Genomic DNA, 288,358 nt, shown 5'->3' with positions numbered 1-288,358 from the left:
CACTTGCACATCACCGATGTCTTTCCTATGTAGGGATTTGTGTACTGTATTGACTTGTTTCCTCCATCTGAGATCAGAAGGATTCATGTGATGAAGTGGGACAGAGTTTGATCAGCACATCTGGGGACTTTAGGTTCTTCCCAAAAGCTATCTCTGCTCCTCTCATCCAGGACTGGCTCAATCTTCTCGAAGGCTTTTTTTTTTTTTTTTTTTTTTAATTCTCACACGTGTATAATCAGAGTGTGGTGAAGCAATGCAGTGTCCCTCATGCCTGTCGTCCCTGTTTTCCTCTTCTGGAAATGTGATGTCTTTTTTCTGACACAAAACGTGGGGTGCTTCCTGACACCAATCAGTTCTCCAATTCTGACAACAGGTGGGTGTCCTACAATTCATTCATTCTGGTTCATTCTGACACCAACTCTCACCCTAGGTTGTCACCTGTGTTTCTGACCCACCAGCTATAAATAGAAGGTTCTCATGTCCTCTTCCTTAGGTTCAATAATTCACTAGAAAGACTCACAGACCTTATGCTTACTTTACTTACATTCCCTGATTTGCTGTAAAGGGGACAACTCAGAACAGCCACATGGAAGAGGTGCATAGGATAAGGTAAGGGGTGGGAGGTGCAAGCTCCCATGCCCACTCCGGACAAGCCACCTCCCAGCACATCAATGTGTTCGTCAACCTGGAAGCGGTCTGAATCTCACTGTTCAAGAGTTTTTATAACTCAATCTCCAGCTCCCCTCCACATCTGGAAGTCTGGGAAAGTCTTCACCCTCTAATCTCCTGTTTGGTCTTTCTGGTGATCAGCCCCATCCTGAGACCCCAGCTTGAGTCACCTCATTAAAATAAACTCACCGGGTCTCCTTATGAATAATAACGGACACTCTTACCACTCAGGAGATTGTGAGGGTTTTAAGAGCTCTGCCAGGAACTGGGGACAAAGACCAAAGACATATGGAACTCTGATTGGACGAGTTCTTTTAAAGTTTCTTTCTGAGTTTAAATTTCTTTGATAATTCTTTTCTTCTTCCCTCACTTCCAAATTCTGTTCTCCACTTCTTGTCTCTCTCTGCTTGTCTCCTCCTGCTAAGGTTGGTGGAAGGATGGAAGGATTAAGGAAAAATGAGGAATATAATAAGGGGGAGAAAAACAGATTGTAGACTTGAAAATTAACATGGGGTAGAATTCAACGCAGTATCTGAAGCATAGAATGTTCCTGGAAGAAACCTGGTAAGAGTTGGTGCCTCTGGGGAGGGAAGCTGGGGGATGGGACATGTATTCATGATTAATTTTTAAAATCCTTACGTTGGGTTACCTATTATTAAAAACCTCTCTCTTCTGTCTCTGTCTCAGCAAAAGACGACTGTAACTTCTAAATTAATACTGTTAAAAAACAAAATTCAACTGAGTAAATCTGAAAATCTAATTGGCTTTATTAGGCAATTCATGAATCAGGCAGCATCCCGTCTAGCAACTAGAAGGGTGCTCGGAGGGGTTGTAAAAAAAATGGAAGGTTTTTATAGGAAGAAGTGTGGAGCAAGGGAGATATTAGCAAAATAAAAGAAAGGATTATTTTTATATCAGGACATTTTCTTGACAGACTTCCTCATTGGTGCTGACCAGAAAATTCCAAACTGGTTGATTAAGATTACATTTCTGGAAGAGGTTGAAACTGCAATTAGATCAGGTATTAAATCTAGTTTTGGTATCATGGGCTTTTAGCATGAGTGACACCATTTGGGGGCTATGGTTTTCTTTTCAGCAATGCAGAGGAAAAGAAATATGGAGAAAATATTATCAACTTAATAGAAAGTAAATATAAAACTAAATCAAATGAAAGAAATAAACAAATATATCTATAATCCAATAAATGAAAATGTATTAAACATATCCAATACAAGAAAAAAAAATTCATTTGGAATAAGAAAAAACAATTGAGTCCTATGACTTATAAGACAGACACCTAAGACATAATCAAGGAACGATGACAGTGATATATAACTTTTAAAAACAGTAACCAAAAGAAAGATGATATAGCAGTATAAATTTAAGATAAATTAGACTCTGAAGAAAAAAATATTTAAGGATTAAAAAGGGTCATTATTGATGATAAAGGAATAATTACCAGGAAGATATAACAATTTTAAAAGCACAAGATCTATGTTGACCTAAAACAATAGACTCTCAGTTGTTTCTCCAGCAAAAAATCAGTTTATTTGGTATCAGCAAAGAATTGCAATTTGGGGTCTGCCACCATGGCAAGCCATGTGCAAGGCTTCAAGCAACAAGAAGACTCTTTGAAAGAGGGGGAAAGGAAGTTGGGAGGGCCATAGTAAACCAAGAGTCCATTGGAAGAATTGAGAGTATACTGCTTTTCCATTGGCTGAATTAACAGTTTCTCATTGGCTGAGCTCTTACCAGGTAAGAAGAGAAAGTCTTTCTTCTGCCTCTCAGGCTCTGCAATCACCTGTGGGGTGTGAGAGCTCCCCCTTCTGGCCTCCTGACTCTACTGTAATTGAGGTTTCTCTTTATTAATTTTTATACCTAACAACTCTTTTTCAGCATATTATAAAGCAAAAATCTACAAGGATAGTGGCAGATTTTAACACAGCTCTTCCAGAAATGAACAGATCAATCAGCCAAATATTTAGTAACGATATGAAATATTTGAAGAACAAAATCAAAAGTTGGCAATAAAATAAAGCACATTCTTAGGACCCTGTGCCAAACAAATAATAATAACTGCTAACATTTGTGAAGTGCTTACCATGAGCTCAGCAGCATTCTATGTGCTTTACATGACTAACTCCTGCTAACTTAGGAAACTGACGCAGAGAGGAGCTGAGTAAATGACCCGGGATTACTCAGCCGGTAAGAGGCACAGCTGAATTTGAGCTTACCTGAACCAAATCCCGAGCTCTTCTCTGCTTGACCAGAGGTCAAGGGCCGTATAGTCTGTATCACAACTACTTAACTCTGCAGTCATAGTGCTAAATAGACAGTACCTAAATTAGGGGCAGGATGGTATTCCAATAGACCTTTATTTACAAGATACAGGCAGGTGACTATACTTGGACTATAGGCTGTAGTTCACCAACTCCTATACTAAACTCTGTTGCGATTGCACTGTTTTTAGCTTATGTAGGAGAGTTATGAAAACTGAGAGCATGTGGGACCACAGGGAAGGACAAGCATCAAAAGATCAACGTCAGGACCACCACATTCCCTGACCACGACCTGATGTTGTGCTACGTGTGGCCACTGGGAACATTCCTGTACAAGCCTGTGTGGCATCAGTTTTCATTTCTCTCCTGTGAATATCTAGGGGAGAAGTTGCTGGGTCACATGGTAGTTGCATGTTGAACTTAATCAAATGCCAAGCTGTTTTCAGAAGTGGCTGTCCCATTTTACATCCCACCAGCAGCAGCGTGTGAGAGTTCCAATGTCTCCACCTTTTCACCAGCACTTGGTATGGTCAGTCTTCTTAATTTTAGATATTTGAATAGGTGTGTGTTGACATCTCATTGACGTTGTAATTTGCATTTCCCTCGTGATTAATAATGTTGAACATCTTATTATGTGCTGGTATGCCACTTTTATATTTTCATTGGTAAAGTATCTGTTCTAATCTTTTACCCGTTTTGTATTGGGATGTTTGTTTCTAACTGACCAAATCAAATGATCACAACAAAATGGTTGTTGTTTTATACCACTAAGTTTTGGGGTATTTTGTTATATAGCAATAATAACTGGAAAGACTTCCCCAGTTAAAGGGTACATGGGAATAAATTAGGTTCCTATGAGCAAGAGTTTGTAAGCAGCTCTTTACAGGAAACTGCACTCAGCAGGAAGTCCCTTTTCCTGTCACTTTAGCAAAGCTATATTGCAACTAACTTTTAACCCAGGCACCCCAATGCTCTGCTCATCTCCAGCCCAAGCACACCTTTCAAATCTTTTAATCACACAATACCTTGCCTGACTTGTCGGTTCTTTCCATAGATCAAAGAAGTAGAAATGAAGAGTAAGTAATTAACCGATAACCAGATCTCTTCCCTAGCTTCCCCTTCAGTAATCTCGGGAACAAACTATGTGACCAAACTGTGTGAACAAGATAACACCTAGAGGAAGATCACAAGGCATCGATAAGCCTGTACACAAGCCTGCACACATCCCAGTGATTAACTGAGATTACCTCTTAAGGCCAAGCAGAATCGTCAGAGGTGGTTTTTGGGGGATGCTGAGTTCACCATCTCCCCAGATTGCCGGCATTTTGATTGAAGGCCCCTTTCTCCTCTACCATTTAAGAGTATGTAATTGATTTTGTAAGGGCGAGCAGTGGGACCTGATTTAGTTGGTAACAAGTTCGGGAGTCAGGAGCACTTGACCACTAGGAGGCCAGTGGGACTTCCCCTAGGTGAGTCTGGAGGGGTGGACCATCAGAAGCCAGGGACAGAGCAGGGATCGGCAGTCTGGGGAATGGGATGTATTGCCTATGCCTGGGGGGCGGGGTGGGAGTGGTGGTGTTGCAGTAGAAGGGACCTGGGGGAGGGGGGAGGGGGGAGGGAAGGGGATGTGTGTGCACTGCTTCTAGGCTGTGAAAGTGCTTATGAGAGAAAAGAGCTGGCATTTGTCAGCGGCCATCCCAGAGAGGGCAACGCATTCTGTAATCGTTTCAGTCAGGTAAGGACTCTGTGCCCCCATTTCCTTTCTCCTGCTGAGCCCAGGGACCAGACACTGGTAAGCTCATCAGTGTAGGGGGAGGGGACGAGCAAGAAAGGGGAGGCAGAACTGGTTCTCCCTGCAGCCCAGCTCAGAGCCCAGAGCGGGGAGAGGTGACTCAGCTACCAAATGAGACTGTGTTGGTCACTTAAAATCACCTAAGATTTAAAAAAAAATTTTAACTTGGGCATATTTGGGACCTACCTGAGCAAGGACCGAGGTTGATAAACATCCCCCACTGTGCCATTTTTTAAAAAATTAATTAATTAATTTTTTTTTTGCAGTACGCGGGCCTCTCACTGTTGTGGTCTCTCCCGTCGCGGAGCACAGGCTCCGGACGCGCAGGCTCAGCGGCCATGGCTCACGGGTCCAGCCGCTCCGCAGCATGTGGGATCTTCCCGGACCGGGGCACGAACCCGTGTCCCCTGCATCGGCAGGCGGACTCCCAACCACTACGCCACCAGGGAAGCCGACGAGCACATTTTTAAAGAGACAACAGGAAAGCAAAATAAAATTGCATTTGTGTTACATCCTACCAGTTGTACTTGTTGGGTGTGTTTTATAAACAGGAACAACTTACATTTTAAAAGGGTCTTTGGTATTCCACACACAAAGGACTATTGAAAGGCATTTCCTATCTAAGGCTGGCTAAGTAATACACAGCAGTGACTGGTTGGGAATAATTTCACTTTGACAATTCTCCATGAGTACTGTTTATATTCAGAGTATTTTTAGTTTCATGTGATAGTGCATATCTGTAGTGATGGGAAGTTGGATGCCATTTCCCATTCTGAGGAGGAGGAGGGTGGGGGACTGTCAACGGGTCCTTAGAGGGAAACTGGGGAAGATTCCCTCAGGGATAGACAGGTAACTTGAGGAGGCCTCTGAGGAAGTAGGAGAGAGGACAGGGTGAAGTGGCCCAGGGAGAGGTGAGCTCCAGGGAAGATGGCATCTTCCCTAGGGACTCTGACCCCAAGACAGTGGGTCCAGGTGATCCTCAGTGGCAAAGCTCAAGCCATGGGGCATTAATATAGGTAGGCAAGGAGGTTTCAAGGGCCCAGAGCAAGAAGCAGCGCTCAAGGCTGGTAAGCAAAGCTCTCAGAGCTGCACTCGACAAACTCACCTGCTGGTTCTAAGACATGCCTTCTGAGAAAGCCTAATTCTGTCTTGTGAGAATTAAGTTGAATGAGGCCAATACAGGCAATGTTGGGGACCAGAAATCCAAGAAAGAAATTCAGGAGACAGTGGTGTTGGTGTTGTCAGTGCCGCCCTCCTCTTCCTTCCCTCAAGGCTGCATACTGGCTTGTCCCTCTCCCCTGCCACCTCCACTGCCCACCCTTGGGATTCAAAATCCCAAAGGGAAAAATGATTTTTCTTAGTATTTACCCACTTATATTTTGTGATTCAGTATTGCTATGTATTGCATTTCCTCAAGCATTGAATGTTTGTATATCAAGTAAAACAGAGTGTTTAAAATTAATAGAACTTATGGTACCAGGGGTTCCTATGGTTGTTGTAATAACATTGGAACGTTTCAAATAATATCATTGATAAATGAGCATGTGAAACTCGTGTTTCCGTGGACAGAAAACTCTAATGGAGGAATCTGCATTTTTAGTCTCTTGCCTTGTGGGCAATATGCCCGGAAGAATCTAAGCTTGATGATAAAGACATGAGCTAGATTCCCCCAAACTTGGAGGGAGCAGCTTCCCACCTGGCATTCACTCTCTACTGAAGACTCCGCATTACCAGGTGAGAGTGCCCTCTCCATCTAGGTGCTGTCTCTAGGTATGAAGGAACTACTGAGATTTGGGGGACTTTATTTTTTTCTGTGGCCGCGCTGCGGGATCTTAGTTCTCCGACCAGGGATCGAACCCATGCCCTCTGCAGTGGAAGCACAGATTCTTAACCACTAGACAGCCAGGGAAGTCCTTTGGGAGATTTTTATTTTATTTTATTTTAGATTTGTAGTATCTGCAACACAACATTTGAATGAATGAACCAACTATATTAGAGCTGTTAAAAACAAGAGGCATGAAGTAGAAAAACCAGTGTGGAAAATGGTGCCATCTTTCCTGGCAGGAACATTGAAGAATAGAAGCCCATTTATAACTGGAGAAATATATTCCCAGCCAGCACCCCAGGATTTTTCCGACTCTTTTGTATTTAAAAAAAGAAAAACAAGCAACCGAAGTGTCCATCAACAGATGAATGGATAAAGATGTGGTGTATATATATATATATACATTGTAATACTACTCAGCCATAAAAAGAATGAAATTTTGCCATTTGCAGCAACATGGATGGACTTGGAGTGAAATAAGTCAGACAGAGAAAGACAAAACTGTACCATAACACTTATATGTGGAATGTAAAAAATACAACAATCTAGTGAATATAACAAAAAAGAAGCAGACTCACAGAGATAGAGAACACATTAGTGGTTACCATTGGGGAGAGGGAAGGGAGAAGGGGCAAGATAGGGATTGGGGAGTAAGAGGTACAAACTATTAGGTATAAAATACAAGGATATATTGTACAATGCAGGGAATATAGCCAACATTTTATAATAACTATAAATGGATATAACTTTTAAAACTATAAATGGAGTATAACCTTTAAAATTTGTGAATCATTATATTGTGCGCCTGTAACATATAATATTGTACAGCAAATATACTTCAATTAAAAAAAAAAAAGAAAACAAAATCATACAAAATAAAGCACCCTGAGATGACTGGAGTTCACACAATCAAATCTGGCCACCTATTAGGCCACCAGAACTAGAATACCTGACAGCAAAGGCGGCCATATTGGTGACAATTACCATATTTCCAAAAAAAAAAAGAGGCAGATTTTGAGTCCTACCTTGAGGTCCCTGGCTTGGCTCCTTGAAGCCCCAGTGGGGCTTGCTAAATGACGTTACTCTCTTTGGAGATGCGCTAACGAGATAAAAGGACAGATTTCTCTGTGTCACAGTTCTTGCTATGTTGAGTCCATCACGTTACTTTCCGGGGTGGGAACGATGAAACTGGTCGTCTGTGCCTTTCAGTTACAGTATTCTCTAGTATTTCAAGGGCTTCTGTAACTAGCACTGGAGTTTTGGGCTCAGGTGCGCTCGGTCCCCATGCCCTCCCAGCGCGTCCTGGGCGCGGCTGGAGCTGGCAGCCACTTGCGCCCAGCCTCTGCGCGCCCCCGGGCGCAGGATCTGCCCTGGGGAGTTTTTGACAAGGAGTCCTCACCTCTCCGCAGGTTAAACCTGACTGGGGCGGCTTCATTTCCATAACAACCCAAATCAAAGATCGCCTGGAGAGGCGGATGTGTGTACAAGTGGCACACTTTCGCTATTAAAATGACAAGGACCCGAGGCTGAATCGAATTCGTTTAAAAATAGAATGAGACTCTCTCGGAGAAATTAAAATTGATTTAATCCTGTACTAACGTGAACTTGGAAACGGTAAATGTTGAAGCATTTCATAGCCTGCCTTGCACAATGACATGAGCAGTGACATTTCAAGAATATAGTGGTGCAGTAATAATAATAAATAAAAAGCAGTCAAATCTCCCCTGTGAAATATGGCCTTAATTGGCTGCCATGGGGTGGTGTGTATGAGCAACCATTGGAAAAAACAGCATAACAGAGAAACTGGCTTTTTTTTCCCATTCCTTCCTTCTTCCAAAATGTAATTAGTATACTAAAATCAACGTACATTTACATGGGGTATAATGCTGCTAAGAGCAGGACAAAATGGTTTAAATCACTTGCAGGTAATTTAGTTATTTTACAGGCTCAGATTTTTATTTTTATTTTTCAAATGAGAAGGTTAGTGAAACCATACTCAACAACAGTTTAAACATATAAGACAAATTGTTGTTTTGTGAATTTTTTAAAAAAGTATGTGCAATGTGACAGTGTTAGAATATATTGCAGCAAATAACTCTTTGAGTTATTTGTAATTTTGAAAAGCATTTTCATCTTAATCCTTTAATCCTTTTAGTTCATTTAGTTTCTTGGTTTGGAAGGAGATAAATGATCTACTAAGTAATATAAATTCACATAATTCATAAAAAATTCAATCTGTGTAGGTAGAATCTGAAAACCGTGTGACTTCTCTTGCCTAGTTCCTTAATCTATGTCTAGGATCAGTCTCTATTGAGTGGGAATTTCCATTCTTTCCTCTTAATTTTTGTAACTTTTTTTTTTTTTTTGCGTATTCACAATGTGAGAGGATTTAAAAATTCTTCATATCACAGAAACATTTTAAATAAGATAATACATCATTTTCTATGTGGATAAAAACATTTTTAATGTCTTTAAGTATAATATGGAAAAAATGTTAAACTATAACTAATTTCCTCATACTACCCTGGTCTAGTCTCCCTCAAATGGTCCTGCTTCTTTGCAATCCCCCTTGTATGCACAGAGACCTTTCTTACTTAGGGCATCCTTAAGAACAGAGGCAGAACACAGATTTTTAAAAAATTATTAAGAAATAAGTAAGAATTCTTAAAATCCAACACATGCCTTTCTGGGATTGCTTTCAATTTTAATTACAGTGCTTTTAAAAAATTATGCTACATTATGAAAATGTAGTGGTGTTTCAAGTCCTGCAGGAGCCTATGGCTCGGGTGTCCTGTCATCTGCAAAGAGCAGAACCTATCTATGAGCAAATCGTTTGTTCCTGCTCACCAAGGGGATGTTTCAGTGAGAGGTTAGGCAGGTCAAGAGAAATAATTTAAAGATTATCAGAATGACTAAGAAAATAAGACCACAAAAGTGATGATGTGTAAGAATCTGGTCTACAAGTTTCCAGAGACTCCAGCTTCCTCTTTGCCTTTTCTGTCCTTCTTCTAGTAACATTACATGCAGGGATATATGTACCCTGTACCATTTAGCAATATGGAAGACTAATATTAAAAAATAATTTAGGAGAAGATTCATATGATAGATGTAAACAAACACATTTCAAGTGCTTAACAATCTTCAAAGCACAATGAAGAATTCAATATTTGTCTGGAAACAAGAGAAAACAGATTCCATATTGGGGACTCACACAGGCAAAGGACTTTTTTTTCCCTTGAAATTTCATAGAGAGTAGCAAGTACTGATGTAGTAACTGAAGGGGCTTAAAGGAGCCACTAAGCACAGGAATTGAACATGGCTGGCAGGTAGAATGCACAGGCCCTGCAAAGGCTGTCTTCTGGAAAAGAAAGGCAAGAAGGCAGGTAACAGAGTGGTCCTCACCTCAGGATGTAATCTTTAGATTTCTCTGGACATAAAGTGACAAGGTACACAGGAGCCTAGATCTTCTGCAGGACAGAGCCACGATGTGATATTGGGTAGGTTGTTCACTGCACAGGGGCATCTGGCTGAAGAGGAAATGAGGACTGAAATTCAGCCAGTACCCTCTTTGCCAGGCCTTGGGCCCTGGACAGCCAGAGAGCCATTTTTTACAAGTGGCCCTGGCCCTGGTACTAATGCCTCTCTCCCTAATCACAGTCACATGGAGTGAGGAATCAACCTAGGGTGCAAAACGTGAAAATGGGCAGACTCAAGGCTTGAGAGAGTAGGGGGACTCTGGGATAGAGAAGAGAACACAGCAGCACTCCTGGAAGGGTCCTGGCCCTGCCTGTTGGTAGTGGAGATGTTGGCAATGGCCCGAGCCTCTGCCTTGGATGTCAAGCTACAGCCTCCTGCAGGAGCCAGCCTCCTGTCCACAGCTTTGTCCACAGCTGGCCGCCTACCTCTCACTCCTTATTCCATTATGTCCCCATCCCACCTAAAGAGATGCAGCAGAAATGTTCAAAATGAGAATTGAAGGATGGAGAGTCTATAGCCATGGCTGAGGTTGGTGGGCTGCTACCAGGGCCACAGACGAGCATTGCTTACCCTCCCCAAATTCTAAGTATAATTGTCTTCAGTATTTCCTCTGCATACGTTGAGCACCACATCAGATGGCGTTATAAGTTTTGCTTCAGCCACAAAATATAATTACAGAAACTCATGAGACAAATGATGATCTATTATATTATACATACCTCCATTTTTAGCTGTTCTGTTGCCTTATTTTTGTTTTTTTTTAATTTCTGAAGGTCTCAGCCTACTTCTATTGCCGTTTTCTGTTTGGAGAGCTTTCTCACATTTTTTCATTTTTTATTTTTTAATATTTATTTATTTATTTATTTGGCTCCACTGGGTCTTAGTTGCAGCACATGGGATCTTCGTTGCCGCATACGGTATCTTCATTGCCAAGTGCGGGATCTCCGCTGCGGTATGCAGGATCTTCAGTTGCGGCATGCGGGATCCTTTTAGTTGTGGCACACGGGTTCCTAGTTGCGGCATGCGGGATCCAGCTCCCTGACCAGGGATCGAACCCAGGCCCCCTGCCCTGGGAGTGCAGAGTCTTAACCACTGCGCCACCAGGGAAGTCCCTTTCACCTATTTTTAAAGGATTACTCTGCTAACAACAAACTATCTGTTTTCCTTAATCTGAGAAATGTCTTTATTTTCCATTCCTTCCTGAAGATAGTTTTTCCAGGTAGTTTTTCCAATTTTCCAAAAATTGACAGTTTTCTTTCAGAATTTGAAAATGTCACCTCCTTCTGGCCTCCATTGTCTTATGTGAGAAATCTGCCATCATTTACATTGGTCTTTCTCTGTAGAGAATGTGTTGTTTCTCTCTGGCTATTTTTAAGAAATTTTCCTTTGTCCTTAGTTTTTAGAAGTGTAATTAGGAAGTTTTGGTGTGGATTTATTTGGATTTATCCAATGTAAGTTTTCCTCAGCTTCTTGAATTTGTAGGCACAGGTTTTCCCCACTGTCCGAAAGCAGAGTGTTCCTATGAAACCTTTTGTAAGACAAAATGGTGTAAAGCGAGGAAGCAATTACTTTAGGATGCATATTGCTAGCAGATGCACATAATAAACTGAGATAAAGCACAGTTCAAAGCTATGGCAGCATGATGCTGAGATGCTGAGTGCAGTTTTTAGGGAAGGAGCTTGGCGGAGCCATTCTCACTGCTCGGGGTCCTTGGTGCCTGTGTAATGGCTGCTGCAAAACAAATGCTGAACACTATTTTCACCTTTTGCCTTTTTTTGGTGAAAGCAAAAATCTTCTTTGAATTTCTTTCCATAGGCAAAAACAAGTACCAATGGAGGTCTTTCGTAAAAGTGAAGTGGCATAAATCAAACTTTTGAAAAGTGGGGGACACCTATATATGTCTTGCCAAATTTGAGAAATTGTCAGCCATTATTTCTTTGACTACTTTCTCAGTCTCACACCCCTTCCTTCTGCTTCTGACACTCTAATAATATGAATACTAGATCTTTTGTTGCTGCCCCACAGATCCTAGAGGCTCTGTTCATGTTTTTCTATTTTATCTTGTTCAAGATAAAATATCTTGATTATCTTGAGTAAAATCTATTGATTTGTCCTCATGTTCATTGATTCTATCCTATCATCTCCACTCTACTCTGAGTCTACCCAGTGAGTTTTAAAAATTTCAGTTATTATATTTTTCATTTGATTCTTTTTAGAATAATTTTTATTTCTTTGCTGAGATTTTCCATTTAAAAAATTTGTTTCAAGATAAATTGTAATTGTAAATACTGGCTCTTGGTGTGATGAATTATTTTCGATTGTACGAGAACATTTTGGTATTATGTTAGGAAAGTCTTCATCCTTTCTAAGACTTTATTCTAGCAGGGAGTTTCCCTGTTTAGGTTTAGGGAATAGGTTCTTGAGTAGTTTTGTGGCTGCAATTGCAATGGCAGTTTCCAGTTTCGTTTTCAGGGCCCTTTCAATGTTATTCTGGTCTGCCTCATTCTCGCGGTGCTGTTGGACTCACATATGCCTCTGCCATTGCCTGCAGGGAAAAGAGGCTCTCCCATGGGCTCCTGGTGTAGCCAGGCCACTTTTCGGGGTCAGGGGCAGACTCTGCTGGGCCTGGTTTGCCTTGTGCCACTGGGTGGAGGGCCAAGGGATTACGGGTCCCACTGCTGCTGGCCCTGCAGTTGGAATGGCCCAACTGCCTGTGCCTAGTTGTGGAACAGGGTCTGGGTCACCCGCTGGGGCTTTCGGGCTGCCACTCATATAGAACAGACAGCAGATGCCACAAGGTTCCCTGATGGCGGTCAGCACTAGGTCTCTGTTGGGCTTCTCCTTTCCTGGTCCTTTGGTCAGAGGGAGTGGACTTTGTTTTGTCTTGGTCTATGACTGTTGGTCCAACTTACAGGCTCTCAAGCTCCAGTCTGAGATATGTAGGGGATAAAAAGGAAGCCCATGGAACCCCTGTGTTGTCATCCCTCAAGTTCTGCAGTCCATAGTCAGTGGCCTCATTTATTCCAGCTTTCAGAGTCCTTTTATCATTAACTGTTAAATTATTTCCAGAATTCGCAGTTGTATTTAGAGAGGAGGAACAGGGAAAAGTGAGTCTTTGTCACCTTGTTCCAAAACCAGAAGGCTGCAATTGCCATTTTAAAAACCTGGATTATTAATTTCAATAATATGTGTCCAGGTTTCCCTGGTGGTGCAGTGGTTGAGAGTCTGCCTGCCGATGCAGGGGACACGGGTTCGTGCCCCGGTCCGGGAAGATCCCACATGCCGCGGAGCGGCTGGGCCCGTGAGCCATGGCCGCTGAGCCTGCACGTTTGGAACCTGTGCTCCACAACGGGAGAAGCCACAACAGTGAGAGGCCAGCGTACCGCAAAAAATAAATAAATAAATAAATAAAATAAAATAACAGTAATAATATAGGTCCCATGTTTTTCCATTTAATGAGTGGGAATTTTTCCAAGCAAAACAACTTTTAAAAATAGATTTCTCTGACTGGCCTCCAGACCTGACTGCTAGGCTCAAGGTAAGTCAGAGAGCCAGGTGTGATGCCCAGATCCCCTAGGAAATCCCTTTGGATGGGACACATGGCTCTGGTTCTGGAAGCTGGTTCTCCCCTATTTTCTGACACCGATGAAAAATAGCAGAAAGCCTTTCTCTCCTTTCAAGAAAAAGAGGCAACTAGTGCATAGACACAGGCTTCCCACTTGTAGCTGTTTTATTTTTTAACTGTTTCCTTCTATTATTAGCAGTTTTTGACTTTCATAGTAACAGCCTTTGTATAGAGATGTCAGATTTCAGTAACGTTCATTTGTTAAAAAGGCAGGGAACTAGATTAATTGGACTCAGACCCTGGGAGAAGGTCTGGGTCAGTTCAGCCAGGCAAGATACCTCAAAGGGGATTCACTGGATTGACAGAGGTTAAGATATTCCATAAATTAACTCAGTCAGGGTTATCAGCAGATTTAGAAAAAGGCCTACAGGTCAGCAGGGTTTGGAAAGAAGCAGAGAAAAATGCAAGCAAGGAGGACTCAGGGTCAATTTTCATGACCAAGGGAGTGATGACAGCCAGAGCCAGGAGTGGACTGAGCTGAGCAGGCATCTGCTATGTTTCCCTGGCTACAGACCCCTCCTTCATGCTAAGGGTCTTAGAATTTGAAAAGCAACCAAGCAGATGAAGTAAATGGTAACAGAGAAGACCGTGTCTAGTTTTGAGCACTTGAGAGAAGGGCTGGGAGGCAGCATTTCACGAAGGCAATGATGCGGGAAGACTTGGGGAGATGGGACAGGACAGGGAGGCTGGGGGCCTATGGGGCACACACCTGTCCTCTCCTCTGGTGTTGGGTTCTTGGTGTAGACCAACTAGGGGTTTGGGAAGTGACCTTGCCTTTCTTGTCTCATGCTGTGTCAACAGAAGCAGAGGGTGGGGTGCAGGGCTGGGGAGTCAGACCACACTTTTTGTGCGTGTCCCCTTGAGCCACCTGGCACGGTGGGGACCGCCTTTCTCATTTACCGACACAGAATCAGTCAGGGAAGCTCACCTGCACATGACCACCCAGCTGGCCAGCAACAGGAGAAGAATTCCTCTGGACCTGTGCACCTGCACGCCCTCTGGACAGTAGTGACCCAGGGAAGAAAGAAATAACACACCTAAACCCTTGGTGCTTCTGTGTTCTGTTCTGTAAGGGAGGCCCTTTAGTCTTATGCTTTGAGCACATGGATTCAACAGGCAGAGAATTGCAGGCTGGGTGGTTTAGGGAGTCTCAGGCTGGTGGGTTAAAAGTGAGAAAGAGGGGGAAGACAGCTAGAGGCAGACTCCCCAATGGTGTAAGGTAAAGGCTACCTGTGAGGGGAGGATTAGAAACAGTAATAATGTGTGCATATGCATTATAAATGACTGTGACATTAGAGAATGTTTAAAGTATGCCCTCTCTACTGTTACAGAAGATAGTTTACTCTTTAATACATTTTAGAAAGATTTGCATCTTCAAAGATAAGGAATGGAGGGACTTCCCTGGTGGAGCAGTGGTTAAGAATCCGCCTGCCAATTCAGGAGACATGGGTTCGAGCCCTGGTCTGGGAAGATCCCACATGCCACGGAGTAACTAAGCCTGTGTGCCACAACTACTGAAGCCCACGCTCCTATAGCCCATGGTCCGCCACAAGAGAAACCGCCGCAGTGAGAAGCCTGTGCACCGCAGCGAAGAGTAGCCTCCGCTCACCGCAACTAAAGCCCGCAGGCAGCAGCAAAGACCCAATGCAGCCAAAATAAATAAATAAACAAATAAATTTATTAAGAAAAATAGGATAATGGATGGAGTATATGAACCCATTATTCATTCTCCCATTATGTGGTCTTTTTTTTGGTAAATGAAAAAAAATTCCATTTTTTCTGCTGAAAATATGATGAATCAATGATGAACTTATTCCAGTATGTTCCCAGGAGCCTACCAAGAATGCCTAGTTAGTGTGAGAAAATGGGCTCTACTCACCAAGGAGACTATCCTAGAGAGGGCTGGAAGAGTGAAACACCCACTGTCACTTTTTGAGAGGAAAATTCCTCTTTGCCATTCCATAATCAACCTGCTTCAACCATGTAGTTTGTGTGGCACTGGCCCAACCATGAGCAATTAGAGTGCCCACCTTCCAAGCCACATTGGCTTGGGGTCCAGCCATCACTCATACCAGACTAATCATCATCTTCTCTGGGCATTTAGCTGGGAAAACCCCTCACTCTCTGGAGGGAGATGACTGAAAGGACCCCATGAGTCAGGAGAAAAAGAGGGGAGCATCTCCTCTTCCAAGGAGAGGGCCTGCCTGTGAATAAGGCCAAGAAAGGCAGGCAGAGAGAGAGAGAAAGAGAGAGAGAGAAGACAGTGATGATATCATTTGAACACCTGGATCCAGACTTGTCTGATCCTAGAAACACCCGACATGCTTGATTTCCCAGTCATACAAGCCAACACATTCCTCATTTTTAAAAAAAGTTTATTTGAATTGGGTTTCTCACTTGTAACTGAGTGATCCCTGATGAATCCTTTAGTGTAAAATACAGCCATTGTGCCAGAGTGTGCTGGGCTTCTCAGCTAGGTTGCTCTTAAACTGATTCAGTTAGCACAGTAAACACACAATAAACCTATCTGGAAGGCTATATACTACCCTTAATAGCAGTTTGGCTAGCTAAACTGGTGTCATGATAGCTCTGATCACTAGCCAGCTGCAAAAAGGTCACTGCCTAAGTAGGGGGTTCTATTGACTGAATTATGTCTCCCAAATTCAAATATTGAAGCCCTAAACCCCCATGTGATGGTATTTGGAGAATGCCTTTGAGAGGAAATTAGGTCATGAGCGTAGGGCCCCCATGAAGGGATTAGTGCCCTTATGAGAAGAGACCAGAAAGTTTCCTCTCTTTCTCCTCTCTGCTGTGTGAGGACACAGTAAGACAGTGGCTGTCTGCAAGCCAGGAAGAGAGTTCTCACCAGAACTGACTATGCTGGTGCCCTGATCTCGAACTTCCAGCCCCCAGAAGTGTGGGGAATAAGTGTCTGTTGTGTAAGCACCCCATCTGTGGTGTTGTGTTATAGCAGTCCGAGCTATTGAGACAGGGGCTTAGTGGAGCCCCACAAATGGGAACTGGCTTCTTGAACTCCCAATGTACCAAATCCTCCTCTGGGAAGTTCAGCTACCACACCTTAGAGAGGAGGCTTTCCTCAGATGGAATTCTACTGCAGTGCAGTGGTGTGAACTGTTACTTCATAAGCTTTTCCTACTGACCACCCCTTTCACTCAGTTACCCTTGTGTTTTGGTTCTTGAGGAGAGAGGGTGAAGAAAGCAGGAGTCAGCACCGTGGAGTGGTAACTGGAACACTGTGGAGGGAGGCATGGATGGGGAAGGGAGGCATCTGTGACTTCCTCCAACTGATGACCCTGATAAGAGAGATGTGGAACAGCCCATGCCGGAGACTTCTCCCTTCAACCCTGCCTTCTGGAAGCTCTACCTTTCCACCTGAAGGAGCTCACCAACAGCACTTGTATTGATGGTCATTTTGGTCACAAAGTATATGGGAACGGTCAACGCCTAGCGTTTTCTTTGACTGTCCTCGTATGTTTTCATGAAGACATCTCCCCATTAGTGCTATACAAACTGTCTACTGGATTTGCTTGGAATACAGCAGAGGTTGGCAAACTTTTTCTTTGAAGGGCCAGATAGTAAATATTCTAGGCCTTTTGGGCCATACAGACTGACTCTGCCCTGACATGGGAAAGCAGCAGAAGATAGCATGTCAACAAATGGGCATGGCTGTATTCCAATAAAACTTTATTTATGGACAATAAAATATGGATTTCATTTAACTTTTATGTGTCATTAAATGGTATTTTTCTTTTGATTTTTTCCCCCCAACGATTTAAAAATATGAAAATCATCCTGTTACAGCCAAGAGGAGCCCAAGGAGAAATGACTAAATGTAGCTTGGATGGGATCCTGGAACAGAAAAAGGACATTAGGGAAAAACTGAGGAAACTTGAATAAGTGTGGGTTTTAGTTAATAATAAAGTATCAGTATAGGCTCATTAATTGTGACACAAATACCATGCTAATGTGAGACATTAATAACAGAGGAAAGTGGGTGTGGGTTACAGGAAACTCAGTACTGCTGTTGCTATTTTTTGTAAATTAAAAAGTGTTCATAAAAAGTAAAGTTCATTAAACAACAACAGCATTTTTAGCTTATGAGTGTACAAAAGCAGATGGTGATCCAGATTTGGCCCAAGAGCTATAGTTTGCCAATTCTTGGTATAAAGAATAAAAAGGACTTCTATATCTGGCACTATGGTAGACCAGGAACACTTCCTGACTCTCTTAGTAAAAACAGCTGAAAGTAATGATTAATAACAACAACAACAAAATTCTTAAATCTATCAATGATCTGGAAACAAAGTGTGATGGTTAATTTTATGTCAACTTGGCTAGGCTATGGTGCACAGATGTTTTGTCAACTATCTGTGAAGGTGCTGGATGCTGCTGCGAAGGGATTCTGTAGATAGGATTAACATTTACAGTTGTTTGACTGTAAGTAAAGGAAATTACCATTGATAATGTGGATGGACCTCATCCAACCAGTTGAGGGCCTTAAAAGTAAAATTCAAGGTTTCCTGCAGAAGAATTCTGCCTCAGGACTGCAGTGTCAGCTGTCTGTGTTTCTGGCCTGCCCTATGGATTTCAGATTTACCAGCCCCCACAACTGCATAAGCCAATTCGTAAAAAAACCTCTTTCTCTCCCTGGATATATTCTATATCTATATGTGTATTGCATATATTTTGTTTCTGTTTCTCTGGAGGATTTTGACTGATACACAAAGTAAGGAATAGTAAGGACAAAACTGAATGAAGGCAACACTCTAAACAGGTAAGCTGGTTACTGAAACCAGCTTCCATCTTGAGGGCATTTGCTGAACCAGGTGTAAGTTCTAAGAGGAGAACCTCCTGCTTTGAGCTGGGACCCCAAAAGTCCACTCCATCAGTGCAAGAGTGGAGTACAAACAAACCTTCCCTACCACACGGAGAATACAAAGATAATTGCTGGCATTCCCTTAGATGAGCAGAAACCTCCCTGAGCATTTTAACTATAAGCCAGTGTTCATATAGACATTCACCTTGAAGCCACACTTGGAGTGACCCTAAATGCCTGGAATTTATTTTTCACATGGTTTCAAATTGACTGTGATCCCAGGGAACACATGGGAATACACTCACATCTTTCAGTAACCTAAACATAATCTTACATATCAAACATTCTCACATGAGGTTAGCAAAATGGGAGCCATTCACAGTTACAGTTTACTTACAGAAGGAAATAAGGTAGCTTGAGTGAGAACTAACAGCAGTAACAGTCCACAGAAATAGGTTCCTAAAGTCTTCAAATATTGGAATTTTTAGACATAGGATATAGAGTAACTACAATTAACGTGTTTGAATAAAGTAAAACGAAGTTTGAAAATAGAATAACAAACAAGAAACTATAAAGAATGATGAAAGGATTATGAAAGAGAACTAATAGAACTTACAGAAATGAAAAAAACATATAATCATTGAAATTAAGTACTCAATGAATGAGTATAGTAACTGATTGGGAATAACTGAAGGAAGAATTAGTGATTTGGAAGATAGAGATCATGGAATTATTCATGATGTGTGAGATAACAAAGAGATAAATAATGTGAATGATATTCTATCAATAATTAGAGGCCTTAGACTGTAAGCGGTTATTCTTAAACTTGAGCAAGCGTCAGAGACGCCTGGAGGATTTGTTAAAATACAAATTGCTGGGACCCACCCCCAGAGTTTCTGATTCAGTAGGATGTGGTTGAGAATTTGATTCTCTAACAAATTCTCAATGATGCTGATGCTGCCAGTGGGGACCCCATTTTGAGAACCATTGCTGTCAGTGTGGTTCAAAGCTTGCCTTTGCAGGTTCAAAAACCTACTTGCACTTATTGACTGTGGAAACTTGGAAAGTTTTCTTCACTTCTCTGTGCCCCAGTCCCTCCATCACAGGGCTGTTGTGGGGAACACATGCATTAACACTTAGTGCTGTGGTGGCAAGGGTGAGGATTCTGAAAATGTTAGCTATTACAGTGTTTTGTACACAGGACCTCTGATGCATTCTTTCCTGAGCATCCCAGATCACAGAATTTATGAGCCCTCTGAAAGTCATGTTAGGGACGTTCCAATGCTACCAGTTCTCTGAGATATAAGGGAGCCTGTTGTGTTAAAGTGCTTAAAGCCAATCATGAGGGAAGACTTGTCCTGATAGTGAGAATTTAATGATATACTATTTAAAAAGAAATTTACTTGTATTTACATGAAAGATTGAATATGCTGAATTCACTTCTGATCACGTAATTCCAAATAAAATGTTTAAATAAATAGATGAAACTCATTTGTAATGTCAATAAAAATAAAAATCAGTCAATCTAAGAAAGAAATTGAAAATTTTATTTGAACCAAATTGAGGATTATAACCTGGGAACAGCCCCTCAGAAAGCGCTGATAACTGTTCCAGCCATTAGAAGTCAAAGCATTGTTATATAAATTTTTTGAGATAGAGGACTGTACATTAAATAACCTATTATTGACAGTTTACATAATCCAGACGTGCAAGTACAAAGTGGTGGGTCATGGTGACCCCTTACAAGATCAGGAAAGAATGTTATCTTTAAGGGGTTGTCTTGTTGATGCTAAGAGAAGGTTGCTCTTCATGGTTGAGAATGGTTCTGCCGTTAGGGGAGGTTTGGTTGATTCATGATGCTGATACACAATGCACAGTAGAGGGAAGAGAAAATTTTTTCATATTTAAATTGTTCTGGTCTTGCCATGAAATATGAATTTTTATTTCATAGTAATTAGTAACATGTATTTAAATATAAGCAATTTATATGCTAAAATTCTTGGAAGAGCTCATTCTCTCAAAGTGGATTATCCTGGAGCCACGCATATTGGCTGGCAGGAGCAATTGTACACGTATCTTCCCAACTCAGCAATGTCACTTTGGGAGCCTGACATCGGCCAAGGTGTGACACTGAGTGTATACACATAGAACATGACAAATAGTAGGACTCAGGGCTCTCCCTTCACCCTTACCCCAAGAATCAGTTGTTAAACATTTACCAGCACACCACTGGTTTAACGAATGGAATATTGCCCATACTTCTTTGCTTAGGAATCCTTTCTATAAAGATACTCTAAACTTCAGGGGTGTCCACCCTTATTTAAGTTCTGGTTTGTTTATGCTGAAATCTACATCATTGACTTTTTAAAATTTAGTTTTATTATAATCAGGTATGCATACACATAGCTCTAAGAAACAAATAGTTCTTGTATGGACAGTCTACTCAAGCTGGCTGTTCTCTGGCTCTCTGTACATCCCCTGCCCAACCAGTGCATGCTTCACCTGTATCTTACACGTATGACTGACTTTCCTATGTACTTGCCCCAGGCTCCAGCTAGTGATTGTTGTTTTCAAAGGGGTGGTGAGAGGTGTGCCCCTCTACTGGGTTTCCTGGTAACTAATGAACCCACCTGACGTCAATTTCCCTATAAATGGTAATCTCCCTTTCCCCTGGGGAGTGAAGACTACCACCATGTTCTGCCTGCTGTCCACCACACATGGTGGGGGTGTCACTCCAGGACCTTGCTTCAGACATGTAAGCTCCCCCATTCATTAAACCATTGATGTCTCTATTTCTGACTCCAGGCTCTTTCTTTGGTCTTATAGCTGGGCAAGTGCAGGCCTTGTAGGCCTGCTGGGTGCAGCCCAACAGTTCTACAGCGCTCTCTGTGAAAACCTGTGGTTCCCCTTGGTCCCTTCTGTCACTCATTTCACAGTCCTGGGAGCCTTCAGCTCTTGTCCCTCCCTCACATCCCCATTTCCTATGTCCATCTCCCCAAGATAATTATTTCATAACTTTTAAAGATCACTACCTAGTGTTCTATTATTATAACTATGTCTTTTACCACTGAGCCACAGGGTATACTAAGAATACCTTTTCTTTCTGGCACAGTTTTAAAATTTGTCCTGGATTCTTTCCCCATTTGCTTAATTTTTCTGTGCCCTTATCACTAACTCAAACTCAAACTTTCCACCACGTGTTGTAATCTCTGTTAATGTGTTTAGCTGCCTTAGAAGGTCTATCAATTTACTCTCACTCCTGTCCTCTCCTGTTCTCCTGGTATCTCCATGCATCACCATCCTGGGGAGCCCCCTTCTCTGTCTTGATTGAACCCCCCATTTCTTATGTCTTGTCTTCTTCCTGAGTATTCCCTTCCTTGGATGGGACACATCCTATAACATCTTGCTACTCTAGTGTGGCCTGGAGGACTGATAGCTTTGACATCACCTGGGAACTTGCTACAACAAATGCAGACTCTCAGGTAATACCTCATACATACTGAGTTAGAATTCTCTCACTAAATTTTGAGAAGCACAGTTCCAGTAGCTTCCTAAGAAAGGATGCATGAGACATAAATGTTTGAGAACTCAAATGTCTGAAAAAATTTTAATTCTACACTCACACATTATTATATGCTGGTCATAGAGCACTGGTTCAGAAATAGTTTTCCCAGAATCTTGCAGGCATTTTTCCATTACCTTTACAAACTCCTTATCCTTTCTTCAACTTGCTTTTTCCCCTTTGTCACTTTGTAGGATATTCCTTTTGTTCACAATTGTTTCATTTGTACCCACAGGATTTAAATTTACAGAGGTGACTGACTGGCAGCACAGAGAGGCCAATACCATTGAAAGAAGTTTTTTTTTTTTTTTTTTTTTTTTTTTGTGGTATGTGGGCCTCTCACTGTTGTGGCCTCTCCCATTGCAGAGCACAGGCTCCGGACACGCAGGCTTAGCGGCCATGGCTCATGGGCCCAGCCGCTCTGCGGCATGTGGGGTCTTCCCGGACCGGGGCACTAACCCACGTCCCCTGCATCGGCAGGCAGACCCTCAACCACTGTGCCACCAGGGAAGCCCCAAAAGAAGATTTTTATATGTTACTTCCTGAGAGGAGAGAGACATGCCGCCACCCCATGCTGGGCCACAGGGGAAACACCAAGCTTGGTCATGTGGCAGAATGAGCAAGGGGAAAGCATTAGGCTAGAGTCTTTATTGGGTTTATGTGAAAAGGCAAGGCAGAGCTGGGTAAAGGGTTTAGGATTGCCTAGTTGGAATAATTTGGTGGGCTTTGGGCTATAGAGATGGTCTCTAGTTGCCTAATTCCTGGCTCTGGTGTTACTAAACTTGGGTCCACTCACCTGCCTCACAGCAAAGCTAATCTGCTGAAGCTGGATTGTGGCGAAGGAAAGTACAGTGTTTATATGCAGAGCACCAAGCAAGGAGAATGGGCAACTTGTGCTCAAAAGACCCAAACCCCATGATGGCTTTCCAGGGAAGGTTTTAAAAGCAACATCTGGGGTGAGGGTTGCAATATGTGGACCTTCTTCTGATTGGTTTTTAGTGAGGTAACAGGGTGATGTTTTCAGAATCTTAATCATCAAATTTCTGATTCTAACCAGTCTGGGGTCTATGTGCTTGTTATCAGCATGTAGTCACCATCTGCCACCTTGGTTGGGGGTCTTTGTTTCTGCAGAACAACTCAACGATATGCATCAAATTGTTATGCATAGCCCTTGAGGAGGAACTAGGACTCTGTTTTATTGCTGAACCATTGTTTAAGCTATTATTACTTTCCTTACTTGACTGCTTTTCCTTTGTTTCTGCATTCCCTCATTTCCTCAATTAGTAACTGCTTGAGTCTGCTCTTTGGAACTCAGGAAAAGCCTAAGGGAATAAAACCTTTTTCTATAAACAAGAAACAGGGGACATGAAGGGGCTTTGTACCCAGGAGGGCCCTGGAGTATCCTCCTTCTACCCAGGAGGGCTCTGGAGGATACTGCTTGGTTTCACAATTTAACATATTTTAGCAAAAGGGGCTCTGAGGAGCTGTACAAAAGGAGAGACTTTTATAGGCAAAAGTGGGAACAAGAAAGTTATACTAGGGAAAAAGTGAGTTAGTTATTGCAAGGTTACTTTCTTTGGGGGATGGCAGGGGTCTATCAGACAGATTATCTAACTGGGGCTTATCAGGAAATTCCTGATTAACTGATTCCTGATTCCATTTCTGAGAGAGCTGAAAATGTAACTAAGTCTTGGTTTGGTGACTTGGGGCTTAGCATAAGTGACTCCATTTGGGGCTGGTTGTCTTTTCTTTTTTTTAACACTTACTAGATTATTACTGATTTATTATAAAAGGATATAACACGGGAATGGCCAGATGGAAGAGATGCATGTTTCAAGGTATGGGGAAAAGTTAGGGAGCTTCTATGCCTCCTACAGGTGTGCCATTCTCTTGGAATCTCCATGTGTTCACCAACCTGGAAGCTCTCTGAACCCTGACCTTTTGGGTTTTTATGGAGGCTTCATTACATAGGCTTGATTGATTAAATCCCTGGTCATTGGCCATTGATTCAACCCCCAGCTCCTCTCCTCTCTCCTCGCTGGAGGTGGGGGGTTGGGACTGAATGCTCCAATGCTCTAATCACTTAGTTGCTTCCCCTGGCAAGCAGTTCCCATCCTTAAGGTGACCTAGGGGCTTTCCAGAAGTCACCTTGCTAATGTAACAAAAGACACTTTTAATGTTCTCATTACTTGGGAAATTCCAGGGATTTTAGGAGATCTGTGCCAGAAACGGGATGAAGACCAAACAAATATTTATTATTATAAACACATTATCACACTTAGAATGTTCCTGCACTTGACTGTGTGGTGCTCCCAAGCAGAAGCCTCAGTGTTACCCTCTGCAGAAAATCACCCCCCATCTTCCCCTAGGGTGGTGTGAATGTGGGGGTGGGGTGAGAGTGGGAGTTGGGGTGGGAGTGGATAGCTGGCCCCTACCTCAGTCCCGGCCTCTGAGCCACCTTCTTCTCCAAGGCCACCTGTGCTGCCACTTCTAGAGGACTGGGGCCTCTGATTTCTGAGTCTTTCAGGGGCTCCACTGTGAAAATCAGATTGCAGCTTAGCATCTATCTGCATAGCCAGCTCAGAATTTGGCTCTTTCAGGTCTGCAGAATCAGATGCTTGCCAACTTTCCAGTTTTAGTTCTTACCATCTCCTCTCCCATTCTCTTTTGTCTTGTGGGTTAATGTCTTCAAAAACTCTATTCACTATTGTTTTAGCAGGATTTGGGGAGGGGATGAAAATAAAGGGATGTGTTTAAGCTGCCATATCTCGCCCCAGATTCCAGTGAGTTTTATCAAAATGATATGTTCACATGTGGAAAGTCTTTGTGATAAAAATATGACAATGAAATATTGAGACTGGTGGATCTTATGAAATCTGTTTTTAGTCTATAAGCATATATTACTTAAGGAGATTTTGTTTTTAAATGACTATCATGGGGCAGCCAGTGTGAATGGCCTATTTACCGTCTATTCTCCCCTCTTCTTCATTGCCAGTACTGTGATTCCACTGGAGGAAGCCAACATGGTGGATTGTCCAGTCTGCCTTGTGGCCAGAGGCAGTTCATAACACAGTTCTGGCCAGAGAAACATAAGTGGATGCCCACTGTGAGTTTCTGGGAAAGTTTTGCTTTGCTTTCTTCTTTGTTGCTTCCTTCTCCTTTCTGAATGGAATGTGGAAGTGACGGCTGGAGCTACAGTAGCCATCTTTCACCCTGAGGGAAAGGCCAAGATGATACAGAATCCTTAGCTTTTTGACCTGCTGAAATAATGCAATACTATTTGCCCTGGGACTGCTTTTTGTATAGGGAGAAAAATGACCCCTCCTAATTAGTTTAAGCTGTGGTTTTGGTAGGTTTTCTCTTAGCTCCAGATGCATCCCTCAGTGAGATTTTTGCTATGTGGAAGGCAGTGTGGGAGTCTGCTCTAGAGCCTTACTGGATTGTTACCATAATGTTCCCCTGGAGTCAGATGCTCTCTAATACCAAGCATGGAGGTATCTCTGGCAGGTGTAAGGAGCCCAAAATTATGCTGACTTTCAGGGTCTTCAGTAGCCCAGAAACACTACAGAGGACAATGTTTTACAAAAAAAAAAGAGTGTGGTGATCAAAAGTTGCAGTAGCCCTCCCTGTCCTCTTGAGGAGTTAATCTTCTGAAGGCATCGACCCCACAGCGGGCGGGTGAAGGTTGTTCCTGAATCTGAAGTAACTGGATGCTTAAATGCCGCTCCAGTGACAGTGGGATAAACAGTGTCTCCTGAGGGGACTTCTCTGTCCTGCAAGTTAAAACTTAATTTTACTGAAGGGGCAGTGATTTTACACTGGGAAGCAAGTCAGTCCAATGGCACATCTTCACCTTCATTTCAGGAAGAAAAAAAGGACATTTCATCAAAGTAAAGCTCATGTATATGGTTTAAAGAAAAAGGAAATTCTAGATTGTGTCTTGGACAGTATTCATACTTCAAATAATTTACAATATCATAAGATATACACATCAGAAGAATTAATGATGACTGAATTTATCATTCATCACAAAACATTTAATTACATTTTGTAATTAAAATTTTTTATTTATTATGGCAAAGGAGTTTGAAACACATTTTAGAATTTGGAAAGAACTGTAAAAGGTTTTACAGGTTTAATGCATGGCTCTGCAAAGAATCGAGAAAGGTATAGTTACTAAGATTAATGTCAATCTGCTCAGGTTGCCATAACAAAGTACATAGACTGGGACCTAAAACATGAGAAATTTATTCTTTCATAGTCCTGGAAGCTGGAAGTCTTAAGATCAAGGTGTTGGCATGATGGGTTTCTCCTGAGGACTCTCTCCTTGGCTTGTGTATGGCTATTTTCTCCCTGTGTCCTCACATGGTCTTCCCTCTGGGTGCACATCTTTGTCTGATATCTTCTCATAAGGACACTCAGATAGGATTAGGGTCCACCCTCATGACCTCGTTTGACCTTAGTAATCTCTGTAAAAATCCTACCTACAAATATAATCAAATTCTGAGGTACTCAGGTTAAGACTCTAACATACGAATTTTGGGGGACATAGCTCAGCCCATGAGACCCTTTCTCCAGTCATACTGGATGGCTTGGCGGTGATTGTGCAGCGACCATTGTGTTTGCACACGTTTCCATGTTGTAGACCTCATTTAACAGTGCACAGCCGGAGGCTCCCTCCAGCAGTGCTTTCCCACTGTGGGTGCTCAGGCTCCAAGCATAAAAACTGTTGATGACCAAGTTAATATCTTTATAAATTTAGAGTTGGAATACACTGTCACAATCATGTTTCTCATCTCACAAACAAGAACGCCAGGTCCAGAGAGGGTAAATGGCTTTCTTCCTTCTGTACACTTGGTGCCTCCCAGCCCCCTCTCCACCCCGTGCAGGCCTGTCCTCAAGTGTCACCACAGGAGGCATCAAGCCTCCAGACTAAGCCAACTGGCTACCTACACCTCCAGGTCTGAGGTTCATGTGATAACAGAAAACATATGCTCTCACTGTGGAGGTGAAGTTTCACGGGACACATGGGTGAGTCACATATGCATGTGCAAAAATGGCGTCAGATGGCACACACAGGTGTTTCCAGTTTAAAAGGCTGTCTGGGCCATCCACCCCTCCCCACCCCAAAACCTCTTCCAACTTCCTCTAAATCATCCACAAAGAGGAAAAAAAATTCATATCACTGACAAAAATAAATATTTATGCACAGCCTGCCCATCCATCCACCCCCCCACCCATCCATCCATACACCCCTTCCTTCCTTCATTCAGTGTTTAAGGAGGCACTGGCTGAACTGCTGCAGATCCAGCAGTGGGCAAGACTGCGGGCCCTTTCCTCATGCAATTTACACTGGGGGCCATTGTTGAAACTGATGGGGCTGCTTTACAGAAGGCAAAAAGGGAAGAATTTTCAGAAGAGGCAACAAGTAGAAGGCATAGGAGCCAAGACAAGAGCAAGGACCTTTGAGGTGGAGTGAGTGGTATGTTTAATATGATCTGCTTTGCAGTTTCAAAAGACTCATTGTGGCTGCCATTTTTGGAAGGCATAGAAGTGAAAGCAGAGAGGAGCAGTGGAGACAAAGGAATGTAGATGATCTGTTTTGGAGGTGTGACCATCAGGACCTGTGCTGGGTTGGACGTGGAAGGTGAGGGAAAGGCAGGAAGCAAGGATGCACTAGGGTTTCTGCTTGCTAATGGGTGTGTGGTAGTGAGATGAATGGAGTGGGTAAGCCTGAGAGGATGCCATTTGGGAGTGAGTAGTAAACATCCGTGATTGGTGACATCTTGTTTTGTGGGAATCTTGGTACAGAGGGAGGCACACTCTGGCTGCTGACTGGACATTCAGGTGTAGCATCCTACGAGGGTGACATGGGGCACAGTCAGGGAACTGCTGTAGAAACAGCTGTCCAGAGGCCTGGGCCAGATGTCCTTGTGTAGCAGAGTGTCCAATGGTGACAGCACCTTAAAACCATTATTCCTGAGCAGGATCTTGGCTCTGCTTTGCATATTTGGGTTCACAGCCAAGCCTGGTCCTACAGCCCATGTACCACCCATTTCTTCTCTGCTCAAATGACCCAGAATTAATGTTTGTGTTTGGTAACCAGAGAGGCTACTTGTATTATTTTCTGTGGGTGCTGTAACAAAGTACCTCAAACTGGGTGGCTTAAAACAATGAGAATTTATCCTCTCATAATTCTGGAGACCAGAAGTCTGAAATCAAGTTGTCAGCAGGACCATGTTCCCTTGGAAGGCTCTACGGGGAGACCTGTTCTTTGTCCCTTCCAGCCTCTGCAGGCTGTCAACACTCCTTGATTTGTGGACACATCACTCTGGTCTCAGCTTCTCTCTTCCCATGGGCTTCTTTTCTTCTGTCTGTGTGTCTCTTATAAAGACACTTGACATTGGATTTAGAGCCCACTGGATAATCCAGGATGATCTCCTCACTTCAGGATCCTTAGATTTATTACATCTGCCAAGATTCTTTTTTCAAATAAGGTCACATTCTCAGGTTCCAGGAATGTGGCATGGACACATCTTTTGGGAGACCATAATTCAACCCACAAGAGTTGAATTTTGGCCCTGTTAAGTGTGAGATGCATATGGCATGTGTGAGTGGAAGTGACTTAGTGAGCAAATGGAAATGTATATCTGGACCTAAGGGGAAAGGTCATCAGTATAGGAATGGAATTTAAAGAAGTGGAGCTGGATGGGCTCACCCAAAGGGAGCATGTTGATGGAGATGGGGCTTGGGGTGGAGCCCTGAGCTGCTACTGCCAATCAGGCAGTGTTCTGATTCTGCATTGCTGCATGACATATCCCTATAAAACTTAGTGGCTTAAAACAACTCTTTATTATTATTATCTTGATTCTGAGGGTCAGGAATTTGGACAGGGCACAGAAGGGATGCTTCATCCCTGTTCCACCATGTTTGGGGCCTCAGTTGGGAGGACTCAAATGGCTGGGTCTTGGCTGGGGCTTGGCTGGGCCTCTCTCTCTCTTTTTTCTCTCTATCCACGCAATCTTTCCACATGGCTAGCTTGAGCGCCCCTACAATATGGAGACTTCCAGGTGGTCAGACCAATAGATGGTGACTCAGGGCTCCACGAGATCAAGGCAGAAGCTGCAAGTCTAGCTACAGAACTGGCATGGTGCCATTTTCACCATTCTTGATGGGTCAAAGCCTGCCCAGAGTTGGGAGGAGAGGATGGACTCCTCCCCTCTGTGGAAGGAGTGCAGGGGTATTTGCAGCCAGCTTTATTCTGCCTTACCCAGATAGAGAGAGTCTGAGCAAGACCTATACTGACTTTATCTCACAGAAAAATTTGGGAAGAGATGCTATATCTTCCCACTAATCTTCTTCCTAGAGTCAGGCCTACCTGAGACTAGGTGGACTATCTGTATCATCCTTGGGGGTGTGTTAGAGCAAACTTTCTTCTCCTGCAATGCCACTCTCTCCCCAAATAGGTCTGTATCTATTCAGAGACAGGAACCCCAGAAATCTCATTTCAGGGTATGTATGGTGTGTGTATGTGTGGTGTGCTGTGTGTGTGTTGTCTGTGGTGTGCGTGTGTGTGTGCGTGTGTGTGTGTGTGCGTGTGTGTGTGTGTGATGCACACAGCTTTGTAAATCGCCTGATGAAGTCGTCTCTGGATTTAGGTTGGTCTCCTGGGTTGTCTCTCTAAGGAGGGATGAGTGAATTGTGTGAACGTGGACTAGTTGGGTAACACCCAGTGAGTGTTCGTTGTCTTTATGTTCTCTGCATATTGATGGAAATGGAATCTTGCATCATAACCCCTCTCTAGTCTGGGTCAGCACTCCAGAGCTTTCAGCCCTTCAAGAGCTGATGTTTTTATTTTGAGGTAGTTACCCAGAGGGTGGCCACTGGGGTCAGGGACCTCTCTTGAAGCATAAGTTAGAGTCAAAGGGTCCTGAGTTCACATGTTGGCCTCACTCACCAGGCGCTCCACATTTGGACTATGAAATGGGGGTAACAACCTGAAAACATTTTCCTTTCACATGTGAAAGGGCCAGTGAATTACAAGGGAAACACATGGGCAGTCTAGCATCACTCATTTGTATAATCCATGCTGCATCCTGATTTGATGGTTTGAGAAGAACTGAAGTGACAGCAAAGCTGGGAAGGGAGCTCAGCTGATGGCACAGTTGTCAGCTCCACCAGGCATGTGTTCACCAGCATGAAAATTGAAGGTGTGTCCAGGAGGAATGGAGGTCCTGAGCAGACTGGGATGGTTGATCACCCAGAGGGCAGATGCCCTGGCAAAGCTACCCCTCTTTTCCAAACCCTCCTTACTTATCAAGTAAAGGTGTAGGTGTGGATCCTGCTCTGGACTGAAGGTCTGTGTCCCTCAAATTCATATATTGAAGGCCTACCCCTTAATGGGATGGTGTTTGGAGGTGGGGCCTTTGGGAGATAATTATGGGTTTAGATGAGGTCATGAGGGTGGGACCCCTATGTGGAATTAGTGCCCTTATGAGAAGAGATACCACAGATCTTGTTCCCCTTGTCTCCACCATTTGGGGACAGTGAGAAGATGGCTATCTGTAAGCCCAGGAGAACCTCCTCAGCTCCCCACCATGCTGGCCTCCAGAACTCATCTTAGAAGCTGGGATTTGATATGGCTATTCGTGGGTAGTGAGGGCCAGGCAGCCAGGATGCCCCCCACCCCCAACCCATTTCCCCTGTTTGGGCTAGGCCAGGAGCTGCATTAGGTTCTCAGCCTTTGTTTTGGCCAAGGACAACCATTTTGGTGCCATCAGAAAGGTCCTCCTTCATGCAAAGCTCAGGAGCACAAGAAAATGGAATCAGGAAACTTGGGCCACTTTAAGGAATTACAACTTATAACAATAAAACTTATCCCCAAGAAATAAAACATTCAATATAAATTGGCCTGATGGAAGATTCTGGATTCCAATCAGGATTCTGATGAAATGTTACAATCTGTTTGCCAGAATATGATTTCAGAGACATTGAAAGGGAAACTTCAAAAAATATTTTGATTTGCTTCATTTGGGGCTTTCTAAATATTTAATGTTTAAAATCTTTCAGATTATTGAATCAAAATGATGTTTATTTCCAACTACTGATGTTTAGTTTATATTTGCCATTTATAAACATTCAACAAAATCAGTCTCATGTGGCATTTAGTAATGTTGGTAATTGCTATTATTGTTTTTTCTTAGAATTCTAGTGTGTAAGTCATAGGAGGATGATGAAAAGCAAGGCTAATGTAATCCAAAGGGCATAAAAGCTCAGAGGTGATCCTAGGAAGCGTCCATACTTCTCCCTCCCACGGGGACGACTTCTAACAGTTTCTGCTGAATTCACTGTGAAGACACGGAGGGAAATGGCTCTAAATTAAATCTCAATATTCCAGCCAGCCTGGCCGCTCAGGCTAACAGCGTCTCAAAGTGCAGATAACATGCTGATGCTCTCGGGTCCCCCTTAGCAACAGGATTACCATGGAAACACATTGTAACTCACTGAGAGGAAGCAAGCAAGAGCAGGAGCGGTTTGCAGGAATTTCTTATTGAAATAATTACAGTAGGTCTCAGTGTGTTTAGGAAATGAGTGCACCATGACTTTTCAAAAAAATTTCCTTTACATAGCATGTTTGTGACAAGTCTTGCTTCCAAAGAGTTTAGCACAAGTGTTTACTATTTTAAATCTAAATCATATTGTATTTAAGAAAAATATGTTTGGGGGGATACAGAGTGTCATATGCATTTAGACATTTGTCCAGACATGAGCATCCCATGGAGGGGACTGGTTATGTATGTCAGAGGCAGAAACGATGTACGTGAAATCTATTCTTTATAGAATTAAGGATTTGATATGATTTTGTATTAATTGAATGACTGTGTGCCATTTGTGCTTTTATTCAATGTTCTTTATAGTGAATTACCACTTTTTTGGGTTGGATTGTGTCAGCACCGTAGCTAGTACTGAGCCTTCTGCATATCTGATCATTTGGGATATTCTAGGGCTGCTATGAGAGATTTTGTTTTTATTTAGAAAACATTAGGTGCTTCTCTGAATCAGAACTAAAAGAATAATAAAATGTCATTTAATAAATTACTTCTAAAGATTCTTTGTAGTGGGGGCCTGATTTTTATTTTAAAAAGTAGCCTTTTATGCTGGTGAAAAACCTGTATGTGTTCCTGGTAAAACTTGTAGAAATTATACGAAAGCACAAAGACAAATAGGAAGATTCTCCAGAAATCTCCTGCTGAGAGATACTCATCATCAAGGTTTTGCACTCTTCCTTGAAGTCTTTAATTTTAGGTGTATGTGTTGTTTTTTTATTTTAGTGATTGTGGTCAGGACAGTACTTAGGAGACAGGCATTTAACATGCAAAGCATTCATGAGAAGTGCTTCAGCTAAGAAGAAAAACTAAAGCACAAACCATACAGGTTGTTTGACATACAGAGAGGTTCTTCCCTCAAGAAAGATGGTACTCCATGGAGAAATTAATTAAAGTGCTCACTATGGAAACACTATTTTAAAATTGATTCTGGCTGTTATATTAACTTCTGAAGGCGATTTTCCAAGGATCCTGCTCCTGGGGAGGTGGTTGAATGTTGGAACTGCTCAGGTTGGCAGGGGCAGGTTTTCCACTCTGCTAACCTGGGTGGGCACTGAACTAGGTGCCCTAATAAATCTCTATTATTGTTTATCGAGTTGTAATTTTCATCTATTTTGATGTAAGAACATCCAGAGTTTTCTTAGGCCCAGGATCTTAGAACGAATACATTATATTAAGACAGTAATGAGTAAAACATCTAACAACATAACTCTCTGAAATAATAACATTGTTTATACACTGTGCAGAAAATACAATGAAATTCAAATCCTTCCACATCTAGGGATCCTGGGTGTGGGTTCTTTGGTTCCCTGCATTAACCACAGCACCACTTTAGCAGAGCAGAGGACCATGAGTGGTGGGCACACTGGAGGCCCAGGGTGCCATGTCCATGGCTTGTGGGAGCTTCTATGAGCTGTCATCAGAATACAGACCTCAGAATACAGAATAATGAGACCTCAATCTAGAAACTAAGGGCTGGGCTAGAGCCTGCAAATCAGTTAGTGATGGATTTTTCACTAGATTAATCAGTGGTTGGATTTCTTTTCCTTTGAAGAGAATTTGGAAGCTGGTTGCATTACTACAGACATTTTATAGGAGTCGAAAGTCACTTGAATATCACTATGTGCAGCAAAGAAAGTGCTTGAGGCAATTTTTTTTCCACCATGTTTACCAGCAACAAGGTAAGGGAGGACTTTTTCAGAAAACATTTTATTGTGGTAAAATATACCTAGCACAAAGTTTGTCATTTTAACTATTTTTAAGTGTACAGTGAAGTGGCAGTAAGTATACTCCCAATGTTCTGTACCGATCACCACCATCCATTTCCAAAATGCTTTTATCATCCCAACACTTACCTCCAAACCATTAAACATTAACTCTTCATTCCCCTCCTCCCAGGCCCTGGCAGCCTTCTACTTTCTGTCTCGAGGAATCTGACTACTCTCAGTACTTCATAGAATACTTGCCCTTTTTGTGAGTGGTTTATTTCACTTACCAGAGTATCCTCAAGTTTCAACCATATTGTAGTATGTGTCAGAATTTCTGGCCTTCTTAAGGCTGCATAATATTTCATTTTATAGATATACCATATTTTGTTTATCCATTTATCCATCAATGTACACACGATTACTTCTATCCTTTGGCTATAGAGAATGATGCTGCTATGAACACAGGCGTACAAATATCAGTTCAAATCCCTGTCTTTAATTTTTTTGGGTATATACCCAGAGGTGGAATTGCTGGATCACGTATAGTACTTCTGTTTAATATTTTGAGGAACCACCCTACTTATCTCCAAAGCAGCCGTACCATTTTACATTTTCACCAGCAATGTGTGAATGGTGAGGTTTCCAATTTCTCCACATCCCTGTCAACAATTCTTTTCTTTCTTTCTCTCTCTCTTTCTTTCTTTCTTTCTTTCTTTTTTTTTTTTGGTAGTAGCCATCCTAATGGGTGTGAAGTGGGGAATGGACATATTTTAAGAGACGGTGGTGGGAGTTAAGGCAGAGAACCAATCACCAGTGTGGCTTTGCTCCCTGGACCAGCTCTCACCCCTGCTGGGAACTGTGCTCACTGCAAGGGTGCTGACAGTTGCTGCTCTGAGGATGCAGGTTAACTCGCATCCCACCCTCAGCCCCTTGGGGAAGACTTGCCACCTTCTCTTGGTGAACTTCCCATTGACCTTCACACTTCACTGTCCTGAACCAGAGAGAGCAGGGCAGCAAATCACACTTTGTGACTGGGTTAATCTACACAGTGAATTAAGGGGAAAAAAACGTGTTTGTATAGAAAAGTGTAACTTTCAGGGAAAAAGAAAGTGAAAAACCGAAATCAAGTGGGGTACCCTCTGCCGTGTACCTAGGTGGAAACTTCCACCGTCCAAGCTCCTGCCCTGATTTCATCACTGCTGCCATCTGCCCCTGTTAACCCCAAAGAGCTGGGACTAACGCTTTAGCAGACTAACAACAGTGGCGACTCAGTTCCTGAGAGTCTTTTGCCAGGACCTCAGTCAGTGTTGGCCATTTCATTTCTACTATCATAAATGTTTAAGAAAAGAGTCCTTTGGAATCTTTCAATAAAGCTATTTGTTGTCCAATTCAGATGGCGCCCACAGGAATTGTCCCTGGACATTTCTAGAAGGGATCTGTCACAACTGCCAGGACTTCCTGCAAGTTCTGGGCTGCAAATCACTGTTTTGTTTTGGAGAATGGAAACTGATCGCTTGTGGGGAGTCGTTACTGAGCATCCAGGACTGTGCTGGTCTGGGCTGAGAGGGAAAAGCTCTGACAAAAATGTTGTCATGGGGTCAGTAGGAATATTATTTGATTTGCACTGTGTTGAAAAGCTAGAAGAAAGGAAGAAAGGTCACACATTCTACTAGGGATATGTATCCTGCCACTTCACTTCAGGTGCAGGCTTAGTGGTCCCTCCCTCTGTTACAGATCTGGGGCAGACACAACTTTTTTGCAGGATTCTTCAAACACCACCTTTGCTTCACTCCAGCCTGATGTCTCTTCTGAGTCCCCATCTCCCCTAGGCACCTGCACTTGGAGGTCTCAGGAGAACTCAAACCCAACCCCCGATCTTCTCTCCCCAGTCAGACCTTCTTCCTGTATCCTTCTTGGTAAACAGATGATCTGCCCACTCTCTCATTGTGCCCTGACCTGCATGTCTGCTCTGACTCCACAGTACAGACTGAAATGGTCTCCTGACCCCTCACCTGGACCTGCTGGCTCTCCCCTGTGCCCCCTCCAATCCATTCTCTACTCAGCATTCAAAGGGATGCTCCAATATTCAAAAGGAGACCTGAGAGTTCCCTGCTTCAAACACCAGTAATTTCTGACTCTCTTAGGATAAAGGCCAAAATCAGTGCCATGGGTTGCGAGGTCTCCCTGGAGCTGGTCCCTGCCCGCCTGGCCTCTTCGCCTCCTGACATTTCGCTCTTGCTCACAGCCCAGTCTCTCAGGTCTAGTAGAGCAGTGATCCCCAACCTTTTTGGCACCAGAGACCGGTTTCATGGAAGACAATTTTTCCACAGACTGTGTGGGGGATGGTTCATGTGGTAATGTGAGCAATGGGGAGCAATGGGGAGCAGCAGATGAAGCTTCACTCGCTCTCCCACCACTTACCTGCTGCTGGGCAGCCCTGTTCCTAACAGGTGAGAACTGGTAGTGGTCTGTGCCCAGGGGGCTGGGGACACCTGCAGTAGAGCATCTCACACTTCTGCCCTCTTCCATGGCCCAGAATGCCTTTCTTCCTGCCACCCCAGCAGTGCTCCTGGACTCTGGTCACAGACTGAGAGTCATTTCATTGGAAAGGCCTTCAGACACTCTTGAATAAGCTCAGCATCATCTGTGCTGCTATCTTAGACCACCACTCACCCTTTCACTGTTCTTCAGAGCTCTTGTCACGATTTGTAATCACATACCTATTTCCTTTTTTTTAATGTTTATTGGAGTGTAGTTGCTTTACAATGTTGTGTTAGTTTCTACTGTACAGCAAAGTGAATCACCTATACGTATACATATATCCCCTCTTTTTTGGATTTCCTTCCCATTTAGGTCACCACAGAGCATTGAGTAGAGTTCCCTGTGCTACATTGTAGGTTCTCATTAGTTATCTATTTTATACATAGTATCAATAGTGTATATATGTCAATCCCAGTCTCCCAATTCATCCCACCCTCCCCCTTCCCCCTTGGTATTCATATGTTTGTTCTCTACATCTGTGTCTCTATTTCTGCTTTGTAAGTAAGATCGTTTATAGCAATTTTTTCAGAGGCCACATACATGCATTAATGTACGATATTTGTTTTTCTCTTTCTGACTTATTCACTCTGTATGACAGTCTCTAGGTCCATCCACGTCTCTACAAATGACACAATTTTGTTCCATGTTATGGCTGAGTAATATTCCATTGTATATATGTACCACATCTTCTTTTTTTTCATTTTCACATACCTTTTAATGCCAAGGCTACATACATCTACATTTCAGTATTATACTTTATTTTATTTATTTATTTTTACATCTTTATTGGAGTATAATTACTTTACAATGCTGTGTTAGTTTCTGCTTTATAACAAAGTGAATCAGTTATACATATACATATATCCCCATATCTCTTCCCTCTTGTGTCTCCCTCCCTCCCACTCTCCCTATCCCACCCCTCTAGGTGGTCACAGAGCACCGAGCTGATCTCCCTGTGTTATGCGGCTGCTTCCCACTAGCTATCTGTTTTACATTTGTGTATATATGTCCATGCCACTCACTCACTTTGTCCCAGCTTCCCTTTCCCCCTCCCCATGTCCTCAAGTCCATTCTCTAGTAGGTCTGCATCTTTATTCCCACCCTGCCCCTAGGGTCTTCATGACCTTTTTTTTTTTCTTAGATTCCATATATATATGTGTTAGCATACAGTATTTGTTTTTCTCTTTCTGACTTACTTCAGTCTGTATGACAGACTCTAGGTCCACCCACCTCACTACAAATAAATCAGTTTCGTTTCTTTTTTCATGGTTGATTAATATACCATTGTATATATGTGCCACATCTTCTTTATCCATTCATCTGTTGATGGACACTTAGGTTGCTTCCATGTCCTGGCTATTGTAAATAGTGCTGCAATGAAAATTGTGCTACATGACTCTTTTTGAATTATGGTTTTCTCATGGTATATGGCCAGTAGTGGGATTGCTGGGTTGTATTGTAGTTCTATTTTTAGTATGTTTTTTTTTTTTTTTTTTTTTTTTGCGGTACACGGGCCTCTCACTGTTGTGGCCTCTCCTCCTGCGGAGCACATGCTCCGGATGCGCAGGCTCAGCGGCCATGGCTCACAGGCCCAGCCACTCTGCGGCATGTGGGATCTTCCCAGACCAGGGCACGAACCCGTGTCACCTGCATCGGCAGGCGGACTCTCAACCACTGCACCACCAGGGAAGCCCTATTTTTAGTTTTTTAAGGAACCTCCATACTGTTCTCCATAGTGGCTGTATCAATTCACATTCCCACCAACAGTGCAAGAGGGTTCCCTTTTCTCCACACCCTCTCCAAAATTTATTGTTTGTAGAGTTTTTGATGATGACCATTCTGACTGGTGTGAGATGATATCTCATTGTAGTTTTGATTTGCATTTCTCTGAAGATCAATGATGTTGAGCATTCTTTCATGTGTTTGTTGGCAATCTGTGTATCTTCTTTGGAGAAATGTCTATTTAGGTCTTCTGTCCATCTTTGGATTGGGTTTTTTTTTTTTTTTGATATTGAGCTGCAAGTGCTGCTTGTAAATTTTGGAGATTAATCCTTTGTCAGTTGCTTCATTTGCAAATATTTTCTTCCATTCTGAGGGGTGTCTTTTGGTTTTGTTTATGGTTTCCTTTGCTGTGCAAAAGCTTTGAAGTTTCACTAGGTCCCATTTGTTTATTTTTGTTTTTATTTCTATTTCTGTAGGAGGTGGGTCAAAAAGGATATTGCTGCAATTTATGTCATAGAGTGTTCTGCCTATGTTTTCCTCTAAGAGTATTATAGTGTCTGGCCTTACATTTAGGTCTTTAATCCATTTTGAGTTTATTTTTGTGTATGGTGTTAGGGAGTGTTCTAATTTCATACTTTTACATGTACCTGTCCAGTTTTCCCAGCACCACTTATTGAAGAGACTGTCTTTTCTTCACTGTATATTCTTGCCTCCTTTATCAAAGATAAGGTGACCATATGTGCATGGGTTTATCTCTGGGTTTTCTATTCTGTTCCATTGATCTAAATTTCTGTTTTTGTGCCAGTACCATACTGTCTTGATTACTGTAGGTTTGTAGTATAGTCTGAAGTCAGGGAGCCTGATTCCTTTAGCTCCGTTTTTCGTTCTCAAGATTGCTTTGGCTATTCAGGGTCTTTTGTGTTTCCATACAAATTGTGACATTTTTTGTTCTAGTTCTGTGAAAAATGCCAGTGGTAGCTTGATAGGGATTGCATTGAATCCGTAGATTGCTTTGGGTAGTAGAGTCATTTTCACAATGTTGATTCTTCCAATCCAAGAACATGGTATATCTCTCCATCCTTTTGTATCATCTTTAATTTCTTTCATCAGTGTCTTATAATTTTCTGCATACAGGTCTTTTGTCTCCTTAGGTAGGTTTATTCCTAGATATTTTATTCTTTTTTTTGCAGTGGTAAATGGGAGTGTTTTCTTAATTTCACTTTCAGATTTTTCATCATTAGTGTATAGGAATGCCAGAGATTTCTGTGCATTAACTTTGTATCCTGCTACTTTACTAAATTCATTGATTGGCTCTAGTAGTTTTCTGGTAGCATCTTTAGGATTCTCTATGTATAGTATCATGTCATCTGCAAACAGTGACAGCTTTATTTCTTCTTTTCCTATTTGGATTCGTTTTATATCCTTTTCTTCTCTGATTGCTGTGGCTAAGACTTCCAAAACTATGTTGAATAATAATGGTGAGAGTGGAAAACCTTGTCTTGTTCCTGATATTAGTGGAAATGGTTTCAGTTTTTCACCATTGAGGACGATGTTGGCTGTGGGTTTGTTATATATGGTGTTTATCATGTTTAAGTAAGTTCCCTCTATGCCTACTTTCTGGAGGGTTTCAATCATAAATGGGTGTTGAATTTTGTCAAAAGCTTACTCTGCATCTATTGAAATGATCATATGGTTTTTCTCCTTCAATTTGTTAATATGGTGTATCACATTGATTGATTGGTTAATATGGTGTATCACAAGAATCCTTGCATTCCTGGGATAAACCCCACTTGATCATGGTGTATGATCCTTTTAATGTGCTGTTGGATTCTGTTTGCTAGTATTTTGTTGAGGATTTTTGCATCTGTGTTCATCAGTGATATTGGCCTGTAGTTTTCTTTCTTTGTGACATCTTTGTCTGGTTTTGGTATCTGGGTGATGGTGGCCTCGTCGAATGAATTTGGGTGTGTTCCTCCCTCTGCTATATTTTGGAAGAGTTTGAGAAAGATGGGTGTTAGCTCTTCTCTAAATGTTTGGTAGAATTTGCCTGTGAAGCCATCTGGTCCTGGGCTTTTGTTTGTTGGAAGATTTTTAATCACAGTTTCAATTTCAGTGCTTGTGATTGGTCTGTTCATATGTTCTATCTCTTCCTGGTTCAGTCTCGGAAGGTTGTGCATTTCTAAGAATTTGTCCATTTCTTCCAGTTTGTCCATGTTATTGGCATAGAGTTGCTTGTAGTAATCTCTCATGATCCTTTGTATTTTTGCAGTGTCAGTTGTTACTTCTCTTTTTTCATTTCTAATTCTAATGATTTGAGTCTTCTCCCTTTTTTTCTTGATGAGTCTGGCTAATGGTTTACCAATTTTGTTTATCTTCTCAAAGAACCAGCTTTTAGTTTTATTAATCTTTGCTATCGTTTCCTTCACATCTTTTTCATTTATTTCTGATCTGATCTTTATGATTTCTTTCCTTCTGCTAACTTTGGGGTTTTTTTGTTCTTCTTTCTCTAATTGCTTTAGGTATAAGGTTAGGTTGTTTATTTGAGATGTTTCTTGTTTCTTAAGGTATGATTGTATTGCTATAAACTTCCCTCTTAGAATTGCTTTTGCTGCATCCCATAGGTTTTGGGTCATCATGTTTTCATTGTCATTTGTTTCTAGGCATTTTTTGATTTCCTCTTTGATTTCTTCAGTGATCTCTCGGTTATTAAGTGGCGTATTGTTTAGCCTCCGTTTTTTTGTATTTTTTACAGATTTTTTTTTCCTGTAATTGATATCTAGTCTCATAGCATTGTGGTCAGAAAAGATACTATATACGATTTCAATTTTCTTAAATTTACCAAGGCTGTACCACATCTTCTTTATCCATTCATCTGTCGATGGGCATTTAGGTTGCTTCCATGACCTGGCTATTGTAAGTAGTGCTGCAGTGAACAGTGGGGTGCATGTGCCTTTTTAAATTATGGTTTTCTCTGGGTATATGCCCAGTAGTAGGATTGCTGGGCTACATGGTAGTTCTATTTTTAATTTTTTAAGGAACCTCCATACTATTCTCCATAGTGGCTGTACCAATTTACCTTCTCACCAATAGTGCAAGAGGGTTCTCTTTTCTCCACACCCTCTTCAGCATTTATTATTTGTAAATTTTGTGATGATGGCCATTCTGACCAGTGTGAGGTGATATCTCACTGCAGTTTGGATTTGCATTTCTCTAATAATTAGTGATGTTGAGAATTTTTCCATGTGTTTGTTGGCCATCTGTATGTCTGCTTTGGAGAAATGTCTATTTAGGTCTTCCACTCATTTTTTGATTGTTTTTTTTCTTTTTTTAAATATATTAAGTTGCATGAACTGTTTATGTATTTTGGAGATTAATCCTCTGTCCGTTGCTTCGTCTGCAAATATTTTCTCCCATTCTGAGGGCTGTCTTTTTGTCTTGTTTATGGTTTCCTTTGCTGTGCAAAAGCTTTGAAGTTTCATTAGGTCCCATTTGTTTATTTTTGTTTTTATTCTCATTACTCTAGGAGGTGGGTCAAAAAAGATAGTGCTGCAATTTACGTCAAAGGGTGTTTTTCCTATGTTTTCCTCTAAGAGTTTTATAGTGTCTGGTCTTACATTTACGTCTTTAATCCATTTTATTTTTGTATATGGTGTTAGGGAGTATTCTAATTTCATTCCTTTACATGTTGCTGTCCAGTTTTCCCAGCACCACTTATTGAAGAGGCTGTCTTTGCTCTACTGTGTATTCTGACCCTCTTTGTCATAAATTAGGTGACCATAGGTGCATGGGTTTATCCCTGGGCTTTCTATCCTGTTCCGTTGATCTATATTTCTGATTTTGTGCCAGTACCATAACTGTCTTGATGACTGTAGTTTGTAGCATAGTCTGAACCTGGGGAGGCTAATTCCTCCGTCTCTAATTTTGTTTCTCAAGATTACTTTTGCTGTTTGAGGTCTTTTGTGTTTCCATACAAATTGTAAAATTTTTTCATTCTAATTCTGTGAAAAATGCCATTGGTAATTTGATAAGGATTGCATTGAATCTGTAGATTGCTTTGGGTAGTATAGTCATTTTCACAGTATTGATTCTTCCAGTCCAAGAACTTGGTATATCTCTCCATCTGTTTGTGTTGTCTTTGATTTCTTTCATCAGTATCTTGTAGTTTTCTGTATACAGGTCTTTGGCCTCCTTATGTAGATTTCTTCCTAGGTATTTTATTCTTTTTGTTGCAATGGTAAATGGGAGTGTTTCCTTAATTTCTCCTTCTGATCTTTTGTTGTTAGTGTATAGGAATGCAAGAGATTTCTGTGTGTTTATTTCATTGTGTAATTAAATTCATTGATTAGCTCTAATAGTTTTCTGGTGGCATCTTTAGGATTTTCTATGTATAGTATTATGTCATCGGCAAACAGTGACAGTTTTACTCCTTCTTTTCCAATTTGTGTTCCTTTTATTTCTTTTTCTACTCTGATTGCTATGACTAAGACTTCCAAATCTATGTTGAATAATAGTGGCGAGAGTGGGCACCCTTGTCTTGTTCCTGATTTTAGAGGAAATGCTTTCAGTTTTTCACCACTGAGACTAATGTTTGCTGTGGTGTTGTCATATATGGCCTTTATTATGTTGAGCTTGGTTCCCTCTATGCCCACTTTCTGGAAAGGTTTTATCATAAATGTGTGTTGAATTATGTCAGTAGCTTTTTGTGCATCTATTGAGATGATCATATGGTTTTTATTCTTCAATTTGTTAATATGGTGTATCACATTGATTGATTTGCATATATTGAAGAATCCTTGCATCCCTGGGACAAATCCCACTTGATCATGGTGTATGATCCTTTTAATGTGTTGTTGGATTTGGTTTGCTACTATTTTGTTGAGGATTTTTGCATCTATATTCACAGTGATATTGGTCTGTCATTTTCTTTTTTTGTAGTATCTTTGCCTGCTTTTGGTATCAGGGTGATGGTGACCTCATAGAATGAATTTGGGAGTGTTCCTCCCTCTGCAGTTTTTTGGAAGAGTTTCAGAAGGATAGATGTTAACTATTCTGTAAATGTTTGATAGAATTTACCTGGGACGCCATCTGGTCCTGGACTTTTGTTTCTTGGGAGTTTTTAAATCACAGATTCAATTTCAGTACTTGTAATTGGTCTGTTCATATTTTCTATTTCTCCCTGGTTCAGTCTTGGACGGTTGTACCTTTCTAACAATTTGTCCATTTCTTCTAGGTTGTCCATTTTATTGGCGTATAGTTGTTTGCAGTAGTCTTTTATGGTCCTTTGTATTTCTATGTTGTCAATTGTAACTTCTCCTTTCTCATTTCTAATTTTATTGATTTGGGCCCTCTCCTTATTTTTCTTGATGAGTCTGGCTACAGTTTCATCAATTTTGTTTATCTTTCAATGAATCAGCTTTCAGTTTTATTGATCTTTTCTATTGTTTTCTTAGTCTCTATTTCATTTATTTCTGCTTTGATATTTCTAAATTCTTATTTTCTCTCTTATTAATGAAAATGTTGCATGCTAAATACACTCTTCTATACCTTACATTTTTTTGGAAAAATCAATTTGTTTTTTTGTTTTTAAATTTAAGTTTTAAATATCTGTTTAAACTTTTAGTTTCGTGATCATTGTAGATTCACATACAATTGTAAAGAAATAATAATGAGAAATGCCATGTACACTTCACCCACTTTCCCTCCATGGTCACATCTGCAAAGCTGTAGGACAATACTACCACCCATACTGACATTGATACAGAGCATTGCTGTCATCACAAGGATCCCTCATGTTGCCCTTTCACAGCCACACCCACTTCCTCACCCCAACCACTCCTTATCTCCTGGCAAGTGCTAATCTGACCTCCATTTCTGTAATTTTTTCATTTCAAGAATGTTATATAAATGGAAACAGATAGTATATAACCTTTTGAGACAGGCTTTTTCACTTAGCATAATTATCTGGAAATTCATCCAGATTGTTGTGTATGTCAATAGTTCGTTTATTTTTATTGTTGAGTCATATGCCATGATATGGATGTAACATGTTCGTTTGACCATTTAACCATTGAAGGACATCGGGGTTGTTTCCAGTTTTTGGCCATTACAAATAAAGCTGCTATAAATATTCATGTACAGGTTTTGGGGTGCACATAAGTTTTCATTTCTCTGGGATAAATGCTCAGGAGTGTAATTGCTGGATCATCTGATAGCTACATATGTAGTATTTTAAGAAACTTCCAAACAGTTTTCTAGAGTGGCTCTACCATTTTACATTCCCAATCAGCAATATATGAGTGACCTAGTTTCTCACTGTGCTTCTAATTTGCATTTCTCTAATGGCTAATAATGCTGAACTTGTTTTCATTGTGCTTATTTGCCATCTGTGTATCGTCTTCATTGAAATGGCTATTCTTGTCTTTTGCCCATTTTTCTAATTGGATTGTTTGCTTTTTTACCATTGAGTTTTGTGAGTTCTTTATATATTGTAGATACTAGTCCTTTGTGGGATATGTAGTTTGCAAATATTCACTTCCAAATTTATCTTTTCACCCCTCATTTATTTAAATGTCATTTCCCCTCCGTTTAATGTAAATTCTATGAGATTCCAGTGGAGTTCCATGAGATAGACCCATGTCACCTTATTCCCCATGACATCCTCAGCCACCAGAGATGATGCTGGTTACATGGAGAGTGGGGAGTAGATGCAAAAAATGATAGTATATGTTTAGTGAATTTTATATAGTCGAAATCACACTACATCTAGTTTTTTTTTACTATCTAGTTTTAAAAGTACATTTATTGCTTATTTCTGGTTGCAAATAATACAAGTTAATTATAGAAATAGGGAAAATGAGCATAACACAGAGGAAGTGATCACTTGTGACAATATCACCTGGAGATAAGCATGTCTGTTTATATACATACACTAAAGTAAAATGCATTTGGACATATATGGATATATGTAGCTTGCTTTTAGCCCTGATTAGTTTTCATGGATCTTGATAGAAGGCATGAGACAAAGAATGTCATTATTTTCAAAATAACAGGCAGCCTGAGCATCAGCCTGTTTGTGACATGGAGAGCCTGGATGGCACCACATAGGCAGTGAGTTGCACTGCAGGAGAAGAACATGAGCTTGGGGAAACCCATTGCTTTTTATAACAGGCAGTAAGCCCTGCTCTTTGTCCCAGAGAGGACATTACCTCATGCCTCAGCGTTGCTTGCTGCAAACACAACCCTGAGACATGGCCTGGACAAAGAGGAGTCAAGCCCTCAAATTCTTGGAACACCTGATAAGATGTGGGAGCAGTCGTGGGGAACTGTCTCTCTCAACACATGTATGCCATGTAACTTTACCTATGCAGGAGCATAGTTTACAATGTTTTGTAACATAGGTCTTTTGTGTAGCAAAAATATATTAACATTTTGTTATATTTATAATATGCATAACATGTACATGTCTATGTATATATACAGCTTTAAATATTTGAGACCAGGTTATTTAATGTTTTGTAACACGCTTTTTTAGTTAGCAAAATTATATTAGCATAATATATGTCATAATTTTTAAAGATTGCATATTATTATTATATATGAATAAACTGCAGTTTCTTTAAATGAATTTCTATTGTATATTTAAATTGCCAGTGAGAATTTTATAGGCAAAATTTCTTGACCATAAGATGATTTTGGAATTACTGTTTTGTGTGTGTGATGAGAACACTAAAGATCTACCCTCTTAGCAAATTTTAAGTCTACCATACAATATTGTTAACTATAGTCACATTGTTGTACATTTGATCTCCAGAATTTATTCATCCTGCATAACTGAGACTTTGTACTCCTTGACCACCATCTGCCCATTTCTCCTACCCTCAAGCCTCTGGTAACCACCATTCTACTCTCTGTTTCTATGAGTTGAACTATTTTAGATTCCACATATAAGTGAGATCATGCAGTACTTGTCTTTTTGCACTTGGCTTATTTCACTTAGCATAATGTTCGCCTGGTTCATCTATGTTGTCACAAAAGGGCAGGATTTCCTTATTTATTCATTCGTCTGTCAGTGGACACTTATATTGTTTCCTTATCTTGACTATCGTAAATCATGCTGCAATGAACATGGGAGTACAGACATCTCTTTGAGATCCTGATTTCATTTCCTGTGGGTATATGCCAAGAAGTGGAATTGCTAAATCATATGGTAGTTCTATTTTTTAATATTTTGAGGAACCTCCATAGTAGCTTTTTATAGCGGCTGAACCAATTTACTTTCCCACCAACTGTGTAGGAGGGTTCCCTTTTCTTCATATCCTCACCAAAATTTGTTATCTTTCCTCTTTCTGATAGCAGTCATCCTAAAAGGTGTGAGGTCATATCTTGTGATTAAGATTTGCATTTCCCCGATGATTGGGTTAGAAATGGAGCACTTTTCATGTACCTGTTGGTCATCCAGTCATATTCCTTAAGCCAGCTGGGAAGATGTACCTTATTCTGACATTGATAATAAGACTAAAAGGGGGCTAAAAGCATTGGGTTTGGAGTTTGACGTATATGCATTAGAATCCAGTTACCCACTAGAGCTGTGTGGCTTTAGCTACATTTTTAACCTTTTCTGAGTCTATTTCTACATCTATAAAATGGGGTAACTGTTCCTATGGGACTTCTCTGAGCATTCAACGAGATTATCTTTGTAAACCTTTAGCTCAACATCTGAGATCTAGTAATACGTATTTGCATAGTTGAGAGGAATGAATTTATTCAGAGCAAACAGCTGTCAACTTTGCCTGCCTCAAACAGAAATCATTATTGATTGGACCTACTATGTTAGCCTTTGCTAACCTGGATTTTCAGTAATTGGATATTTAAGAAAATACTAAATGATGTTTTTAGTATCTTCTTCCACAGCAAACGCCAGAAGCACCTGGGTAAGAGCTGCCTGCATGGTGATTTCAAGGGTGTCCTTTTCTCAGAAAGCGTGTTTCAGTTTTGTGGAGGAGGGCTGAGCTGGAAGACCCCAGAGGGCGACGAGCTGGAGGCAGTGGTTTTGGAAAAGGAGACCAGAGCTTGGCCCTCAGGGGGGTTGGGGGTCCAGGAAAGAGAGGGCCCTGGAGTAAGAGGAGGTACAGGCTTTGGGGTTTTGTGAGAGTGAGTGTGTGTATATATGTGTGTGAGTGTGAGTGTGTGTGTGTGTACACACAGGGCTGGAAGACCCCCTGGCCCTTGGGGGCTCAGTGTAGACTGCTAATAAAGGGACACCTGTAGAGGCTGGTGGCACTGCTCAGTGGCATCAAGAGGCTGAGGGGAAGACAAAAATCTCCTCCAAGAGCTCTAAGTCAGCCTGGAGCCAAGCCCGCAGCTGCCCAGGGCGACTGGGAGCATGTGTAAAGATGCACATCAGGAGCACCAAAGGCCCAGCTGCCCCATCACCAGTTTTCTGGTACTCACAGGTGACAAAGAGGACATTTCCTGCTGTCCCAGGTGGCCAGGAACTCAGTACAGCTTATCTGATTAAGATAAATAATGAATAGATGAATGGGTAAAGAAGATGTGGCACATATATACAATGGAATATTACTCAGCCATCAAAAGGAACGAAACTGAGTTATTTGTAGTGAGGTGGTTGGACCCAGAGACTGTCATACGGAGTGAAGTAAGTCAGAAAGAGAAAAACAAATACCGTATGCTAACACATATATATGTAATCTAAAAAACAAACAAACAAAATGGTCAGAAGAACCTAGGGGCAAGACGAGAATAAAGATGCAGACCTACTAGAGAATGGACTTGAGGATATGGGGAGGGGTAAGGGTAAGCTGTGACAAAGTGAGAGAGTGGCATGGACATATATACACTACCAAATGTAAAATAGATAGCTAGTGGGAAGCAGCTGCATAGCACAGGGAGATCAGCTCGGTGCTTTGTGACCACCTAGAGGGGTGGGATAGGGAGGGTGGGAGGGAGGGAGGCGCAAGAGGGAAGAGATATGGGGATATATGTATATGTATAACTGATTCACTTTGTTATAAAGCAGAAACTAACACAGCATTGTAAAGCAGTTATACTCCAATAAAGATGTTAAAAAAAGAGAGAAATAATGAAATGTGTCATTTACAAAATAGAAGTGGAAATATACAAAAATTAAGTGGCAAGAAGTCAAGGAACACTGCAGATGTGTCATCTACCTGAGAGTGGGAAAGATTCTGAATCAAAATCTGGGCAAAGCACTCCAGGTGAGCATTGTGGTCCTCAGCCAGACCCACAGGTGCTAGGGGGAGCCCTATGCGGTGCGAGGTCACCATCCAAGGTGCTGGCTCAGCCCCAGGCCAACTCAGGAGAAATTCAGGGAATTGTTCAAGACTGTGTAGGCCATGAGATAACAGTGCTTTCAAGGAGGCATCTGATCCTAGGTTGGAGGCTGTTGGAATTTGCACAGCATCGCTGTGAAGAAAGAGAGAGTGACATTGCAGCTGTCAACATTCACAGAGATTGCTGAGGATGGGGTCATCTGCCTCGCCACGCTCTCTAGGGATACAATGTGTCCCACTTGTGAACAAATGGAGGTCTTACCTCTCCAGAGCAACATGGGGGTGGCCACTTGGGGAAGATTTGGGTAGCTTGATGGCTGTGGATCCCATTTCACAGAGTAGATCCATGCCTGTCCCGCCACTCTGCCTTAAGGGCCCGAAAGGTAGGTGTCCTCTAGTTCCACTTAGTGACTCTTGGTAGGCACTAAGCCCATGTTTGCAAAGAACCCAGAAAATGGAAAGAGGGCTTTAGGTTCTCTTGTGCTTTTTAATATCACCATAGCTTGCCCTGACATTCCTTATGAAGGAACGAGTAGAAACCTGACAATCCTTAGTTTAAATTAAAAACTAGAGGTATGAACATGGGGGAAAAAAAAAGAAAGAAAGTAAGGGTTAAAATGAAATTTCTGGTACCCACAGGCAAAGGAAGGCAGGGACATTCTTGCATATTTTAAGGACAAGTGTGTGAGGGTATAAGAAAATGCAGGTATTTGTCCATTTGTTTTGTAATTCACAAAGCACTTTCACATTCATCGTTCTCATTTAGGAAAAATTGGTTTTGAGGGGTATGAATTATGATTCCTATTTTATGAACAGAGGAAAAAGAATATTTGAAATGGTGAAGAAACTGTGACAAGCCCACCTGGGAAGTAGCAGATGGGGGTTGGGATGCTGGTAAATGTTTAACAATCAGCTTTCTGGAAAACAACAAACAAATAAACCTTGATCAATGTTTGCCGATTTCTGTGGTGTCAATGCTCCACCACAGCTAATTTTAAGCTACTAAGAAAATCAGTCTCACAAAATCCCTGACAATTTAACCAGCTCTTGTGAGCTGGTACTGAGGTAGGAGATAGATGGACCCCAGGCTGAGCAGCTGCAGCCAGTCTCTGTGCTGACACTTTGAAATAAGGAAGTAGCAGCAGCATCAGGACTGATTGGGTGAAAGACAAAATGACGACATTTTTCTCATTCTTGTGGTCAAGGGGATTTCCCAGACCACACATGTGCGGAGAAGGTGGTCAGTCTAGAAAAGGGGTCAAAGGAGGAAGGAGCTGTCCAGGCTATAATCTGTGCTGCCAACCTCCCAGAAACCTTTCTGTTGGAATCCATCTTGACTGAGGGATGCACACTCACCCACCAGGAAGGACCCTGAGTCAAGCCAAATATGGGCACAAGCAAGATGATTGACCAGAGACAACCAGGAAGACTACTCCCATATAAGCAATCTAACCCACCCCTATTCCACACAACTCATTCCACCAGTTCACCGTGTGTTCTTCCACATGTAATTTCCTTTTAATAAACACTTTATCTGCTTCACAGTCTGTCTCTTTGCTGAATTCTTTCTTCAAAGAAGATGAGGACCAAGGTCCTGCTTCAAGCTGCCACATCCCCCCACCCCCACACCGCTGAGACCAGTACCAGCTAGCTCCAGCATACCACTGCTTGATAAAGAACCTGAGTGCATGTCTTTCTTTTTGTCTTGACTGCTTCCTCGCTGCCAAGGGATATTTAGGAGTAATAATTGTCATCCCCAGGAAGAAATGGGGAGGTGCTTGAAGTTGATAGGAAATTTTGTATTAAATATAAAATACTGCATGGATTAGTATGTCTTGAGCCTTTAGATGCTAATCCCTAATTACACTGTAAGGTCAAAATTGGTTCATTTTCTTGAGTTGTGTTTTTCTTTTCTTGGGGGCTGCCAATAATACTTTTGCTGCATCCACGAGACTTTGTGGTGATGCTGGTTTCTGGCAGCACAGCTATATTTCTCAAATTTCTGTGAGTCCCCCTGAAGTCTTGGGAAGTGGAAGGACGGTGGCCAGACCTCTTGGAGAAGCCCTCACGCAGATTTCCCGTCTGCACTGAGCTGCTGTCTGTCTGTGTTTGTGGTTTGTGTGCTGCGTGGGGAGCATGTTGCCAGGGAGACAGGGCCAACCTGAAGGGAGGCAGTGGGAGTCCTTTTGCAGAGTCTCAGGAACTGGAGCTGGTTGCCTTTCCTGTGACTGGAAGGCCTTCTGCCACATGATGCTGCAGTAGGAGATACTGTGTGATGCGAGGGGTAGACGAGTGACTGCTGTGATTGTGGCAACCCTGCTGCACTGATGACATGAGGCTGCCCTTAATGCTCCACCAGGGCACCAGTCTTCCCATGGGAAATGCAGTGTGACATCTCTCAGGGCTTTGGCCTCCATCACCTATTTTAAAGTCATCTTCAACCCTACATCTGCCATTTTAGGATGAACATATGGGTGGTTAATCACCATGTATCGACATTTCCAGTTAACCTGCACACAGAGTTTAGCTTCCTGACTCTGCATGTATTTCCTCTGGAAAAATAAAGAGTTGTCTCAGGCTTTCTCTCTGATACCACAGAATAAACTGAACCCCAGAGTCAGTGCTGCGGGAACGTGGTGGTCCTGAGGTCCTGATATCCCACTGCTGCTTCCAAGATGCCTAACTTCTCTCTTTTCACTTTCTCATCTGCAAAATTGCAGACAATACTTCCGGTCTCATAGGGGTTTGGTGTGGAAATTAATCAGTTGCTCCAAAGAAAATGCTTCTCACCGTCTCTGTCTCCTGGAATCACTCTGTAAATGCTGGTCTAGCCTCCCAACCAAATTTCCAGTAGCTGTCAGATTGTATACAAGCTGTAAGGTTCTAATCCCCACATTTGTCCCCATCTTTTGTCAAATTGATCCAGCCCACACATTCTCTCTCCTGCCTCTCTACCCTAGGGGTCCCAGCCTGGCCTTTCTACAATATTTCAATTGATTAAAATCTATAGTTCTTATGTTCCTCTACATGATAATGCATTTTAAAAACTAAGATGAAAACTTCTAGTTATAAAATAAATAAGTCATGGGAATATAATGTACAGCATGGTGATTATAGTTAACAGTACTGTATTGTATATTTCAAAGTTGCTAAGACAGTAGATCTTAAAAGTTCTTATCACAAGAAAAAAGAATTGTAGCTGTATGTGGTGATGTATGTTAACTAGACTTAATGTGATGATTATTTTGCAATATAGACATATGTCAAATCACTACATGGTACAACTGAAACTAATATGTTATAGGTGGATTACATCTCAAACATTTTAAAAACTGAAGTTACTTAAGTTAATTTCCTTTGAGAATTTGACGATTTTGTAGAACCACTGGAGGAACTTTGAAGCATGCCAAACTATACAAATTGTCATCAGTGCAACTGGAAGAACAGTGTTGCTCTGGACAAAACATCAGATATCTGAGTAATTATTAATGCAAAACCATGTGGTCGTCCGAGAAATAGAACATCCCTGGGACATGAAGAGCCTCTCGTTGGCCTTTGGACTGAGCTTGGAAGACAATGTTTTTTTGTTCGTTTGTTTTTTGCGGTACGCAGGCCCCCCTCTCTGTTGTGGCCTCTCCCGTTGCGGAGCACAAGCTCCGGACGCGCAGGCTCAGCAGCCGTGGCTCACGTGCCCAGCCGCTCCGTGGCATGTGGGATCTTCCCGGACCGGAGCACGAACCCGTGTCCCCTGCATCGGCAGGCGGACTCTCAACCGCTGCGCCACCAGGGAAGCCCTGAAAGACAATGTTTTAAGGCTAAGTTCCCAATGCAGTGGCACTCTTTTAATAAACCCACATGGCAAGCTAGTATTCTAGGTCACTGGGAGGATCGTCACTTAGAAGAGAAGGTATTTCTAGGGCAAAACTTGCTCTGCTAGGCAGTATCCTGCATGTTTGCCTGAGCAATCAGCACTTATTAGAGGTATAAAACAAGTTTCAAGTGTGTCCCTGCTCTTGACCTGGGGCACAGAGAAGTGTCAGTTCACGCTGGCACACCAAGCAGGGTGTCTGGAGACCCCCAGCTGCCTGGGTGTAGGGAGGCACACTTTTACTCTTTACATGGTGACAAAAGTAGGCCCTAGATAGGGACCAAAGGACAAGCTGAGCAGCCAGACCTGAAAGCACAAAGCTCAGGGTAGTTCTAGGGTGTCACAGCAGGTTTCTGTGAAACTTCACTCTGAGCTCTTCAACTACCTGGCTCATTTCCTAACTCTCTCTCAGCCATGCTCTCCTTGGTTCAAATTTTTGAGAAAGCATTTGGCCACTGGGCATTGAGTCGTCAGCAGGTTGGTTCTCTCTGGTCCAGTCAGCTGTTGTCGGGTTGGGTGGTAGGGAGGGAGAATGGGCATCTTCTTGGCATGGCTCTGTCCTTCCAGAGCTGCGCGCTGCAGACACCTTAGCTGCTCCCGTCGCCCTTGAGATGAGGTCAAGCTCCTTTGCAAGGTCTTTCTAGACCTCTTCACCCCTCACTCACTGGCTTCATCACACACATCCTCCCTCCAGGGCTGGCTGCAAAATGTGCAAGCCCAGCACACAGTGAAAATGTGGAAGCCCCTTGTTCAAATAAGTAGGGAAAATGTGCCTTAAATTTACTTTGAAAGCTTTTTTCTTTCTCAGGTATGTTCCTTCTCCGCTTCTAATGGTGTTTATTTATTTATCTTCTTTTGTGTTTAATGATCTAAGGAAAAAACTGAGTTGTCATGAATGTTATTGTGCATCTTTATACTGGGCAATGCCAATTTTAAGTGCAAACAGCAGAGCATCTGGCTTGTATGCAGTCACTGAAATGACACAGTTTAGGTTTCCTGGCTGGTCCTGGGAGGCTTCCTCAAGCTGGCTAGTAGAGTTGGGCACAGACACTTAAGGAGGGAAGGAGGTAGAGAAGACCCCAGGCACACAGCTGGCTCAGGGAGTGCTCCCAGGCTCCCTGGGTCCCTGCCTATGACTTGGTGTCCTGGCACTGGTTCGACCAGGGCTGCTGAGTTCCCCCTTGCCAGCTTCAGAACAGATGTGCTATGCTCCAGGTGAGGGGAGATCTGGGGAAGCAGAGCCTCCCCCATTCTCATGGGACCACTGTGCCCACCCATGGCAGATGGCTGACTCCCACAGAGATCTTCGCCTGGATCAGGGATGAGCAAGAGGCTCACTCCAGCCAAGAGGTGACCTCCCACTGGCTGCCTACCAGGGTGTGCAATGGTACAGCCAGCCTAGAGCTGGGGGAGCTGAACAGGTCCACCTCATGCCACCTGAGATGCTGCAGGCATGCCCATGTGAGCCTGGATCTCTGATAGGAGAGGAGAGCAGCTGAGGTCACAGCATGGGGACAGGGCATCTGAGCCAGATCCCCGCAAAGGCAAGCGGAAGCAAGAAGGTGAGAACTCATCCTGGGGAGGCAGATGGAGGTGGAACCACATGAGCTAACCTCCCTGGGCACACTCCACTGTTCCACTGACTCTGCTTACAAAACACAAAGTCAAAAGATACAATTATTAAGAATTTTGAGATGGTGAGAGTGGACCGCGGCATTAAACCCTAAGCATGTGCTACAGCTTTGGTCTCCGTCAGCAGGCGGGCGCCATCTCCTTCTCGCTCCTTCTGTGGACAGGCTTTACTTCACCTCCCAGCCAGCTCACATGCTTTCCCTTTGCTTGGAGGAAAGCTCCCACAACCCCTTTGCCACCGTCTGGACTTAGCTAAAATGTCACTTCCTGCAGTTGTCTCCCTGACCCACCCAAGCTGGAGCAAGGGCTCCTTAGACCCCTAGATCTCCTAGATGTGGATGTAATTGCTTGTTTCCTGAGCTGTGTACTATCTGGGACTGCTTCTGTCCTCCTCCTTGCTGTGTGCCAATATGTCACGGGCACATGTGATCATCCAATAAATACTTGCTAAATGAACAAATGAAGGAGCTAGCAGAGGATGAAGTATGCCTCAATGTCTGGAATGGTCTGGAACCTTCTGATTGTGGATATAGGAAAGCAAATCTGGAGAGATGGCCCACTGTCCTTGACATTCCAGGAGAGTGGGGTCCATGCCCCTCTGACTGACCCATAACGCATGGAAACAAACTATCAAACGGTTTTTTTCTGCATGGGATGATGAGCTAGTCTATGGTATTAGTGAATAAGGATATTGTATTTTTATCTTTGAGAAACCACTGATATCTAAACACTCTCTAAATTATCAGGAAGCATCAAGAGCTTAGACAATGTGCATTTATGTCAGAATGGTAACAGAAAACCCAACAAGAAATTGGATTCTGTGGTGCTGTTTTTGATGTTTTGTACATCATTTCAATCTCCACTTATTAACTTTTCATTATGGAGAATTTCAAACACACAAAAATGCAGGAAGAGTCATATAATGACCTTCCTTGCATTCTCATGGGGCCTTCCTGTTTATCGACATTTTACCAATCTTGTTTCCTGGATCCCCCAGCTTTTTTTTTTTTTTCTTCTGAAGCATTTTAAAGTAAATCTCAGATATGGTGGTAGATTCCTACCCCTGTGAGACAGTTGCTCTCCGCTCCAGCACCTAGAATATTGACTGCCATTCTAGTGGTAGCACTTTAGGGTTGTTGCAGAAGCACAGGTGAAGCAGTAGGGAAGAGGGGAGGGTGGGTTGCTGGCAGCAGCATTGAAAAGGGTCTGTTCAGTCTGAAAAGAGAAAGGCAGGGGGGCAAGGATCTTGCTCCAGGAAACATAGAGTGGTATGAAAAGGAACTCCAGCAGCTGCTGCCATACCTGGAACTGGAGAAACCACTTAAAACTCGGCGGGTGAGGGTCTAAAAGTTCAAGGGAGGAAATGACTTATCACAGGTAGCACCCTGAATGGAGCTTGTGTCTGGGACAGTTAGGGACATGTGCTCACCATATAGAGCCTGGGACTTAAAACTTGTAAGTTCACTTACAGATGGCAGATCTGTCACGGATTGTGAAGGGAGCCTGAACATTTCTGGGGCTTGATCTTCAACTCTGAGACCCCAGCACACCACCGACTGCCTGTTTCATGAGGGCTGTGGGGGCTTGGAAAGGCAGAAGACCCATCACACAGTACAACAGCCCTGGGTTCCTGAGTGGGACCTGACACCGCAGTAAAAAGAACAAGCTCTTTCCGCCCAGGTTAGTGGGTCTCAACTGGGGGAGGTGCAGGTCTGGGGTGTGTTTTTCACATTGCCCTCTCTCCTGCTCTCCCAGCCCAAACAACTCTGCAAAGCCCCAAACCAATCAGCTGACCCTTTCTCTGAGGCACAAAACTACTCACTTCTTTTGTACTCCATCATTTCTTGATTCTTACCACTTATCACATTGTGTTGAACTAGCAGGATGTGTGGATTTTTCCCCCCAGACTGAAGGGGAGGATCACTTATTTTTTAAATCACCTTTGTATCATCCACTAGCATGCTGCATAGCAGGTGATGGAAGCAATAAGAATGTTTGTTACATAAATAAACAAAGTTGTTTAAAGAAAAAAAACCCCTTAGTGTCACAGTGTATACAATGTACAAATTTGGTACTTCCCCCACTTTAAGCAAGCCAAGTGTTAAGATGTTACTGTGCCATAGGTCTCACCCACTTCAGGCAAATTTAATATGTGAATTCAGCACTAAACGTGCTTTTCAAAAGGAATCTCATATTACAGATAGGATTTCTTAAAAGTGGATTGTGTTGGGGAGAGATACCTTTACAATGGGAAGATCAGGTGGCTGTGTCTTTAACCTGAGTGCTCGGACTTAATGTAGGGACATTGGATCAAAGGACAGGATGAGATGCCGTGAGAAGAGCATGAGGTCCCTCAGGCCAAGGGACATGAAGGGTGTGATGTCTGCAGTGGGCTTTCAAAGGGTTTGCAAATGTGTTGAGAGAGAAAAGTGTGATCAAGTACTGCAGAAGGTAAACAATTGTGAATGCAGGTGAGGGATACAAGGTTGCTCATTAACCTATGCCTCCAAGGCTTCTGTAGGTGTAAAAACTTTCAAAAGAGAAACTGGAGTGTGGGGGTGGTACAGAGAGAGAAGTTTCAGGAAGAGAAATGTACCTGATAAAGTGGGTGCCCCAGGAGGCAGGCCCAGCAGCTCTCAAAGAAGACGCCCAGGGGGCTCTGACTTGGAGAACATGCTGTCTGGCCCTTGGTCTGCAGACCAGGAGTTCCACCTGCTGATGAGACGCACCTGTTCTATTCATCCTGTCGTCAGTCCCTCATCCTCCCCATCTGGGCAATGGTGGGGAACAGATGTCTCCCAGCGGTTATTCTGTTTCCAGTCTCACCTTCCCAGTCCATTCTCCATCCTGCTTCTAGTCTGTGAACCTAGTCACATGAAAAGATGGTTTAATACACTTCTAGAAGTTCCTGTTAACCAAAGAGTTAGTACAAGCCCTAGGCTCACTAGAGGGGCTCCCCAGAGGGGAGCTCCACTCCCCCATTCTGTGAAGCCATGCCAAACACTCGGACTGAAAGTCCGGCTCACAAGACTTAGTGAACACTGAATCCCCTGACCTTCTTATAATCCTCTTGAGGTTTCTGCTGGGCCTGCCCTTGCCCCACCAGCACAGTGCAGCTGCCTCCTTCTCCTCTGGGCTCCCTGTGCCCTATGAAACTCCCTGTGCAAGCACCCAGCACCCTGTAATGCCTGTGTGGTTTCTGGCATCCGCAGCACAATGCCTGACCCAGGCCGAAGGAAAGATACTTGTGGGCAGAATTGGGATTGTGTAATTGACAGAGAGAACTTGAACTTGCATGTCCTCCAGTGCAGGGTTCCCTGGCCCAGCACGTCCTCTTCCTGTAGGAAAACAGCTCCACTATCTAAGTGGAGAGAAGAACGTGCTGGGTGAGCTGGACATTAGGGGGAGTCATGTGGCCCACGGCAGAGGCTCTGGAAGTAGACATAACCAGGAAGATAGCTCAGGATCCTGGGTCAGGACCTAATTAGGGTTTCTGGATGAAATAGAGGACACCAAGGCAAATTTGAATCTCAGATAAACAACAAATGATTTTTGGATGTAATTATGACCCAAATATTGCACAGGGTATACTCATACTAAAAAATTAAAAAATGACTTATGTGAGGTTCAGACTTAACTGGATGTCTTATATTTTTTCTCCTGAATATGGCAACTCTACATCTAACTCCTTTTTCTGTTCTTCTACAAAACCTCCTTTTTCTGATCCACACATAGTTTTTAAAAAAATATTTGTTAAAAACTGTGATAAAAGAGGGCAGACAGCAGAAGCAAGAAGAACTACAATTCTGCAGCCTGTGGAACAAAAACCACATTCACAGAAAGACAGACAAAATGAAAAGGCAGAGTACTATGTACCAGATGAAGAAACAAGATAAAACCCCAGAAAAACAACTAAATGTAGTGGAGATAGGCAACCTTCCAGAAAAAGAATTCAGAATAATGATAGTGAAGATGATCCAGGACCTCGGAAAAAGAATGGAGGCAAAGATCGAGAAGATGCAAGAAATGTTTAACAAAGACCTGGAAGAATTAAAGAACAAACACCTAGAAGAATTAAAGAACAAGCAAACAGAGATGAACAATACAATAACTGAAATGAAAAATACACTAGAAGGAATCAATAGCAGAATAACTGAGGCAGAAGAATGGATAAGTGACCTGGAAGACAGAATGGTGGAATTCACTGCTGTGAAACAGAATAAAGAAAAAAGAATGAAAAGAAATGAACACAGCCTAAGAGACTTCTGGGACAACATTAAATGAACAACATTCACATTATAGGGGTCCCAGAAGGAGAGGAGAGAGAGAAAGGACCCGAGAAAATATTTGAAGAGATTATAGTTGAAAACTTCCCTAAAATGGGAAAGGAAACAGTGACCCAAGTCCAGGAAACACAGAGAGTCCCAGCCAGGAGAAACCCAAGGAGGGACACGCCAAGACACTTAGTAATCAAATTGACAAAAATTAAAGAAAAAGAAAAGTTATTGAAAGCAACAAGGGAAAAACGACAAATAACATACAAGGGAACTCCCATAAGTTAACAGCTGATTTCTCAGCAGAAACTCTACAAGTCAGAAGGGAGTGGCATGATATATTTAAAGTGATGGAAGGGAAGAACCTACAACCAAGATTACCCAGCAAGGATCTCATTCAGATTCAATGGAGAAATCAAAAGCTTTACAGACAAGCAAAAGCTAAGAGAATTCAGCACCACCAAACCAGCTCTACAACACATGCTAAAGGAACTTCTCTAAGTGGCAAACACAAGAGAAGAAAAGGACCTACAAAAATAAACCCATAACAATTAAGAAAATGCTAATTTTCTTAATTAGATAATTACCTTAAATGTGAATGGATCAAATGCTTCAACCAAAAGACAAAAGCTCACTGAACAGATACAAAAATAAGAGCCATATATATGCTGTCTACAAGAGACCCACTGCAGACCTAATGACACATACAGACTGAAAGTGAGGGGATGAAAAAAGATATTCCATCCATGCAAATGGAAATCCAAAGAAAGCTGGAGTAGCAATACTCATAACACATAAAATAGACTTTAAAGTAAAGACTGTTACAAGAGATAAGGACACTACATAATGATCAAGGGATCAATCCAGGAAGAGCACATAGCAATTATAAATACATATGCACTCAACATAGGAGCACCTCAATACATAAGGCAACTGCTAACAGCTATAAAAGAGGAAATCGACAGTAACACAGTAATAGTGGGGAACTTTAACACCTCACTTACACCAAAGGACAGATCATCCAGACAAAAAATTCATAAGGAAACACAAGCCTTAATGACACAATAGGCCAGATAGATTTAATTGATATTTTAGGACATTCCATCCAAAAACAGTAGATTACACTTTCTTCTGAAGTGCACACAGAATATTCTCCATGATAGATCACATCTTGGGTCACAAATCGAGCCTTGATAAATTTAAGAAAACTGATATCATACCAAACATCTTTGCCTATCACAATGCTATGGGATTAGAAATCAATTACAGGGAAAAGAATGTAAAAAGCACAAACACGTGGAGGCTAAACAATACATTACTAAATAACCAAGAGATCACTGAAGAAATCAAAGAGGAAATCAAAAAATGATGCAGCAAAAGCAGTTCTAAGAGGGAAGTTTATAGCAATACAATCCTACCTCAAGAAACAAGAAAAATCTCTAATAAACAATCTAACCTTACACCTAAAGGAACAAGAGAAAGAAGAACAAACAAAACCCAAAGTTAGTAGGAGGAAAGAAATCATAAAGGCCAGAGAAGAAATAAATGAAATAGCAACAAAGAAAACAATAGCAAAGACAAATAAAAGTAAAGTTGTTTCTTTGAGAAGATAAACAAAATTGATAAACCTTTAGCCAGACTCATCAAGAAAAAGAGGGAGAGGACTCAAATCAATAAAATTAGAAATGTAAAAGGAGAGGTTACAACAGACACCGCAGAAATACAAAGCATCATAAGAGACTACTACAAGCAACTCTATACCAATAAAATGGACAACCTGGAAGAAATGGACAAATTCTTAGAAAGGTATAACCTTCCAAGACTGAACAAGGAAGAAACAGAAAATATGAACAGAACAATCACAAGTAATGAAATTGAAACTGTGATTAAAAATCTTCCAACAAACAGAAGTCCAGGACCAGATGGCTTCACAGGTGAATTCTATCAAACATTTAGAGAAGAGCTAGCACCCATCCTTCTGAAACTCTTCCAAAAAATTGCAGAGGAAGGAACACTCCCAAATTCATTCTATGAGGTCACCATCACTCTGATACCAAAACCAGACAGAGATACTACAAAAAAAGAAAATTACAGACCAATATCACTGGTGAATATAGTTGCAAAAATCCTCAACAAAATATTAGCAAACAGAATCCAACAACACATTAAAAGGATCATACACCATGATCAAGTGGGATTTACCCCAGGGATGCAAGGATTCTTCAGTATATGCAAGTCAACCAGTATGATACACCATATTAACAAATTGAAGAATAAAAACCATATGATCAACTCAATAGATGCACAAAAAGCTTTTTACAAAATTCAACACTGCTTTATGATAAAACCTCTCCAGAAAGTGGGCACAGAGGGAACCTAGCTCAACCTAATAAAGGCCATATACGACAAACCCACAGCAAACATCATTCTCAATGGTGAAAAACTGAAAGCATTTCCTCTAAAATCAGGAACAAGACAAGGATGTCCACTCTCACCACTCTTATTCAACATAGTTTGGGAAGTCCTAGCCATGGCAATCAGAGAAGAAAAAGAAATAAAAGGAATACAAATTGGAAAAGAAGAAGTAAAACTGTCATTGTTTGCATATGACATGATACTCTACATAGAGAATCCTAAAGATGCTACCAGAAAAGTACTAGAGCTAATCAATGAATTTGGTAAATTTGCAGGATACAAAATTAATACACAGAAATTTCTTGCATTCCTATACACTAACAGCAAAAGATCAGAAAGAGAAATTAAGGAAACAGTCCCATTCACCATTGCAACAAAAAGAATAAAATACCTAGGAATAAACCTACCAAAGGACGTAAGAGACCTGTACTCAGAAAACTATAAGACACTGATGAAAGAAATCAAAGATGACACAAACAGATGGAGAGATATACCATGTTCTTGGATTGGAAGAATCAATACTGAAAATGACTATACTACCCAAAGCAATCTACAGAGTCAATGCAATCCCTATCAAATTACCAGTGGCATTTTCTACAGAACTAGAACAAAAAAATCTTAAAATTTGTATGGAGACACAAAAGATCCCAAATAGCTAAAGCAATCTTGAGGGAAAAAAACGGAGCTGGAGGAATCAGGCACCCTGAATTCAGACTATACTACAAGGCTACAGTAATCAAGACAATATGGTACTGGCACAAAAACAGAAATATAGATCAATGGAACAGTATAGAAAGTCCAAAGATAAACCCACGCACCTATGGTCAACTAATCTATGACAAAGGATGCAAAGATATACAATGGAGGAAAGACAGTCTCTTCAATAAGAGGTGCTGGGAAAACTTGACAGCTACATGTAAAAGAATGAAATTAGACATTCCCTAACACTGTACACAAAAATAAACTCAAAATGGATTAAAGACCTAAATGTAAGACCAGACACTATAAAACTCTTAGAGGAAAACATAGGAAGAACACACTTTGACATAAATCACAGCAAAATCTTTTTTGATCCACCTCCTAGAGTAATGAGAACAAAACCAAAAATAAACAAATGGGACCTAATGAAACTTCAAAGCTTTTGCACAGCAAAGGAAACTACAAACTTGACAAAAAGACAGCCCTCAGAATGGGAGAAAATATTTGCACATAAATCAATGGACCAAGGGTTAATCTCCAAAATATATAAACAGCTCATGCAGCTCAATATTAAAAAAACAAACAACCCAATCATAAAATGGGCAGAAGACTTAAATAGACATTTCTCCAAAGAAGACATACAGATGGCCAAGAGGCACATGAAAACCTGCTCAACATCACTAATTATTAGAGAAATGCAAATCAAAACTACAATTAGGTATAACCTCACACTGGTTAGAAAGGGCATCATCAGAAAATCTACAAACAACAAATGCTGGAGAGGGTGTGGAGAAAAGGGAACCCTCTTGCACTGTTGGTGGGAATGTAAATTGATACAGCCACTATGGAGAACATTATGGAGGTTCCTTAAAAAACTAAAAATCGAACTACCATATGACCCAGCAATCCCACTACTGGGCATATATCCAGAGAAAACCTTTGTAATTCACAAAGACACATGCACCCCAACGTTCATTGCAGCACTATTTACAATAGCCAGGTCATGGAAGCAACCTAAATGTCCACTGACAGATGAATGGATAAAGAAAATGTGGTACATATATACAATGAATTATTACTCAGCCATAAAATGGGACGAAATTGGGTCATTTGTAGAGATGTGGATAGATCTATAGACTGTCATACAGAGCGAAGTGAGTCAGAAAGAGAAAAACAAATATTGTATATTAACACATATATGTGGAATCTAGAAAAATGGTACAGATGAACTGGTTTGCAAGGCAGAAATAGAAACACAGGTGTAGAAAACAAATGTATGGACACCAACTGGGGAAAGTGGTGGTGGTGGTGGTGGTGGTGGTGGTGGTGTGATGAATTGGGAGATTGGGATTGACATACATACACTAATATGTATAAAATAGATAACTAATAAGAACCTGCTGTATAAAAAAATAAATAAATAAAATAAAATTCAAAATTTCAAAAAAAAACTGTGTAAAATGCACATAACATAAAATTTATCCTCTTAACCATTTTTGTAGTGTACATTTCAGTAAAGTACATTCACATTGCTGTGCAATCAATCTCCAGAATTTCTTTCATCTTGTATGACTAAAACTTTATACCCATTAAACAAAAGTGCCCCATTTCCCCCTCCCTTGGCCCCTGGCAACCCCCATTCTCTTTTCTGTCTCTGTGAATCTGACTCCTCTGGGTACCTCATATGAGTGAAATCACATGGTGTTTGTCCTTTTGTGATTGGCTTATTTCACTTAGCAGAAAGTCCTTGAGATTCATCCATGTCGTAGCACAGGTTAGAATTTCCTTCTTTTTTAAGGCTGAATAATGTCCATTGTATCCATATGCCACATTTTATTGATCCATTTTATCCCTTGATGGGCACTTGGGTTGTTTCCACTTTTAGCTGTTGGGATGGTACTGCTATGAACATGAATGTGGAAATATCTTTTTGAGTCCTGGATTTCACACCTTTTGGGTATATATCCAGAAGTGGAATTGCTAGATCATAGGGTAATTCTATGTGTAATTTTTTTGAGGAACCACCGTACTTACTTCCACAGCAGCTACACCATTTTACATTCCCACCAGCAATGCGTGAGGGTTCCAATTTCTCCACATTCTTGCCAACAGGTGTTATTTTCTGTTTGTTTGTTTGTTTGTTTGTTTTTTTGCGGTACACGGGCCTCTCACTGTTGTGGCCTCTCCCGTTGCGGAGCACAGGCTCCGGACGCTCAGGCTTAGCGGCCGTGGCTTACGAGCCCAGCCGCTCCGCGGCATGTGGGATCTTCCCAGACCGGGGCATGAACCAATGTCCCCTGCATCGGCAGGCGGACTCTCAACTACTGCGCCACCACGGAAGCCCTGTTTTTGTTTTTGATAGTAGACATCCTAATGGGTATGAGGTGGTATCTCAATGTGGTTTTGATTTACATTTCCTTAATAATTAGTCATGTTGAACATTTTTTTATGTGCTTATTGTCCATTTGTATATCTTCTTTGGAGAAATGTTTATTCAAGTCCTTTGCCCATTTTTAGTTCATTTAAAAATTGTTGAGTTGTATGAGTTTGTATATTTATACATACATATTTGTATATTTATCCAGTTTGTATGTTCTGAACATTAACCTCTTATCAGATGCATCATTTGCAAATTTTTTTCTATTTTGTGGGTTGTCTTTTCACTCTGTTGATGGTGTCTTTTGATGCATAGAAGTTTTAAATTTAGATGTAGTTCAATTTATCTACTTGTTCTTTGTTGCCTGTGCTTTTGGTGTTATATCTAGGAAATCATTGCCAAACCCAAAGTCATGAACCTTTCTCCCTGTTTTCTTCTAAAAGTTTTATAGTCTTAGCTCTTATGTTTAGGCCTTTGAGTTCTAATAAATTTTTTTAAGGTTTTTGTTTATTTATTATTATTATTTGGCTACATTGGGTCTTCGTTGCAGTGCATGGGCTTCTCATTTGCAGTGGCTTCTCTTGTTGCAGAGCACAGGCTCTAGGCATGTGGGCTTCAGTAGTCATGGCACATGGGCTTAGTTGCTCCACGGCATGTGGAATCTTCCTAGACCAGGGATCGAACCCATGTCCCCTGCATTGGCAGGCAGATTCTTTACCAGTGCACCACCAGGGAAGTCTCTCTGATAAATTTTTCCATATGATGTAAAGTAAGGGTCCAACTTCGTTCTTTTATATGTGCATATCTTGTTTTCTCAGCACTATTTGTTGAAAAGATATTCCTTTCCTCATTGAGTTGTCTTGGAACCCCGTTAGAACTCATTTGTCCTTATGTTCAAAGATATATTTCTGAGCTACCGATTCTATTTCATTGATTTGTCTATGCAAAAACCACACTGTTTTGATTACTGTAGCTTTGTACTATATTTTGAAATCAGGAAGTGTGAGACCTCCATCTTTGTTCTGCTTTTTCAAGACTGTGCTGGCAGTGCAGGCTCCTCTTCCGGGCTCCACTTCTGCTGGAGATGGGAGATGCAGCCCAGCCAGCGACATTTCCTCCCTGTGAATTTCTAAGGGGGCCATCCGACCTTGTCCTACCACAGTGGCCAGGCCACCACCGCCCACGCATTCGGGAGCAGGGTGTTGCAGCTGCAGTCCTGGCCTTGGTGTTTGGCAAGCAGAAGCCCCAGTGTGCCAGGATCATGCAGCCCCTCTCCCAGCCTGGCAAGCCCTGGGCATGAACCGTGCTGAGGGAGGACGGCAGCCTATGGGATGGAGAAGAGCAGCAAGAAGAAGACTGAGAAGAAACTTGCTGTTCTAGGAGAAGCTAAATTGTTGGCGGGCTTCATGAGCATCATGAATAACATGTGGAAACAGTGATTTAAATCCACCACGAACTGTAGTTGAATCTACAGTCTACCCAGGGATTTGTACCCAGGGTCAACTTGACATCATGCTGGGAGGTACTGATTACAGAACCTTGTTGACAAGCTACATAAATCCAAAGAAAATATTGTGTGATGTGATCCTTAAAGTCCAGCAAAGAAAGATATCTGCTCATTATGTCCTTGCTGCAGCCAGTCATTTTTTTTTAACTTAATATTCACAGCTAACATGCTTGAATCAACGTCCTTTGAAGTAGAACTCAAAGATGCTGAACCTGACCATTATTGAACAACTTGCGGAATTCGCTTATACTACTAGAATTTCTGTGAATAGCAACAATGTTCAGTCTTTGTTAGATGCAGCAAACCAGTACCAGATTGAACCTGTGAAGAAAATGTGTGCTGATTTTTTTGAAAGAAGAAGTTGATGCTTCAAATTGTCTTGGTATAAGTGTGCTAGCAGAGGGTCTAGAGTGTCCTGAATTGAAAGCAACTGCAGATGACTTTATTCATCAGCATTTTACTGAAGTTTATATACTGATGAGTTTCTATAACTTGATGTCAAGTGAGTTACACATCTTCTCAACCAGGACACTCTGACTGTAAGAGCAGAGGGTCAGGTTTATGATGCTGCAGTCAGGTGGTTGAAATATGATGAACCTAAGTGCCAGCCATTTATGGTTGACATCCTTGCTAAAGTCAGGTTTTGTCTTGCATCAAAGAATTCCTTAAGTAAAACGGTACAAGCTGAACCACTTATTCAAGACAATACTGAATGCTTTAAGATGGTAATAAGTGGAATGAGGTACCATCTGCTGTCTCCAGAGGATCGAGAAGAACTGGTAGAAGGCACAAGTCCCAGAAGAAAGAAACATGACTACTGCATTTGGAGGCTCCCAACCAGTCTTGTAGATATTTTAACCCAAAGTTGAAAAAACAAGATCAGTATTCTGCAGGACCCTGGAAGTGAGACTGTAACTTCAGAATTCTTATTTGATGTCTTACTTTGCTCTTATAAATGGCACATACTTAATGCTCTTCTGTATACTCAATCACAAGATTTTAGACTTCCAGTGGAAAATTTAAATAACTGAGGATATAATTACTAATGAAAACATCCTCATTCCATCCATTATTACTTATTCTCTAATGCTAATACCATTAGAATCCCATTACAATATTTATTAAATATTTCTATTAGAAGTACCAGCCTCTCCTTTCTTTCTTCTAAAAACTTCATCTTGAAAATGTCCACCATTTACTATTATTTAAATGTAATATTTTTATATAAATTGGTTGTCTTTATTATTTCTAATATTAAAACAATTGGGGAGGACTTCCCTGGTGGCGCAGTGGTTGAGAGTCCGCCTGCCGATGCAGGGGACACGGGTTCGAGCTCTGGTCTGGGAAAATCCCACATGCCGCGGAGTGGCTGGGCCCGTGAGCCATGGCTGCTGAGCCTGCGCGTCTGGAGCCTGTGCTCCGCAACAAGAGAGGCCGTGATAGTGAGGGGCCCATGCACCGCGATGAAGAGTGGCCCACGCTTGCCACAACTAGAGAAAGCTCTCGCACAGAAACGAAGACCCAACACAGCAAAAATAAAAAAAAAAAAAAATAAACAAACAAAAAAAACAATTGGGGAGGCTGATTTAATTATAAATTATTCTTATTTACTTTGAATCTCCCAAGGCTAACATTATTTCATTATTCAATTCAAGTAGACTGCTTAATAATAAGTACTGTATAAGAATTGTTTTAAAATTCTTGAACTTAATATTTTCAGAGATGTTAAAATGGTTTTAACTATCATTAAATGGAACCCATTGATGTGTGTCCTATACTAGCCCCAAATGATTATTTTCACTGAATTGATCTCCTTCAAAGAGAACAATTTAAGCAGTACTACTTAACTGAATTATCTAGAATTAAGCCAATATTCCTATAAAATCTTACCTTTAGATATTCCTTGGATATCATTTGTGAGAGGTGGCAAATATTTGTATTAATGGCTGACTGAAAAATGATAAGAAAGAAAATCTTAACATTGTTTCTAGTAGATCAGTTGATAAAGTAGTAGGTAAAGAAATCTTGCTTTGCTATACTGAACTGAAATGATATTGTTCTTGTCATGGTCCTTTCATGAAGCCTGCTCAATCTCCCCTTCCCCACCTGTACCTGTTTTTAAAGTTTTCAAGTGCTTAATGATTACTAAAAGAGTTATTTATCTGAATCCAGTGCTCTATTCTATTAGAATTGGTTTTCTCAAACTGTAGCATGGGAATATTTTATAATATTGATGCCAAAATAAAAGTTGACTTAATTGAAAAAAAAAAGACTGTGCTGGCTATCAGGTCCCTTGATATTCCATTTGAATTTTTGGATGGATTTTTCTATTTTTGCAAAACACACCACTGCAATTTTGACAAGGATTGCATTAAATCTGCAGATTGCTCTGGGAAGTATTAACATATTAACTATATTAAATCTTCCAATCCAAGTACACAGATGTCCTTTCATTTATTAAAAAATTTCTTTTGGTAACATTTTATAGTTTTCAATGTATAAGTTTTTCACCTCCTTGGTTAAGTTTATTCTGAAGTATTTTCTTCTTTTTGATGCTATCGTAAATGGAATTGTTTTCTTAACTTCCTTTTCAGGTTGCTTATTGCTGCTGTATAAAAACACAAATGATTTTTGTCTGTTGATTTTGTATCCTGCAACTTTGATGAAAAAGTTGCAAAAAAACCCCAATTGTCTCTTTGAAGGAGATCAGTTTTTCTTTGTGAGTGTGTGTGAGTGTGTGTGTAATCTTTAGAGTTTCCTACAGTATAAGATCATGTCATCTGTGAACACAGATAATTTTTCTGCTTCCTTTCCAACTATAATCAATTCCATTTCTTTTTCTTGCCCAATTGCCCAACTGCTTTGGCTAGGACTTTTAGTACTATACTGAATAAAAATGGTGAAAGCAGGCATCATTGTGTTGTTTCTCTAGTCAAGCCCTAGATTATGTGACTCTAGTATTCATTTATACTTCTTCCATCCATTTATCAACCATTCACTGGGTTGGTGCTTCCTGAGATGTGATTAAGCAAGAACTTGTGCCAGCCAGAATTGAGATGCTGAAGGTGCAGGGATTCTTAGGGCAGCCTTTGCCCTTGGGGACCTCACAGCCTTCTCAGTAGAGACAAGTGTGGCTGTGGAACGCTGCATTACCAGTCATTCACTAATCACTGCTCCACTCTTCTCAGAAAGATTGAACAGCATCACCATACACGACTCAGGCATGGTCACATGACTTGCTCTGGCCAGTGAAATGTGAGCAGAGTTATGGATGTCACTTCCTGAGAGAAGCTTGAAGGTGTGAGCATTGCCAGCACTGTTCTCTCTGCACAGGATCATGGACATAACATGCTGCTCTGCTAACTGAGTCCCTGAGAGAAGACAACAGAGAGCAGAGTGCAGCTGACCCAGGGTTGATGTGTAGATAAAGTAAAGACCCACGAGATGTTGGGTCTTTTGTTACCACAGTATAATCTAGTCCATCCTGACAATACTGCACCAATCATGCAGATCTACTAGTAACAGAAGCAAAATTCTCTAGTCTCCTAGAACTAAAAATATCATTTATTTTTCTTGTTCTTGGCCTGGCTTTCTGATAGAACTGGTCTGATATGTCTAAATATACAAACTCCTTTTGTTAAGGTGTAAATATCACTCAGATATCTAATTCAAACTTTATAGTGTTTTGAATTTTATACGTTCTATGCTCCAGTCAGTTAACATTACTGTCATAGGAGATGTGAATGCTTAGCATCAAATAATGGTTACTCTAAACTCTCAATTGGAAAATCTGAATTTGAAAAGCTGTTTCCTCTTGACCACACCTCTAAGTAAGTGTCTGATTCAGAGAGGGAAATACAGGACAAAGCTAACCTATAATCACAACTAACAGTATTAGATGGCAGCCTATAGACTCAGGGTAGGGAAATGTTCACATATAGTAGTATCAATCATTATTCATTATTCATATATTGTTATTAAATTATAGTATTATAGATTATATAACATTACAGATTATTATCAGTCAGTCCTCTATTATTCTCTATCCTTGAAAGGGAGGTTTTAGGCCAAGCTAGAGGTAGTCATACTCCCCCTAAATCCATGTTAACTCTTTAAACCCAGTATGCTTTGATGGTTTGGTAAAACTTGCAAGGAAAGCCAAATGGAAGCAGTAAAGTGTGCAATTTTGAAAAGTTCACACAAAAAGAACTCAACTTTTAAAATGAATTCTAAAAAATGACTTTTTATAGTAGATCATAGTAGATTAATATTGGACACCAGTTTTCATTAACTGCTGATAGGATTATATCTTTCCACTTCACACATTTGTATCATTCCAGATTTACATCAACACTCTGTCTAGATGGGACCCAGTATCACCACCCTCGACTAACATTCAATGTTGAGAAGTGCCCTAAGAGAAGATCTTCTACTTCAAAATGTAATGTCATGGGGGCACAACTCCTCAGAGAAAACTCAAATTATAGTATGCCTCATTTTAAAAGTTGGAAAATATTCTCTCTCTTTTGCTACAATTGCAGATCCTTTATTTTTCTAGATATCTCTCTTTGCATCTCACCCCATCTCACCTCAAACAGCTTTGCTGTTGGTGAGGTGTAGTGCAGCTGACTTCATGTAATATCTTGTATGAGGAATAAAGGACTTAAAGGAAGGTCTAACCTGTAATATCACTGGGAGAATCAGAATGGAAATGCTTTTACACAAAATCATGTCTTAGTTTCCACTTTTTATAAAGAAGTATTTCAAAATATTTTTCTTAAGACAGATTGTTTGCATACCATTAAATTCAACCATTTAAAAATTAATTTTTTAGTAAACAATCTTTACAATTTAGTAATTTTTAGTAAATTTATGGGATTGTACTACATCACCACAATGCAGTTCTAAAATGTTTCTATCACCCTAAAAACCTTCCTTGGGCCCATTTGTAGTCAGTCCCCAATCACTGCCCACCTCCCATTGCCCCCCCTACAGGCATCCACTGATCTGCTTCCTGTCTCAATATGTTTGCCTTTTCTGAACATTTCATATAAATAGAATCATTCTGTTGGTCTGCATGTCTGGCTTTTTTCTCTCAGTGTAGCAGTTTTGGGTTCACCTCTGTTGTAGTGTGTATCAATAGTTTGTTCCTTTTTACTACAGAGTAGTATTTCATTCACCAATTGATGGACATCTGGGTTGTTTCCACTATTTGGCAATGATGAGTAATGATGTTATGAACATCTGTGCACAGGTCTTTTGTGGACATATATTTTCCTTCCTCTTGGGTAGATTCTAAGGAGTAGAATTGCTGGGTACATAAGTCTATGTTTAACATTTTAAGAAACTGCCAAGCTATCTTCCATAGTGTTGGCACCATTTTGCATTCCTCCTAGATTAAATTTTTATGAATGAGCTGCATGCCCTCTTAGCAAATGGTAATACCCTGCCCTGAGGATAGATGGGCCTTTGAGGCTGCCAGCAGGAGTGACCCAAAGATCAGCCAAAGCACAGGTCAAATGACTGGCAGAACCACTCAGTATGAATTTCTATAAAACCAGGCATCTCTCACCACACAGACCGACTGACAATCATAAGAAATTTCACCCAACATGTCAATTAACTCAGATATCTGGAAATACATTTACAGCCAGTTACTTCTGCTAAGACCATGAAGCTACAAAACTGTCAAAATCAGAGGCTTAAGGGAAAATACAATTATTTTCCTGGTTGGGGTTTCTGACTGCAGTACTTGATCTACAAAACTCTGGGCTGAAGTTATGTGTGCACGTCATCTGAGGGGTCCATCAGTTGTACAAGGCCTGTCTGGAGAAATGGCAGCCCCCATCCATTCTTTTTCTATTTCTCACACCCCAGCAGCAATGAGTCTCAATTATTCCTTAGAATCAATTGGTTCTTTGAAATTTATAATACATTCACACCACATACGCACTTTCCAAACCCCAGTTCTTCCAATACAATTATAGTGTATTTCGGTTAGATTAACATTCAGTGTTTACATTATTTTGATTATGCAAATATTACTGAGAACTGACCCATGTAGTACGCTGCAATTAGTCTTCCTTTTCTGCCCCAACTCCTTAACATTCCTTGGAGATGAAAAGTTGCCTTTTAAATTTGTTTCGTATTCTTTGTACTTATCACGAGTAGTACCCCCAAGCCCCCATCAGCAGTCTGAACTGCCTCTCTCTGTGTCTGGTTTTACATTCCTGTACCGTGCTCTCCTGGCAGGTGGACTTCTTAGTTGTGGCTTTCAGTCTCCTTAGTTGCAGAACAGGGGCTCCTTAGTTGTGGTATGTGAACTCTTAGTTGTGGCATGCATGTGGGATCTAGTTCCCTGACAAGGGATCGAACCCGGGCCGGGCCTCCTGCATTGGGAGTGTGGAGTCTTAACCATTGTGCCACCAGGGAAGTCCACTGATACTGATTCTTTCTCTTTTTTTTGGCCATGCTATGCAGGTTGTGGGATCTTTCTTCCCCGACCATGTATTGAACGCAGGCCCTCGGCAGTGAGAACGCAGACTCCTAACCACTGGACTGTCAGGGAATTCCCTGATCCTGATTCTTTTTCTTAAACATCTTTATTGGAGTAAAATTGCTTTACAATGTTGTGTTAGTTTCTGCTTTATAACAAAGTGAATCAGCTATACGTATACATATATCCCCATATCCCCTCCTTCTTGCGTCTCCCTCCCACCCTCCCTATCCCACCCCTCTAGGTGGACACGAAGCACCCAGCTGATCTCCCTGTGCTATGCGGCTGCTTCCCACTAGCTATCTACCTTACATTTGGTAGTGTATATATGTCCATGCCACTCTCTCACTTCGTCCCAGCTTACCCTCCCCCCTCACCCCCCCCCACCTGATTCTTTATATGTGACCTGTTTCTCTCTTTCTCTCTCCCACTGAGGCTTTTCCACACAGAATGGTCTCTTTGTACCTGAATCCTGGTCAGTCTCAGTATTTATGTGCTTCAGTTCTGGGAAATTTTGCTGTGTTATTTCATTCTCTCTTCTCATTTCCCCTTCCTTCCTTCCTTTCTTTTTCTCTCTCCTTTCTTCCTTCCTTCTTTCTTTCCTTCCTTCCTTCCTGCTCTCCCCTCCCCCCTCCTTTCTCCCCTCTATCTCTATCGCTCTTTTTCCTTCCTGCAACTCCTATAATTTGGCTAATGAATCTTCTGGTTTGGAGGTCTAATTTCTTATCTTTTCTACTTTCCATCATTTTGTAATTTTGTTTGGCTTTCTAGACATCCTCAATTTCATTCTCCAAACCCTGTATGAAATGGATTTTTAATTTCTGTTGTGTTTTAATTATCAAAAGGGAAGAGCAGGAGGCCTTTGCGGTGGCCTCACTGTGGGTACATTTCCCAGCCCAGCCTTTCCCCTGCTGTGCTCACTCTTATCTGCACCTGGTGTCTTAGGACAGACACCTCCACTCCACCTTCTCCAAAGCAAAAACAGCTTATCTTTGACAGAGTGGGCAGGAAGCTACAGCCTGGATGTGTGGTATGGAGAAAAGACCTGGGATCCAACTACTTTTAAAAAGACTTTCAAGTATGCCTGCTTATGTCAGCCCCTCTTCTTTGCACGCAAGTCCCCAGGTACCTGGTGTTGCTAACTCCTAAGGCTGTAGGTCAGTCATCAACAGCCTGGTGGACCAGAGCTGCCGAAGCCAAGGTCTGGCTCTATCCTAACTAGCCTGTGACTGTGAACCATTACTTAAGCTCTCTGTGCCTCAGTTTCCCCACATACAAAAGGCAATGGCAGTGCATATGTGATTAGGGAGCTAGTAAAAGTGAAAGAACATTTAAAGTACTTAGAAAAGTATTCGGCCCATTGTTTTAGCCATTATTTATTTGTGGGGGTTCTTGGTTTAAATTTCTGGCTTCTTTGATTAGGAAATTCTCAAGATTTCCAATGTACAGCCAACATTGGAAACTGTTGCAGAAGGATTTCACATTGTGAAGTTCTCCAAGAGTTCTACTGAGCTCCTCAAAGACTCGTGACAGGAATTTGCCAGAATTTTGTCTTGCCAGCCTTATCAAGGTTAACCACCTTGATGTTCCCAGATGCTGGCAGGTGGAACCATTGCAGTCTGTTGTGCACCATGGCTGGAACATGTCCAGGGGTTTGGTTTTCAGTTGGGGATCACTGGTTTGCACAGCTGCTGAGTGGTCAGCAGGCATTGTTTATGTGCAAACCAACTGGGCAGCATGGTGATCACCTGGGAACCACCAACAACTACTAAATCAGAAACTCCAGATGGGACCAGCCATTTTCGTGGTGTTAAGCCCACCAGGGGATCCTCATCTGAGAACTACACAACACAGCATGGTGACGGCCGTGGGAAAACTTACAGGATTTTGCATTCTCAGTCTTGCTAAGTGTCTCTGAGACAGTGAAGGTCTTTCCAGTGTACCAGTGTCAGCATATTGATGCACCAGTGTTGCTGCTTCTGACTTTCCACATGAAGGAGAAATAATATATGTAATTAATATATATAAATATTATACCAACAAAGATTGTATAAGCATTTTAGTGTATATAATTATGTGTAAATCATAAGACATAATACATCCATATGAAAGAGCAATAATACATATAATTAATATATATAAACATTGTACAAATGTAGGCTATATAAATATATTAGTATATATAATTATGTATGAATCACAGCATATATCCATATGAAAGAGAAGTAGTACTTTTAATTAATATATATCAGTATTATACTAATATAGATTATATAAGTATATTAGTATATATATTTATGTGTAAATCATAATGCATAATATATTACACAATATGTAAGTAATTATATAACAATGTAACTATATTATACATAATTATATATATACTAAAATATTTTTTGAAAAAGGTAAAAATGGTAAACATTTGACTATAGTAAAAACCCACACAGAGTCTGGCAAAAATAATCCAAAATAAAAATAGCCCAAACAATACTGTGAGTCCAGAAAGATGAGTGTGAGATCCAAAGCAAGGCCTGTGTTTGATGGAAAGTTATGGGTGAGGGTCTGTACAAGTTCAAGTACACAGGCAGACTCCCCGCCCCCCACCCCTGGCCCCCATTCCAGATCTGGGCAAATCTCACCACTTTTGGTTTGGAACCAACCAATCAGAATGAAGGCAGAGGTATGGCACTGTCTCCACCAGTTAAAAGCCCAGACCCTTGAATAACCATCCTGCAACTATTAAATAAGAGAAACTATTTACAAATATGAAAACCAAAAAAAGGTTTCAGAGACACAGGTCTACTCCTACTGACTGCTGTCCGAGCTGAAAACATAAAGGACTTCAGGAAAGGCATTTTGCAATACTAATCAAGAGCTATGGAAGTTTGCTTTCCCTGTGGTTTATACTGAGAAATAATCCAATGATATAAAGCAAGTTGGATGTGTAAAGGCTCTCATTATGGCAATGTTTATGGCACTGATAAATTAGAAACAACAAAAGTGTCCAGTGATGGGGAAGGCCTAAGGGAATTATATTTTCTCAATTCCATGGAACATTATTCAGCCATGAAATATATTTGTGGAGATTATGTTACAAAACAAATTGTCTCTGAAAATAGATTCTTTAGAGGAAAAAGAGAAAGCATTAAATTGTTTCTACGTAAAACTAGACGTGCATATGACCAAGGAATTGACAGGACTATAGAATCCACTAAATTTTTTTTCTTTTTTTTGTGACTGCGTTGGTTCTTCATTGCTGTGTGTTGGCTTCTCATTGCTGTGACTTCTCTTGTTGTGGAGCACAGGCTCTAGGCACGTGGGCTTCAGTAGTTGCAGCATGCTATCTTAGTAGTTGCGGCACGCGGGCCCTAGAGCACATGGGGTTTATTTGTTGCAGCGCATGGGCTCAGAGGTTGTGTTGTGTGGGCTCAGTAGTTGTGGCTCGCAGGCTGTAGAACGCAGGCTCACTAGTTGTGGCACATGGGCTTAGTTGCTCTGTGGCATGTGGGATCTTCCCAGACCAGGGATCGAACCTGTGTCCCCTGCATTGGCAGGCAGATTCTTAACCACTGGGCCACCAAAGAAGTCCCTACATGTTTTCTAAATGAATTAATTCTTCAGGAAAAGCTATAATTTATTTTACAAAGGAATATAAGGAAAACTATATGACACTGATGAAAGAAATTGAAGATGACACAAACAAATGGAAAGATAGATCATCTTCATGGATTGGCAATTAATATTGTTAAAATGACCATATTACCCAAGGCAATCTACAGACCCAAAGAAATACCTATCAAAACACCAATGGCATTTTTCACAGAACTAGAGAAAATAATTCTAAAATGTGTATGGAAATACAAAACACCCAAAATAGTCAAAACAATCTTGAGAAAGAAGAACAAAGCTGGAGGTATCAGGCTCCCTGATTTCAAACTATATTGCAAAGTTACAGTAATCAAAACAGCATGATACTGACACATTGATCAATGGAATAGAATAGAGAGCCCAGAAATAAAACTACACATATATGAGCAATTAATTTATGACAAAGGAGGTGAGAATATACAATGGGGAAAAGACAGTCTCTTAAATCATGTTGGGTAAACTGGACAGCTACATGCAAAAGAATCAAACTGGACTACTCTCTCATACCATGCACAAAAATAAATTTGAAGTGGAATAAAGACTTAAATGTAAGACCTGAAACCATAAAACTTCTAGAAGAAAACATAGGCAGTAAGATCTTTGACATTGTTCTTAGTAATAGTTTTTTGGATATCCCTCCTCAGGCAAGGGAAACAAAAGCAAAAATAAACAAGTGGGACTACATCAAACTAAAAAGCTTTTGCACAGTGAAGAAAACTGTCAATAAAATGAAAAGGCCACCTACTGAATGGGAGAAGATATCTGAAAACGATGTATCTGATAAGGGGTTAATATCCAAAATACATAAACAGCTCATACAACTCAACATCAAAAAAACAAACAACCCAACTAAAAAATGGGCAGAGAATCTGAACAGAAATTTTCCCAAAGAAGACATACAGATGGCCAATAGGCACGTGAGAAGATGCTCACCATCACTAATCAGAGAAATGCAAATCAAAACCACAATGAGATATCACCTCACACCTGCCAGAATGTCTATTATCAAAAAGACAACAAATAACAAGTGTTGGCAAGGATGTGGAGACAAGGAAGTCCTTGTGCACTGTTGGTGGAAATGTAAATTGGTCAGCCACTGTGGAGAACAGTATGGAGATTCCTCAAAAAACTAAAAATAGAACTGCCATGTGATCTAGCAATTGTACTCCTGGGTATCTAGCCAAAGAAAACAAAAACACTAATTTGAAAAGATACATGCATCACCAATGTTCATGGCAGCATTATTTACAATAGCCAAGATATGGAAGCAACCTAACTGTCCATCAACAGATGTGTATATATATACATATGTGTGTATATATATAAATATAAATAAATATATATATATATATACACACACACACAAACACACACAAAATGGAATATTACTCAGCCATAAAAATGAATAAAATTTTGCCATTTGCAGAAATTTGGATGAATCTGGAGGGTATTATGCTTAGCGAAATAAGTCATAGAGGGAAAGACAAATACTGTATGTTATCACTTTTATGTGGAAACTAAAAGATAAAACCAACTAGTGAATATAACAAAAAAGAAACAGACTCACAGATATAGAGAACAAACTAGTGGTTACCAGTGGGGAGAGGAAAGGGTGGGTGGGGCAAGAGAGGAGTAGGGGATTAAGAGATACAAACTACTAGATATAAAATAAGTAAGATACAAGGATATATTGTACAGCACAGGGAACATAGTCAACATTTTATAATAACTATAAATGGAGTATAATTTTTAAAAATTATGAATCACTATGTTGTACACCTGAAACTTATATACTATTGTTAATCAACTATACCTCAGTTTTAAAAAGCAAAATTAAATTTTTTTTTTTTTTTTCAAAATTAAATTTTTAAAAAGAAACTATTCTCAGTGCTGAACCATTGGCACACCCAGTTTTCAGCACCCAGGTTTCTCGCCATCAGGTGGCCTGTTACAGAGGATTCCTATACCACAGACATTCCTACATCCAGGGACCTGTGAGGCTGCTCCTCTGCCTCAGGGGCACCATTAGGGACCTTCTGCTCCCTGCCACTTCCCTGAGATTTGCATCCCAAAGGATCCAGGCTGCCACCTCCCCAGTGTTCCTCCTCTTCAATGCCACCGTGCTGCACTTGATACTCCTTCCATGGCCACTTCCATCTCTGTCCTTCTTCTCCCCACAGCTCACGTCCCACTCCTGCTAGCCTGCCTTCTCCTCTCCTTTCCTTCTCTGCCTGCATCCTCGAATGAACCCTCTACCTAATGATCTACTGTCTTCCAGCTCATATGTTGGCAGATGAAGCCTTTAGAAAAAATCACACCTCTGCCCTCGGGGACACCACAGAGTCATGGTGGGTTCATAACGCTGTGCAGGGATACCATCGCTCTTCCTCAGTAACAGCCTCTGTTCCCCTCAGCAGGCACTCTAAGTGTTCATTCTCACCTCAGTTTCCTTACTTAAATGGACCCCTCTTACTTTTTAACTACAATCTTGCCTTTTGTGTTACAGAGGAAATCAGGTGTAACATCCACATTATGTATAAAAATTTTTTGGCTTCTTACCATGGTCACAGACAGATTTATCCTCACGGTGATGGCTGTGGTCCACTTCCCTTTACCCTGCCCAGCCTGCTCTGTGCCTGGGAGGCTGCCGCCTCACTCCCCATTACCAATCTCCTTGGACCTCTGGCTTCCCGTGAGTTTGGCTAATAAGAGGGAATCACAGGATGTCAGAGACTGGGGAGAGAGAAACTGGGGTATTTAATCTCTGTTACCTCCGCATCATTGGTTCTACTTCTCTGTCAGCAACTTTATTCCTCCAAAACTATAACTCGTCCTGGCAGCCCTACCTCCAAATTTCCAGCTGGAATTCCACTGGCTCCAGAAATTCAGTTGTCTTCCCATTCCTTCAGCCCTAAAGGTGGGAATGTCTTCTGGCTCTTAGGAATCCCTGGTGTGTTATATTGACTGAAGAAAAATGCACAAGCTAGAAGTTTCAAGTTAAATTTTATTTGGGAGTCTTATTGAGGACTATACCCAGGAGACAGCCTCTCAGAAAGCTCTGAAGAAATTGTTCTGAAGAGGTAAGGGAGGAGCCAGGATATATATGAGGTTTTTTTGCTGTTAAAAAAAGATGTAGTCAAACATCAGAAGATTACTGCTAATCACAAAAAACAGACTTCTCAATGATTTTAGTGCTTTTCTATGTTTTTGAAGGTGCAAGAATCTGGATTCATTGAAATTGTTCCTTGATATATGCATTTTAACTATCCAAGGCACAGAATGTTTCCTGTTTTCCTCCATCCTGAATTCCCCTTAGGGTGCACAGTTGGGCAGCTGCAGTGGCTAATAGCTTGATGCTTATAGAAATGGTACATTCCTTGTCCGCAGTCACCAACCTTTGGACTTCCTTAACCCCATCTCTGAAAACATGTCTTCACTAAGGCCTCCTCCTTGAAACCACCTGTTTCCTACTCAACCCCAAATGATCTGCGCCCCCATTCCTCCCTGTCCCCACCATCCTTTCTAGGCTGATAGCTCCATCTCTCCTCTTGACCCTCCCTTTCCTGGATCTCCATCTCTCCCATTCTGTTCTACTCTAAAGCCCTCACCTTTACTCTAAACATGCCCGTAACTCTTCTATCACCTGTTCTATACTCCCTGCTGTATTTCCAACCATTGCCCTATATCTTCCCTTTTGTTGCACTTAGTCTTCTGAAAAGTATGAGTTTTTTTCATACATTTCATCATCTCCCATTCGGTTGGCACCATCCTGTGACCTAAGTGGCAGCCCCTCCATTTTCCTGCTAAGGTGTTGTGATGGGTAATCATCGCCTCCATAGGTGATTCTCAGCAGGTCCTTACTTGAGCTCTCGGAGGCTGTGGTCATAAACATGGGTTTGGAGTCAGACAGAATGGCCAGTTCCTAACCCTGTGTGGCCTGGGCACATCTCATAACCCTTCTGATCCTCTGTTTCTTTCTGTGCAGAATGGGATGTAAACTCTATCTCAAGGTCATGGGATTGAAGGAGATAACGGGTGTGCATCACTTGGCACATGGGGATGCTCAAAGAAGTTATGACTGCCATTGCTGCTCTTATTCACCATCACTGATTTTCTCTTGAAAACAATATTTGTGCCCCACAAATGCATACGTTGAAACCTAACCTCCAGTGTGATGGTATATGGAGGTTTGGGTTTGGGAGGTGAGCAGGTCATGAGGATGGAGCCCTTATGAGTGGGATTAGTGTTTTTATAAAAGACACCTCAGAGAACTCCTTTGCCCCTTCCACCATGTGAGGACTCAGGGTGGCACTCTATGAATCAGGAAATGGGTCCTCACCAGACACAAATCTGCTGGAGATTCGATCAGCTTCCAGAACTGTGAGAAATAAGTGTTTATTATTAAAGCTGCCCAGTCTATGGTACTTTGTTATAACAATCCCAACTAAGACACATGGCATCCATCAAATTAGATTTCCATATGTATCCTCCAAATCCTGATCATTTTTTCTCAGCTCCCATGTGGGAAGTCTGGCATTTCCTTAGGAATCCCTCCTCTTTGTTCTTCCTGCCTAAGTTTGCACCAGTCTCCGGAGACTCAACATTACCTGCACGCCTATGACTTTTAAGTTTCAGTCTCCAGCCCTGACTGTTCCTCAGCTCTGGACAGCTCTCCATGGAAGTGCCACTACTCATATGCATTCAGAACCGAGCCCTTACCTTTCCCTCAGCCACCTGTCCTCTTTATCTTAATGGATGAGACTCACTCAGGCTCACCACCCAACTCAGAATTATAGCCTTTGCTCTGCATTCCTCTCCAGGGGAGATGCAGCAGGCCCTGATCAGACTCCTCCACAGCCGGCTCCTGCCCTGCTGCCAGGCTCTGGCGAGCAGGTAGTTTCCACTGCCTACTCCTTCAAGGGCTCAGCTGCAGAGGCTGCTTGGCTGGAGGCCATTACTCCTGGGCCAGTTGAGGGGATGAGGAGTGAGGGGGAGAGGGGAGCCCTGCAGACCCTAAGGGGACCCTCAGCTGGGGGGGCCACCAGGCTGGGGCATATGTGGCTTCACAAAGCCGCACTCCTCCACCTGCCCAATCCTGCAGCCTCTTCCTGCCTTCCATGGAGGTTGGTCCCTAACGCATCTTGCACCCCCCAAACTCCATCTCAACTTTGCCTCCAGAAAAGCCAACCTGCTCCACTTTCCCTCACCCATCCTTGTCATCCAGGTTGTTTTACTGTCTCCTTTCCAGACCACTGTTCTGGCCTTCCTTTAAGACCCCAACTGTGAACAACTCCCCAGAGCCACCCTGCATCACTGTCAAGGTGTCCACATAAAATGCAAACCTGACTGTGTCACCCCTCTCAAGCCACTGCAGGTCTGCTTGAGCATCTTGAGGAAGTTACCGGATATTCCTAGACCCTCCAGGTCTAGCCCTCTTAGTGGCCTGGCTTCCCAACACTCCACATCAGCCCAACCAATCTACACAGGATTCTGGAAATCCTGAGCCCGCTCAAGCCTTGAGCTGTTCCCCACATAGCATCTCCTCCCAAAGTACCTTTTCCTCTCAGCCTACCTGGAAGATCCCAGCAGTCCCTCAAAACTCTGCTTGGGGGTCATCTCCCCACTGAAGTCACCCCTGACATCCTTAAGCCAAGCTCAGCATGGCCCCCTCTGGATAGTTTTTGTATCTCACACATGTTAAAACATTTACATAGCATACTGCATTATAATATTAATTTTCAATTTTCTGCCTCTCTTGCTAGAAAGAAACCTTCTAGGGGGCAAAGCCACACTCCTCAGAGCCCAACTTATGGCCCATCCTCAGGAATACCTGTTTGGACAGTCTCTAGAAGCAGGAGAAGGCAAGGAGAAGGATTCTTCTCCAGAAATTCCAAAAGGCATGAGCCCTGCCCACGTCTTGACTTTATCCCCATGTAAGCCATTTTGGATTTCTGACCTACAGAACCAGGATATAACCAATTTGTGTTGTTTTAAACCACTGATTTTGTGGTTATGGCAGCAATAGAAAATCAATATGCTTTTAAATGAATAGATTTAAAAAGAAAAACTGAAATATTCTGGAAAGGCTGCCTGGCTTTCTCGAGACTGACTTAATAATGGTTTCCTTTTTTTCTGTTTTTGTCTGTGTCACCAGACTATGAAAATTTCATCCATCATCCATCTTTATGTAGTCACAGGCTGATAAACTCAATACTCGGGCTTTTGGGATAATGTCTAAAATAAGCAGTAACAGCCCCCAGTGAGGGCCCACAAGGCTGTCGGTGGGGGGGTGCGGGGGGCTTCTTGGCTGGGCTTGCAGCTTCTAGTTTGCTGCTAAGAAGCCTTTGGGATTGTCTTTCTGCTTTTCTCCTATGTTCCAAAATGCTGATACCATCTTCCTGAAATGAGGTTTTACTGTACTATTGTATTCTTAAAATACTAATCACACTCTTAGATTATGTATCTTCTTACATGTGGTAAATTTATATTGCTATTTACATTTTAAAATGGTCAATTTCCCTTTACTTGCGTCATCATAACAAAAGAAATAAAAGTCTCCTGTTGGCTAAAGGGTTAACATTGTAGCTTTTTTTTTTTTTCTCCTTGGAGACTCAGAACGTGCATGCCTGTTCTATACTCCTTTCACAAAAAGAATCAAGGGCGAGGAGCCTAGGTTTGAATGTGCATTCACTGTACATTCATAATAAATGCTGAACAGAATGGCACATTCATGGTTGCTCCTTGATGTAAATGAATGGCTGAATGAAAGTTTTAGGGCACAGCTCACTTCCAAGAGGGCAATCCTGTTCACACTCATACCTATCCAATGGTTCTTGAATTTCCTTGGAAAAACTAGTTTTTCCTCTCTTTGTAACAGCGGTCTCCTTCCTCCCTGCATCTTTGTAATCAAGCTGGCTTTTTTTTTTTTTTTTTTTCCCACACTGCCGTTGGATGAAAGATCCCGCCTTTGATTGAAATGGAATCTTCCACTATTGAGCAAGCTTTTGTTGAATGAGTCATCAGGGCGGATGCTCATTGGCTGAGTCCGCTGGAACCAGGGGATTGCCTGGCGCCGGCTGCAAGGCCCTGCTTCATTCACAGAAATGCTGGCTCGCTCGCTAGCCCTTTCATTCACACAAACAGCATTTCATTCACATTTTGCTGTTTTTGTCTGCTTCTAATGAAGATCACGGTTTGGGCATGATAGGGCAGTTTTGCTTCAGATTTTGGGGGACTTGGATAAGCATCACCATCATCTCTGGGGTGTGCCTTTGCTGTTGCTATGCCAGCAAGGGGAAGGAAAAAAATGAGTGCCATGCGGCTGCTCGGCTAGGCCTGCAGCCCTGGGAGGGGGGCCGCCGCTCCTCTGCGCTCCTGCTTCCCTGCAGCGGGCCTCACCTGGCCCGCCATCAGGGGCACTCCTTACACCTTGTTCCATAAAGCTCTTCAAGGCTCGGTGCCTCAAGTGTCACATGTCTAGTCGTGGGTGTGAGAAGACTCAGGGTGACCTGATAACATGCTAGAGGTAAATTCATTTTTTGCGCAGAAGTAGCCGGGAAACTTGGACAGGGAGCGTTTTCACTGTGTCGGCAGCTTCTCTCAGTAGACAATGAAGACCGGCAGAGCCCATGGTGACAGGGGTCAGTGGGTTTGCGCCTCCGTAGACCTTCTGGGGGTGGGGGGGGCAATGCTCTGTTCTGCCTGACAGGAAGGAGGCCTGTGTTTTTCACTTGCAGCCCGTGTCTGACTCCTGAAGATAAGGCATTTTTCTGCGGATTTGATGTGTAATGAGAGCAGCTGCATTTTTTTTTCTTCCGTCCTTATTGCAGGGTTGCAAGCAGCAACTAAAGGGATATTGAAATGTATTTGTAGCGTTTTTAGGCATTTTTCCAGAGCTTGAGCACATTCAGTTGGAATAAAGCTTCAAGCACAGCCCCCTTTTTGGAATGGATTTCTGGAGCTTGTTGCCATTCATCAAAGAAGCACTCTTCTTTTTCGGAAGTAGGTTTTCAACTTAACCCTGGCTGAGAAAGATTGTTGTAAATTAGCAGGGAAGAGACCCTCACTGGCTCTGGGCAGAAGTTCCTATGCAGATTTTTTCTTTTTTCTTTTTTTTTTTTTTTTTTGAGGAACTGCATTGCCACAAAGGCACTTGTCATGGCTGCTCTGTTGATTTGAAAAGAAAAAGTACCCTGGAAATAGGTATTTTATGTTCACCTGGGAGTGAATATTTCCCCTTCTTCTTCTTCTTCTTTTTTTTTTTTTTGGCTATTTAACAATTCCTGCTGCTTTCCAAATCAGAATTCATGAGGATCCGCTGAAGATCTTATTCTTAAAAATCCTTCGTCACATTTTAACGCTGCGCCGTCAGACACTTTTCCAGGCTCACACAGATGGGCTGAACAGGGAAGAAAAAAAAAAAAACCTAGCATAGAATAATGGGTTTCAGAAAGTTCATCTGATCATCTGAAGGAACTGGATTTACCTCTGGCACAAATGCTGAGGGGGGTCGGGGGATGGGGAGGTGAAAATCCAAAGGTTGGAAGGAAATATCTGGGAAGGTAGAGAAAGGAAATTTGAGAATTGATTGGCTCTAGTGTGCTGTCAGTGGGTGTATGTGGTTTTTTTCTTCTTTTTTTTCTTTCTTTTTTTTTGCTACAGGAAGTGATTTGCAGTGCTCACCGAGCCTTTGTTGAGAAGGGTCTCCTCTCGGAGTGAGTCATGCTTTTGCTGTGAGCAGCCCCAAGCAGCTGGGCGCTCATCAGAGGAAACTATGACTTTTGCAAAGCAAACGTGCCGCCCTCAGCAGCCGAGTCCGGGGCCGGGGCTGCGCGGCCACGGCCGTGCGGGGTGTTAGCGGTGGTAGACCGGCGCCGCTGCTCGCGCCCCCCAGCCGGCTGTCCCGGCCGCTCCGTCCCGCCCCGGGGACCGCGGCTCGCCTGCTATGCGCGGCAGCCCGCGCCGGGGCCGGCACCTGCAGCGCCCGGGCGGATGCGGCGAGCCCACGGAGGGGCATGCTTCCACGCACCAAGTACAATCGCTTCAGGAATGACTCGGTGACATCGGTCGATGACCTTCTGCACAACCTGTCGGTGAGCGGCGGTGGCAAGGTCTCGGCGGCGCGCGCGGCCCCGGCGGCGGCCCCCTACCTGGTGTCCGGAGACGCGCTGCGCAGGGCGCCCGACGATGGGCCGGGCAGCCTGGGCCACCTGCTCCACAAGGTGTCCCACCTGAAACTCTCCAGCTCGGGCCTCCGCGGCCTGTCGGCGGCCAGGGAGCGGGCGGGCGCGCGGCTCTCGGGCAGCTGCAGCGCGCCCAGCCTGGCCGCCCCGGACGGCAGCGCGCCCCCCGGCCCCCGCGCCCCGGCCATGCGCGCCGTCAGGAAGGGCCGACCAGGCGACGAGCCGCCGCCCCGCGCCCCGCACGCTAGCGACCAGGTGCTGGGGGCCGGAGTCACCTACGTCGTCAAGGTGGGTGCGGGCGCGGGCTGCCGGGTGGGAAAGCCCGGGCGAAGGGGCGTCCGGCACAGTGGGTCGCCTTGGAGGCCGGGAGGTCACTCCTTCGCAGTCAGCTCGCCTGGCTGCGGCGACCCGGCACAGCAAAAGCGCCCGTTGCGCATCCATTGGGAGACGGTTTGAAATCGGTGACCTCACTCTGTCCTGGTTTCCCTTGGCTCCGCTCCTTTGGCATGCCTTTGCCACCTCGCTTTGCCATGTGTCCGGCCAGTACCCCTCTCCGCATGGACCACTATCCTTGGAAACTGTGCATCAGGCCTACCTAGGGTACAGTGAACATACTTGGAGGAACTGGGCAGCCCCTGCGATGAGAAAGGCAGGTGGTGTCACTACTTCTGCTGTGTTTGCCCCAGGCGGCAGGGTAGGTGGTTTCATTTCTGCCACAGCAAGAATTTCCAGCTCCTTTCAGTGCAGGCCAAGTGCTGTCCTTGCTTTATACCAGATGGGTCGTACTTTCTTACCCAGCTTTAGTGTCTGCCTTTCATTCCATACCTAACTGTGTTGGTTAACAGCAGCAGAAGGAGAATTTGGGACTGTTTTTCCTTGGGGACTGTAGTCATCCATTTAAATAGGCTAAAGAGAGCTGAGCCACAGGCTGGAAAGGAGATTTTTTTCCTCCAACACAAGGAATTATACAATCACGCCGGATGTAGTCCACAAAATTCTTCCCTTATGCAAGTATTCTATGATATTTAAAGAACAAATACTCAGCCGCATTCAACTGGCCTGCCACATGCTTATCATGTCCTCCTGGCTGCCGGGCAGTAGAGAGCCACCACAGCGCTCTCCAGCTGGGCAGATAGCCTACAGACAGGGGGAAGGGGTCAAAACTACATTATTTCAGACTGGTCACTCCAAGGCATGGCTTTTTGTTTAAAAAGAAATGAGACTCAAACTCTGTCTCCAGTGTCGTCAACCCCATTGAGAAACCTGCAGGCCATCTAGTCAATACATACTGGCTACAGATCCAGTTTAAAAATTCTACAGATCACATCCCCAGGGAAAATGTTGTAGCTTGGTAATTTTGAACAAATATTAAAGGAAACAGTTAACTTTGTGGATTATCTTTAACTATCTAAAAAGTACTGACAAAGGAATATGATCATTAGTATTAAACATGGGCCTTTTCCCCTTTTGAAGCTGCTTTTTAATTTCATCTTCATTCTTAACTTCTGAAAATGGATTAATAATATATTTTACAAAAGGGATAAAGATCAGCATAAAGTATGCACAGCAGGTTGAGTTTATTATAAAAGAATATTCTTCTTGTATTTCTTCTTTAAATTATATAACCAGGAGCCAAAAACAAAAAGAAAAAAAGAAAAAACAAAACCAAACAAAAATCCCTGACAACTCTGAGGTGAAGAGGTGATGCCAGAGTATATTACGTGGCATATTAGTATAATTGCTATCTAAAGAAAAAAACAGCCTACGTTTGAAATAGATGGATGTTGGCAAAGCTTTTTATACCTGTCATGTTGCACATAGAGGGTAGTTTCCAAATGGAGGGAGAATTTTCAAACTTATGCCTTTAAAGTGTTCCTTAAAAAAAAGAAATCATTCACTTTGCTTAGGGCTTTACTCTTGCTTTTTGAAGGATGAAGGCAGACATCCAGTTCTAAATGTCAGTTGTGGCTGAAGAAGGATGAGCAACTAAAACTAGTCTGCTCTGCTGGGCCATTAGGTTGTGACACACCCCGCAGAAGTAGCAGCAACACTCAAATAGGCAGAAGGCTGGGTCTGCCCAGAGCCTTCTGGATTTCAGGTCACATTGTTGTGCCATGAGACTGTAGTGACCTGGGGGCATATAGCACGGCCAGGTCAGTGCCCCTTGCTGTGGTCTGGCCCATCTTCAGTGGTGAATGGCGGCAACATAGGACGCTCAGGCTTCCCTGGAGAAGTTTGAAATCACACAGCAAAGGAGACCAGACACTAAAGGACAATTTCTTCTGTGCACATTTGATTCACAATATCACGTGGCCCTCTGTTGGTACACATTTCTGAATTGCCCATGTTGAATTTAGAACCATGAACTTATTCTCTTGAAAAATCACAAAACTGAAAGAAACTTAATTTGGTATTATTTGCTGACTTGTAAATAGTTTTATTGGTATCCTTACTTTAAAAGATCTCTGGTAGATAGAAAGGGGCAATCTTTATAACATGCCTGTAACTCAGCTGCAAAATCTAAAGGCTTAGGGTTTGGGAAAGAACTTCTTATTCTCTTTGATTTAAATGTATTTCTAAATTAAGGAAAACCCCCAAATGTTTTCCAGTTTCCTGGAAGATTCATCTGCTGTATAATTATAGATTTCCTGCCTCATAGAAATACCTACCTACAGACAATATTAAGATATTGCACACAGATTTATTCTTCAAAAATATTTTAACGTAATCTACTTACATGAAAGTGGAAATTGTAAAATCCCGAAGTCTGGCTGGTTTTGATCAATTAGGAAACATCGAACTATTTGAACAGCAGGTTGTAATATTAATTAATGAAGGATTTAAAATTTAAAAATAGAAGTACCTGAGCAGCAGTAGAATTCCAAGCTCAGAGCATGTTTAATTTGTCCTTCGTGCCATCACTTGAGTCTGCTTTTAATAGCAGCATGAGGGTATGCAGATAAGGAAGAGTCCAGGCAGCCTCCAGGTTTGTATTTATTTACATCAGGAGACCCCACTGGCAGCACCTTTGTACCTGCCTAAGTATGCCTGACACTGGGTTTTTTCTTTTGGTGACACAAAAGGGAAAGAACAAGAAAATATGCCCTTTATAGACAGAAAAGGAACATCGTAACAGCTAAGAGCAATGAATATTTTCATTACAACCCTATTTTAAAACTATTTTAAATTTGAACTTGAAAGGCCTAGAGAAATACAGACAAGTGTTGATACAGACAAGTGTTGATTACGCTGCTACCCACTTTCAAATTCTATTGCCTAAAAGTCCAAGCTGGCAAGGAGCCTGAGTGCCCATGGGGGCTGATAAGCGTCTTTAGCAGGTCCCAAAGGCGCTATTTGGGTGTGACACCTGCAGATCCACAGAGAGAACAGTTTAGGAAGGGAAGATAGACATGAACAGTTGGGAGTCAGTTCTTAAAAATAGGCACTGGCTGAGGTGGAGTAGCCATTTGAAGACAAGCGTGGTCTTGAGGTTCAGCCTTGACACCTCCCGCCCCCCAGCAGCGGAAGGCAATACTGTGTGGGAGGTACCTGGGCTAGCTGTCAGCCCTGGGGGGGGTTCCCCAAAAGAAGGGCTCTCTTTACAGCACATCATGCCACAGACTCAAAACAGGATAAAAGTTACCACATTTAGGACTGACCTGAGTGCCCATGGCAAGAATCAAGAGGCCCAAGTGTTCGCTGATCACCAGCAACACAGTGAGAAAGTAGGTTATGTGTCCATAAATCCCGTGATGCCTCCCTCAGACAGCTGAGGTTTTGGTCTGCAAAGAGTGTTATATCTTTACTGATAATAGCTCTATGATACGAGCTGTTTACAGGAGATTTTAACAGAGAACTACTGAATTATTTCCTGGTATGCTGGATTGTTTTTCTTTTGGAATGAATCCTTGTTTTTACAAGAGCTCTTTAAAAAATATTTTGTTTCCCCCATTTGCAAATCTGATGATATTTAGGGTGGTATAAATTATTCATTTTATTTATAAATGTTCTATTGCTTTTTATAGATGGTCTTTATTATTTATTTATTTATTTATTTTTTGCGGTACGCGGGCCTCTCACCGTTGTGGCCTCTCCCGTTGCGGAGCACAGGCTCCGGACGCACAGGCTCAGAGGCCATGGCTCACAGGCCCAGCTGCTCCGCGGCATGTGGGATCCTTCTGGACCAGGGCACGAACCCGTGTCCCCTGCATCGGCAGGCGGACTCTCAACCACTGTGCCACCAGGGAAGCCCTAGATGGTCTTTATTAACTGTACTCTAAAATTTATTCTCAGTTGGTAGTTTTTTCACTGTCTTTAAAAATATTTTAAATCTTTTTCTTAGCAAAAATATCTAAACTTTTTTTTCTTAACGTTGTGTTCTTTTGATAACTGTGAGCTAAGGTCATATTAAACTGTCATCAACAAAGCTATTTCAAGTATAGCCATGATATATCATTATGGTGAGACTGATTGAATTTTGCTTTAATTTTAGATTAAAAAATTGTTCCTTGATGTAGAAGACAACTTTAAAAGTTGATTTTTTTCTTAAAATTGTTGAAAAATCTCATAAATGGGTGGCTTACATGTAAATTGTCTAAATCGTTTGAAAAACAGTTTAAGAAACTCTTTTGAGATTAATAGACAAAATTACTAATTTGATCTGGACATCTCTTTTTTTATGTGACACAAGTATAACAGATGCATTAAATGTGTGTGTGCACATATACACTACATCACACACACACCACACATACACACATACATAGCCCACCTCCCCACATATACCACACACACACACACACACACACACACACACACATACACGTACATAACCTATCCCCCCACATATACACACACACACATCACACATATACATACACACACACACACATATACCCTGTCCCACCCACATATACACACACACACACCACATCACACATACACCACACACACACACACACACAACATGTAATGACTTTGGACAGGGTCATTAGAAAATAGTAAATGTTTTATTTCCAGAAATACCTGATTATTTCATTCATTGCTTTTATATTCATGTTTAAGAGAAAATAATTCCAAAAGATAAGCTTTTGATGAAACTTTAATCTCACAAAGAGTAGACTTCTTGCTCTTCTACGCTACCACTCTGTTCTGTCTTTGAATATATGTCAGCTTTTGGGGAATACATGATAAATATCATTGAAGCAAAGTAGTGGTAATGGGACACTTGGGCAGCAAACATGTAAAACATGTAAGAGGCTGTCTTTCCAGCCAACAGGCTCATCCTGAAGGGTTTGTGAAGCCTGCAGCCCCTTGCTTGGTTGTCGTGTCTCCCAGCAGGGACGTGGCCTGGACGTGGAGGGTCTGGGGGGCGCCTGGACACTGGGACCCCAGATCCACTTGGCCACCTCAGAGTGTGGAGCTCAAGAGGTCAGCCCGCCTCTCTGGACCTTTACATGGGGCCGCAGGAAGTAGAGGGTGGGCTGAGCACAAGCTCAGCCAGGCTCCTGTGACATGGGGGAGGAGGCGGTGTCATGGCTGGGGCAGTTCCTTGCTCCTGCACCTCATGCATCTGGAAGAACGGGGCTTCTGGGCTGCACCGCTGTATCAGGGTGTGCTTCTCCGGGCCAGGGTCAGACCCCATGGTGCTGCTGCCCAGAAAGTTTTGTGGGGTTCAGAGAGAAGCACAATGAGGATTCAGCATTTTAAATGAAAATACCCAAGGACAAATTAAGTTAAATGGAATTACTGAATTTAGAAATAAGATGGTTTCACGAAATTGAGTTATTTGTAGTGAGGTGGATGGACCTAGAGTCTGTCATACAGAGTGAAGTAAGTCAGAAAGAGAAAAACAAATACCATATGCTAACACACATATATGGAATCTAAAGAAAAAAATGGTTCTGAAGAACCTAGGGGCAGGACAGGGGTAAAGACATATGTAGAGAATGGACTTGAGGACACATGAAGCAGGTAGGGTAAGCTGGGGCGAAGTGAGAGAGTGGCATGGACATATATACACTACCAAATGTAAAATAGGTAGCTAGTGGGAAGCAGCTGCATAGCACAGGGAGATCAGCTCGGTGCTTCGTGTCTACCTAGAGGGGTGGGATAGGGAGGGAGATGCAAGAGGGAGGGGATATGGGGATTACATGTATACGTAGAGCTGATTCACTTTGTTATACAGCAGAAACTAACACACCATTGTAAAGCAATTATACTCCAATAAAGATGTTATTAAAAAAAAAGAAATAAGATAGTTTCATATGAAATGGAAAGAAATGATCAGTTGTGCATATTTCCTGGGTAAAGGACAAGAAAAAAATTAGAATTTTAGCAGAAGAAATCTACAATATGCAGTGGATAAAGAATGTCTTTATGGTGGGAGGCATTAAGTGTAAGAATGGCCTACTGAGTAGGTAGATGTTAACTCTGTGTGTGTGTGTGTGTGTAAGTGCACAACAGGATGGATGCTGACTGTGGGGGGTGTGTGTGTGTGTGTGTGTGCAATCATACAATAATCTTACAAGTTGCTTTTGGTCCTGCAAATTCATAAGTATTGATTTTCAGTTGAGGTAAATAAACAACAAATCATTCTGTCCCCATGTGGTTTTGCCTCTTCCCTCCCCTCCACCAGGGTGGCATGCTGCTGTGTGTCAGTCTGTGCCTCCCAGCACTAGGATTGGCGAGGTTTCCCTAAAACAAACAGAACGGCACTAGTTAAACTTGGAGGGTGGGGGGGCCAGGAATCTCCATGAGAACCACTGGATTCCAGCAAGATGCCAGGCCAAAGACGGAGTTTCCATGGTTCAGGCAATGCTGTGCTCTTCACCTTGGTGGGCAGAAGGTGCCATGTGCACCCCTGATATGCCTGGGAGGAGAGGACCAGTTGCTGCTCTTCTTGGGGAGCTGGCATCCCCTTGCATCCTCTTGACTCTGTGCGGTGCCTCAGGTTCAGATCAGCCTCTGCTCTTGCTTGGCAGATGATGGCAGCTCAGGGCACCCATGGTCTTTGGCCCTCAGATTCTGGGCTCAGACTTGCCTTGCCTCTCGACAAGAGAGGTCTGGCAAGTTCTACCACCTTCCTGCAGAGATCTGGGTTTCTAGCCATGATCTCATCTCCTGCAGAAGCTGTAGAGAAACCTAGATGCTGGAAGAGAAGCTGCAGAGAAGGGAGAGCTGAGGGACTGGAGCCTCACCTTATCACTGGTGTTCCTGATGCCCAGTGGCATCAGAATATCTGAACCCCCTCAAAGCCAAGGCTTTCTGAGAAAGAATGTCCAAAGAGCTTGTTGTTACGACGCTGCTTACTTTATTTATTATTATTTTTATTTATTTATTTATTTATATTTATTTATTGGCCACAGCATGTGGGATCTTACTTCCCCCACCAGGGATTGAACCAGTGCCCCCTGCAGTGGAAACGTGGAGTTTTAACCACTGGACGGCCAGAGAATTCCCAACGCTGGCTGCTTACTTTAGACTTGAAGCCATCCTAGTGTGTCATTTGAAATGTGTAGTTTTTCTAAAGTGAAGGCCCCTCAGAAGAGCATTTCCTCACTTCTGTCTATTGAATGGGCAGAAAAAGCAGCAAAGATTTCTTTCTAAATTTTAAGAATTTAAACTTGTATCAAACCTGCAAACTCAGTGGAACTTGACTTTCACCCAACTTCCCACCAGTAGTGCTCTCTGCTGGGATCCTTCTGACAATTAAATATAATTGTTTGGCATTCTAGAGGGACCGACAGATAAGGTTCAATCCTATTGCTTTTTGCTTTGCAAATATTCAGCATTTCTAATACTATTTGCCCATATAGAAACCTTCTGTTTAAAAACATCTTGAAAAACCACAACACAGTTCTAGCTCTCTTGATGGAAAACTAGCCCTAGCCTGGTTTTCAGCAGAAACACTATAAAATCAGGGTCCCTTATGCTTTCCCCCAAAGAGGGAGTAACAATGCTTTTACCTCTTGGGAGAAAACAATGAAAACATAACTGTTTTGAGTGTTCTTTGTGTGGAAGAGCCAGCCCCTTTCACGACACATCAGTCCTCCTGGAGGTGGATGCAGTGTATGCACGCAACTCGGTCCTGCTGGGACCACTGGGCTGCACCATGTTGGATCCTGAAGAGCCCTTTACCTCCTAGGATTTGGCACATCCATCTCACTTCCTTTCCCTCCGGACCTCAGTTTGGATCCTCTGATCTTCCTGAGCAGAGGCCTGTTCAAGCAGAAGTCCCCACAGCCTGCTTCTGCCGACACTGAATTATTTCTAAAAGACAGGAATGATGAGAGGGACAGGCAGAGAAAGGCAGCCTCCAGAGGCTGGGACTTGTCTTCAGATGGGCCCCAGGGCCCCCAGAGAAACACGGTCATGGACTCGAAAGACAGAGACTGAACAGCCATCTTCTCTTGCTGGCAGCAGAGATGTCACTCTTGTGATGTCACTCACCTGGTTCTTTTGTAAACCTTTCTTTATAAAATGTAGACGTTTGCTGTGGAAATTTTCACACATACATACAACATACAAAATATATCAACATTAAAAAAAAGAGAAATGATCTAAAAGGTGCCCGGTAGCCAGCTTCTACAGGTGTCAGCTCACAGCCATCGACACCCCTCCCCCGCTTCCTGAATCCTGCGGAGCTGGGGGGGCTCCCACATCAGCACTGACAGAACTCAAGGTTCTGATGAGTAAGTTGCAGGATTAGGCTTAATAGCGGTTCCAAGTCTGGCAGAGTGCGGTCAGGGTCACAGGCCCTGGAACATCCCTGCATTCGACTCTGTGGTCCCCGAGGCAGAGGAGGTGGGCCAGCCTCTGTGATTTCTCCTTCAGAGGTGATGACATTGGGATTCAGGAGATGCCTCTGATGGACACCCCCAGGGGATGGGGTGGGAGCTGTACCTCCACACCCACCCTGCTCAGGATCCCCTGGACCACCCTACCTCCTGGCCCTGGTGGGTTCTCCTCTAGCAACCAGATGATCCTTTTAGGAACAGGTTTTCTCCCAAACTGTTTTTATAGTAGTGGATTAGTCCAGGGTCTCCAGAGAAAGAGGACAAATAGGATGTGCATATATATAGAAGGAGATTTGTGATGAGGCATTGGTGCATGTGATTATGGAGGCTGAGAAGTCTGCAGGGTGAGTCAGCAGGCTTGAGACCCAGGAAGAGCCAGTGTTTCAGTTTGAGTCCAAAGGCAGGAAAAAGCCATTATCCCAGCTTGAAGGCCATCAGGTAGGAGGAATTCCCTCTTTTCCCAGGAGGGTCAGTTTTTTGTTCTCTTCAGGCCTTCAGTTGATTCGATGAGGCCCACCCACATTAGGGAGGGCAGTCTGCTTTACTCAGTCTGTCTATCCATTTGAATACTAAAGTCATCCAAAATCACCCTCACGGAAACACCCAGAATCATCTTTTTTTTTTTTTTAATTGCAGGTCTTGGTGACTTGTTCTTATTAATTAATTAATTTATTTTTGCTGTGTTGGGTCTTTGTTTCTGTGCGAGAGCTTTCTCTAGTTGTGGCAAGCGGGGGCCACTCTTCATCATGGTGTGCGGGCCTCTCACTATCGCGGCCTCTCTTGTTGCAGAGGACAGGCTCCAGACGTGCAGGCTCAGTAGTTGTGGCTCATGGGCCCAGTTGCTCCGCGGCATGTGGGATCTTCCCAGACCAGGGCTCGAACCCGTGTCCCCTGCATTAGCAGGCAGATTCTCAACCACTGCACCACCAGGGAAGCCCCCAGAATCATGTTTGATCACGTATCTGGGCACCCAGTGGCCCAGCCAAGTTAACACGTGAAATTTACCATCACAGGCTGTACACAAACTTTTGGAGTCTCATCTAGAGTGGCCACTAGCTGACTCAAACACTTAAGGAGATTCATATTCTCTGGAAGAATGGAGATGAGAGTAAGAAATGACAAAATAACCCACCTGGAAGAGTCTCAGGTTTCTTTACCATTTCTGTGGGCACCAAATGGAGACACCTTTAAAAATTCCTCAAGCCTAACCCTCAAACTAAGGTCCTGGGATACGAGACAGATGAACTATGACCCCCTACTCACCAGAAGAGCTGTGAAATAGGTCTTTATAGGACCAGTGGTAATAGTGTGTGTCTGTGGTTTGTATACTTGTCCAGAATGGAGGCTGGAACGGCCTCCTGCACCTGATGAATGATGGTGTCACACCTAACGTCATCACCGGAGGTCGTAACAAGTTCACTGGTCCCACTGGTCTCACTCCTTCAGGACTGCCCCCTCCAGGCTCTCCTCCTGGTCCCTGAGCTGGAGACACTGCTATTTTATGGATGGTTATTTGTGAGGCGGTTGTGGCTGCACGATCTAAAGGACTGAGCTGTGATTTTTTTGCTGGAAGTAGCAACTCCTGTAATAGATAATAACCTTGTTTGCAGAGAGACTTATTTACTCACGTGGGAGAAGAAAATAAAAGTCATCAAATGATGGCCAGGAGGGGGTTCTGATGTTCCAGTGTGGCCCACAAACTCCTGTCCTTTTATTGCAAATACCCTCCCGCCTCCCCCGCCCCAACCCTCATTCCTGTGCTATCTGTTGGTTAAGGCTCCCAGGGAAGGGCTATGCGGGGAAACGTTAACACCTGGCTTTGTGGACTAAAACGTCATGATTTATAGGGTTTGCCAGTTCCTGTAGTATAAATAGTTATACCCTGCTTCCACTGGGAGGTGGGAAAGGATGTGCAGTAACACAGCTTTGCAGAGTCTCAACTTCAAGGGTGTAGACGATAGTAACATGTCACACAATGATTAGCAAGTGATGAGTTTTGAGTATTACCTTTAAAAAAATATAACTTATTTTTGTGGACCTCATCCTTAGGCTTCTTGTACCTAAAACAGCTTGCCCTCCAAGCATCCCTTCTTCCCTCTCCCACCCCCTCCTTCCTCATTTCACTTTCTCTCACCTTATTTACACCAACGTGAGACAATCGGCTGCTCCCGATCCGCAGACAGTGTCTGGAAAAGGTTCCTTGGTGACCCCCTAATTATAAAATCAAAAACTCCTTTTCACCTGGTGCTGTCACCTCACAACCTTTCTCCCAGACTCCCAGCATCTGCTGTGCAGGTTCCTCTTTATTTTTTCTTATTTCTGATTATTTGTGAACAGACTTACCCTCTACTTATTAATTTATTCCTCCATCAATATACTAATCAATTATTTCATTCACCTAGTGTTTATTGAATTGCCATTCTGGGGTAGCCCTGTCCTAAGAGTTGGGGATAAAGAGGTGATTAAATAAGCATGCTTCCTGCTCTTTCAGTGTCAGTAGTAGAGACAGATGAGAGAAAATACCAGGAGATCACATTGGTAGTGAGGTTACAGAAATCAAGATTGGCTTCTCTGAGGAGGTGATACGGAAGTGGAGCCCTAGATACCCAGGAAAATGGATGGGATTGGTGTGCAGGTGTTTTTGTGCATGAGTGTGTGTGTGCGTGCATGTGTACTGCATTCTAGGAGGAGGAGATAGAAACTGACTGTATCCAATGTAATTAGTGTATTGAGTCAGGGGGAGGGTACCTAGGAGGTGTCCCAGCACCAGGCAAGTGCAGTGGGAAACCACTGGAGATTTTCTGAAAGATTATTCTATCTTCTGTGGGGAGAACAGATTGGAAAGGCAGAAATGAAAGTAGAGGCAGTTCGGAGACAATTAGGAGCGGTGAAGGTGGCTTGGACCAGTGTCATGTGTCAAAGGGCAGTGGCATACATTGGGCTCAGGTCTGTATTGCTTACTGACCATCCAACATGCCCATCCACTGTTTCATGGCCTCTTAAATGAAATAGGTCTCAAACTGAATTCATGACCTTTCCCACCTACATTCTGTTCCTCAGTTAATGGTGTCACGGCTCACCTGCTTCCCAAACTCGAGACCTCATCGCCATCCTTGAATACCTCCTTTTCCTAAACTTATTACATCTTTTCAGTCACTAAACTATCATTTCTGCTCAACAGGGTTTCAGATCTTCTTTTCCCTTCCTTTTGTCCTGATTCATGCCTTCACCATTTCTTTCTGTGATTATTACAATAAACTAACTGGTCTTCAGATGATTCCTTTGGGAAAGACTCTTCTTTTTAAATTGGCTAAAAAATATAGTCTTACTTAGATGTTTCAAAGTTTCCCTTCAGCTGCTTTCCCTTCTAATTTTCTTCCTCTCAGAGGTAATCACCATCACCTGTTTGTTATTTATATTTCCAGACACACACATACACACTTATTTTTCTTCCTTTCTTTTATCTTTTCTTTTTCCTTTCTGTTTCACAAAGCAAAGTATTCTACATACATAGTTCTGTGACTTGCTCTTTTCATTTAATATGCTTTGGAAATCTTTCAATATTAGTACCTATAATTCTGCTTCATTCTTTTTGGCATTTGCTTAATATTCATATACAAGGAGGTGCTAATACTTATTCAGTCAGTTCCCTATTGTTAGACATGTAGATAGTTTCCAGTTTATCACAGATTGTAAAATAATGAACATTCTTCTACATGAATCTTTCCATTTGGGCAAATATTTTTGCCTGTGTGTACAATAAGTTTTAGCTAATATTAACCTTTTCTTTTCTTATTACATTCATGGGACCTAGAGTACAGTAATCAATTCTATTGGTGAAGGTGACTTTTTTATTTTTAATTTTTTTTAAAACATCTTTATTGGAGTATAATTGTTTTACAATGGTGTGTTAGTTTCTGCTTTATAAAAAAATGAATCAGCTATACATATACATATATCCCCATATCTCCTCCCTCTTGCATCTCCCTCCTACCTTCCCTATCCCACCCCTCTAGGTGGACAAAAAGCACCGAGCTGATCTCCCTGTGCTATGTGGCTGCTTCCCACTAGCTATCTATTTTACATTTGGTAGTGTATATATGTCCATGCCACTCTCTCACTTTGTCCCAGCTTGCCCTTCCCCCTCCCTGTGTGCTTAAGTCTGTTCTCTATGTCTGTGTCCTTAAGTACGTTCTCTACGTCTGTGTCTTTATTCCTTTCCTGCCCCTAGGTTCTTCAGAACCATTTTTTTTTTTTTTAGACTCCATATATATGTGTTAGCATACAGAATTCGTTTTTCTCTTTCTGACTTACTTCACTCTCTGTATGACAGACTCTAGGTCCATCCACCTCACTACAAATAACTCAATTTCATTTCTTTTTATGGCTGAGTAATGTTCCATTGTATATATGTGCCACATCTTCTTTATCCATTTATTGAAGGTGACTTTTTCACTTCTGGCTACAAAGTCAGTCTTCTGTACTTATTATAAAGGAGGACATTTACTATTATATACACTTTTACAAGTTAATAAACATTTCCTATAACCCTAGTTTTCCAAATGAACTTCCAAATTAGTTTTCAGCATTTGAGATAAATATATATTTTTCACCCTTTTTCTATTAATGTGGTGAATCATTTACCTTTGTAAAATAAATATCTCTCATCTTTCTAATGAAAAGCTCTCTGTTGCTTGCCTTTGCTTGTAGAAGTCAATCCAAATGCCTTATTATGACACACAAACTTTCATGGTTTGGCTTCAGTTTAGCTCTTGAGCTTCATCTTTTGCCCCTCAACCACCAATATTTCAGCCACATGAAACAGCTTGTTTTCCCCAAACCAGTTGCAACTCTGGCCTTAGCTCAAATTCTCCCGCTCTGGGCCCTTTCTGTCCACTCTATCTTGGTCTGAAATAACTGTTAGTTTTCAAGACTCAGCAGCAGAGTGTATGAGGCAGAGTTAATGATCATGTCTTAGGATCTCCGTAGCCCTGTGGGTTTGTCTTTGTGTTCATTGATTCAATCCATGCTAAGTGGGAACCTACTGGATGCCTATTGCTGGGGCTCCTGAGAATCCAAGATGAATTAAATGGTCCCTGCTTTCAAGGAAATCATTCTCCAGAGGGGGCTTTACAGATGTGTGATAGAAGGCCATGAATTGTGGAAAAGGAGGTCAGCTGGCTCTTCCCAAAACTTCCCTGGGGAAAGAGCCAGTGATAAACACTTAACACGTGAAGAAGGAGGAATCAAGGTGACTGTAGGACACTGGGGAATGTGACAGAACAAAAGAGACTGGTGAGGAGGGTGACCTGTGGGCCTATTTATATATGGTTGGTGATTAAGAATGTAACTTCAGAGAGGCACATTTTGAACTCCATTCTGTTTAAAAATCCCTTGATGATTGTTCTTTCCATGAACTGGCATGTATGACACAGCCCACCCAAAGTCTTTACAGGCTGTTCCATAGATGAGAAGCCTTATTAGCAGACCCATGAATTTTGTTTTTATTGCTCTTTTTCTTTAAAGCTAATTACAGAAGGGTTTCAGTAAGATAATCAACTTTAATGATAGCCATGAATAAGCATTATTAAGGTAAAATATTGTATAGCCAAATGTCACCAGGACATTTCCAAACAGAAAGCTAAACTCCTGCACACTTCCACGTGCCCCCACCTTTAATTAAAGCACATGGATTTATGAAAAAGAATGAGGGAAAATGAGTGTATCAACAAGTACTTTTTGAGGGCTCAGTCACTTGCCTTGTCCTGTGGAAGGTATTGTAGATTGTGAAAGAGGTACAGGGTGATTTTCCGAAAGGGACTTATGATCCAGTTGAGGAGGAAAAGCTGCTCCATTTTAAAAAGACAGAAAAAAATATCATGTTTAATAAGGTGCTAATGGCATGGTGAGAGATTGGTGGTGGCTGGAGTTATCAAGAAAGGCTTCTCAGAGGGTGTGGGATTTTTTTCTGGGTCCTGAAAGATCGTCCAGATCTGGGTAGGTGGAGGGATGGAGGATGTTCAAGCAGGAGAACCAGAGTGAGAGACACTTTGTAGGCGGGAGTGGGCATGGCATTTGACGGGGCGGTTGCGGGGGGGGGGGGCGCGGGGGGGCCGGCGGGAAGACATTCCACTGCAGACTGGCCACAGTCAAAGGGACGCTGAGATGTTGGCTGCCATTTGTCGGTAACAGGGGCTGTAGCCCCTTGGAGTCAGGATGCTGCCTGTTCAATGGGGGAACCAGTCCATTGCTGGTCCTTTTTGGATTACACTAGGCAACCTCCCTCCATGATGCTGGGAGCTGGAGGTATATTTCCCTCACTTTCTCCTCTCCAAGCTAAACATTTCTCACTCAGTCAACAGTCCTGATCTCACGATATCCTGGATTCTCTTATCTGTTTATGTCTTAGTTTGTAAATTACATTTAAGAGATTTTGCTCATGTAAAGAATTTGGTGGAATTGCTTGGGTTGGTGTATATTCTGTTTGTAGAGTTTTGTTGTGTCCTGAGAATAATTTGGACCTTATTTCATATGCCTACACGACAGAGATAAATTCATCTTTGTCTAAGATACAGCTGCTCCTTTTTCCAAGAAAGGATGATAGGGTTTTCTTTATGGCTTATTTGTTATAATCTACAAGCAGATGATTTTCAGAGTCACACTTCCTTTTATCTAAAGGCTCAGTGTAAACTCACCTCTGCCCTCCCACCCTCCTACTATAGGCCACTCAACAATTGAGAACTTCCAACCATCAGCCTTTGTCATCAAAACTCAGAATTGCAATTAAGAAGGCCAGTGGAATCATCAGTGGGAATAATGCCACCCACAGAACAAAGTGAATGTCCCACAATAGAGTGGTGCTATAAGTTCTGATGCATTCAAAACCATGCAGTAACATATAGACATTTAAAACAGTGAATTAGAATTTTATTATGGTTTATTGGAAAAGAGGCATCTCTGGCTGAGAAGAGCATGGTGCAACAACATGTGTGTAATATGAACTAATTCTTATAGTAGAAATGAGTACAGAAATGCTTGTATATATTCATAATTATAGATGGAGATTTCCACAGCCCACTTTGAGCAATTGATAGGTTACTGTGCTTAAAATCATCAAGGATATCCAAAGCTGAACATCATAATCAACCACAGAATCAAGTAGACATCCATAGAGTCCTCCATGAAACCACAGCAGAATAAACATTCTTATCAAGTACCCATGGAACATCTACCAAGACAGATCATTCCTCAAGCCATAAAATAAGCAAATCTAACCAAGTTTAAAATAATTGGAATCATACAGATTATGTTCTCTGACCACAATGGATTCAAGTTAGAAAGCAATAAGGAAGGACAGCAGGAAAATATCCAAACACTTGGAAATTAAGCCACATGCCTATAAATAATCCATGGGACAAAGGACAAATTTCAAAGGAAATTTTAAAATACATAGAATTGAATGAAAATGAAACTACATCATATCAAAATATGTGGGATGCAGCTAGAATAGTGCCAAGAGGGAAATATATAGCCACAAATGCTTACATTGGAAAAAAGTTCTCCAACCAATAATCCAAGTATCTAGCTCGACACTAAAAAAGAACAAAATAAAGCCAAAGCAAGCAGCCATAAGAAAATAACAAAGATAAAAGCAAAATCAATGTAATGAAAAACAAAATCAATAGAAAAAAGTCAATAAAACAAAAATCTGTTTCTTTGAAAAAAATCAATAAAATGAATAAACCCAGCAAGACTGACAAAGATCAAAAGAGAGAAGATACAAGTCACCAATCCTAGGAATGTAGAAGGGGTTATTTCAACAGATCCTGTAGCCCTGACAAGGCTTCCGAGACAGCTTGGCCTTGTTCTCAGTTGTTAGAGTCCAGACCCTGGGCTGGTGGCAGCTCCCTAAGAGCCAGGACAGTGAGGTAGGCTCCGGGCAAAGGGAGTGTGGCAAGGAGTGGAATGCAAAGCCAGGAATCCAGATATAGTCTGGTGCAATTAAACGGAGGCCCAGTACTGAGACTGGGGCTCAAGGCCCTGTGAGTGGGCCCACAGAAGAAGGTGGCTGTTGGCACTAGGCCTACAAGGGGTTCAGCTACACAGAGAGAAGCTAAGCAGACCTCAGGGGCCATCTTGTCCAATGATCTTTTTATTTATTTTTTCAGATGGTGGGAGGTGAAGAAAACGAAAGCTCAAGGTGAGAGAATGTATCTTCTGAGACGAAGCAGCTAGTTCAGTGTCAGAGTGAGGATGAGAGTGGTGAATGGAGACACACTCCATAGGATAAAGAGGGCTGGTCAGCTTTGCCTCCTTTACACATGAACTAGAACAGGACTTTAGCTATAATACCAATATGTATTTTGGGAATATTTCTTCCATCTTTTCCTTTGACTTTGAATAGCAGATGTGGCCTATTGCATTGCTGTGATTTTCAGATGAAATGAAGCACAGTGATTTACTTTTAACCAAACCCCAGTCATACTTCCTCTCTCTGACTCAGCTTCCTCATCGTAAATGAGATGGATGACACACGCCACCAGCTAACATTTACAATGACATCCTGGCTCTTTTGATGAAAGCCTATATGGCATTTGTATTAATAATTTTCCCTGTGAGATGAAAGATTAAAAGAGAATTGTCGCACTAGCTAAGGAAACGTTAAGACATAGGGTTCCTATGGAACCAAATGGCTAATTTCTTCCCTGTAAGGGAGCTGAAAAGAATCTGATAAAGGAAATAGGGAAACTGAAAGTGGGCTGTTACCTCTCTCAACATCCAACCCATTTATTCCCACAAGACTGTCCTGCGGCATCTACCTCTTCACGTCATGTGACCTTTGTGCCACTGCACCGGAGACACATTTCTCGCTTTACTCTTAACAGCAGGTACTCCGGGTTCTCTGGACATGTGACAACTCTACTTAACTCTTAATCTTCCCTTCCACAGGGTGATGCCTATCAGGAAGAGGTACATCTGAGACTCGAGTCCCTTATCTGAAATGGGGGTGACTACAGCATCGTCTTATAGAGTAGTCAGGAGGAGTGCAGTGAATGAACATTAGTAGGGCAACTGGCACAGTGCCTGGCAGGTGACAGAAGCTTCCTGAAAATTTGCTATTTGAGCCATCTGTGTCCCTATTATTGAATCTGGAGCTCACCTCTCCAAAGTTCCATGAGTCAGGGATGACCTCTGTCTTCAGTCAAAGAGATTGATTATTCATTTACTTTAGTCAAGAAAGAGTACTGTCATATCAGAAGATTATAACTCCAACTCTGTGTCAGCTCAACTTCCTAATGTGTGAATCCATTCCAGGAGATGGATGTGATGGTGCAGCACTGCTCTCGATGCCACTGAGGTGGACGTGAGGCTGAGACTCGATGGAATGAAAGCTGGAAGTGATTGCTTGGTCTTCCTGGTGCCTATTTTGGGTTCTCGGCTTCACAGCTTCTGCAAATTTTCTTTGGGGCTGCAGTATGAACAGCATGGGTTTTGTCATGGAGGGTGAATAACAAGGTAATTGCCAGTAACTGGTTTTGAAAACCAGCCAACTGGTTTTTGCTGCTGGGAAGAAGCAGCATGGATGCTGGAAACAGGTTGCATTGTGGGTGTGTGGTGTCTATGCGGCCATAGCTTCTAGTGTCAGTGTTGAAGTTGATAGGTTCTGATAAAGAGCTTGACAGCTGCCCTATAAGCCAGGGAACAGAAACTGAGCTGTTACAGGGCTTCAAACAACATTTATTATAAAGCCAAGTTATTCTGGTGGGTTGATTAGAAATGATTTTCATCTTTTGATGCTTGTTTGTGTTTTCCAAATTTTTGTACAATGAACATACATCATTCCTAAAAAAAAGTTGACTATTAAAAATAAAATGACTTTGAGGGCTTTCTTTTTTTTTAAAGTTTTTAAAAAAATTAATTAATTTAGGGGCTTCCCTGGTGGCGCAGTGGTTGAGAATCTGCCTGCCAATGCAGGGGACACAGGTTCAAGCCCTGGTCTGGGAAGATCCCACATGCCGCGGAGCAACTGGGCCCATGAGCCACAACTACTGAGCCTGCACGTCTGGAGCCTGTCCTCCGCAACAAGAGAGGCCGTGACAGTGAGAGGCCCGCGCACCGCGACGAAGAGTGGCTCCCGCTCACCGCAACTAGAGAAAGTCCTCACACAGAAATGAAGACCCAATGCAGCCAAAAATAAATAAATAAATTTAATTTTTTTAAAAAATTAATTTATTTTTGGCTGCGTTGGGTCTTCGTTGCTGTGTGCGGGCTTTCTCTAGTTGTGGTGAGTGGGGGCTACTCTTTGTTGTGGTGTGCGGGCTTCTTATTGCGGTGGCTTCTCTTTGTTGCAGAGCATGGGCTCTAGGCACACGGGCTTCAGTAGTTGTGGCCTGTGGGCTCAGCAGTTGTGGCCTGAGGGCTCTAGAGCACAGACTCAGTAGTTGTGGCACACGGGCTTAGTTGCTCCATGGCATGTGGGATCTTTCCAGACCAGGGCTCGAACCCGTGTCCCCTGCATTGACAGGAGGATTCTTAACCACTGCGCCACCAGGGAAGCCCGAGGGTTTTCTTAAAATAATGATCTTTTATTCTTTTTGTTGACTACATAGTAGACCATGCAACCTTGAATGTTCAGCTCAAAGAGCACCATATATATACAAATACATCACACCCACACAAGTACCTGACAAAGACCAAAAGCATATTCCCAGGTCCTCCCAGGCTTCCTCATGCCCCAGCCAGTCAGGACCCATCCAAGAGTACCCACTATTCTGACTTCTGCCACCATTGATTAGTTTATGTCCATGAACTTTTAAATGAAAAAGAATCTATGATATTGGCAAAATTAGTGCTGTTAAGTATGGCCCATTCTTCTTGTGTGGACAGTAACATTTCAATAAACTCCAGGCTATTTTTAGAGGAAATCTTATAAATATATAACTTTAAGGATACAAAATCCCATATAAAGTAGATTAGGCAAGTTAATTGATGAAATCTAGAGTTCTCCTTTTCTCAAATATGTACAGCCCGGTGTGGACCTCACGGTTCTGCTGAACAACATGCAGGCTGAGTAGGAAGCCCTGGCCAAGCAGAACCGCAGGGATGCCGAGGCCTGGTTCAATGAAAACAGCGCTTCACTGCAATAGCAGATGTATGAGGATATGGGAGCCACCACCTCAGTCCAAACACTGGAAACTGAACTTCAGTCTCTCCTAGCCACGAAACACTCCCTGGAGTGTTCCTTGACAGAGACCAAGGGCAACTACTGTGTGCAGCTGGCCCAGATCCAGGCTCAGATTGGGGCCCTTGGAGGAACAGCTGCACCAGGTCAGGATGGAGACCGAGGGCCAGAAACTGGAGTGCGAGTAGCTCCTGGACATCAAAGTCCACCTGGAAAAAGAAATCGAGACCTACTGTTTCCTCATCGGTGGAGATGATGGGGCTTGTGAGTCCAAAGGTTACAAGTCTAAAGATTATGTATCTGGAAATGTGGGAAACCAAATCAAAATCTGGCCAAACCCATAGTGATTAAGAAAGTCCTTGAGGAGGTAGACCAAAGCAGCAAAATACTTATCACCAGGCTCCACTCCCTGGAGGAGAAATCTCAAAGCAATTAATTTGATACACAAGAGAGAGCATATGCCAAATACTCTCTGAGAAGAGAAGGTGTTTTGTATCTGTCTGGAAAAATGAGCAAGCCTAAGAAAAAGGTCTGTCCTCTTGCCTTTCTGTTACTGAAATATAACCTTTCTCTGGGCAATCAATAGCATTATCAATAACATCTTCGCATTCATTTGGAAGAACGTCATGTACAAATGTGATGACTCATTTGATTACCTTACAGAAAATGCTGTCAATTCTTTGTAGTCAGTAAACCTTCTTCCTTTAAAAAAATGTATATATATATTTATATATATATAAATAACAAATAATCTTAACTTTAAATAATCTTAACTCATAACAAATAATCTTAACTTTAGCATCACTAAATCAAATCATTTTGGAACCTGAAATTATTTCATAGCAATACCAGACAGAATTACATGCCATGTTATGTAAGTGGGAGAGTGGGCATGGTTGACTTGAAAATTGTGAGAAGGTGCTCTTTTTTAAAAAATTGAAACATAGCTGATTTAAATGTTAGTTTCTGGTGTACAGCAAAGTGATATATATATATATGAACATATACATATATATATATATGTATGAACATATGCATATATATATCATATATTATTTTCCAGTATGGTTTATTACAGGATACTGAATATAGTTCCTTGTGCTATCCAATAAGACTTTGTTATTTATCTATTTTGTATATAATAGTTGGTATCTGCTAATCCCAAACTCCTAATTTTTCCCTCCACCACTCCCTTTCCCCTTTGATAACCATAAGTTTGTTTTCTATGTCTGTCTGTTTCTGTTTTATAAGTAAGTTCATTTGTGTCATATTTTAGATTCCACATATAAATGATATCATACAGTATTTGTCCTTTTCGTTCCGATTTACTTCACTTAGTATGATAATCTCTAGGTCCATCCATGTTGCTGCAAATGGCATTGTTTCATTCTTTTTTATGGCTGAGTAAATTTCCATTATATCTATATATAGATATATATTTACCACCTCTTCTTTACCCATTCATCTGTCGACAGACATTTAGGTTACTTCCATGTCTTGGTTTATAAATAGTGCTGCTATGAACATTGGGGTGCATGTGTCTTTTTGAATTAACAGTTTTCTCTGTATATATGCCATGAGTGGGATTGCTAAATTATATGGCAACTCTATTTTTAGTTTTTAAAGGAACCTCCATCCTGTTTTCCACAGTGGCTGCACCATTTTACATTCCCATCAACAGTGTAGGAGGATCCCCTTTTCTCCACACTGTCTCCAACATTTGTTATTTGTAGAGAAGTTGCTCTTGAACACAAGAGTTTGTGATCGACTTGCTAAGATAGTTGGACCACAGCTAACTTCAGCAGTTCTAAAGGATTTTTCAAACCTAAAATTTCTGGAACAGAATTTTGCTTGAATTTAAAGTCCCCACACAGGAACTTCCCTGGTGCTCCAGTGGTTAAGAATCCACCTTCCAATGCAGGGGATGTGAGTTTGATCCCTGGTCAGGGAACTAAGATCCCACATGCCATGGGGCAACTAAGCCCACGCACTGTAACTACTGAGCTCAACTCTCTAGAGCCCATGCGCCCCAACTAGAGAAGCCCGCACGCCACAATGAAGAGCCTGCGCACCGTGACGAAAGATCCCGAATGCTGCAATGATGATCCCAAGTGGCGCAGCTAACACGCTACACAACCAAATAATAAAATTTAAAAAACAAACAAACAAACAAAAAAACAGTTGCCACACATTCCATAAGTTGATGACATTTGAACTCTATTTGATAGTGGGTATAGTAACCCTTACATGTGCTCACCATTGGGGTCACCCAATGGGGATTTGGATGAAAGAGGTGAAGTTCACAGCCTGCCCTGGGCCTTTGGGTTCTCACAGGTTGCTGAGTGATGATTCACCAAGTCAGAGATGAGACTCAGGCAGGAGCTCGTTTATAGTGTACTTTATGCCCCACATATTTAATTCAGATTTCTGGAGAACAGTTCATCACATGTGCCAGTTCTCCATAGAACCTGAAGCCATTCAAGTCAATAGGGGTTGGTGTCACTAACAATAAAATCCTAAAAAGAGATTCACTGACCTTTATTGCAAATCCAAAAGTCTGTACACAACCTTACTAAATATGGATACTTCTAGTTAATAATGTTTAGCTTTCTCTTATGAAAGCAATACATGCTAATTGCAGAAAAAGTAGAAACTAGAGAAAAGGATAAAGAAAATTAAACTTACCTGTAATCACAATTTTTCATAGTAACTGCTATTAAGATTTCCATGATGATTTTTAGCCTTTATTTTTACTTATGAAAAATTGAGATCAGGTTCAATGATTCTCCAAATTATTCAATATTATTAGAAGACATTTTTTTTTTTGGCTGCGCCGTGTGGTTTGTGGGATCTTAGTTCCCCAACCAGGGATTGAACCTAGGCCCTTGGCAGTGAAAGGTAGTCCTAACTGCTGATGGCCAGGGAATTCTCTAGAAGACATGGTTTTTAATGATTGCATAATATTCTATCCCATTAAAGCATTATAACTTACTTAAACACTTTCTTATTTTTTAATATTTAGGCTATTTCCAATATTTATCACTATAAAAGCTTGTGTATTCAATCATTCATTCATTTACTCAGTAAATCGCACTGAGTTTATACTCAGGCCCTGTACAATTTCAGAGGGTACAAACTGGGGATAAAAAAAACCGGTTGTGGTCTTTTGCCTCATAGAGCTTACATTCTGGTTAGGAAGTCAGAAACAAATGAAATAAACAAGAAAATCAAATAAAGACAATTTAAAAACTAATCAAATAATTTAAAAATGCAGCCATGCCCAGAAGAGCCAAAATAATCTTGATAAGAAGAAAAATGTTAGAGGACTCACATTTTCTGATTTCAAGACAATATTATACTGGCTTAAGTATAGCTATATAGATCAATGGAATAGAATTGAGAGTCCAGAAATAAATCCATACATTTATGGTCAATTTATTTTTTACATAGGTTCCAACACTGTTCAATAGGGAATTGTCTTTTCAGCAGATGGTGCTAAGACAACTAGATATCCACATGCAAAAGAATGAAGTTGGACCCCTTCCCACATCATATATAAAAATAAACTCATGCTGGATCAAAGACTTTAAGAACTAAAACCATGAAACTCATAGAAAACACATAGGGGTAGATCTTTGTGATCATGGATTAAGCAATCATTTTTCAGCTATGATACCAAAAGCATAAACAACAGAAGAAAAATAGATAAATTGAACTTCATTAAAATGAAAATTTTTGTGCTTCAAAGGACACTGTCAAGAAAGTGAAAAGACAACCAAAGAATGGGAGAAAATACTTGCAAATCATATGTCTGATAGGGGACTGACATCCAGAATATATAAGGAATTATTATAATTCAACATTAAAGACAAAAATAACCCAATTTAAAAAATGAGCAAAGGATTTGAACAGACATTTCTCCAAAAAAGACATACAGATGGCCAGTAATCACATGAAAAGATGCTCAACATCTTTAGTCATTAGGGAAATGCAAATCAAAACCACAATAAGATATCACTTCACACCCACTAGGATAGCTGAAATAAAAAAGACAAACAATATCGAGTGCTGTTGGTGAAGATGTGGAGGAATTGGAACTCATATGTTGCTGATGGGAATGTAAAATGCTACACCTGCTTTGGAAAAAGTTTTGGTGGTTTTTCAGAATGTTAAACATAGAGTTACCACATGACCCAGCAATTCCACTCCTATGTATACACCCAAGAGAACTGAAAGCATATGTTCACATGAAAACTTACATGAATGTTCATGGCAGCTTTCTTTATAATAGCCCCAAAGTGGAAATAACCCACATGTCCATCAGCTGCTGAATGGTTACAATGGAATAGTATTCACCTAGGAAAAGGAATGAAATACCAACACATGCTGTAACATGGATGAGACTTGAAAACATGCTAAGTGAAAGAAGCCAGACACAAAAGGGCACATATTTATAATTCCATTTATATAGAATGTCCAGAATTGGCAATTCTGTAGAAATAAAAAGTAGGTTAGTGGTTGCCAGGAGCTAGGGTAGAGAGGGTGGAGACAGCTAATGAGTCTCTACCCAGGTTTATTTTGGGGGTGACAAAAATGTTCTGGAGTTAAATAGTGGGGAAGATTGTACAATATTGTGAATATACTAAAAATGACAATTGTACATGTTAAAAGGATGACTTTTTATAGCAGATGAATTATATCTCAATCAAACAGAATTGCTAAAAATGTGGGTATGTTAAATAAAATGAGCCAGAGGGAAGAGGGGACTTGATTTCATCAAGCATGTGAAGTCTGAATGTCAGAGCAGTCATCTAGGTGAAGAAAGAAGGAAAGTGTTTTAGATAACAGGGCACAGCGTGAAAGGTCTCAGGAGGGGGGTGTGGAGGGGCCATGCCTTTTCTGATGGGCCCCTCATTATTCCTTAGATTAGGTGAAAGAGACTAGGCATTAAAATGAAAATAAAATCTCATTTCCGAGGCAATGAAGTTCATTGTAAAAATTATGATTTTCAGGTAAATAGTAAAATGAAAATAAATCACATCCTGCAGAGTTGGCAAAGAGGGAGGGGAAAGGGCTCTCACACACCATGAGCAGATGTATAAATCGGTACAAGTTTTATGAAAAGCCAATTGAAATACTTATCACAGGAGTGTGTTGTGGATGAATAATCAGTGTTCTGAATATAGTATAGGTAGCTTTCACTCACTGTGCCTGGCTTAATTAATGCCATTTGTTTAAAGTCCATGCTGTCTCGTGTATTTCTCACAATAATCCCATTTTACAGATGAGGAAAAAGAGACTCAAAAAGGCTCAGTGGTTTGCTGCAGTTCACATAACCACGAGGTGTGTCTGTAACCTAGGGCAGTAAGAATCCAAAGTCCACTCTTGTCTATCTAGCTGAATGCAGAAATATGCAAAGCTTCACAAGGCTTTGTCATTCGCCAGCCAGCAAAAGTGACATGTGCCTTTCTTAGAACTGTCTTCTTATGCTTTTAAAAGAACGGAAGACAGAGGAGTGAAATTTGAGGTCAGTGGTTTTTCTTGTTCATTTTTATATTGTAGCGCTTGGCACATAGAAGCATTAAATACATGTTGAATTGTGTAATTATGGCATACTCGGCTTAAAAGAACACATGCCAGTTAACATACAGACTTAGAGATTAGGTGGCTAACTCATAGAATATATATTCATTTAAAAATTGTAATTAGTCATTGGGAAACTAAGTATGTGATTCAATTGGAAAACTATCAATTAGCTGGCATTTTAGGAAATGCACCTGTAATCCCAATTGAATGTTACCTGTATCCATTTCCAGGATACTGCTCTAGATGGGGAAAAATTGACACCTAGGTAAACTGGAGAAAATGTTGAAATTTATAGCAATACTATTATAGTCTTCTTTTCTCCATTCCTGAATTTTTTAAAAAACTTTTTATTTTGAAAGAATTACAGAATATTGTCACAAATATTTATTGTGCTTTTCACTCCTCTCTTCCTTTGCTGGGATCAGCATTCCCGTCCCCCACCTTGTTTTTTCGTATTGTTCTTTAACTTAAAATACACAGTCTCAGACACCCACTTGGATTAATATAGCTAAGTGAAAAGGCTTATTTAACAGTCAAATATCTAAATTCCAGAATAATTTCAGGGAAACACAATCAGAGAATGTTCAAGTACATTACATATCACAAACCACTGTAAATTGGTGCTAATAAGTGAAATGAAAAGTTAATGAAAAAATTATGATTCATGAGATTTCTGCATTATCAAATGAAGTGTTATAAGCTTTCTAGTTCTGATTACTGGAGGGATGTTGAAAGCATCTTTAACTTCGTTAGCCTTTAGTGAATACATTCACCAAACATTTATTTTGTACCCATTCCAGGTGAGTTATTAGGAATGCAAAGAGGAATAAAGACACGATCCTGCAGCATCTTCTGGGTGACCAAATGTGTAAATGGGTGCTAGAGCCTGCACTAGGTTAGGAGACAATGATGCAGAGCACTAACTCGACATTTTGGAGGCATCCTGGGATGTGAGGGAATTGATAGGAAGGGATGGCATGACAATGACAAAGAGCCCTAAAGGTTTAAATTTTCTTCATTTTTAATTTTGGCAGCGTAACTTTGTTACATTCTCTGTGCAAATCCTGTGCCGTGATAAAATGGTGAAAAGGCATCATGCAAACAGGCAAACACAAATAGCGCTCTCATACAATAAGGGATGTTATTATTTGAGGGGGGAGGGGCATTTTCTGGGTGTCTGATATTTGATGTGGATCGTTAAGGATTGGAAGGGATCTGAGAAGGGGAAGTGGAAGGGAGGGGAGGAAAGAAGGGATTGCAGGAAGCAGTTCATTGCATATATGGACACAGGAGGTGTGAGAAGGTGGGGTGGAGAAGGCGGTGATGAAAAATTCGGTTTGGTTAGGAGTATGGGTATGGAGTTAGTGCATGAAGCCCAAAAGGCAGGTGAAGGATAGAACAATTATTTATTTATATTTATTACCTACTTTCCTGACTAGAATGGACCCTCAGTCAGTGCACGACCTCACCTATCCTGTTCGCTCGTGTCCTACCATCTGCTTAGACTAGTTCTGGCACAGAGTGGGGGCTCTGCCAACATTTAGAGAATGAATGACGTGGTTGAAGAGTCTTCTTTGTCAATTACAGAGATAAGCTGTTGCATATAGTTGAGGTTCTTTCAATTTTCATTGCTGTACCATCAATCACCATATTTTGTGAATATATTACTATTTATTTATTCATTATACCATTGATGGATATTTGGTTTTCCTTCAGTTTGGGACTATTATGAATAGTGCTACTATGAATATTTTCATACATTTCTTTTGGTGGCAGATGGATTTATTTCTCTTGGAGTGGAATTGCTGGATCACAGGGTATGCACATATTCAGTTTCAGAAGAAAATGCCAAACAGTTTTCCCAAGTGTTTGCCCTAATTTACACTCCTGCCAGCAGTGAAAGGGTTCCTGTTGCTCCACATCCCCCCGCACTCTTGATATTATATTTTCCACTTTACCACTAGAGTGGGTGTGTAGTGTGTGCATTGTGGTTCAATGAGCAGTTACCTGATGACTAATGAAACCGATCACCTTTCAATTGTGTATTTTCCCCTTGAAGTTACCTTAAAATGTAATGCACAGTTTAAACTAGCTTTAGTATCTGATGTTAGTCAGTATTCTAGTCCAAAGGAGACAAGAGCCTCACCACCTTTCATTTCTCTTCATTGCCATCCTCCCTCTGCTATGCTCCTTCTACCTTCCATGTCTACATAGAATTTTAGAACAGATTATTACATAAAACAGATTATTATTATATTAAGATGCAGCCATAAGATGTTTAGACTTAACAGTTAATTTCATTGATTATTAAATATTGCATCCTAGTTCTCATTTCTTTTTCTAGGATTTATTTTAATTCTTGCTGAGTACAACCTCAAGTAATTCTTTCAAGAGAGTTTCTGTGCAGTAAACTTTCTGAATCTATGTGCATCTGAGAATGTTCTCTACCTGTCCCCCTCCACAGTGTAGTTTAGCTGGGTGTTGAATTCTAGGTTCAAAAATTATCTTCCTTCAGAATTTTGAAGATGTTGCTCCATTGTCTTTTTGTATCTGAAATTGTGGATGAGAGGTCTACTGTCCATCTGCTCATTCTTTTATCTATGTATTCATGTATGTATGTATTTTAAACTGTGTTAAAATATACAAACAGAAAATTTACCATTTTAAGTGCACAGTTCAGAAGGCATTAACTACCTTCACATTTTTGTGTCTAATTCTTTTTTAAGTAATTGAATGTTCATCTCCAACTCCCAAACTTTCTAGAATTTCTTCTTTATCTTTGTTCTGACATTACACCAAGACTTGGGAGTTTTTGTTCATTTGTTCTTTTAGTCTTTTTTATGTGTGTGTGTGGGGCTGCACTGTGTGGCTTGCGGGATCTTAGTTCCCCGCCCAGGGATCGAACATGTCCCCTGCAGTGGAAGCGTAGAGTCCTAACCACTGGACCACCAGGGAATTCCCTGTTCTTTTAGTCTTGCTTAGCACTTGTTGGAACATTTCAAAGGAGAAATTGAGTCTTCTCTATTACTTCTCTGTATTCTGATGCCTGCATCTTATATTGATGGGTGTTGAAATGTCTGAATCTATCTTCAATGTCTTTTAAAATTTCTTTTACTCATCCCCAGTCTTTGTACTTTTATCCTGTTGGTGTTTAGTGTGGTCGGTTCCTCAGTCTCCATTTGCTCTTTCCACATATGTAGCAGCAATGGATTTCAGGAACTGTGCCCATCTCTAGGTGTGGTCTTGATTACTCTAAGTCAGTCGTTGTAATCATAGTCCCCCTGTAAGCAGTTAGCTCAAGAACCAGGATGAAGCCTGAACGAGGCATTCTCTTGGCAACATCCTCTTGATGCTGTCTGTGCTCATCATTGTTCCTGTGTCAGTCCTCTGCTGTGCACACAGTGTTTGGTCCACTGATATGCCCCTTCTTCTGCTTTCCATTGTAATTAGGGATTCACCTACTCTTTATAGCTCTTCTGCCAGTACTGGGAATTTGAGTGGAAGGGGGAGGCTGCAGTGTGCATGCAGGCAGCTAACATCATCCAGAACTTTTATCAATTTTTAAACAGAAAAAAAATTCTCATTCATAATATGAATGCACTTCCTTCTTAATTTCCTTGGCTTAGTTAAGCCTATTTGTATTTTGGGGTGATGTCCCACTGTTAGGGAAAGGATATGTGTTGCCAGCTCTGCGTGCCCATCATAAATGGAGTGAGTACTTGTCTCCCACCCCAGAGAGCTGAGTCCTGTTTGGAGCTCAGCTCAGGTTCACACCAGGAAGTCCCTGTCTCTGTCAGATGCTTCACTGAGACAAAGAGAGCTTGTTATATAATTTTTTTAAAATTACCAAAGCAATGAATACTTATGAACTTTGGAAAATATAGAAAGTATAGTTTATGGATTTTCAGGATGAGTTGATATTATATTTAAAAACCCAATAAGTATATTTAAAATATATATTTTAAAAAATTGTCAAAAAACAAATCCCCTTTAATCCCACAACATAAAGTTATCCCTAGGCAGCAGGTGATTGAGATCAAGAGTTTGGGTCCGATATGACATGATCTGGGTTCAAATCTTGGCTCTTCTGTGACCCTGTAAGATCAGCATTTCACCTTTCTAAGGACTGGTTTTCCAAGTGTGGCCTCTGACCAGATATCAGCATCAGGTCTGCATGCAGACCTACTGAGTCAAAAACTCTGTGATGGGGAGGGCCTAGCACTCTGGGCTCAACAAGCCCAGGTGCTTCTAATGTATGCTCAGTTTTGAGAACCATTACTCTAAGCATGGTTTATTTCATTTGCTCTTTACTTATGTAATTATTTGTAACTGCATAAGTAATACATGGGTACATTCTTGCTGAAAAAAATTATGTCACATAGAGTGAAAAAGCAAAAGTCCCTCTTCACAACAGTCAGGTATAAGATTCCTTCCCAGTGATCACTGCAGTTACCAGTTTGCTGCCTGTTCTTGCAGATCTTTTTGTCTGTGCATATACATGCATCTATGCAGACATACATGCTACTAGGAATATGTAGTTTTGTGGGTTTTCCTTTTTTGGTTTTAACATAAATGGTTTCATACTTTCCCGAAGTTTTTACTATTATTATTATTTTACTTGCCTTGGGAATTTTTCAAAAACAGATCCATTAAAAAATTACTTCTTGGATCAACCATGATTTAACTTCTTTCTAATACAATCACACAGTAAAAATCTTTGCACATGTCCACTCTTAAAATGTGTGAGAATCTCCCTCGAGTAATTTTCCACAAGAGAAGTTTTGTATCAAAAGAGAAGAGTGCACATCTAAATTTTTGAGGCATTCTCTGAAATGCTTGTACCAATTATGGTCCCACCAACAGTAAATAAGCACTGTTTCATCTCATTTCCACCAACACGAATGTCATTAAACTTTGCAATTTTTGCCAATTTTCAATTTGTTGTTGCGGTTTAAACTGCATAGCTTTGAGTGCCAATGAAGTTGAATATATCTTCACATGTTTGGTGGTCACCTGGGTATGTCCTGGAAATTCCCTCTTCATACTCTGCCTCCGTTTCCACATTGTACAATGGAGCTAGTGATAGCTAGCTGTTGTGTGGGGCTATTGCAAGGATCACCACTCAAAATGGTCAGCACCATGTGTGGCGCATAGTGAGTGCTTAATAAATGTTTGCTCTTAATGATTAACATTTTGGTATAATTACTTCCATTTTTTATATGTAGCTTTTGAAAGACCGGGTTATTATCATAGTTTTTAAAAATTGACTATGTTGCATTCTTTTCTCAGTATTTATACAGTCTTCATAAATATGTGATGATGACATAGTCCATCCAATAGCTTCACCACACTGGCCCTCGTCTCCTGAGGACGGTTTAGTTTGTGTCTTTGTTGTTCTTGTAGTAAATAATAGTTGATAAAGCATCTTTGTGTATGAAGCTTTTTTAGGAGTGAGGATCATTAAGACACATTCCTTATAATTTCAGCAATGATGTTTCTGGAGCAAACGAACAGAGCCTCTTTATATGTATAGAAAAATTATTTTCTATGTGGTTGTACAGATTAAAAATATTTTTATTATAAGGTTAATGCATCTACTCTTTTTGTATTTGTTACACACACACACACACACACACATGAAAATCCAACCATCCTTAATGATATAACATCAAAGTACGAGGCCACTTCTCTCCTTCAGCATACTCCCTGTGGCATGCCAGGTGTGTATCGTATCCTTTATCAATATAAGCACACACACACACACACACACACACACACACACACAGAAAGAGAAATGTGGATGTGTGTTTGATTAGGCAGAGAAAATATGAGGAAAAAGAAGGCATTTATCTAGATTATTATTGTTAAAAAAAAAAGACAATATGGCCCTGCTTTTTTTTTTAACATTTGCAGACTTTTTTTTTTTTTTATGGTTTACCCTTCTATTACTCAGGTTCATGGAATTTCAAGCTAGACTTTATCTTTCTTTAAATACCGTCCTTTGCAGATGGATCCTCACGGTGAAAATTCAGATCTGCCCATGGTCCTGAAGAACAAGCACTAAGGCTCAGGAAACAACCCCAACTCCCCCTGAAGGCCCAAGAAGGGTGGGCACAGCTTTGAAAGTCTGGGTGTTTCTCAATGCCCTGAGGGTGGGCACAGTGGTATGTCTGTCTCCCCGAAGAGTGAGGAGCGTATTTGTAATCTGAATATTGCTTGCCAGTTTGTGAAGCACACTACACTCTAACTGTGCAAGAGGCTCTGCCCCTCAGGTTTCAGAGGGCCCAAGCAACATGCAAGAGTGGGATAAATTTCGGGGCCTGGGAGTTGTCGGTTCAGGGTGGCAGGTTTCAGTGAGCACTACAAACCTTCCCTGGCCTCTCAGCCCTCCTGCGAGTCCAGTTTTCTGTTGTTCTAGGACCCCGTCCCTCAGTCCTTAAATTCCTGCATCCCATGGGGAAGTTTTGCAATTCGGGCTCCAAAATGTGTCCCCATCCCCCAGACCCCTTCACTCCCTAAAACTCCTGGTAGGGCAAGGAAAAATACGCCTGTTAGGACAATTCTGATGTCCCCCTTGTCCTTAGACACTCACGGCCGAGGCTCTGGGTCTCCAGGTCTCTGTAGACCTCTGAGATGGCAGCTCCTGGCTCTCCGGGTGAGGAGAGAGCCATCAGAATCAGTGGAGGGTGACAGACCTGTGACTAATCTTTCCCAACTCATTTTTGGCTTCCTGCCCTTTCCGTTCATTTGTAGCTGGCGCAGGCACACAGTTGCCAAGAAACGTCTTTATCAAGACCCTCTTTTACAAAATAATGGCTTTTGTCTTAGTGCTATCGGCGGTTATCGCTCTTTTCTTATGTATTGAAGGCACAACATTTTCCCTTATTTTCCTCCTGCCCCGAATTGAATTGAGTTTTCTTTCAGGATCTTTGTAAGTTGCAGTTCTTTTTCTGAGGGCTCTGGATTCTTGCCTACACACCCCATTATTTCTTTGAACTCCTTTTAAAAAAAATTTCTTTGAATTCTTGAACAAGCTGGCTCAGTTTATTCTATCAGTGACACTTATTTCTGTTATAGGAATTCTGTCTCCAACCCTAGATGTTTTTGCTTTTAATGTTTCTCATCCAGAAAGCTGATTTTATTCTGAGCTCTTAAGTTATTATTGCTAATAATAGTGCTGTTTGCCCATATTCCTCTGTTTCCTGGAGAAATTCTTCAGACACAATTGCAAATACTTTATTTTAATATTGTGAACGTGGGTTTTCACAAAGTCCATTTACCAATGTTATGCCATCAGTTTCCTAAGATTTGGGATGTTCTGAGGCCCTACCTGGGGGCTGTGTCCAAGGCTTATTGCAGAAAACAGGAGCCAAAAGCCACAAAGTCCTGGGACCCTCAAGGTTAGCTGGAGTTTGAAAAAAATAAAACACACTGAAACATATGCCATTTTTAGCTAAGTATGAACTGTAGCTGAGCCCTCAGCCCCATGTATAAAGGTACCTCTAGGAACCTGGCGTCAAGTGTACAAATAATATTACTGGTATCTTGAGCCACATGTATGCCAGGAGTTATGTGAAATACTTTACAGGTGAGTTTTATACTCATGGCAAATTCAGGACATAGGTATTGACATTACCATTCTTGTTTAAGGAAAACAAGACTCTGGGAGATTTATTTCAAAAAACTAAGCCTTCAACTATTAAATGGAAAAACCAAGATTTGAACTTACATAGCCTGCATACAACACTGATCAGATAAAGAAAGTTCAGAAAGTTAGATCAGTCTTTATACAGATAAATCTCAGACCTAAGTGGACATCAAAATCCATAGAGAGCTTGCAGTAAGTTAGGGACTTGCATTTCTAACAAGTTCCCAGATGCTGCTACTGGACAGGGGACCACACATAGAGAGTCACTGCCTCAGATTAACAGTTCACATGGACAGTGCTTCGTGGTCTCTCCTTCAATTTCCTAGCAATTTATCCTTCATCCTGGCTCTGGCACATTTCTTTTGCTGCCGCATGGTGTAGCTGTCAAAGGATGACCAGAAACTGTAAGGTCTTCAAAGGCACAATACCTGTTCAAATTCCCTCTACCTGAGCATCCTAACAGGTGCAGATAAGTGTTTATTAATTGTGGCATGAATGATGTAGGGTCTTGTTACCTGTTGTTAGTAAACAAATGCTTATATTATTAATAGCTATGATTTAATTATTACTTAAGCATTTTACAGTCATTAAAGAGATGTTTCTTTGCTCAGTACCAGAAGTCTAAAAGGCAAATTACTCAGTAGGCTAACAAAATATTGAAGATATAATAGACTTTTCTTCAGGTCTAGATGGACAACATCCCCATTTATGGGCCATGCTTGAAAATTCAAGCCTGGGTTTACCATAATTCCAAATGAAATTTGAAAGGGGCCTCTAATAGGCACTGAAGCTAGAAATCACCAGGGTTAATTATTCATAAATTCTTCTAAACTCCTCTGGCCAGAAAGGTATGGGGACTGAGGAACAGTTACTGTTAACAGTGCAGCTCTCAGAAGCTGCGTTGGAGCTTGTGACTCCTAGAGAGTAGACAGTCCAGGCAATTCCACCAAAACTCCCAGGTCTGTGACTTGGCCTGCCTGGGATCACACACCCATCCTTGACCAATTGCTGAGGCTTGGGGATGGAATTCAAAGACGCCCATGATAGGAATAGCCTACCTGAGAGGTGTGGCTGGTTTCACTAACCACTTCACTTTCCATTGCATTACCAGAACAAGGTAGCTCTCCAGAAGATTCAGGAGGGCTGTTCCAGATCCCTTGTAATTTGAGATACCAGATGACCTTAATCACTTTGTGATCAATTCTACATCATAGCTTGGAGGTCCAATTTTATTAAGTATGGTCTTTTTCTTTTGGTGGAAAATATTTTTATTTTTTCCTCATTTTGTAATTGTATGATTAATAAATGAACATGTTTTTGTTATAAAATGTCTAAATAATGTAGAAGTATTCAGGGATAATACTCCTTCCTAATCATTCCTCCTTCCCACTGCTCTCCCCAGCAGTATCTGCGCCATCTTTGTCTCTTCTCTGTGCCTTTATGTCTTCAAAAGTGGACCCAGTGAACCAAGCATCCTTTTGTTCACACCCTTAAGTGGTCCCCTCTCCTTGAATCTGGACTGACACTGTGACTTGCTTTAACCAGTAAAATGTGGAGGAAGTAACAGTGTTTCTTTGAGACTAAGCTTAAATCATTTTAAAAATGGCTGCTTTTGGAATCACAGTTTGGATGTGCCCTAAGTGTTTAACTATACATTTATTGATCAACATTTGAGGAGGGGATTCAAATTTTCACTCTTTAGAGGCAATGAAGTAATGAATATTTTGCATGTACAATTTCATGCACTTATGCATGAATAGAGACCTACAAATAACATTACTGGGTAAAAGGCAAGCACATTTTCCATATCCATGGATACTTCCAAATAGTCTTCCAAAAAGTTTTCACCAAATTACACTTGTTACAAGAATGTGTGACAGGGCCCATTTTCCTGCCTCCTCACCCAACTCACTATTCTGCTGGGTGAAAAATTGTATCTCTTTCTGGTATTATTTTAATTTCTCTGATCCATCCATCTGGGCACTCGTCTTTACAGATGCATGTTGGCCAATTGTCTTTCTTCCTCTGCGAATCTTCTGTTTGTATCCTTTGCCCATTTTGTCTATAAAGTTGATGGGCTTGCTTAAATTTTTTGTGTTTGTTTTGGATTTTTCTCAGTCTTTCACTTGCCTTTTCATATTGTTTATATCATTTGTCTTTTTCTTCAAAAATGATTAATTTTCATGAGCTCACTTAAGGCCTTTGAGTTTTAGGTCTTTTGATAGAAATATAATTTTCTATTTCTTGTAATGTTTCAATAATTTTATTTCTTAGCTTTAGCTCTTTAATCATTTTGTGATTACTTTTGTGCATGGGGTTAGGTGAGCATTTTGGAGAGGGCATGCCTTTCATACATAACACACACCTTATACACCATACACAACAGCTGTGGGCAGGACTGTCTAGATAGATCTTTTCCTAATGTACAGCTAGTCAAATCCCCACACTTGCTGACTGGTTTATCTTTTCTTTAGTGACACCCACAGATCTGTATACCTTTTTCTTCTCAGCCCCATTCTAGTCCCTTGCATGATTTGTCTATTCCCATGTCAATGTCACGTAACTTTCACCAGTTACTTTTCATTTTTATTTTCTTCAGAAATTTCTTTGTGTACTTAAGGATCCTCCTTTTTGATATAAGTTTTGGAATTAATTTTTCTAGTTCTGGGGGTAAAGTCCTGTTGGGACTTTAATTGGCATCACAGTGAAATTATAGATGAATTTGGAGGAGGATTGGCATGTTTTTAGTATTAAATCATCCAATCCAGAAATCATGGTATGTCTTTCCATATAAGCAGGTTTTAAAAAATTTACTCATCCTTCATTAAAGCTTTTTTCAACTTAATCTCGCAAATTTCTTGTTTATTTCATGTTTCTTGTTTCTTTTGATTGTAAATGGGATACTATTTCCCTGCTTTCTTTTGTTAGCATTTGCCTGATTTGAATCTGTTTTATCTTCTTAGTATTTTCTTTGTCAGTTTATTTAACACACATATATCCTTTTTATATCTTTATTGGAGTATAACTGCTTTACAATGTTTTGTGTTAGTTTCTGCTGTACAACAAAGTGAATCAGCTGTATGTATACATATATCCCTATATTCCCTCCCTCTTTAGCCTCCCTCCCACCCTCCCTATTCCACCCCTCTAGGTGGTCACAAAGCATCAATCTGATCTCCCTGTGCTATGCAGCAGCTTACCGCTAGCCATCCATTTTACATTTGGTAGTGTATATATGTCAGTGCTACTCTCTCACTTCATCCCAGCTTCCCTTTCCACCCCATGTCCTCAAGTCCATTCTCTACATCTGCGTCTTTATTCCTGCCCTGCCACTGAGTTCATCAGTACACACACATATTTTTAATCAGTGTGAAAGTCTTTGACTTTTAATTAGTGGGTTTGATCCATTCATGATTGTTGTGACCAATGAGGTGTTTGGACCTATCACTGATGTTTTGTTTAATGTTTTTTCTTTCCCTTTCATTTGTGCGTTTTAATTTTTTTCCTTCTTTTTGCTGGTGGGGCTATTTAGTTTGGAAGTTGATCATTTCATTCTTATTTTTATAGTGCCTTACAATTTCTTACACATGTATGTAAACTTACATTTTTCTACTGCTACCTAGAATTTGTTCTGGCCCTACTTTCACAAAACACAACTGCCTTTAGCAAGCTTCCTTCATCCTCTTCAACCACTCTTTTTGATCTGTCCCCTACCAGCCCTGTTGAGGTCTTCTGAGATTTTAGCTCCCCATCATTGTAAAAAAAATATTTGGAGTTATGCATCAATAATTATTAAGTCATAAGGCATACCTGTAAATTTTTTTGATTCTTTTCATATCATTGTTTCTCGTAGCCCACATCCTTCTGTTTCTTGTATTCTCATTTTCCTGGAGTAATTCTTTCAGAGAGCATCTGTGGGTGGTTAACTTTCTGAGTCTTTGCTTTGCCCTCCCACTTGAATGGTAGTTTGGATGGATATAAGATTCTTGGCTTAGTACTTCTCAGTCTTCTGATGTTATTTGTTTTCATGTATTTGATGCTGAAAGAGAACTTTCTTTGTAAGTAACCTATTTTCTTTCCCCCTCATGGAATGTTTTCAGAATGTTTCTCTCTTGGTCCTTTTGTACTGAAATATGAAAAAAGTGGATCTTTCTTCATATTTCTTCTTGAGCCTTGTAGCCTCCCTACAATACTATAAATTTTACTCTCTTTGTTCTTAAATATTTCTTTCCCTCTACTTTTTTCTTTTCTTTTCCTGGAATTCCTGTGAGGTTGATGCAGGGACTTCTGCATCTAAATTCCACAAATGTACACTCTCTTTTGTATTTTAATCTCTTTGGCGCTAGGAGGTTGTCTTCAGTTCTGGGAGGTTTTCTAGGCTCCATTGTCCAGGCTTTCACAATTCTTCAGTTTTGTACATCTCTGGAGCCCATTGATTGAATTTTCTATGTAGTAAAAACCAGGTAGACATGGGATGGAAAAATCAAACTCTCATTCCCTGTGGTTACCAAAACTTAGAAAATAATGCCTCAGAATACACTGAAGAAAAAAAGTGTAGGAGATATATATATATAAATAAAATAAAATTAGATAGTCTTATTAAATGTGGTAAATAATATCTGAAATGGAAACAACTCTAATGTTTATGGATACAAAAACTTAATAATAAATGTAATTCTCTTCAAGGTAATATATGAAATTTTGATCGTAATCCAAATAGTTTTTGAGGGCAGGAGAACTTGACAAAATGATCTTAAAGTTCTCAAGGAAAAATATATACAAGAGACACAGAAATTGACAAATGACATAGAATAGAGTTTAGGTAAAAGTCCATACAGAAATAGGAATTTGATATACCGCAAAATTGGCACATCAATCCAGGAAGACATGGATGAATTATTAAATCAGTGGTACTGATATAAGTAATAGTCCATTTGGAGGCTAGTATTATAATTCATGTCATAGCCTGTATAGACAAATTCCAAATCGATAAAAAAGGTAAATGAAAAACATTAAAGTGAATGTATAGATAAATGATTAATATTGTTAAAATAAAATTTGGGAGAATATTGTAAGAATCTAGGGACACAAGACCTTCTTAAGCAAGACAGGGCATTCCAAAGCCATACAGAAAAGGATAGACATGTGATCACAGTAATTATTACCATATTTCTACAGTAACAATTCTTTTAGGTAAAATGTAGAAACTGGCCATCAAAAGAAAAATGACTGAATGGGAGACTAATATCACATTAATCTATAAGAAAAAGATAAAAAACTTAATAGAAAATTGGGCCAAAGATATGAATAGTCAATTAACAGAAAAAGAAGTGCAAATAGCCAATAAACAAATGAAAAAACTACATAATCTTATTAGATATCAAAGAGATTCAAATTAAAACAAAACAAAAAAAAGAAATCTTTGCCCATGAGAGGCAAAGGTTCAAAAGACTGATGCTGTCCACTGTTATGAAGGATAGAGAAATAAACTTTCTTAGACATTGGTGCTGAGAGAACAAATTGCTACAGCCCCTTGGGAGGGTAACTCAACTCGGCAATGGTGGTGGTGGTGTTCACGTAGCACTGCAAACGTGGTGGTGGTGGTCATCATGTAATTCCCTGAAGTTGGTCATGGTCTTCATATAACTGTGACAGCAGTGGAGGTACTGACATATCTGTGAAGGTAGTGGTGGTAATCATATAACTCTGAGAAGTTAGTCTACATGTTACTCTGCTACATTTGTCATGATATTCACATGGCTTTGCGTTAGTGTTGGAGGTGGTATTCACAAGAATCTGTGACACTGGTTGTGGTCACGTTCATATAACACTGCAGAGTTGGCTGTGTTATTCAAATAATTCTGCAAAGTTGTTGTTGGAGGTATTCATGTGACTCTGCAATAATCAAGGTGATAGTATTCATCTAACTCTGTAATGTTGTTCATGTTATTGGTTATTCTGTGAAGTGGGTGCAGGTGGTCTTCACATAACTCTGCTGTGGTGGCCATGATATTCACATAACTGCAATGGTGTGGTGCTGATGATATTCAATTGATGTTGGATGTTGGTTATGGTATTTATACAACCTGTGGTGTTGGTTGTGGTAGTCACATAACTCAGTGGTTTCGTTGGTGGTAGTCTTCCCATAACCTCATCATTGGCTGTCTATTCCCAAAGCTCTGTGACTTTGGTCATGGTATCCACATAACCCTGTCATGGTGGGGGTGTTTGCATACACATAATCAGCAACTGTGGTAGGTGCGTTCATGTGGTTTTATGATGTTGTTGCTGATGTTATTTCCATGGCTCTGTGGTTGGCCAGGTGTTCACATTTCACATACTACCATGGTGGGGGCAGAGGTGGTGTATGATGAGGCAACCCAAGATGGCTGTTCTTTGTTCTCTGTGCATTCCCTGCTTGACCAGTACTTGCTTCACTTACACCCTACTCACATGGCTGACCTTCCTACATACTTGCCCTCAGTCCAAGTTAGTGATCATTCTGATCTTTAGATCAGGGCATCTCCACTGTGATAGCTTATCAAAGGGGCGGTGAGGGATGTGCTCCTCTACTGGTTTCCCTGGTAACTGATTGCCAACCTGATGTCAATTCCCCCTATAATTGGTAACCTCCCTCTACCCTGGGAGTGAAGACTACTGCCATGTCCTGCCTGCCCTCTGCTGCACACGGCAGGTTGTCACTCTAGGACCTTGCTTCAGACCTGTAAGATCCCCCTATCCATTAAATTGTTGATGTCTCTGTCACTGACTCCGAGCTCTTTCTTGGGTCTTGAGGCTGGGCAAGTGCAGGGTTTGCAGGCCTGTAGGGTGCAGCCCAACAGGTGGTATTCAAATAACTATGTGGCAAAGGTCGTGTATTCACATGACCCTGCAACGTTGGTGGAAGTTGTATTCACAGATGCTGTGAAATTCATCACGGTATTCCTATAACCTTAAGACGCTATTTTGTTATGGTGTTGGCATAATTGTGCAACATTTGTGGTACTACTCACATATCTTGTGTTGGTGGTGATGGTGTAATTCAGATAACACCAGGACTTGGTCATGGAACTTACATAGCTCTATGACAATGGTAGTGTTGGCATTAACATATCACTGTGAGGTAGTGATATTCCCATAACTGAGAGAGCATTTACAGAATTCACATTATGCTGTGGTGGTGTTGGTAGTATTTACATATCTCTGCAATGTTATAAAGTGGTCTTCAATAACTCTGTGACAGTGGGCATAGTAATCAGATGATCTACAGTGGCCACGTCATATTCACACATCTGCAATGGTGGTCATGGGGTTTCCCTAAGCCTGTGACCATGGATGTGGAATTTGCATAACCCTGCAATGGTGGTGGTGATGGTAGTCATATATCTCTGAGAGATACTGACACAACTTTGCCACTTTGGTGGAAGTAATTACTTTGGTGGAAGTAGTTAACATTAATTTGTAATGTTGCTGGTGGTGGTATTCACTTATCTCTGGGATATTGTGTTGTTCACATAACCGTGACAGTGTTGGGTGTGGCAATCTTATAACTCGGTAAAGTATATTGTGGTCTCCACATACCTTAGTGACAGTGGTCGGCATATAACTCTGCTGTGGTGGTGATGGCATCCACACAACTCTATAATAGCAGTCACATAATGATGCACTGTTGTTCATTGTTTTCATGTGACTTGTGACATGTTGTAGTATTACATAATTCTGCAATGTTGGTCATGGTATTCATGTAACTTTGTGATGATGTTGCATAAGTCTTCGACTTTGGTGGTGGAGGTAGTCATATAACCCTGCGATGTTAGTCTTCGTATTCACATGATTCTGAGATGTTGTCATTTTAATCATATGACTCTGCAATGTTAGTGGTCGTCTAATTTGTATGTCTCTGTGACCATTCATGGTACTCACATAACTGATGAAGGTGACAGTGTTTAAAAAACTCTGTGACTGTGCAGTGGTTAGAGTAATAGTCACATTTCAGAGAAGTTTAAAGTTTTGTTTAAAGTTATATAAGAATATATGACAGAGCCAGGCTCAAATTCAGGCTTTCTGAATAATTCAAATGCAGTCTTTTCTGTACTACACCATGAGATCTCTTCCTGTTAAGTCTAAATTTAAAGACATTGGTATAAAACATCTGTACCGTCAAACTCCCCAAAGGCTTTGGAACACAAATATTCTATCTCTTCGACTCCAGTGGTGTGTCTATAGCTTTAGTTGTGGCCATATATTCACACATACACATACATTTTCACGTGTAAAACTGATAAAAAGTTTAGCTACAAATTTAGATGTGTAAGTTGAAATTCTGAAAATTTATGTTAAATTATGCAGAAGAGGTCTTTCTGGTAGGCCAAAATAAAGTACCTTTGGGGGTAATCTATAGTTTATTCATATAACCCAAAATACATTTATTAAATAATGAAGTTTAATGTTGGCCAAAATGTTGGTATTATAGTGTTTTCATTCTTTCTTTAAAATTATAAACTTCTAGAAGCTTTGTAAAACACTAGAAATGTGATGCTGGAATGTTGGAGTTTGGGTGGTGGTTACATGACAGGTACATGTTTAAACAATCATTGAATTATACATTTAAGATTTCTGGGGACTTCCCTGGCAGTCCAGTGGTTAAGACTTCGCCTTCCAATGCAGGGGGTGCGGGTTCAGTCCCTGGTTGGGGAGCTATGATCCCACATGCCTCATGGCCAAAAAACCAAAGCATAAAACAAATTCAATAAGGACTTTAAAAAAGGTCCACATCAAAAAAAATCTTGAAAAAAACAAATTTCTGCATTTTACAGCATGCTAGTTATACCTTGACAAAAGTTTTTGCAAATGTATTTCTAAAGAAAGCAAAAATACTAATGGATTTCAGAAAAGTTAAGCATAGTGTCAAATGTCAGCACTCAGGGTATTTGCTGATGGGTGTGAGTTATTACTTTTATAACTTTTATAGAAACGGAACAAAGTGTCACCATGAATAAAAAGTTAAAATGTGGCTAAGAAATGTGTATGCCTCCCAAAATGGCCTTGTTGTAGTTAGGAATTGTCTCTTCATGTCAGTTCTCAGTGTTCATGATTTACATTTTCTCGCCTTGCAGTACTTGGGGTGCATTGAAGTTCTTCGCTCAATGAGGTCACTTGACTTCAGTACAAGGACACAAATTACCAGGTAAGCCCTCTTGAAAATGGACTCCTGTGATTTTACTTTGGAAAGGAATGCTTTCTGAGGTTAACAACTAGAAATTTCCAGAGGGGAAGTCTGCCCCTTGAGTGCTGGTGACTGGCGACAGGGAGTCAGCACCCACTGTTTCAAGTCTCTTTAGTGTTCATCCATGTTTGTGACATGTGTGTCTTAATACAAGCCCCCTGAAGGACACTCTCCACTTCTAAGCTCTTTTTATAATTCAGCTGGAGCGTTTATGTTTTTTTCTTTAATAAATGAAACTCTAAGACCAGATTGATATTTTAAAATCTACTGAACTGTGTTATTTCTTTTTAAAAAGAAAATCAAGATGTCAGAGAGAATTTCCAACAGTATACATAGGGAATAAAATGCATAGAATTGGAAGTAGAAATCTTAATGGGAGTAATAATTTAGAAAGCTGACCAATTATTTTAAGGTGTCAGTGGTTTTGAACAGGTTTATATATTCTCCAACATCAACTAGATTTTAAACTTCTTGAGGGTCAGTTCTGTTTTTGACCATTGTTTTTAAAAAATTCATAGTCTAGTAGAACGTGTACCTTTAGAAAAATGCCAATTTCAAGTCATCTTGAAGAAGAGAACCGGAAAGCTAGGACTGAGTCTGTGAAATAGCTACATTTCTGAGGGCAATGAGCTTATATTGCTTTGGCAGTCGTGGAATTGTTTAATCTAAATAGTGATATCAGAAAATGCCTCATTTTTATTTCATTCAAATCTCTCTATTGGATATCTTTGGATTAGCAAGCCAAAAAGTAAAGATTGAGCTTTAGAAAGCAATTATTGGTAGTAATTAGCTACTCAGTAGTGTACATTGCCTCAATTCTATGCTTTAAGCACAACAATGAAACCTCTTCTTGCTCATTGAAGAAATTCGTGTTCAAAGGGTTGAAGTTCCCCTTCTCTCTAAAGCAACTCAAGACACACGTATTGGGAGCACACCGACAGTAGTAATCTATACCAAGGGAATAATCCATCTCTACATATTTGTACAAAATGGTTTATGGAAATTGCCAAGGCAAAGAATGGTATTTTGAAGTGAGAGCATTTAAAAGAAAAGTTTGAATGTTTAATCAATCATTCATTCATCCCAGCCATGAAAAATGCACGTGCCGTGCGGGGTGGGCAGAGTGCTTGCCCGTGGGCCTGGGGATACTGGAACCTGTGACACTGGTCACCTTCTTGTGGGTGGTGGCAGTGTTTTTTTTTTTAAACTTACAAAAAATTGAAGTATATTTGATTTACAGTGTTGTGTATGGTGCATTTTTTTAAAAGACAATTGTCGACCATTTCTACTGAATTCACTTTATAGATATTAGAACTTCTGAGATGATTTTATGTCATTTTAATTCTTCTGATGTATTTATCAAGTGTTTACTGTGGCTGTGCACATGCAGCATATGCTGGCCAACTTGGGCTGTCCTGCTTTGCAAGACCTCCTGGTTTGGGGGCAGAAAGATGCACATGCAAATGACTGAGGGGCCTGCGAGGGGCGCAGAGCAAGTCGGGCTCCTCAGGAGTGGAGGTGGGTGGGGACCAGTGAGCATGCCCAGTGTGCCCTTGGATGAAGGTCTCAGCACTATTTGAGACCACCTATAGTAGTGGTAGAAGAAAGCCATGGAACAGATATCCAATCCCATTCCATTTAGATTTCAGCAAAGGTACAGCAATGTAATGGGCCAAGTGGAGTACCATTCTTTGACTCAGAAAACTTGGTGCTGCATTCTGGTTATACCATAATTGCTTTGGGTTTATTAGACTTTTAAGAAAAAATCAATTTATTTATCTTAATTGAAGTATAGTTGATTTACAATGTTGTGTTAATTTCTGCTGTACAGCAAAGTGAATCAGTTATACATATATATATATATACATTCTTTTGGGTTTATTAGATTTTTAAAACTATGTTTGCTTTTCTTTATGATGCTTTCTATTGTTTGCCTCATTTTTATCGTGTGACATGTTTCTTATTTTAGTAATAGCCAGAGACAACTTGTAGGAAACAATTTGACAAGTCAGCATCAGAAAGAAGCCTTTGCACCCAGGACAGGAACGCCCAATGATGTCCTGTAGACGTGGCATATTTTAAAGCCTACGTGGTAGCTGAGTGTTAAACACCCTATGATTAAACTCTACCACCGAGGTTTACTTTATATACTAAAGTCATTCTTGAAAGGTTTTAGGGAAATCTAATGTAATTGTTATATTAGGCCTTAGTAAAACCTGTTTCCAAAGCTTCTTAGCCATGCCTTTCATAAAAATACATATATATATATATATATATATAGCTTTTATAAGGAAACAACCAATCCCTACTCGTCTGTTCCGCTATTTCAAGGTTTGGGTGTGTCTTTTAGAGGCTCTGACAGCCAAACCAGATGTCCTTTTGTTGGGGTCAGTTTAGTTTTATGCTGTTCCTGAGTCGGGGTTCAGATTGATTGTGGTGCTTGCAATCACATCAGCATTGGATTACTGATCTCTTACTAATAGGTCACTTTAAAAACTACCCGGGAGCTGCCATTGTTGGTGACTGTTAATGGCCTTGCCCTCCTAGCGCTCTGGGCAGAGGCTCTTGGTGACTCGTTCACAGTAATCAGTGCCCGCCGTGTGGAGGCGATGGCCTGTATGTGGAGCCCAGCTCTGCTAATTTCTACCCCAATGGTTGTTGTGGGAAATAGAACAATTTCTATATCTGATGCCCACAGGACAGGCCCTGGCAAAAGGGCAGCCTTGTTTAAGTGTTTGCTCCGTCCTGTTGCCTGAGCTTGTATTCAACACGTACTGGGACACAAGACCCCAGTGTCCAAAGAAGTGAGTGTTGGCAAGCATGGGGGCATTTGAGGGCATATAGATCGTGGCCTCGACAGCCACTGCTTCCCCGGGTCAGCCTGCTGGTGGGGTACATGGAGGAGTTGAGAGATTCAGTATTTGTGAAAGTCTGCCCAGGGGACAGATGCACACCAGAAGAAGAAATATCTCCTGTAGAAAAACTAGCTTCCCAATGTGCCCCTGGTCACACACCCGGCATGGCCTCACAGAGGGCGAATCTCTTGAGCTCCTTCCCCTCAATGTGTCCTCTGTCCGGGAAGACTCCCTACTCCCTTATGACAAGGCACTGTTAAGGCCATACAGGAATCCCGCTGCTGAAGGTGGGCCACTCTAGAGCTTGTGGCAACTGCCCTGTGCTCCCTGCTCCCACAACAGGAGCACGTCACAGTCCTTGAAACCCACAAGGGACTGTTCTTCCCGCGTAGATTTCACACCGTGCTGTGCAGCCCCTGAGGGCCTTGGGGGAGGTTCTTAGCTTGGTGTCACCCTGGGGTAGGTGGGGGTCCCAAGCAGGGAGGACCCAGGTCCCCAGTCAGAGGTCAGTCAGAGACCTCGGCTTTCATCTGAGTTAAGCCACTGGGTCTCCACACGAGGTGACTGTGGTACAATGCTGACAGCCACTGCTCCGGCGACTGGCCACTCTGCCCATGGGAACCACAACCTACGTCTCCCTGAGACGTCCTCTCCTGCGACATCCTCTCCTGTGACTTCTCTCACCTTGCCTTGGGGGAGGGGTTGAACTGAGTTATTGTACTTCCCATCAGAGCGTGATGTGCCTCATCAGATGGGGCCCACTCCGGGGAGATCGAGCTCTCGGTCTGACACTTGGAGAGCAGCCTGTTGGGCCGCCCTGCAGGGCGACAGGAAGCTCCCATGTGCTGTGGTCATGGGAATAACACGGCCTTACTTTCTTTCCCCCATCCCATCTGCTAATCTTTATTTGATTTATCGTGTTAAATTTTATCTATTATGGGAAATCACCTTAAGCCGTTTTTAGGGCATGGAAGGCTATAAATATATACGCAGTTAAACCCAGAGCACTCAGCAAGGTGGTCCTTCTCCAACAGTAAGTGTGAACATCTGATGTGTATTTTTGGTTCTAAATGACCCCAGTTGTTCTCCTGCACTGCTTGGACTCATCCGATAACTGCTGAGTTTGCTTTCCACTCAGGCCCACGTAGACATGTGGGCTCAGTGTGCGTGGTTTTGCTATACTTCCTGGGTGAGCTTCTATTAATAAAATGTTGTCCAGGGCCCATGACAAACCTGCTTTTCCAAATTGTAGAGAGTAAACAGTTGGATCAAGTTAACGGTTTTCGTTTCCCTCATTTTAAAGTTGTCATATTTTCAGTGGGCCCTGAAGATACTGGTTTGGCCCAGACCTTGGCCAGCACTGCCCGTGGATGTGACCACTCCCTAGCATTCCGCTTTGCATCCACACACTGGGGGGTTCTACTTTGGAATTGGGGCTTTTCAAAAATCCCCCAGGAGCATGCATAAACTCCTTTTGGTTTGAAACCAAACTCAAAATTTGTAAAAGGAGAACATTCTTCTTTGGGGAAAGTATTTCCTTCTGTTCTTATTCAACCTATTGATGGGGTCTCTGGAGACTTTTATCGTGGATGCTAGCACATGTATTGAAGTTCAGAGTCACCTGGCCACGACCTTCTCATGTTACCACAGCCGGAGGAGGCAGAGTGTAATGGACACAGAATCAGCCGTGAGCTGGTGAGTGGGACTGAACTCTGTGACACTGGATCTTCTCTGTCTGATGTTTCATGAGGGGACTTTGGTTAGAAGGTAGATGTGTGACCACGTGGAATTGGTCTGACAGTGCTGGACACTGTGATAGCTGCAGGGGCGTGAGTTTGAACAAAATAGCCGGCACTGTCTGGAGGCGGAGGGGAGAAGGGAGCCCAGAGACGAGGTGTTCAGAATCACGGATGCTCCTGCTACAGTGAGAATGGCGGCCTGGCTTGCAGGGGCATTTCTCGCCAGTCGGGTGCATGGAGGGGTCCATCCTCAGCCTGAAGGAAGGCAAGTCAGATGGCCTCGGTGCAGCGTCTTCACTCTGTCCACCCTCCCTTCCCCGAGTCGACCTGGCAGGCTTGGTAACACTCACTCCTCCAGTCACTTCTGGCTCAGTGCTCTCAAAAAGAAGAGAAAAAGGCCAAGGTAAAACCTTTCACCATGCAGTCCTTCAGCTCCATCCAGTCCCCGCACATCCTCATCCGTGTGCATCCATCCCAGCTGCAGTGCATTTCCCCTCGTGTACTTGAAGGCCCCCCGGCACCGTGCGCCTTCGTTGGACTTCCTGCAAGAGAGGGGCCAACCAGGCTGCGGGCCAGGTGCCCTGGCCCCCTCCCCCCACACCGTATCCACTGCAGCCCTTCACCATCTCGCTTCAAACATTTGTGTCGTGTGGCCATTTCATCACCAGTTCATGGGGATCAGAGCAGTGCACAGGGTGTGGTTTGGGAAAAGGCCATATTTACTAACAAGATATTTGTGTTGTTTGTGGAGGCTTTCCCATCCTCAGGGCAGCATTCACCTGTGAGGAGCTGTGGGGGCAGAAGATGGATGCAGAGGACGAAGGGCAGGTAAGGCGTTGGACACCTCTGCCTCTGGGAGAACTGCACACAGTCCAGGGAATGACACGGGGTCTGGTTGCACTACCCTGAACAGTAGAAAGGTGGAAACACCCAGGAAGGGTGGGGGTGGGGGCTCTGAACATCTTCTTTTCAGGTTTGGGGTGATCGTTCCCTCTTGGACTGTGACACGGACTCCACATGCTGCACCAAACCGGCAGGACTTTGGCTCTGTAGCTTTCTCACTTTGCAGGCTGACAGGAAGAATTTGGAAGTCCCTTTTTTGTAAACCCATCGTATCAGTGATGTTAAGATGTGTGCTTGACACCTGGCAGGTGACATGGAAAACAAGGCTGACTTTTGCTTAGGTGCCTTGGTGCTCCACGGATCTGATCTCTCCAATTAGACTCCTTGGTCATAATATTGGAGAATTCCTTTTTCACTACAAAATAAACACCTGTAATGTTGATTTAAGTTCAACATGCCAGGAAAAGGAGCAACTCTGTAAAAGTCTTCCCTGAGGCTGGTTGACTCTCAGAATTAGAAAGGAGAGCGGCAGGTGTGAACAGCCTGCACACCCGTCCCTCTGTACTCGACTAGTGCAGGTTGGTTAACTTGTGATTTTAGCCTTACTGGCTCGTTCTAAATTTACTTTTTCAGAACACGTTTTTCAGACTGAGTCTCTCGAAGCCTTCCACCCCCAGGGGGACGAGGCCTGGCAAGGGGGGGAGTTAGTGTTTTCTCAGTTTAGAATTCTTTTTGAAAACACCAGCTTGCCTGCGTGCAAACGCATCCGGGCTTTGGATGAAGCAGGCTGAGTCCTTCCGCTTTACTTCTACATCGTTACTCAGGGCTTAACACCAACCAGAATAGTTGTGTGCCCCTGTGCCTCCTTCGTCATCATTTGCGTGCGAGAATGTGCTAGACAGGGGTGCATGGATCACAGGTGCCCAAGAAACCACGACCGGGGAAAGAGGTCCAGAGTCACAAGGCAGTGGGACAGGCAGCAGGAAGCATGGGAAAAGTACCTCAGAAACATGGAAGAAGGTCCCTGGGGCCTGGACAAGTCTGGAAGGACTTCCTGGGGAAGGGAGCATTTAACCCCTGGTGAATTTCTCCCCCGACCACATGGCAGACCAGAAGGAAGCATAAAACTGAGGCAGTTGCTTCCACTTGGGCCCCACAAGGGGTTCTGCCTGTCTGCCTCTGTGCAGTAATTCTAATGCCTGACAAAGGGTGGGGCCTGAGTCGGATGCCATGAAGGAACACAGGGAACTGTCTGCACCCATCTGAGGTCCTGCCCCGAGCCCGGCTGCCTTAGGACATCTGGGCCCTGGGGCAAAGGGACACTGGTGTCTGCTTTCCGATAGGCCTCAATTTCATGTTCTGTCTCTTCATGCTAATACATGTTGAGGCATTCACATGCTTTGTGAGGATTAAATGAGACATTACTTCTGGAAACACCTGGCACAGGCTATGTACAGGAAAGGTCTCAAGGCCATTCCCTTGACCAGACCCACACGTACATGTATGTGCCTTAATCTGTCCTCTGAGCAGACCCTGAGACTTGGTGTGGGGAGCGTACTAGGGAGGGTGTGGTAGGGAGCAGAGGGTGGGAGTGGGCTGAGGGTGCTGGCAAAGCCTCTATCAGAGCAGCAGAGGCCAGACCCTGGCCCTGGAGGCAGCGTGGCCATGCTTATGCAGACATCCCTGGAACCTAGAGTAGGCTGGGGGCTGTGAGATGACAGCTCTGGCTGAAGGCTTGAGGCTCCAATCACTCAGCTCCTGGACCTGTCTCTCTGAATTGGAGTTTTCTCTTGGGACCTCCTCTCTGAGCAACTGTCCCAGCCTGATCTTTGGACAGCAGTCTGCTGACCCACATAGCAGAGCTGTATTTACATGGTTGGGGTTCCTCACCTAGCAGGTGAGTAAAGGGATCCTTGCATACTGGACCAGAATTACCTCTCACCAGAGAGGTGCATTCCAGCTTCTCATTACCTCTCAGCATTGGTTTCTTGCTCATGGAACAGGGATGGAACCCACATAAGCAGGCTTGTTGAGAGTCTTAGAAATGAGACCTACATGGGGCTGCACCTGGCACACAGTAGGTATTCAGCAAATCTGGATACGGTTTTTACCATGGATTTAATTTTGCCGTTCACTCTTTCCAAATTTCTGTATATGATAATATCAACTGCAGATTGATATTACTCTAATTATCAATATCAATCAATTCAATTCAGGGTAGCTTTTCTAGCTGAAAAGAAACTTTGGTTTGATGCAACAAACTGAAGTTACTGAAAAGGATAAAATATTTGGTAATGTGGCATTAATTTTCACTTGAGCCAATATTATCTAGTATTTCATTCTATCTTCCTGCTTTGCCAATTGCTGCTGCTGCTAATAATAATAGCACTAGTATTGAATACTTACTGTATTGCTCTAAGCATGTTATTCATTCATTCAACAAATTTTTATTGATCACGTACCATGTCTAGTCACTGTTTAGATATTAGGAAGAGAGCACTAAATAAGAGCAAACCTTCTACAGCAGAGAGAGAAAATAAGCACACAGACATATACAAAAGAAGGGTGTTAAGGTGAACCACATGAACTTATCGCTTTTGTAGTTGAAAGTCATCAAATGTCAGCCATTTCATGTCGTTTGGCGTAATAATTTCAGATAGTGGTGAGAGCGTGTGGGGTCTTCTCTCAGGATCCCTGGGAGGCGGGTTGTGTGCATTTTGGAGATGAGGAAGCTGAGGATCAGAAAGTTTAGAAAAACTGTCTAAGATCACAGAGCCAGGAAGTGGCAAACTCGAGATTGGAACCAGAGCAAGTCGGAATCTAGAATCAAGAGTCTCCTGTTGCTGCTTGATCAAGAGGGTTGCATCCTTCAGGAAGCCACAAGTGCTGGCAAACACCAGACACACTGGGCCGGGGGGCACACTTGGAAGAAGGAAATTCGATGTTAATTATAAAACTCCTTTCCTGACCACAGTGACATGATGGTCTTGAGCAGGGCACAAAGAAAATGAGGCACTTGCAGTCCAGTTGGGATGAATGGGGCAAATATACATAAGGAAAATGGTCAGTTGGGGGGCAGAGTGGGCTCTGCAAAGACTGTGCTACTCCTATTCTACTTGCTTTATTCATCCTGGGAATGTTTGTCCTGTGCTTCAGCAGCACTTCATTGAATTTCACTAAATAACGGAAAGAAATATAATAAATGTGTCCTTAAAAACTTTTCATATGAAAAGTTTGTAGAAAGGATGAGGCCCTTGCCACCTTAACTAGCTCAAAGTGAGTAGGGTGGGTTAGAACGGGGAGAGGGGAAGTGGGAAGCGGGTGACTGGGGGGTGAGAGGATAGATGAGATGAGGAAGGGTGGGCTGGGTGAGGGGCTGCGAAATGGGAAAGGCTGCGTAGGAGTGGGGTGAGACGGGGTGGGCTGGGTAAGGTGGAGGGGGCTGGGTGGAAAGGACAAGGTGCCATCTTTCTCTCCCAGAGGTTCTGGGCGAGTCGTATTCCTTTTCTCGCCTTGACCATTGGAATAAACCGATTCTTATCTTTTTCCCAAACTAGAAAATACAGACATTATTCTACTTCCTTGTTTCTCCTTTCATTTCAAACACTGGTTAACACTTTGTCAGGATGACCCCATCATCATAATTTTCTGGCAAGCTGGTTATGGAGATCAGGGGCAAGTTATGTAGCTGTCTCTCCCAGTGAGGGCATAGTGCCCAAGGGCATGAAAACTTCCAACCATGGGACCTGTTCCTATGAACCTGGGTGGAGATATCTTTCTACTGACAGTCTGCTGGCTGGGTGTGTCAAGGTCAACTGGGCATGCATGGACTGGCAGCTCAGGGCCTGGCATGGGCTTGGATCTCCAGTTGACTGTACAGATGAGCCAGGATCTCATAGGATGTGTGGCTAGGAAGGGCAAGTGGCTAGGATAAGTTCATTGAAATGTTGTCATTGAAATACAGAGAAAGGGGTTAGATACAGTGTCTAAGAGTTTAAGCTGAGCAAGTTGAGGACTTTGCAGAGCCTCATGTGCAAAGCCTCAAGATTTATTTGTTTGTTTGGTTATTTTTTTACTTCTTTAGCAGCTGGCTGTGTCTCCTGGTGAAACCTTTGGTTGGTAAAGACATGTCGCTCTTTACGTGAAGGTAGAGGAAACAGGAAACTTGTCAATTACCATGATGCCCTGCCGTGGAGATTCTGTTGCACTGGGTTGGGGCGAGGCCTTGGGTGATCCCCAAGGTGGCCTGCTAATATCTCTGGATGATGGCAATAAGAACAGAAAATCTTTGTCTCTTCTCTACCATATTACACCACATGAAAAGGAATTCTCACCTAACCTGGGCTCCACTGTACTATGGATTTCTTGAAGAATCCAGCAGGCTGGACATAGAGGGGCCACACAGATATGTCTGACCTGGGACAGGGTCCCCAAAGATTTAACACACATACACATATCATCTCATTTTCTAGAGCAGTGGTTCTCAAACTTGGACATAAATCAAAATCACCTGGAGACCTTGTTACACCAGATGGCTGGGCCCCACCCCCAGAGTTTTTCATCAGTAGGACTAGGGTGGGAGCTGAGAATTTCCATTTCTGTCGAGTTTTCAGGGGGTGCTTGATGCTGCCAGATCAGGTACCACACTTTGAGAAGCAACGTTCCAGAGTTCTATTTTTAACTTCTGAACCATTTGCAACTACCATCTATGAAGCCACAGTTTGAAAATAGGTCCATTTATTATTTTTCCAAGTGATCCCACTCATCCAAAAATTTTAAAAATGGAGAGCATACATGGCTTGGTGGCTTAGAATGGTTTAAATAGAATCCATAAGATGAATATGTGGCGTTCATTCCATACTCTCCTTGAGGACCATCTGGTATGGTGTATATTTATAATCCTCATGCCAGAAGCACATTTGTGTCAGAATGTACCCCTCTGATTGCTCCTTTTCTGACTCCTTCTCTGAGTTCACTTACCCCAAATATATCATTCCATAAGGAACCCTTTGCCCTTGCCGAGGGCAGCTAGTGTTGCAGGTTTTGGAGTCAGATTATCCGGGCTTCTACTAGGCTGAACAACATTTCAGCTGTGTGATCTTGTGCAAATAACTTAAGTTCTCTGTGTCTCACTTTCCCCATCTTTAAAATGGGAATCATAATGGTACCTTCTTCATTGGGTTGAGAAGAAATTGTGTTAATATCTGAAAAGCACTTAACATGCTGTCTAGTACCCGGAAGGGCTCAAGGCATGTTAACTAATACTGATATTTTCATTTTTATTATATCCTCTCGTTGTTGGTAATCTCATTGCTTTAAATACCACTTCTAGGTATATAAGCCACAAATCTGTATCTGTACCTCTGGATCTTCTCTTAAGTCCATCCCTGTATTTTTAGCAGCTGACTGGACCTGTGTCTTCTTGGAGATGCTCGGTCAGTCGCCAAGTCCTAAGCAACCTATCTCTGCCTCTCTGTTCTGTTTACATCCGTCCATTCTCACCTCTATTACCATAGTTAGGCCCAGCTCACGTCTCCTTGAATGCTTGTCATAACTACAACCCACGCATTCTCCCGAAGTAGAAACCAGGGAGTCAGTCTTATATCATCTCTCCTCCCTGTTCAATTACCAATGCTGTTGATTCTCCCTTGGAAGCCTCCTGAATAATTTCTCTCCTTTCTTCTAGTCTCTCTCTCTCCTTCAATTCTCTTTCTACTTGCTAATCCTGAATGTGCCTGAAACATATTACTTCCTGTTAAGTTTCATTGTTTTATCCACTACCTGCAGAATACAATGAAAAATATTTTAATGTTATTCAATGTTCTATTTGACCTGCCCCAGCATAACTTTCCAAATATATTTCTTATAACTCTCCATTATGCCTCCTTTGCACAACCACACTGACCTACACACTGCCCCATTCTCCTGGTCCACTGTCACACCTCAAGGGCAAAGATTCAGCCACAAGAAGTATTTGCTTTTGCCTTGAGCTATAAGACCACTTTGTCTGAATTGCTCTACAGGCTTTTTACGTTCTTGCACATTGTATTAGACTTTTAAAGACACAGGCTATATTTCATCTACTCTAAAATACCATCTCCTATACAAAACACTTCATTTTTTATAACCACTAAAAAATAAAAAAGAAAGCACTGCCTATTAAAATATGACACAATGCTTTCACGTCACTTAGATTCAATTTACATAAATTGAAAAAGCTATTTTGGAATTTTGCAGACACAGATTTATATCATTATAATACTTCTACGTTTGTTAGAAGGAAAATATAAGTAAATGAAAAAGGTATTCCTAAAAATTTCTTCTATTTCAGAGTCTGAATATAGTGAATCTTCTTTTTTTTTGACTTAGAATCTTGCTATCTATGTTTTTTTTCTAGGCTTTATTGTCCTTTAGGCTATTTCAAGAGCATTAGAAATCAATAAAATTGGAATCAGAAAAAGAATAGAAAAGATATTTGAACCTGAAAAGTGTTTTTTAAAAAGCACTAAAATTGATAAACTACTACTTAGACTGGTCAAGGAAAGAGAGAGAAAATTCAGATTACAGGTAACAGCAAGGACACATTACTACAGATACTACAGACACTGCTAGAATAAGAAGGGAATATTATCAACAATTTTATATCAACAAATTGAATAACTTAGATAAAATGGACAAATTCCCTTAAAGTTACAACTACCAAAGTGGCTTAAAGAAAAAATAGGTAAACATAATAGGTCTGTATCTATTAAAGAAATTAAATTCATGGTAAAAACAACAAACAGGGAACTTCCCTGGTAGGCCAGTGGTTAAGACTCTGCACTTCCAGTGCAAGTGGCATGGGTTTGATCCCTGGTCGAGGAACTAAAATCCCACATGCCATGTGACGTGGCCAAAAAATAAAAATAAATTAATTAATTAAAAAGCAAAACCAAACAATAAAAAAACCTTCCCACAGTTTGCTAAACTCACTTATTAGTTCTAGTAGCTTTTATGTAGAGTCTTCAGGAGTTTCTATATAGATGATTATGTCATCTACAAATAAAGGCAGTTTTATTTTTTCCTATCTAATTTGTATGGCTTTTACTTTTCTTTTTTTCTTGTCTTACTGCACAGACTAAGATCTCTAGTACAATGTTAAATGAGTTGTGAAAGTAGACATTCCTGCCTTGTTCCTGATATTAGAGGGAAAGTATTTAGTTTTCCACCATTAACTGTAATATAGGCTATAGGGTTTTTGTGGATGTCTTGTTACCAGATTAAGGAAGTTTCCTTCTATTGGTAGTGTGCTGAGAGTTTTTATCATGAATGTGTGTTGAATTTTATCAAAGGCTTTTCTGCATCTATTGACATTTTCATATAGTTTTTCTTTCTTAGTCTGCTGATATGAGTAATTACATCGATTGATTTTTTTAATGTTGAACCAACCTCTCAAGCCATGGATAACCCCTCAAGTTTACGATGTATTATTATCTTTTTGATATATTGCTAGACTCAATTTGCTACTATGTTGTCAGGGTTTTGTATGTAAGTTCACAAGTTATTTTGTTTTTGTTTTTGTTTTATAATGCCTTTGTCTGATTTTGGTATCAGGGCAATGTTGGCCTCAAAAAATGAACTGGGAATTGTTCCCTCTTATTTTCTGGAAGAGACTGTGAAAAATTGGTGTTATTTCTTCTTTAAATGTTTGGTAGAATTCACCAATGGAACCATGTGCCCCTAGAGTTTTCTCTGTGAAAGGTTTGTTTTGTTTTTTTAAAAAAATTATTTATTTATTTTTATTTTTTGGTTGTGTCATGCCCATTTCTGTGAGAAATGCTATTGGAATTTTGATAGGGAGTGCACTGAATCTGTATATTGCTGTATATGGTATGGATATTTTAACCGTATTAATTCTGTCAATCCATGAGCATGGAATATCTTTCCATTTATTTGTACCCTCTTCAATTTCTTTCATCAGTGTCTTACAGTTTTCAGTGTACAGATCTTTCACCTTCTTGGTTAAATTTATTCATAAGTGTTTTATTCTTTTTGATGTAATTTTAAATGGGATTGTTTTCTTAATTTCTTTCTGATAGTTCATTGTTAGTGTGTAGAAACACAAATGATTTTTGTGTATTGATTTTGTTTCCTACAACTTTACTGAATTTGTTTACTAGTTCTAACAGTTTTTTTTGGTGGAGTCTTTAGGGTTTTCTATACATAATATGTCATTTGCAAATAGAGACGGTTTTACTTCTTTCTTTCCAGTTTGGATGCCTTTCATATATTTTTCTTGCCTAATTGCTCCGGTTAGAACTTCCAGTACTGTGTGGTATACAAGTGGTAAGAATGAGCATCCTTGTCTTTTTCCTGATCTTGGAGCAGCTTTCAGGCTTTCACCATTGAGATGATGTTGGCTGTGGGTTTGTTACATATGTCCTTTATTATGTTGAGGTATGTTCCCTCTATACACAGTTTGTTGAGAGTTTTTATCATGATTGGATATTGAATTTTGTCAAATGCTTTTTCTGCATATACTGATATGATCATTATAATTTTTACCATTCCTTTTGTTAATGTGGTGTATCACATTTATTGATTTGCAGATGTTGAACCATCCTTACATCTCTGGAATAAATCCCACTGGATCATGGGGTATGCTTTAATGGTTGTTGAATTTAGTTTGCTAATATTTTATTGAGGATTTTTGCATCTATGTTCATCAGGGATATTGGCCTATACTTTTGTAGAATTCACCAGTGAAGCCATCTGGTCCTGGGGTTTTCTGTGTTGGGAAGTTTTTTTTGGTTTTGTTTTGTTTTTTTGTTTTTGTTTTTTTTTTTTGCGGTACATGGGCCTCTCACCATTGTGGCCTCTCCTGTTGCGGAGCACAGGCTCCGGACGAGCAGGCTCAGCGGCCATGGCTCACGGGCCCAGCCACTCAGTGGCATGTGGGATCTTCCCGGACCGGGGCGCGAACCCGTGTCCCCTGCATCGGCAGGCGGACTCTCAACCACTGCGCCACCAGGGAAGCCCGGGAAGTTTTTGATTAGTGATTCTATCTTACTAATGGTCTGTTCAACAAAATCTTTATACATGCAAGAATATAGATAAATCTCAAAAGCACTGTGCTGAGTGAAAGAAGCCAGACACAAAAGGCTGCATGCTATATGATTCCATTTATATGACATTCTGGAAAAGGTAAAGCTAGAGGTGGAGATCAGATCACCAGTGGCCAAGGTCTGGAGGTCGGGGGGAGAGGATTGACCACAGAAACGGCACGGGGAAACCTTTCAGGGATAATGGAAATATTCTATCTTTTGATTTTGTGGTGGTTACATGACGGTACATACCTTTCAAAACTCATAGAACTGAACATCTAAAAGAGTGAATTTCACCTTATATAAAATATCTCAAGAAACCTGTCTTTCCACTATTGTCTCTGAAATTGTTTTTCAAACTAATGATACTCATTCTGCAAATTGTGATGTGTATATGCAGGAAATGGTAACTACATAATGACTGCTGCCTGGCCCACAGAGGTTTCAGAAATGTTAAGATATGAAAAAAATGTGCCTCTTAGAATCAATTCATTGTGCTTCCTTCTATTCCCTAGGGAAAAGAACCCTCTAAACTTTTAAGACCTTTGATAGCATCATCAGAGACGGAATTTTCCTTACACTTCACAGACTTTGATTAATAATTATTGGGTCAGTTAATGCATTTTACATCAGAGAAGCTTCTTAGACCTGAACTGGAAGGTGGAGAATTTTGTGCCTTGGGAAACATAGGGAGTGCACAGACAACAATCAGGCATAAAATTTTCATAAAATAACTCTATTCTGTGGATCAAGATGTATTCTTTTTTTTTTCTGGGTATAAAAATGACACCAAGAAATTAATGTGTGCATATTGGTACAAAATTGGACTGTATAGAAGGAGTGTAACCTCCTACCCACAAACCCAGCACCACATTCCAACTTTCAGATGCACTCTTTTCACATTTTAACATCTCTGAAATCTGGATGCAACTATATTCAGTTGTATCTTAACCTATTCCTGCCCAGTGGACTACAGTTGTATGTTTGCTGTTATTTCTGAGCACCTGACAATCTGATTGCTGTTCATGTCAGCTCAGGTAGACAACTTTGACCCTCAATGGTCAGTCCACCAACCATTTAAGGGAACATGAGTCTTCAGAGTTGGTCAAAATCCTTCCCCCAAGCCCTTTTGGAAAGGCCAAGGGTTAACTCTTGCATAATAGGCTTCAGTGGCTTCTAAGAAAATACCGAAATAGTCATGGAGTGTTCTTTTAAAAACTGCTGTCTCACCTACATTCTTGATGGCTCAGAGGATGATTTTACATAGAAATGCATAGATACCAACAACTGAATCAGAATGTGATTCAGAAGTGTTGAAACCACAATGCAAAGAGATTGGAGGAATATTTTAGTCTATTTATTTCACTTACCTATTTCTTTTTACATATACAGAAGAGTGATAGATAGATAGATAGATAGATAAATATAAATCTATGCATTAACAAGTCTAAAAAAGTTCTCTCAAAGTATAAAAGAAAAGTTTTAAGTGATGAAGTATTGTGTCATAGTTTTTTCTTTAGTTGTGGGACATACAATATGCATTTTTTCTTTATTTCTGGGACATAAAATATGATCTATATTGTAGTCAGTTGCATCTTCAGTTTGGCTAAATGTAGCATTTCCTTCATGTTTTCTATGCATTTTAAAACATTTTATGTGATTTTAAACTAACAGAAAAGGTGTAAGAATAGGACAAAGGATTCCTGCAAATCTCTATTTTTTTTTTCTGAACCATTTCAGAATAAGTTGGAGATATTGTGCTTCTTAGACCTTAACTACGTAAGAGTGTCTTTCCTAAGGACAATGGCATTTTCTTACGTATCCAGAGCACAGTGATCAAATCTGGAACTATAACACTGATAGAACACTATTATCGAATCTACAGCCCATCTCCTCATTTCATCAGTTCTCCTGGTAATGTCCTCCATAGCTGTTTTTGCCCAGTCTAGGATTCCATCCAGGCTCGCACATGGCATTTGGTTGCTGTGTCTCTTTGGAGTCTTTTAATCTGGAACAGTTCCCCAGCCTTTCTTTGTCTTTCTTGACATTGACATTTATTAAGAGTACATGTCAGTTATTTTGTAGAATTTCCGTCACTTTTAATTTTCCTGTTGCTTTCCCATGATTCATTTCAAGTTATGTATTTCTGGCAGTAAACAATAGAAATTGTGTCCTTCTCAGTTCATGACATTAGAAGGTACATGGTGTCACTTTGTCTCCATATTGATGATGTCAACTTTGATGAGTGATGGGGTATTTTTCATATACATTGTTCATATAATAGTGTTCAGACTGTATATAAAAGTTTATGTTCATCTTTCCTCCTTTAGAATCATAAACATTTCTCATCATTAAAAGCTTTCAGTATTTATTGTTTATTATTTAAAAAGAATAAAGTCTAAAATGTCTGAATGCAGTGGGGACTGAGCCAAGTTATCTTGAAAGTTGGGTTTGAATTTCCTTGATGAGCTCTCAGGGAGGTATTCTTATGGCCCACAAAGGCAACAGGCTATCCCTAGAAGAGACCTAGGCCCTGGGCCAGCACATAGTAGGTGCTCAATCAAAGTTTTTTGAAATCTTAAAGTTTCATGAATCTAGGGAAATGACTAAAAATGAAGCATCAGAAAAAGCAAATTGCTAATAGTGGCAGCTCAGAAGATGTGATTAATATGACAAACTCTGAGTGGAAAAAATGATATTAAATTTCTCCTTCCTTTTGGCCCCCTGGGCCTTTTCTATGAAAATTAGTGCAGCTACATCTGCTGAGCAAAATGGAAGGCACTTGTTTTAGAAGACCTGGCTTCCTTTGTTGGAATATAATATTGTGGGATAGTGTCCTTTCTCTTCATATTTTAATTTTCTACTTATAACCTGGAAAAATGAAGACTTGTTGGATAATTTCCAGATTAGCAACTTGTAACTCCTTTTGAAGTAAAGCCTTTAAGCACTGGAAAGTAAATTCAATTAGCTAATCTGTAATTTAGTTTAATGTACTTTAATACCTAAAATATCAGAGAGAGACATATTGTTGAATGGTGAGTCTCATTCTGTCTCCTCTGAGGGACATGGCTTGTGGCTGGTGTTCTTTTAAAAGAATGAACTCCTTCTCTTCCTCCTGCCTGCTGGTACCTGGCCTGGCTGGTATCCTTGCTGTGCGGCATCCGCCTCAGGACCCAGGGTCTCTGCAGCGCCCCCTTTTGTGGAACTTGTAACTCTGCTTGTCACCTGGGATGGGAGCACCTGTGTCAGAAGTCTCCCCTTGCAGGGCTGGGGCGACTGGCTCCCAGCTGCATCATGCAGTTTCTTCCACACTCTTGTGAGGCCCTGGTCACTCCTTGTTATGCTCTCTTCTATTTTAACAAAACAATCCTCACTTTCTCAGGCACTGAGTTTAGCAGGACCAGCTGGACCCCTTGTCCACCTCCACTCTGTCCAGAACCCAGGACCTCTCTTCCTGGGGAAGGCAGCTGGCGGCAAATCCTGGGGTTCTGGTTTTCAGACCCTTCGAGGATTATCTGAAGTACCAGCAAATGCTCCCTGCTGCCTGTGACCATCAGAGGCCCAGCCTGTCCTCACCCCTGTTCCCCCTTGACCTGTTGAGACCTGCAGGACAGGCAGGTGATGGTGAAGGTGGGGTCAGGCCATCCCTGCAGCCTGCACACCGGGTGCTCCCTGAATGTGCACTGGGAGAGTGGGGGCAGCCACTTCAGCGATTTTCACACCAAGCCTACCTTCCTTGGACATCTTTCTCTCGTGTAAAGAGCACACCCATGGGCTCCTCCTGGGAAAACACACACACACACACACACACACACACACACACACACACACACACACACACACACACACACACACACACACACCCCTGCACTGCTGGTGGCCTGGGAAGTGGGAGTCCCGGCACTGCGGTCCCATATGGGAAACAAAAAATAGGCTCTACGCCAGGGTTTCTCGGCCTCGACATCATTGACATTTGGGGCCAGATCATGCTTTGCTGTGGGGACTGTTCTGTGCACTTCAGGATGTTTAGAAGCCCCTCTGAGCTCTACCTACTAGATACCCTCTTCCCCAACGTTGCAATGGCTCAAACCATCTTCTGAATTTGCCCAGTGTCCCCTGGATTAAAACTGCTGCTTTACACTAACCTCCACACCTTAAAACTGAATTTGAGTTCATCATAAAAGTCATACGTACATGCCCACCAGAGAAATTTTAGAAAATAAAGAAAAGTACACAAAAAAGGAAGGGAAAGTTTTCCCTTAATCTTTCACAATTTTGCAATCACACTTTATGCAATGTTTTGTGCCTTCATTTTTTTCTTAAATGTTATACTAAGTAATCAGGTTCGTATTATTACTTTAATTTTATGTTATATGTATATATTATCTCCAGGTCACTCCCTCCAGTCTATTCACTGGGTCTTAATGGAAATTAACTCAGCCCTTCACATTTGATGGGAGCCAAGTCTGAGCACAGACCTCACTTGGGGGTGGATGGGGTCTGCCTTGCAGTCTCCATCCAACTCCTTGAATCCAGGACACAAGCAAGTAACGATGTCTTGGGGAATTGAGAATCATCTCATGCCCAGTTATTAGCTGTTAACATTTTGTATGTTTGACAAAATTCTTGTTTTCATCTGAATACAACTTTCTCATCCATCCGTATTCAACATTAGTGCGTGTAGTAGAGTAGACCCTGATCCTCTGAAATGTATGTGCCTAAGTATATGTTATTCATTATTTCTTATCTGTGGTTTGTTTACATCTGAGGCAGCACTTTCTGACATGTGGCCAGACGCCCACAAAGCCTTTTAATAGCTGCAGAGCACAGGATGTGCTGAAGGATGTCCCACGAGAAGCATGTTATCATTTAGGTTTGAAAGGGCCTTAGCTCAATTTATTTATAGACTCAGGCAGGAATTCTGTCATTCTGGGCATAAAAATGTATTAAAAAATGATGATGCACTTGACAGGAAATACTGAAGGTTTAATTATACCCAGAATGAAGGACAAGATTAAAATCCATGAATCTCAGTCAGTCACCTGTGACCCAGTGGGTCAGCCTGTAGGTGGGAGACACACTACACTTTTATGCCCAGCTGCTGCCAGGGTGCTTGTGGTTGTACACACGGCCCTTGGTGTCTGGCTCTGACAGCAATGATTGTTGTTGTTGTTGTTGTTGTTTTTATTTTGGCTAAACATAAAATTTACCATTTTAACCATTTAACCATTTTTAACTGTACAGCTTAGTGGCGTTAAGTACATTCCATTGTTGTGCAGCCATCACCATCAACCATCTCTAGGACATTTTCATCTTCCCAAACTAGAATTCTGTCCCCATTAGATAATCACTTCCCATTCTTTGCTCCCCTCAGCCCCTGGCAACCTCCATTCTACTTTATGTCTCTGTGAATTTGACTCCTCTAGGGACCTCATACAGGAGGAATCATACAGTATTTATCTTTCTATAACTGGCTGATTTCACTTAGCAGAATGTCCTCAAAGTTCATCCATGTGGCATGTGTCAATTTCCTCCTTTTTTAAGGCCAAATAATATTCCACTGTATGTATATTCCACATTTGGTTTATCCATTCAACTGGTCAATGGACACGGGTTGCTACCACCTTTTGGCTATTGTGAATAGTGCTGCTATGAACATGGGTGTACAAATACCCAAGTCCCTGCTTTTTTGGAGATATATATTTTATATATATATGTATATAATTTTTTTGATATATACCCAGAAGTGGAATTGCTGGATCATATGTTTAATTTTTTGAGTGACCTTCATACCAGTTCCCACAGCAGCAGCATCATTTTACGTTCCTGCCAGCAATGCACAAGTATTCCAGTTTCTCCACGTCCTTGCCAACACTTACTATTTTAGGCTTAGTTTAAAATTTTATTTTAACAATAGTCATCCTGATAGGTATGACATGGCATCTCATTGTGGCTTCAACAGGAATGATCATTTATACTTGTAGAGTGTTTTGCTTTTTTATTTCAAATTCCTTTCGCATATGAGTTTACATTTGATCCCCTCGTAGGTGATAGGTGTTTGTTGTGACTCTAATGCCAGGTGCCCCAGTCTGGATTCGTCCAATTTCTTCCAGCATCCAGGGCTTATGCTACAAACTAGATCCACTGCCCACAGCCACCTCCCAGCTGTGTGACCTCAGACAGGCCACTTAACCTCTCTGGTCTTAGGTTCTTCACCTGTAAAATGGGAATCATAATGATCCTACCATATTAAAATATTAATATGCTCAAAATCATAGAACATGGCCAGACGCTTAGCAAACACTCCAAAAGTGTTAGTTGGGGCTATTATTATTACTTTTACAATCTTCCTACCTTGGCAATAACATCACCCCGTCACCAGCCTCAGAGTCAGTGTCTTCAAATTGTGTGTGCTCTTCTTGAAAATGCTTCTCGGGTTCCTACCTTCCTTCCATCCCACCTCAGCTCTTCCCAGGATTCTTTACCACAGAGACTCACTTTCACATTAGACCCCTAAGTATTTGCCCAGCATCACTTCTTCCTCCAGTTTCTCCTTAAATAAGATCATATTACTGTTCCAAAACTATTTTCATCCCCTTTTTCTCTAGCTTCAAAAGCTACATTGGGTCCTAATGACAGAGCAGAATACATTCCAGTCATGCTGGCTGGTTTTCCTCTGTGACTTTTCATTCTTGTTTTGTATTTAACAATGAATTTGTTGAGGTATAACATACCTCCAGTAGAGTGCACAAATATTCAGTGTAAAACTCACTGGAATTTTACACGTGCACACGCTGAATAGCTGACACCCAGATCAAGACTTAGAACATTACCAGACCCCAGAATGCCCTCTGTGCCTTCCCAAGCTGGTAAAACCCCACCCTGTTCTTGAACTTCTCATAAATGGGAGGATACAGGCTGTACTTGTGCCTGCCTTTTTCCTTTCCCTCATCATATTCTCTTTGACCTTAATTCCTGCTGTTGTCTGTTCTTTTTTACTGATGAGTGGTACCCAGGGAGTGTGATACCACACAGCTGCTATGCATATTCTTGTGCGTGTCTTCCAGGGAACGTGTGCATCATTCCTCTGGGATATGTACCTTAGTGTGCAGTGGTGGTCAAAGTGTAGGCTATGTTTCTTATTTTATTAAAAGTTTTTTCTGTGACTATAAATGTTTCATTGATTCATTGAGGTCTGACTTACATCAATAAAATCCATCCATTTTAAGTGTACAGTTTGATTAATGTCGGCAATTGTATAGTCATTTAATTACCACCACAAAGAAGACACAGAACATTTTTATCTCCCCTTCCAAATTCCCTTATGCTTTTTGTAGTCAATAGCCATCCCCAAGTCTGCCCCAGGCAACCATAGCACTTTCTGGTCCTATAATTTTGTCTTTTCTATAATTTCACATAAATAGATTCATACCAAATGAAGTCTTCTGCGTCTGCCTTCTTTCATTCAGCACAATGCTCTGAGGGCCCCCATGTTGTTGTGTGTCATTGCTGGTAGGGATGCACTTTGGAAAACAGTTGGGCAGGTTTTTTTTAATAAGTTAATATAAATTTACCATACAACCCAGCAAAACATATGTCCATAGTAGGTCAGTGTTCATAGCATTATAATTCATGATAGACCCAAGCTAGAAACAACTCAACCATCAATCAACCAATGAATAAATAAACAAATTCTGGTATGTACCTGGTATAAATACCACTCAGTGATAAAAAAGAATGAATTACTGATGCATGTGACCACATGGACGAATTTCTTGTTCTATTAAACTTTTTTTCTTTTAAAAATTTGATTAAAACATAGATGCTTATTGTAACATGTCAAATAGTATAGAAGTACAGAAAGAAAAGATAAAGTTTCTCTCTGTTCCAATCACACCTACTTGAGGTAAGGTAACAGGTAACCACATTTTTTTGCATTCACACACTACACACACACAGATGCACCACATATCACACACCACACACATATAGCACACACATACACACAAACACACACACAGGAACTCCCCATCTGTTTGTAAAAACGGATTGGTACTACACTCATTTCTCCACAATTTGCCTTCCTTAGGAACAGATCAGTAGCTTTGGGTCTAACTCATTTTTTTATAGTTGCAAGTCATTATGGCTACATGACAATTTAGTCAACTCCTCCCATTTTTGTTGTTTTGCTGGACAAAGCCACGCTGCAAGGTCACACGGGTCTCTATCCCTTGCACTGGAGATCTGATTTCCATAGGATTCTTCGATGTGGGGCTGCTACAGGGTCGCTTCTCAAGTTCACACCATCTCGAGCAATTTTTGAACGCAGTCCTTTCTTCACAAATTTGTAGCACGGGGTCTTAATGTTGTTAATTTACTAGTTTTATGGTCAAAACAATGTTGTTGTTGTTTTCCTTTGAGGTTTTTGTGTTACAGAAAGGTGGCATCTTCTCACACATATTTGTTGGCCGGTTTCATTTCCTTTTTAATGAATCACTTTTACATCACTTGCCTGTTTTTCTATTGGGTACTTTTTCATTTTCTTATCAATTTTGGGGCACTTTTTGCACATTTTATATGTGCTGGAAATATTTTGTAACACAATATCTCCCTCACTGTGAGATTATACTAATGAGTTTTTAATATTTCACTTTACTTTTTATATTTGGGTCTTTTTTTCACCTGTAATAAGATACAGGTGCCCAAACTGGAATGTCCCACTGAGTTGAAATTCCACCTTATCATCTATTAAATTCCCTTATCTCTTTGGCTCTGTTTCTGGGCCCTATTTAAGTCCGCTGATGGATTTTTCTTTGGTGTACCAATAACCTACGGTTCTGATCTTTGTGGTGATGGTATCATATTTCTGATCTCATAGGAGGTGTTGCCCCTTGCTAGACTTTCTTTCTGTTTAAAAACATTTCTTCACAATTTTTGAACTTTCTTATGCAGTCTAACATCATACTGCTCAGTGCAAAAAGATCTCATTAGGATTACAATTATAATCAAATTAATTTATTGCTTTGGAGAGAATTTACATTTAATATTAGTATGTCTTTATATCTGGGGACGTTTATTCAGACCTTGTTATGTCCTGTGGTAACATTTTAGCTTGTCTTCATGTAGGCCGTGCCCCACGTGTTACACTCCATCCTGTGTCTTGCACAGTTTTGGCCTCGATGTGCATGGGGTTCCCCACCCTTCACCCCACTATTCCCCTTTCTATGTGCTCACTGCTGTTGGAAGGAAAAGAGTCTTTCTTATTTGTTTCTACATTACCAGACCTTCATATTACTTCCCAGTAGTTTTTTTCCTTATGTCTCTTCAACAACACAATTTCCCCCAGCGTTCATGACACCACCCTTGTGGCTTACTTGCCTGCATCCTTGGTTTCCGTTCAAGGTCTTGCTTCTGGGCATCCTCTGTGCTCTGTAGCTGCCTTCCAGGCCCAACCTCCCTTCTCTTCATTTCTGTGTCTTTGCTTGCCCTCCCCTTTCCTGCACTGGGCTTGGCACTCTTCTCAACAGAGAGCCTGCCAAAACCCCCGGGGCGGGGAGCCAGCCTGTGCCCAGAGGGCCAAGGATTTCCCTGCTCTGACCCTGCACTTGGAGACCCGTGGTCTTTCCTTTCTCTGAGACCATGTCACATAGTGTGGGGCTGGATGTGGTCCTTCCTTCTCCTCACTTCGTGCATTTGGTTTCCCTTCTCATGTCAGTTCTGAGCCCACCCTGTGCAGACGGCTCTTCTTGTCTGTCCCTGCTGCCCACAGGGTCTGGCTGCTCTGCACACGCTCGAGCCCCATGAGGGAAGGGCTGGCCGAGGCCCACCCCAGTGCCAGTGCTGGCCTCGTGGTCTCGGCTGACCTGCCGGCCTCCCCAGCAGAGGGAAATGGACAGGGGTTTGATGTCTGCCCCCCGTGTCTGGTCGTCTTAGTGAGATGCTACATCTGAAGGCCCTCTCCTGACCTGGCTCATCAATGCTGTGCGCCCATCCATCGTGTGTGTTCATGGGATTCTGTGTGGACCCGATGATGTGCTTGGGTAGCTTTGGAAGGCAGCTCGGGAGTGTTGAGCATCCTCCCGAGACACGAAGTCTCAGGGTTCTGGAGTCATGCCCAGTGTCACCGAGCAGTGCTGCACACCCAGCGGTGCTGCCGCTGGTGGTTGTGCACTGTGACAACAGGGCAAGATCACAACCCACACCCGGATGTCCCAGCCTGACAGGGCTCGTCCCTTCTTCCTGTGTGACCGTGGGGTGCCCGCTTCTTTGCTCATGGAGGCTGATGGCAGGATGGCCCCTGGGTCACTGGGTGCATCTGATGAGTTAAGGTGGCCAGGGCCTCCCCACCACAGCCTCTAAGGAGACTCAGGGCTGGGAAAGGCCCGGCTGTGGAGGCTTGAGGATCTAATTCAGATTTTGACTCTTCTAATACGATGTGATTCTGGGAAGAATTAAGTACCTTCTCTGAGCTTAATTCCTTTTATCTTAGTTTATTTTTCCCCAAGGGGAAGGATGGTGCCTACATCTCAGGGGTGGCAGCTCAGGGAGATGAGGGGCGTGGAGGCACACAGCAGAGGCTAGCTCCCTCACTCTTGGGGTGCTGACTTAGCACGGTGTGTGTGTGTGTGTGTGTGTGTGTGTGCGTGCGAGCCCCCTTCTTACAGCTTAAATTCCTCATTTGCAGGGAGCCTGAACACCCACCCTCCAGGTCCCAGATCCCCAGTCCCCTCTCGCTCTGCCTCTTAAATTGAGAATTACCTCCACACAGCAACTGCCCAAGTATATTTCTTTGAAAGTTTATCTCTAATGTTTCCCTCACGGCCCTGTCTTGTGCCCTCTTGTCCTTTCTCCTCCACAAGTTCAACCAGAGGGACTTCGTTTTCACACCTACATAGAAACAGCCAAATACAGACAGAAAGCCAGACAAGAGGACTAAGAAGGGAACTCTCTCCAAATAGAGGAGCCTATGATGAATGGAGCTCGTTGAATGATCAGAGAAAGGAAACAGAGCTTGTCTAGATAAAAACCACCATGAGGCTGTGCCTCCCCCAGGAAGGGGTGGGATTAACACCATTTATACCTGAGGACGAATAAAACCAGCATGTGCTCTCTTGCCTTGCAGATGTGCTCTCACTGAAAGGCACTTTCTGAGGATCCGCGGAGGGGGCGGCCCATGGCCCAGGAGCACTCCTCGCCACCTCTGAGGCCCACGGCAGCGGGGGGTGCTGACTCCCGTGCTCCGAACTCTCCAACCCTCCGCCAGCCAGCCGGCCTGCTCATGTCCCTCCTGCGGCTCCTCCCCTGGCCCCTGTCCTGCACTTCCGCACCGCTTTGGGGGCCTCCCTGTCCTTTCCCACGGGGCCCGGCAATCATCCTTTTGACTGATTGCCTTGTAGCTCTTTCCTGATATTAAACATATTTCTGAGAAAAGCAACCCATTGTGTCTATGGAGCATTTATTTCTAGGAATTTGTACTTTGGCTTCCTGAATTCCATGCTGCTTGTCTTCTAGAGTTATATAATAATCTGTCGTTGTCTTATTAATAAAATGTTGACAAGGGAGGACGTTTTGGGACCAGCGAAGTAGACCGCCGAAAGAGGTGGGCGTGGGTGTGTGGGTGGGCGGAGTCACCTGGCTCTCCCTCCCCTCCCCTCCCCTCCTCTGACTCCCCAGGACTCCTCAACCGCCTGTGACCCTCAGCAGCTGCCCCGAAAGGGAGAGCTCACTAAGAGGGCCCCCCGCCCCCCCGCCACCGGGCTTCCCTGGTAGCGCAGTGGTTGAGAGTCTGCCTGCCGATGCAGGGGACACGGATTCGTGCCCCGGTCCGGGAAGATCCCACGTGCCACGGAGCGGCTGGGCCCGTGAGCCATGGCCGCTGAGCCTACGCGTCCGGAGCCTGTGCTCCGCAACAGGAGAGGCCACAGCAGTGAGAGGCCCGCGTACCGCAAAAAAAAAAAAGAAAAAAAAAAAGAGGGCCCGCCCCCCACCAAGAGTAGAGAGGAGGAGCTGTCTGACTGAGACGGCCTCCAGAGTTGCTGTGAGGCTGGCGTGAGCTCCCCGCTTCCCAGTGCACCTTGATATCGGGGGCCACAGGGGGAAACACCAGGGTGGGCAGGAGGCAGAGGACAGGAGAGAGGTTTAGGCCAGAGCCTTTACTGGGGTCTCCATGGGAAAGGCAAGGCAGGGCAGGGTGGACAGCTCAGGATGGCTAGTTTGGGCACCTCCTGCGGGCTCTGAGCTATAGGGCTGGTCGCAGTTGCCTGGCATCTGGTCCTGAGATGAGTAAGGCAGAGGAATATTGCCTCTGGGGGTGTAGGGGCCAGGAGAGGAGGCCTGGCCCTGCACTGGTTAATCTGCATGTCATAGGTGATCCGACCAGGCCCTTTGCTGTCTCTAAGAATTGACTAACCCCAGAGGGGTGGTGTCTCCCCAGCTAGAAAAGTTCTTTAAGATGTCAAAATGTCATGCTATACAGAAAATAATGTCAGAGGACGTGTCTGTGTGTGACACAGGGCTGTTAACAGGGCTGCATTCGAGATCCTGTTGGCTGAGCCTATTTTTAGCTGCCTGCTCCAAGACCTGCATCCCTCCACCCACAGGATCCTAAAAGGAAAGATCTCATTGGGAAATGGGTTCTCAGTCTGCAGTGCGGTAGAGAGCACAGCACGGGATCAGGCATAGCCCAGGTGTCTGAGCTGCCTGGCCAAAGTGTCACCCACAATGATGTAGCTGCCATTTTACAAAGAAAAGTGAACACAGAGGATGGAGGGAAGGAAGACCAGGTGTTTGTTTGGTCCAGGTTTAGGCGGTTCAGTCAAGACTAGAGCCACAGGGAGACTTGGTGATGGAGGCCTGCCCTGCCCTTCGGGGGACATGATGGGAAATCCTGGGCCTAGGCTTCTCCCAGGGAGTATGGGAACAGGCCCCTTCCTGCCTCCTGCCGCCTCCCAGACACCCACACAGCATCAGCACTTATAATTAGTGTGCATTTCCTGGAGTTTTTATATGCCTGGAATCATGCAGCACATACTCTTCTTTGTCTGATCTCCTTCATGCCACATAATTTTGTTCAGGCTGGTTGATGTTGTGTGTGTGTCCCTGCTCTTTTTCACTCCCAGCACAGTTTCACTTGAGCCCTCTGAACGTGGTTTGTTTATCCACTCAAGGTAGATTTAGTACATATGGCACCTGGTTTCTGGTTCCCACGGTTCCCATCTTGCACACCACTTCTGGTGGGTTAGAATTGGTGTTGAGGATTTCCAAGGCCTTACGTGGTCCTGTGATTGTTAGAACTCTAAGATTCTGAGTCCTGTTGTGGGTGACCTTGCTGAGGAACAAGCAGATGGGCTCTCCCTAGGTCCAGAGAGAGACTGGAGTTCAGAAAACGTGCCATCTCCGTGGACCTCCCACGTGGCCGGTTCTTAAAGCTGTGGGTTCACTCCCTGGGCTCTGAGCAGGCTTAGGCGCTTGCTGGTTGTGTGATCTCAGGCACGTTGCTTAACTACTCTGTGCCTCCATCTCCTCAACTATAAAACCAGCATCAATGCTCCTACCTTCCAAGGATGTGTGAGGATTAAATGAGGCCATCCCATGAAAGCACATAGAACAGAGCCTGGCAAAAGTCAGGTCCCCTTGTGTTTTTGGTATGTGTATCCAAAGGGTCAGAGACTTTGGGGTCAGGTTTGCTTGCTTCTCCTGTATTTCCGCTTTGCTATTAGGAAGCAGATTTCAGCAGAGTTGGGCTCTTTAGAGCTTGTGGTAGTTGATCTCAGAAGATGCATCTCTCCAAAAAGCTGGCAGTAAAGACGGATATATGCAAGGTTTCCAAGGTCTGTGGATTCCACGCTACTTTGGGCAGCCCCTTTCAGCCCCTTCGTGGCTGGCGTTCTGAAGGCAAGTGGCACCATCTTGCCTGGAGCACAGTGCGGTTGGGTGGACCCATCCCGATTATTTGAGACCTTGCTTTTTATAAAATTGTACCTGCCATAAACAGCAATTATGAGGTGTAACTTTCTTTTTGATTGGCTTATCAGCATCTTGAAGCAGCTGAATTGGGAGTAGAGAACTTTTTCTAACCCAACGGTTAGAATTTTAAAAGGGAAAAGAAAATTCATTGAAAGTGTTCATAAGAACGAAGCAAGTCCCTGATCTCTCAAACAAAGATGTCTGTGACACCACCTGTGACCTTGAGCGAACTTTAGTTATTTAAACCATTAGGAATATTAGCTTCAATATTGTCTCGGGAGGGCTTTATTCTTTGGTTCTACATTTTTAGCAATCCTAAGGGTTTATCTTTCATTTTGTGAGATATTGTACAGCAAGGTTAAGGAATCTCTTTTCTAGTTTCCTATTGGGCTTTTTTTCAAAATGAGAAATTATAGGATACTGGTTTTTTTTTGCATCTGTTTAATAATCATCAATCAGTAGTTATTGACACCTACTATGTATGTGTGTCTGGGGCAAATCACAAACATTGGGAATGTTGGGATAAAAATGGCAGGGGTGACTGTAAAATTATGACAATTAGGGAACTTGCTTTGGCATCTCACTGATTTTTCAAGTGGTGCACAGATTTCAAAATTCATGGCTATACTTATGCTTGCAACATACCTATTGTTGGAAGATTTAAGTGGTTTCAACCTGTTCTGGTGAAATTACTTTCGACAAATTAAGGTATTTTTGATGCTTAAAATTGTGTTTAACTCTGTATGATGCTTTAGGTTGTAGGTGCTGGGAAGTTTCAATTAATTTGTGCGGATGAAGCTGGGAAGAAGCCATTTGCTCTAAGTGCTCCTCTTAGCACTCTGGGCCCCCACATGCCCTCTCACCCTGGCTGGCAGCCTCCTGGCCCCATCCTTGCTGTGTGTTGGCTCTCATACATTGCCTGCCTGTCTCATGGCTTCACGATGGACATAATCGGCTGCTTTCATGCCTCCTTGGGGAGGGAGAGAGGCTGTCCCCACGGTGAGAGTGAGCTGTCTGTAGTCCTACCCTTAGCTCTACTCTCCATGATCAGGCAGACCTGTGAGTTTTCTTCTCCAAATGGGCCTCTTTTCATTGTCATTTTCACCACAGAAGTCTGGGCTGGTCTCCCTGCCTGCTGTTTCTCAGCCCTTTCTGTGTCTTGCACACTGCTGCTAGGTTAATGTCCGTTCAATCCTGTTTCGATCATATTAGCCCTATTTAAAAGGCCTCTGCTGTTTATCACCCCTCAGCACATCCCTGGATGCTTCTCGGACCTGAGTCTGAATTCTAAATTCCTCTGCCTCTTTTTGCTGTCCTTCTGCAAATCTGACCCAGTCTGCCATTTCCCGGCACAGCCACTGCTCGACAAGGCTGCTCCTCTGGGCCCAGTTCCAATCTGTACTTTCTCCAGAGATCTTCTACCGCCCCTGGTTTCCAGCTCCTTTAGTGATGAGGCTTCTCTGTGGACTGGGTGTACATGCCCTCTCGTTTCTCTGAAAGACAGAATTGCCCTCTAGTAGTTAATAGTGCCCATGCTGTGGCTACTTTTTTCTCTAGGCTATTCCATGAGTTGTTAATCTCCTCCGCTGCCCTGTAGGTTTCTTGAGAACACAGAATGTCTTGCCTTCTCCATGGTGGTCAGGGCTGTGATGGATTTGGTGTGGGCGTGGCACAGGAGGATCAAGGACAGTTCCTGGGTGGGGGTGAGGGCAGCTCTCTAGAGGACCATGGTCTCGTTTTCCGCCATGGGAAGACCAGGGTAGGAATGCTTTTGGTGGGGACAGTCAAGGCTTTGTTTGAAAAGATTAAGTCTGAGGAGAATTTAGACAATGAGCTGGAGATATCAATTGGATGTGGTAATTGTCTATAAGATCTTGGTACCAACATCCTGGGAGATGGAAGACAAATGAGGCTGGAGATAAAGACAAATGAGGCCTTTGGAGCTAGAGACAATAAGACACCTTAGAACAGGAGTGGATGGAGGTAACTGCAGAGTAAAATTAGACTCTGTCTTTGTTTAGCTGATATCCAAGTCAGGGCATGGCTCCAGCAGTCCCGAAGGGCTATGGTGTGGGACCACCCAGGCAGGGTTTGGGAAGACAAGATGGGCGTGGGAATCTATTTTGCTGTTATTTGTCCAACACTCACCTGGAAAGTATAATGAATGAAGCTGGGAATTACAGAGAGGATTTCTTTGGCTAGAGTCCTGTGTCCTGTGATCCCTACCCTGTTAATGTGGGAGGGGCCAGGTGGTTCCCCCTTGCTTCAGATAGAGTGAGGGGCTTTCAGCAAATGACGCTGACTTTGGTATGTGTCACCCAGAGCCTGGGGAGCCCATTGGACCACACCACTGAGACCTGAAGCAGGAGTGAGTGTGTTTGGGGAGAAACTACCTCCCGCTGATGGAAGGTGCTGTGGGCAGGAGGCACCCTAATGGGGCCATGAGCCCACTGAACTCACCCTGGAATGCTTACTGCTAAAGATTGGGGCCGTGTCAGCAGCAAGAGGCTGGACCTGCCCCATGGGTGTTGGTGCCAGGAGGGGGAAGGTGTGTGGGCAGATGAAGAACAGACACTGTCCATTTCACAGCATGGGCACCCTAATATTCCCGGGGTTGGGGGAGGAGCCTTAAAGAAACAAGGAAAGTGGCTGTGGGAGGAGTTGGCTGCAAACCTCAACCCTGGCCAGAGGGCCCAGCCGGGGCTGTCAGTGTCACTCAGTGCTCCCTGACTTCTTCATAGGCACCCCCAGAGCACCATCCCAGTCAAGGGGTCAGAAACTGCAGCCAGAAGGTTGGGAGGCACCTCCTTCTTTGACCACTGGGAGGTTTTGAGCCCCAGACAGTGCTAAGGGAAGGAGGAGAGCTCTAACTTTAAATGATGTTCTGGGTTTTTATTATTATGCTGAGGCTAAGAATTTTTACCTCTAAAATAGGAAAATGGAGTAAGTTGTAAGTTATTGAGGATATTTTCTTCTCTGGAAATGAGTGGACTAGATACGGGGCATGCCCAGGGCTCCGTCCGGGGCCAGGGAGGAGCTGGCCCCGAGTGGATTTAGACAGAAGACATTGGGGCAGTAAACTCGTTCTCAGATTGTACCATCCACTCATGCAGGTCACACAGAGGACAGAGAGGAGGTGGGTGGAACGGATCCTTGGGGCTCTCCGTGATTTAGAGGTAGAGTCACGGAGAAGGCGAGAAACTGACCAGGAGCACCCAGGATGGTGGGGGACGTCAGAGGACTGTGGGATCAAGAAGTCAAGAAAAAGAAGTGTGTCAAGGAAGTGAGGACAGCAGATTGCCTGTCGATTTGGTGCCAGGGAGGGTGTTGGCGACTTTGCAGAACAGTTAGTAGGAACAAGAGTGGCCTGGGGAGAGCTGAGGAGAAAAGGGAGGTGAGAGTGGAGAGGGCACCATCAACAACGCTGTTGACGGTCCATTTTTTGGAGGAACCATAATTTATTGAACTGGCCCCTGATAGGTATTGATTGTTTCCTATCATTCTATTAAAACATTGCAGCAATCAATAGTGTGTACATGAATCTTCTGGCCTGTTTCTGAGAGTATTTAGAGGATGCATTCCCAGAAGTAGAACTGCTGGATGAAAGAGTTTTGTTAGGGATATGACCAATCTGCCCCCACAGAGGCTGCACCAAGCTACATTCTCACTGTTGTGGGATACTTTACCAACAAGTTCTTATCAAGCTTAAATCTTTGGCTGTGAAAATTGACTTTTAGTATAGGCTTTAATTTGTATTCTTATTATGAGTAAAGCTGAGAATCTTTTCATATTTTCAAGTGCCATTTATCTCCTGTGTAAACTCTTTGTTCATATCTTTTACTCATTTTCTATTGGGTTTTTGATGTTTTCCTTATTGACTTATATTAGGACAATTATCTCTTTGGCTGTGAAATGTTACCATTTTTTTCTTGTGCATAAAGTTTTATTTTTATGATATTGTGTCAATGTTTCCTTTTATGGTTTCTGTATCATTCTAAGATTCAGAGATTAAAAATGTCTTCCCAATTTTCTTTTAGTACTTTTATGGTTCATCACAAACAAATTAAATTTGCAATCCATCTAGGATTTATTTGCATGTAAGGCATAAGATAGGAACTCAACTTACTTTTTCCTGGATAGTTGCCCAGGCACTCAAATGCCACTCACTGGGTAACTCTTCACCCCTACTGACATGCATTACAGCATTTATTCTGTAGGGAAGGAAAAACACTTTTGTCCTCTGCCCTCCTATATTCTTTGGCTGGGACCCTGCAAATTAGACTAACAGAAGACAGATTAACAAGAGAAAACCAAACTTGATTAAAGCACGAAGTGCACATGCTCGCAGTGAAATTCAGTGATGAGTAACTCAAAGAAGTGGTTAGAACTTGGGCTTATATCTTAAACGAAGATGAAAAATCTGTACAGAATTGACAAGACACAGAAAAAAAGACTTTGAGTTTCTGGGGGTGACAAGCTGTGGGAAGGTAAATGTATGAGGAAACTTATGGAAAATAAGAGCTAGTTACAAGGTTTGTTATGCAGATTCCTCTGGTGCATCTCTTAGTTGATCAGGGTCTAGAGTTGTCTCCAGTGATTAATGTCTGTCCTTCTTGGTAGAGAGGGGAAGGGGATGCCTTTACAAATTTATGTCCTGCTTTTAGGCCAATAGGGGAAGTGCAGGGACTTTTCTTGTATCTGCTTCTTCTTAATTGCCTTCAGCTCAACATGATCCTTATACCAGAGAGACATATTTGGGGGTGGCATGTACTACTTATCCACACGTTCTACATACCTCTCCTTCTTGTTTCTTCATGAAATTGATTGCAATTTACCATTATATGTGTTCGTTTGTTGCACCCCCCCACACACTAGAATAGGAGTGAATGAGTGTAGAAGTAACCCAGATGTCCTATTTTTTTTTTTTTTTTTAGTCTGTAAAATACGAATGTGTGTGTGTGTGTATGTGTGTTTGGGGAGGCTGGGTGGGTAGCAATGAGATGGGTGAGTAGGGAGTAAGATGGTGCAGCGTGATTTCAAAGGATCCAGTACTACATTCTAATGAAAAAGCTATTAAAATATCAAAGGTACTGGCTCTAATGATGAGAATTTTAGACAAAAGGGGAAGATGGTGCACTCATGAGAAAGTAAGGGTTAGCATTTGGGGCTGGCTTCAGTTACTTTCAGATGACTCTGGAGGTGCCAAATATTCCATTTTCATATTAACTGAACTCCAAGGTCATGGGTTGGCTTACCAAAATGGGGTCTTACTGGAAAGAATGTTAGGAAGCACCCTCCATTACTAAAAACAGGGCAAAGTCACTACCTGAGGCTCAAACTGGGATTAAATGGATTTACACAAAGCTAAATAATTATTGCTAAAAGAACCAATTAAAATAGCACTACTCACCAAAAGGCACTCTGCTAGGCAATAAGGAGAGACGGTAAGAATGGTTATATTTAAATTAGACTTTGGAGTTCAAGTTACTAATTTCAGTCATCTAACTATTGCAATTACTAATAGTTATGTTACATTTCTATTTCAAACAGAAATAGATACCATCAACCTGGTTGAAGTGAGAATTCACACACACACAATTTATATGAGCATCAGAAACAAATTTTTGCCAGTGATGAAAGGACAGCATTCTTCTGAAAAGCAGCTTGGTTTGCAAATCTCTTTGGGAATTCTAAAGGTTGGCTGACGGGGGGATCCCTAGGACTTTCTTGAGTCCATGAGCTCTGATAAATTTCTGGAACGTCTTACATTTGCAAAATTTAAGGCCAAAATATTGAGTCTCTGAATGTTCTCTGAGATGCTTGCTTGCCTCTCTGTGGGAGGATTTGTTTGATAGACCATGTTTATTATTTGCAACATTTTCTCCACAATCCCACTCTTAATGCTCACTGGTTGTTTCCACCTCCGTCTCCCAAAGTGGCACATAAGCAGCAAGGCCTTCTGCCCAAGCTTCATAGCCTGACTAGATTAGACGTTTGATGATGTGTAACCTATATAATATATTAGACATTTGACATTTCCTTTTTGAAAACTGTCATCCAAGACTGATTTTTTTCTCTTATCCTCTACGTCAGTGGATGGGAAAAGAAATACGATGCTTACTAGGGGTATTTAAGGAATGACTTACTGGAAACTTTCCACCAAATAATGTCTTTCCAGCCTATTGGGACTATCAGGGACTGAGCTGCTTTGCTCAGCTAAATGTATCATTTAATATAATAAGTACAGTGCAGACACACATCAAGCTTTAAAAATTAAACAGATAAAATATAGATACTTTTTATACATGTTTCTCTAGAGAAACAACTTGACTCTCTTCAATAAGGAATTTACCTTTAGAAAATACTTTGGATGATTATTTTGATAGAACCACTTTTAGAATATTATTATAAAATAAATGACTAAGGATAAACATCAAAAAAACACTTGTTTCTTTCAAACAAACTTTTTCTGAGTCATGGTGATTCATAATCTATAGTTTTTATGGCATCTGAACTTTTAAAATAGTATTTCTTTCTTCTCTCTGTACAATGAATTGAATGGCAAATGTGAAGCTTATCTTAATAGTCTCTCACCTAATTTGACAAGGTCATATTTCCCTTAAAAGCATCGCATTATGACAGTAATTATGTTTCTAGATGATAGAAAATAATTTCAAGAAGTATTCAGCTGAGAAAGTTTGTGGAATGTTTCTAAGGACCTATTATCTTCTCTATCATTCAGTGTTTCTCCATATTCCTATTTTTTTTTTTCTGTGTTCTTTTACTATTTTGTCCTTCCCCATGTGGGAGTTGAGAAGTTCACCCAGCTCCTTTCTGGGCTCCTGACTTTGGAGCTGCCTTTGGCATATCACCCATTATTTCTCACTGAGGCCGAGTCACAAAGTTGAGCTATGCTTGCTTTCAAGCACCTGCCCAAGCCACGTCCCCACCAGCCTCCAGCTTCTGGACTGTAGCAGTCTCTGTCTAGTCTTCCCTTTTCACCCTCCCACTGCTCCCGTGCCCTCCTGCGCCGGGCAGACCTGTGGGTCAGACCCTCTGCAGCTGGTCCTTCTGTCAGCCCCCCTTGGTACCTAGGATGCTCCTTGCCTCCTTCCTCAAGACAGTGCCCAGCACATTGTAGATGCTTTAGAAATGCCTATGCAGAGCCTCATTTCTGGCTCATTTGTGTACCCCTGGAGTTCCTGTCCTCCTTCAAAATCCTCTTGATTTTATGATATTTAGTAACTGCACAAGCTGGAATAAAACTCAGAGGACCAAATTTCTTTTAATTACATTCTGACTCACTTCAGAAAGATCTTAATCAATAGCAATGCTTGATTAGGTTTGGGCCTTGTGCCATGACCATGGCCATGGAGAGGACATCCAGAAGAGTACACTTCAGCACTTCAGGGTACTGATTTTCTAAAATATAATCTTAACCAAACATTAAAAACAGAAAAAAGAAAGTGTGGCATCGATTCATATCCCACCCTTAAGATACAACCACAGCAACAGAAAGAATTAGGATACTGCCAGCCAGAGGCTCTAAGATGTGGTTTGCTTAGTTTTGTTTTTCGCACGTGTAGAACGTCTGGGTTATGTAATCCTGAAGGATGGGATAAAATGGATCTCTCTCTTCCTGTTCTCTTAAGGGAAGCCATCAGCCGGGTTTGCGAAGCCGTCCCTGGCGCCAAGGGAGCCTTCAGGAAAAGAAAGGTACTGTTCTCTCGGCTCCGTGCCTACCTGTGTCTCTTTTACTTCTTCTCTCTTCTGTCACCACTTAGCATCTTTAATCACACACAATTGTTCCGTTTCTCTTTTCCATGTCCCGGCTCTTGTCACTTTTTTTTTTTTTTTTTTTTTGCTGGGCAAAGGGGAGCCAAGAGACATCTGTTGATTTAAAGGGCATAACTCACAGTGACTCTTGTCACTTTTAAAAACAAAAAGAGCTTATATTCCCTCTTTGCCATGTGGTTGACGAGGACATTTAGCTCTCAAGGCTAACTGATAGGGTTGTCAAAATAAACACCCCAGATCTACACTGAAAGACATGTAAACCAGGGCCAGGCATTCTTCTCAGCCTTTATGTACATTAGTTCATTTCATTAGAACGACTCTGTGGTTGATGCCCTCAGTGGTGTGCTGGTAATAGTTTAACAACAGGCTCTTGGGGCTGGAGGTGGAGACTGAGAAGCACTAAATTTGCTGTGTTTGCCAGTTTCTGTGGCATAAACGCTTCCACAATGGCCGATTTCAAGCTCTAACCTGACATCTCTAAAGTGGAGTTGGGAAGAGATGTGCGGTCGGTCACCCTTACACAGTGTCCCCACTACATGTAGTGGACAAGGACATTGTCCACACTAAATAACCTGAACAGCATAGGTAATAGCTAATGTGGAAACAATTAGGAAGTGATGAGTTTTGAGTATTTATTGTTTGTTTTTTTAAAAATGTAATTGATTTAATTGTAAGTTTACATAAATTAATTTTTAATAGCAGCTCTTTTTAATGGCCAGCTCATAAAATTCCTAAAAATTTAATAATTGTCTCTCATTAGCTGGAACAAGACAGCTCTAGAACACCATTGAATATCCCCATTTTACAGATGTTAAAAACTGAGGCACAGGTATAAGAACCCACAATGCGAGAAGCTGGTGGAGCTGAGCTCAAGCTCAGGCCACCTGGCTCCACGGGCTGCACGTTCAACCCCTGGACTCGACCTTTTCATCCTGGAGGTGGTTGGACCAGAAGGAAAAAACTGGATTAAGACAAGCTCAGAAAAACTCTTTTCTTAAGTGTGTAGTGAATACATAATTAAATATCCACCATCCAGACTTTTTTATGCCTGGACTGAATGGTGGCGAGCGCATCCCTGTGAGTATCTCCGAGTCTGTCCTGAGGCTGAGGCTCTGGGGCAGGTTGTGTGATTGCCTCTGCCGCTCCCAGGGCTGAGGGTCAGCTCTGTCTTTGTAGACCGGAGACATTTGTGAGCCCTCAGAGCAACTGGGTTTCAGGCAGAGAACTTTGGATGAAGACTCATCTAGATGTGCCAGGCTGTGTTCCAGTCAGCCCACAGGGGACATAGAAGCCAGACAAGGCTCCAGAATCTTGAATACAGGAACTAGGAGGGCATCTGAGAACTGAGATAAGGAACCTCGTCTTTCACAGCCACTTGGTACCCGACCAGCAAGTCTCGGGGTTCCCTCTCAGGCCTCTTGGTGAAAGTGGTGGAAACAATGTCGATTTCTGGGCTTCACCCCTGGTATGCTAAATCAGAATCTCTGGGGTGGGGCCCAGGCATCTCTATTTTTAAATAGCTCTGGTAGGGGATTCAAAAGCGATGCCTGCTTGGTTAAGAACTAGTCTTAATTGGCATCTCAAAAGAGGGCATGTTCTACTCTGAAAAGGAAGGAATGGACAGCTAGTGGGTCCCTGTGCCAAGGACAGTTCTGAAGGGCTGGTTGATGCACCAGTTAGAGCAGAACTGGGTCTGTCCATCCTTGTGCTGGCTCCAGACCCCTGAGTTTTAACTGGACCATTTAGTTGCTCATCAGCCCCATGAGCTGCTCCATTTCAGTCTGGTCCTGAGTAGTTTGATTCCTGGTAGGATGAAACTGGTTTCTGAGGCTGCAAAGCTTCAGGCCCTGGCCTGTGGCGCCTTCCTGGGACTTATGAGTGACCCCATGAGACACACCCCAACAGGAGCTGCCTGGTGTACTGACACCTCTGACCTTCCAGCAGAGTCGTCATCTCAGTGTGTGTATATTAGGTGCTTTACAGTTTGCCTATTGCGTATTCTAGAGTTTGTATGTTAGTGTCAGATCCCACACTCCCAGCTCATTCCTGGAATGTTGCCTTCACGTGCCCGATGAGAGGGGACGGTGGAGGTTGAAGGTGTGGAAGATAACAGCGTAGAGGCCTTGACAGTGTGGCCTCCTGTGAACGGAAAGCTAAAATAATGCTGCTTGATTTCACAGCCTCCGAGCAAAATGTTGTCCAGCATCCTGGGCAAGAGCAACCTCCAGTTTGCGGGGATGAGCATCTCCCTGACCATATCCACCGCCAGCCTGAACCTGCGGACCCCAGACTCGAAACAGGTCTGTAGGTGCTCAGACCCTGCCCTGCCCATAGCCCCCAAACCATGGCTGTTGCACAAGGCTTCCCATTTCTAGCTTTACTGGGTCCCTGCGGAGCACATTTGTGTAAAATCTTCACCAGTCCACAAACTCTGGCCACTTCCAAAGGTCGCTGACAGAATGATAGATGGAATTGGGTCTCTTGAATTCTGCTATAAATTACCTTTTTTTTTGAGGATAATGCATGAACTCATCAGTTTACTTATAGTGTAAAAAGAGGTGTGTGTATGCCCAGAGGTCTCCTCTCAATGTCCTTGACCTATTTTGCTTTCTTTAATATTGTATTTTGTTGGTTCTACCGTCCACATTTTATTTTCAGATTTATCATCTTTGAGATGGTGGCATGTCATGGTTTAATTGGCAGTATTTTTTTACTTCTTCGTGGGTTGTTATTTTGGAGCCTCTCTTAGTTGACAGTGTCATAGGTTGGTGCAGTATGGCACATCTGTGGCATGTCCAGTGCGGACGGGGCCCTTACTGACTGAGGTGGGGACGACGATGCTTACTGAGGAAAACCCTGTTAAGATAGTTGGGTTTTTCTTCAGTGTCTATATCTTAAGTTTCTCTGATTGTTAGTTCCTTTAGCTGGGAAAGTGGGTGTATGAGTAGCTGTCCTGAAACCAGCAGGGGAGTTCTAAAGGCCAAAGGAGGCAAAGGAGGTGAAAATGCTCATAAACCATAAAGGTGGGAGGTGGAGCGAAGCCATCCTTCAATTGCTCTGCCCAGTCTGGGCCTCTGCTGCTGGCAGTGTGAGCTGGGATTTGGATGTGCCTACACGGAGAGGGATGGGCAATCCACAGACCTCTGAATGACACACTTCCTGACTCTGGCAGTGTGTTACCAGGGATGCCTAGGGGTACCTTCATGTTGCTATACATATTCATATTTATTGATTCCATATTCCCCAGGTAAGCAAGCAGCATCCCCAGCTTCATTTAGGATGAATGGGACACCACCGCACCCCTGTCCCAACCCAAGATGTTGAAATAAATTCTATATCTAGCATAGAAATGAGAGGCAACACCTGGGCTGTGTTTTGACATAGTGGATGCCACTTCTCACTCCATTCCTTTGTCCTCACTCAACTGGTGGATAATCCCCTGTCTTTTCTCATCGGCCCTTCCGAGGGATGGGTAACCAGTCGTTAGGTGGCAGATTAAGAACGTGCAAGAGGCTCAGCGTTTCTCTGGAGCTGCCTCCTGCTGAGCACCGTGGTGGCTCACGGTGCGCCTTGCTTGGCGCTGCCCTCACACGCTCACTTCCATTCTTTTTGTTTTTAACTGAAGTATAGTTGATTTACAATGTTGTGTTAATTCTGCTGTACAGCCAAGTGATTCCATTATACATTTATATACATTCTTTTGAAAATCCTTTTCTGTTATGGTTTATCACAGGATATTGAATCCAGCTCCCTGTGCTATGCAGTAGGACTTCTTGTTTATATATTCTATATATAATGGTTTGCATTTGCTAACCCCAAACTCCAGTCCTTCCCTCCGCCCCCTCTGCCTGGGCAACCACAAGTCTGTTCTCTTTCATTCTTATTCATGTGGCTTCTATACCTTTTGTTTGTAGGAATCCTCAGACCACAGTCCTCAATTCTGTGAGATCTTATCTCCTAATTCTCCCTTCTACCTCAAAAAATAAAAAAAGGGAGAGAGAGGCAGACTCTCAGAGCAGAAACGATGAGGTCACCATGGTTGGTCATCCCATCCTCGGGTTGGGGGCTGGTTGGGCGTATCCAGGTCTCATTGTCCCGCCCTTGTTTATGTGGATGTGGGAGGGAGTGTGGGGCTGGGGGGATGCCTGGGGAATGGCAGCTCGGGTGACATGAGCACAGTCTGAGGAAGGTTTGGCAGGACCCAGAGCTCACATCCCTCTGCCTCTCCCGAGTTAAGGGCCAGGCTGTAGCAAATACAAGGAGCCCGAGTGGGCAGACCCTTCGCAAACCAGAGAGCCAGCAGAAAGGCAAAGCTAGCTCTCCTTTTCAGAGCTCTCAAGGAGAAGCAGCAAGATGAAACACCCTCAGAGCAAAACACATCCTTTAGTTAATTAGCTCTAATTTTCTTACTCTCCTTTTCAATGTCTATCTTACCCAAAGGGACAACATACAATCACGCAGTAACGGTCACATTGGCCAAATATGATTTCCATTTTTTTCTTAAATCTGTGTGTTCACTTTGATTTCTAAACCCCAGTTTTAGAGCTGCTTTAGAATCAAAAATTAAATAAACAAAAAATTCAATAAGCAAAAAATGAACAACTTTAGAAGTCATAGTTTGTCATCATCTGGGGACTGCTATGTCCTCATTGCTCTCTTGGGAGCCCTCTGCCCCTGGACTAGAGGCAGAATTCAGAAAGCTGCAAAGGGCAGCTATTAGTCTGATCCAGCTGGGTTTGGGTACAGGCTACAGAGCTGGACTCGTTGTTTTTATTCATCGATATACTCAGGCTTTTCTAGATCCTGAGTAGTTTTGCAAGTGCCAACAAGTGAAGTAGGCATTTAAAAATATCTAATTTTATCTTGTAATTCAGTTATAGTTTTGCTTTGAGTTTTACTGGAGCATGGTTGGAAAAATCCCTTGGATGGTAGGATTACAGCTCTGTAAATTCTGCCTGCCTGCCGGCGAGGACCTGAGGGGGCTGTGCAGAAAGAAACCTGGTTATGCTGGGATGGAGACGAGAGTGCTGTTCCCACCCCCGGAAATTTACTTCAATGTCACTATGTTGTCTTTAAAAAGATAAAAATAGCATGGAAGACTTATGTAGCCTTTTAAATTTAGGGCAGCTCCTAATTTACTCAGTGTCTACTAAATCCCACCGTATGCTGCAGTTTATAAAGCTAATGGAAATTTCCCAATTTAAAATTAACTTGGAACATCCTCGGTGGTTTTTAAATTGATAAATTACAAGAGTGCCTGAGAGGACACCAATTTTGATCTTGGATGCCGGCTTTCTAATTCATGTGCTCATGATACAAATGGGATGAAGTAGGAGACAGCCACACTTCCCTCCACTCCAGCTATGGGGTCTGTACCAAAGACCCCATGTGTCTTTGGAAACAGAAACTGCACAGTTGACATGTTTTGGTGTGTGGTTGAGACGTTTTCCTTCTCAAAGAGTCATGGTTGTTAAGATCCCCTGTGTTCGGTCACAGCTCTGCCTTTAACTAGCTGTAGAGCTTTGAGCCAGCTGATTAGCCCCTCTGGGCCTTAGGCTCTTCATCTGTAAAATGAGATTGCAATAGTTCCTACCTCATAGGGCTGCTGTGAGACTTAAATGAGATAATTCTGGCAAAGCAGCTAGATGAGCGTCTGACGTTGTGAAAGTTCATTCAGGGTTATCTATTGTTATTACTTTTATAATTGTTATTTTCATTGGGTATGAATTTTACCAATTATCAGGAATCCTTGTGGATTTGTATTTCCTGCCAACAAACAGTAAGTTTTCCAAGACATGGGAAAGGTAATAACGGCACATCTCTTTTCTTGTTTTGGACCTGGCAGATTATAGCGAATCATCACATGCAGTCCATCTCCTTTGCCTCTGGTGGAGACCCGGTAAGTGCCCGTGGAGTTGTTTCCTCTTGCTCTTGTCAGAATTGCTGCAAAGGGGCCCTGCTTCAGAAGCATGCCTCTTAGGACCCTATAAAGAAAGTTAGCTGTGATACCAACTATTTCCACTTCCCTTTCATAAGCTCTTCCTGACTCTCATTTTTTTTTAGGGGTAACCCATGACAAGGACCTACCATTAAATTTCATTTCATTAGTAAAAAGCTGTCAAAAATCCCTGAAGCACTGGCTTTCTTAAGTTGCTGGTTTCTCAAGTTGCTGGAGTGCACTCGTGACTCTGCTAATCTTGCTTTGTTCCTGTTTTTCTACTGGCTCTCCCTTGGAGTCTTCCATTTTTGGATTTTAAGTCTATTCAAAGGCTGTGAATTTACTTAGTCTGGTTTATTCATAAATATTTGAAATTGGTATTTTTCTCTCCAAATTTAACACTGTAGTCTTTTAATGCTTTGTTTTGCCAACAGGGAAGGAGTTTCAGAGATAGAGAGAGAAAAAGAGAGAGGATAGAGAATACGAGAATGTTCTAGTTTTCATTGCTTCTTTTATTAAGAAGGTGGAACAACAAGGGAATTTGCTCCCCACATTCGGTCAGGAATTCTACGATACAATGCCAGCATTCAGTTTCAGTGTCAGGAAAGGCAGGACTCAGAAAACCACTTCCTCCTCAGGCAGGGCAGTGTTTCTGTTATCATTATTGTTGTTTGTATTATTTTGTCAAATTATCGGTAGACAACGCTCAGATTTTATGTAAGAGTTTACTGGTCCAAGATAGCCTGAGTAATTAGTGCATTATATTACTCCTTATCCCAAGGCCAGGGACCTTGTCTATTTCTAGCCCGGGAAGGGGATTTTTACCATGCCCTGTGTTTAACTCATATATCTTTCCTGACATACTCCTACCTGTGTAACCTGATTGCAGAACTGCTGTTGGCACATTGAAACCCAAATCGAGGGACTGATCTCCACTGCTGGCTCCAATCTCGATGTTCCCAAAGGACAGTATAATCATGACACTGAGTGTCTCAGCCACAGGAAAGCCTGCGCCTGCCCTTCCCTCTCCCACCTGCTACAGCCTCCAGGGAGGCATCACTCCTATCTCCCTAGCACTGAGCTCCTGCTGGGGAGATGCAGGCTGCAGGGAGAGGTCCCAGGAGTCTCCCTGTCTCGGACCCTTGAGCCAAGGGCACTGGCAGGAGAGGGATTTGGCCACCCTGCAGATGGTTCTTTGCCCTTAATCCTCTGCTAAATTGTCACAGGATGACCAGAGCATTATTTAAACATCTCATTCAGTGGGTTCCACTGGCTTTGGCCCTATTTCATATTTAGGGTCTAATTTTCAGAAGTCTTCCAGGATGCTTTCCTCTTCTTTTTTCCTTCCCTTCCCTTCTTTTACTTTATTTCCAATCCTTTAATTTCTTATGATCCACTGCAAAATGAAATACCTCACTGAGATGTATGTTTAGAAATTGGAAGTGTTCCATAATCAAGCCCATCTAAGGAGCATTTCTGAAGATTATATCTAGACATATGTATACACTCATTCTCTACCTGTACTACACATATACACATATCTATACTTATATCTGTAACCAGATCTAGTTAATTTGCAGTGGCTGTCTACTTGCTTGCCTAATGTGATGCTTAGAGCCATAGATTCTTAAATTTGGAAGGTAACCCAGTTTGAAAAATAAGAGGCAGAAACGTTGCACACCTGCATCAATATCTCCTTTCAAGAACTTGTCTCAAACCTCATCTTCATGTTGACATTGAGTGGAGATGCAGAGATCTAGAAAACGGAAAGCCAAATACATTGTCCTGTGTTAAAATTATTTTATTCTCCACTATGCACAAAGACCTGTGAACTATTTTCAATTTTCCCTATCACCTCCTCTTAAAAAAAGGAAACATTCAGTGACCCTTAAAGTAATTCATAACTTTTAATATTTTTTTTCTGATACAGAAAATGTCATGATTCCAGGGGACAGGAAGCCTGGTTACTTTTTATTTTAACCAATTCAAAGGCACATCACATTGTGCATGAGTTCTCATTCCAAATTTATTTATAACCATTACAATTGGTATACCTTTTAAATAAAACCAACAATTCTAGGTCCTATTCCTTGTTCTGCTGCTAAGTATATATCTACTTTTTGCTTTGTGCCTCAGTTTACTGGGTGAGAAAATGGTATTTTGAAATGTCAAATAAGACAGACTGGAAAACACAGTTAATCCCTGCAATTAAAAAAGGCATACTACAGGGCTCCCCTGGTGGTGCAGTGGTTGAGAGCCTGCCTGCCGATGCAGGGGACACGGGTTCGTGCCCCGGTCCGGGAAGATCCCACATGCCACGGAGCGGCTGGGCCCGTGAGCCATGGCCGCTGAGCCTGCACGTCCGGGGCCTGTGCTCCACAATGGGAGAGGCCACAACAGTGAGAGGCCCGTGTACCGCAAAAAAAAAAAAAAAAAAAAGGCATACTACAATTATAATCTACTATTATTAGCAGTTCTAAAAGATCACCAAAAGAAAGCCAGAATAATGGTCAGGCTCAGAAAAACTTGGGGAGTGAGAACAGACATGGGTAAATACAGAACAAGCACTTGGCATCTCCATCTTTGGCACTTAGAGTGCTCACTGTGTGACTGGGTGATGTCAAGAACATTGTTTTAACAGCAATACACTCCCCCACTGTGCCGGGAATGCATCAATATTGGCATTGGAAAAGCTGTGTCCTTGGCTTGGCCATTGATCATCTGAGTGACAGGGACACATCACATCTCTTACCTAGTCTTCCTTCCCTAGCTTGAAGCCAGAGGAGCATTTCTCAGACTGGAGTAAGAATTTAAAAAGAAGAATTTCCTTGTATATGCTACTAATGTGGACTCAAATTAGTTTTGTTACACAAATATGTACAAAAATAAATTATGTATAGACTCCTTATGTTTATTCCTTTTATTAAAACTGTAAATCCCAATCAAACTTGGAAATTAAGTACAAATAAACACAGTAAAGGCAATAACATTCAAAGTAAAATTAATTTACTGTGATGAGTAAAGTTTTGTTGAAACTAAATCTCTGCTCCCAATGTGACTCTAGAACTGGCTACCATGGTGCAGAAGCCTTTGAGGTCAGCATCTCTCTACTACCACAGGCGCCAGATGACTCACTCCTTCCACTGATTTCTTCCATTCAAGTAAACACTTCAGTGGTACATCATTGTGTACAAATGTGACATTAATTTGCTTCAGGTGGGGCAAAGCCATCTGACTGTTCTTTTCTCTCTGATTCTTTAAAAACCTGGCACCCGTAATGTTGGAAACCCCACTGAAAATCTTGGCACTGAAATTGCGTGCAGAGCTTGATGGCACAGGTGTCATTCAGATGACCCCGCATATTACTGTATTAACTTTTAAGATTATCATAGAAATGAAAGCATGAAAAGAGATTCTGGTGACATCTCAAACACTGGAGAATATACCTGCCCAACCCTAGGGTTCCATGGATCTCAGACTGAGAAGCTAGTGCTCCCTAAGTCCACTTCTGACATTCACATCTCCTGAATCCAGGAAGAGTGTCTATGATTACAAGCTACAATCCTTATTTTTGCCAGTAACTTCAGATTCTGACCTGATCTTCCTTGATGAAATGGCAGGAAGTCAGGTCGACCGGTTGATGGACTCCCACTCCCTTTCCCAGGTCAGTCTGTGAATACACCAAAGGACAGAGATAGAGAGAGAGAAAGAGAGAGGATAGAGCCTGAGCAGGAAGGGGAAACAGCTTAGATAGACTACATGCTGGAGAATGACCTCAGGGTAGCAGTCCAATACGTCAAGAGCTGCCGGAAGAGCTCTCTCCCTTCTTAGTCTTAGTGGGTGTTTTTGAGTTGCAGGGCAGTGATGTTTGGAAAAGCGACTTGCACCCTGCAGTGGGTTCTCAGAAGCACTGCATCCTCCTCCCCTGCCTCCACACTCACTTTCCCTCTTCCCCTCACACATTGGAGGGTTTTCTGGAGCCCTGTGGAGAAAGAAGGGGTCGTTTCTCCTGCCCATAGAGTATCACAAAGAAGGAACTCACGACAGAGAATCTTGCAGATGCTGAAAACATTGGAAGCTAATCGATAACCTTGGAGTCCTCCAAAACCATCACATGGGGGAAATATCCACAACAACGAGGAGACCTTTACCATGCCCCCCCCCAGACTTTTTGAATGTTGAAAATGTCAACTTTGCAGGAAAGTCTTTCTTTTGCTTTCAAGAATTAAGAGAATTATTGTTTCCTCTGTTTAGAAACTAAAATTCACATGGTCACCTCGGCTCACTCCTGAGGTCATCGTTTCCTCTGCATGCCAAGTAGATGAGGCAGGCAAGGGGACTTATATTTCATGTGTAAGGGTGAGACTTCTAAATAGAGCTCATGCTTTTGAAACATCTTAAAAGAATTAAAATTACTACTTATGTCATCGTATCCATATCTCATCCACCCATGAGGGATGTTTGCAACCAGCCTTTGAACATCACTTCTAATTTTCTCAGTGTGGCCCCCAGATCAGCGGCAGCACCTGGTTGCTTGTCAGAAATGTACGTTTCGGGGCCTCACCTCAGACCTGCCGAATCGGATACCCTGGGCTGGAGCTCAGCAATCTGTGCTGTAACAAGCCCTGCCGGGGATTCTGACCCCAGCTCAGATTTGAGGATCGTTGTTGGAGACAGCTGACAGCAGTGGCTCTCAGCCTTGGTTCATAATAGAATCATCTGGGGAGCTTTTAAAAATCCTTAATGCCTGGGCCTCACATCCACACCAGTTAAATCAGATTATCTGGGAGTTGGGACTCAGGTATTAGTGTGTTTATAGCTCCTCAGTGATCCGACATGCTGAGAATGGATGCCCTTCACACCCTTGCTGCTCAAAGTGTGGGTGTGGCGAAGCTGCATCAGTGTCTTGTGAGAGCTGTCTGCAGATGCAGAACCTCGGGCCCAGCTCCTGGCCTGTGGAGTCAGAATCTGCATTTCACAAGATCCCCGGTGATTCCTGCCCACTGTACAGTCTGAGAAATGCTGGGCTGTCATCAGGGCTACTCTTGATTACTGATCTGCTGTATGCATGATGTGTCTGCTGTCCTGTCTTCACCTGTGATTAGTGATGTGACATCTCATTTTTCTTTCACAGGATACAACAGACTATGTTGCGTACGTAGCTAAGGACCCTGTTAATCGCAGAGGTAAGCAATGTGTGACTTTCGTCATCTCTCACTCATGAGCAGCCAGGCTTAACAATGGATACCAGATGGTCCTCATGATCTCAGCCCTCTTCATCCAAACTAAGTGTCATATCGTACTGTTAGCGATAATTGAGGTTTGCAGGCAGTGAAGCGTGGCGGCACACCTGGCTGGGTTAGGAGATGCTGGATATCTGAGAGCTTTAAACACACTTGTATCCAGATGGCTAGAGCTTGGTACACCTGACCTGCGGATGGCAGCTCCCACTCATACTCTGAAGGTGCCCTCAGTTACACCTGAAGACTTTGCAAACCGCTGGCCTCCTGCCCAGCTACAGCTCCTTGTGCGTCCACTGCCAACTAAGTCTCCCCGAGAAGCCTCATGCTGCTCTGCATGGCCCTGGAAGCCAGTGTCCAAGCTCAGGTGCTGCCCACTTACACCCCACAAAGGTGCTAGGGCCTCAAACACAGGCTGGGTAGGGGATTTGAAACATCCAAGTACTTCCCATCTACATGGAACGTTTATTCCTAGACCCTCCCTACATACCCACCACCCCATTTCTTTCATCATTTACAAAACCAAAGGGTCCCCCCCTCCAATGTTAATAAGCTTGGACAGGTGAGCTGATTAGGGGGCACTACCCTTGAATCCCAGAAAGCCACCAGGTGCTGCACAACTCCAATTTAGAACTCACTGATGGAGGTCACCTGTGGGGTTTGTAACACTACAAATGGCACTTCCCTCTATCACCCATTGCTTCCCCTCCTCCTCCCACCCTCTACCCCAGGTACCCATTGTTAAGATTTCCTAGCTGGCTTTGCAGAAGTTTTATATCTGTCCATATACATATATATACTCTTCTACTTTTTTTTTTTGTTTGTTTGTTTTTTTGCGGTACGCAGGCCTCTCACTGTTGTGGCCTCTCCCGCTGCGGAGCACAGGCTCCGGACACGCAGGCTCAGCGGCCATGGCTCACAGGCCCAGCCGCTCCGCGGCATGTGGGATCCTTCCAGACCAGGGCACGAACCCATGTCCCCTGTATCGGCAGGCGGACCCTCAACCACTGCGCCACCAGGGAAGCCCTACTCTTCTTTTAAAATTTCACCACAGATGAGATTTTAGCATTCTGTTTTCCCACCAGCCTTGAGGGAGGGGGAGGTGGCAGGCTGCACTCATCCCAGAGTTAACACTTGTTGAAGTTCTTCCTTTATTTTTGTTTGTTCTAAGTTAACTTCAAGTAGTCCTAGACTTTTTTTTTTACACCCTTAATGGCTCCTAGGTCAATGGTTCTGAAAATGAACTATACTTTAGAATCACCTGGGGAGCTTTAAAAAAATCTCAATGCTCAGGCCTCAGAGAGGGGTACCCAGGCAACTGTACTTTTTAAAAGCTCTCCAGATGATTCCCATGTACAGCCAGGACTGAGAAATCAGGCTCTAGGTCCAGACCCTGAAGGAATTTAACCCTGTGCTATTTGACTTAGGGCCATGGAAGCATACAAGCTGATACCTTGTTTCACGGCTGCAAACCAGCAGCACCTTCTGTCCACAGTACCTTTTCAAAGTCATGGAAATCAGGATCCACTCCATGTGCTCAATGGTTGATGGACCAGCTCCCTTTGGGACCTGCATGCAGTGCTGGTGTAAAGACAGACACCAGACCTCTGCGCCATTGCTGGTGCTTTGGGGGCACCAGCAGCATAGGGGTCCTTTGAGATGCTTGATAGGAGAGGATCACTCCCTCCTTCCAGTTATCTGTTGCCTGTAACAAATCTTAATGGCCTAACAGCCATCATTTTAAAATATCTTTTGATATAATGAAGTATTAAGTGTCCAGGCAGGGCTCAGTTGGCCAATTCTTCTGCTCTCTGTGGCATCAATGGGGTATTGGGTGGTCTTTGGCTGGTGGCTGGCCTGGTCTAGAGGGTCCAAGCTGACTTCACTTCCACGCCTTGGACCTTGCTAGGGAGGACAAGAAGCCAAAGCCAGAAGGGTCCTTCTCCCTCTGCAAGGAGTCTCAGGGTCCCTCCAAGTGGCCCCTGAATCAGGGCAGTAGGACTTCCCACATAGCAACTCTGGGCTCAATGATGCCAAAGTGGATGCCAAAGACCAGGCACCACTTCATCTCTGTCATAGTTGACTAGTCAAAGCTGTCCCAGGCAGCTCAGATTCAGGGGAGGGGAACCAGACCTGCCCTCCGACAGGAATTTGCAGCCTTCCTTATCCATCACATCTCTGTTCCCACACGTACCCAGGCAGCCCCAGCCTCCTGGGAGGCAGTGTGGGAAGGGAGGGGAGTCATAGATCTGGCCATGAACAGTATCTCAGAGCAGGCTTTGCCTCCATCCGATATGTGTCCACCCACCGTTGCCTCCTTCGGCAAGGAACTGGGGGAGGGCTCCCCTGGCTGCTCTCTTCTCTTTCCTCCTGCCCTAGGCCAGGAAGAGAGTTTAATTGAATAAGAATGGCCTCTGCCATGCAGGAGTCAGATTAGCAAGAAATTCTGGGAGTGAATGTTCTTATTTGGACTCTTAATATCCAACTCCCCACGCAGAGGCCCCAGTTGATGTGCTGACCCCATTGTGGTTCCCTGGCTGCAGGCATAGCTACTCAAGGCAGGCAGGCATCAAGGCACATTTGGAGCCCAGAAAGTCTTCTGTCAAAATCCTGCAGAGATGGGTCAAAGTCCCTCACTGTTATCATTTGTCCTTTCCACACTGATTCCTGCTTATACATTCTGGTGTGTGTTTTTGGATAATCTAGCAGTATTTACAGTGAGAAAAAAATTATATTTTCTCTCTAGTATCAAGAACCCATGGCTTATATAATTAATCTGGTGGAAGGGCAAAGGATCTCTGACCCATGTCATTAAGCTCTATGGTAACCACCACCATCTTGAGAAGGTAGGGATTGCAAATGAGTGAAGTTTCATGAGGTTGGCACCTTATAGCTGAAAGGCAGGTCTGACAGGAGACCTGGAAGGTGACTACTGATATATGTAGGATAAAAAGCCCCCAAAATCAGGCTTTGCTGGATCCTAATATACCATTTTCTTTTCACATTGGAATCTGTATTACTACACAAGGACTCCCATTCCCTGCAATCTAATGTCTATTGGTTCGGAATGGACTGTTTGGGTCACAAAAGTACATAAAAAATAATGTCCTAATTAGACATATGGCTGCCTGCAGGTGGCATGTACTTCCTATAATTTATAACCACAATAGCATCCCTGTTCAGGCGCCTTCTGCAACTCCTGAACTTGCGTGGAAAGTCATATCCTACGGTGCTGACCTGATGGTAGAGAGGCCTGAGTGTTCAGCTGTTATAGCTTCTAACACATCCTGCTGCCCTTTCCCCAGGATTTCCTGAATAAGGGGGAAACGTGGTGATTGGACTTGAGAGGGAAGCCCCCCATGGACTACTGCCTCACATGGCTGTGCTTTCTTCTCCAGGCTTCTCTACTAGCTCACGGTCATTTCAACACTGAATTTAGGGTTCCTCTGGCCTCAGACAGTTGTAGGCTGCAGGAGGTGACTTTCCGGGAGAAACTTAGAGTATGAACTCCTTAAATAATACAGAACCTTTTCTGGCTTTTCTTTCCCCTAGGAGTAAAACCTCTTCTGTATAATAGGTGAAAGTAATGATTTATTTTTTTAAGCCAGGAGGTTAAATTCCATCTCATAACACTGTGGTGGGAGGTTAATTTTCCTGGGAGTGAATGTTTAGGTTGTTTCCCATATCTGGCTTTCGTCAACCATGGTTTTTTTGTGTGTTTTTTTTTAAATAAACAAGCCAGTCCCTGAGCTCTAAATACCCTGTGCCAAAGACTATGAATGTTCCTGCGTAGCCCAAGCTTCTGGCTGAAAGTCAGACTTGTGTAGTTACCAGCCTGCTGCACATCTCTGCTCAGAAGCCTCCTAGCCCCCTCACCTTGACAAGCCACAGAGCTAGGTCTTTCCTTCCACCACAAAGTATCTGCCTGTCTCACTCATCATGATGTGAGCTCACTCCTGCTCTATCCCCTATCTCGTTTCCTATGATCTCCCCTCACCTCCACTCCAGCTCCACTGATCTTCTGGCTCTTCCTTGAACATGGCAAGCAAGCACCTGCCTCAGGGCCTTTGCACCTGTTGAGCCCTATGCCTGCAACATTCTTAGACTAGACCTTCCCATGGCTCACCCCCTGACTTCCTTCAGGCTTCTTCTGCGATGCCACCTCCTATATGGCTTTCCCTGGTCATCCTACATGTCACCCTACAACATCATCTTCATCACCCCCTTTATTTCACATTATTGTCTTTATGGTTTTATTAGTTTCCTGTGACTGCTCTAACAAATTACTGCAAACTTTGTGGCTCAAGACAACAAAAGTTTGCTCTCTCACAATTCTGGAGGCTAAGGGTCTGAAATCAAGGTGTCAGCAGCCATGCTCCCTCCAAACGTTCCAGGGGGGAAGGCTTCCTGCTTCTTCCAGCGTCTGGTGGCTCCAGGAGTCCTTGGCTTATGGCCTCCTTGGCCTCCATCTTCACATCACCTCCTCTGTGTCTGTGTCACCTCCTCTTCTGACCCTTATAAGACACTTGTCATTGGATTTAGGGACCACCCTAATCCAGAATGATCTCATTTTGAGTCCTTAATTACATCTGCAAAGACTCTTTTTCACAGGTTCAGGGGGTCAGGATGTAGACAGGGCTTTGGCTGCTGGGGGGCACCATTCAACCCGTTCTAATGGTATATTTTTCCTTCTTTATTTTCAGTGTCCACCTTCTAGACTGTAAGGTTGGTGAGAGCAGGACACTGTTTTATTACTTGCTGTATCTGGAGATCCTGGGGCAGAGCCTGGTACAGAGTTGGTGCTCAATAAGTGTCTATTGAGTGAAGTCTGCAGTAAATATTTTGTACATTTGCCTTGTGCTCATGTGCAAGAATTTTCTTAGGGTTTATACCTCTGGGACAAATCACTGTGTTCTGGAACACCTTCAGTTTTTTAAAAATGGTTATTTCACTTTATAATTCCACAAGTGGCACAGGAGGGCTCCTTGGCTTCAGCTCTTGTTCAACACTTGGAATTTTCAGACTTTTAAATCCCTGCCAGTCTGATAGGTGCAAAATTATCTCCTCATAAAGTTTTAGTTTTCCACTCTGGGGCTAGAACAGATATTAAACAACTCTTAATTAAGAGCATGGCAGCTGAATCTTGGAGTTCTTACCTGTCTCAGATCAAAAAAGTCTGGAACAATGAGGAACATGTGGATATATGAAGTGAACAGACTAGGGTTGGCTGAAAACTATGCTTGAGTTTGGAGTCTCCATTTCTCTGGTAAGAATTCACTGGTGTTCAGTGTTCCTTTTAAGGGGTGAGAGTTATCAGCCCACTAAGAGGAAGAGACAGCAGTCATTGTTTGGTAGGATTTTTTTCTGATTAGGTAATGACTCCAGGTATCTCCGAGGTTCCCTATGTCAGTCACCAGTTGGTAGAGAACTTGGCTATGAATTTGAACTCTTGGAGAGTCCGTGAGTCTAGATAAGAGGACAGTGGGACAGTCTGAGATGGGACCCCTTCAAGGGCTGGGCTGCCTTGTGGAGGCCAGATGGCTGTGAAGTGTGAGTTGGGTTGGTGTGGGCGTGGGTGGGAGGGGCCATGACTTCTTAAAAGAGCAGCACAGATCCTGAGAGGTTTTCTGCTCATACTTGCAGAGTCGCCCCATGAAAACAATGCCCACTGAGGTGGGGTGGCCCATCCCACAGGGTGTGGAAGCAGCCACTGTGGTGGGAAACACATGCTGGAGCCTCTGTCTATAGTCACTGATCTGAGATAGAGCGGGTATTACCCCGTAGTCATATGTAAAGGGTGCAGTGAGCCAGTGACACCCTTTCTGTATGTCAGCTGCTCCTGACCACAGAAGGGGTGGGAAAGTGGGGTCTTACTTTTACAAAGCAAAAAAACCCAAAAAACAAAAAAACCCACCCCAACAATAATCTAATCAGCTAAGATAAGGAATCAACCCCTCCAGACTCAAAATGATTAAGAAAAATATTTCAAAGATGGAAGGATGAATTTCTATCCATCATCATTAGTGATGAACCTCACCCAAAATATTTATCTTGCTTTGAGATAATAAATGACAGTGTGATGCTTTCAGGGCCAACAAGACATCTTGAACTTTATTTTATCCTTATTGTATCATTTTTAACATCTTTTGAAAGATATTTTTATAATATACATACTATTATATTAACACAGGAATATATGTTCACAATTTATAAATAAGTAGATACATATTTGGGACACATGCTCAGTATAGTAAAGAGTTCTTCACAGGTAAGCATGAGAAAATCTTGACAATTTCTTATTTACAGAAGTAAAGCCTTTTTGGGTGTTTGGTGCATGTGATAGGCATTGCTAGTACTCACTGATGTCCTGACCTCACTCCTTCCAAGCTCGCAGGAGACTGTACTACCAGCCTCTCCTGGGTGGAGGAGGAGCCAGGCGACAGTTCTGTGTGAGAGCAGAATGGATGAGGCAGTTAGTGCTGGTGCAAGGCCCTGCTGTCTCTTTCTTCCCTGGCTTGGGAGGAGGCCTTGTGTTGAAATTCAGGATTGAAAGATCAAAGCAGCTTGGTTCATGGGGTCACCACCTGGAGAGTTGCCCAGAAATGAACAAGTGAGAATGGGATTGTTTTCAGCCACTAAGATGCTGGGGCTGTTTGTTGTTGTGGCGTCACTTGCCTGTGCTGACTAACGGAGCAGCCATCCCAGGCAGGGCTCAGAGAGCTAGCTCAGATGAATGGTGGCCCCCGTTGGCCTGCAGTCCATTTATCAGTCAGATGGCCAGGGCAGTCTTGAACACCGATGAACAGGTGCAGCCACTGGCCTCTGGACTTATTTGGAGCCATTGGGAAACTTGCGGAGGGACTTCTGATCTGCCAGTGTCTACTGTGCAGGGAAGATGTGTGGTTAACCCATTAGGAGGCTGCTGTGTGAGGAAAGATGCTGTGCCCCAGTTCTATCTGGCATGGTTACAAGGGCTGCAGCACATCCTGCTCTCAAGTGGCTCATCCCAGGTCGGGAGTGACCTTTGTGGTGAGGCCTGATGAAGTCCCCTCACTAGTGTCAGGGCTGAGCTGGCTGCTGTGGGGTCTGAGCTGGCTTTCCTGGAAAGCGACATCAGCCTTGCTTATTGGTCAGAGAGAGAGACCAGCATGGGCAGAAAAGCACCCCCACCCCCCACCCCGGAGACCCCCCCACCCCAGCAACTACTGCACCGCTGCCAAAGAGCCCGTCCCCTTCAGAAGGGATAGAATGAGGAATGACCCCATTTTGCTGCTCCTATGTTTGTTTGGGGCCATGTTTTATGTTTTACAACATCATTCTGAGTCTTGATCCTGGGCCCCACCACTCTGTACCTGCCTCTCATCCAGTTCTCCTTCTTGCTCATGAATGACACCTCCATCCATCCTTTCCTCATGGGATGTAAAACAAGCAGCCCCGATGGTTACCTGTGGCGAGAACCTCATCATTCCTAACACACACTGAGTCACACAGGTGAGGTTAGAAGACAGTAGCTTTTAGCGAAAGACTGTTGCAACAGTCAGAGAAAATACAGGTCCAGAGAGACTGTCAGCCCAGGGTTAGATCTGGATTTGGAGTGGGTTTCTGGAACACAGAGAGGCCATTCTACAGAGGATCCTCAGACCTAGCCAACAGATGACGTTTTCACGGTCCACGGAGGAATGAGCCAGGCCCCAGAGCCTGGAGTCGTGATTTAATTCTGCATCTGCAGTTCCTGTCACCCTCTGGTATCTAGACCAGATACTAGGGCTCCACCCTCACCAAGTGAGGGTGCTTCCACCCAGAGCCCTGCATCTTCCCAATGTCCCAGGAACTGATTTAAAGAAGTCTCACTTCCAACCTCGTGCTCTCTAGTGTGTAGAAGATGAGGGGGCCGTGTGGATTGATCATATGGCCCCCTCTGCAGAAACCTTGCTCTTTATTCACTAAGGCTAGGGCACTGCTTTTCTCCTTAAAAGAAAAATAAGCTTCACTTTCTTCCGTCCCCAGTTGTTATTCTGTTTCTCTAAAGTACTGGCCAGCAAGTTCTCTTGGCTGGTGCTGATGCTGCGTGGAGGGGGCAGGTGTGGCTGGAAACACAGGGCAGGTGGGGGAGCCAGGTGTCTTTCTCTCACTCTGTCTTAGACTCCTACTTCCTTACTGGCTGGAAAGACACCTCCACTGCTATCCGTTAACGAACAACCCCATGACTCCAACAGCTGCTTAATATGGCCTTGCTTTGTGCCTAACCGGGTTGATAATAAATACTAATATCAATAATAACATAAAACAATATCAATACTCAATAATAAAATACAGCCGGGACACCTGTCTCCTTGGACAAATCCCTTGGCCATATCTGAGATAGGCTAATGTATCCAAGGGATTGCATTGCAGTCTGAAGCAGCAATCCGGTTACACTTGCTCTTCCCAGGAAATGCTTGTCCCTGTGTCCTCAGGAGCATGCTCCCTCCTCGAGCCTGGGGAGAGAAGAAGCCTGAGGCCCCCCCACCCTAGCAGCCACCATCAGGGTGAGCTCTGTGGTGCCTGGCTGTCTTTGTGCGTGTAGAAGGCGGCATCGTGATGGAAGAGTGGCCAAACTGTGGAGGTGGTGATGTCTCTGTTCCTTCCCTCGCAGTTCCCACCTTAATGAGTCCTCTTTCTGTGCTCGCTTCTCCTGCAGCAGAGGGATGCTTCTGCATCTCCCTAATCACTGCTGGGGAATGGCTACCCCTGTAGCAATGCCTCTTCTCACTGCTGGGCACCCACTGTGCTCCTGGAGGAACCTCCTTGAAACACAATTGTATCCTAACTGGTGGCAAGAGAAAGATGGAGTGTGACACATGCATCTGTCATTTTCTCCAGGGAGATGCCTTTATCCCATTAGTAACAGAGCATGTCATGCTGGTCACGGGACAACGTGAAGGGTCTGGGACTCTTCTGTGGGATGCCATGGACATGTGTCTGGGGAGAAGACATTCTACTTTCTTGTAGAGCAGAGATGGGACCTTGTTAGGTGCCTTTCCCCACTCAACCCTCTTTTCTCCAAAGGTTCCACATGGATTACACCACAGCCTGGCCACCATGACAGCGGGCACCCCAAAGGGGTTAAAGGTTGCTCCAGGTCTCTGAGGGGCCTGCCAACACCCCTTTTCTGAGAGCTGGCATGAATATCCAGTCTCGTCCAGTGTAGATGCAGGTGGCATGTGGTGGGATGGTCATAGTGATTAATTAATATCCCTTTAAACTCATCTTACAAGGTTGTTGATCTTATTGCTTTGAGTTGCCAAGTCTGGTGGTGACACTCTACTCCCACTAGGAAGTAAGCAAACAGCTTGCTCTAAGTCCATCGGATACCTCAGGATTCATTCAATAAGAGCCAGTTTAAGTCCATTTGTTAAGCCTCACGGGGTCTTAAAGGGGTTCATTTCTTGTTACTATCAGGTTCTTTGTCTTGTTAAGGTTTCCTTCCAAACCCTGTTTCCCTACTAAGTTCTGAGTTGATATTTTATAGACTCTAAAGCAATAGAAGAGCAATCAAGTTGAACTTAAAAATGTTAAAACATACTTACAAATAGAACCTTTACTTTTGGAGAGAATAGGCTATTAAGAAATGGATCTCTGCAGTTAAACGGTACCGCTGGGGGCTCTCAGGGATTAAGCTGCACGCAGAGCTGACAGGACATGTCATGAAAGGCACCTCCTTGTCCCTCTCTTCTTTCCTAGGCTGCGGGCTTTCACCCTCAGGAAGGAGGAGCCTGGGTAGCTCCAGTGTCTGTCTCTAATGAGCCTGTGTCCCTTGCTCCTACAGCTTGTCACATTCTGGAATGCTGTGACGGGCTGGCCCAGGAGGTCATCGGCTCCATCGGACAAGCCTTTGAGCTCCGGTTTAAGCAATATTTGCAGTGTCCTTCCAAGATCCCTGCTCTCCACGACCGGTGAGTAGCGCTGTGACACCGTTTGCAGTGACCTCTCTGCATTTTCTGACCTTTCCTCTTGAAAACACTTAAAAGGAGGAAACCACACAACTACCTCCCCGAGGACTGCTCTGCACAGACACAGTTAATCCCAGGGCTTCCTGGGCCCGGAGACACCTGACTGGTGCTGGGCCATGGCTCAGGAAACTGACAGATGGAAGCCGACATATGGGCGATGCTCCCAATGTTTAGAAAAACATTTTCTTGAAACTATAGTGACAGTAGCCAAGGTTACAAAAAAAAAAAACATTGTAATATGTTTTTGTTCTGTTTCTCCTGCAAGCACGTGATGTTTCCACATGTTGCCTCCTTGGGTCGGTGTCACCACAGGTTCTACCTGTCCGATTGTCCTTGTCCTCAGGGTTAGCCAAAGTCCCGATTCAGAGGCTCCCTTTGTGAGGCACTCCGCTTGGAATGACGAGCATTGATTCTGCTTTATTGGCTTTCATAGCTTTCAGACTTGATGGCCTGTGTGGTCCTGGGCAAGTTCTTTAACCAGTCTGGGTCTCAGCAGTTTTCTCTGTAAAATAGGAATAATAGTGGCTTGGCAGTATTTTAAGTGTTAACTGAAATAGTAAATGTAAACAGGAATTGTGAGATGTTTAGTTTATTATAAAAAATGTTCAGCGTCTACCCTTGAGATTCCTTAGGACATGAGAATATTCCATGCAGCATTAAAAAAAAATAATATGGGGCATGTTGGTTATTCAGTCACCTGTCTTATTGAAAGCCTATTACAATGGTGTGTTCACTGTCAATAAAACTTTATTTCTCCTGAATTTACTTTTTATGTTTTCTCCAACTTCTGCAGCCACATTCCAGGACTTAGTTGTGAAGGCAGTGCCTCCTCTACCTTCATTATTATGAAGTCTCCTTTCATCTCTCTGAAGCCTTCACCTTTCTTGAAAGAGAATTTTAATTTTTTTTTCCTTCATCCACTGGAAAATTTCTGTTAAGACATTCATTCTGGAGGTGACTGTGAAGGCCCCATTTTTTCCCGGTTGATAAAGAAAAGGATATGAACCATCTATGGAAATTTTAAAAACACATAAAAAATTGTATGTATAGTTTATGGATAAGTACATGTGTATAAAGAGTATAAAAACATGCAAGAATATTACATACCAACTCTAGGACATCTGAGGATGACAGGGACACGGGTGGGCTTTAACTGATTTTGTTAAGTGTATTTCCTCCCTAACATTCTATAACAACAGTGTTCCAATATACAAAAAGAATTTGCGGGGAACACCTGTATACCCACCATCTAGATTCTACCATTAGCATTTTACAGTTAATATCACGTATTTTTTCATCCAAAGCAAGTTTGACAAGTTTTATTTCTTTAAAAGAAAGGGATCAAATATAGCAAAATGTTCACACTTGTTTAATCTCAGTGGTGGATGTGTAGGTGGCTTTTATATTAATTTAGGCTTTTCTGTACTTTTGAAATGTTGCAAAGAAGTCAAATAAATCCTATTAAAATAATATGTCAAAAATGAGTGGGGGAAGTTAATTGAACTACCATGCTTCTCCAGAAATATACTTAAGGTATGAAGTCCTGTATATGTTTCTATATAATAAAGTTTGAAGAAGTTTTGGGGAAAGAGAATGAAGTAGAGAGATCTTATCTACCGAGAAAACTTTCAACCCAATATGCAAGTAATGGTATAACATTTCTAAAGCAGAGCAGGAACAAGGGGACCTGTGTTCCTTGATATCAGTCTCATCTTGTCTGACAAGCTGCTTGTTGTGTCCATTGAGCAGGTCTGAGATCCAGAGAGCAGGTGGGAATGCACCACCTTCTGTCCCAGCTGGGGAAATACTGGGCTGTGAGAGAATGCACTTCGCTTCCAGCTGCCATGTCCCTCTTCCCCTCCCTGCCCTGTTATGGGGACCCTGGACTGTGGAGGGCACTGGCCCATTTTCCTTCTAGATTTCCCAGGGGCCAGCAAAACAGGAGGTTCTATTTGTGAGCAGTTCTCCTTGGGTTTTCTGCTCACTTGCTCAGGCCATTTCTCTTCAAATTGGGCATGAGCTGGAGGTATGAGAATTGGCACAGTCAGCTTCTTTGTCCACATTCCTTGGAGTAGAGCTGGGGACAGGTGAGCGTGGAGTGAGTGGGGCAGCATTAGGTCCCAGCAAGCTGCCCCAGCATCTCAAAGTTTCATGTTGGTGGCACATGACTTCCTCTTTCCTTCTTCTCTTGCTGCTAGTGAGTGGATGGCTTTACTTATTCGTGAATTCTTTTTTGTTCATTGTATTAATTATTGGGGGAGAGACTCTGTGATCTGGATTCATCACCCATCTCCAACTGGAAATAAAAAATAATACTTTTAAATGAATGGGTTTTTTGGTATGGTATGATTTTCCTTAGAAGATTTTTTCCTCTGATTTTTCTTGCAGAGCTCCAAGGTTATTTTCAACACAAAACCAGAGAAGACAATGAAAGAGAATTCAAATGTAGCCAAAGCTCCATTTATTATTTTTTTAAAAATTGATATATAGTTTATTTATGATAAAATTACCCTTTAAAAATATACAGTTCTGTGGTATTTAGTATTGTCAAAGATAGCACAAGTACAATCATCACCACTATCTAATTCCAGAACATTTTTCATCACCCCAGAAAGAAAACCCATACTCATTAGCAGTTACTCCCCATTTTCCAACCCCCTTTCCCCAGACAACCACTACTCTACTTTCTGTCTTTATTGATTTGCCAATTCTGGACATTTTATATAAATGTTATCATACAATATGTGCCTGACTTCTTTCACTTACTGGAATGTTTTCAAGGTTAATCCATATAGTAGCATGTATCAGTATGGCATTATTTTTAGGGCTGAATAATATTCCTTTGTATGCATATATTACCTTTTGTTTATTCATTTATCAGTTTATGGACATTGGGTTATTTTCACCTTTTAGTTCTTATGAATAACGCTGCTATGAAGATGTGTACAAGTTCCTGTGTGGACAGATGTTTCAATTCAACTAGGAACTGAATTGCTCAAATTGCTAAAATTTTGAGAAACTACCAAACTGTTTTCCAAAGCGGCTGTACCATTTTATATTTTTACCAGCAACGTATGAAAGTTCCAATTTCACTGACATTTGTTATTGTCCATCATTTTGATTTTAGCTATCCTAGTGAGTACAAAGTGGTCTCTGATTGTGGTTTTGATTTGCATTTTCTTGTTGACTAATGATGTCAAGCATCTTTTCATGTGCTTATTGGCTATTTGTATATCTTCTTTGGAGAAAGGTCTGTTCAAATCCTTAGCTCATTTTTAAGATTGAGTTATTTGTCTTTCTATTGTTGACTTGTATAGAAGTTCTTTATATATTGTAGATATAAGTCTCTTTTCAGATATATGATTAGCAAATATTTTCTCCTATTTTTTGTGTTGTCTTCACATTTTTTTGATAATGTCCTTTGAAGCACAATCATTTTTAATTTTGATGAAGTCCAATCAATGTACTTATTTTTTCTTTGGTTGCTTTTGTTTTGGTGTCATATGTAAGAAACATTGCCTAATCCAAGGTCATGAAGGTTTACGTCTATGTTTTTTCCTAAGTTTTAGCTCTTATTTTCAGGTCTTTAATCCATTTGACTTAATTTTTGTATATGGTGTGAGTTAAGAGTCCAACTTCATTCTTTCACAAATGGCTATCCAGCTGTCACAGCACCATTTGCTGAAAAGACTATTTCACACATTGAATTGTCTGGGCATCCATGTTGAATTCAATTGACCATAAATGTATGGGTTTATTTATGGACTCTTAATTCTATTCCATTGATTTGTATGTCTGTCCTTATGCCAGTACCACATAGCCTTGAATAGTATAGCTTTATAGTTAGTTTAAAATCAGGAAGTATAAGTCTTCCAACTACATTCTTCTTTGTCAAGATTGTTTTCACTATTCTGGGCCCCTTGCAATTTCAAATAAATTTTAGCATAGCTTGTCTACTTTTACAAAAAAGGCACTTGGGATGTTATAGATATTGTCTTGAATCCATAGACCAATTTGAGGAGTACTTCCATCTTAACAGTATTTAATCTTCCAATCCCTGAACACAGGATGTCTTTCCATTTATTTAGAGTTTATTTAATTTCTTTCAACAGCGTTTTGTAATTTTCATTGTACCAGTCTTGCACTTGCTTTGATAATTTTTACTACCAAAAGAATAAATCTTTTATTCTTTTTGATACTATAATAAAAGGAATTGCTTGTTAATTTTATTTTTTCATTGTTAATGTATAAAAATACAATTGATTTTTGCATATTCATTATGTATCCTGCAAACTTACAGAATTCATTTATTAGCTCTAATCATTTGTGTGTGTGTGTGTGTGTGTGTGTGTATTCCTTAGTATTTTTTATGTACAAGATCATGTCCTGTGCAAATAAATATAGTTTTATTACTTCTTACTTCCTAATCTGAATTATTTTATTTCTTTTTATAATCTAATTGTCCTGGCTAGAATCTCTAGTACAATGAATAGAGGTGGAAAGACAGGACAACCTTGTCATGTTCCTAATTTTAGGAGGTAAGCATTCCGACTTTCACCATTAATTGTGTTCTTAGCTGTGGGCTTTTCATAGATGCTTTTTCAGGTTGAGAAAATGCCCTTCTATTCCAAGTTTTTTGAGGGTTTTTATCATGGAAAAGTGTTGGATTTTGTCAAATGATTTTTCTGTGTCTACTGAGATGAGTATCTGGTATTTGTTTTTATTCTACTGGTATGACATATTACATTAGTTGATTTTTGAATGTTGAACCAATCTTACATTGCTGGAAGAAATCCCACTCAGTAATGGTGTATGACTCTTTTTGTATGTTGCTGGACTTGGTTTGCTAATATTTTGTTTTCAATCCATATTCATAAGAGATATTGGTCTGCAGTTTGTTTTGTTTCTCTTGTTGTATCTTTGGTTTTCATATCAGGGTAATACTGGCATCATAGACTGAGTTTGGAAACTTCTGTCCTCTTCTATTTTTTTGGAAGAGTTATGAAGAATTGCTGTTAATTCTCCTTTAGATGTTAGATAGAAACCACCAAGAAGCCAGCCATATGATTCTGTGCTTTTCTTGGGATGCAATATTTTGATTACTAATTTAATCTCTTTATCTGTTACAGTTCTGTTTAGATTTTCTATTTCTTCCAGTTCTGTTTAGATTTTCTATTTCTTCTTGAGTCATTTTGGTAGATTGAGTCTTTGTAGGAATTTTTCCATTTCATCTAGGTTATCCAATTTGTTGGCATATGATTTTTAATAGTTTCTCTTATAATCCTTTTAATTTCTGTGTGGTTGGTAGCAGTCTTTCCTCTTTCCTTCCTAGTTTTGGTAATTTGAGTCTTCTCTCTTTTTTCTTGGTCAGTCTAGCTGTAGATTTGTCAATATTGTTGATCTTTCTAAGAACCAACTCTTGGTTTCATTGCTTTTCTCTATTGATTTTCTACTAACTATTTTATTTATTTCCACCTTAATATTTATTATTCTTCCTTCTGCTTGCCTTGGGTTTAGCTCTTATTTTCTAGTTTATTAACGTAGAAGGTCAGGTTATTGATTTGAGATTGTCTGTTATCATATAGGCATTTATAGTTCATAAATTTCCCTCTAAGCACTGCTTTACATTCAGCCCATAAGTATTGGTATGTTGTTTTTGTTTTTATTCATCTGAAAGTTTCTTCCAATTTCCCTGTGATTTACTTTCTGATCCATTTGTTATTTAAGCATGTGTTATTTAATTTTTACATATCTGTGAATTTCCCAAATTTCTTTCTAGTACTGATTTCTGCTTTAATTCCATTATGGTCTGAAAACATACGTTGTATGATTTTAATCTTTTAAAAATTTTGAGTCTTGTTTTGTGGCTTAACATATGGTCTATCCTGGAGAATGTTACACGTGGACTTGAGAAAAATTTATATTCTGTTATTGAATGGAGTGTTCTATAGATGTCTGTTAGGTCTAGTTGATGTATAGTGTTCAATTTTCTATTTCCCAATCTTCTCTCTGGTTGTTCTATCCATTATTGAAAGTGGGTATTGATGTCTTCAAATATTAGTACTGCATTATTTCTCCCTTTGATTCTGTCAGATTTTGCTGCATATAGTTTAGGGTCTGTTGTGAGGTACATATAGCTTTATAATTATTGTATCTTCTTGACTGGTTGCTCTTTTATCTTTGTCTCTAGTAAACATTTTGTCTTGAAGTCTATTTTGTCCGATATTAGTAGAGTTACCATAGCTCTCTTTTGGTTACTGTTTGCATGAAATACCTTTTTACATCCTTTTACTTTCAACCTAAATCTTTAAATCTAAAATGTCTTTCAATCTAAAATGTGTCTCTTGTAGAAAGCATATAGTCAGATCACGTTATCTTAAAAATCCATTCTGCCAATCTTTGTTTTTTAATTGGAGTGTTTAATGTATTTACATTTAATGTAATTACTGATAAATTAGGATTTTACCTGACATTTTGCTAGTTTTTTCTATATGTGTTATGTCATTTTTTTGTCCCTTTGTTTCTCCATAACTGCTTTCTTTGGTGTCAAATAAATATTTTATGAGTGAACTCTTTTCATTACCTTGTTTTTTTTTTCTTTTTTTTTAACTGTCTTTTAAAAGTTATTTTCTTAGTGGTTGCCCTGGGGGTTACAACTAACATCTTAATTTGTAACAATTTAATTCAGATTAACACCAATTTAATTGCAGTAGTATACAAAAACTTTGCTTCTATGTGGCTCTATTTCTCCACCTTACATTGTGCTGTTATGTTATGAAGATTCCATATTTATACATTGAGTGCTCATCAACACAGGTTTATAATTATTGCTTTATTCAGTTGTCTTTTAAATCAGAGAGGAGAGGAAAAGAGTTATGGACAAAAACTACATTTCTACTGTTTTAATATTTGCCTATGTATTTAACTTTACCTTTATCCTCTATTTTTTCATGTGACATGAATTATTGTTTAGTGGCTTTCATTTTAGCCTGAAGTACTTCCTTTAGTATTTTTTCGTAGTGCAGATTTGTTAGTGATGAATTTTCTAGGTTTTTATTTATCTGGCACTGTTTTAACTTTTGATTCATTTTGAAGGATAGTTTTGCTGGGTACAGGCATACATCAGAGATATTGAGGGTTTGGTTCCAGACCACTGCAATAAAGTGAATATCACAATAAAGCAAGTCACACAAATTTTTTGGTTCCCTAGTGCATTTAGAAGTTATGTTTACAATATACTGTAGTCTATTAAGTGTGCAATAGTATTATGTCTAAAAAATAATGAACACACCTTAATTATCAATACTTTATTGCTAAAAACTTTATTGCTAGCCATCATCTGAACGAGTTGCAACCTTTTTGCTGGTAGAGGGTCATGCCTCTGTGTTGATGGTCGCTTACTGATCAGGGGGTGATGATTGCTGAAGCTTGGGGTGACTGTGACATATTCTTAAAACAAGACAACGATGAATTTTGCCACACTGATTGACTCTTCCTTTCATGAATGATTTCTCTGTAGCATGTGATGCTGTTTGATAGCATTTCCCTCACAGATTTACCTTCAAAATTGGAGTCACTCCTCTCAAACCCTGCCACTGCTTATCAACTAAGTTTATATAGCATTCTAACCCTTTGTTGTCATTTCAACAATCTTCACAGCATCTTTACTAGGAGTAGATTCCATCTCAAGAAACCACTCTCTTTGCCCATCCCTAAGACGCAGCTCCTCATCCATTAAATTTTTATCATAACATTCCAGCAAGTCAGTCACATCTTCAGGCTCCATTTCTAATTCTGGTTCTCTTGCTATTTCCACCACATCTGCAGTTACTTCCTCAACTGACGTCTTGAACCCCTCAAAGTCATCCATGAGGGTTGGAATTAACTTATTCCAAACTCCTGTTAATGGTGATGATTTTACCTCTTTCCATGAATCATGAGTGTTTTTGATGGCATCTAGAATGGTCAATCCTTTCCAGAAGTTTTCAATTGACTTTGCTCAGATCGATCAGAGGAATAACTATGTATGGCAGCTACAGCCTTATGAAATGCATTTCTTAAATACTAAGACTTGAAATTGAAGTTACTCCTTGATCTATGGGCTGCAGAATAGATGTTGTGTTAACAGGCATGAAAACAAAGTTAATCTCATTGGCATCTCAATCGGAGCTCTTGGGTGACCAGGTACATTGTCATTGAGTAGTAATATTTTGAAAGGAATCTTTTTTCCAAGCAGTAGGCCTCAATAGTGGGCTTGAAATATTCAGTTAACCATGCTGTAAACAGATGTGCTGTCATCCAGGCTTTGTTGTTGCATTTATAGAGCATAAGCAGAGCAGATTTAGCATAATTCTCAAGGGCCCTAGGATTTTCAGAATGGTAAATGAGCATTGGCTTCAACTTAAAGTCACCAGCTGCATTAGCCCCTAACAAGAGAGTCAGTCTGTCCTTTGAAGTTTTAAAGCCAGGCATTGACTTCTCTCTAGCTATGAAATTCCTAGATGGAATCTCCTTCCAATATGAGGCTATTTTATCTGCACTGAAAATCTGTTGCTTAGTGTAGCCACCTTCATTAATTATCTTAGCTAGATCCTCTGGATAACTTGCTGCAGCTTCTACATCAGCACTTGGGGCTTTACCTTGCTCTTTGATGTTATGTAAATGGCTTCTTTCCTTAAGCCTCGTGAACAAACCTGTGCTAGATTCAAGTTTTTCTTCTGCAGCTTCCTCATCTTTCTTAGCCTTCATAGAATTGAAGAGAGTTAGACTTGCTCTACATTAAGCTTTGGCTTAAGGTAATATCGTGGTTGGTTTTATATTCTATCCAGACCATTAAAACTTTCTCCATATTAGCAATAAGGCTGTTTCACTTTCTTATCATTTATGCGTTCACTGGAGTAGCACTTTTAATTTCCTTCAAGAATGGTTCCTTTGCATTCACAACTTGGCTAACTGTTTGGCACAAGAAGCCTAGCTTTTGGACTGTCTCAGCTTTTGACATGCCTTCCTCACAAAGTTTAATCTTTTCTAGCTTTTGATTTAAAGTGACAGACATATGACTCTTCCTTTCATTTGAACACTTAGGGGCCACTGCGGGGTTATTAATGGGCCTAATTTCAATACTGTTGTGTCTCAGGGAATAAGAAAGCCAGAGAAGAGGGATAAAGATAGGGGAACAGTCAGTTGGTGGAGCAGTCAGAACACACATTTATTGATTAAGTTTGCCATCTTATATGGATGAAGTTTGTGGCACCCCAAAACAATTACAATAGTAACGTCAGAGATCACTGATCACAGATGACCATAACAAATATAAGAATAATGAAAATGTTTGAAATATTGTGAAAATTATCAAAACGTGACACAGACATAGGAAGTGAGCAAATGCTGTTGGAAAAACGGCACTGAAAACTTGCTCAGTGCAGTGTTGTTACAAACCTTCAATTTGTGAAACATGCAAATTGTGAAATCTGTGAAATGCAATGAAGTGAAGCACAATAGAACAAACTATGCCTATATAGAGTTCTTGGGTAGATAGTCTTTTTCTTTTGGTACTTGGAATGTGACATCTCACTGCCTTCTGGCCTCCATTGGTTCTGATAAGAAATCCACTGTTAATATTATTGAGGATCCTTTGTATATGATGAGCTACTTCTCTCTTGCTACTTTCATGATTCTTTCTCTTTGGCTTTAATCAGTTTGATTATGAGGTGTCTAGGTTTGAATCTCTTTTGTTATTCCCCATTTGGTGAGACAGCATTGTCATGTTTGATTTTTTGTTTCCTTTAGTTCTCAGAACATATTGAAAGTAGCTAATTTAAAGTCTTTGTCTAGTTAGTCCAAAACCTGAGTTTTCTCAGGGACAGTTTCTGTTGATTGCTTTTTTTTTCTTGTGTGTGAGACAAATTTTTTTTGTTTCTTTGCATCCCATAATTTTTTGTAGAAATTGGAAATTTTAAATAACGTGGTGTGACAACTCTGGAAGTCAGATTTCTCCCCTCCTCAGGATTTGTTGTTGCTGTTTGTTGTGGTTGTTTGTTGTAATGACTTTTCTAAACTAACTTAGTAAAGTCTGTATTTTTTGTCATATATGGTCACTGACAACTCAGCTCAGTTCATTTATTAGACAGCTAATGACTGAAAAGAGATTTCCTTAAATGTCTGAAACCATTAAGTCTCACAGTTTTTGCTGAGGGTTTCTGTGTGTGTGTTGGGGCACTCCTTCAACACTCAGGCAGCCGACAACTCTGCGTTAGCTTTTACTTCCTGCTTGTGCAAAGCTTCAAAGTCAGTCACAGGTGAGAACTAGAGCTTTTTTACATCTTTTCTGAGCAGGAACAGAACCCTGGCCATGAAAACAGCCCTCGTATACATGTAGCCTTCTAGATTGCCAGAATTATGTCAAAGCTTATTATTTCCCAGCTTTTCTTTTAAGCTTTCTGATTAGCTCACTCTTTACCCCAAATGTTATCTACTGTTTCAGGGAGCCACAATGTTAAAGAAGTGCTTCTAATTGTTTTTGACAAATGACCCTGGGGAAGAAGCTATGTTCCCTGGACAAGCTCTGAATCAGGTCAAATAAAGACAACCTTTGGAGTGGAGGATTCTGGAGAATGACCAGAAGCGTAATAATGACTGTTCTCTGGGAATAGGGCTTTGAAGGAGCCTCAATGCTCTTTTGCCCCCTCCCATGGCTATTAGGCTGCTGGTTTTCACTGTGACTGTGGGATTTGGGTTTTTAAGGCTACCATGGAGATGACAATAAAGCAAGTTAAAATGCAACAAAGCTGTTGTTCTGACAGCAGTTTGTGGTTTTTTGTTTGTTTTAATAAACATGCTCTAGGTTGCTACAAGCTTCTGGTTAATTTCCAGAGTTATGAAAAAGTTGATTATGAAACTTTCTTTGCTAGCTTTCTTGTTGCTATTACAGAGGAGAGAATTTTCAGAGGTCCTTACTCTGCCATTTTCCCTGATGTCAATAAATCTCCATTTTAAAGTTAATTTTGTTTTGGGTAAATTTCATAATGTACTAAAATGTGTGTCTATGCCTTGAGAAACTGGTTATCCTTACATATAAATTATATTTTTCCTTATTAAAATGTAATTTTAAAAAAGGAGTTCTTTCCTGTTTCAAATATGACCAGAATTTCCTAAAGGGTAGAACTGTGAATAAGTCAGAAATATTTGGCCAAACCACTCATCTGCTTTATATATATGCCTGAGACCTGGATGGTTAAAGGGGCAGTGACTAAACTCTGCTTTCTGGGTCAACAATTACTAACATTAGATTTTTTGGTTTTGACTGCAAGCTCGACTTTTGGCTAAAGTCCCTGAAAATCCTCTTTTAACAGAATGCAGAGTCTAGATGAGCCCTGGACTGAAGAGGAGGGTGACGGCGCAGACCACCCGTACTACAACAGCATTCCAAGCAAGATGCCTCCTCCAGGGGGCTTTGTAGATGCTCGACTGAAAGCCAGACTCCATGGTCCTGACACAGCCCAGGTGAGTCTTATACCTTTTCCCTTGGATGGTGGCTAACTGAACTTTCCTTTTGCTTTCTTTAACTTTATTTTCAGGTCCAGACAGAAAAACTCACAAACTTTTCCCCCTTGAATTTCACAAAGCAGAGAAGTAGGGGAAGCTTTTGTTTCAACGTCAAATGCCTTGGAGCTATATTGTGATTCCTGAGTCTGGGAGTTCCCTCTTCATCCTAGCACAAATCCCATTCTACTGTGAACTTAATGAGGAAAAGAGAGAGTTCAAGACTTCTAAAAGGCCTGGGGTGCTTTGGGTTCTCTGAAAGGAGAGTGGATGTAAGCCTTTAACATGAGATTTTTTTGAGTTTTTCTGTTTTGCGCATTTCCCTGATTTTCCCTCTAACTCGAAATTCTAGTAAGGCATTCGTTTTCTAGAGTTATGGTATCTCCATGATATCTCTTCGTTATAGGGAATTTTTTGATGTCACCTACCTTATGTGAATGACAATGACACCAATGAAATTGGCAAATAACATTGAAACCAAGTGTCAGTAGCTCTAACACTGAGAAGGAATCAGCAAGGTGGACTTGCCAAGGCATGAATGGTTATGGGTGTATGTGCTGGGTGGGAAGTATGTTCTGACACATAGATAATCTTTAACTGAAATCTATTTTAGGTCATGTTGAGTGATGTGGCTACATGTAAAAGAGCTCAATTTATGGTCATACTTAAGGAAGGGATGTGGGGGGTAATGAAAACAGGGGGCATTTGTAGTTTTGATGAGATACAGCCTCTTTCTCACACCCACACAAACTTATTCCCCAAATCTTAATGCCAACCGAGAGGCGTGAAGGGAAAATTGGGTGTAATAGGCATGCAATCCATTGGCCATTGAAGGCCCTTCTACTGTACTATGGCTTTTAAAGATGCAGAAACAAGAAGAGGATGAATTTTTCACTCTGTGTATTTATATATGTCTATAGTTTGCAGGAAAAGAGCAAACTTACTACCAGGGGAGACACTTAGGAGACCCGCTTGGCGAAGACTGGCAGCAAACACCTGTCAGGCAAGGTGAGAGGCAAGGTGAGGTGAACAAGAAACATAAAAAATACTTTTTGAAAGTGACATGCTCCCTAGTGGGTAGTTCCTCTCCTGTGGAGTGGCAGAGTGACCCACTGGAAATACCTGCTGTGGGTGTGGCTGCAGGTTCCCAGCCAGATCATACAAATAGAAATAATGGCTGTCGGGCATGTCTGAGGGCACACATCAGATGACGCCGCCCCTGGCACCAGGACCAGCTCACTGCCCCCACCCGCCCCAGTGCTTCCTGCACCCTGAGACTTTCCTCCTAAGGCCTTTCTCTGGCAGGAGGGCTTGACTGCCCAGGGTCTGAGGAATTCACCTCCCCAGGGGCACCTGCACCCATTTCAAACGGGGCTGGCTTGGGAGACTGTGGGGCGTGCTTTGTGTTGTCCCTCAGCTCCCCAGCAGGGCTGAACCCCGGTGGCTCCCAACAGTAGCTTGTAGCTTTCCCTTCCTTGCCTCACCCCTGCCTTCCCTCTCCAGGGTCAGCTTCAGGAAGAGTGGAGCAATGCCGGCCCTTGGCAGAGATAGTACCAGGGATACAAATCCCTCACAAGCCCTGGGTCCTGTCAGAGGACACTTCCACCTCTTATTCAACCTCTTAGCACGCACCTAACTCCCACATTAAAAATTATATGGCTATTGAAGGACCATTTAGTTTAAACTAACCGCTAACATGTCTCTATTCTCTAGACAGTTATTGCTACACATACATATATGTGTGTGTATGTATACATACATTTTTGAAGTCCCTTTTAATTTTAAACTTTTTCCCACCTCAAACATTTCTATAACTTTCAATAGCTCTGGGGCCCTGACTACTAACTGTTCAGGGCCTGGAGGAGATGGAGTGACAAATGAGCTAAGATCCAATGTACACTTCTGGGTATAGAAATTTACATTTGTTGGTTTAACATTAAGGCTTTTCCATTCATTATTGACATTTGCTCTGGCAAGTAATTGACTATATATATATATATATATTTTTTTTTTTTTCTTTGCGGTACGCAGGCCTCCCACTGCTGTGGCCTCTCCCATTGCGGAGCACAGGCTCTGGATGCGCAGGCTCAGAGGCCACGGCTCACGGGCCCAGCCGCTCCGCGGCATGTGGGATCTTCCCGGACTGGGGCACGAACCCGTGTCCCCTGCATCGGCAGGTGGACTCTCAACCACTGCGCCACCAGGGAAGCCCTTGACAATATATTTTTAAAATTTCCCCCGATGAAAGAATTTCATGTCTTGCCTGCCCCAGCTGAAAGATGACCCATCCATACTGCCCAGCCAGTAATCCCTAAAACCCAGTCAGTACACCACATGGTTCTATCTCAGAATAGGATGGAAATAGCACATTAAAGTTATAACTTTGCCAGAGGCACTTTTTTTTTTTTTAACATTTTTCATCTTTGTTCTATACACATTTAAAAAGTATTATACAGCAATTGTGTACATAGACATATAACTGCTAAAGATTAAAGGAGACACATTACTTACATGAGATATTTACTCTATTGAAAATTCATCAGGTTTATTTGAAAATGACATCTTTTTTTATGTTCAAGTTATTCCAGCCAGATCAAAAACAGACAATGGAAGAAGTTCACCAGGGCAAAAATGAGCCTTACACAAGTTCTTGTGTAAAGAGAATAAATAAATTTCAAGTTCTTATTTGTAAGCAATAAATATATTTTCCATAGAACAAATACAAATGTTCCTTATTGATCTGCTGGCAGCCATTTCCCCTAAATGAAACTGAACTCTGGGTACCAACACCAGGGAGGGTGTGTCTCCCTGCCCCCGGCTCAGCACCTGCCAATGTCTGAAGTGGGAAAGGGCTGTCATCAGCAACTTATTCATTGGGCTTTTGATCTTTTTAAAGATTAGTTTGTAAAGTTGTTTTTACAGTCTGAATTGTCTGCAGTTCATACAGACATCTGAATGGAAGATAGTCATCACTAAGCCACGACTCGTAGCGCAGGAACGACCAGTGATGCATAGAAACCACGTCCGGGGAGAGGAGTAGACACAGCTCAGGAATTTGTGGAGATGCTCTCCAGAGACGGGATTTTCGCAGGACACCTGCATTCTCACGCTTACAGGCCAGAGACAGTGGTGCTGCCAAAAGTCCTTTAGTGGGCTCTTGGGAAAGCTTCTCCCAAAGCCCTGAACCCACTCTAGCCAGATGGATTGAGCTGACTTCCACAGCCCACCACCTGGAGAGGTGACCTCTCTCCAGGCCCAAGGCGATCTTGAGAGTGTCTGTGGAAGCCTGTTAGAAACAGTGATCCCATACAAAGAATGGGATCGTGGCTCAAGCAGGGCGACACCCTTCATTCGCCTCAGGCAACAAGAGCAGGGACAGCTTGACCCTGCCTTAACAGAGTCTTGGTCCAGCTGGGAAGTCCCACGAAGGCACAAGCCTGACTCTGTTTTAGAAGGAAGGTGCCTCATTCATTAGGAAGTAACTTTCTAATAAAATGGGGTCACAGCACCTGCACTGCATTTCTAATGGAGTTAACATATGAAGCATTCCCCTACACTTAAAAAAAGAACAATGAAAATAAGGCCTGTTGTTCTTCTGCTCAGTTATTTTGATCTCAGGCCTTTGTAAAGGGGATGAGGAGGCTGAGGCAGCTTCTGCAGCAGGTGTGCCCCCCCCACCTGCTCCCCCCAGCCCGGGTCAGAGGCGCCTAGGGTCTTGGTAAGGCTCCTAACCTTCACGGCGTCCATCATCCTTGGCCAGTAGGTCTCATTTTGACAGGAAGGAGTGGAGAGCATCCTAGCAGAGTACAACAGGGTATGAGAGGGTCAGAGAGGAGACTTAATGGATGGGCATCTGAAGCAAGGATCTTCCTATGAATGGGCTAAAGGAACTTTTCTGTGAATCACTGGGTAGCTTAACATGAATAGCTTTACGATCAGAAGAGAAAAGAGGGCTGTTTTCTTGTTGCAGGGTCCTTGGACATCTACAGCATACCGGAAAGGAAATCGCATGTGACCCCTACGGGAGAAGCCCCCACCTATGTCAACACCCAGTGCATCCCGCTGCAGGCTGGGCTGGCCGCGGGCAGCAGTGCAGAAAGCAGCCCACGGAAAGACCTCTTTGACATGAGTGGGTTTCCATCTGCCACTGGATTTTTCTCTTTTGAGGCTGTTTTTTTGCATTGTCTTTTGTTTGAAATCTGTGCAATTACTGAATTTTCTTCTGGTGGGGTTTTGATGAATGACACTGATTAGCTGTATTTTTCTGGGTTATGATTGAGCTTTTCAAGGCTTTGAATTTGGCCAACCCCTGCTTTGGAATTACAACCTTCTCTGCAGTCCAGAGGCAAAGCAGCTTCCCTTTTTTTTTTTTTTTAATTAATTAATGTATTTGGCTGTGTTGGGTCTTAGTTGCAGCACATGGGATCTTCGTGGTGGCATGCGGATTTCTCTCCAGTTGTGACATGTGGGCTCCAAAGCACACGGGTTCAGTAGTTGCAGCATGCAGGATTAGTTGCCTCACGGCATGTGGGATCTTAGTTCCCCGACCAGGGATCGAACCCGCTTCTCCTGCATTGGAAGGCGGATTCTTAACCACTGGACCACCAGGGAAGTCCCCCCACCCCCGTTTTATAATTGACTTTGCTCTTGAAGATCGTATTGAGACAAATGATATACATAAATGCATTCATTTATTTATTCACTTAGGTATTAATTGGATATTGTGTGCCAAATACTGTATCAGTTTTAAGGATGCCAAGATGAAATGGCTTGGCCCCTGTTTTCATAGAGCTCTTAGTCTGTTGAACAAGACTAACATATAAGCAAGAAATTGTAATATACCCTCTTGTTTGCCTACATACACTCACTTTCCCTCTCACTTTTTCTCTTTCTCTCTCCCCTTCTTCCTCTCTACTGAACACCTACCATGTGTCAAATACTAGTCTACTTACTGGGGATATACAGGAAAACCAAATAGACAAAGTCCCTACTCTCATGAAGTTTAAATAACCACCATGTGTTACCGGTAGTGACAGGTAATCTGATGAAAAATAAAACGGGATAAGAAGAGTAACCCCAAACTCCTGTTGATTGCACTGTAGTATGATGTGTACCATGGACCTCTGTTTGGCATATAGATTGGGAAAAATAAATCACCCGTGATTAATGAAAGTGTAAATTGTTGTTAAGGAATTTTGAAAGAGCTTCCCAAGCTCACAAACAGCTTTACATCCCCAAATTTCTTTTTCAATTTCCTTGAGAATTTTACAGGCTGAAGAGGGAAGGAGAGGAGACTAGCACTTAGTGAGTTTCTACCACGTGGCTAGGTGCTTATTATTTTATTTAATTTTTGCAATAGTCCTACGGGTAGATATTATTATTATTACCATTTTATAGAGGAGGAAACAGAGAACCCTAGAGGTTTGGTAACTTCACTGCTGGTTCACCACATACAATACATACCTGTTATTGCATGTGGGTTAGGACAGGGCTGAGTGCTTTTATAAACAGGCTGCACCATGACAACAAAAGTCTATTTTCCCCCAGAATGGGACACTGGACTCCCATTCTGATTTTAAAAATCACCAGAGCCAGAAGAACTGTAGAAGCATCTAGTCTAATCTCTTCATTTAAAAAAATGTGGAAATAGCCTAGGAGGTATGAAGCAACTTCTCAAGAGGCAGAGCAAAGTGGTAGCTCCAGTTGTAACGATATCTCCCAACATCAGTTTAGTAGTTGTATTTATGGTCAGACAATTTTCACTGTTTAATTTAGTCAATATACCAGTGACTCTTGGCCCCAGAGCCTGAGGAGAGTTAGATTTGGCTGGGGTTTGAGATGGGAAAAATGAAAGCCAGACCTCCCTTTTTTCATCCATCAATTTCTACTCCTACTCCCAAAACTAGAGAAGGGGAAACCGAAAGTATAAAGAGCCCTGGAGAGGCTAGTATCTATTGAAAAGTACGGAAAAATAGACCTAGCACTCTGTGTTTATCTTGAACCACTATAGCTAAATAATGATGGTGGTAGTGGTGCTGTTAGTGATGGTAATGGTACTGATGGTGGTGGTGATGCTGATGATTGTGGTGATTGTGGTGATGGTGATGAGGGTAATGATATGGTGATGGTGATGATGGTAATGGTGGTAATGAAGGTGATAATAATGATAAGATGGTGATAGTGGTGTTGGTGATGATGATGATGGTGATGATGATGTTGATAGTGATGGTGATGATGTTGATGCTAGTGGTGGGGCTGAGGTGATGGTGATTATGATGGTGATGATGATGTGTGGTAATGGTGATGGTGGTGATGATGATGATGGTACAGAAACAGAATACAAATTTTCAACTACTCCAGGTAATCAGGGAAAAAGTAGAATAAAAAGAGAAAATCTACGAACATAATTTTAGCCCATAGTTTTAACCTCTTTTTTGCCCCAAATCTGTAAATCATTTAACAAGTGTCAAAATGATTTAGTTTTGGTTTCATTTATTCACTTCACTTCTGCCCATTCTCTACCACCATTTAGCAAACTGGTCTGATTTTACAGCACTCACTGAATATTTATGGGTACAAACTATGTCCCAGGAAAAATGTTGGACTAGAGGGATGTTGCTGTGCCCAGGAGAGAACCATTCTTGCTCTTGTGGTGCTTGCATTGTAGTAGGTTGGCAGTGGGGTCCTAGATAATCATCACAACACCTTACACTTGTGTGGCACTGGGGGCATTTTTCAGAGTGCTGTTGTACATATTGCCTTGTTTGAAAATCGAACATTGAGATTTAATTAGATGAGCCTGGTGACTTCTCTTACCGCTGGTATTTGTGGCTCTTAGAGCCATGGCCTGCAGTGAGAAGTATGTTCTGAAGGGCATAAAATCAAGCTCAATCTCAAACACTCACACAAGAGCCTTTTTCTACAGGGAAACAAGTGAAGGTCAAGGGGAGGTAGAGCTCCTAGCCTGGGGCAAGTCACACAAAATGCACCCAATAAATGTCAGTTTTCTTCTCTTTTAAGAATTCACCTAATACAAAAATTTTAAAAGAAACATTTGTTGGGCTGGGTTTCAGTTTTGCATGAAATCAAAACCTTGCAACTTTGTGTATTTTCTTTGGTATTGGCAGGTTTTTATTCAGAAGAGAACACATTTGTTGAAGAGGCTAGCCAATATTCCAGAGAAAGTAGATGGCATGTAATATTCATGGCCTCTTGCAGCGTGCAAAAATGGAGTCATTCTAACTAGTGAGGCAAAGGGTGTGCTTGAGTCTTTGGCACAAGACACAATGCCCAGCTGTCTTGGGAAAGCAGACTCATCAGAATGAGTCATGCCAAGATTTGGGCTTTGCTTTCAAATGCTTGTTATGATGAGTCTTGTTGTATTACCAGCCAGTCATTTTTCTCTACTTCTTTTTTTTCTGGTAGAAGTTGCCTTTACATTTCCAGCCCTCACATTGTACTGTTTATCATTTGTTCTCCTTGGGATTGACGTGTTGCTGGCAAATGTTGTTGGCAGAACCTTTTGAAGATGCTCTCAAGAACCAGTCCTTGGGGCCTGTGTTGAGCAAGGCAGCCTCCGTGGAGTGCATCAGCCCCGTCTCACCCAGAGCCCCGGATGCTAAGATGCTGGAAGAGCTGAAAGCAGAGCCTTGGTACCAAGGGGAGATGAGCAGGAAGGAGGCAGAGGGGCTACTGAAGAGAGATGGAGACTTCCTGGTCAGGAAGAGCACCACCAACCCAGGCTCCTTTGTCCTCACTGGCATGCACAATGGCCAGGCCAAGCACCTGCTGCTCGTGGACCCAGAAGGCACGGTGAGCACAGGTCGGAGTGTGGCCTGCACTGGGCAACCTCCCTCCGACAGTCTACCCTGGGTCACTGCACTGGGGACCACTTTCCCTCCTCTACTCACATATGCCTGCTGAGTCCTGACGGTCACTTCTTCAGGGCCCTGGAGACCAGGCCCAGAGGACTTATGCTTTCAGGCCAGAGCCAGGCTACAGGAGCCCATGGTCAGGACCCCCTGTGCAAGTTACAAAACTTGGAAATCCCCAGGGCCTGGGTTGAAAGGTTTAATTCTCATGTTCTTTAAAATAAATACAAAAACTGAGAAAGTTGTCCTTTCAGATATGTTCATAGTGGACAAAGAAGTACAGGGCTCCTGGGCTTTTAATATTTACCTCAAATATCTCTACAAGTTGAATCACCAGTTTTTATTTGCAGGTTATAAAATGTGATGAAGAAGTAAGTAAGCCTCCTATTAATTAGTCTCTTGCTTTCCCACCCAGAGAAGTAATACCTCATGACAGTGATTTTGGCACTTCCTGGCAGTACAGTTGTGTCTGAATAATTCTATGGGGTTGACTGAATATACCATCTTTCAGTCAATAAATAAATTTGACTTCACCCTGGCACAGTCCAAGAATTACTAAGTTTAATAAATATAGTTAACTTAGCCTAACCATTGAGTAAATTCCAGGATTGTTGTTTAAAATTTTTTTATCCAGTGAAAACAAAGCAGCAGGTAGAGTTATCTCAATAGTGGTTAAGAACATGGCATTTAAAAAAAAATGTATTGAAGTGTAGTTGATTCACAATGTTGTGTTAATTTCTGCTGTACAGCAAAGTGACTTAGTTATGCATATATATATATTCTTTTTCATATTCTTTTCCATTATGATTTATCACAGGATACTGAATATAGTTCCCTGTGCTATACAGTAGGACCTTGCTGTTTATCCATTCTATATATAATAGTTTGCATCTGCTAAACCCAAACTTCTAATCCTTTCCTCCCCAATCTCCCCTTCCCCTTGGCAACCACAAGTCTGTTCTCTATGAAGGACATTGCATTTTTTGATTGACAGGTAGGGATGAAGACAGTCTTCAGTTGAACTTGGACACAATTTAACTGTTTGTGTTTGGGGAAAGAGGCGGTGTTACCTGAGATGATTTGTTGCCTCAGGCGTCTAGACTAAGTTGCCTGCACACCTCAGCTCCCTAGACCTCTGCACCTTCTCTTCTCTTCCCTTCCATTCTCCAGCTGGGCAACCACTTCCCATGAATGTAACATATATCCAATTCACCTTCTTTCGTTGTGTGGATTTTTTTTTGCATATATGCACACCAGGGAAAATGCATATTTTGTGTTTGTGTGTTTCAGAAATTTGCAAACAAACATGATGTTATTCCACAAATCATTTCTTTCTTTTTCCCTTCGGTACATGTTTTTAAGATCTGTCAGTAGTGCCTTCCATATACTGAATTGTTACTTGGGTGGGCCATCTGGGGCTCACTGGATACACCATCTGCACATCACTTCCTGAGCTCTCTTGTGAAACATTGAAAAACTAAAGGTGCTGCAAACCTCGTGCCTGTTTCCCCTGCACCTGGGATGGTCTCTCTGGGGCATATCCCAGGAGTGTTTGATCATAGGGTGTACATACATTTAATGTCATCAGGGGTTGCATCTGCATCCAGAATGGCTGGGCTACTGACATGTGCAGCAGCAGAGTGTGAGGGTCCCACACCCACCCTTTCTCTATCTAGTTTTGCTAATCTGGTGCGGGTGGGGAGTGAAGTGATGTCTCATTGTTTGCTGTGCAATTCTTTGATTGCACTTTAACAGGTTTTTCCATAAATTTTATGTTCCTATCTTTCCTCCATGTTTCTCTTTTAATCTTCTTATTGGGTTTTCTTGAGTTTATTCCAGCAATAGAATCTCCATATGTACTCTCCCACATCTTCACCTATGAGACATTCTTCATCAGATAAAAGTCTTTTTTTGGGGAATGTAGCTGAATCCATCAATTTTCCCCTTTATGCTTTATAGTTTTGAGTTTTAAAAGGTTTCTCACCTACAAATCACAGATGTACGGTACTATATATTTTCTCCTACTAGCTTTATTGTTTGTCTTTCACATTTACCTTTCAATTCCAACTGAAGTTACTTTGGAAGATGATATAAGATAGGACCCAACATTTTAAAAATCGCCATGTAGTGAGCCAATTCTCCCGTCACTATTTACCAAATAATTCACCTTTTCTCTGTGGTAGTGATGCTCCCTCTATTACACACTAAGTCTCTGTGTCATGGGTCTGTTTCTGGACTCTCAGTTTTGTTCTACTGATTTGACTGTCTGTTTCTTGTGCAAGTTCCATACTGCTTTAGTCATTACAGCCTTAAACTGTCTTAATATCTGGTGGTGTGCGTCCTTCCTCTTGAGTCTCCTTTTTATAAGTTGTCTTAGCTATTCTCAGACCTTTATTCTTTGTACTGATTTTAGATTCAGTTTATTAAGTCACCAAAAATACATGCTGGGGTTTCGATAGGACTTGCACTGAATTTACAGATTAATTTGGGGCGAGCTGACATTTTTCAATATTAAATAATCACCTCCATGAACATGGCATGTCTCCACTTATTTAGTTTTAAGATGTCTTTTGTTAGAATATTAAAATTCTCTCCAGAAAGTTCTTCTGTTTCCATTGTTAGGTTGCTTCCTAGGGATAGTTTTAGTTCTTGTTGTAAGTGGTATGTTATTTTTGATCACTTTTTCTCAGTAGCTGTTGCTGCAGGGAGAGGAAAGTAGTGTGATCTTGAGCCTGGAAATTTTGCTGATTGTGGTCGTTTTACTGGACCAGCGGTCGTTGCCATTGCAAACACTGCGTTTTTTCGTCTGCCTTCCAATCCCAGACATTAGAGGACACCTTTGAGCATTGGCCAGGAGAGGGCGCCCTTGTTCAGCTTCCAACCTGAAGGAATGTTTGAGGTATTGTTCCCTTAAGGATGATGTAAGCTTTTGGTAGATGTCCTTATCAACCTAAAAGACTTCGTTCATTCATTCACTCAACAAATGTGTACTGGATGACTACTAATCCAGGCATTGTTTTTGGCACCTGGGATATGTCCATGAGCCAGTTAAAAGGGCAATCTCTGCTCTCATTACCTATTTATACGTATTAATTGACCAACTACTTTTATCATGTATAGGTGTTGAACTTTATCAAATGCTTCTTCAGCAGATTTTGAGATAATACCATGATTTTTTTCCTAAAGTCCATTCATGTGGGAAATTACACAGGTAGATTTTTCTGATGTTGCATCCTGGCATAAACCCTGCTTGGTCTTGACATAGTAATCATGGATTTGGAGTCCTAATATTTCCTTTAGGATTTTTCAGGCACAGTTCATGAGAGAAATCTGTCTTCATTGTCTTTGCTTCCTTCTCTTGTGTGTGCTCGTCTGGTTTGGGTGTCAAGATTATGTGGTTATACACACCTCTTACAATGATCTAGGCTTACTCAGGCCAGAGGAGACTTCCCCCACCATTTTACCTCAAATAGAATCCCCTAGATACCCCCTATTTCTTTACCCTGATTTATTTTTACCCTTAAGCACTTACCACAAACAAGCACTCGTTTATTTGCTAATTTGTTTATTATTTCGTTTCCCCCACTAGACTATAATCTCCAAGAGGGTATCAGTCTTGTTCATTGCAGTATTTCCCACCATCTAGAATAGTGCCTGGCACATAGCTTGTGTTCAATAAGCATTAGATAACTGAATACATAAATCAACCTCAGGCTTTTTCAGGTTAGGAGGTTGAGGACCGAAGAAGGTGAGCTGGGGTCACAAGTGAGATTTTCTACACAGACTCAGTCCAGAGTTCTTTCCATTTGCATTGGCTACCTATTAAATTAGTTGTAGTTATCTAAAGGAAAATAGGAGGGAAATAGAAATCCTATGAGAATATGAATATTTCAGTTGAAAATTTTAGGTATTTTTTTAAAGTTAAAATTTAGCTAAATTATACCCTCTTATAGATCAAAGACGATTAGTTTTTTTGTTCACTCAGTTCTTATAGACAAAAAGATGATTTACAGAAGATACGTACTACTACTAATGTATTATACATTCATGAACCAGTATCAAGATAATGTAGAAGACAAGGAGGACGTGAAGTTAGACCAGGTGTCTGAGCAAGCCCAAACACCCCAAGCTGTGCTGTCTCTACAGCTTTAATTTTGGAGGAGAAATTTGCAGTATGGTTGAGAAAATCTGTAAATCACACCTACTAATAACTGTTCTTTTGGGGGGCTTTTTGTGGGATCTGATTATCTAGCTTAATTGATCCTATGGAGGACAGCTTTAGCTGAAAAAGAAAATGGAAATGAAAGACTTAATTAAAAACGTAATGTCACTTCCTTGCTGTGAGGACACCAAAATAGATGATGAACACATTCTCTTCAATATTTATTCATCTGATTTTCATGGTAATTGGTTGGTCCCTGACTATAAAGGCGGAAACTTGGCAGAACAGATTACTCAGATAAATAAGGATGCAAAACAGTTCTACGTCTAAATTTACTCCAGAGTATACCAACCTATGTGCCTTCCCACTGTGCACTGATTGTTCAAGACGAGGGCGCCTGGGCGAGCTGGAAATGTGGGTGACAAGGATCACTGTGGCAGGGCTTCTGAGCTCCTGCAGAGGTGCTGAGGCTACCGACCCTAGATAACAGCAGCTGAAAAGAAGCCGGCGAGTGGGTCTGTAGGAACAGCCTCAGATATGGAGTCTGGTGCACTTTTTTTTCTTTTCAACATCTTTCAGAATCATTTAGTCAGCCCTCTGTGTCTAAAATTATTCCCTGAGTCATTTATCATTGATTCATCACTTTGGCCTTGAAGGGCCAGCAAAGTGATGTGGGTACTGTGCTTGCATTTGAACAAGCTACGGCTGCACGTTGCTGGGTATTCCATGGGCTTCGTCAACGTGGTCTCAGGTTATGGCATGTTTGAGAGCGTGTACAGGGGCTTTTGCATTCCTGAACTCACCAAACCATGACAACCATCCAACATCCACATTTATCAGGTTTTTATTTTCTTCTCAGGGTAATTAAGAAAACAAAAAGCCCCCTGATCCCTCCACTTAATAAAGCCCTGTTGTTATTTTGAAATTCCCTTTGTACCAGTCAGTCTAGCCTGTGCTGCCGTAACAAATAAGGGACTCCCTTCTCCAACAATGAGAAACCTGACTCCCATTATTCTTAATGTTTTTACCTATTTGATGAACTTCCTTGTATGTGGAAACCTGCCTCATCAAGCCTGGATTTCGACTCCTCTGCCCAGCTGTCCCCACATGGGTTCCCTCCTCACCCTGTTCATGTTTTGACACCCACACTGCTCGATCCTCCTACATACATGCCCTCCCCCTCCTTGGCTGTGACTTCCATGGTGGGCTGCCCAACCTTCTCCTTGGCATGGACGCTTCTGACACCCTGTGCCAGTCCATCCATCCATCCAGCCCTTGGGCATACCCACTCTGCCCGCACTCTGGGATGCCATTTGGGGCCATTGTGGCTACATGACCCCCACATCACAGACACCTGTCTTCTTGGCATTTGGACTTTTTGTTCACTTAGGAAGGAAAAGGAGAGGAAAGGAAAGGGAAGAGGAGCTTTGCAAAGTATTTCATAACAGATCCTGGGCCTCCTATCATTCCTAGTATAACTACCTTAGCACGCATCCCTACCAATAAGGACATTAAAACAACAACAACAACATGTCATTGTTATAGCCAACAAAAACCAAAACTAATTACTAAACATACTCAAAATTTCCTGATTATCTCAAAGATATTCTTTTTATAGTAAGTTTGTTGGAATCAGAATCCATAGATGGTCCATCCACGTCATGCATTTCATTATGTCTCAAGATTCGCACTCCATAGAAGCTTTCTTTCTGTTTCCCTCTACACCTTGATTTGTTTGGTGAACTGGACATTTGTCTGTAGAATTTCCCACGTAGTGATTTGTGTCCTTGCTTTCTTGTGGCATTATTTAACTTGTTTCTTGTTTCTTGTATTATCTATGAATTGGTAAACATAAAGATCTTTAAAAACAGCTCTGTTGGGACAGAATTTACATAATACACACTTGAAGTGTACAATTCTGTGGTTTTTAGTATATTCGCAGATATGAGCATCCATCATCACCGTCCATTTTGGAATATTTTCATGCTGTACCATTTAGCTATCACCTCCCTATCCTCCGATCCCGCAGCCCTAGGAACCACTCAGCTATTTTCTGTCTCTATAGATTATCCAATTCTGGACATATGTATGAATAGAATTATATAATATGTGGACTTTTGACTAACTTCTTTCACTTAACATAATGTTTTAAAGGCTTACCCATGCTGTAATATGTGTGAGCACTCCATTCCTTTTTATGGGTGAATAATATTCCATTTTTGGACATATCACAGTTTATGATTAGTCTGTTGATGGACACTTGGCTATTGTGAATAATGCAGCTATAAATGGTACGTACAAGTTTTTGCATGGACATATGTTTCATTTCTCTTGGATATATATCTAAGAGTGGGATGCTAGGTCAAATGGTAACTCTGTACTTTGTCTCTTGATGAAATGCCAGACGGTTTTCCAAAGCAGCTATACCATTTTACATTCCAACCAGCAGAGTATAAGGGTTATAATTCCTCTATATCATCACCAACACTTGTTATTATCTGACTTTTTGATTCTAGACATACTAGTGGATGTAAAGTGGTATACCATTGTGGTTTTGATTTGCATTTTCCTTGATGACTAATGAGGTTGAGCGTTTTTTCATGTGCTTATTGGCCGTGTGTGTATCTTCTTTGGAGAAATGACTATTCAGATCCTTTGCCTACATTTCTTCCTTTTCTTTTTTTTCTCTTCACTTTTTATTGTGGTAAAATATATGTAATATAAAATTTACCATCTTAACTACTTTTTGAGTGTACAGTTCAATGATATTAAGTATGTTTATATAGTTAGGCAACCACCACCGCCATCCATCTCCAGAACCCTTCTCATCTTTTAAACCTGAAACTTTATACCTATTGAACAATAACTTCCCATTCCCAACCCCCAGTCCCTGGCATCCACCATTTTACTTTCTGTAACTATGATTTTGACTACTGTAAGTATACCTCATATAAGTGGAATCATATAGTATTTGTCTTTTTGTAATTGGTTTATTTCACTTAGCACAATGCCCTCAGGTTTCATCCACATTGTAGAATGTGTCAGAATTTCCTTCCTTTTTAAGGCTAAATAATATTCCATTATATGTATGTATCGCATTGTATCGCATTTTGCTTATCCATTCATCAGTGGATGGATATTTGGGTTGCTTCCATGTTTTAGCTATTGTGAAAAATGATGCTATGAACATGGGTATGCAAATATCTCTTCCAGACCCCACTTTCGACTTTTATAGTATATATCCAAAGGTGGATTTGCTGGATCATATGGTAATTCATTTGTAATATTTTCTTGAGAAACCATCATATTTTTTCCACAGTGGCTGCACCATTTTACATTCCCACCAGCAGTATACAAGGGTACCAATTTCTACACATCCTCTCCAACATTTATTTTCTATTTTCTTTCTTTTTTTTTTTTTTTGCTGTATGCAGGCCTCCCACTGTTGTGGCCTCTCCAGTTGCGGAGCACAGGCTCCGGACGCGCAGGCTCAGCGGCCATGGCTCACGAGCCTAGCCGCTCCGCGGCATGTGGGATCTTCCCGGACCGGGGCATGAACCCGTGTGCCCTGCATCGGCAGGCGGACTCTCAACCACTGCTCCACGAGGGAAGCCCTCTATTTTCTTGATAGTAGCCATCCTAATGGATGTAAGATGGTATTTCATTGTAGTTTTGATTTGCATTTCTCTAATGATCAGTTTTGTTGGTCTCTTTATATTTATCCTTATTAGAGTTCATTGAGCTTTTTGGACGTTTATACTCGTGTATTTAATCAGATTTGGAAAATTTCTGTCATTATTTCTTCAAGTACTATGTCTTTCTCTTTTTACTCTCTTCTCCCTCTAGCATTCTAGCAATGCATATGTTGATCTATTTTATGGTATCCCACAGGTCCTTTAGGCTCTGTTCACTTTTCTTCAATCTTTTTTCCTTCTGTTCCTGGGACTCAAAAATTTCAATTGTCCTATCTTCAAGCTCCCTGATTCTTTCTTCTGTCTTGTGCTTTTCCACTCCAGAGTTTCATTTTGGTTCCTATTTAGGTTTTCTAAATAGATTTTATTGATGTTTCTATTATTTTCGTACATCATTTTCTTGACTTTCTCCACATCTTTATTTAGTTCTTTGAGCATCTTTAAGGCACCTTCAAGTTATTTTAAAGTCTTTTTCATGAATATTTATCCCTCTGTTTTTTCTAAGAGTTTTATAGTGTTAGCTTTTCCATTTAGGCTTTTGGTCCATTTTGAGTTAATTTGTATATTTGGGGTGAGGCAATGTTTCGATTTTATTATTTTACAGGTGGATATCCAGTTTTCTCAGCATCATTTGTTGAAAAGACTATTCTTTCCCCCATTGAATATGTTTGGCATTGCTGAAAATCGATTGACCATATATGTGTGGGTGTATTTCTGCATCTCAATTCCATTCTGTTGATCCCTATGTCTACCTTTATGGCAGTACAACATTGCCTTGATTACTGTTGCTTAGTAGTAAGTTTTTAAGTCAAAGAGAGTGAGTCCTCTGACTTTGTTCTTTTTCAAGATCGTTTTAGCTATTCAGGGAACCTCACAATTTTATATACATTTTAGAAACAGCTTGTCAATTTTTACAAAGAAGTCAGATGGGTTTCTTATAGGAATTGTGTTGAATGTACAGATCAACTGGGGGATAGAGAGTATTGCCATCTTAACAATGCTGTCTTCTGTCCATTAACATGGGATGTTTTCCCACTTATCTAGATCTTTAATTTCTTTTGACAATGTTTTTTTAGTTTCCAGAGTGTAAGTTTTCCACTTACTTTGTTAAATTTATTCCTCTCTATATATTTGTTTCTTGGATGCACTCATGAATGCAATTGTTTTCTCAATTTCATTCTCATTGTGTTCTTTGCAAGTATATAACTACAATTAATTGTTTATATTAATCTTATATCGTGCAAACTAGCTGAACTCATTTATTAGTTCTAATAGTAGTTTTTAGTGATTCCTTAGTGTTTTCTACATATAAGATCATATTATCTGTGAATAGAGATAGTTTACTTCTTTCAAATCTGGATGCATTTTATTTCTTTTTATTGACTATTTGCCCTGGCTAGAACATCCAATAGAATAATAGAAGTGGCAAGAGTGGTCGTCTTTATCTTTTTACTTATCTTAAGGGGAAAGCATCCAATCTTTCACCATTAGGTATGATGCTGTGAGTTTTTGTGGATGTCCTTTATCAGGTTAAGTAAATTTCCTTCTACTTTTTTGAGTATCTTTTAACATGAAAAAGTGTTGGATTTTGTCAAATGCTCTTTATGTGCCTATTGAAATAATTATGTGATTTTTGTTTTTTATTCTATTGATATGTTCAACTCCATCAATTGGTTTTCAGATGTTAAACCAACCTTGCATTCCTGGAATAAATTCTGCTTGGTCATAGTGTATAATTATTTTTATACGTTTCTGGATTTGGTTTGCTAGTACATTTTGTTGAGGATTTTTTGCATCCATATTCATAAGAGATATTAGTCTGTAGTTCTCTTTTCTTGTAGTTTCTTTGTCTGGTTTTGGTATCAGGGTACTACTGGCCTCATTGATTGAATTTGGAAGTATTCCCTCATCTTCTACTTTTTGGAAGAAATTCCAAAGAATTTATATTAATTTTTCTTTAAACATTTGATAGAATTCAGCAGTGAAGTTATCTGGTCCTGGGCTTTTCTTTTGGGGTACTTCTGTTTACTGTTTAATATCTTCACTTGTTATAGGTGTATTCAGATTTTGTATTTCTTCCTGAGTCAGTTTTGATAGTTTGTGTCTTTCTAAGAATTTGTCCATTTCACCTAATATCAAATTGGTTGGCATAAAATTTTCCATGGTATTCTTTTATAATCTTTTTTATTTTTATAATGTGGGGAAAATGTTCCCCTTTTCATTTCTAAGTATAGTAGTTTGAGTCTTCTTTGTTTTTTAATTTGGTCAATCTAGCTAAAGGTTTGTCAAGTTTGTTGACATTTTCAAAGAACCAACTTTTGGTTTCATTGATTTTTTTTCTATTGTTTCTCTATTCTCCATTTTGTTTATCTCTGCTTTAATCTTTATGATTTTCTTTCTTCTGCTTGCCTTAAGTTTAGTATACTCTTCTTTTTTTCAGGGTCTTTAAGTGAGGGGTTATGTTATTGATTTGAGATTTTGTCTGTCTTAATATAGACATTTACAGCTATAAATTTCTTAAGTATAGCTGTAGCTCATAAGTTTCGTCTGTTGTGTCTTCGTTTTCATTTATTTTAAGTATTTTCTTATTTCCCTCCTGATATCTCTTTGACTAATTAATTATGTAGGAGTTTTTTTTGAATTTCTATGTATTTGTGAGTTTCTGAATTCTTTTCCTGCTGTTGAGTCCCAGTTTCATTCCATTTTGGTCAGAGATTGTATCCCCTTAGTGTGGCATTATTGTTATACATATTAAATCTATTATATTAATGTTACAGACTTAACAATGCATTGTTATATTACCTTACCCTCTGAAATTATTTCCTTAGCCTAATGCAGCTTTGCTCTGCCCACCTCCTTTGTACTGTTATTGGCAAATATGTTATACATATATTACATTTCTATGTTAGGCCCAACATTACATTATATTCATATTATTTTATACAATTACTTTTAAATAAGTTAATATTGAATTGCCTTCTTGAGAGAAGAGACCTAAGTTTTCCTCACCATGTCATTACTATTATCCAGCTCATTCCAACTATTTTTGGAACATACATGAAGACAGTCTGATTTTCTGTTCTAATGTGGACTAATAGATTACTAAAGCAAACCCATTATTCTAAGGACATAGTCTCATTGGAGTCTTGGGTGAGTTTCAGCCTGTTGTGTATACTATATCTTCCTCTTTTATGGTTTTCACTCACTTTAATTGGAGTTATTTCTCAAAACAGGTGCATGGGCATGAACTTTCTCATTCCTACATGTCTGAAAATATATTTTGAAGTCACTTTGATTCACCTTATGGTTGCCTGTAGCATGGCTGCTCTGATTCTTAATCTTTTGTAGATTACTTTTTCTTTACCTACTAGACATTTTTAGTTTTTTCTTTACCTTCTACAATGACGTGGTCATGAATCTGTGTGTACCTTTTCTTATTCATTTTTCCAGAGATGTGATGAACCCTTTCCAACTGAAAATTTTTGTTTTTTCTTAGGTCATAGCAATTTCCTTATATTATTTCTTTGATAATTTCTTACCTTCTTTATTCTTTCCCCTTAGAACACCTTGTTGAGGGGATGGATCTCTTGGATTGATCTTCTGTCTCTTCTTTCCTGCAAGTTTCCAGTTCTTTGAAAATTTGCTCTATGTTCTGAAAGCTTTCCTTGATGATCTTCCAAACTTAATATATGTATAATTTTACAAATTGTATATTTAATTTCTAAAGGAAAATTTGTTATCTTCTGATTGTTTTACTTTTTTGTGCATCTTGTTCTTTTTAATGGTTAAAAAGAAGAAGAACATTTTTACTTTTTGGTGTTATTAATATGAGTTGTTTTTAATATTTTGTCTATTTTCCAACTTAACTTGTGGGGTCAGGTGTTTGTTTGCTTATCATGATTTTTCTTTGCATGGTACTGACATTCTTAAGATGCCCAGTACATTTCCTTGCCATATAGAAGAACAAGAGACTGGACTGATTTTCCTGGGATGGATCTCCTCTGCTGTAATACATTTAGGTATCTTTCCCTCTAGTCTTTCCTGGCATTAGCATTGAAGACTGACTGAGATTATGTGTGTGTGGTGGGTGAGACATGGGGTAGGGATATTTTGGAGGGGATTAGGTGAAGGGAAGCTGTTGTATGACAGATTAGAGGACTGTAGGGTGAGAAGGGGTGGAGGGGGCTCGGACTTTTACGCTGGGTACCTCCCAGGAGCGTTTTACTTGGAATCACCTTTACCCTCCTATAGCCTTAATTTTCCCCAGACGTCTTATTTAATTTCTTTGGATAAACATTCTCTGGCTTCTTCCCTGAAGGCAAAATACTAGTTTGGCTATAAGGAGGCAAAGGGGAAGGAGGGGGTGGTGGAGCTGCTGGCTAAGTTACTCTGGAGCATTCTCCAGGCAGCCTAACTGCTCTCCCTCCCACCATTGCTCCTCTCTCTCCTCAGCTGCAGGATCCGCCCTCCCCTCTACATTCTAGGCTACCCTCCTCCTCACTCTTTTATTTCAACAGCCTTCCTCTTTTCTGCTAGCCCACAGTGTGCTGATGTTACAGTATCCACTGGCAATCCACATCCTTCTTTTTTGTTTTAGAAGTTTATTCCTCTACTGTCATTTCACTGGGTTTGGCGAAGATGGGATAAGACAATGCCTATACTCAGCCTTACATTTTAAATTAGAATTTCTTTACTCATGCCTTTCCTGTAAAAAGAGAATCATTTAATGATGTAAAACATCAGCTATTCACCCATCTCTATTTTCTATCGACAATTACAAAATTAAAGAAGTAAAAACACATAGGTACATTTTAGTATCTTCCCCACTCAATATTTGGTAAGGGACCTTCCCTCCTTTTTTTCTGTAAATACACCAGTGCCCTAGGGGAGCTTGGAGCTAATGTGTCCACAACATTTCTGTGCTTCTCTGGCATGGCTCTGAAGAAACCCTGATTGGTGAACATTTCCTATGAATTTCCCTTTTGGATACCGTGGTCAGGCTTCTACCTTTTTTCTCTTCTATTATCAGAAACAGACTTTGCTGACTTTTGGGTAAACTTGGGGATGATTGAGGCTCCTTAGTACCTTGGAACTGGAAAAAGAAGGGACATTACACCTAGAAGGAACCAGGGCCAGGCAGCCCAAAATAGTCCCCCCCGGATGTGGCTGGTCAGGGAAACCATGGGGTGGGAGGGGGAGATTGGAAGATCTCCAGGATCCCAGCTGTGCAGGGATTCATGATCAAGCTTACAGTTTGGATGGAAAATGAGTGTACATGTGGAGCAAGGCATCAATTGGAAAATGTAAGCAACTGGCGTGCAAGATTCCAAGTACGACCCTTGGCATTGCAGCCCCGGGGGCTGATGTGGATCCAGCACTGTGGCCATTGGGTTTAGGAGGGACTTGGACTGCACCTTAATTTCAAGTCTGGAAGAAGCCAGGCAATGTGGCCAGGGTGGGTCTACATCCTATCTGTGTTAGGTTGCATTCAGGCATGAACTTTTGGGGGTGGGAAGATGTCAGTGGATCCAGCCAAAGCTGAGACAGTAGACAGAGGGCTGCAGGTCTGTATGTGCAACTGTTCCTGTGGAATCAGAGTTTTCATCAGGAGACATCTTCAACTGACAGCTTTGCCTGTTCTAGTGCCACCCTTTGGACGGGGCTGAATGTAATCATTTTGTCATCGATTGAATGTACTCCTTAAGGCATGATTTTTTTTTTTTGGCCGCACCACGTGGCTTGTGAGATCTCAGTTCCCAAACCAGAGATTGAACCCGGGCTGTGGCAGTGAAAGCCTGGAATCCTAACCACTAGGCCCCCAGGGAACTCCCTTAATATACCATTTTTAAATGCACAATTTCTAAATGCCTACAGAGCAACTCCACATAAGTGTTCTAGGCAACTTGAGCCTACCACGTCTAAAGGGGAAGGTATCATCCCATTGTTCCCAGCTCCTCACCCCAGCTGCCCCCTGGATGCCTTCCCATGGCTTGCCCAGTCAGCAAGCCTCTGCCACCAGCACCTCCCTCTCACACTCCACATTCTCTGACTGACCAATCCCCTAAATATCTCTGAAAGGGTCCCTCTCTTCCTGGATTGTCAGTGCATTTCCCCCCACCCTTCACTGCCAGCAGGAGGCTCCGCTAATGTCATTCCCTGCTCTAAATCTCTCCAGGATGGCCGTTGCCTTCAGGGTAAGTTTAAACTGCTCAGTATGGTATGAAAAACAGGAACAGCAAACATTTACTGAGCATGTACTAGGGGCCCTGCACTGTGTGAAATTCTTCATGCACATTAATCAGTTACTTCTGATGAGAATCCTATGAAGTAGGACTATTATGATAACAAATTTACATGGGAATGAAGGCTCAGAGAGGTCGGTAACTTGCCCTAAAGGGCACCATTAGGAGGTGACAGGTGGGGAGGTGAACCCAGGTGCTTGAAACTGGCTTCTTGTCACTACACCAGACAGTTATCTTGGGGGTTGGGGGGGAGGTCCGATGGTAGTTCACAAAGCACACAGAATGCTGCTTGGCACCCAGCTGGGTGACGAAGGAAAGCGCTGGTGTCTGGCTGGTTTACATCTCAGTGGAGCATCTTGACAATGTCCCATCATTTCTGTTTTGATACTGGGTGGGTGGAGGGGCTGAATGAACAGGGCAGGTACTGTCACGTTCCTGTCAACAATGCAATTAGACCAACAGAGCTTCAAGCTGTACTCTTCTCGCCCAGTGGTTCTCAGAGTGGGGTCCCCTGTCCACTGGAACCTGCTAGAAATGCAAATTCTCAGGCTCCACCTGCTGAGTCAGAATCTCTTGGGGTGGGGGTGTCAGGCAGTCTGTGCTTCCAGAAGACCCTAGGGGCTTTTGATGCTGCTCAAGCTGAGAACCACAGTCTAGTGAACGCATCCTTCCTGGCCTGTACATTTTGGGGCCTCTGCCTGGGGCTTTGTGTCACAGGGTTGCTTCATGGCTAAGAAGAAAATGTTTGGGGAGGGCAACACCAGATAATATTGAAGGAAGCTTCCAGCTCTCAGTTCAATTTCTTCGCCACTGTGTTCTGCCAGCCACTAGAGGGAGCAAAAGGCACACAGCTTCTATCCTGGGAAAGGGATGGCTGAGCCTCACCTGTAAGGATGCAGGTGAGCGTCCAACCTCCGCTTCTCAGCAGTCCAGGCAGGCTTGCAGGAGAGCCTGCTGTCCACGCTACTCTGTGCTTCTTCTCTTCCTAGTTTGCTCTGTGTTCACAGATTTTCACAAAGTTATCAGGTTAGCTTTGTGGGATGGCTCTGTCCTCCCTGGGTCTGCATTCTGCGCCCAGTGTTCTCCCCCGCCAAAGTACATTTGGCATGGTCTCTGGTGGTGAGCACTGCAGGGTCAGACAGCTTGGGGATGCATTGAATGCCCCAGCCTTCCTCCTTTAAGCTGGAATTAGGACTTTTTTGGTACTTTCTTGAGCAGTGCCTTATCAGCTGGCATCCTGGAAGCCTCACAGAGGTGAGCACTTAGAACTAGCAGGGCCCCAGAGAATCTTCCTGGGATGAAAGTTCTGCATTTAGAGAGACTACAATTCTATCCATCTACAGAGCTCCTAAAAAATTATTTTTAAGGTAGAATTTTCTGTGCTAGTTGATACAAGCAACAAGGAATTATTATACTTTCTGAACAGTTTGAACAAAAGTTCATAAACCCAATACTGCTGGAAAGTTAGAGTTCCAAAGGGCTGATCAAGCAGCCCCACATCTGCAAGGGCATGGAGGCTCACCTGTGAGGTGATCAGGTGTGCTCAGACCAGGCTGCAACTTAGCTGTCCTCTCCTTTGCCCTCCTGGATGACTGCCCCCTGCATCACCCCATCCTCATGGCACTCACGTCCACCACTGCCCTCTTCCACTGCTCATCAAGGTGAAGAGCCCAGACTACAGAGCAAAACCCGGGCATAGGGTGTCCCTTCTGACAGATGTCCACATCTGGCTTAGTCAACCTTGATGGAGAAAACGTCCAGAATCAATGAAGGGGGGTGGTGAGAAGAGCTCAGAGACTTCACTCAGTCTCTCCTGTGCCCTCAGATCCCAAACCTGATATTCTACTCCAAAAATTAACATCCTGAGGTTGACCCACCACTTCCCACCTCCACTGCTGCTCCCACCCTTGCAGATACTGCTAGGACAGTGAGGTGGAATTGCTGGATCACATGGGAAATCTATTTTTAATTTTTTGACGAATCTCCATGCTGCTTTTCCACAGTGGCTGCATCAATTTACATTCCCACCAACAGTGTAGGAGGGTTCCCTTTTCTTCGCATCCTGATCAACACTTGTTATTTTTTGTCTTTTTGACAATAGCCCTTCTGACAGGTGTGAGGTGATATTTCACTGTGGTTTTAATTTGCATTTCTGTGGTGATTAATGATGTTGAGCATCTTTCCATGCCGGTTGGCCAACAGGCCATCTGTATGTCTTCTTTGGAAAAATGTCCATTCAGGTCCTTTGACCATTTTTAATCAGGTTATTTTTCTTTTTTATGTTGAGTTGTGTGAGTTTTTTGTATATTTTGGATATTAACCCTGTATTGGGCTTATTATTTGCAAATATCTTCTCCCATTCTATAGGTGGCCTTTTTTTGTTGTCGATAGTTCCCTTCACTGTACAAAAGCTTTTTAGTTCGATGTAATCTCATTTGTTCATTTTTGCTTACATTTCCCTTGCCTGAGGAGACATGTCCAAAAAACTATTGCTAAAACCGATGTCAGAGAGTGTCTGCCTAGGTCTTCTTCTAGAATTTTTATGGTTTCAGGTCTTACATTTAAGTCTTTAATCAATTTTATTTCTGTATATGGTGTGAGAAAGTATTCTAGTTTGATTCTTTTGTATGTCCAGTTTTCCCAACACCGTTTATTGAAGAGGCTGTTTTTCCCCATTATGTATTCTTGATTTGGCCCATTTTTAAGTCTGGTTGTTTTTTTTCTTATTATTGGTTTTAAGAGTTCTTTGTATAGTAGAATATTGTATTGGATAATAGTCCAAACTTATTATTTTATTATTTATTGTTATTATATATTATTTTATTTATTAGATATGTCTCTTGCAAATATTTTCTTCCCATCTGTGGCATGTCTTCTCATTCTCTTGACAGTGTCATTTGAAGGGCAGAAGTTTTTAATTTTAATGAAATCCAGCTTCTCATTTTCTTCTTTCATGGATCATGCCTTTGATATCATAAATAAAAAGTCATCATCAAACCCACAGTCATCTAGGTTTTCTCCTATGTTATCTTGTAAGAGTTTTATAGTTTTGCATTTTACATTTAGGTTTATCATCCATTTTGAGTCAATTTTTGTGAAGAGTGTACAGTTTGTGTCTAGGTTCAGTTTTTTGCATGTGGTTGTCCAGCACAATTTGCTGTTCTAGCACCATTTGTTGAAAAGACAATATTTACTCCATTGTATTGCCTTTGCTTCTTTGTCAAAGATCAGTCATCTATATTTGTGTGGGTCTATTTCTGGGCTCTCTATTCTGTTCCATTGATCTATTTGTCTGTTCTTTCACTAATACCACACTATCTTGATTACTGAAGCTTTATTGTAAAACTTGAAGTTGAGTCTTATCAGTCCTCCAACTTTATTCTTCTCCTTTGGTATTGTGTTGGCTACACTTGGTCTTTTGCTTTTCCATATAAACTTTAGAATAAGTTTGTCAATATACACAATATCTTGCTGGGATTTTGATTGGGGCTGCATTGAATCTGTAGATCAAGTTGGGAAGAACTGACATCTTGACAATATTGAGTCTTTCAATCCATGAATACCGAATATATCTTCATTTATTTAGTTTTTTAAAACTTTCTCTCATAATTTTGTAGTTTCCCTCATATAATTGTGTATATATTTTGTTAGATTTATAACTATTTCATTTTGGGGGTGCTAATATACTGGGTTGGCCAAAAAGTTTGTTTGGAGTTTTCCATAAGATGTTTTGGGAAAAACCCAAACAAGCTTTTTGGCCAACCCAATAAATAGTATTATGTTTTTAATTTCAAATTCAACTTGTTCATTGCTTATATATAGGAAAGCAACTGACTTTTGTATAGTAACCTCTTATCCTGCAATCTTGCTACAATCATTTATTAGTTCCAGGAATGTTTGGTTGTTTGTATTTTGGTTGTTGTTGCTGTTGATTTTTTTGGATTTTATTCATAGACAATCATATCATCTGTAAGCAAAGACAGTTTTATTTCTTCCTTTCCAATCAGCATACATTTTATTTCCTTTTCTTGACTTGTTGCATTAGCTGGGACTTCCACTATGATGTTGAAAAGGAGTAATGAGATGGGACATCCTTGCCTTGTTCCTGATCTTACTGGGAAAGCTTCAAGTTATTTGTAATATTCCTTTATTATCCTTTTAATGTCTGTGAGATCTGTAGTGATGACCCCTCTTTCACTTCTGATATTAATAATTTGTGTCTTCTTTCATTTTTTCTTACTTAGCCTGGTTAGAGTCTTATTGATTTTATTTATCTTTTCAAAGAACTAGCTTTGGGGATCATTGATTTTCTGTATTGATTTCCTATTTCAATTTCATTGATTTCTGCCCTAATTTTTATTATTTCTTTCCCTTTACTTAACTTGAACTTAACTTGCTTTTCCTTCTCTAGTTTCCTAAAGTGGAAGCTTAGATTATTGATTTCAGATTTTTCTTCATTTTCAATATATGCGTATTGAACTAAAACAAAGGCTCTCATCCGCACTTTTATGTGCTTTTTTGCTATGCAAAGCCTAACGTAGTTTTCTGGGGTTAACATTCATGTGTCATCACTGTAGCAGAATCCCTTTATGTATCTGGAGAAGTTTGTCCTAGGTTTGTCTGGGCTGCTGGGCTTTTAAAATCAGCCATTGGCATTTCCAGCACATGGCAGGTGAGTCCACACAGATGGCTCTGTGTGCTGCAAGTTCTCTGGGCAGGAGCTAGATCAGAGTTTCAGCAAGTATTTATAGGAGTGAAGTAAACTGCCTACTTCTTTATATGGCTTACTCTTCTGTGTGCTTACATGTGTGCATGTTTATACTGGCCAGCCTACGTACTACAAAAACACTGACCAGTGTTCCTCAGCTTGGCAGCATGTTGGAATCATGGAGGGAACATACAACACGCTAGTGCCCAGGCCCCATCCCAAGCTCCTGGTGAAGTTGGCCTAGGTATGGGGTTACTGAGAGCAACTCAGGTGATGCCAACGTGAGCCCAGGTTTAGACCACTGTCCCAGACACTTTCCCAACATAAATCCTTCTTCATCTGTCTCTATTGCCCCAGAACATAAATGAGTGTTAATCATTAAGAAGTGGAAATAAGGAGTCAATGATGTAAAGGCAACACCCCGATAATACTAGGCTCAAGCTGAGCTCCTGGGTGCCTTCAGCATCCAAGGAAGGGGCCTGTTGTGTTACCCAGGGGGTCTTTCTGGGTGGGGAATTCTAAGGAGCCCCAGGAGGATTAAACAACCTTGATGCAAAGATGCCAGAAAGTCTTGCAAAAAGATTTTTTTCTGAATGTGCCCATCAGATTACACCCTTACTGAGGCTTAATGCCCAAGAGTCAGGGGACCCCATGGCCTGGGAAGTTTCTTCCCCTTCAGTGCTTACAGAGGTGGGTGGGGAGGAGCCTCACATCAGAGTTGGAACCCAGGAGAGGAGAGCATCCTAATTTTAAAAAGTTTAAAGCCCAGGGCAGATGGCCTGGGCAGGGGCTTCTGATATACAAACCTGAAGCATAGATTTAGAGAGAGAATGAGATATGGGACTGAAGGCCTAGAGATGGACATCCCATTGGTGGGTTGATGGAGGGGGAGAAAAAAGGGTGGCCACATTAAGAAAGGAGAGTGAGATTAAGAACTTGGAGAAGGATGGATGGACCTAGAGATTGTCATATTGAGTGAAGTAATTCAGACACAGAAAGGCAAATATCATATGATATCACTTATATGTGGAATCTAAAAGATGTTACAAATAACTTATTTACGAAACAGAAATAGAGTCACAGATGCAGAAAAGAAATTTATGGTTACCAGGGGGAAAGGGGCGGGGGAGGGATAAATTGGGAGATTGGGATTTGCATATGCACACTATTATATATAAAATAGATAACCAATAAGAACCTACTGTATAGCACAGGGAACTCTACTCAGTACTCTGTAATGACCTATATGGGAAAAGAATCTAAAGAAGAGTGGATATATGTTTATGTATAACTGACTCATATTGCTGTACAGCAGAAACTAACACAACATTTTAAATCAACTATACTCCAATAAAATTAACAAAAAAATAACTTGGGGAAAGAATATTGGGACAAGTAAGTGAGGAGAATAGATGTGCCTTCAGATCCTTGAGGGAGGGATGGTTGTTCCCTAGTTGTTCCAAGGGAGGGATGGGTCCCAGCAATGAGGCTGGAGAGAGGGGTTGGGGTACCAGGCATCCCAGACCCATTGTGAGGGTCATCAATGGGACTGGAGCACTAGTGGGTACAGCCAGGGGCCTACTCCCTGCCCCGTCTCCATTCCCTCTCAAAGAAGTAGGGCCCCGGGGCTGCATCCGGAGCACGCTGGGACACTGCTCCTGGCCAGAACTCATACTGCCTCCTTCAAGTGTGGTCTATACTGTGAGTGTACCGGCTCAGGGTGGGGGGACTGGTGACCCCCAGGGACCAGAGCACAGGGCCATTGTGCAGAGGGAAGAGGCAAAGCGCCACCCAGAACCCTCACCCCATCTCAGGCCTTCATCTATTCAGGAGAAGTTCATGGACAGGCACCCTACTAAGCTTTAGAACTGAGTGACCAGAAACGTGCAGCACTGCCCCTCCATCCCAGCAAGGGTCACTCTCCAGTGGGAACTTGGAGCCCCTCCTCACAACTGTGGCTCCTTTCTGGCAGGTGTGCAGGATGCTGACAGCTGGCCTGGGGAGGGGTGGTGAGGAAGGACGGGGGTCTGAAGGTGCTGACCTGGAGGCTGAGCTAGGTTCCCAGGTGGAAGAAGAGGTCTGGGCCAGTACCGCCGGGCAAAGGCCTGCAGGTGGCAGGGGCAGGGGAGCCTGCAGACACCGCTGGGTGGTGCAGGACAGAGGTTTCTGGGATGAATCCCATGAGGGCAGGAGGGGAGCCAGAGAGAGGAGGCTGTTGGGATGCAGAGGATCTCACCACGGCCCCTGGTTGCTAAAGGTGGGGGAGGCCATGGCTCAGTCCCAGAGGGGTGGACAGATGAACTGACTGAATTTACTGGCCAGTGACAGGGACCAGGGACTTAGCAGACACCACCTCTGAAAGCACAGGGAAACCCTGGGTCGCTAAGGAGGCTGCGTCTCCAGTTCTGACTCCCAGTGGGGGGCGTTCTTCTTCCTTTGCCTGTGGGTGGTGCTAACCTTCCCTCTGCACCCTCACAGATCCGCACAAAGGACAGGATCTTTGACAGTATCAACGACCTCATCAACCACCACCTGGAGAACAGCCTGCCCATCGTCTCTGCCGGGAGCGAGCTCTGCCTTCAGCAGCCGGTGGAGAGGAACCCGTGACCTGCCAGCTGCCCCGTCCCGACACTGCACCTGCAGTCAGGAGGGCTCACTTCTTCCCGGTAGATGGGTACTGGGCCATGGGAACTCAAGCATCTGCCCACTAGCTCAGAGCTTTGTTCAAAAGCCCCAGGAGGAAGGCCTCCCTAAAGTGCAAGTTTCATAAACTTGTTCCGAATTCTCATGTGCATATTAAAGGTGTACATACCTATACATCCTGTACAAATTATCCCTCTATATTTATATTTTTTAAGACTAAGAAAGATGTAAGACTGATGTTCTGTGCTGTATGTTTTTAATGAAAACAAAGTTTGACTGTAGTTGTCCGGGCAAAATGTTAATTCAGCTGACCCATTCCACTGGGAAAGTCCACTGGGAAGGTATTACCTACTAAGCACAATACAGGGAATAGAAGCAGCAGGAGAGTCGGTAATAAACACTTGGGATTGTGATAGAATAAGGCAAGATGCTGTCTATGCTCTGCACGTAAAGCCCTGTGAAGTGCTGGTCCTCATGGCTGTCCCTCCTCCTTGGCGACGCCTCCCAGGCTGCCTGCATCACACCTGTGTGCATGGGGTTTCCAGCACCAGAGATTAGGGCTGCTGCACTGAAGAGTAGGCATTACTCCAGCTGTTTCAGGTAGTGCTGAGCACAGGAATGCCGTCTCCCATGACTCCGGTTGTCCAGGGGTTCTTGAGGATCCACTTTACTGCCAAATAGGGCACAAAATAAGCCTCACTGATCAAGATCTTGACAGGTAAATGCTTCCTTTGTTTTTATCTGTATAAGGACAAAATGAGGATGAGTGGAGGGATAGATGGGGGTTTGTACATCCTCTTAGCCAACAGGCTGCTGCAGTACCTGCTAGTAAAACCCCGCCCCCTTTATATTCAGTAGAGGAAGAAGCATGTGTACGATCTGTGGAAGACGGGTGCAAACACATGTGCTCAGAGTTCCTGCCTGGAGACATTCCATCAGCTGTGGCTGATTCAGGTTTGCCTGAAGCTCGGGACCAGGCTCAAGAGCTTTGGGAATCAGTTTGAGGTCCCACTTCTGGAGAGATTGGTGGTAAATTGGCTGGTTTGTCTCTACAATTGTTTCCCAATTGCTCCATGAAAAGGGCTCATGCCCTGGGCAGCGCTTTGTCCCGGCTCCTTCCTTTGGGATCAAACACTGATTTCCTACTGGGTCGTTTGGTGTTAGGAAGTCGACAGTGTTTCTAACTTTTAAAAAATGTTTGGCTTGAGATTACCATATGATTTAACAGGTGCTGTCTTTTAAAAGATGGAAGGATTCACTCATTCGTTGGCACCTTCTCACTTGTGCTGCAATGTTGGCTCTTGTCCCAGTGAAATCCATTGCGGGCAGCACCCCCTTCATCAGTGCAACGGAAGGACTCTCTGCATACACTTAGCATTGGAGAGTAATAAGTTTGATGCTTCGAGAATGTGGAGTTAATGGTAGATTTAAAAAATTCTAATGAGCGCTAATTCCACAAAGTTCTAATGCTACGTGCGTGAACCCTGTTTCTACTTTTAGAGGATGTGTATGGCCAGGATGGGAGGATGGGGTAGACCTGTTGGCTGAGGATGGCTTGGGGCAGGTCCAAGGATTCATGTTAGCCTTCTGTGGAGTTTTTACCCTTTGAAGGTCCAATGAACCAAAGCTGACAGTGGCTTCAATCTTCTAGAATGTTCTGCAGTGAATTGGAACTTTATGGGGAGTCTGGCACTAATCTAGACTGCCCTGCCTCTTCCTAGAATGGTCTGTTTTCAGGTGCAGAACAGATACCCTGCTCCAAGTTATCCAAAAGCAGTGGGGTCTGAACAGGGATGCCAGACAGCAGCTAGGTCGGGCTCTTCCCCTGTGACAATGTAGACTTTGGGGTGGCTGTGAGAATTGCCCTGCACTCTGTCTCCTTGAGGCCTGCAGCCCTGCAGACATATACATAAAAATCTGACCTCTATGGGGATGCATGATCCTTCTTTGTGTGCAAGTGTACACACATATAAAAATGGATCAAATGACTTCTTTCAACAGAATTGCACGCCCCCCTGCATAAGGCCAAAACACTCATGTTAAGGGCAAAGGAAAGTAGGAAACAAGAGTTAAGAACTGAGGGCCCCTGAACATTTGATCTGTTTTGTTTTTCTCTTGGGAGTATAAGAAATGGTAATCTGCAGGTTTAGTAGCTCTCTGCTCTGAAGTTAGTGTTTATCTCAATGGTGATAAGCAATATATGCTTTTTGCATGAGAATCAATTTAGAAAATTAAAAGTAATGGGGGATCAAATATTGTTTCAATATTCATTCAAAATATGTATTTTTAAGCTCAGGTTTTAAGATCGCTTCCCACAGAACAGTGCTAGTGGGACATAACTGGCACTCCTTTGTAGCCATTGGAGCAGATTTGAGGTGTAGCAGCAATTTTCTAGTCTTTGTTTTCTCCCATTTGTAAAGCATGTAAAGCATGTAAGAGCTCACCTGGGTCATCTCTTCTCTTCCTTAACGCCACATGCTGGGTATCACGGAGCCTCACTCACAGATGGGGAAACTGAGGCTCAGGTAGTGCCCACCTTGCTCAAGGCTACAGGGTCGGTGGGCAACAGAGCTGTTCTACTCTCTCAGCGCTTCTCTGAGCTCTGCTCCATAGGGAGCTCGGGATTCAGAGGCAAACTTCGCTGCAGCCACAGTCGGGGCAGCTCCAGGGCCTCCAACTCCCAGGGCGTGGTCACTGAGCGCCGTGCCGGGCCACCCTGGGCCCTCGGAGTGTGCCAGGACCTGCTGCCCCTCTCGTGGGCCCCCTGCCACTTGACCCAGGCCTCTGTGTCTGCCGGGAGAGCCAGGCAGGGTCCAGCAGTCCTAAAATGGCCCATCTTGCTAAGTAGCTCTGGAGACCCCCCTTCCCCTTCCTACCCACGCCATCCTGTTTGAATTAGCTGTGCTTTCCAGTGACACTCCTATCTGCTGGGAGCCTGCGGGGCTTCTGTGGGGCCGCTGGTCACTGGTTTCAGTCAGCTTTGACATCTGACTACTAGGGATACTCTGAACAGCTCATAGTAGAGGCAGGTGGGGAATTCCCTGGTGGTCCAGTGGTTAGGACTCGGTACTCTCACTGCCGGGGCCAAGGGTTCGATCCCTGGTTGGGGAACTAAGATCTTGCAAGCCACATGGTACGGCCAAAAAAAAAAAAAAAAAAAGAAGCAGGTGGACAGTCAGATGGTGTGTTCAAATCAAATAACTCCCCACCTAAATCCTATGTTTAAGCCACCACTTCCGGACTTTTTATGTTTGAGAGGCCAGAGGACCGGGAGCCTGCCTGGCCTTTACCTGTGTTTCATTTGAGCAATGATTCTGTTTTGGGCCATCTCAGCTGTTGGGGTTGCTGGACAAAGACCCAACTGGGGTTCTCCTGATGGAGGAGGGTAGCAGTGATCATTTCCAATGAGGACAGAAGGTGAGAAGCCGAGTGCGAAGGGAAAGTCCTGGCTGAAAGCAGGGCAGGCCTGGGAGAGGAGTGGATGAAACAGCACTTTGTGCGGCCCCCTCAAAGGGCCCCGTGCTTGGGGACAGTGTCGACTCATTCTCCTGGCTCCGTGTCCAGCCTGCTGTCCTGAAGATGCCCGCTTCCTGAAATGGAGCTCTCCTTTCAGGTAGCATCAGATGCCTGGGTGACTCCTTTATATAAGTAACCCTTGAAAACAAATGTCCTGGTCCTTATTTCCCTGAATCAGTCACTTCTTGAAGTCCAGTCACACGTTTCCTTGGATCCCAGGCTCCCCGGGCAGCCTACCTTGGCTCCCGTATGCACAGAGCCATGTGGCCTTGAGCTGGTTGCTCAGTTTCTCTGAGCCCTGGCTCTCCACCTGCACCACCGGGCTGTGCAGTCCCTGTCCTGAGAGGCTGTGGGGGCCAGTGACTATGTGTAAGCGTGGAGGACAGTTGTTTCCTGGGATGCTTCACTCTCAAAAGTGTACATCTGTGCTCTCTCGCTGGCCAAGTATGTAAGGATGCCATCCATAAATGCCTTTCTGTGAACGGTGACAGCCCGGTGGGAAGTGGGAAGGAGATTGTGGAAAGATTGTAAATAGGTAACTGTAGGACACAGACAGATCTTGGCCTTGGGTTTCAGAATGATACTCTAGGGTTCTGTAGTAAAACTTTAAGTTGGTCCTGAGAAAGAGAAGTGGAAAAACGACTGGCACATCTTGTTAACCTGGAACTGTCCCTGCTCCTCAGGGGACAGCAAGTAAGGGAGTGTTCTGGGATAATACAGCTGGAGGGACCCATTTTTCAGTGAGGAAACCAGAGCCAATTGACTTGCTGGAGGGTGGCGACAGTCAGTGACTGAATCTAGGACAGAGTGCAGGACTTATTAGAGTCCTTTAGGGCTTGTACATAAAGCTCAGCCCCTGATGGAAAATGGCCAGTAGTGCTTCCCTCCTTGAGTTTACATTTATGTTCCATCTTTTTTTCCAAAATGCATAAAGGCGTGAGTCATTCACACGGACAAGGAAGTGTTTCTATTCCTTTGTTTAGTTTGGCGTCCCTCAGAAGCAGACCTTGAGAGAAGCTCAGAGCCTATGTAGACTTAGGGGTGGGGAAAGGAAGGAAGCTGATGAGGAAGGCATGGTCAGGCAAGTCACCAGGATGTGGCTAACGAATTGCATTGGGACTGAGGGCAGCAGGGCTGGACATACCTCAGAGCTAATCCACCAGCGTGGGGAGAGAGCTAGATATTTACCCAAACAGCCCAGCACTGGTGGAAGGCTGTTTCTAGCCCCAGTGTCCTGGCCAGTCCTATGCACACCAAGCCAGGGAATCCTTTGGCAGAGAGACAGGCCTTCATAAGCAGACTTGGGGTGAAAGGCAGGCATCAGAGCCATCGGGGGTCCTCCCCGGAGTTCCTGACTCAGTAGTTCTGGATGGGGCCAGAGAATTTGCCTTTCTAATAAATTGTGGGTGAAGCTGGTAGGCAGTCTTGACTTTGAGAACCATCCTCAGGTGCGAATTGCTAGCCCTTACCTGTCTCATTGATGGTTTTTCCCCTCTAATGTATGATTATGTTTTCATGCCACTTCATGTTATAGATCCCAGCGTCCATGCTGTGAGTTTAAAAGTGGAGGATTAATAAGCATTTATAACTCCATGCAATCATTGCTGGCAGATAAAATGCCATCTGCCAGCCACAATTTATTTATAATGGAGTTTATACATATTTATAAGTTTGCAAGCAACAAATAAACAGTTTTAAAACTGGCATATTTTATAGCAGCCAGAAAAATTGCAACTTTATACCAGGACTTGTGAATATCAATTGCATATGTATAGATACATATATACACACACACATACATATATCTACTGATTATGACAGATGTGCATCTCTGTCTGTCTGTATATACATATATACACATGCATATACCTACATTGATTACAACGGACGTGCATCTCTGTCTGTACGTGTGCACACGCAGGTTGACTGGGCAATTAGCACTTCGGGGCTCCTCCCTGGGTTTTGGTATTTTAACTAACAAGGACAACTAGAAAGTTACACAAATGTGGAGAGTTTGGGGACCGATATATCCTAGAATTTACAGACACAGGGAGGAGGGTCCTGGATGCTGCAGGAATAGGACAAGAGGGTCACGGGGGGTCCACTGTGGAAAGTGACACAAGGGAAGAGAAGTCAATGGGGGAAGACAGGAAAGGAAAGGATGGGAGGACAGAGGAAGAAAAAGAAAAAAGAAGGGAGGGGGCAGCACATCCAGACCTACATCCCCTGTTCACCCAGTAGCATGTAAAAAAAACAAGCAGGGGTGGGTGTTGGTGAGGCTGCCGGGCAGGCGTGTTTGGGGGCCGAGTGTGGTCTTCCTCGGTATAGCCGCACTGCTTGTTGGCTTCTCTAACCAGCTTTCTCTTGGCCTCATCTTACGTTAGTTCACGTGAAGTAGGCATTGTTCTGGGCTCCTGTGAGTGTGCAAAGGTTCCGTCTGCCTGAGGATATAGTCCAGTAGGAAATAAACGCACAAAGAGTGTGGGAGCGTGACAGGCCTGATGGCTGGTGTGGCCAACTTCAACTAGGACCCTGGAGGGTGGAACTCCTGGGTGGGTCTGGGGAGTCTGAAGGCTTTGCAAACTAGGCTGCAGACGGGATGGGGAGGGTAAGAACAGGCAGACAAGGCGTGGATGGCCCAGGAGGAGGCCGGGACCCCCTCATGCATGAAAAATGGTCGGTGTTAGGAGGGATGCTGGAGGCGGAGGTGAGGTTGCTTCTGCCTGTTCTCGCCTCCTTCCTGCATCTCATGCAATGTAAAGTTTCTCTTTTGTTGTTTCACCTTGAAATGCTGTAGGCAGGAATATATGCAAGTGGGACACACACTGTGGCCCTGGTGTTTGAGGTCATGAATTCACACTTGTCTGGGACATTTTTACCACAACCAAAGTTTCTAACCACAAATCAAGTGACAACTAAAGCCGAAATCAATGGGCAAATCCATTTTTGAACACTGAATTAACTTTTTTGTAACAGCTGTATGTTGGTTGCAAGTGGAATGGTCTCTGTTCATTTGACTTTTGAATATAACTTGTTCCAGAATAAATATTGTAAAGTTAAGTACATGAATGTTTGTTTGTATCCAGAACTAAATAAGAATTAAAATTTGATGTTTAAATCCAAGGATTAGGAGAGAACTCCGTGTACATCTAATGTGTAATAATGAGATATTTATTAATTTTTAAAAAGCATTTGGATGGCAAATTATACATATTGATAAATATTTGAAAATTTTGTGTTTTGTTTTCCGTTAACTTTTGTGAAACAAAAAGGAATTACTGTGAAGGTCTATGGTTTATTGCCAATTTACCATTTTCTACGTTGATATTGGAACAGAATCGGTATTTGGACATCTCTGAGGAGTGGAAATACAAAACCAATTTCAAGTTTTCTAACCTCTGTTCTATGAAAAATAATAAAACCTAAATTATTTGGCCAACATTTGGGATATTTGTTAACACAACGGGTAAAGAGAATTGGCTTAAGTTCCTTCCCTCCTCACATTCAGTGAATCCACTTCACTCCTTCAGTAAATGATGTGGCTTCCAGTTGTGAGCGCTGCTGCCACACTGGGCACATCCCTGAGCTTCTAGGGCAGCCAACTGGAGATGCCACATGTCGTCCCTGGACGCCATCACTGTGGCCCAGGGGCAAAGGCTGTCACACCCACTTAGGCAATGCTGCACTTCTTATCACTGGTTATTGGAAAATGTGCCTTCATTTTCAGAATAGTGGTGTGTGCATTTCTGATTATGTAGCAAACCCTTTGATATTTGACTTAGATACTAAAAACATTTGGGTGTGGAAGTTTTGCACTCGTAGATACATTTAAAAGCATGGACTTGGTAATTTAACTAGAAGTTTTCTATAAAGTACACCTTGTTACATTTCTGTGAAAGGCTCTTTACCAGTGCAGAAGCAACATGGGTCAAGGGTGGAAACAACTGTTCTCTAAATAGTCTGATGTTAACTGTCAATGTGGGTCTGAGGGCAATAAAGAATATCGTGAAAAGTCTCTCATTTGTTTGGTGGATCTTGTATTGCCTCATGAAGGAGAGGAGTTGAGTTTGAAACCTTTCCATAGAAAGCAGATATTCTCAATTATTCCCCAGGAGACCTCTTAAAACACAATCACAGCAGAACCCCGTCAGGAACACCAAAGGTGTGGGATGAAAATGGCGGCCTGGCAAAGGCATTCCTGTTGAGATTTATGTTAACTTCTGTCCACTCGGCCTTGGGCAGTTAGCAAAGGTGGCAGAATGTCACTACCAACTAGTGACGCCAAACACTGGTCTCCTTCTATGTAGAATGTAGGGTGGAGAAGTGAAAACTTACCATTTGTGCTGGAGAAAGCTAGAGAAAGGGTTAGTTCTGATCTAGTCTCTCCTGTTGCTTCAATTACACCAAATGGAACAGAACCCATCATCCCATCTCTTTCAGCTGTACTTTGGCTGCCATGACCCTTACAATTGTCCCCCTATCAAAAGGGTAGTCCATTGACCTTCCCTATTGACCTACCAAAATTGGTGGAAAAGCACCCAATACACTGAAGTTTCCTAAAACACCAGCTCTGCTAGTGGGAAGCCTAGGGGAAATGTTATTGGAATTCTCAGAGTGTTTTAACTCCTACAGAAACACTGGCACCAAGTGAGAGGTCATACTGCCACTTTGCACATCACCAGGGGCAGCCCCAGTGTACACAGTCCCTCACACGGACTCCCAAGAATGAGTTTATACAAAGGCTTTCAGTTTTATTTATTTTTTTAACAAACATACATGGGACACAGTAAAGGTTACTAACTGAACGAGATCTAATGCACAGGTTCTCTGTGGCTTTGACATACTCAACTTCTAAATGATCTCCAGCTAGCTAGTTAGGAATGTACACATCGGTACTAAATTTGATTACTTTTTGCATATATCAAATAAACACAATTACTTTTTTGGAGTATTTTTCATTCAGATTGATTGAAAGTTTTGCACTACCTCAAAAAAAGTTGAGGTTATAGTGTTATTAATATTAGTGCCAGACATCTGGGGCCCCCAAGCAACTCAGAACTAACATATAAATTTCTTAAGTCATTTCCCTACCTAAGGTAAAATGCAATACTCAATATTTGGGCTCTCTGAGGCAATTTTGTTGTTGTTGTTTTCTTATCCCAGTATCTTAATGCTTAACTTTTCCAGAAATGCCCTGGATTTTCTCATGCTATTGACAAGAGAATCAGCTCCTTTTCAGTGACGTAATGAGGACAACAAAAATGCCACCTATGGGCTTCCCTGGTGGCGCAGTGGTTGAGAGTCCACCTGCCGATGCAGGGGACACGGGTTCGTGCCCCGGTCTGGGAAGATCCCACATGCCGCAGAGCGGCTGGGCCCGTGAGCCGTGGCCGCTGAGCCTGCGCGTCCGGAGCCTGTGCTCAGCAACGGGAGAGGCCACAACAGTGAGAGGCCCGCATACCGCAAAAAAAAAAAAAAAAAGCCACCGATGAGCATCTCCTTACAAATAGGATTTATCTCATCAGTAACAAAAATTAAGAAAGACATTGGTCGGTACATGATCACCCAGGACCCACAGAAATCTTCCTTAATAAAGAGGAACTGGCATCATATAACAAAGAGGAGTCCCTTTCTCTTTGAAAAGTTATTCATGTATTAAGACTACTCTTTTAGTCTTTATCCAGGCAAAATTCCCACTGAACCTAAAAACTTCAGGGGGTTCTGATGTAAGGCTTACCCAAGAAAAAATCCTTTTAAAGGTTGCTTTTTTTTTTTTAAACAAAGAACTCAATACATCAACTATATGCTTATGACAGCTCTACAAATTTGTGTATTCTTCACCCATTTGTACTGCATGAAGAATCACTGGGGATGACTGTGTACAAAAATACCTTCTAAGTAATTGCTTCTTAAGGTAAACAGTGATACAGGGTCAACATGTGTTGAAAAGGAAGAGTACAGTATGGCTATATTTCTTTGAAGAAAGCACAAGCTGCCAGATCACAAGTAAACTGCTCTAATAGTCATGGTCAGGGTCAGCTTTCGGGAATCCATGAGGCTGCTGATGACCCCAGCTGCTCAGCTGTGACAACGCAGGGAGTTGTTGACTTGGTGCTTTCTGATACAGATTCAAACTCAACATAGGATCACAGTGCTGCCTTGCAAACCTCTCCTAATTCAATAGAAACTCCCCATTACATTGGAAAGGTGAAATGAGCCAGGGGTCTGTCCTCTGCTTCTCCCTCGTGGGTTCTTTTCTCGGTTGGTCTGGGGCACAGGCTCCTGGAATACGTTGGCTGGCTTTTCTGTGATTTGGAGAAATGCCAAACAATCACGTAATTTGGCTAACTTGGCTTTTAGATGTGCTTAAGACTGCAGGGACAAATGACAGAAGAGAAGCAGGGGTCCCCTTGGGGGATGTACGCCCACAGAACTTGCTCATTCTCACCAGGATACTCCAGACGCTGTCAAGTGTATGTCTCAGGACAGTTTGGAGTCAGACCCACACATCTGAGACCAGCCTTGGACAAGCCCTTTGGGGGGATTTGGGCTTTCAAAACCTGCTTAACTTGAGACTTCATGTCAGTCTGAGGAGACTGGGACCAGTGCGTCCACCTAGTACCCAGCTATATCCTCATACCTGGTGCTTCAGTCAGAACATACCTGTACTTCCTGTTACGTAACAGTATCACGTACTGCAACTTATGCATGTACCAATGGCAGACGTATGAAACGCAAGTGCTCTGTAACACAGAAATGACGAATATACAGCATCTATCCTGTGCAGAGTGTAGTGTAAAGTTACCAAACATCATCCTGATGTTCTGGGAGACACACTGTACACTGTGGTCCACGACCTTCTCTCTCTAGGCACAGCAGACAGTGGTCGGTGGGATTCAAGGTAAGGCACTGATGACATCGGCAGCTTGGTACATTTGGAAGAGCCTGGAGCCTAAACGGAAAAGGCATGCTGTCTACACTGAAATGGGTTGGCAATTCCTTGGGTTCCCTCCTTAAGAGACGTCCACAACAGGCAGGCTGTTGGCAGAATAGGTTTCCTGAGTCCTAGCTCTGGAACAGCCGCCGTGGGTGAGGCGTGCAATCAATAAGAATGTGGCTGCAGGGTTAGCTGCTGCTCGTTCCATGGAGATGCAAGGACCCCACGTTCCTGGAGCCCGGCGTCCTCACTTGCAGAGGATCCCATTCTGCAGGGTTTTGTTTCTGTCTGTTATGCAGGGCGAGGCAGCTGTTTGGGGGAGGTCTTCCTTGCTCTTTGGGGAGGGGCTGCTGTTGTTGCTGCCGCTGGATTTGCTTCTGCTTGGGTCGAGAGCAGGCTGGATGGGTGAGGAGAGGGCACCCTGGCCCCTGACCAGGCAGGTGCAGACCAGCCGGAAGAAGGCCCGCCGCATCTCCTTGCTGGCCAGCGTGTAGATGACCGGGTTCATGGCGGAGTTGAGCACGGCCAGCACAATGAACCACTGGGCCTTGAACAGGATGGCACACTCCTTCACCTTGCAGGCCACATCCACGAGGAAGAGGATGAAGAGTGGGGACCAGCAGGCAATGAAGACGCTCACCACGATCACCACGGTCCGCAGCAGGGCCATGGACCGCTCTGAGTTGTGAGGGCTGGCCACCCTGCGGCTGCTGGACTTCACCAGGAAGTAGATGCGTGTGTACAGGATCACGATGGTCACCAGGATGGCCGTGAAGATGCTGACGCAGAACGCGATGTACTTCTTGGAGTAGAGGGGCAGGATGGTGGAGCAGTCAGGGAGGTTGTGCAGGCAGTTCCAGCCCAGGATGGGTAAGGCGCCCAGCGAGAACGCGATCAGCCAGCACATCCCGATCAGGAGAAAGACGCGGTGCTTCTTGTTGGCATCGTAAGGTCTCATTTTGATCATGGTCAAGTGCCGCTCGATAGCAATGGCCAGTAGGCTACAGGTGGACGCCCCAAGGGCCACGAACATGCTGCCTTCCCGTAGGAACCAGACCGTCAGAGACAGGCTCAGGGTCCTCTTGCCTGACATCAGAATGTTGACCTTGTAGGCTATGCCGGCCAGCAGGTCGCAGAGAGCCAGGTTGCCAATGAAAAAGTACATGCGGTTGTGAAATTTATTGTTTTTCCAGATGGCGATCAAAACCATCAGGTTCTCCAAGACAATGAAGCTGCAGATGATCAAGAAAACAATGGTGGTGAGCGTGCTGCCCTCGGGGGCGTCCTTCAGCCTGTCCTTCAGCTTGCCTACATAGCTGTAATGTTTGTGCAGGGTCTCGTTGGAGGTGTAGGGTCTGGGGTGCAGCGTGAGAACCGTCGCCATCACTTGGAACTCACGATCGGTTAGCTCCAGAATCCACCAGAGGGCGCCCTGGGAACGTCCATTTCCCGGGCAAAGAAAGCCTGCGGCTCAGGCTGCAATAGTGATCCAAGCCAGACACCGGCTAGGGTGTTGAGAATGGGCTCCTGAAAAAAGATAAAAGGAGGGGGCGCCCAGTGATAAAGTAACAGCACCTAAGATCAACGGCAACAATAAAGTTGGGTAAAGGCACTAAAAATGTTGAAGCATTTGGACGGCTGATCTGCATGGGCCCAGAGGGGGCCTTTAACACAGGTCAAGATCCTAAGTGACCATGGAGACAGAGGGAGCAGTTCTGTGTCTGCAGTTGCTCAGGAGGGAAATTCAGTGCATGAGCTCCGCCATCATTCAGTCACGTCACCATCACACACACACCCAAGTAATACTTCCATCTGGAAATCTCTTTTTTTTTTTTAAGATGTTGGGGGTAGGAGTTTATTAATTAATTAATTAATTTTTGCCATGTTGGGTCTTCGTTTCTGTGCGAGGGCTTTCTCTAGTGGCAAGCGGTGGCCACTCTTCATCGCGGTGCACGGGCCTCAAGGCACTTAGGAACGCTAACCAGTTCATACTCATCTACTGCACAGGAGGTGGTAAACCCTTATTCCCAGTTACTGAGAGAGAAACAGTATTATGCCAGGTCCAAAAAATAGAATAGAATCTGGAATAATGCCCGTCCGATTTCTGAAACGTCCTTGGTGGGTTTTGGCGCAACATTGTGGGAAGTACTCACACTTCCTGGATGGGATCCCCAGGTAGCAGGGCCAGGGCCAGAAATTGAGTCTAGACGGCCCCCAGGTCTGCCCAGCGGAGAGCTCGGAAACCGACCACCTGGCCACCAAAGGAAGAAGAGCACAGGCCACGCACGGCCCACATGGCCACCCCCTAGCAAGCAGCTGAGCATAGAGCCAGGGGAGGAAGAAATACAAACCTGTAAAAGTGGAATCAACAGCTTTTGAGACTAAAGGAAGAAAAGAGAGGACAACTAACTGGATTTTCGAGTTTGGCTTAAAATTCAGAGTTTAGCTCTAACTGTCTAAACTGCCAAAACTAAATCAGTGTGTGTGAACTGAAAGAAACCAACCTGGGAGCACTAGTGAGAGGGTGGGGCGGAAAACCCAAGAGCCAGACTTCCGATGGTCCTTCCCCACTGGACTTTGGATGTACCCCAACCCACCTGTGGCTTTATCCATCAGCCTCCTGTGATGTCCTCAGTGAAGCAGACCCAGCTACCAAAGCAGAAATGGATTTCACTAAGCTCACTTATTCTAAATTAAAATTATTTGAGTATTTAAATATATAATTAAGATCAAACGAGGTTAATTTACAACAACCGACTGTGTGAAGATTTTTCTTTACCTTTTTTTTTTCTTTTTGTGGTACGCGGGCCTCTCACTGTTGTGGCCTCTCCCGTTGTGGAGCACAGGCTCCGGACACGCAGGCTTATTGGCCATGGCTCACAGGCCCAGCCGCTCCGCGGCACGTGGGATCCTCCCGGACTGGGGCACGAACCTGTATCCCCTGCATCGGCAGGCAGATTCTCAACCACTGCGCCACCAGGGAAGCCCGCACACCACTTTTTAAAACAAATTGCAAGCTGTCTTTTTAAGAGTAGAAGTAGGTGCAGCAGCTGACACTCTCAGAGCACTTTCCCTGGAGCCCCTTATTTAATCCCCATGCTGACACCGTGAAGATCTGTCGTAGGAAACCAGGCACAGGAGAACTTAGTCGCCTGGTTATCTTCCCACCACTTGCCACCCCAGAGCACAACCCCGGAGAGAGTATTCCTCATCCCCACACAGATGCACTGCCACTGCACCACGGGTGACCTCATTCATGGAAAAGGCGTGGCACAAAGGTAGGGAAGAGGAACACATGTGCTGCTCCACCAAGAGCCACAAAGCAGCAGCATCCTGAGAGCGGCTATTTCCCCGACGGCAATGGGGTCACATGGCTGGCCCGAGGGCCCTACATACGCAACATCCCCCATGCCAGACCCCTGCTGCCACATCCAAGTGGCCGCCCCTCTGTCCATGACATCGTCATGTCGGGTTTGCCTCAGATGCCTCTGAGACATCTGCTTTCCCATCAGGGGTTTCTCTCCCAGGACCTGATATTGGCAAGCATAACAAGGGGATTTATAATGGTAACTGACTCAGCACCAGAGCAGTCTGAATGATAAAAAACATACTAACAGGACTAAAAGGACAGGAACATGAATTGTATAGGAATTCCCACTCACACTGGGGTGAAAGGGCTCTAGGCATCTGCAACTGAAAGGCTTTTGAAACCAGGGTGTGTCCAAAGTTTGTCTCCTGTGCCTTAGTTTCCCCCATTACTCCACGGCATTTGAATACCTCTTGGACAGTCTCCACCCCTCCGACTAGGTTATATAGTATGGATAGCAGGGAAGTGAGTCCCTTTAAAACTGATGGATCTGGACTTCTCTTGGAAATAAAGGGCAGAGGAAATACACCACAGGCTTTGCAGACTCACATCAGCTTTTTTATCCCCTGAATATGTAGAGTTTTGATAAAATTGAGTAGAGGAAACAGAAGGGAACAATAAAAACTGATAACCAGAAAGAAAATAACCAAAACAAAAATTGTCTAAGATATGCCAGAAACCCATCCAAACCATGAATCTTGAAGGTGAACATATTTTCCCGTTAATTCTTGATTTATAGTTTCCCTTAATTAAATATTTATCGCTCAAGGAGCACATTTTTTCAGAACGTCTTTTGTTAAATGTGAATCTCCGCATTTTGCGTAACTGGAAGATATCCATCTCTCTTTGGAATCTAAAAGCTTATTTTCTTTGGATTATCAACATTAGAAAGTAGACCCCATCTGAGAGTTAAGTGCTGGGCGAAAGATCAGATTGATTTTGGATGCATCTGAACACCACTGTGCATAGTCCGACCATCTCACGGACGAGTTCGGGCCTCCATCCCGAGGGGCGCAGCACAGACTCCGAGTTTGCCGGAAGAACGCTCTGCCCCTCCCAGGTCCTGCTCATGGCGAGGTGGGGCATCGGCCCTCCCTGGCTCATCCATCCTGCTGCTGCTGGTCACTGCAGGGGTGCTGGGCACTGCGGGCACCAGGGCTCCTGGGAGACCAACCTATCCTATCCCTCATGGCCTCTTCTAGTCACTGACCACTCCCAGATAGTAATATTCTCTGGACGTCTCGTCCCCTAGGGTAATTTAGCCTGTGTCTGACCTTCATATAAATGGAGCCATATGATATACAGTGTGCCTGGCATCGTCCTCTCAATGTGATGCTCCTGTGAGCCATGCGTGGAGATGCCGGTAATTCCTTCCCATTGCTTCCACCATGTGGATGGATGCAACAGCCTCCATTCATTCCTGGTTGTGGACATGGAGTGGTTTCCAAGTGTTGTTGTCCTTAGCAGTGGTGCTAGGATGGGTTGAGGATGTCGTTGTGGCGAGCACGTGCCTGTGTTTCCAAGGAGTACCGTGGATTTCCTAGCATTGATGTCTAGGTTGGGCTTTGATGGGAGGGTCCCTGCAGAGGCTTATGGGTCTTAGCCCCTGGTCCTGCAAGTGGTATTTGTGGGGAGCTGGAGAAGTCCACATAGAGGGTGAGCGTTACACACTACAAATGCTCACGTTTTGTTTTATTTTAAAAGATAGGTGTCTGGGGCTGTTAGTGACCAGCATCTGCCTTTCCATTGTAAAAGGTTGATCACTGCTTAATTTCCACCAGAATACTTAAAAATACAGCCTGATGCTGAGAAGTGTGGCTGGGTGCTGGCTAGTCGTGTACACATTCCGAAAGCCAGGCATGTTATAGAAGATACTCAGGACAGAGATGCTCCTGCTTATGGACAGTGGTCTTCCAACAAACCCAGATTCCGACACAGCTGTGCCTTGCTTATGTCCACAGGCAGAGTTCTCACTCTCAAACTGTGCTCATGTGGCCCAGACCCCCACAGACCCGTCCCCTGAAGTACACTGCCCACACCTGAGCTTCCCTTACATCTACTCAACAGAGACCTGTTACACCTAAGAGTTTTCACTTCAACCTCATTCAGTTGGGGTCTTCAAGTCTACCTCAAGGCATTTCAACACCAAGCCTTTTTCTTTTTGCAGAGAAGGAATACGACACTTTCTGTAAGGTGGTTCAGAGGTGTGTCACCCCACACCTCTTCCCTCCATTCCAAGTTGGAGCATCTGCGGGGAGGAGTGAGCCAGGCAGGGGCCGATGGATTCCAGATGTGCTTTCTGTGCTAGTGATTCACTTTCTCTACACGTGTCAATTTGAAAAATAAACAAACTGTAAAAAGAAGGAAAAGGAAAAAAACAAAGGGAAATATTTCCACAATCTGGGGTCTGTCTCTTTCTCTCTGTAATGGCCAAAAAAATCCCCAAAGGAACAAACAAAAAAGCGCACGCACACACACAATAAGATAGTGAGAAATTTATTTCTCCTGGTCGGATGCAGGGTACTGTATTTTTAAAGGCACGTTCTCCCAGTTCATCCCCCAAACTGAATTAAAACATGAAGCATTTGCCAACAAGCCAAATTTCTTGGAAAGCAAGGGTTTTTTTTTTGTTTTTTTTTTTGTTTAGAAGAATTTAGGAAGGAAATAATGAGTTGGCCATTTCATGGCCCCAGAAAAATTCCTTTGCTAATGAGTATTTCCCCTCACTCCGAGCTTCTTAGGTGACCTCACTCTGCTTTCAGAGATAGTTCATAGCAAGAGGCTTCACACACTCAGTCTTGCACGCCTGCGAGTTGCTCTGTGACCATTAGTGGAGCTCCCAGTGAGAAAACGGCTGTTACAGATGAACCACGTCAGGATTCCACACCTTCCCCTTTCTTCTCTGGAGTGTGGAAGTGAGTTGGTCCCTGATCAGGATTCCTGCTTTTCAGTGGCTTCTCCACAGCTCTTTCTCCCGGTAAACAAAGCTTGGATGATAACACAGATCTGGGGGCAGTCCAGGGAGCCCCAGGAATGCAGGTTGTACCCAGGACCTGGTGCAGCTCGAGCATCTGCCTCCGTGCACACACTCCTGGGCATCCTGGCTCGTCGATCGGAGGGCAACTGCTTTAGATGCAAAAGATCTTTACCTTCATTGGTTTTCAACCAGCCTTGTCAAACTTTCTCTTCTGTGCTTGTTCTAAGGAAGGGCACGGGACTGAATTCCTACCAAGACTGCCACAGGACGAATGAAAGTGTGTGGAAATGAGCTCCTCCAGGCATATGCAAATAAGAGGTGTTCTGCCCAGGAAGTCCTAACTGGGGGGTCCCTGTCATCCTTTCCCACAGCAGTGCTCTTACTCGGTGATACTGCACATGTACCCCATGTTGCACATTGCAGGTACCATGTCTGATCCCCACTACAGCATCTGCCTTCCAAATGTACATAGGAGGAAACTGAGTCCGGAGGGTTGGGTGTGCGGGCTCAGTGTCCTTTGTAGCACAGCTTGGAAGAGGCTGCGCTGGGCCGGATGCCTGTGTCATTGGATTCCAGCGCACCACGTTAGGGATAAGCTCTTCCGGAAGCTGTCACCTTTCCATGTGTTCCTCACCTAGATAGTGACAAGAGTGTCACCACCATGCTTGGAACTGATAGCAGAATGCTGGAATGCTAATGTGAGGGCTTGACTGAAATATATGGAAAACTCTGACCCCGAGGAAATGGAGCGGCATCTTCAAGGCCAAAGAGCCTAGTCAACTGACTCAGGTCTCTCACTCCAGCTCACGGTGCTGATGGGACGTTAGAGCCACCCAATCCGTACCACACTCTCCTTGGAACAACCTTGTCACTGATTTACCTGACTGGCCTATTGCCTGGCCTCTTATAGATGCAGCTGTAATTCCTCAAAAATTGAATGAAAACAAAAGAGAAGAAAAGGCAACTTTATGCTTAGTAACTGCAACAACACTTAAAAGTATTATTAACTAAAACTAGACAGGATTCCACTCAGTATATCATATTATCTCCAAAAGTTCATGGAATATCTCTTAAGGCAAGTAATTAATTTTACAGAAAATGTACGGCAAAGGAATAATATGAAATGGCTCCGAAACTGCTAAGAAAGGAATCACGAAGCCAAATGCGAGGAAACAGAAAGGCTCGTGTAGCCCACGGCACAGCAGTCCTGGCTAACTGGCCAACGTAACAGATTGCCTGAGGCTGCCTTGCCAGCTGTGGCAGCACCAGAGTCATAGTCCCAAGTCCTGGCAGAAAAAAAGGGTTTCTCCAATTGGGCAACCCCAAATGTTTCAAGATTATGGTATGCTCAAATCCCCATGTCTTTGCAACAAAAATATATGTATACACTGTAGGTCCTGAAACATTTTTAGGAGGTGGAAGAGATACCGTGGAATCAAATTAGTGTCATTATTTCCAAACAAAGAAAAATCAGTTAGTAAATTTTGAGAAATAAATTCATTAGGCCAATAGGTAAGGCTCCTTGTACAGGAAATGGGAGTTTCAGTATCCACATATGGTAGAAAATTAGAAGACTCATGCCTTTAATGAAATGCACAAATGTAAAGAGGAAAGCAGCATTTTCAGAGATGAAAACTGGTCGAGGAAGCATTTTGTCTATATCTTAAGGGCTGACTTTGTGTTTCAGATCTCTGGTGTCAGGCAACAAGAGCGCCTGGACTAGCAGGCCCTAAGTGAATGTTTGCTGACTGAGAACATCCAGTGTATGATTCTCCTCCCGCAACAAAATTATTCATACTGGCACTGAGCTCTGCATCAATTGAGAACTTGTACAGATGTGGATAATTCCACAACTCCTTAAGTACTACACACACACACACCACACCATACCACACTCCACACACATATACACACCAGAACCACCACGTACACCAGCAACAGGCTTGGCCATCCCTTGTTACTCATATACCCACAGACCATAATCCTGCCCTCGTACTTCCTAGGAATTACGTTTTTGTTAACCATGCCAGCAAGATTTTCATCAATGAAGAAATAAATGTTGAAAAGATATATTAGGAACATGTGATTATATACAAGGTCTGCAACTTCTAACTCCAGACTTGAAAAAGATGCCTAACTGTGGAAGTACCCAGAGCTCCAGAAGAGCCAGACTCAGTTCATGCTGCTACCTTTCTTCATTTTCAAAGTAAAGCATGTTCACTTTAAAAATCCAACAAGAAGTCCCTCTCTTACCTCTAAATACAAAAACACCACAAAGTAATATGTCCTTGGGAGTGTCTAATGTCAGGAAGAGAGAGAACATAAGAAGGAGAGGGATCAAGAGAGAGGGAGAGAGAACCATTTGGAGACTGGAGGGTTAAAAGTGGCAAAGTTAGCACTTTCCTGCACCAGGTCAAAGAAGGACCTTCCCCAGCTTTATCTGTTAGGAATGTAACATACTGATCTTCCCTGGGAACCTCATTATTGCACGATAGGAACTTTTTCTTCCAGCCCCCTGATTCTGACAGCCCTGACTGCCTTGTTTGAGACATAGAAGGAAAACTGGAATTTCGTGGCGAATAAAATTAAATAGAATAATTTCCCCAAGAGAACAAGCACATGTACACACGCTTCCAGAGTCCCAGGTCCTCATCCTGGGCGGGAGCCCAACTTTTTAATTGTTCCAGGAAAGCGACTGAAGGAACGTCTCTGTGAAGAGTCACTACTCTTTCCTTGGCATTTAAATGCTCCAATTGTACTTAAAAAGGGACCATCCCCTCCCCCACCCCGCCTCGGCTTCAGTCACCAGAATGGCTGACCTGTGTGGAGGGGGTGATGCTGATGTAATGTGCTCGCCCACCCAGGTCACCGTCGCGCCGAGGACTGGCTGGAAATTTGTGAGAAAAGTGGACCCGGCTGCCCCCACCCACCCCGGTGCCCCGGGCCTTCGGCCGTGCCGTCTCACCTCCTTCTGGGAAGGGCACTTGGGCCACCGGCATCCTGACACCCCTTCCTCCGCTCAGATGCGAGTTGGGCTGGGACGCCGGGATAGTCCTGGGGCTCGGGAGTGGGGGCACGTTCCCGGGCCAGAGAGTCTCGCTCGGGTTCGTCCTGCCACCGCGCTTGGCGCCGGGTTCCTGTCGCGTGTCTCCCAGACCAGATTCTTCAGCCTCTGTCCCCGCCAGCCGGGCGCAAACTTTTCCAGCGGCCCGCTGGGGCGGGGCCCGAGCTCCGCCTCCCCGCCCTGCCGCCCCACGCCCACATCCCGGGCCCCACCTCCACCTCCCCGAGCCCCAGCCCCCTACTCACGCCCCCCACGCCCCCTCCTCCCCTGACCTCATACCCCACCTCCCCGCACCCTGCTCCATCCCCCGGCCTCCCGGCATCTCCCCGCCCACCCATCTACCCTTTGCCCCTTCCCCCATCTCCCAGCCCTCTGCCGTCACTTCTTTGTCCCCCACCACCTTCATACCCCTTCCCTCAGCGCCGCGCCCCTATCTCCGCGTCCCTCCTTCCCCGCCCCCCGCCTCAGCATCCCCCGCACTCCGCGCCCGCACTTGCCCCCAAACCCCTGTGTCCTGCTCCCGGACTCCCGCCCCCGAACTCCTGCTCCGGTCTTCCTGCCTCCCTTGCCTGCCTCCACAGTCGAGGCCCTCTCTGGTGGGTCCTAGACATTCTCCCATGGCCTCCCGCCTCCCTTCGCAGTCCCCCTGGGCTTGGCTTGCCCCTCCGCCTCTGCCCCAGAACGGCCTTCAGATCCTGCGCTCCTCCTGAGCTCCCGGCTGCCGACCCAGGGGCTCAGGACCCAGCCGGCAGGTCCATACCGGGTCCGGGGTTGGACTTGGGCAGGGCGCACTGAGGGCGAGGGTTTGGCAGATTACTGTTATCATCATCATCATTAGCATAATTGTCGCGATCATGATCATTTTGGGTTGGAACTGACTGACCCCCAACTTGAGGGGTAACATCTGGCAACATTTTGGTTTGGACCTGTGCCTTCCACCTCCCTCGTGCTCTGGGCCTCCAGCGCAGAGGCTGTTCCCCGGGGGCACACACGCTCCGTATCCCCGGACCCGCCCTGGACACAAGAGCTCGTGGATTTTCCGTGGTACACCTCAGGGATTCACTCCTTTTGTGTGGATAAATGAGATAATCTATGCGAAGAGCTTCCGAAAGAAGAATTCCGAGGGAGGGGACTACCAAATCTATTGGACACGGAAAGTGAAGGTCCTGAGTAAGTGAACACAGCAACCGACCCTGGAAGCTTCTAGCGAGGGAGAAAGAAAGAGAACGGGGGAGGAGGAAATGGAGAGAGGCAAGAAAAAGGAACCAGAAGGCCTGCTATCCCAAGCAAGGCTGTGCATTCCTGGGCAGACCAGACAGGCACTGCAGGGGTCCCTGAAGCAAGTTGGGGAATCTTGGGGGAAGTCTCCCTCAGTTACCTGTCTTGTGATTTGCCCTCTTGCCTCCAGAGGAAGAGCCCCAAGCATCCTTCCCCTAGAGCTGGGAGCAAATGCTTATTAGGGGTGGGATTGAGCCCTGAGAGGAGGCATAGACAACAGAGTGCAAGTTGCCAGTGCTTTTGCTGGCCTTCTCAGTTGTTCCCTGCTGAGAAACCCCAGCCCTGGAGAAAAAGCGGGGTGGGGGGCTGGGCAGTACTGCAGAGCTCTGGCTGACCTCTGGGGCTCAGTGGAGGGCTGGTGCTGCCCTGTCCTTGTTTCCACTTAATCTACTGTACTCTGCCTGCACTGCTGTGAGACCTCTCCAGTATGGTAGCCTCCAAACTGGCTCAGGGTGTCTTGTGCAAGCTCTGAGAAGCCATCTCTGCCCCAAATTATAAGGGGACCCTTATAATTAAGTTTCCTTAATCTTTCCACTCCTACAGCACCAAGTCAGGAAAAGGAGAGGAGAGACTGCATCTTCAGCCACTCACCGTGGCCAGGGTAACCAGACAGCGTACTGGCCACTGTGCTTACACCTGACCAAAACAGTCAGTTAGTTCATCAACAAATCTGTTCATTTAGTTGCGTCACACTACGAAAAATGCACTACTAGGTTACTGGCTGAAGTTTGTTTTGACTGGTGCCCATGTCTTCATTCACTGGACAAAGTCTGAAATCCAGACATTACTAGGGCAACCTTGAGGTCTAGTGATGGCTCCAAAAGCAGCCTCAGGACCTGGACTCCAGAAGGCTGAAAAACAGTGGGACTCTTTATTGTAAATGTCCCAAGGGAGACCAGAGGATTCCTGAAACTCCTCTTTTGGTAAAGACTCCTTTTTCCCAAAGATTCCCCACCCTGAGCAGCTCTCTCCAAGCACAGTCCTCTGGCTGGCCCACTGTGTACCCCTGCTTGCTCCCCACTCCATGGGCCCTAGAGCTCAGTCACTGGGCCCTGACTGGAGTGCCCTCTGTGCCCTCACACAACCTCTAGAAATCATATTCTCTCATAACTCCGCTGGAGAGAACCAGCTCTCCCTGAGTCTGTTGAATAAAAATCTCCCCCTCTGCAGCGACAGCTCTTTACAGAGGAATGGTGGCTCATAAATGTAGAAGGAATGGGAGAATTAGGAAGTTCCCATTTTTCACCTCCCGCTGAAATAATTGAGTTGAACCAGGTGAATTCATGCACAGCACGGTGAAAGTGTGGAGAATTGGTGAAGCACACAATGCTAACTGGAAAAGGAAGAACGTTCTCTGTTTTAATGGAGACATCTGGCTGTCAGGGGCTCAAGGAGGGATCAAACTTAGCATCTCTCATACTGGATCAACCTGATATTATGGGATCCAGAATCCAGCACACATCACCAATGCTGTGCTCTTGCTAAAAATGCTAAAATTCAGTCAGAGGTCAAGCCTGTGACCTTCACTTCCAGTTTACGGGAAAGAAGGGCTTAAACAGCAGAGTAAATGACGCCAGGGAGAAACGATCAGACACGTCCAGAGAGCAGGGCGTTCTGTATCAGTTGGCGTGGTCTCCTCAAAAAAGTCAGTGTCGGAGAAAGAATGGGAATGGTTGTAGTACAAAAACAGCTAAAAAGAAGTGACATTCATAACAAACATGGACCCTGATCAACTCCTGGGTCAACTAACCAGCATTAAAGAATTTGGAGGACGTTTCAACATGATGGTGTATTGAATGATATTGTAGAATTATTGTTCGTGTTATTAGGTGTGATAATAGCACACTACTTGTCTAGAATGACCTTATTTTTAGGAGATGCCTGCTGAACTATTGAAGAGTGGAATGTCTTGATACCTTAAACTTGTTTTTAAATAATTCAGCAAAAACAGTATGTACACATAAAGCTGATATGACAAAATGTTAGCGGTTATGGGATTTCAGGGGTGGATGGGGGGAGTTGTACAATGGGCTCACCTTCTCTATGTGCTTGAAATTTTCCCATAGTAAAAAGTTGGCGAAAAATAAAATGTCAGGAAATAAATAATTTTAAAAATTTGTCCATCTCTGTCTCAAACTATCAAATCAAATCTAGGCTTATGGGAATAAAATAAAAAGATAGGATGATTTATATCAGTATACTTTTGAAAACCACATGGCCCCAAACTTGAACATCATTTGAGCAAATACATATTATGATATATTGATATATGTAATATAATATTATACACTAGTTTGTAATTTTTATAAAGGAAATACCTTTTATTTTCCCAACACATTAGTGCCTGCAGCCTGGCATGCAGGTACCACTTGGTTAAAAGACATCCAGTTTTAAGAATCTAACCCACAGGGAAGCCTTCCCCAGCAGAGCTGAGACATGGCAGGAGCCGACTGCAGGAACGGAGAAGCTGGGAAGGCCAGACGATTGTGCCTATAAATGCACCTTCTTTCTCCCTTTTTTCCTCCCTCCCAGCCTCTGCCTCTTGGATCTCTGTCTTGCTTTTATCTTGAGTAATTGTGCCTGCCACTTTTTATGGGTTTCAGAGGCCGATCCTCAAGCATACAGTCAGGACAATGTGGTGTGAGTTCACACATGTGGACAAGGCTGTGGCAGGAGCCCTGGACAGGGCGTAGGGTAGGCTGGATGGGCCACAGGGAAGGGAAACTGGTAGAAAAGAATCCTTGGGGAGCCCTGGGCAGTGTTGGGGACTGAGGTCTTGTGGTTCTCCAACAGATCACCACGATGCAAATCATTTACATAGTGCTGGAGAGAAATAACTCTGAAACATCTGGATTGGATTTGCAAAAATGAAACTTGAACTTTTGTACCTTACAACCCTGGCTGGGGCCAAGTGAAGCCTCTGACTAGCTGTCCGAACTCTTTCCCAATAAGTATTCATTCGTTGACAGAGACACTTACACCTGGACCTCACGACTTTGTGACTTCACAGTACAGTACATCGTCTGTCCCCATCTTTATGCCTCATGCATCCCCTTTCTCCACTCACACTGTCAGTCAAGGACAACAGAGATTCCAAGAATTGTTCTTTTCACATTTCATATTTTATAAAGATGTCTCTAATATTCAGACACCTGACTAGTGTGTGCATGTGTGTTCATATAAGTGTGTAACTGTGTGTATGTGTTTGCGTGTGTATGGGTGTATGAGTGTATGTATGTGTATAGGGGTGTATGTGTGTGTGTGCATGTATGTGTGCATGTATTTGTGCATGTATGTGTGTGTGCATGTGTTTGCACATGTGTGTTTGTGTGTGTGCTGCAGAAGGACTGTACTCCTGGTGAGGGAGGTAATGTGTCTGACCATCCCTGGAAGATAAGCCGATGGACCTTGTAGTATAATAGAAAATAAATATTCGGTCTTTGCTCCTGGTTCTTGGCACAGAGCTCCTAAAATCCCTGAATTTACTGTCTTTTACATGCTAATGAGATGGCTGGTGGCCGGGCCCTAGATAGGTTCAGGATGGCGGCTGGTTAGCAAAAGAACCAACCATGTGATTACAGGGTTGGAACTTTCAGCCCCATTCTGGGGAGAGGAGAGGGGCTGGAGCTGGAGTTAATCACTAAAGGCCAATGATTTTATCAATGAAGCCTAAATAATGAATCCTCCATAAAAGCCCCTAAACAACTGAGTTTGGGGGATTCTGGGCTGGTGAACACAGCTCTGTGCTAGGAGGATGATACACCCAGAGAGGGCATGGAAGCTCCAAGCCCTTTCTCCATACCTTGCTCTATGTATCTCTTCCATTTGGCCTTTCCTGAGCTGTATCCTTTATAATAAACCAGTTGAGATAAGTAAAGTGTTTCCTTGAGTTCTGTGAATTGTTCCGGCAAATGACCAAACTTGAGGAAGGTGTGGAACCTCCAAATTTGTAGTCAGCTGGGCAGAATGTTCAGTGGGAGCAGATAGACAGGGAAATGTGAACTCAGCCTGGGGGGATGGTGAGGGTTTAGCGCGTTTGTGTGTATGCCCACGTGGTGTGTTTTCAGCCGAGGCCCGTGCGCTCTGAAAGCAAGAGGAGAAAGGGTGGTCTGGAAGGCATCCCACTGGGTGGAGGTACCCTTGATTCTCTCCATTGTTTTGATGAGGAGAGCTGTCTGAGGGCTCGCGGCGATGCCGGTACTGAATCCCACAAAGCGGGTAGCCCAGTCTTCGGCAGCCTGATGCTTTGAGTCAAAGTAGTCCAAAAACGTGCCCTTCTTGTTGGATGCTGCGCCTGAGAAAACGTGGTGAGGGCTGGCTTGCTGGAGAAGCACTTTGCGTTTATGGAGGACTGTTGATATATACAGTCTGGGGGTGTAATTCAACAAAAATGCCCCAGTTGTGTTTATCCAATCATTCAGATAGCACACAGTGGATGGGGTTGTTTTGTGTACACCTGTCCACCCTCTGCTTGGACCAGTTCTGTGTATTCCTCCCGTGCCCCTGGCTTTTTGAACAAGTGTCTGCAACATTGTTGAATAACTTGGCTTTTTCTTGGCTGCTGAAGGGTTGGTTGGTGATGGAATGGAGAGAGAGGGTGGTGAGATGAACTGCAACAGTAGTTGCCAGTTTCCTCCCTCTTCCACCATCAGACACTATGGACCTTAAGCAGAAAGGGCTGAAGAAGTTTGGTTGGCAGCAGTAAGAACAAATACCAGCTTTGACTTGGCGCTTACTCCTGCTAGGCACTGTTCAAAGAGCTTCACACAGAGTAACTCCTTAACCCTCAGAACAACTCTAGGAGATGAAAACCAATATCATCCCATTTTTCAGATGAGGAAATTGAGACACAGAGATAATCATACATTTGCCCAAAGTCGCATAGCTGGTAAGTAGCAGAGTTGGAATGCCCTGTCTGTTTGGAGTTTGTTGATTTATTTTAGCACTTTGGAGGTTGCAACCCTCCTGAAAAACATAGGCTGGGCTTTATGCATGGATGCCCAATATCTGGGTCCCTGGCTCCCTTGATCTGGCTTGACTGGAGCCTGAGGGCAGGAAGAGGACGGTAGATGCCACCCACTGACCCTCTCGCTTACCAGTCCGCATAGGTACTCTGGGTTGTGGACTGTGCATGACTGGTTTGGAGGAGACTGAATGAAACCTGCCTAAGTCCCTTATGGACAGCCTCTGCCCCAGCTGGTGAGGATGGCTAGCACAGGCTGGAATGCTATAGTGGGGAGAAGCGTGGGGAATCTTGCTTCCACCATCATTCTTAATAATAAAAGAAACTGTTAAACTTCTGAGTATCAGGGTTCACATCTGGAAAGTGGTACATTGTACTGCATTTAATGGGTAGAATTAAACTAACTAACTATCTGGGCATTTAAATGGATCATAGAAATTCTACAGTTTTTCACAAAAAGGAAAAGGTTTTCCTTCCATATTCATTGAATTGAAACAGTGCACAGACTCTTCTTCTTGATTAAAACATGTTTTAAAAAGCTGAGATTAGAAAAGAAAAAAGTGTCAAATCAATAATCTAAGCTCTCACCTCAGGAAACAAGAAAAAGAAGGCAAAACAAACCCAAAGCAAGCAGAAAGAAGGAAGCAAGAAAGATAAGAGCAGAAATTCATTAAATGAAAGCAGAAAAATAATCAATGAAATGAAGAGTGGTTCTTTCAAAGATCAATAAATCGCCAAGTCCCTAGCAGGATTGACAAGGGAAAAATGGGGGAAGACAGAAATTAGCAGTATCAGGAATGAAACAGGTGATCACTACATTCCCTGTAGACATCAGAAAGATAATAAGGGAAAACTAGGAACAACTCCACACATATAATATTCAACAACTTAGATATAATGAACCAATTCCTTGAAAAGTGCAATCTACCGCCATTCTCCCAATGTGAAATAAACCATTTGAATAGCCCTATAACTATTAAAGAAAAGGAATTCATAATTTTTAAATTCTCAAAAAAGAAATCTTCAGGCCCAGATGGTTTTACTGAAAATTCTACCAAAGTGTACAAAGAACAATTGATGCCAACTCTGAACAATTCTTTCAGAAAATAGAAGAGGTGAGAACAATTCTCAACTCATTTTATAAAGCAAATATTATCTTGATACCAAAACCAGACAAAGAAAGTACAAAAAAAGACTACAGAACACTATTCCTTATAAATATAGACACATGCATTCTTAAGAAAATATTAGCAAATAGAATTCAGCAGTACATAAAATAATTATTACCATGAGCAAAATGAACTTCTTTTAAGGATGAAATGCTGGTTTAATATTCACAAATCAAGAAACATAATCCATAATACTTATAGGCTAAAGAAGAAAAACCATGTGATCTATCAATTGATGCAGAAAAAGCACTTGACAAAATTCAACACTCATTTATGATAAAACTCTCAGATAACTAGGAATATAGTGAACCTTCCTCAACTTGATAAAGAGCATCTGCAAAAACCCTACTGCTAACATTATACCTGATGATGAAAGACTGAATGCTTTTCCCTAAGATCAGGCACAGGACAAGGATGCTCACTGACACCACTTCTATTCAACATGGTACTGTTAAGTCCTAGACAGCAAAATAAGGAAAAGAAAGGAATAAAAATATATAGGTCATAAAGGAAGAAATAAAACTGCCCCAATTTGTAGATGGCATGATAGACTTCATAAAAATCCTAAAGAATCTATAAAAGACAAACAAACAAAAACAAACATAAAAACTCCAAGAACTAATAAACAAGTTTGCAGGATATAAGATCCATGTACAAAACTGAACTGTATTTTTATATACTAGCAATAAACATAAGGAAACTGAAATTTAAAATATAATATGACATAATCACTAAACAAAAAGAAATTCTTAGGTGTAAATCTGACAAAATATGCACAGGACTTGTATCCTGAAAACTACAAATTGCTGAAAAAAGATATCAAAGATCTTAATGAATGGAGGGATATACCATGTTCATGGATTAGATTCAACTTATTAAAAGGGGTCAATTCTCCAAAATTGATATAAGGTTTAACACAATTCCTAACAACTTCCAAAGAAAGGAAAGATAAGCCAGGCCACATGCCAGGAAATGGTCATCATAACAGCACCAGATTTCTCAACAGTAGCTTTGACAGAAGATGGAGCCCAGAATCCTACACTCAGCCAAATTGTCAACCAAGTCTGAGGGCATCATAAAGATGTTTTCAGACAAAGCAAGTATTGAAACAATTCTCCTTCTATGCCTCTTTCTTAGGGAGTTACTTGAGAATGAGGTTCAGCAAAATGAGAGAGTAAACTAAGAAGGAGAACAGCATGGGCCCTGAAAGTAAGAAATCTAAACCACATGGGGAGAGCAAATCCCATGATGCCTGCCTGAGAAGGAAATTTTCTGGATGATGGCTCTAAGGAGGCTCATCTGTGATTATCTTTACCCTTCTTCCCCCTACTTTCACACCAATGAAAAGTTTAAAAGGGTCAGGCCTGGAAAATAATCTTCCCTCACTTTTCTTTGTGGTTATTCCCACTTTGTCTTTAATGCCTCTGTGTGTGAACCACATCAAATATTGCTGTCTCTCGGGAATGGGAAAAATCTTGCAATTAGTTAGGATGGGAGCATTTGGAATAAGCAGAGGCTTGCTGGGGAAGCATAACCAGGAAGGGAAAGAGAGGAAAGACATTGCTGTGTTTTTGGTAGAGGGAGGGGGTTAGCTACCAAAGGAATACACTAGAATGAACTCTGTGAAATGACCACACTTGGCTACTTTAAAGCACTAATATGGTAATTTCATAAGGTGCATGCTAATAAGAATAGCGTGAACACAGGTCTTCTGTATAAATGCTTTCAGTCTTCTATAAACCCAGCACACAAATCCACCTTGTCCTCCCTCACTGGCTCTTTGCTCCCTTCTCTATTCCAAACAACAGGGAAAAAATAAAGTGATCTCTCTAATCCCTTGGCCCAGAAGTCTGTGAAGACATCAGATCATCCTTGCTTCAGGGCTGCAATCTCTAACTAGTAAAGCCAACCAAAGTGCCCCAGACTCCTAGTTCTATGGTCTATAGGATCTTGCAAAGTCAGACAAAAGCAGAGGCAAATCATAAACCGGAAATAAATCCTGCCTTCAAGGCTAACCTGCTGCCTGAAGCCCCAGGGTAATTGAGAATCCTCCTCAGTCATCTGAAAACAGATTCCATTATGCTGGAAGGAATTGACTTTGATTCATAAAGAGTAGAGTAAATTCCATTCAATAAAGGCCACAGGGAATCTTCCAGGGCTACATAGGCTATAATGCTCACCTAGGCACTTAAAAATAAATAAAGAGGACAAAAAGGATAAAAACCTTTGGAGCATTATGATTTTAAATGTAGAGGCTCAGGCTGAGTCAGTGGAGAGTGGCGGGTAAACCCAGGAAAAACAAACGCCCCAGCTGCGGAGAGTATGGTTATCAAAAAAGCTGAGTCAGAGGCAATGAGCCACTTGAGAACCTGAAAGAAGGCAGGGCCAGGCTTTGTGCCTGGAAGGAGGAAATGGCCAGCAGCCCTGGCTCTGAACACTTCTCCAGGCGCCCAGAGAGCCTGCAGCTCCGTGGTTTTCCTCTAGCTTCGCCCATCACCTTGGGATCCCAGGACTTGCTGGCTTAAGGGTTTTCAGTTCTGTGCGTTCTATTGCATTGTCCAGAAAGGGGTATCTCAGAAAAAAAAACACTCCACGTTGAGACCACAAGCTCAGGAGCAGCATGTCCATTGGCCCTTTACATCGGGTCTTTCTGCCTGCTCCCCGTTCTTTGTAACAGAGAGGTATTCAATTCTTTCTCACTGAGGGTCTGTACCCTAGTTCTCATATATATCGTTAGAACATATTTACCCTTCAATTTTCCCACTGGAACGGGGACATCATGTGTTAAACCTTTCACCAGAAAAAAAGGACTTTTCTGATTTTTAATTATTTAAAATTTTAACTTTTTATTCTGAAGTAATTATAGATGCATAGGAATCTGCAAGGTACCCTTCACCCAGTTCCCTGATGGTCACAGCTTACATAGTTTTAGTACAACATCAAAACCAGGAAATTGACATGGAGAGTGTGTGCGTAGTTCTGTGCCCTTTAATCACTTGTGTAGATTTTTGTAACCATCACCTGGCTGTGCTCTGAGAACAGGTGGGATGGGGACATAGGCTCCCAGTTGGATTCTCCTGTTTCAGCTCGCAGACTGAAGGCTCCCTGGGGTTCTCCTTGTCAGCATCTATCCCTGCAAGCCTTCCTAAGGCAGTTCCTGCCCCTTCATCCAGGTGTTCTTTCCCAAAAGTACCATGAATGTCTCTTTCCCTGATGTCCCTGTTCCATTTGTCTTTGTCCCTTAGGCTTCCAAACCTCATACATTTATTGCCATTCTGGTGGGGTTTTAAGAAGGAGAGGAAGCAAGTGTTTGGTCAATGCAATATATTCAGCTGGAAAGCTCACGATGGGTTTTTAAACATTCTCATTCTAAACAATTATAACAACAAAAACAGCAAAACCATCCCCTTCCTTGATAACTACCTCCTCCCCATGGCTACCGTCTTTCCTCTCCTTCCTAGAAAATTGCTGTTTCCTCTCTTTCTGCCTCTCTCCTCAGTTCACTCCCATTTAGCTTGGATCTGTTGCTCCAACCATAACATCTCTTACTAAGATCACCAAGGACCTACATGCTGCTAAGCCCAGAACCCTATTTTTTTCACTGTGGCCCTTCAGCCGACTGTCACCTTAACATACCTTTTGGGCTGTCCTTTCCTTCATCATCTATTTATCCTCCTCTCTGATGTTCCCTTGCTCTTCTCTATAGGTAACTCTGGCTTCACTAGAGGCTAACCTTTGACTTTCTTCAGGGCTGGATCTAGGTCCTTCTCATCTTTAATTTCCACCGTGGGCATACACAAACACAGCTGAGCTGCCCCTAATTCTCCTTTCACACTGCAGCCTAAAGGATCTTTTCAAAATGCACAAGTGATTACTTCTATCCTTACCCCTAGCCCCTCCCAGCTCCTAGGATAGTTCTCATTCTTTCATGACCTGGTGCCCTGAATGTCCTTTCTCCAGCCAACCTCCTACCTTGTCACATCCCATCTCTCTTACCTCTCCCCTCCACCTGTGGAAACCTCTTCCTTGCCACACTGCTTCCCACCACAGGGCCTTTGCACATGCTGTTCTCCCACCATCCTCATCTCATTAGATCCTACCCACACTTTGGCTTCCGGATGAAGAGGCTCTTCCTGCAGGAAGTCCTCCTTGATGCATCTGATTCTCTCTGTGTTTCCTCCTGGCCACGAAAGAGATAAATGCTCCCCTAATTCCTCCTCCCCTCACCCCCATCTGGATTCTGCATCTGCCTCCAGACCCTAGGCTCCATTATCAGGAGGGCTTGGATCTCTGTGGTATTTGAGCAACACATTCCTGAGGGTTTTGCCTCATTTCAGCCAGTCCCAATGCAGAGTGTAGGGTGTTCTGTTCTCCCATGTAGTGGAAACACAATTTACATTCACTCTGCTGGCTTGCTTAGAAGTATGCAGTTTCTGGCCCCTTTTCTGAGGAGAGGGTGTGATTTCTATTTTTTCCAATTTTTTACATGAAGTGATATTTTTATTTTTTGAATTAATGTAATTAAAATGCGCGTGTAACATCAGTGACCTTTCAGGATATGGGGAGTGTTTTTGTTCTCACACTGACATGCCACAGCCACCCCATGGTGGGACCTGGTTCACCGCAGCCCCAGGAAACACCTGGGAATCCTGATGCCCTGCGGCTGGGTGGCTGCTTACCTGGGGGATGAAGCCCCGGAGGTGGCCAGGTGTGCAGATGAGGTTTCATTTAATTTACAGCCTTCCAGGGTCAAGAGGTTTTCATTCACTAAATTAAAATGTTTGACAGTTGATTGCTTAATATAAGTGGGCAGGAGGGAAATCTACACTTGGAACCAGGACTCTGGGAAAACAGACGGCCCCTTTGGATGGATTCCAAACCCGGAGATGGGAGAAATGTAGGCTCAGCAACTCTGTGGTCTGGAGCTCAGTGTGACTCTGGGAAAAGTGTACCGTGTGCGTGTGTGTACGTGTGTGTCTGCATGTGTGTCTCTGTGTGTACGTGTGTGTCTGCAAGTGTGTCTTTGTGTGTGCATGTGTGTACGTGTGTGTCTGGGCACGTGCGGAGCAGAGGTCTCAGGTCCAGACAACACTTCTCTGCAGGCTGCCTTTGGAGTGGCTGCCATGTCATCCCACTGAGCTCCTTGGCTTAGCAGTTGTCTCTAATGGCTGGTGGCTCTGACAATGAGTTTTGAGTTTTATGCTAATTACTGCTTTGGTATGTAGTATTTTTACCCTGTTTTCTGTTAACTGTGTTGAAAGACAATTTAAGATGAAATTATTCTTATTTCTCTCTTATTTCCCTCTCCACTCTCAACCTTATCTGATCTGGATTACAATGAGGCAAAGTATTATCTGTGTTCACCTTGAATTTTTAAATATCCCTGCTGGCCTTTATAGCACTTTCACTTGAATTTGCAGGATAGTAACCATGCCATGAGTATCCACCAAGTTGAAGGGTAGATCTACTCATTCCTTTAGCAACAAACGTTTACACTCTTGTCACTTTGCACTGACTGCTATAAAGATGGTGCACCAGCTACGTTCAGCGGGCCCTCTTGCCTACGCACAGTGCCACATGGAGAGTAGGTCCCAAGGCCTTAAAAAGAAATAGGATACAGGGTTTGGACAGCTAAATTCTTTCCTCTCTCCCACCTTCCCTCCCTCCCTCTTATCTGTTATTCGTTTTTTTTTTTAAACTCAATTTATCAACTAACAACTAACATTTGTGGGGCCACACCCAGAACTGACATTGGATCCTGTGAATAGGACCAAACGTCTGTCCTCAAAACCCTTCTAATCTAGTAGAGTGGGAAGGACCAGAAGGTGGAGGCAATGACAGGGCTGCTCTTAAGGAGGGTGCGGGGGGGCTCCCAGCCCAGACCGGGGGATAGGTAAGGCTTACCGAAGGCGGGGGGGGGGGCCGTTTTACAGAACGGATACAAACACACAGGGCCCAGCAGCGGAGGGCCGGGTGGCCGGCGCCAAGCCTGGAGAGCGTGTGCCCTCTGGGCGCTGCGTGAAGTTAGATGCGGCTTGAGATCAGTGTGTGTATTGGGGTGGAGTGGGAAGTCAGGGTTGGCAAGGTGGTGGGAAGGATCCGACCTCTCAGTCATCACACTGAGGATTTCCAAATGTCCTTTTGGACAAAGGGCCTTTGCAGGCTTCAAAGCAGGGGTTTCCTGACCCAATGGGCCTGTGAGGAGACGCATCAGCCTCGCTCTCCGCCCTCAGGCCTCGGCGCGCACACGGTGAGGAAGTGCTCCCTGTGCAGCCTCGGAGGAGAGGTAAGGCTGAGGCCTGGGGAGCCCTGGCTGGGGGCTGCAGGAACCTTCACCCTCTTAGCCGCTGGAGACAAGAGCTCCGGGGTGGGCAGGCAGACTGGTGGGTGTGGACGATAGCGTCATCGCTAACTGAGAATGTCTTAGAGATGGTGGCGTGTGCTCCTGGTCGATTGCTCTATAAATGCAATATGTTATCCGTCAACTTCCAGGGCACTGCGAGGTGTGTTCCTGCTGGCTGGTGTAAGCAACTGGGCAGAAGAAAAGCTTGTTAAAGAGCCCACTTTCTTTTTTTTTTTTTTTTTCTGTACGTGGGCCTCTCACTGTTGTGGCCTCTCCCGCTGCGGAGCACAGGCTCTGAACACGCAGTCTCAGCAGCCATGGCTCACGGGCCCAGCCGCTCCGCGGCATGTGGGATCCTCCTGGGCCGGGGCACGAACCCGTGTCCCCTGCATCGGCAGGCGGACCCTCAACCACTGCGCCACCAGGGAAGTCCCCCACTTTCTTTATGGAAGCAAGGGCAGAGGTTTGGCATCGCCTGGGAGCTCGTGAGAAATACAGACTCTGAGGTCCCACCGGACCTCCTGCACCAGAATCTGTGCTTTAACAGACCCGCAGGTGTTTTCTGAGGCACTGGAGTGGGAGGAGCTCTGGGCTGTAGGAGCAATTCCCCGCCTCCCTGCATGTTAGCATCACCCGAGAGATCTCACACTCTCCAGATCCAGCCCCAGGCCAGACCAATGGAGCCAGCTGGTCAGGCGGTGCCCTGCGCAGCCAGCACTGAGAGCGGCTCCACCCGCTGGATCCACTCCTCTCTCCACCTCCACTTGCAGGGCGATCTCCCCATCCCTGGCTTCAACCCCTGCATCTTGTTGAGGGGTACATGGAGACCCTAGACCTCAAACTCCAACTCCACATGCCCAACATGTATGTTCATCTCAAATTCAACATATGGCAACATATATGTTTATAATCAACATGCGTGTATATAATACAGGTATACAGACATGTATGTAAATTCAACGCACCCTCCTCTCAAACCAGCTAACAAAGGTACCTAAGCTTTAATATGGGTACACACACACACACACACACACACACACACTCACTCACATGATACACACACTCACTACACATACACTCACACACACTCACACACACATCTGTTCCGGTCCTAAAGTTTCTACTAAGCAAGTAAATGCTGTAGGAATTATTTTCACTTGTTTTATTAAAAACCAACTGCATCTATAACTGTGTTTTTCCTGCCTGTGATTCTTTGCAGGCCTGTGGCCTGAGGATGGTCACTTTCAAAGTGAGTCACCTAAGGTTTCACATGAGCTCATTTTCAGAGCTGAGACTCTCTGCATAGTTTGATGTTCACTTGCCATTTCTAGGTTCCCGGTTCCCCGAGCCTGAGTCACAGCAAGATGACAGGGAGAGCTGAAGGCAAACATCACAAACGTACGTTTGAAAATTGTCTTTTACTTTAAGAAAAAAATTAAGTGTAAGCAGTAAATGAAAAGACAAACTTTGAGAGTGACCTCAGGGCAAGAACTGGGGAGAGAAAAGCTGTGGCATTCAGCATACCGGCATTTCAGTTGGGGGAGACAGGGTGCGACATTCAGAGAGATGGGGTGCACAGTAGCCTGCCACTCCCTGATGTCCTGAGAGTCTTAGCTGAAAGTGGCCGAGGCCAGGGCCTAGTCAGTTCTCCTATGACATGGAGACAATTTACTTTTACAGCTACCTCTTTAACTGAACATCCAAGCAAGATTTCACCCAGCAGGGCTCTACTAATGGCTCCAAAATGATAGCTGGTGGCAAGAAGCCCATGGACCATGACAAAGCCCCCCATGCAGGTTTCTGAGAAGCCTGAGGGCCTTGGGATCCAGACAGGGCAAAGGGCAAGCACGCAGCACTGCAGGGTGTGACAGGAACTGGGACCTGGGGTGTGGTGCGGGCAGAGGTCAGCTTGCTGTACGATGTGGGCCGACTGTCCAGAGCAGGGCTGTGAGTGGATCCAGGGCACCCACAAGCCTAGCAGCAATGTGAGGTGCCAGGGCTCAGATGGCCTAATCAGGGTGAAAACGTTGGCTCTGAGGTGGCATATAGGCAAGTACATCACAGGGAACCATAGGTCCTGCATGAAGAGGAAGGGCTTTGGCCAGGTCACAGGTGGAAAAGCCCACCACAGGAAAGGCACGGCCGTGCAGATTCTGGTGACAGGACCCAGGTGGCTCCTGAGAAGGTACAGGGCTCTTCTGGCCCTGATCAGTGCCCCACCTTGGGACAGAGAAAAGGAGACAGCTTCCCCTCTTAGTTTCAACTGGCTGTCAGGAACTGAGATCAAAAGTTCCCAGAATCGTCTGAGACAGGGCAGGATGTGGCCAGCTGTGGTGAGCAGGGTGGGTGGGAACTGAGGCCACCTGACTTCTGCAATCACCAGCCTTGTGGTGGCTCACAGACCCCTCAGAAGTTTCTGAGACAGGTCAGCAAGAGGGAGGTGGGTGAACCCCTAGGTTGGTAGTCTGGGGACATCCACTCTTCATAACGATGACTTTTGTGTTTGTTTTTGTTTTATTCGTTTGGCTTCTTTTATCCAACATGATGTTTCTGAGATTCATCTATGTTGTTGCGTGCATCAATAGTTTGTCACTTTTTAAAAAAAACTGAAGCATAGTTGATTTACAATGTTGTGTTAGCTTCAGGTGTACAGCAAAATGATTCAGTTATATATATATAGTCTTTTCAGATTTTTTCCATTAAACATAATGATGATTTGAAAATGGATTACTTTACTGGCCATGACTTTCTTTTCTTTTTTCCCTATTATGTCAGTTTCAGGTGTACAGAATTATTCAATACAATTTGCCATCTGTATACACTACAGAGTGATCCTCGCTACAAGTCTAATTGCTGTCCGTCACCATATCTTTGACCCCCTTTAACCATTTTGCCCTCCCCTCATCCCCCTTCAGATCTGGTAACTACTAATCTGTCCTCTGTATCTATGAGTTTGTTTTGTTTGATTTTGTTTGTTTGTTTGTTTTGTTTTTATAGCTTTTACATATGAGTAAAATCATACAGCATTTGTCTTTCTCCATCTGACTTATTTCACTTAGCATAATACCCTCTAGGTCCAGCCATGTTGTTGCAAATGGCAAAATTTCATTTCATTTTTTTACAGCTGAGTAGTATTCTATATGTGTAATATATGTATATTTTATTTTATATATATATATATATATATATATATGCGCCACATCTTCTTTATCAATTCATCCATTGATGGGTACTTAGGTTGCTTCCATGTTTCCATCTCTTGGCAATTGTAAATAATGCTGCAATGAACATAGAGATGTACAGATCTTTTCAAATTAGTGTTTTCATGTTCTTTGGGTAAATACCCCAAGTGGAATAGCTGGATCATATGGTGGTTCTATTATTAATTTTTTGAGGAACCTCCATTCTTTTCTCCATAGTGGTTGCACCAAGTTATATTCCTACCAACAGTGTACAAGCGTTCCTTTTTCTCCACATCCTCTCCAACATTTGTTATTTCTTGTCATTTCCATAATAGCCATTCTAACAGATGTGAGGTGATATCTCATTGTATTTTGATTTGCATTTCCCCAATAATTGGTGATGTTGAACATCTTTTCATGTGCCTGCTAACCATCTGTATGCATTCTTTGGAAAAATGTCTATTCAAGCATGTCATTTTTAAGGGGTTTTTATTTCTTTGTTGTTGAGTAGTGTGAGGTTTATAAACATATTTCAGATATTAACTCCTTATTGGATATATGATTTGCAAGTATCTTCTCCCATTAGGGAGATTGCCTTTTGATTTTGATAATTGTTTCCTTCACTGAGCAGAAGCTTTGTAGTTTGATGTAGTCCAAATTGTTTATTTTTGCTTTTGTTTCCCTTGCCTTTGGAGTCAGATCACAAAAACATCACTAAGACCAATGACAGTGAAATTACCACCTATGTTTTCTTCTAGGAATTTTATGTTTTTGGGTCTTACGTTCAAATCTTTAATGCATTTTGGGTTAATTTTTGTGTATGATGTAAGATAGTGATCTAGGTTTTTTTGCATGTGACTGTCCAGTTTTTTCAACACCATTTAATTGAAGAGACTATCCTTTTTCCATTGTACATTCTTTCCTTTGCCATAAATTAATTGTCCATATATGTGTAAGTTTATTTCTGGGTTCTCAATCTGTTCTATTATTCTGTATGTTTTTATGCCAATATCATACTATTCAGATTACTATAGCTACTATACATACTATATAGTAGTATAGTTTGAAATCAGGGTGTGTGATACCTCCAACTTTGTTCTTCTTTCTTAAGATTGTCTTGGCTACTTGAGACCTTTGTGATTCCATAAAATTTTTAGAATTATTTGTTCTAGTTCTGTGAAATATGCCATTGGAAATTTGATAGGGATTGCACTGAATCTGCTGATTGTTTTAGGTAGTATGGACATTTTAACAATATTAATACTTCTAATTCATGAACATGGAATACCTTTCCATTTATTTGTGTCTTCTTCAATTTCTTTCATCAGTGTCTTAGTTTTCAGTTGTATAGGTATTTTTACCTCCTAGGTTAAATTTATTCCTAAGTATTTTATTCTTTTTGATGCTATTGTAAATGGGATTGTTTTCTTAATTACTCTTTCTGATAGTTTGTTATTAGTGTGTAGAAATGCCACAGATTTCTGTTTATTGATTTTAGATCCTGCAACTTTTCTAAATTGATTTATTAGTTCAACAGTTTTTTGATGGAGTCTTTAGGGTTTTCTATATATAATATCATATCATCTACATGATATGATATGACATCATATAAAGTGACATTTTATTTCTTCCTTTTCAGTTTGGATGCCTTTTATTTCTTTTTCTTGTCTAACTGCTGTGGCTAGGACTACCAATAGCATGTTGAATAAAAATGGCAAGAGTGGGCATCCTTGTCTCATTTCTGATATTACAGGAAAAGCTTTCAGCTCTTCACCATTGAGTATGATGTTAGCTGTGAGTTTGTCATACATGGTCATTATTATGTTGAGGTATGTTCCCTCTATAGCCAGTTTGTTGAGAGTGTTTATCATGAATGGATGTTTAATTTTGTCAAATATTTTTCTGCATCTGTGAGATAATCATATTATTTTTATTGTTTCATTTTATTAATATGATGTATCACATTGATTGATTTGTTGATGTTGAACAGACTTGCGTCCGTGGACTAAATCCCACTTGATTGTGGTGTATGATATTTTTAATGTACTGTTGGCTTTGGTTTGCTACCATTTTGTTGAGGATTTTTGCATCTGTGTTCATCAAGGATATTAGGCTGTAATTTTATTTTTTTGTGGTGTCCTTGGCTGGTTTTGGTATAGGGTAATGCTGGCTTTGTAAAATGTGTTTAGAAGGTTTCCCTTCCCTTCAATTTTCTGTAAGAACATGAGAAGGATAGGTAGTAAATCTTCCTTGAATGTCTTGTAGAATTCATCCGTGAAACCATCTAGTCCTGGCCTTTCGGTTGTTGGGAGATTTTGATTACTGTTTCAATATCCTTGCTGGTAATTGCTCTATTCAGATTTTTTATTTCCCCAAGACTCAGTCTTGGAAGATTATATGTTTCTACGAATTTATCCTTTTTCTTTTAGATTGTCTAAATTGTTGACGTATCATTGATTGTAGCAGTCTTTTATGACACTTTGTACATCTATGTATCAGTTGTAACTTCTTTCATCTTTGATTTTATTTGAGTTCTCTTTTATTTTCTTGTTGAGTCTAGTTAAAGGTGTGTTGATTTCATTTATCCTTTCTAAGAATTGGCTCTTAGTTTGATTGATTTTTTCTATTTTTTTTTTTTTTTAGTTTCTATTTCATTAATTTCTGCTTTGATCTTTGTTATTTCCTTTCTTCTACTAATTTTGGGTTTCTTTTTTTATTGGTTAGTATGTGATATGAGGTTAATATATAAAAGAGAAAAATGCAAGTCAGTTTTAATTAATTGGACAGAATTCTGTATAATATTTAATGCTCTGGAGAGAACATGAGATATCGAAGATCTCTTAAAACAAAGGTTTCTTCAAAATCCTGCTCAAGGTTTTAGCTTTAAAGCCAGGATTAGTTGTATGGAACAGGGACCATCTTTATATTCAGATAATCTAACTAGTCAGTTACTGGACAAGTGCTAACATCTGTACTCTATTATAGACAAAATATGAACTCTAACGTAATTCATCATACTTAATATATATTTGTACAAGTCCCTGAATGCCTATTCACAGGATAAAGTGTAGTAGCCTTGAATGTATTGAAGCATTTAAGGAGCAGTGTTGTTAAAGTGGGAGTCAGTGTCCTATCTTCCTTTTTTTTTTCTTTTTTAATTCCTTTAGGTGTAAATTTAGATTGTTCATTTGGGATTTTTCTTGTTTCTTGAGGTAGGTCTGTACTGCTATGAACTTCCCTTTTAGTATTTCTGGGGTTTTTTGTCCTAGGTATTTTTAAATTTCTCCTTTGGTTTCTTCAATGACCTGTTGGTTGTTCAGTAGCATGTTGTTTAATCTTCATGTTTTTGTGATCTTTTTGTTTTATTTTCCTTGTGATTGATTTCTACTTTCATACCATTGTAGTTGGAGAAGATGCTTGATATAATTTCAATCTTCCTGAATTTATAGAGACTTTTCTTGTGACCTAACATGTCACATATCCTAGAGAATGTTCCATGTGTACTTGGGAAGAATGTGTATTCTTTTGCTTTTGGATGGAATGTTCTGTATATATCTATTAAGTTTATTGATCTAATATGTTGCCTAAGTCTGATATTTCCTTATTGATTTTCTGTCTGGATGATCTATCCATTGTAAGTGGGGTGTTAAAGTCCCCTACTATGATTTTATTGCTTTCAATGTCTCCCTTTAAGTACATTAACATTTGCTTTATATATCTTGGTGCTCCTCTGTTGGGTGCATTTACATTTATGAATGTTGTATCTTCTTACTGGATTGACTCCTTTATCATTGTGTCATGTCCTTCTTTGTCTTTTTGTTACAGTCTTGGTTTTAAAGTTTATTTTGTCTGATATGAGCATAGCTGCTCCAACTTTCATTTTATTTCCATTTGTATGGAATATCTTTCTCCATCCTTTCACTTTCAATCTGTGTGCCCTTGTTTTCTGAAGGGTGTCTCTTGGAGGCAGCATATAGATGTGTCTTGTTTTGTTATCCATTCAGCTACTCTATGTCTTTTTTTTTTTCCAGCTACTCTATGTCTTTTGATTGGTGAATTTAGCTGTTTATGTTTAAAGTAATTATTGTAGGTATGTGCTTATTGACATTTTGTTAATTGTTTTGAGGCTGTTTATGTAGTTTATCTCTTTCCTTTCTTCTTCTCTTTCTCTCTTTCCTCATGTATTGGTGGTTTTCTATAGTGTTATGTTTAGATTCCTTTCTCATTTTCTTTTGTGTATTTGCTATAAGATTTTTCTTTGTGGTTACCATGAAGTTCACATATAACATATAACATCCTATTTAAGTAGTAGTCTGTTTTAATCGGTAGTAACCTAAATTTGAACACATTCCAAAGCTTTATCTTTTTACTTCACTTTACCACATTTTATACTTTTGATGTCACATTTTACATCATTTTATTTTATGCATCCCTTATCTAATTATTGTAATTTTAGTAATATTTACTACTTTTGTCTTTTAACCTTCATGCTCACTTTATAAATGATTGGTCCACTATCTTTACTATATTATAATATATATTATATATTACCATTTTCACTGAGAATTTTACTTTAATATGTTTTCTTATTATTAATTAGTGCCATTTATTTCAGCTTAAAGAAATCACTTTAATATTTCTTGTAGGGCCAATTTAATGGTGATAAACTTTTTTTAGCTTTTGCTTATCTGAGAAACTCATGCTCTCTCCTTCAATTCTGAATGATAAAATTGCTGGTTATCATTTTTTTGTTTGTTTGTTTGTTTATAGATTAAAAAAAAATTATTGTATTTTTGGCTGTGCTGGGTCTTCATTGCTGCTTGCAGGCTCTTCTCTATTTGCGGTGATCAGGGGCCACTCTTCATTGCGGTGCATGGGCTTCTCATTGCGGTGGCTTATCTTGTTGTGGAGCACAGGCTCTAGACGCGCAGGCCTCAGCAGCTGTGGCACTCAGGTTCAGTAGTTGTGGCTCACAGGCTCTAGAGCCCAGGCTCAGTAGTTGTGGTGCATGGGCTTAGTTGCTCTGCTGCATGTAGGATCCTCCTGGACCAGGGATTGAACCTGTGTCCCCTGCATTGGCAGGCGTATTCTTAACCACTGCACCACCAGAGAAGCCCCCCCTTTTTTTACACTTTATTTAAAATTAATAAAGTGATAAACATAGTTATAGGTAAATGAGAATTCTTGGTTTGAAGTTTTTCTTCTTTTCAGTGCTGAATATGGCATGCCATTCCCTTCTGGCCTGTAAAAATTTCTGCTGAAAAAATCTGCTGGTTGCTTTATGGGGTTCCCCTTGTATTTAACAAATTGTTTTTCTCCTTCTGCTTTTAAGAGTTTCTCTTTATTTTTAACTTTTATCTTTTTAATTATAATGTATCTTGGTGTGTTTCTCTTTGGGTTCATCTTATTTGGTACTTTCTGAGCTTTCTAGACTTGGATGTCTGTTTCCTTCCCCAAATTAGGGAAGTTTTCAGCCACTATTTCTTCAAATAATTTTTCTAGCCCTTTCTCTCTCTCTCTCTCTTCTCCTTCTGGAACCTTATAATGCAACATCTACCTGATGTCGTCCCTATGGTTCCTTAAGGTATCTTCACTTTTTAAAGTTTTTTTTTTTTTTCATTTTGCTGCTCTGGCTGGGTGAGTTCCATTGTATTGTCTTCCATCTCACTGATTCATTCTTCTACCTTATCCAGCCTGCTGTTGAACCCCTCTAGTGTATTTTTCAGTTTAGTTATAACTTCTGTTTCGTACTTTCTTATATTTTCTATCTGTTTGTTGAAGTTCATTCATTCTTCTTCCAAGTTCTGTGAGCAACCTTATGACCATTACTTTGAACTCTTTATCAGATAGATTGCTTATCTCTGTTTTATTTAGTTCTTTTCCTGAGGTTTTGTCTTGTTCTTTCGATTGGAACATATTCTTCTGCCTTCTCATTTTGCTTAATTCTCTGTGTTTATTTCTATGTATTAGGTGTATTAGCTATCTCTCACAGTCTTGAAGGAGTGGCCTTACTTAGGAAATGTTCTGTGGGGCTCAGAAGTTCAGTCCTGCCTTGCCACAAGAACCAGGCACTCAAGGGGTGTCCCCTATGTGGGCTACATGCACCTTCCTGTTGTGGCAGGGCTGTGGCTGCTGTAGGGCACTGGTGGGCAGGGCTGGCCCTCAGATTGACTATGGGGCCCAGCTGTGGCTGCTACAGAACGTTGATGGTTGGGGTTATTGTTCAGCCAGCTGTGAGGCCTGGCTGAGTTGCAAGGGTGGGCAGGGCTCTCAGAAGGTTATGCCCACTGGCACTAACACATTAGAAGGAGAATTCTAAAATGGTGCCCACAAATGCAAGTATTAGTGAGATAGCCTGAGATTGCATAAATTGCTCCCGCCAGTAACTCAGTCCCTGCGAAGTAACCCGACTTGTTCCTGCCTCTCCAGCAGATGCTTCAAGATTAGTAAGTGGGTCTCCTTAACCTATGAAGAAGGTGTTTTTGAGTTGGTTTTGGGGTTGAGTGAGTTTGCACATGATCCCTTTAAGAGTGGGTTCTCCATTCCCTACAGTTTTATAGTTTTCCTGGGCACATTCCCTGTTAGTTTTCAAAGCCAGGTGTTTTGGGGACTCTCTCCTGTGCAGGACCTAGGGGTTGGAGAGTCAGATATGAAGCTCAAATCCTTCATTATTCAGGAAGAAGACCCATGCCTTTGTGATCTCTCTTGATTGTGGATCACTGCAGCTGGGATATGGGTTTTTCCCTGGCAAACTTGTATCTCTGCTTCTTTTACCCATTTAGATGCTGTCCTTTTACCCTTTGTTGTGGCAGCTCTGTTCATCTGGATTTTAGGTCCTTTTCTGAGGGAATTATCTCATATGTAGTTGTAGATTTGTTGTGTCCATGGTAGGAGATGAGTTCAGGGTCTTCCTATGCTGCCATCTTGAGCCCTCTCTGGCTGTGACTATCAATGCAGGAGGAATGTTTATAGACAGTGGTTGGGAGAAATGCCTTGATGATTTAAAAATTATAGCAAAGAACTGCCCAAGATTGTTTTCTGACACTATGAATACAGCTACTTTTCTTTTTTAAGTTTTCAGGTGCTTTTAAATGATGGTTAAGGACAATGCCATCAGGAAAGATGAACAGCATGAGCATAAGTTACATCAGGAGGTCAAGATAGTTCCCATTCTGGATACTTTTCAGGGATGATCCTCAAAGCAAGGACATTTGCAATGCTTGGGTTTGTTAAATAAAAAGCTGATGTTCAGCTCAAACGGTGTGTTTGTTCATGTGGTTCTCCTTCCTCGAGGTAGCTTTCTCTGTCTCTGAGAAACACAAATATGTCTTGCATCAGAAGAATTTCTGAGTAGTCCACTATTCATAATCCCTTTGCAGAAGCTGGACTACAAAGGGCACTCATCAAGGTAAGAACCTTAACAGTTAAAGGAAACTTCCTGAAGTTGCTCAACACTTCCTAGTGTCTAGCAATATAGATCCAAGCTCAGAGAGCAAGAACAGAGACCTGGAAACATGATGAGAGGAAAGACTGTGATATTTCAGGAGTTCTTCGGGAGATATTTGACCTCTGAGTACAAGGGGGTCACCCGGATACAGCACTCCAAGTGAGAGTGGGTCCAGACGCCTTGGAGGGCCTGAGTCTGCACTCACAGGCAGCCCATCTGTGGGATTCAGACAGAAGAAAATAATGTCACAAGTCATCTTGCAGGATATGTGTATATTCACTGAGAGGTGTGGAGTCAGCTGGCCCAAGACAGGCTGTCCACTGCAGTCAGTTCAGGAACACTTGGTATGCTGACTCCGAGAAGTTAACCCCATTGAATTTAACCCACTCCAGACCCTTCCCAAGAAGTCCCAGGACTCTCTGCATCTTGCCCCACAGCTCTTATCTGAAGGGGAAAGCATTTTGGGCTAATTTAATCTGGCTAGCTGAGCGATCCCGGCCAGAGCTACAATTCACCTCTTGTTATTTATAAAAGTCCCTTCCAATTTATCTCTTGTATTTAAGAAACTCAACTTACATGTATAACCAAATTTAATTTTGTAAAACTTCTGTCATGGTTACTAGTGTCTTGGACTTCTTATCTTGGATTTTATTTTAGTTTTTCCTTAGACTAGTTCTGTCTTTGACTGAAGACATTGGTGCCAAATGCTTTAGAAGGCCTAGTGGGGAAGGTCATCCTCTTGTTTGTCAGGTTGAAGCTGGGCACTGCCCCCTGGCTTGGATGTGCAGGGTGAGGGGAGAGCCTGCTGCTTCCCTGATCAGGTATGTGGGGCAGACGGCTCTCACATCCAGGATCCTTGGTGACTTCAAAGCATTTTTTTAAAAGTGTTAATTGCAAAGCCATGATTTCAAACATGGGTGTTATAAGAGTCACCATCTCTGGGGGGGTAAAACAATTGTGTGATTGTGTGAGAGTTTAATGATCCCACTTGTGCAGCTGGGAAAATGAGAAGCCATGGGGACCACCAGGGGCCTCCAGGAATCATCATCCCAGGACATTACATTCCCAGCCCATTTTGTAGCCAGACTGGACATGCTGGATGTTATAACAGAGCCAAGAGCCATTTTTACCAGGTTCAGGTTTTAGGGAAGCTGTGAAACTTTGCTTTTGCCTCTCGTGGGTTGGAAAAATAGAAAAAGGAAAAAGTGGAAAGAAGAAAAAAATAGTGTTTGTGGGAATAAGATAGAAATAAAAGTGACCAGGAGTGATGATGTCTAAGGTTGTATACTCACACATCGTCTGTGTGACAGATGGAGATGGGTGTAGCAGGGGTGTGGCACCTTTTCCCCAAATCACTTCAAGTCAGAAAAGGAGTGCGGAGGTCCACAAGGAAGGCCTCTGAGGATGTGCTTACGTGTGATGTCACCAGTTGGCTGGGAGATCAAGCCTTGCAAAAATGGGGGGCGGCCAAGTGGTACAAGCAGGAAGAACAGCCAGTGCAAAGGTCCTGAGGTAGGAACCAGCGTGGCATATTGGGGAAGAGTGAGAAAGTTGGTTTTCGCAGAGAATATTAAGCCAGGATGAGAGGGGTATAATCTAAGGTCAAAGAAACAAAACTTTGTATTGGTTTTCTCTAGCTGCTGTTACAAGTGACCACCAACTCAGTGACTTAGAACCACACAAATGTATTACCTCACAGGTCTGCAGATGAGAAGGCTGGCATGGATCTCACTGGACCAAGATCAAGGTGTCTGAAGGGTGCATTCCTTTCTGGAGGCTGTAGTGTTGAATCTGTTACCTTGTGTTTTCTGCTTCTAGAAGCTGCCTGCATTCCTTGGCTTGTGGCCCCTTCCTCCACCTTCAAAGCCAGCAACATTAGGCAGAGTCCTTTGCATGCTGCCATCTCTCTGGTTCTCTCCTCCCCTTTCCAGGACCCTTGTGATTACATTGGGCCCACCTGGGTAATCCAGGATGGTCTCCTTTGTCAGAGTCACCTGATAAGTGCTCTTAATTCCACCTGCAATCTTTGCCATGGCAGGTAACATATCCATGGTTTCCAGGGATTAAGACATGATTAGGATGCCTGTGAGGGGCCAGCCATTATAAGTCAGGTAAGAAATTTGCATTTTTATCCTGCATGTGGCAGGAGCCTCTGGAGGGATTCAGGTAGGGAAGTATTCTGATTAGGAGCCCCACAGGGTGTTCGCAGCACCTGTCACAGCCCCACCCTCAGAGAAGCAGCCTGCTGGGTGCTAGGCCCTCCCTGGGGGCCACCCAAAGCCTAGCTGCCCACTGTGTGTGTCCAGTGTAGAGGGGAAAGGGAGCCGGAGGGGAATCCTCTCTACCATCCAGCTTCTTCTGGTCGAGGCCTCTTCCCTGATTCAGCCCTCACTGTCTTCCAGGGTTCTCCAACCTACGTGTTCTAGAAGAGACTGAAATGGTGAAATGTCCACTGGTCAGGGCTTTTCAAAACAGAAGAGAACCCCAAATACCTTAGAATGTATTATGGGTCTGACCCCCTTCATATTGCAAGAGGGACATATATTGTTTTGAGAGTCCCATTTTTATGTCTGGCAACTCTATCACATTTGCTTTTCTATTCAATTTAAAAGTCATCTTCAGTACAATCCCCAGATTATTTAATCATTCATGTTAATATACTTATTGTGATCAATATTCTTGTATAATGAATGATGCTTGTCCTATTTACCTGTTTATATAAGTTTATATATATAAGTTTATATACAAAGTGCCAGGTAATTACTATTATCATAGTAAGTAAAATTACAAGTAAAATTACAAGTAATTTTGTAAATTAGCACAAGTTATTGAAACTCACTGGTAAAATAGAAAAATCTTTGGTTTAAGGAGACTCTTCACCAAAGCCTGGAAATTTGCTCTAACAGCTTACACCCGGGTTACATTTACTCTGTCTTGTTCTGTAGAAGTTGTTACAACATTTGACAACCACCCAGAAGAATGAGAGGAAGAGAGTCCCTCGAGAAGGCTATTTCCAAGGAGGCCAGGAGCAGGAGACAGAGATGTGTGACCTCAGTTAACAGCTACCAGTGCACCTGGAAACTATTAACTAGAGGGTAGCTCTTGAGCGTTGTAATATATTCATCTCGTGGGAGGCTGATTAGAACACGTTCGTGCTGACCATGTGCAGAGCCGTGAGGCAAGTGTGGACTTAGCTTCTTGCAGACACCAGTAGTGGTGGGAGCCGGGGAGATGCTCACGACGCACAAGGATGCTGTGTGGTAGGAGAGGGAACTTTACAGCTTACGATTCTGAATTCTCACCTCTCCCGGCCACAAGCCTCATTCTTAGCCGTCCTTCAGCCTTTCTCTTGTGTCATTGCAATCGAAACAAACACAAATTACTCTTTGTTAAACTCCTAGCTGACTATAATAATGAATAGCAGAACATCTTTAACCTTGTGCCTGGTATCTTGCTATGCATGCAGTGCTTGGAGTTTAATATGCATTTTCTGTGTTCTGCTCTTTCATATTTTTGATAGTTTGTTACTTATGTACTGTTTTGTTTTTCTGGTTTTTTATCAGTCTCTCTCAATTTTTATTGATTTATTTATTTCTCTGTCTACATTTATCATTTTCAAATGGCATGTTAGTCTTGTGGTCTATTTGTCCTTCCTTATTTCTTTTTCTTTTTAATATTTCTTCTGTTGTGTCTCAGACATTTCCTTTCACTCTCAAACCTTTGATTAGGTAAACAACTGCTAACAATCCATAACCTTCGTGAAGGAACTAAGTGCTTAGAAATGTCTGTAACTGTGACCTAATCTTATCCATCTCATTAAGTCCTATGATGCATGCTTAACAATACCTATAGAAATGAAAAGTTGAATTTCCAAAATATTAAGCAATAAATTTCCAGCAGCTAAAGTCCACCATAGTAACTTTTAGTGTGGTTTTCCTGGGTACCACCATCTCCTGATGTGTCTGTCAGAATTGCAGACGGCAGGCTCTGCTGAGGGGTCCACTGCAACAAAGGGACCCTGTTTCCCCATCAACCTGCGCAGGCCCAGCCTTTTCTCTTAAGTCCTAAAACAGTGTTCCGTTATAACAAAGTAACCTACGATGTGCTCACTGGTGTTACCAACTCCCAAGATTTTGAAGGTGGAAGTGAGAATTGTGGCTTGGCCACAGTTGTTAGCAAACTGTAACTTTAAACCTCTTTACCATGTGGCCTACAGGGAAGGCTTCTCATAAAGGGTTTGCTTTCTTCAGTCTGAACTCTTTGCCTGTTTGTGTTGCCTGTGATGTCTATTCTCTGTCTTCCCTGAATAAATACAACATGAAGCTGGAGCTTGTTAACTTGGTCATTGAGCTGAAAGGTAGAAGCTGGGGATGGATGGGTGGCTGGAGGGTAGACAGGTGGAGAAATGGATGGATGTGTGATAAAGCAGGTAGGGTAAAATGGAAATGGTAGGACCTAGGTGGTACATATGTGGGCATTCACTGCAAAACTCTTTTGGCTTTTTGGTTTATTTGAAACATTTCACAACAAAATGTTGGAGGAAAAAGTGGAGATGGTAGGATGATGGCTCAAAATCTTATAAATCCCTACAACTTTGATTTTCTCCCCTAGTTAGTTATGTGCAGCTTACCTCCAGCCAAGAACAGGCAGGTGCACCTAAAGAACACTGGTCACGTCCGCCAGAGCTGCTGCTTTTCAGTCCAGTAGTTATGAGGTTTGAGTCTTCTCAATTAGATACCCATCCTCTTTGGCAGGGATCAAGTTACATACCTTTTTCTCTTCCTGACTGTGGATCAATGCTGAGCATAAAATGCATTTTCAAATACAATTTTGCCAGGGTGGATTGGCTAATTGGCTCTCACAGTGTATTTCTTATTATGTTGGCAAACCAGGCAGGGTCAGTGGAAACAAAGTAACTGATCCCTTCAGCAGCCACTTGGATGTTGCAGGTATTCAGTTCCTTCCTTCCTGTATCAATTATCTCTTGAGGGTACCAGGCCTCTGTCTCTGGGAACACAAAGCTGAAAGACATGGTCACTGTTGTATAGGAGTTTATGGGGAAATGGCGATGGTTGCAGTGTGATGTTCACATTTGCTGGGAAAGGTCAGTGAGAGCAGCTGCGGCGAAAGCCCTGCCCTCGCCCCTGGCCCACTCCAGAGGCCACGTGCTCCTCCCACAGAACCCCCCACCCCGAGCAGGCCCAGACCCCAACGTCAGGAAGGGCTGGGGAGCCAATGCCCGGGGTCACCCCTCACCCAGGAGCGGCTGGGACTGCCGATCACTGTCTTCCTTGCTCCATGGTAGGGGGGTCTCCTCAGCCTGGAGGGTTCCCAGCAGGACTGAGCCCCAGGTGCTCCTAGCACCTCAGCAGCACACACTTCATCAGCCCTCCTCCCTTCTCCCCAAGTAAGCGTTTCCTGCAACTAACTCCAAATGAACTACTGCAACCGAACTTTGTCTCAGCAACTGCTCTGGGAAAGACTCAAACTAAGACACAAATGCAAACAGCCTGGAGCCAGGTGGGGTCAAGGGTCTAGGGCTCCATCCAGCAGGAAGGGTGGGGCAGTCTGGAGAGCTGGCTTGGGGGTGGGGGTGGGAACAGATGCAACACTTGGAGACGTGAGAAAGCACAGCATGCTTGGGACATCTTTTTAACTGAATCATTAAAATACACAAATTAACTTTTTTTAAAAAAGCATGTAAAGCAGGGTTTCATATCCTTGGTACCACTGGCATTTGGGGCCAGAAAATTTTTTCTTATGGGTCTTGTCCTGTGCGCTGTAGGATGTTGAGCCTCTATCCATTAGATGCCAATAGCATCCCTTCCTCCCAGTTGTGACAACTAAAAATATCTTCCAAGCACTGCCAAATATTCCCTGGGCGGGGGGGTGGGGGGTGGGGGAGTGGGGGGGTGGTACATAATCACATTCAGCGGAGAACCACTGTTATAGAGCTTTTGAAGGAGTTTCAAAGTGGCATCCTAATTCCAGAACATCCCTAAGAGTATACAGGTGCTCCTGTGATGGTATTGTCAGGGCTGTCATTGTGCTGGTCCAGAGGCCCACCCCACTGACGGGGCAGCTCTGGGCTCTGCAGGGATGCCACCTGTCCCCAGCTGCATGCTGACCCCATGGGCACAGAGCTGTGAATTTGTGGGGGTCCCTTGGAAGAGTCGAGTGGGGGAGAGCTGAGCTGAGCTGCCTGATGCCACCCTAAAGCAGCCCCATTCTCCCTGCTCCCGCCTCTGTGACTGACTCTGGGAGCCCGGGGCTTGGCCCTTCCTTGGCTGCAGGCCTTTGGGCAGCCTTGAGGCCACACTAGTGAGCTCTCCACCAAAGGTTGGGTCCGGCCCCTGGAGAGGGAGGTCCTGTGTGGGACCCAATGGGTCTAGGCTGCTTCCCAAGAGAGCTCCTGGACAGGCCCAGAGAAGCTCTGAATCAAAACATGCTGGCAGAGTCTCCTGCTCTTGCCCCCAAGCCGGCACAGACCCCAGGGATCCAGCCCACCCTGGAACCCCAGGAGCAGTTGGCTGTTTCTGCATAGAAGGTGACATTCTCCGTTTAGCAGGCCTCTCTCAAGTGGTCTGTCGGTGTTCACGGAGGGTTCGTGCATGCACACAGGTGAGAAGTCTGCAGAGAACACTGTTCCATCCCAGAGTTTTCAAATTCAGTGTGGAGGACAAGGCAGGCCTATCACAGTGGAGAAAATTATCAGTTCCCTGCAAGATGACTCGCTCTCTGGTGCATAGTGATCACTTCAGAGTCTGCAAGGCTGAGTCCGCAAGGCTGAGGCTGCAGTGTCATGTGGGCAAGCACCCCTCTGCCCCGGCTGCCTGGAAGGCTGGCTCTTCTTAGTGGCCCTTCCAGTTGGTCTCTGGCTGACCTTTGCCTGGGAGATTTTCTGCCTCCCCTCTCCCACCCCTTCTCTGTGATGGTCTAGGAAACTCCCTCTTGGAGTGACAGTGAATGTGTTGGTTGAATGGGTGGAGGCAGCCTCATCCGGAGCAGTGGGCGAGGCACAGAGGACGCCTCCCTGCTCTGCAGCCTGTACGGTCCTTAAAGACAAGGCTTGCTCTCGTTGACTCTCGAACCTCAGCTTGCCTGATAGGATCAGGGGTGCTCTGAGATGCAGGTGATGGGGTTCTGGCTCCACAACTTTGGATTTGATTGCTTCAGGAAGCAGCTTTTCATTTTAATTTTAAATAAATGTCCCCAGGTATTCAATGGACAATGCTCTGCTCTGAGAAGCATGAGCATCTTGCACTCTTCTGGAGGGACAGAGATATGGGTCTTTAATTGTGGGATTTCATCCACAAGTTGGAGGGAAGGCAAGCTGGTTGAGGGATAGCCCGCAATCACTCTGGTCTGTGAGAGCGTGAGGTCTTAGCAGAGGGCAGATGAAGGCAGCCAGAGGCAGAGGGTCCCTGATGTTGACACTGAGACAGAACACGGCAGGCCTCTGGACATGCTGTCTCCCCACTGTGGCAGCCCCCAGAAAAAGCCAGATCCAGTCAGGACATAACAGAAAGGTGGTCGTGAGATGAGACTCAACCAGCATTCCTCAGCACCCTGCTGATCGCACCTATGGAAACAGAGTTTTCCAGGGGCTGTTGGATTGAAAAGATTTAAAAATCATCCTGAGAGAAGGACATAAATTGTGTATGAGTCCACCTTATAACCCAGATTCTTGCCTGGGTGACCCAGGAAGCTGGATGTGTGTGGTTGTGAAGACAGTTGAGTGATGGGGAGGGTTTCACCTGCAACCTCCTTCTCCTTCAATGAGAAGCTGGCACTGAAAACCTCAACTTTTCTTACGTGGCTTTCTTTTGGGTTCTGGGTAAAGTTGATGATTAAATGGTCCTATAGATTAGCATATGTGACAGTTCACCCAACCCTCAATCTAGAAGTACCACAGATCCTTAAAAATCTATCCCAGTAAGATGGATTCTCAAAGTGTGGCCCCACGGCCAGTAGCATCACCTGAGAAATGTAAATTATTGAGCCCCACCCAGACCTACTAAGTCAGAGATTCTGGGGTAGGGCCCATTACTCTACATTTCAAAGAGTTCTGCAGGGGCTCCTGATGCCAGGAACCATTGCAATGAAAAAATAATAAGTCTCATAACAATGCAAATCAGTTGAGGCAAAATTAAGCCCATGCTCCCAAACACCAAGACTAGTGACCCTTTACGCCATTATCCTGGCACCCATTTTTCCAGAAGAACCAGAAGGCGTTCCATCTCTCTAGCTGTCTCTTTCCAAGCTGGCTTTTCTCCTGCCAGAAACATTCTCTGACATCCTCACTGAAGACTGGGTTATGTCTGCCTCCTCTCAGCTCCCCAGTGTCTCTGTTCGATACATCCTTCCCTGACTGGGACCCCTGGAGAGTGAAGACTGTGTCTAACTGCATGGGCCTGGAGCTGAGAAGGTGTACCTTGATGATCACAGAACATCACTGATGGTGGCTTTGCTTGGATTCCACTCAAGAGAAAGGTGCCATGAACTCATCCTCTGGAGTTTTAGTCAGGGTTCTCCAGAGAAACAGAACCAGATAAGAGACTTATTTTAAGGAATTGGCTAACACGATTTTGGAGGCTGGCAAGTCCAGATCTACAGGGCAAGTCGGCAGGCTGGAGACCCAGGGAAGTGTTGATGTTGCAGCTTGAGTCCAAAGGTCATCTGGAGTCAGAATCCCCTCTTTCTTGGGAATCTCAAGTCTTTTTTCTCCTAAGATCTTCAAATGATTGATGAGGCCCACCCACTTTATGGAGGGCTATCTGCTTTTCTCAAATTCTACTGATTTAGATGTTAATCACAGCTAAAACTACCTTCACAGCAGACATTGGGCCAAACACTGGGTGCCATGTCCTAGCCAAGTTGACAGTTAAAATTAAACATCACAGGGGGAATTCCCTGGCGGTCCAGTGGTTAGGACTCAGGGCTTTCACTGCCGTGGCCCAGGTTCAATCCCTGGTCAGGGAGCTGAGATCCTGCAAGCTGTGCGGTGAGGCCCCCCCAAAATAATTAAACATCACACTAGTGACATCGTGGAAGCAATACACTTTGTGGAACTACATGGACAAGAGCCAGGGGGTAACCACTGTTAAGCTGGGTTAGATGCATGTGCATCTGCTTAGGGACACACTCTATGCACACACACACATACATGGGTTACAGAATGTGGCAATAACCACCCAAGAGTGCCTCTGAGGTGAAATTGTCACACTGGGGTTTTCATATGCACCACCTTCTAAATATACATTTCTATTTGTAACACAAAAGCGGGTCAAAAGCCACTCTGTGTTTACCAAAAGCCCAGAGAACACCACTGAGAACCCAGGCAGGTCAAAACAATTCAAAACCCACAGAATTTTGCTGGTTTCTGCTTTGACGTTTCTAATCAGCTGAGGGCTAAGAAAATAACCCTTAGTTTATGAGGAATTAATTTTTCAGTATCTACAGCTAAGTTGTGCCATGTTTGCCACCCCTAACCAGTATGACTCATTCCTTTTCCCCCATGGTGTTTACCTCACAAAAAATATTCTATGTGATCGATGGCTCTGTGAAGGGTTCAGATTCAGGATTTTGACCTTTAGTCAACTATGACTTCGTTTTTGCTTTGGCCCTTTCTTTTTACAACCATCCATTTCTCTCTTTATTTTTAAAAACAATGGGGATAAAAATAAAAGTGATCAAAGAGCTACATCACTGAATTCTCTAAGTTTCAAACTGCACCTGTCTCACTGATGCATGCATTCTTGTAATAGTAATAATAAAGGAGTAAATAATAGAGGAGTGTGAATTTTCCCAAGCTTTACGTTCATGAAACTTTTGATCCTTTTAAACTAATAATGACAGTGAGCACATTTCAGTGAAAAATTTTAGAAGTTTTTGTCTTGTTTGCCTCTGTCTGTGATGTGTTGGTATAACAATGTTTCATGAATGTGTTACTGTGAAAGACACAAATAATGTAATAGGATAAACAAGCTCCAAACAAGTCCCAGGTGATTACAATCATGCAGAAAGCCGTGAGTGTGAGAGGGAGCCAGTCCAGCCCCCGGGGATGTCAGGAGAATGCAGGAGCCTCTAGGAGGACTTGGTCATCTTTTTTTTTTTTTTTTCGGTGTGTGGGCCTGTCACTGTTGTGGCCTCTCCCGTTGCGGAGCACAGGCTCCGGACGCGCAGGCTCAGCGGCCATGGCTCACGGGCCCAGTAGCTCCGCGGCATGTGGGATCTTCCCGGACCGGGGCACGAACCTGTGTCCCCTGCATCGGCAGGTGGGCTCTCAACCACTGCGCCACCAGGGAAGCCCACTTGGTCATCTCTTGAGCAAAGCCAGAAGTAACTGACAGGTAAGGGAGGAGAAGCAGCAGCTGCTGAGATTGGCTGGGAAGATGTCACTGGCAATTGAAGGACAGGCATGCAGAATACTTGTATGAATAAGTGCCTTTGTTCTCCTTGGCTTTCATCAAAGTTTCAAAGGGATACCTGAACTGGGGTGGGGCTAGGGTAAACCGCATGTTGTAGGGAGAGTGGTGTTGGTCAGTCGTATAGAAAGTGAGATTGCAGGATCTCCAGGGTGGTGGGCAGAGCAAGGAAACTGTCCCACAGGGTGCCGATGACACTCAGTGGATGATGGATGACACGGTGCAGGTTCTCAGCTTCTAGGTGGTGGCTGCAAAGGGCGTCTTCATAATGGGCAAGCCAGCTAAAGAGAGGGTTTTCCAGAGTGTATTGGTATTGGCCTAATGAGCAGGTACTAATTTGGACAAGTCATTTTCTATTCAAGTCTGCACGTCTGTGAAATCAAGCCTGGACCTTCTGTTCGAAATATTGTCAAAACGGATTAGATAAGTCCTAAAAGAAGTGTCAGCTCTTTAGGCGGGTGGTTTAAATTTTGAAGAGTGTTAAGAGGTGTAGTGACTTTTGTCAGGGAGGGGGCAAAATAAACCTTTCAGCAGTAAGCATTAGAGCACGCACACACTTGTAAGTTCACGGTGCTGGAAGGTTGGTCAGGTCACCTTTAGAATACGAAAGTTTGAACTCCATTGCTCTTGGGGAATTTCTATATACATTTTAAAAAATCACAGTGCATTTTTATGACTTTGTGCTACAAATAGGCTGTCCTAGGACTCCTGTTCATCTGCTGTCTGTGCACGTTTTGGGGACCCTGGTCTCCAGGCAAAGGATGAAAACGCCGGTCTACCAAGCACGTGGTCACATGCAGGTGAGCCAGCAAGGGCACCCGCAGTGAGCCGGGCTGGGACCGCCTGAGTCAGTCACGCAGGGAGCGCTGCCGGAAGCAGCAGAGACGCTTCTATTCTGGGAACCGTCTACACCACCTTTGAACTTTGCCTATCAGTAAGGAGTGTGTGGGCATTGTTGAGTGGCTGGGTCTTAAAATAAACTGTGTTGAGTCTCCAGGGTCAGATTCCAGATGCTAGACAATGAGGGGAAAAAAAACCCACAAAAAACCCCTAAAAACAGGGCTTCCCTGGTGGCGCAGTGGTTGAGAGTCCGCCTGCTAGTGCAGGAAACACGGGTTCAAGCCCTGGTCTGGGAGGATCCCACATGCCGCAGAGCAACTGGGCCCGTGAGCCACAACTACTGAGCCTGCGCGTCTGGAGCCTGTGCTCTGCAACAAGAGAGGCCACGATAGTGAGAGGCCTGTGCACCGCGATGAAAAGTGGCCCCCACTTGCCACAACTAGAGAAAGCCCTCGCACAGAAACGAAGACCCAACACAGCAAAAATAAATAAAATAAATTAATAAACTCCTACCCCCAACATCTTCTTTAAAAAAAAAAAAAAACCCTAAAAACAAGCAAACAAAGAAACCTCTCAGGGAAGTGATGCTCTGTCTTGATTGCTGAATGAGGCACGTGTCCAGAAATGAAGTATCCTGGCTGTGCAGAAACTCAGTGATCTCTGACTTGTTCCAGGATGTTTCCCTACAGAATGTGCACGTGCACAGAACATCGACGTGATGGCATCCACTGCATCTTTTCTTTTTTTAAACTTACTTTCCTTTCTGTAACCTCAAAAATGCTTCTCTGACAAGCTTCATTTATAGGGATGTTAATATTTTTTGTTTAATTATCTTTTCTCTTTGAATACTTTTGGGTGCCTGTACCTCAGAACTCTCCTGGAAGACATAACCACTCCCGGCCAGGACCCCCACCTAAGGGACGGTACCATAGATGGAGGGCAGGATGGCTCTGAAGCAATTGCCTTGAGAGCATTAAAACCTTCCTGATGAGCACCCAGAATGAACTGAGACTTGCATGCATTAGAGAAAGTCAAAAATCAACCAACACACCTCTCTAGTCACAAAGGAAAAAGGGTAACTTGAAAATGTTGGCAGGGGTACATAGGAAAATCCATTAGGCCAAATAGAAGGAAGAATTTTGATTAGAAGAAATGCAGCAGATGACACCTTAGCCGTCCCCCACTGTAGACACACACACACACACACACACACACACACACACACACACACACCCCTTATGGTAACACCCCCACCATCCCTGTTGGCTGACCTTCGCCTTGAGCTGGGCCCTTGGCACAGGGCCAGAACTTTTTCATTTTTCCCAAACTGAAACTCTGTCCTTGTTAAACACTAACTCCTGGCTTTTCCTCCCCAACCCAGCCCCTGGCAACCACCATTCTGCTTCCTGTCTCTATGAATTTTACTCCTCTAGGGGTGTCATACAGGTGGAATCATACAGTATTTGTCCTTCGTGACTAGTTTATTTCACTTAGCATAATGTCCTCAATTTTATCCATGTTGTAGCATGTGCCAGAATTCCTTCCTTTTAAAGCCTGAATAATATTCCATTGTATTTCAAAATCTTCTTAAATGACTTCATAATATTTCTTTTGCAGATGTACCATGGTTTAACTAATTCTTTATTCTTAGATGCTTGATTTATTTCCACTTTTTTATTATTATAAACAACACAACAGTGGATATTTTCATAGCTAAATATTTGCACACATACCTGATTTTTCCTTAGGACAAATTCCTAGGAAGAAATGGAATTGCTGAGTCAATGGGAGAGGACACATTCTTAGTAGCTACAGGAGGTACTAGCCTTTTACTTTGGTGAAAGTGGCCCCCTCACTGGTCTCTGTTGCCTGAAATTCTGCCTCTAAAAATTTATCTTATTCCAATGGCTCTCCAGTGATAGTTACAACCCTTCTTAAGGAAAAAAATGCAGCTAATGGCTACCACTTTGGGCTTACTTAGGCGGCCTATTCTGTTTCTTCAGCAAGAGGAAGTACTTAGGATGGGAAGAGAAGGGGACCAACATTTTTTGAATATATCAGATGTATCAGGCCTTTTGTATGGCTATTTCCTCAATAGCTTCTCATCCTCCAGCATTTGATGGCCTACCTTCTTGTTTTAAAACAATTTAATTTTTTATTTTGAGATAATTTATATTTACAAAGGGTCAAAAATAGTACAGAGCACGCTCATCTTCACCATTTCACTGATGTTGAAATCTTATGTAACCATGGTACATTTGTAGAAACTAAGAATTTAGCATTGGTACTACACTATTTACTGAAATCCAGATCATTCAGATGTCACATGTTTTCCCACCAATGTCCTGTTTCTACCCCAGAATCCAATCCAGGATTCCATGTTGCGATTAGTTGTACGACTCCCCCTGGGGCCTGGGACAGTTTATGGTTTCTTTGTTTTTGTGACTCTGATGGTTTTGAAGAGCATGGGTCAGGTATTTTGTAGAATGTCCCTTAGTGTGAGTGTGTCTGAGCTTTCTCATGAGTATTCTGGAGAGAATATTATAGGGGTAAGTGTCTCCTCATACACTCATATCAGGAGGTACATCCCTAGTGCTAGTAACCTGGATCTCCTGGTTACGGTGGGGTGTCTGTTAGTTGGTAACGAGGCACTAAGTCCTCTTTCAGTAAGTTGGTAACAAGGCACTAAGTTCACACTCAAGGGCAGAGGAAGTAAGATCCTCCTCCTGGAGGTTGATCAAAGAATTTGTGGACTATGATAAACCACCATAGTAATTAATAAACATTTTGCAGTAGGTACTTTGAGGCTATGCCAATATCCACTGATTTTAACATCATCTGTGGACCTTGCCTGCCGCAGTGATTATTGAGGTGTTCTCATGGGGATTTTCTCTTTCCCTCAGTCCTATGTTTATTGTTTGGAATTCGTGAAGAAAGTTTTTTCCCATTTCCCCAGTTATTTATTTTTCGATCATTTGTCTATGTCAGTGTGTACTCATAGATATTTATTTTCTTCTCTGGGTTACAATCTAATATTCTCCTTATTTATTTTGTTGCTCAACTTGTTCCAGCTTCGGCCACTGGGAGTTTTTCCAGGTTGGTTCCTGTGCTCTTTCAAAATGCCCCAGCTGTTATCTTTTTGTTCTTTTTTTTGAGCACTTTCTTAATTTCTGGCACAACAAGATGTTCTGAGCTCATCTGGTATTTTCTTTGCCCCTGTCCTAGAATCAGCCTTTTCTGCAGGGAGTTGTGGTTCCATTTGTTGGAAATTGGTGTTTAGACACTAAGATCTGGGACCTGGATCTGCTTGTTGCTCCTGGAATATCACTGCTTCGAGACCCTCATGGTGGACAGAGCTAGTTAGTGACCCTAACCTTTAATGCTTAGAGCTTAGTGCAGGCTAACCTTTAATGCACACTGATCGACATTTATTTTGTTATCTATCTGTCCTTTTCTATATGAAAACAAACATGAATTCTAACCAATGTCTTTAGCTTTATTCCATCATCAGTCTATTGATATTTTAGTTAGATTTAGAACAAGAAATGTTAAAAATACCATTTATTTTTTATTTTACTTTTATTTTTTAAATTGAAGCATAGTTGCTGTACAATATTATATGTTATGAGTGTATAGTACAGTGATTCACAATTTCAAAAACTTACACTCTATTTATAGTTATTATACAATATTGGCCATATTCCCTGTGCTGTACAATATATCCTTGTAGCTTATTTTATACCTAATAGTTTGTACCTCTTAATCCACTACCCTTATATTGCCCCTCCCCCCTCCCCACTGAACCATTAGTTTGTTCTCTATATCTGTGAGTCTGCTTCTTTTTTATTTTATTCACTAGCTTGTTGTATTTTTTAGATTCCATATATAAGTGGTATCATACCACTTGGTATGATATGGTATTTGTCTTTCTCTGTTTGACTTATTTCATTTAGCATAATGCCCTCTCTCTAAGTCTATCCATGTTGCTGCAAATGGCAAAATTTCATTCTTTATGGCTGAGTAATATTCCATTTTGTGTGTGTGTGTGTGTGTGTGTGTGTGTGTGTGTGTATACCACACCTTCTTTATCCATTCAGCTGTTGATGGGCACCTAGGTTGCTTCCATATCTTGGCAATTGTAAATAGTGCTGCTACAAACATTGGGATGCCTGTATCTTTTTGAATTAGTGATTTGGTTATTTTTTTGGATATATACCCAGGAGTAGAGTTGCTGGATCATATGGACTCAGGTCAGCAAAACACAGTCATGTCTTCATTTTCCTCGAAATCTGACTTTGAAACTTTATGCTTCTAGGCTGGTGGAGAATTGGACCTCAGGCAGTCTCGGAATCTCCTTTTCCCCCAGATGGCACCCTGGGAGGTTCACATGATGGGAGGGGCCTCTAAGCTGAAATCCATCTTGGTGGTTGCCTGTGTCCTCACTGTCTAGGCTGGGTGTGGCCTGGAGAACTGGGGAGATCTCTGTCCCCACATGCCAGGCAGGAAACCAGAACTGTAGCCAAGCTGAGCGTGTCTGGCAGCTGTCCCTCTCTGGCCTTCCTCCTCCTTTGGTTCCCTTATTTCTACTCCCAGTCCTCACACCCATTCTGTCTACCTGGTTGTCCACAGAGGCTCTTAGGGTAGTCTTTTTCATAAACTCAGGCCTTAGGAAAACAAAGGCCAGCAAAGGAAGAGTCTTGCAAGCAACCTCTGCTTTGGGCCATACACGAACTGCCGCCAGGAAGCAGCCTGGTTGCTTTCACAGATTAGGACAGCGAGAAACACAGGTAGGGAAGAAAATGACAAATGATGTTGATCCTCTGTACTTCCGTAAGCTCTCTGTCACAGATTTTGCTAGTGTACCCAGGTTTGTCTGGATTCACTCTTCGGCAGTTTCTCTTATGTTACCAAAGACTGAGAGTGACCATCCATGTGTTTGCATTTTGTCCCCTGCAAGGCCGATCTTCCAGTTGTTTCAACGACCTGTAGATTTGGTCTCGATAATAAAGGAAGTTTCATTTACGGGATTGTTGTTTTAATATTCTTGTTCTGGACTCCTACGATCTGAATTTTGTGGAAATGTTTTTAAATTTATGTTCTTATTTTGGTGTTTCACAATACTCTAGCACATCATTTTCGTAAGTAAACTTTTGTTGCTTCATTAGTTTAAAATGCAGCTGATTTGAATGCAAAAGTTTTTTGAGGAGAAATTCACTGTTACTTTCTGCTAGAAGACTTAATCTAGCTGAGTTAGTATAGGGGAGGGGAATAAGAATTGTAAACAAAGAAATAACCCTTACACAAATAGTTCCTGTATCTGTTTGGATGCTTTCAGCTGCAAATAACAGAGGACTCAAATCACATGTCTGAAACAATATGGGTGGGGTTCAGGTAGGGATGGATCCAGAAGCTCTGTGATGGCACCAAAAGATCTGAACACAGGATGTGGGGTTCCTTTTGAATCTTATACTTGATAATATTTTCTGAAGTTATAGAATAAATTATTAGAAAAACAGATTGATGGTCTTCACCTTGAGTTTGTGTAGCGCTTTATGTAACCGAGCAGGACTCTATGGGGCCTTCCCAGAACAGATCCTCCCCCACTCCCCATATCCTCTGTCTACCTCTTGCCTGTAGAAAAATATTAGCCTCCTAGGCCTTCCCTGAGTTCCAAAGAATAAATTTAATCAGAGAAGTGAGAAAATGAACAAAGAAAGGAAAACAGTCAAGCAAGACAAAATAATAATAGTTCAGCCATTAAACAAAGTCAAGGACTTTTAGTTCCTCCTCAAGAACTGTAGATAATATTCTGGGCCATATCCTTTGAGCTGTTTTGCAGATACTGAAACCCCCACCAGGTGGAAGAAGTTAACTGTATGCTGCCCACAAGCAGTAGACCCCAGACTGACTGGAACCAGAAGATTGACGATGTTGACTCCCAATCACCTCACCACCAACCAATCAGAAGAATGTCCACGAGCTGATCACACATCCCTCTGACCCTCCTCCCTCACTCTATCTTTAAAAACCTTTCCCTGAAAGCCATCAGGGAGTTCAGGCCTTTTAAGTACTAGCTAGTTGGACTACTTGCTTGGCACCCTGCAATAAATGCTACACTTTCCTTCACCACACCCTGGTGTCAGTAGATTGGCTTTACCGTGTTCAGGCAAGCAGACCCAAGGGTGGTTTGGTAACATTTAGACTTTGAACAAATTCCATGTTAAACACAATTCTCCCACCAGCCAGGGACACTCCTGCCAGCATCTTGGACCACTACAGTGTCTGTGAACAGCCAGTTTTCCAACAACCTTTACACATCTCACTTCGTACCCATGCCATGTGTCATCTTGTGATTGTCTGAAGACTTCCACGTCCAACATTCTGAGCATAACCCCAGCCCTCTCCTTCCTCCATCTGTGAGGAGTGCTCTGACTTCATGGAGTTGTCTAGTCCTTTGACCCCCTGCCCAAGGTTTTACTGTCTTCCCTCACAACCCAGCTCTCCTCATGCACTATTCTACCTCTTTTCTATACCCTCAAATTCCTGGTGCTCTTGTCCATCTGCCACAGCTGCCCTGTCAGTGTCGCATTTTGAATCCTTCCAGCCACCTGCCTTCTTGCCTCCTAAGGCTTCATCCTACAGATGGATAAAACCACAGCTTTAGCCTCTCACCTCAGCCCGGCTCTCAGAGCTGATGGCTGTACATTCCATCCCCCGTCCTGGTCCCACCCACGCTGTTCCCAGCATCACCTCACCTCACACCAGATGTCCCACCCATGCCCCTCTCAGGAGGGGGAGACACTGCACCGCCTCTGCACGACCTGCACTGGCACATCCCTTGCCTCCTTTCTCTGACTCCCTTCAAGGATGCTGCATCCACCTTTGACTTCCCGTACCCCCTTTCTTCCTCCAGGGTCAAACCCTGTTTCCATGCGATGTTTCCAATCAATCATCCTTCATCTCGTCCTCTCTCCTGGCTCCTTCTTACTCCTGGACATCTCACCTCATAAATATTAGACAGATGCATGACAAGCCCTCCCTGGCCCTCTGTCCACACCTCTGCCGAGATGCCCTGACTCCCACCTACCCCTCTACTTCCGTTTGGATTCTGCTTTTATATAAACAAGAAAAATGTGAAAAGGGCCTGTTACTGCCTGCACACTCCTCCAAAGGGTGCACCTACGCATTAAAAGCAGGAGAAGTTTCCACGACCCATTGTTTGCAGGACCAATTAAGAAGAGGTATCAGGCACTTGTAACAGTGAAGGAGACAGGGTTATGGTGGGCTTCTGGTAATGTAACTCTGTGATTTAGGAAAGCATTCTCCTTTAGCCAGCCATGCATTTAGGGCTGACATTCTTTCCCAAATTTCCTGTCATTTGGAGAACTTTCAAGATGGTGGTCAGCAGGTTGCCTGTCTTCCTGATGTCATTGTTTTCTAATGAAAACTCTACATAGTAAGTATTCGCAGATCACCGAATGCACTCATCTAAAATAACACACGTGTGAAAGTTGGTAATAACAGCGCGTTCAGTTTTATTTGACTCACATTGGGATTATATTTACAAAAAACTTCCTGTTTTCAACATTTATAATTAAATCTTTATTAATAACTATAAAAGCAGTAAATAAGTTTTTCCAGAATGTTTTAGTCATTTCCTTACTTCATCTCCCTCCTCACTTCACCCCAACAGCCCCCCAAAAGAAGAATTTAGAACTTGTAGTTCTAGGCCATCATTTGATTTTAAAATATTGTATGTCTCTTTGATTTAAATCATCCACAATGCCTGCCTACCCACACTCAGCCACATCACCACCTTCACTGCCTCTGTGACTCAGAGATCATCGCATTCTATACTTGCACGCCCTGTTGGCCCATTTTCTCACCCTGCTGTGCTTCTCATGTCAGCATCCTTTGGTTGGAGGACTTCCCACAGGAGTTCCTTCAGGGAGGCCACATGGACCGACACACAGGTCATATCAATCTTGGCTGGAAGGGTGAAGAAGCAGTGGTTTTTGTGTCTCTGGTGGGAGGAGCAGGAGACTG

General features: G+C 42.7%; 2 protein-coding genes, 1 long non-coding RNA gene and 1 pseudogene across 7 annotated transcripts; 3 read left to right on the top strand and 1 right to left on the bottom strand.

Moving 5' to 3' along the window:
• The first annotated feature begins 81,977 nt into the window (after positions 1–81,977).
• On the top strand, positions 81,978–232,333 carry SHC3 (SHC adaptor protein 3). 5 transcript variants are annotated; one of them, XM_060301206.1, is made up of 13 exons: positions 81,978–82,394; positions 83,531–84,339; positions 126,382–126,452; positions 162,629–162,692; positions 164,954–165,073; positions 168,619–168,672; positions 173,846–173,897; positions 183,760–183,886; positions 195,295–195,445; positions 196,405–196,504; positions 199,455–199,613; positions 203,001–203,296; positions 224,638–232,333. In XM_060301206.1, the coding sequence occupies exons 2-13, from the start codon at positions 83,884–83,886 to the stop codon at positions 224,764–224,766; spliced, it is 1,779 nt and encodes a 592-aa protein (XP_060157189.1). In that variant the 5' UTR covers positions 81,978–82,394; positions 83,531–83,883; the 3' UTR covers positions 224,767–232,333. The 5 variants fall into 5 exon arrangements, with proteins under 5 accessions (XP_060157189.1, XP_060157190.1, XP_060157191.1 ...); XM_060301207.1 differs by lacking the exon at positions 81,978–82,394 and adding an exon at positions 82,401–82,509; XM_060301208.1 differs by lacking the exon at positions 81,978–82,394 and adding an exon at positions 82,689–82,870.
• LOC132597459 (keratin, type I cytoskeletal 25-like) lies at positions 87,663–104,467 on the top strand (annotated as a pseudogene).
• On the top strand, positions 126,462–152,431 carry LOC138842730 (uncharacterized). Its single transcript, XR_011377554.1, has 3 exons — positions 126,462–131,488; positions 131,837–131,913; positions 152,134–152,431. It is a non-coding gene; the product is annotated as an uncharacterized lncRNA (long non-coding RNA).
• A 1,463-nt stretch (positions 232,334–233,796) lies between the features above and the next one.
• Positions 233,797–244,753, bottom strand: S1PR3 (sphingosine-1-phosphate receptor 3). Its single transcript, XM_030832492.2, has 2 exons — positions 244,565–244,753; positions 233,797–236,782 (listed from the first exon to the last, which is right to left on the bottom strand). Exon 2 carries the CDS (start codon positions 236,637–236,639, stop codon positions 235,503–235,505), a length of 1,137 nt encoding a protein of 378 aa, XP_030688352.1. The 5' UTR covers positions 236,640–236,782; positions 244,565–244,753; the 3' UTR covers positions 233,797–235,502.
• Positions 244,754–288,358: the final 43,605 nt, after the last annotated feature.

Source organism: Globicephala melas, chromosome 6 (assembly GCF_963455315.2).
Source record: "Globicephala melas chromosome 6, mGloMel1.2, whole genome shotgun sequence".
In the NCBI taxonomy this organism is placed as follows: Eukaryota; Metazoa; Chordata; class Mammalia; order Artiodactyla; family Delphinidae; genus Globicephala; species Globicephala melas.
The sequence above is the reverse complement of the archived record's forward strand: the minus strand, read 5'-3'. Positions and strand labels throughout refer to the sequence as shown.

What these genes read in the sequence shown, in the direction of transcription:
- SHC3 (XM_060301206.1), top strand. Translation starts at nt 83,884, where the DNA reads ATGCTTCCACGCACCAAGTACAATCGCTTCAGGAATGACTCGGTGACA. An exon ending in GAGTCACCTACGTCGTCAAG is followed by an intron (nt 84,340 to 126,381) that starts GTGGGTGCGGGC and finishes CTCGCCTTGCAG; the next exon opens with TACTTGGGGTGCATTGAAGT. An exon ending in GGACCCCAGACTCGAAACAG is followed by an intron (nt 165,074 to 168,618) that starts GTCTGTAGGTGC and finishes TGGACCTGGCAG; the next exon opens with ATTATAGCGAATCATCACAT.
- S1PR3 (XM_030832492.2), bottom strand. Translation starts at nt 236,639, where the DNA reads ATGGCGACGGTTCTCACGCTGCACCCCAGACCCTACACCTCCAACGAG.